The 220000-nt window shown below is 45.8% G+C and overlaps 10 protein-coding genes and 2 non-coding genes across 29 annotated transcripts in view; 3 read left to right on the top strand and 9 right to left on the bottom strand.

Moving 5' to 3' along the window:
• The window catches only part of LOC133107754 (chloride channel protein 2-like), a 112147-nt gene extending 47888 nt beyond the window's left edge, over positions 1 to 64259 (top strand). Inside the window, exons 3-25 of the mRNA XM_061216910.1 lie at positions 3577 to 3618; positions 15475 to 15606; positions 18086 to 18214; positions 18410 to 18543; positions 22771 to 22848; positions 25439 to 25517; positions 27109 to 27234; positions 27505 to 27589; positions 28347 to 28448; positions 28716 to 28800; positions 30529 to 30684; positions 39321 to 39390; positions 40144 to 40254; positions 40912 to 41125; positions 45618 to 45751; positions 46683 to 46888; positions 48525 to 48639; positions 49263 to 49333; positions 50420 to 50482; positions 56511 to 56549; positions 59911 to 60015; positions 61334 to 61424; positions 64069 to 64259. Coding sequence (XP_061072894.1) covers positions 3577 to 3618; positions 15475 to 15606; positions 18086 to 18214; positions 18410 to 18543; positions 22771 to 22848; positions 25439 to 25517; positions 27109 to 27234; positions 27505 to 27589; positions 28347 to 28448; positions 28716 to 28800; positions 30529 to 30684; positions 39321 to 39390; positions 40144 to 40254; positions 40912 to 41125; positions 45618 to 45751; positions 46683 to 46888; positions 48525 to 48639; positions 49263 to 49333; positions 50420 to 50482; positions 56511 to 56549; positions 59911 to 60015; positions 61334 to 61424; positions 64069 to 64259 — 2558 coding nt within the window. The remainder of the gene's footprint in view (positions 1 to 3576; positions 3619 to 15474; positions 15607 to 18085; positions 18215 to 18409; positions 18544 to 22770; positions 22849 to 25438; positions 25518 to 27108; positions 27235 to 27504; positions 27590 to 28346; positions 28449 to 28715; positions 28801 to 30528; positions 30685 to 39320; positions 39391 to 40143; positions 40255 to 40911; positions 41126 to 45617; positions 45752 to 46682; positions 46889 to 48524; positions 48640 to 49262; positions 49334 to 50419; positions 50483 to 56510; positions 56550 to 59910; positions 60016 to 61333; positions 61425 to 64068) is intronic.
• Positions 64260 to 74220: 9961 nt separating this feature from the next.
• On the bottom strand, positions 74221 to 77503 carry LOC133107536 (heat shock protein beta-7-like). Its single transcript, XM_061216524.1, has 4 exons — positions 77493 to 77503; positions 76571 to 76794; positions 75269 to 75426; positions 74221 to 74536 (listed from the first exon to the last, which is right to left on the bottom strand). The coding sequence occupies exons 1-4, from the start codon at positions 77501 to 77503 to the stop codon at positions 74348 to 74350; spliced, it is 582 nt and encodes a 193-aa protein (XP_061072508.1). The 3' UTR covers positions 74221 to 74347.
• Positions 77504 to 78920: 1417 nt separating this feature from the next.
• On the bottom strand, positions 78921 to 101886 carry fam131ab (family with sequence similarity 131 member Ab). 2 transcript variants are annotated; one of them, XM_061216247.1, is made up of 5 exons: positions 101398 to 101886; positions 92495 to 92588; positions 91702 to 91884; positions 86284 to 86421; positions 78921 to 84229 (listed from the first exon to the last, which is right to left on the bottom strand). In XM_061216247.1, exons 2-5 carry the CDS (start codon positions 92562 to 92564, stop codon positions 83682 to 83684), a joined length of 939 nt encoding a protein of 312 aa, XP_061072231.1. In that variant the 5' UTR covers positions 92565 to 92588; positions 101398 to 101886; the 3' UTR covers positions 78921 to 83681. The 2 variants fall into 2 exon arrangements, with proteins under 2 accessions (XP_061072231.1, XP_061072229.1); XM_061216245.1 differs by lacking the exon at positions 101398 to 101886 and adding an exon at positions 100827 to 101034.
• Positions 101887 to 105175: 3289 nt separating this feature from the next.
• On the bottom strand, positions 105176 to 116419 carry alp3 (alkaline phosphatase 3). The gene is made up of 11 exons (XM_061216523.1): positions 116350 to 116419; positions 114570 to 114686; positions 114313 to 114428; positions 112671 to 112845; positions 111447 to 111619; positions 110789 to 110929; positions 110633 to 110702; positions 110275 to 110409; positions 109385 to 109576; positions 107952 to 108068; positions 105176 to 105501 (listed from the first exon to the last, which is right to left on the bottom strand). The coding sequence occupies exons 1-11, from the start codon at positions 116417 to 116419 to the stop codon at positions 105176 to 105178; spliced, it is 1632 nt and encodes a 543-aa protein (XP_061072507.1).
• Positions 116420 to 124076: 7657 nt separating this feature from the next.
• LOC133107868 (eukaryotic translation initiation factor 4 gamma 1-like) lies at positions 124077 to 171908 on the bottom strand. 12 transcript variants are annotated; one of them, XM_061217127.1, is made up of 34 exons: positions 171835 to 171898; positions 171433 to 171630; positions 161795 to 161871; positions 161601 to 161718; positions 161407 to 161490; positions 156840 to 156872; positions 155277 to 155297; positions 151704 to 151886; positions 150119 to 150218; positions 140318 to 140475; positions 137396 to 137488; positions 137170 to 137251; positions 136165 to 137073; positions 135889 to 135977; positions 134986 to 135166; positions 134598 to 134731; positions 134365 to 134484; positions 133590 to 133976; positions 133105 to 133251; positions 132480 to 132716; positions 132235 to 132339; positions 129723 to 130049; positions 129501 to 129618; positions 129181 to 129295; positions 128833 to 129095; positions 128478 to 128599; positions 127970 to 128142; positions 127658 to 127783; positions 127377 to 127458; positions 127198 to 127296; positions 126866 to 127000; positions 126636 to 126717; positions 125781 to 125921; positions 124077 to 125491 (listed from the first exon to the last, which is right to left on the bottom strand). In XM_061217127.1, the coding sequence occupies exons 4-34, from the start codon at positions 161673 to 161675 to the stop codon at positions 125310 to 125312; spliced, it is 5103 nt and encodes a 1700-aa protein (XP_061073111.1). In that variant the 5' UTR covers positions 161676 to 161718; positions 161795 to 161871; positions 171433 to 171630; positions 171835 to 171898; the 3' UTR covers positions 124077 to 125309. The 12 variants fall into 12 exon arrangements, with proteins under 12 accessions (XP_061073111.1, XP_061073112.1, XP_061073110.1 ...); XM_061217128.1 differs by lacking the exon at positions 171433 to 171630 and having other exon boundaries at positions 171835 to 171908; XM_061217126.1 differs by lacking the exon at positions 171835 to 171898 and having other exon boundaries at positions 171433 to 171828.
• Positions 133474 to 133549, bottom strand: LOC133108780 (small nucleolar RNA SNORD66). The gene has a single exon (XR_009704710.1). It is a non-coding gene; the product is annotated as a small nucleolar RNA SNORD66 (small nucleolar RNA).
• Positions 136057 to 136132, bottom strand: LOC133108779 (small nucleolar RNA SNORD66). Its single transcript, XR_009704709.1, has one exon. It is a non-coding gene; the product is annotated as a small nucleolar RNA SNORD66 (small nucleolar RNA).
• An 822-nt stretch (positions 171909 to 172730) lies between the features above and the next one.
• Positions 172731 to 184656, bottom strand: psmd2 (proteasome 26S subunit ubiquitin receptor, non-ATPase 2). The gene is made up of 21 exons (XM_061218092.1): positions 184480 to 184656; positions 183232 to 183288; positions 182772 to 182936; positions 181757 to 181878; positions 180658 to 180882; positions 180372 to 180530; positions 178497 to 178641; positions 178153 to 178213; positions 177721 to 177867; positions 177530 to 177636; positions 177275 to 177402; positions 176913 to 177000; positions 176293 to 176455; positions 175867 to 175968; positions 175575 to 175720; positions 175279 to 175362; positions 174870 to 175038; positions 174447 to 174541; positions 174205 to 174331; positions 173838 to 173956; positions 172731 to 173719 (listed from the first exon to the last, which is right to left on the bottom strand). Exons 1-21 carry the CDS (start codon positions 184582 to 184584, stop codon positions 173537 to 173539), a joined length of 2697 nt encoding a protein of 898 aa, XP_061074076.1. The 5' UTR covers positions 184585 to 184656; the 3' UTR covers positions 172731 to 173536.
• A 1235-nt stretch (positions 184657 to 185891) lies between these two features.
• On the top strand, positions 185892 to 189984 carry srprb (SRP receptor subunit beta). The gene is made up of 7 exons (XM_061216695.1): positions 185892 to 186127; positions 186342 to 186436; positions 186767 to 186844; positions 187211 to 187293; positions 187868 to 188004; positions 188854 to 188908; positions 188992 to 189984. Exons 1-7 carry the CDS (start codon positions 186007 to 186009, stop codon positions 189206 to 189208), a joined length of 786 nt encoding a protein of 261 aa, XP_061072679.1. The 5' UTR covers positions 185892 to 186006; the 3' UTR covers positions 189209 to 189984.
• A 611-nt stretch (positions 189985 to 190595) lies between these two features.
• LOC133107653 (serotransferrin-1-like) lies at positions 190596 to 199469 on the bottom strand. Its single transcript, XM_061216694.1, has 17 exons — positions 199376 to 199469; positions 198928 to 199079; positions 198413 to 198515; positions 198075 to 198266; positions 197522 to 197651; positions 196487 to 196542; positions 196241 to 196404; positions 195887 to 196034; positions 195466 to 195605; positions 194841 to 194937; positions 194640 to 194660; positions 194385 to 194558; positions 193825 to 193951; positions 193136 to 193203; positions 192603 to 192787; positions 191838 to 192027; positions 190596 to 190730 (listed from the first exon to the last, which is right to left on the bottom strand). Exons 1-17 carry the CDS (start codon positions 199413 to 199415, stop codon positions 190684 to 190686), a joined length of 2034 nt encoding a protein of 677 aa, XP_061072678.1. The 5' UTR covers positions 199416 to 199469; the 3' UTR covers positions 190596 to 190683.
• Positions 199470 to 206106: 6637 nt separating this feature from the next.
• wdr53 (WD repeat domain 53) lies at positions 206107 to 210884 on the bottom strand. 2 transcript variants are annotated; one of them, XM_061217307.1, is made up of 3 exons: positions 210748 to 210884; positions 208898 to 209398; positions 206107 to 207295 (listed from the first exon to the last, which is right to left on the bottom strand). In XM_061217307.1, the coding sequence occupies exons 2-3, from the start codon at positions 209381 to 209383 to the stop codon at positions 206597 to 206599; spliced, it is 1185 nt and encodes a 394-aa protein (XP_061073291.1). In that variant the 5' UTR covers positions 209384 to 209398; positions 210748 to 210884; the 3' UTR covers positions 206107 to 206596. The 2 variants fall into 2 exon arrangements, with proteins under 2 accessions (XP_061073291.1, XP_061073292.1); XM_061217308.1 differs by having other exon boundaries at positions 210788 to 210803.
• Positions 209805 to 220000, top strand: part of neu4 (sialidase 4) — a 10634-nt gene continuing 438 nt past the window's right edge. The window contains exons 1-6 of one of the 5 annotated variants that reach the window (XM_061217305.1): positions 213605 to 213717; positions 215654 to 215745; positions 217338 to 217395; positions 217554 to 217769; positions 217995 to 218250; positions 219008 to 220000. The exon at positions 219008 to 220000 is cut by the window's right edge and continues 438 nt beyond it. In XM_061217305.1, the coding sequence (XP_061073289.1) occupies positions 217569 to 217769; positions 217995 to 218250; positions 219008 to 219900 (1350 nt within the window). In that variant the 5' untranslated portion in view covers positions 213605 to 213717; positions 215654 to 215745; positions 217338 to 217395; positions 217554 to 217568 and the 3' untranslated portion in view covers positions 219901 to 220000. The other 4 variants (XM_061217306.1, XM_061217302.1, XM_061217304.1 and 1 more) reach the window with 4 other exon arrangements.

The raw sequence follows: 220000 nt of genomic DNA, 5'->3' as shown, positions 1-220000 counted from the left end.
TAGAGTGCTGCTCTGAGGCTCTGGTTGGCCCTGTGTAAACACACAGCTGTGCCTGTGTGACTCATAACTGTCACAGTTACACAGGTCAGTCGCGTCCCCAGCCCTGGTCTCATCTGCTGCCACACACTCACATTCTCCCAGCGCGCCCTGGTGTGTGTGTGTGTGTGTGTGTGTCAGCGCTATGCAGGAGTGCTTGTGTGTCTGCGTCAGCGCTACACAGGGATGTGTGTGTGTGTGTGTGTGTGTGTATTACAGTAGTACGCAGGGATGTGTGTGTGTGTGTGTGTGTGTGTGTGTGTGTGTGTGTGTGTGTGTGTGTATTACAGTAGTACGCAGGGATGTGTGTGTGTGTGTGTTACAGTAGTATGCAGGGCGGTGTGTGTTTGTGTGTGTCAGCAGTATGCAGGGATGTGTGTCTATGTTACAGTAGTACACAGGGATGTGTGTTTGTGTGTGTGTGTGTGTGTGTGTGTGTGTTACAGTAGTACACAGGGCGGTGTGTGTTTGTGTGTGTGTCAGCAGTATGCAGGGATGTCTGTGTGTTTGTGTGTGTGTGTGTGTGTGTGTGCGTGTGTGTTACAGCAGTACGCAGGGATGTGTGTGTGTCAGTGATGTTTTATATCCAGCTGTGGGCTGTGAAGCTCTCTCCCCAGATCCCATAAGCCCTAATCAGCACTGACTATCCCATCCACTCACCTCGCCCGGACAGCTGGGAAAAGTTCCCATTTCACCTGCTGTTTCACGCCTCTCCCCAGGAAAGCTCCTCTTGACCTTTCTTTAGATTGCTTCCGATCCGCTAGTTTAACTGCCATTTATACACAGTTTTCTCGTGAAAGAGTTTTCACAGTTCAACACAGAAAAGCAACTTAGAGGGTCAACTGCAGTGTGCATAGCTGCCGTTTAAACCTGGGGTTTAAACCCCTGGACCACTGAACTGCATTACAATTGGAACGGCTAATCCTTATTTCACAGATTTGTATAGCTGTTCCAGTTGTAATGCAGCTCTCTGGTCCAGGGTTATATCCCGAGGTGTAAACTCCAGCTACGCACACTGCAGTTAACCCTAATAGTCCACTTGTGAAAAATGCATACAAATGAAAAGCAAGTTTTTAAGAATAATGGACAGTATTTTATATCTCCACTTATAATGGTGCTCATTGCTATTTCGACAGCCATTTTAGTTGATTTATGTTCATCATTTTCTACGTGCATTATTTAACACTAACTTCCCATAAAGTGCAAAAGCTCATAAATACTTCAGGCCGTAACATGCAGGTGAATCAACAAAACAAAACATCCACACATGGAGGGGCGATCAGGTCAATATATCAGATGTCGCCCAGGTTACACACGCCCTGTCTCATATAGCGCACCCTTGTTACACACACTATCTCATGTACCACGCCCTGGTACACACACTGCCTTGTGTCCTGCTGCTGAAACTGAATCATTTTTACTCTAAAAGCCATTTTCTTCATGCGTTTTCTTTGCTTTTATTACAATCTTTTTAATGGCATTGGTTTCATTGCACAACCAAACTGCCAAGTGGACCATTACTGGTGATTTAAGCTCACCTCCCTTCCTCTCTCTATTTCAGCCACACTCCTCTCTCCCTTCTGTGGGTACTTGGCTCCTTAAATATAAGCGAGCCATGCACTGCAAGAAATGACTGTCTTACCACACGTATTATGTGTAATGACACTTTTTCTCTCGAGTTGGAAATATCAGTTTTAAATTGTAGTCTGGTTGACGAGTGAAATTTTCTTAACCCATTGGTGAATCTTGAAATGACTGAAAACGTCTTGCTTCATTGACAATATTTTTGTCTCATTTAGCATAAAAGTAAGAGAAATGCGATTTTTACGTCTCAATATAAGAGGTTTTTAGTTTTTTTGCAGTGTAGAGAATGTTCATGCAAGTGACTCACTACAATGATGCGCTCCTGGCAGCTAAGTGAGGGCGGAGAGCTAACGATAGCAACAGATAGCAGGGAGGATGAGCCTGCGTCAATGGGCTCTAAATTCAGCTTTAAAGCTGAAAATGATCAAATCCAAGAGAGTGTGTAATGTTGAACAATATAAGTGTGTCTTTACAAGTGAACAGTGTGCGCGTACTGTGTATGCGCTGGTGTGTGTGTGTGTGTGTGTGTGTGTGTGTGTGTGTACTCATGTGTGTAGATGTGCTTGTGCTCATGTGTGTACTCCTGTGTGTGTCTATGTGTGTGCGTGCACGCGTGTGCGCGCTTTGGGCTCTGTGGGGCTGTATGATTCTGCACACATGGCTGTTTGGTAGGGAGGTGCCCCCTCCCCATCTGTTCTTGTCTCCTGCAAACGCATGAATCATCAGTCCTGCAAGCGCAGGGACTTGGCTACAGAACGGCCAAACGCATCACTCACCTGCTGCACTCTCTTCATTCCTCCTCTCTATCTACCTCTCCGTTTCTCTCCCTCCATATCTTTCCTCTCACATCCTAAATATCGCACCTCGTCCTCTGCCGCCTGTCTGTAGCACCAAAGTGGAAGGGAAAGGGGAGTAGAGCTGTGTTTGGGACACGGCGAGACAGATGGAGAGAAGAAGAGAGGTCTTGGCATGTCACAGTCATGGTTGCCACGGTGACACACATACAGTAAATTCCTTATTGAAGCGGGAGTGTGGCGGAACCTTTGCGTTCTGCTGTAAGGAATGATAAACCATGGCTGGAAATGTCGACGCATGAAAGGCCCCATCAGAATGTATGCGCGTGTTCTCTCGCCATATTGAAGGTTGTTGAATAAAATGAAGCTTAATTCTAATCTAATTCACTCTTCATAGTTTCCTCGCTGTTATGAGTGCACCTATGGTTTTGAGACATCAAACAGCTGTTTCTTGTGTGCATCATTTATTTAGGATTGCAAACACAATATACTTGGTGTCAAAGTATATTCATCAGGATCTAGTAGTAGCAGCAGCAGCAGCAGCAGTAGTAGTGGCAGCATTGGCATTAGTAGTAGCAGTACTAGTATTAGTTGTAACAAGAGAAGAAGTATTAATAGCAGTAGTAGTATTGGAATTTTAAAAACAGTAGTAGCAGTACTAATAACAGTACTAATAGTAGTAGTAGTAGTAGTAGTAGTATTAATAGTCGTTGTAGTAGTAGTAGCTGTATTAATAGTAGTAGTAGTAGCCGTATTAATAGTAGTCGTAGTAGCCGTATTAATAGTAGTAGTAGTAGCCGTATTAATAGTAGTAGTAACTGTATTAATAGTAGTAGTAGCCATACTAATAGCTGTAGTAGTCGTAGCAGCAGTTCTAATAGCAGAATTAGTAGCAGCGGTACTAATAGCAGTAGTAGTAGCAGTTCTAATAGCAGCTGTAGTAGCAGCAGTAGTAGTAGCTGCTGTAGCAGCAGCAGTAGTAACAGTAGCATTAGTAGTTGTAGTAACAACGGGCTGTCCTCTTATTTGTGCCGATGTTGATGTGATCCCCTGCGGCAGTGAAAGATGTGAGATTGAGAGCGCGTGAGGCGGAGGGATACAGGGCCGGATGCAGGAGGAGGTGGCCGCTCTAACTGTGCCTGTTATTGTTATCTGTCCCCAGGGTATCCCTACGCCCTGGAGCCTCCTCAGGACTTTGTATCTGGTAAAGCTCATCTTGATGAATCAATTAAAACGCATTAAACGCTTTCCTCCCCAAACTATTAATAACTGCATCAATTAAACAGCAGTGCCATCTGTCTGTGTGCGTGTGTCCTCTCTGTAGCAGTAGCAGTCAGGTTTAACTCTCCTTCCATGTTGAGTAACCACAGATACCAGCATACAGCTCTGACCTCATGACATCATGACACGGCTTTGTCAGGTCAGGTTGCTTTTCTCTTCGTGCACGGGGCGCACTGGTCTAGCTCTGAGACTTGAGACTGGTCTAGCTCTGAGACGGGTCTTTGCCTTGTATGTGTGGAGTAAAAGAAAAGCAACAGGCCTTCAGTTAAATCTCGCTACAGCTCCACCCATTCTGACCCCAGCCCCGCCTCCCATCTCTTCCCCTGCTCTCGCTCCTGTTTGTAGGGGATACGCTTCAGTCCTGTCGCCTGCTCATCACTGGAGCCAAAATGGAGTATCGGTCCAGAATCACGCACTCTCATACCTAGTATACAAGTACTCACATGTCCACACGGATGAGATGCATACACATGCACATACACATGATGTATACACACGCATACACTCACACGCATACACACACACACACACACACACACACACACACACATGCATACACTCACACGCATACACACACACACATGCATACACTCACACGCATATACACACACACATGCATACACGCATACACAGGCACATACATTCACACACGCATACATACACACACACACATTCATAGACACACGCAATAATAATTTGTAGTGACAGCAAGATATGGGGAAAGGCGCATTTCCACAATTGTTTTGTTTATAGTCTAAACAGACATTTTTATATGATCTTTTATTGTCTTGCCTTGTGCTTTTGCCTCCAGACTCCCACGCCACGTTTTATGTTTAATACCAGTGCTCTGAGACACTCTGTCTCTGGTGTTCTCCGACAATAGCTAAAAGCAAGTCTTGTGTTTGGACTTTCATTTAGTCAGATTTGTCGAATGAATTAAAAATGAAAATGAATTAAAACTGTTATTAGCTGTTAAACACCCTCAGAGACCATGCCCAGGCTGCAGATGACTGCGTGTGGCTGCAGTAATGTAGAACTCTCCAGAAATACTGCTGTATATGGAGATGGTGTACAAAGAAATGCAGCATGCCTTTTGCTGATGCTAGACTTGCAGCTTTTTATACACACACACACACACACACACACACACACACACACACACACACACGTGACCGCTCATTTGCGTTGCACCTGTGGGACAGTGGCAGTGTTCCTGTGTCTGTCACGCAGGTGAATCCTGGACATGAATCAACCAGGAGCTCCGTCATGTCTCCCCCTACCTCCTCCCTCCAGGACTCGGGTGTGTGTGTGTGTGTGTGTGTGTGTGTGGTGTGTGCAGGAAGGAGGCTACGTTCAGTCATGTTCAGCGACCTCCCCCTTTCCCTCCAGCTACACACCCCAGACAGCCTTCTGACAGTCGGAGTACAAATAATCATAAATGTGTTGAAATGTCTAAATAATTAAAAGGGAAGAAAGATTAATGTCTTTGATTAAACTGCAGGCTGACAGGGTGATCAATGCCCACCCCGTTTCCGAGACTGCTGCTGTGATTTAAAACCTCAGGCACCAAAGTTTGTTATTAATACTTTTAATTAATGATAGCAGACCTACACCAGATTAGAGATCCTTCCGTTGGTCTTTCTCTCAAGTCTCATTTCTTTTTGGGATTACTGTGACGAGTGTAGAATGTGAGTGTGGTGTAGTGTGTGTGTGTGTCTGTGTGTGTGTGTGTGTGCGTGTGCGTGTGTGTGTCTCAGAGAGATGACCCTGAAAGGGAATGGTTTCTATCTTCCGCAAATGACTTGAATGACACTGCAGGCGAAATGTCAGTCACTCTCTCACAGTCAACCTCAACAACCCATTTACCCCAGAAGCAGATGCTGCCAGTTTCATTTAAACTACTGCTGGCTAACGTGCTATACTAACCTGAAGCTATTGGCCTTACTGTTTACTACTATTTCCCCCTATGCTGTAAACGCTGTGCTAAAAATGGGGTACAAAAACGGCCATACACCATCTTAGACCAGGAAGTGAGGAGCTGAAGCCCGTTTGTTAGGGAGTGGGAGAGCGCTGTGCGGGTCTGTGCCGTGCTGAGGAGAGGAGCGTGGGGAGCAGGGCGGGTGAACGTGGCAGAGCCCCGGTGGGATGAGAGCTGATGTGAGCTGCTCACCCCCCCCGCTCTCCCTCCGGAGCTCCCTCCGGCAGATTTACGGGAAGAACCTCCGAGTGCCGGCCGGCTCGAGCCCTCAGATTCACACGCAACCTGAGGAACGCCGTTTTAATGAGCCGTTTGACGTCCCCCCTCAAAGGTTAATGACTGCGCTGAGCTGCGCTACACCAGGGCTCCAGACCTGGGGTGCTCCTGCTGCCGGGGGTAATGGGGGGGGAGGAGAGGGGCAGCCCGGTGCAGCCCAGGGGGTCTCCCCATCACCTCCCCGCCTCCCCCCTGCCCCTGCCGATCCAGGGGGGCTGTAACTCAAACGTGTCATATCATCCATCCCCTGGATTGCCATTGTAATACTAATCATGGACCCGAGAGTTTGAGGGAGGGCTTTGACACCTCAATCAATTTAGCAGCCCCACCCTGATGATACACAGCGACAGATTTTCACTTGAGGAATTTCCACACATTATCTGGGATTTATGTAGCTTGTTGAACAGGGAATTGATTACAATAGTTGGAAAGATTTGGCTAGGATACCAGGGAAACCAAACCCAATACTGTCAGGGTGTGGAACCTTTAAATGTCAGGAATTCAGTCTTGCGTTTCTCAGGTGAAACCAAATCTCTCAGTGCCCCTGTTGCTGCATTTGTTTCTGTAATGTGTCTGAAATCTGAGACCTCTACATGGCACCCTTCCCACAGACATGGATGTGGACGTTCCCGTCCAAAGTTTCCGTGGCGTTGTAGCCTGCTAGGATCAGGTGTGAGTGACACGGATCAATCCCCTGTGTGAGAGGACCTTCTCACTCTGAGGACGTTTGCTTATGGAGGCACCACTTGGGGAATTGAAGTACTTTAATTGGCTAGAATATTTCTCTACTATATGCTTACTGGGTATTGCCCCCTCTGAACTGTCTCTGCTCCCTCCCATTGGTCCGTTGTGAGACAGTTAGACAGAATTGAGCAGGGACTGCCATTTAAACCATGTACAGCAGGAGGTCTAAAAGGCGATGATGGCAGCCATATTGTTGGTGAGGTTCTGATTAACCGTGGTGTTCTGTTGGACCGCTCGGTCTGGAGAAGTTATTGGGCAGCAGGCTGTTCTGTAGGCTCCTCTACCCCCACCCTCTCTCCGTGTCTTATTCACTCCCTCTTGAGTTTGAACATGGTTGACATTTTCATTTCCTCCTCCCCCCGAAATTACTTTTTCTTATTTCGTGTTCCCACATAAAATTTTCAGAATTCATTGATGAGCAGTCTCAGGTCTCTGTCTCTCTCTCTGTTCCCCCCCCCCCTCTCTTTCCCTCTTTCACTCGCTCTCTCTCTCGGCCACATACGCACACACAAACGCGCAGGTACGGCCACACACACACACACACACAAATGTGCAGGCACAGCCACTCACACACGCACACCGACACACACAAACGCGCAGGTACAGCCACACACACACACACACACACACACACACTCTCTCCTGGGGGTCTCTCAGGAGGTATGACTCACAGGTACACACGGAGCTCACTGGAGGGGGAGAAGGTGTTGCTATGACAATGGGATGTTGTCATTCATTGCGGGGCGTGTTGTAGCAGAATTGATCGTGTCCTGCGTGCGTGGGTGAGAGGGTCAGGGGCTACTGCTGTCCTCAGTCAGATAGATCGGCTTGTTTATCTAATTTACACGTTTGCGCGCGCGCTTGTGTGTGTGTGTGTGTGTGTGTGTGTGTGTGTGTGTGAGAGAGAGAGAGAGTGAGAGAGTCTGTGTGTTAGTGCAGAGGAACACACACAGAGGCACACACACACATGCACACAGATGAATGCTCAGACAGGTCTGGTGTGCTTAGTTTCTGGTGCAGCATTAGGGAGGTAGCAGCCCTTGAGCTGGGAGCGATGGGTATCCACTGTCCCCTTTGCTAAGTGGAGACCGCTGGTCTCAGGCCAGGCTAGAGGAGACGGGTGTAATGAGATTTTCAGGGACAAACCCTCTCCACCCCTCTGTGAGTCTCAATCACCACACAGTGGGTCAGACAGATACACTTTCACCTGCCTAGTTCAAAAAACAAAGACTCAAACAAAACAGACCCATTAGGGGACTGCCGTCATCCGCAGCTGTCCAAGAATGCCCAAGACCATTGTCCGTGCGTGCGTGTGCGTGCGTGTGCGTGCGTGTGCGTGCGTGTGCGTGCGTGTGCGTGCGTGTGCGTGCGTGTGCGTGCGTGTGCGTGTGTGTAGGGGGGTGGTGGGGCGCTACCGCTGATTCCTGATTATGGTCCGCAGTCCTAGGGGCTCTTTGTAGCTCGGTCCCATTCAGTTAAATGTGTATGTGTGTGTGTACGTACGTGTGTGTGTGTACGTACGTACGTACGTGTGTGTGTGTGTGTACGTACGTGTGTGTGTGTGTGTGTGTGTGTGTGTGTGTGTACGTGTGTGTACGTGTGTGTACGTGTGTGTACGTGTGTGTACGTGTGTGTACGTGTGTGTACGTGTGTGTACGTGTGTGTGTGTGTACGTGTGTGTGTACGTGTGTGTGTGGTTATTGCAGATTGCTGGTTGCGGTCTGCAGTGCTGCAGGCTCTTTGTAGCTCGGTCCCACTCAGTTAAATGTGGACAGTGTAACCATTAGCTGATGAATTCTGTCACTGAAGGTTAATGAAATGCCTATCGCTCTGAGGCCTGGTGTGGGCAGGCTTCCTGTGTGCTCCATTCAGAGAGCTGCTATGTATGCTCCTGGCTGTGTGGATACCTCCAGCAGCAACGTCCCAGTGCCCTGTGGGACCTCCACAGCGTACAGTAGGGCTGTGTAGCTCATTAATGTAGCCTGTGGGTTTACCTCAGGAATACGGTTTTAAGTGTAGTCAGCCTGCCTCATGGGCTTAGTCTAGAGCGGGAGTATCCAATCTTTTCTGAACAGGGCCGGTGTAGGTGCAGGATTTTCTTTTAGTCATCAATCAAGACCTTGAGTAGAATCAGAGGTTCTAGTGCTGTAGTGGGCCATTTTGTATATGACTCCCCTGGTCTAGAGACAGACCCCTACTGTCTGTGAACATGACCTTTCACTCCAAGTGATTCTGACTGTTGGTCTCCTTCTCAAATACGAGCCTGCACTCATATTATGCAGATTATTTAACTGTTCAGTTCAAAAACCAAAGAATAATTTAATCTCAACAAGTATTTTAGTCTTGTATCGACTTTCTTTTTCTTTTTTGCAAAATATTTCCAGTGAAGTCTGACTCATTTCAAGATCTGCTAATGGGGTAAAACATTTCACTTGTCAATGGTAGCTTAAAACAAGCGAATATTTTTTACTTGAGAGAAAAAAATAAGATCTTAAGTCTTCTTGCAAAACTAAAACGCTTGTTAAGACGGTAAATTTTTGCAGTGCTGTGCAGATTACCGTTCATACACAGAGCGCCAGCTTTCTGGACTCATTATGATTTAAAGACTTGATGGAGACTCCATCAGTTTACACCAGAACACCGCAACAGCATTCATTTTAGCCTCCTATATGTACTCATGTACCCAACTCTACCTGTGATTCAAGAGCTCTGAGGTTTGATCGCTCTGTCTGAGCTGTTGGAACTTCATTACCATGCAAGGACACACCATACACCTTGTACACAAGCATCAGGTTTACATCACATTTACATTAGGGTATTTACATAGATCTACATAAACATCCTGTTTACAGCCGCATTAAGAATGAGGCAAGGGCCAGTGTGAAAGCGTTCTCCTTTTAGGTTTGCCTGTATTTCATAATTTCAGACCATCACCTTCATGTGTGAATTCAAATCTCATGGTTTCCACGTGGCTCACACACACACACACACACACACACACACACACACACACACACACACACACACACACACACACACACTTGTAGTACACTCTTTTACAGGAGTGTGTCAGTGCCCTGTGAGGGAGGGTCACTGCTCACCTCTCTCTGACACCCTCTCTCTCTCACACACCCTCTCTCTCTCTCACACCCTCTCTCTCTCTCCTTCACACCCTCTCTCTCTCTCTCTCTCACACCCTCTCCCTCTCTCTCACACCCTCTCTCTCTCTCTCTCTCACACCCTCTCCCTCTCTCTCACACCCTCTCTCTCTCTCTCACACCCTCTCTCTCTCACACACCCTCTCTCTCTCTCACACCCTCTCTCTCTCTCACACCCTCTCTCTCTCTCACACCCTCTCTCTCTCACACCCCCCCTCTCTCTCTCTCTCGACACCAATAATATGCTGCACACATGCACACAGATGGACACACATAAGCACACACCCATAAAAGAAAATGGATGACACCTTGATGCTGCTCATTGGGAATGGGATTATGGCTCCAGATGTCAACATGTGGAGGCTGTTGAGGAAAATGATGTTGTTCAGCTGCTCTCCCGTGAACCGTGACATAACACTGATGGAGTCTCTCATGTGCAGAGGAGAGGGACACGGAGAATGGGCCCCTGTGTTGCACTTGTGTGTGTGTGTGTGTGTGTGTGTGTGCAATACTATTTATGCCATTTGATTCCCTCAGAAACTGTACGATCCATGATCAGCAATACGATGTTCAGGCCATGACAGGCTGCAGTAACACAGTGTGTCAGCTGGGGGCAATGTGGAGCAAGCCCTGCTCAGACCCAGACATTAGAATCAGTCAAAACAGCAGACCCGTGTGTACTCCTGCCCACTGTAATATGGCTCTTTACACAGAGAGAGAGCCCTCATGACCTTCAGCCTAATGAGCCCTCATCCCCATCTCTAGTTCCTCACTTGTGTGCTTGGCACTTGGTTTGTCTCTTGCCGTGATGAGCAGTGCCCTGGACGGATTCGGCAGCGGGACGCTGAGAATAGGGGCAGGAGACAAATAAAGCCATTACCAGGGGAGAACCGCACAACTCTCTCTCTTTCTGTCTCTCTGTCTCTGTCTCTCTCTCTCTCTTTCTGTCTCTCTGTCTCTGTCTCTCTCTCTCTCTTTCTGTCTCTCTGTCTCTCTCTCTCTTTCTCTCTCTCTCTCTCTCTCTCTCTCTCTTTCTCTCTCTCTCTCTCTCTCTCTCTCTCTCTCTCTCTCTCTCTCTCTCTCTCTCTCTCTCTCTCTCTCTCTCTCTCTCTCTCTCTCTCTCTCTCTCTCTCTGTCTCTCTGTCTCGCTCACACATATTACCTGAGAAAGGATGCATTCTGTAGCCATGGCAACCGCAATTAGAAGCTGATGGCGTCGCCGTGCTTTTTCTGAAACCAGACGATGAAACAATCAGAGGGAGAGACAAGGGAGGCGTTCAGTTCCATAAAGCGAAAAAAGAACAATTAATTATTAAACTTTCACCCCGATCATCCTGCCCTCTCATAACTGCCCCCAAAAATATGAGAGAGAAGCCCTAGTTCAACCCCCTCCCCCCCCCCGTCCGTCCGTCCGTTCTCCTCTTAGAGCCTAATGTTGTCAACTCAGAGCAGTGTACTTATAATATTCTACACACATAGCTGCTGATTTGTCAAGCGCTTTCTTTTGCTGTCTAGCAATTGAAGAATGACGGAGAGAGTGGGTGCATACTGTAAGAGGGTGTGCTTGGGGTTTCAATTGGGCGTGAAATTTCGGTGGCTGACCTGACCAAAATAACAGAGTTGTTGATCATCAGTCATAACATTATACACCACTTCCCCACCTAACCATTTTTCATTTTAGGGCTCCTGCTGTCGTCAATAGACCGGTTATCAACGTGGAACCAAAACATTATATTATACAGAACGGAATTGAATGGATTCAAATAGGCACCCTTGATTAAAAAGTCAAAGTGAAAAAGTAGATAATGCCCAGTTCCTTGAACATTTCACAGAAATGTTGAGCTTCGGCTCAAACGTGGGCAGACAAACTCTGGCCCGGCTGCCAAGCTTTGCTTCCAAGGCCTGCAAAATGGCATATTGGTGCCTTTCGTCCAAGTGAAACAACAAACGTAGCTCGGTTAAACATCGTCTGTTTTATGATGCAAAGAAAATGATCCAAATTGGCTTGTTTGTACAATTTAACCAAATTTAACTCGCATTATGGCCTAATTCACTGAGAAAGGAGGGAACTTGTAGCCTATTCACACATGCCTCGGCTATTTGTTGTCATGTAAAGGCCAAATGTGAAAATGCTATTCTCTAAACTCTCGTGGGGAGATGTTAAAGAAAGAGGGGAGAGATGAATGAGTGTATAGAGCGAGGGATGGAGGGAGAGGACAGCCTGGTGTCTACAGCTGGTCAGTGGGTGGGAGAAAATGGAGGCAGTTACAGGTCCACACTGTCATTCAGACTCACACGCACGCTCATACACACACACACACACACACACACACACACACACACATACATACATACATACATACATACATACACACATGCGCCCGCACACACACGTGCACGAGTGCACATACACATACACACACAAGCACATACACATATACACGGGTGCATATAACATGCACATACACACGCACACACATACATGCATGCACACATATGGGTGCACACATGCTTACATACATATACACACACACACACACGCACTAATATGCCCATACCCACACGCGCACGCACACACACACACACACACACACGCACACACACTAATGTGCCCATACCCACACGCGCACGCACACAGATTCTTAAACACAAATATTGCCTGCATACTCACACAAATGGTCTCCTTGTGATAATTGCTATTATGATCAGATCAGCAGAGCTGTAAATCCTCTCCCACATTCTCACATCTTATCTGATCCTGGCCAGTACTGCCAGCATAGGGAACAAGAGTGGGCCAGAGGAACAGGAGTGTGTGTGTGTGTGTGTGTGTGTGTGTGTGTGTGTGTGCGTGTGTGTCTGCGTGTGTGTCTGCGTGTGTGTCTGCGCGCGTGTCTGCGCGCGTGTCTGCGCGCGTGTACTCGTGAGCGTACGTGCATCGGCACACACGGATCGCATGGACGTGTGTGTCATCGGTTATGTAAGTGTTCGATGCTGTCGGTAGAACAGGTGTTAATTGGAGCGAGTGTTTAGCGTGATATTCCAGTGTGATTTCTCCTGTGTGCCAGGTATCGCTCTCACTGCCTATATCGAGAAACGGGCCGAAAGGAAGTGTTTATCTAGGTTATAATTCCACTTCTGCATCACTGCCTCTGCTTCCATCTGCAATCCAGCTGCTTCTGTGGCTATGTGAAAAGGTTACTGAGCATTTGAGTATCGTATTTACTTAAACAGAGCAGGTGATTGAGCTACCTTTTTAGAGGTATTGTAATTTTAATTCTATTATTATTTTTTAATGAATGGGGAGAACAAAGGTTTGTGTGTGTGTGTGTGTGTGTGTGTGTGTCTTTGTTTGTGTGTAAGGGGGATTCCTCTGAAACATCGTTTTGATGAATGGCATATTCTTGGATGGGATTTGTGTTCATGCAGGTTTGATAAATGAGACCCTTGTCTCTGATCCCGAGGAAAAGAGATGTGCTTTTGGGGAGGGAGAGGAATTGAACGGGCCAGGGGTGCAGAACAGGAGAGCGATTAAAAATCCATCACTTACTCATCGGTTGACAGGCCTATCTGTGTGGGAACCTCCCTTTCATCATCTTAAAGGAAAAAAAGAAAGAGGAAAAATGTTTGGACACTTTAAACATGACAGATTTGATGTGTTCATTAGCCTGCGGTGCTAAATTATTCACCTCTGCAGTCATGAGACGTGCTTGCAGGAACCGGACGAGAGCATGAAGTCCATCCGTTTATGTCGCCTGCATCCTTTTTGCCACCTTTCTCTCTCTTTCCCTCTCTTAATCTCTCCCTCGCTTCATCCCTTTTTCCCTCTTGGTCCCCTTGGTGTGTTTTCTGTCGGGATTAGCTGCCAGGCAATTGTTGAGCAGGTTCAGGGAGCAGGTTCTGGGAACAGGTTCTGGGAGCAGGTTCAGGGGACTGGCCAAGCCATTGCAGAGTAGTCTTCCCCAAAATAAGCCTGGCTCACATCCCTGCAGGCTTTAGCATGGACTGGGTTCCCCTCAGGCGACAGATAGGAGCGGGGGTGGGGGGATGGGGGGATGGGAGGTCAGGGAAAAGGAGGAGAGGAGAGGAGGACTGTGGGCAGATGAGGACAGTGCAGTGGAAGAAAAGCTCACCTGTTGAACCGCTCAATTCCAGCACTCTCGTCCTGGGGCCGAGGCGGGTCTGATAAAAGCCTGTCTGAAGGCTGAGATGGAGAGGAGTCACACTGGGGGAGACCGCTGAAGCGGTTTGGATTACATCTGCAGAGATTTATCTGTATGCTCCCAGACTGCTAGCAGTGTCGTCTACCGTTTACAGATGGCCCGCTGACAGACAGGCAGACAGACAGAGGCACACATACACACCTGTCGACCAGCTAAAAGACTCATTAAAGATTGATTCTCCCTTTAGCTGGGTGTTGAGAGAGGAGTGCTGCGTTTAAGACTGATGACACACACCACTGCTCCTGCGTCCTCTTCTTTCTGAGGTCAGAGGGGTAGAGTTTCCGTGCGTTTCGCGTGAAACCTGTGAGATGGAGAGATGGAAGGAGGAAAACAAATCCCTCACTCCTCCTCCCCCGATACCCCCCATAAACAATTCAACCATATTGTTTCTCTGCACCACCTCTGGATCAACACCATAGAGCTCAGGCGCCACCCAGATCAACACCATAGAGCTCAGGAACAGCCCAGATCAACACTATAGTGCTCAGAAACTGTCCAGATCAACACCATAGAGCTCAGGAGCCACCCAGATAAACACCATAGAGCTCAGGAACCGCCCAGATCAACACCATAGAGCTCATGAACAGCCAAGATCAACACTATAGTACTCAGAAACTGTCCAGATCAACACCATAGAGCTCAGGAACTGCCCAGAAATCATGCGATGTCTTACAGCCCTCAAGAATCTCCATCTGCACTGCTCTGATCTCTGACATCTCCCTTCTCCACCTTCCTGCAGCTCGGTCTCCATGGCCACCACTCCGCTCTTCCATCTCTCCCCGCTCTCTCGCTCCCCCTCTCCCAGGGAGGGCAGCAGAATGAGAATGACTCTCTCCGGGGATAATTATAGAGAAGCGTTCTCTCGCTCGCTGCCCCATACCCTTGCGCTCGTTGCCGTAGAGACGGCGGACCCCCGTGGCTCTCTTCTGTTACTTGGTGTCGGTCATTCTCACAGGTAACGGTCATGTTCTGGGACCGCGCGGTTTGTGTTCTGTCCGCCGCACCCTTCGGCCCTCTGCGGTCCACTCTGCTTGGGGTCAGGTGGTCCTAAAGTGGACATTACTCATGAGTGGGTTTACGGCCAATATGATTGTTCCTCCTGTTGGCTCACAGGTTTCGGGAACATACGCCTGTGGTGGATAATTTGACCTGCTGATAGAGCACGATGCTGGACATCAGGTGAATCATGGGTAAATTGGTATGTCGGCTGAAACAGACCCAGGGGCGGGGGTATATATGTTCATTCCTTCAGTAACACCTATTGTGGTGTGCTGTTTTTGAAAAATCCCATGAGGGCAGGGCTTGGAGCCCGTGTTGGACTCTGGGTAATGTAGTTTCTCATGCAGTGGTAAATTACACAATTGTTCTCACAGTTTCCCCCCCCTCCCTCGTTCTTCCTGCAGTCTGCACCGTCCGCTGTCAGAAGTTCCTCATCTCACGCGTGGGCGAAGACTGGATCTTCCTCATCCTCCTGGGCCTGGTCATGGCGCTAGTCAGCTGGGTGGTTGATTTCGCCATCGCCATCTGCCTGCAAGGTGAGCTGGGAAATGTTGGGTGGTGGAGCGGGGGAGAGGAGAGGATGAAGAAAGGGAGGAAAACAATGCAGCTCAGAGATAGTGGTGTGGAGAGAGGGTCCTGACAGCCATAGAGTTAGGGAAGCCATTATTCTACCCTTCTCAGTGGTAATTAGCAGCGGAACAGGGCTTCATCTCTGCAAAAGCTGACAGTTTAAAATGGAGGACGGTTGAATTGGGGTAGGCCTCTCTTCACAGGGGTGTGGTGTGGAGGACGGGGGATGCTTTCGGAGAACGGACGGGTAGGGACAGAGTGTGGGGGAGAGAGGGGGATCCAGCATCCACCGTATTGTAGTGAGACGCTCATTAAAAGTTTTGTGTGAGTGATGGTAGCCGAAAGTTTGTGTGTGTTCCTGCTGTAAGCCTCATTCCCTCTCACTGTGCTTTGGACCTGGTGCACTGGCAGCCTGGTCAGCTGCATGCTTCTTCATCAGTTGTTTAGGCAGAATAAAACCTGTGGGTTTTTTGAAGTGAGTGTATGTCTGGGAATAAGTGGCCTTTGTGTGTGTTATGTGTATATGAGTGCTTAAGTGTGAGAGCTTGCGCATATGGCTGGAATTTATGCTACAGCGTGAGTGTATTATATATGTGTTTGTGTGTATGTGCATGAGCGCTGTGTGTGTATTCATACATGTGTGTACATGTTTGTGTATATACTGTATATTTGTGTGCGTGTGCGTGTGTGTGCGTGCATCTGTGTGTGAGTGGAGCTGGTGTGCAGGCCAGTCTGCACTGCTAATGCAGCCCTAGAGGAAACCTCTCTCCATTATTTATGAGCCTCCCATAATCGCTGCTCCAGGCTACACTCTCCCCGCTTCCGCTGCTTAGACGTCCCCTGCACTGTCACTACCGTCCTGCTGCAGAGAGAGGCCCGGGCAGGACTCACTAAAACACTCTGCTTCTCCACCGCGGGAGAAAGAACTTGAGCCAGTGCAGTGACTTTGAGAGACAGAAGGGTTTTTAATTGCGGGTTGTGAGTCACTGCTGTTCTCGCTGTTGTTCTAGCTGCAATTCACTGCGAATGGCTTCAGACTGTATAATTCAGGAGGGGGTAATGACAGCTCTTTCTTGCTGGAGTGGCAGTTGGCATTTGAGGGAGACCGAGATGTGAATGGTAGAGTGGCATGAATTCGCAGGGAGTGGGCGGGGGCAGTAGCTACCCCCCCCTGCTGTTGCGGGAGGGGTGTGGGTGGGAGGTGTAGAAGGCCTCAGTTTGCGCTCCATGCACTGTGCCAATGGGAAAAGTGCCTGTCATTTAACTGAAAATGAATTCATAGGCTGTTGTCAATCAATAGCAAAATTGAACACCAAATAAGATTGACTTGCGCCCAAAACATGCAGGCGATGACATACTGTATTGTCGCATCCTCTGGTAGTTTTCCACCTCTGCGTGCCTTCCACTGTTCAGATAGTACGATTACATATATTCATAGCCTGTGGTAGGTGGCTGCCCAATGTTTTTATTTCTGATTGGCCTTTTGTAACAGGCCCCTGATGATTGACAGGCCATGCCCCAGTCATGAACCCCCAGCCCCCGTATAGACTGTGTATGATCCCGCCTTCCAGCTGATTAGGCTTTTGGCTTTCTGCCTTTTTTAGCAGCGCTGCAGATAGATGTCAGATTACATCAATACGCCAATGGAGGATGACTGCAACTGCTGTGCGCATGAGTGAGGGGTTAATGTCCCACTGGTGAAGACCGGAGTGTGTGTCCCTGGGGGGTTCTCTGTGGGTGCGTGCGTGCGTGTGTGTGAATGGAAGCGTCTTCACGGTCCTGTCTTTGTGACATGTACTTTAGCAAGACTACAAGGCTTCTATATATGTAGGTGCTGATGTGTGCTTGCATCAGCAATGTCATTTATATGGTCATTCATCCTTCCTGGATTTCCTAATCCTGTTTCCCTTTGGAAAGCCAAGGCGATACCTCCTCCTCAATACAGAATGAGAGCCACTGTGCTCTGCATGCAAAGGGAGGAGGGAGAGAGAAGAGCGAGAGACAAGAGAGCCAGAGGACCCACATTCCTCTTCAGACACACGGCTCCAGCAGGGCCAGATTCAGACACACCATTATTGCTTTCATCCATTCACTCTTAAAGAAGGTGCCTGTGGTATATTTACACTAGAGAGAGCACCTGTTTGTTTGGTGAGGCTGCAGTATTTGGTGTCAGTCCCTCGCTCTGTCTGCCTTCTGGTCTGAGGGCATCTGCCAGGAAGCTCCATGGGGGCATGCCACAGGCACTGCTGGGATGAGTGAGCTTCTACATGTGGCCGTGTCGAAAACCTTTCTGCTCCTAATCTTGTTCTCTCGCTTGCCCTTCCTCTGTGTCTGTGCGGTGAAGTTGAGTGTTGGGCAGTATCCAGACGGCTGTACTCTGTTGAGTGCTTGCGCTTGGGTGACAGACAGGCTCATTGTGTTGTATTTGGTTGTGTGTCTCTACAGCGCAGAAGTGGATGCACGGCGGGTTGGACAGTAACGTGTTCCTGCAGTACCTGGCCTGGGTCACCTACCCTGTCGTCCTCATCACCTTCTCCGCCGGGTTTACGCAGATACTGGCTCCGCAGGCTGTGGGTGAGACACGCGCAGACACGCGCAGACACGCGCAGGCACGCGCAGGCACGCGCAGGCACGCGCAGGCACGCGCAGACACGCGCAGACACGCGCAGACACGCGCAGACACACTGCACGCACACATACGGACACATACGAGGGCGCTCTGCGTTGGTGTCCTCCAGGTGAAAGCACGGTCTCTCTCCTCTTCCTCAGGCTCGGGAATCCCGGAGATGAAGACCATTCTCCGGGGTGTGGTGCTCAAAGAATACCTCACCTTCAAAACCTTCGTGGCCAAAGTCATTGGTCTGACCTGTGCCCTGGGCAGCGGAATGCCTCTGGGCAAAGAGGTACGGAATTCCTGCCAAAACTGGACCAAGCCGGTCTAATGGCACATGCACGTGCACAGATAAAGCTGTGGCCACTGTAACTCCCTCCACACAGTGTAGTCCTTGGAGTCATCAGCTTTATGTTCCCTTCACTTCTTTATAATTGGAGCTACTGTTGGCTTTTTAACATAAATAGTTAAAACAATAATTTGACAATCAGACTTTTGTTTCCACCCTTTTTTTGTAATCCATCTTTCTGGCCAAATGATCCATTTTCTTTGTTAGGGCTGAAAGCCTGGCAGTGAGGGGTTCTGGTGGTGGTGAATGAAAGGATTGGACAGGAGCACGGTGCTCAGGAGAAGGTGGCATGGTGTCACATGATGTCGGTTGTGACACTGAGACACCTCCAGGAGGTAGAGTCGATGGCCTACCGTGGGTGGCGTGTCAGTCACCGTACCTCTCTGGTGCCCTACGACCCCGTGGTGGCCCTCTCTGTCAGCTCCAGTTCCACAGAGAGACCTGGGGGCGCGCTGGCTGCAGGACGCTTATCCAGGGGCGGCCCGCTGTCTGTGTTTCTGCCATCCCTCAGTCTGTCAGTCTGTCAGTCTGTCCTGCCGTTCCCGTCAGCACGGTGGCGCAGTGGCTCGCACTGTGGCCTCAGAGCAAGAGGAACCCGGGTTCATATCCTGACCGGCGCCTTTCTGTGTGAGGTTAGCTCACTCTGCCTCTGTCTGTGTGTTAAATAAAAACCACCCGTACGGCAGAGACGCGTCCGTGCTGAAGTCATCCGAACGTCCCCCAACACCGGGGCACGAGATCACGCATGTCGCCCCCGCCCTCCGTTTCCCGCGGGAGGGAAGGGAACATTGGGTAATGGCAGGTAATCAATCACAGGGCCGCGAATGCGTCAGTCGCCCCGTTACCGCCGGCGACGGCGCGGAGCGGGCGGGCCCGGCGCAGACCGTGTGGCTGAGGCAGGCGCGGGCGCGGGGGAACAGGCCCTGGGTAATGGCTCTCCAGCTGATGATTCAGGGCTATAAAAAGAAAATGGGGGGCTTTGAACAAGTGTTGGATTTGCATCATTATTACCGCCGTGCAATCAGGAGAGCAGTCTGCCCCCCTCTCACGCCTCTCTTATTTCACGCTTTCCATCCCTCGCGCTCTCTCCCTTCTCCGTTCCTTCCGTTCTATTTTTAAAAAGCATTGTCGCCGCAGTATCATTTCTTTAAATAATTTATTTGTTTAGAATTATATGTTCATTTCACAGAGGCTCTTAGTGATTGGCAAGGGTAATGTGGCCTGACGTTCGGCAAAAACAGTGTTCACATTAAAAACAACAGTGGATGAAAACCTAAGATTAATATTGTTTACTGTATGGTGACAAACTGATTCCAAAGAACAACATTCATTTATCACCATGATTATATTTCATGTGTAGGACAGGGGAAAATTGACCGTGGTTAACATTAAGGTGAGCGAGTCTCTTATGGGTATTCATTAGAGATGGACTCACTATAAAGATAAGTGTTCGCACCGGCTGTGACAGATATCCATCACCAGGTTGGTCTATTGTTTTTGTATTCTCTCCTGAACAGTGGACCTCCGGCAAGAATCACTAGTACCAACAGATTTGTTCTTAAAATACTCCTATGAGTGATTTAAGTTAACGTGGCGCATTCACTGATTTTTTAAAAATGTACAAGCGGTCCCGACCCGTCATTACTCTGAAGGTGGTTCCAGCATCCATATCCAACACCAGCGCGTTCAATTCATCTTCTATAGAGCGGCGTACAGTCCACTGAGTGCTGTGGTGTGTATGACATACCTGCGAATGAAATGCGTCCAGTGCAGCTCACCTGGCTCACAAAACCCTGTTCAAACTTTCAAACTAGGCTTTGCAGATCAAATTCAGCTACTGCATTGCTTATTTCTTGCCTCAAATGTTTTCAGAAATGTATTTTAGTGGATTGCTTAGGAGGAATAAGAGTTTATGAACCATCCACCTTATTGTTATAGTACGTTTTGCCAAAACCCAATCAGATGCCGACAGTGTTCCATGGTACACTAGGTCCTAGCTCGTATTGATCCCATCGAACCAAATATCTGAGGGCTTACAGTACTGGGCTGCGTTTCTCGATAACGGTGTCTCTTAGCATTTTACAAAGACTGGAAAGGTATACATTACTAAAGTTGATTGCTTTTCTGAGTGTGTTCCCCGAACTATCCCTTTAGGAGGTTGCTTTAGGCATAGCTTCTACACGCGACTTTACTGGGCCCATCAACCTTTCTAAGATTATTCACTCTATGTACCGACTGCTTGACTGCGTTATGAGAGAAAGTAGTGTTCTTTATAAATACAACACTGTTGGAATACTTAGCATTTATCACGACTGGTGGGAACTTATTAAAACAATAAAAAACTTACAAACTCAATTATCCAACTATATATATATTTTTCGCCAAATGGATGCAAAAACCCGGCACTTCAGATTCTGGTATCACACCTCGTCCCGCTACGCCACCTGGCAATATGCCTTCATTGGCATGTCATGTTTTATTTGCATTATTTGAATATCTTTGTCATGGTGCCTTAAATGACTTTGCAATCAGCGTTGATTTGCCAGAAGCACAATGACATTGCTGGCATAATTCACTATTTTCTCTGATTGGCTGACGTTTTCAACAACCAAAACACGAAAACAACATAAGCTATGGCAGTAAAAAAACAAAGAAAGAAGCGGTCCCACAGCTTCACAGAAAACGAAACGGAGATATTGTTAGAGGACGTGACGCTGAATAAAGAAACACTACGGTGTCCAAAAAATCCAGCCCACTGAGAGATTTAGAAATCGTCAGTTTATAAATATCATTTAAAAGGCAATTTGGCAACATGCAGCATGTATCCTTTGTAATGTACAATTTTATTCTTTGCATGAAAACAGTCACATTAATGTGATATTTTAGTAATATTATTAGGCAATTACAACTATAGAATTATTAGTGTACATATTGCTTAACAGATTGAGATGTAACTGAGAGCAACAGCTGATTTCAGAGGCTTGCCACTAGCGGAGTGAGCTGACAAAATCGCTAAGGTATAGCTAAGAGTGGTCCTGACCAACCTTACGAAAAGTAGCACTTACAAAAAGTATACTTAGCTAAGAATGTTTCGGGAAACACACTGAAACATTAAGGTAGAGCTTAAGGTACAACTTACGAACAACATTAAGAAGGCTTCGGGAAACGCAGCCTTGTTCACAAAACCGACAGCTTGGGGGGTCTGATGCCATTTTTATCAATCTTTTTGTGTAGAACTTTCTGGGTGTCTAATTTGCAGTTCTCATGAATACATGCTCATTTACGAACAGGTGGGATTCTGTGTTCATTTAGGACAGTTTTCTGAAGGAGCATTTGTTGAATCTGACATGGCACACAAATGAGAAAGTTAAGATAAAATAAGATTACGAAAACGTTCTTGCATAACCTAAGGCCCAAAACATCAAAACCCCCAAATTTCTTAAGTAATTTCCCTTTCAGTACTTTTTAATTAAAACGGAACATTGGGTAACCTCTGCCCTAGAACAGCAGTTCTTGTCTTTTTTTTTCAGCTTTTTGATGTTGTTGCAGAGCTCTGCGTGTGTGTGCGGTTAGTAAGGTTGTGACTCTCTCAGTGGGTGGAAACTTCACTGGCTCTCCTCTCCTTGCCTTCTCTCCCCCCTGTCCCTGCAGTGCCCTGCTGCTTAAGCATGTTTAGGCCTCATTAGCTCAGAGTGATGGTTGTAGGTCCCCTGTCGTGTGAGCGGAGAGAGGGCGCTCCAGTGCGGTCTGTACTGTATGTGGGCAGTGGCAGACGGGCCTGGAAGTGAGCGCACGGCACGGCACACAGTTGTTATTGTTGTCGCTGTCGGTCCCAGCTGTTGTTTGGTCAGATGGCAGAATTGCATCAGCTGCCGATGGTCGCCGGAGACCGTTAGCATCTGCTGTCCTCTCGGCCTGGCGCCCAGGCCTTTGGGTTCGCTCGCTGGAGCTAATGAGCGCCCAGACGGGCCCTTCTGATAGGGGGGTCCCTCCGGGCGTGGGCCCCGCTGGCCTCTCCGGGAGTAACCAGGGCTATGATAGTCGGCTCGGTTTAACGGGCTCTGCTCTCAGGTGAGTTCAAGCTCCAGTCGCCCTGTGTGTTTTCAGTGTGGTCAAACGGTGTTTGAAAAGATAAAGGAACAATGTTTAACCCTCCGTTTCTAATTTCAGGGCCCGTTTGTCCACATCGCCAGTCTGTGTGCGGCGCTGCTGAGCAAGTTCATGTCTCTGTTTGGTGGGATCTATGAGGTGAGAGGGCTTCACACAGTCCACACCTGCTCTAATCCTGATCTATACCTAATCTACACATATCCTCTGCATTTATCCTACCTCTGCTCTATACCTAATCTATATCTAATCTACACATCCTCTCCTATCCTCTGCATCTATCCTACTCTACACTGGGTCTACACCTCCAGTATTTGTCCATGTCTAAAACATGCCCTATATCTGCTCCAGATTTGCTCTAAATCTGTGCTAGCATTGTCTTAGCCCAAGGAGAGCACCCCTGGCCTGGGTTTGGAGGAGGTTGATATGAGATATGTTTGCAAACTTTTGGGCCTTTGTCTATGTATTTTTGCACACTGGGCCTTTGTTTTCATCAAAGATAACACTAATTGCATTTTCCACTTTTAATTGTTCAATTGTTTTTCACTTTATCTTTTAACTATAATACTTAATACTTTAACTAAGTATTTTTGTATTACAAGTTGTTCATAAAGTAATGCTGTAGACGAAGTTAGTATAAAGTAAGGCCTATGCTTACTTCAAGCTAAGGCGTCTCCATGACACCCGGGCACACCTACTATGGTTATTACTCAAACCAAATTTCCCAGTCCACACATTTAAGCTTCCTCAGAGAAGAAAACGTACTCTTTGGGCAGTTCTACAGAGCGCTTTGGCCATTTTTCACCCCTATACTGTGTAGCAGTGGTCCTCAAACTTATCCAGAAAGGGCCGGTGTGGGAACACGTTTCCGTTCCCACCAGCAGTAACACACCGGACTCTACTAATCCAGTTAGAGCAAAAGGATTCGACAGAGTAGTTTCGCAGTGAATTTCTACATCTCAATTAAAATCTTTCAAAGCTGTTTTGGAGAGAAAGTTTTCACACTTTCAAGTTTTCCCAAGCTAGTGTGCCTCCAGGCAATCAAAGGAAACTTGTAAGTTTTTTGTAATAGTTGGTCGCTGTAAAGCACTTGTGGAATATTGGGGAAGGAAGGCTTGTGATGGTGGTTTGGGTTGAAAAGGTCTGTTAAGTTTTGAGAACTAAAGAGGAAGATTGATTTTGAATTCAGTTTGTTCCTACAACTGCCCCTAGATCAGTCAGTGAAACCCTTAAGCCTGGCAACCAAGAGACATAATTACCGAAGCGTGTGTGTGAGTGCCTGTGTGGAAGTGTGTGCGTGTGCTAAGTGCGTGCCTCCGTGCGTGCATGTGTGTTTGTGTGTTCGTACGAGTGTGCTTGCTCCTGTGTGTGTTTGTGTGTTCGTGCGAGTGTGCTTGCTCCTGTGTGTGTGTGTGTGCTTGCGCGTTCGTGCGAGTGTGCTTGCACCTGTGTCTGTGCTTGTGCGTGTGTGCGCGCTTGCGCATTTGTACGTGCGTGTGTGTTCTGCATCGCTCCCTCTGTGACAGTCTCTGAAGTTGTCCTCGACTCTGCGCAGGCTGCAGAGTAATTACTGGCTGATCAGTAAACAGCCTGAACCACACGGCTTTGATCCCTATCCACTTGTAAACAACCGCAGAACACAAGGAGAGGGAGGGAGAGTTAGAGATGGTGAGAGGAGGTAGAGAGAACAGTATGAATCGAGGGAGGAGAGATGCAGAGGTGGGGAGAGAGGTGGAGGCTGGGGGGAGAGATGGAGAGAGAGGGAGAGAGAGGGACGGGGATGTAGGGAGAAACGGGGTGTTTAAAGAACCGGCTTCATTCACAGTAACCTATAGGGACAGAGGAGGGGAGAAATCCCTTCGCTCTCGTCTCTTGCCTTCTGAAGACATGAGCCCCCTCAGCCCCACGACCCCCCCCCCACTTTTAAAGACGTTAAATCCTCCTCCTCCCTGCGTACAGTAAGGCTTTGCTGCATGGCGTTGAATATTCATGAGTGAAGTTTGGCTCGGCGCTGGGTTTCGCTTCACCCTGCAGGGGTTGTGCTGCGCGGAGCTGAAACTGCAGAAGAAGCAGCGCACTCTCTCTGTTCCTGCAGGAACTTTCATTCACCCTCCTTTGACTTTGAAATCACATTTACGAGTTAGCGTCTCCTGCTACGGACATAGAATGAGTGTAATTTAAGGTGTATGATCACAAATACAGCGGGCTCCAAGATGATTGGCACCCCTGATTGGCAAAAATAAAAAAAAAGAGACAGAGAAATTATCAAAATTAATGAGTAACTCAAAATGGGGGGGGGGGGGGGGGCATTCCATGAAACCTGCTCAACAAAGGGTTAATGGTGAGTGAGTGCAGTTGGTTTGTAAGGAGACTCTCCAGGTATATTCACTTTCTGTTCCTCTCTGAATCACATGCTGTCCAAGGAGGAGATCTTTATTGAGAACAAGGTAAAGCGTGCGAGTCCTGTCTGCATCCTGACGTTCCTCCCCGTCCCAGTCCTACGTCTCGCTGTTCCCACCCAGCATCGTATTCCAGCCTTTCTCATCCTTCCTTTCCGTATCCCAGCATTCCCTCTGTCACAGCTACCTTCCTGCGCCATCCCATCCCATCCATTCCATCTTCCTATGTCGTCCCCTCTTGTTGGCCAGCCTCCTCCTCAGGTTTCCCCCCAGCGTTTTTGTTTGAATGTTCTGGCGGAGTTTGTTCACTGGCGTTCTCTGGGTGGTTTCAGAACGAGTCGCGGAACATCGAGATGCTGGCGGCCGCCTGTGCCGTCGGAGTCGGGTGCTGCTTCGCCGCCCCCATCGGAGGTCAGTCCCGCAGAAACCCCCTTCTCAGGTCAACGGGAGGACATCTTCCCATATCCAGTATTAACGCATTTAAATGTGCGTGGGCCTGCAGAGAGTGCTCCTAAAGAGGCCGTGCAGTACTGCAGAGAATTGCGATTTATATTTCATGTATTATTAATTTCCCTCATATGGACACAAAGCGATTGTTTCATGTGCAAATGTCAGAATATTTGTGAGAATAAAGCAGGGACTCAAAGTAATAATGTATTTTTGATGTGATTCTGCCCTATGACTGGGAGCAGAATCACATACAACTGGGAGTGTGATTTGTAAAAAATGATAATTACATGCCAGAAGGAGTAATCATACAGTAGGTTGGGTGCTGGTGCCTCATCCTTTAAAGTCACTATTTTGGTACAGTATGTGGGCAGGCTTCATGGTCCGGGAAGGCCCTTCCTGTGCTGGCTGTGGCTGGTAGTCCCACAGGGGTGAGGGCACATTTGGCTGCAGTTTTGCCCAGGGAGGTAGGGAGGGGTCTCATTTGGTGGAAGACCTGGGCTCAAATAGTATTTGTTTTGGCTTCAAATCATTTTCTGTGCTGTGTTGATCTTGCCTGGTGCATTTGAGCCTGGAGGAGCAGATGGGCGGGGTTTATACTTTTGGAACCATTTAATTTGTTCCAATATACCAGCCAAGCTTAGTCAAATGCAGACAAGTGTTTGAATCCAAAACAAATATTGTGTGAACCCACATCGGTTTGGTGGTGTCTGAGCATTGGTGTTGTCAAGGCTGGTTTATACTCCGTCGGGCGATCGTCTCTGCTACAAGCGACATCGCTGGTCACAGTGACAGTCGGTTTATACTTTATAAATTAATTGTACACTTAGTGAGCACTTTATTAGGTATGTATTAGACTTATTTTTTAGACTTATTCTGCTGCTGCAGCCCAACCACTTAAAGGTTTGATCCGTTGTGTGTTCAGAGATGCTCTTCTGCATAACACTGTTTAATAAGTGGTTGTTTGCGCTTCTTTCACCTTCCTGTCAGCTTTGACTAGTCTGGCCATTCTCCTCTGACGTCTCTCATTAACAGGGCGTTTCTGTCTGCAGAACTGCTGCTCACTGGATGTTTTTTGTTTTTCCGCACCATTCTCTGCAAACTCTAGAGACTGTTGTGCATGAAACTCTCAGGAGATCAGTAGTTGACAATAGTCAACGTTGGGTGATGTTAGAAAGTTCATGTGAATGTTCTGCGATTCTAGTTGAGTGATGGAGTATAAACCAGCCTTTACCCATCTACCCTGCACCAGCTTCCCATGAACCCCTTCCTCCAGCTGAATGCCTGGGAGCTTCACTGCAGACTGAAAAGAACCTACAGCTTAACCTGAGCGGTTCTGGGGAGAGCTCTCACTTATCTGCCATATCCCAGATTCACAGAGGAGCTTTCAGGAATGAACACAAGCACATTACAAGTGTAAATTCCAAACGAGGAGAAAATGGGGGTAAACGGACCGTTACGGTGGATGTCGAGCATCTGTTCGTAATCAATCTTTTGTGAAAGTAAAGACTACCTACCTTGAGAAATAATTAAGTGTGTGTGTGTGTGTGTACAGGTGTTCTCTTCAGTATTGAGGTAACCTCCACCTTCTTTGCTGTGAGGAACTACTGGAGAGGGTTTTTTGCTGCAACATTCAGTGCCTTCATCTTCCGAGTTCTGGCCGTGTGGAACAGAGATGAGGGTGAGTGTGTTTGTGTTTGTGTGTGTGTGTGTGTATCTGTGTCTGTGTGTGTCTGTGTGTGTCTGTGTGTGTCTGTGTGTGTGTATCTGTGTGTGTATCTGTGAGTGTGAGAGTGCGTTTGTGAGGAAACAATTCCTCATGTCTTTGTGTGAGCGAACACACAAGGCTCCATTCTGTTTCTATGTAATTGTTACCTTATGAATATGTTACATTATGAATATAAATGTCACCAGTGGAAGTTAATCTCCTTCCATCTCTCTCCCGCCACAGAGACCATCACCGCTCTTTTCAAAACGCGCTTCCGCCTCGACTTCCCCTTTGACCTTCAGGAGCTGCCCGCCTTTGCTGTGATTGGGTAGGTCCTGAAGGTTAGGTGTCAGCCGTAACGCTTTGTGAAGCATACACCAGCATCATTGTTGTTCCACGTACATTCAATGGCCGAGTCTTGTTTTAGGATTGAGGATTGATTTGGATGACAGGATATGAGTGCGTCTCGCTGTGTGTGGGCATTGAAAAACAGAAAATCCTCTCTCCCTTTCTCTTTTTGCTTTGATGGCAGAGAAGCTCTCTTCCCACACAGGAGCTCTCTGGATCCCCTCCACTGGCTGGAATAAAACGCTGCTTCACAAGTAGCCATTTCTTTTCATCCGGTTAAAAAAAGCCTAAATGTTTGTGTTTGGATATTATGCTCTCCGATGTAATGGTGTGAATGTGGGCGGAGCGAGCGCCCTTCCGTCTCCCACTCGCACGGCCATGCGCCAGCCCATTGGCTGAAAGGATGTGAGGTCAGATGTGCCTCCCACCCCTCAGCGCTGCCTGTTCCCGGGCGTCTCCGAGGGCTTTCTGGCCGTAGACAGAGTTTGTTCTGTCTCTTCTCTTTGTTTGTGTTTTGTTTCTCTCGTCCGTTTTAATGTTGTACAGAAGCGAAGCGCACTCATACATGTTCTATTATTGAAAAGATCACTGACACTAATGTGGTTAGACGTGAGGAGTGTGTTCTCCTGGTCTGACTCATTCTCTTCCCTGCCGCCTTCTACCTTCCATGTCTCTCACTCTCTCTGTCTCTTTGTTTCTTTCTCACTCTCTGTCTTGCTCTCTCCCCTTCCCTCCAGGATTGCCAGTGGTTTTGGGGGGGCCCTCTTCGTGTACCTGAACAGGCTGATAGTTCAATTCATCCGGAACCAGAAAGCCATCAACAAGTTCCTGATGAAGAAGTGAGTCATGAGTCACACACAGTCCCTCAGTGCAGGAGGCCGTCACTGATCCCAAGTACATGTTGCATCTGGCCGTGCGTTTATGATGGGAAAGATCGGTTAAGTACAGTATGTGTTAACACCCCAGAAATAGAGTTGGCTGGGCTATATATTGATTGTCCCCTACCAATGTACAGTGCAAGTTGCCAGGCAGTGTGAAAGCAATCAAGGAAGCACTGTTTCCGGTTGGTCTGGATGCCCTGTGACATCGTAGCTTGTCTCCCACAGACGGCTGCTGTACCCTGCCCTGGTCACCCTGCTGGTGTCTACCATGACCTTTCCTCCCGGGTTTGGGCAGTTCATGGCCGGAAGGGTAAGAAATGGATGGTGTTCGTCATCGTGACCTAGCGCTCACACTAGCACTGTCACACCGCGGGACAGACCGAAGGAAAGGGTGTGGGAGGAGTGAGAGTAAGGTGGAGAGTGTGGAAGAAAGAGAAGGAGAGTGAGAGGAAGTGTAAACACTGCAGTATTCCTCTGGCCTGGCAGTGCAGTGTGCTTCAGAGACTGTTCCAGAGTGACAAATGAGCCCCCTGTTGCATCTCCATTCAGCTCTCATACTGTGGCCTGTCTAATTAGCTGAATTAACAGCCATATCTGCTCAGGCTCCCAGAGACTGGCAGGCAGGGGAGTCTCACAGCATTCTGCCAGGTCAGGAGTATTCTAACAGTACATGCATACAGTCCAATATCTCTCACACACACACACACACTCACACTCAGACACACACACATTCACATGCTCTCACTCACATACATACACACACACGCGCACACACTCACACAGTCTCACATGCACACTCACACTCAGACACACTCACACACTCACACATTCACACACTCTCACATACACACACACACACTCACGCACACTCACACGCACACTCACACAAACTCTCACGCACACACTCTCACAAACACACACACACACTCACACACACACTCACACTTACACAAACTGACACACACACACACACACACACACACACTCTCATACAAACTCACACACATACACATACATAAATACGTGCATCAGGCTATTATTGTTTTCCCTGTGATGCAGTACAAATTATGTTTTTAAACTAGCGCGTTATTGCTATTGCTAATGTTTTCATTTGCGCCATTGACAATACTTTTAAAATGTAACCCGCTCTCTGTCTGTCTCTCCCTCTCCATCCCTCAAGTGAATACACTTGGCTATTCGGTATTACTCACTCTGAAATCTTGCCCTTGTCTATTCACAGCTAAATAAAACATGCACCTCATTTATCAGCCTTCTGCAGGAGGAGCAGTCGCCTTATCCCATTTACTCAGGTTTTATTACTGTTGGCTTTCCTCTGCTCTGAATTATGATAATGAGAGCATCTCTCTGAGGATTTCCTGCCCAGGGTTGCCACCTCAGCTTTCGTGCCTTGCCTAGAGCTGTAAAGGTAGTAAGATCCCTGTCCTGCCCGGGATCTTAACCCTGTGCTTTGGAGACCTGTTAAGATACTCATGGCTGTCCCTACTGCTATCTGGCCCTTTTTACCATCACACAGTTCAGGTTCCTGGTGAACAAATACAGGATTAATAAAAAACAGCAGTAAAGACATGTTTTCAGTCCTTCAACAAGCAATTAGAGAAACTTATTATTGTGCGGTTTATTACGCTAATGCAAATGGAGCTTGCTATGCGTGACCAGGAAGCACGGTTGACCACACATTGTACTGCATGCAGTGATCAGTTATTCCCTTTTCCTTCCGTACTTTAGTAACATCTTTAAAGGTCTCAGGAGATTCTCCGCTTTGTGATTTCACCAAGGGAGCCATTTTGTTCCAGGCCAATATTTATTACAAAGAAAACCAGTAAAGAAAGTGAAATTTATTACTGCCTGTCAAACTAAATAAGGTGTGCATGTGAACAACGTCTGCATTGTACTGTTATCCAGTTATCGAGTTATTGATGACACATTAGAGTACATAATACATGGAAACTATGGAATTAATCTATGCTTCCCCAAGACAGCAGCAGATTGAATCATGGGATGTGTGTTCACTCTCCAGCTCACGCAGAAAGAGTCACTGGTGACTCTGCTGGACAACCGCACCTGGGCCAAACAGGGCATCGCCGAGGAGTTTGACTACATCGGCCACTCCGAGGCTTGGAAACACCCGCACATCAACATCTTCGTCACCCTGGTCATCTTCATAGTCATGAAGGTAGGATACCTCATCACCCCTACATCTCTCTCTATAACTGATGGCCTGGAGGAAAGAAATGTGCAATTTTTCTCAGTCTCTGAAGCTTCAGAATACAGACGGGAGCTGCTGTAGCTCTAGTGGTGAAATTTAGTGAGATGGAGACAGAAGCCGTCAGATTCACTCAAGGCAATGACTTGCTGAATCTGGTGGTTGAATTGAGTCTGTGGTGTTAGGGTGTTGTTGGTGAAACCTCCTGTTCAGATCTCCCCTTGCTTCTGGTTCTTCCCCTCGCTGTGACTGGATTGATTGGAACTGCATGGGTCTTGTTTGCTTTGACAATGAATGTAAGGTGCAAGTCTGCTGATCTCTACTAGAGCTCTGTTGGATAGGTATTGGCAGCCAACGCTGGTGAATTAGCCAACCACATGGACCAACATTATGCGGTGCGTGGTGTTCCCAGAAGTCTTCGGTTGAGGAAAAACAGGGCACTACTTTCTGACTTATTGTTAAGAACATGAGAACTTGATTTCATTATAGTGACAAATGAGCTATTGTTGGTCAATCCAAAGTTCTGAACGGAAGTGAAATAATCTTGGTATTAATGAAGACGTAAAGCTGATCTTTGTAAGAAAAGATAAGAAAGTTTAATTACACAGCCGGCTGCAGGAACCCAAGCGCAGAATGAACTGTTGAACAGAGACAGAGACAAACGCGTCGTTCTCTTTCATGCAGTCGACAAGATTAATTGGCATTAAACGGACCTTGCGGGTAAATGCTGGGTCCTGCCTGATTGGTTTTCGGGCGGTATTGTTAACGATACGTTCTGGGCTCAGCAAGGCATTAGGGTGTCGTCACTGCAGTCTCTAATGCACAAACAACCTTGTGTGTGTTCTCACACCTGACTCTAATTAGCCCATCATTAACTGAAACTGAAACCATAAATATAATCTTTTTGTTTTGGTATTCTAAATGTGGCCATTCTGAAATACCGCATCATTTAGCATCGTTTCTATGCCTGTTTTGCAGTGCATTGTTCTGAGGCAGAAAAAGAAGGATGTTTATGAAATTCGTACATCCAATAAGCCTTTGTACGGTCTTGACTCAATGTTGACAATGTCAACCGTATATAGAGGAATATTGTTACCTTACATTCTTATTGTCAGGATCTATAATTTTATAATACTTCAATGTCTATGTGCTAAATGTTTTTCTATGTGTGGCTTGCATTGATATCTTACTGTGTTATAGCCATAGTAAACTGCCTGCTCCCCTCAGTTTGGTGTTAGGGGTAAATATTCTGCTTATATTTTCCTTGCTAATGTAATAGGGAACCACCAACCAGGGAGTTCCAACACTAAAACTTGGGTGTCCCCCCCATTCTTTGATAAACAGTTTTTGACAGGTCCGTTTTAGTAACCTACAGTTGTGCTTGTGAGCCATACATTTTTTACGCATTGCTGTGTAGATTGTATACCGTCCCCTCTAATGCTCCACAGTAGACCTTCCGGAATGACTCATGCTCTCTCCTTCCTCTCACCTTCTTACTGGCTTTTCCGCTGTCTCACACCACTTGTTTTTCTTGCCTTCTCTCTTTTTTTTACCTGCCTTTCACCTGTTGAACCTCTCTCCCACACCGTCATCTGTCTCTCTCTCTCTCTCTCTCTCTCTCCCCCTCTCATCCTTCATCAGCATCTCAGCCCTGCCTGTGTCAAACACTCCGCCCGGGCCTCGCTGTAAGACGTGTGCGTCCATATTCATCAGAGTGTACCTGTCTGAGGACGGCAGGGGCGGAATGAGCTTTCTGACTCTGACCGCTGTTCCCGCTGCCGCGTGTCCCGTGTCGGCGCGGAGTGTGTCACAGCCGTGTAGCGTGTTCCCGACCTTTCCGTCACCACGTCCCCCGGCGCCCGCTCAGCCCCCGCCTGTCACCGAGCCGGCCGGCGCTGAACCCCGAAAGGCGACAGCGCGAGGCGCCGATTGGCCGCTGGCGTCGAGCTCGGCCGGACACGGGGACAAGTGTCCCTGACGTTCCCGGAGACGCGCGCGGGGGGGGGGGGGGGGCGATGCGTATCCGCGCTTCCGTAGGGAACGTTAGGGAAGCGCTGATGACAGGGCAGTAATTGGAGTGGGAATTCGGGCCTGGATTCCTGGGACAGCCGGAGAACCGTCCTCTCCCTGAAATGGCCGACCCTCTTCCGCCACAAAATGTCCTCCGAATGTAAGCGCTCTGAACTCCGCTGGAGCTCCACCTCCCCCGCCCTGCCACCCCTTCTCCTCTGTCCTCCCTTCTTTCCTCTTATCTGGCCGAATGCTGGCTGCTCTCTGGCAGTAGATTAAAATGATTAATATTTGCGGCCGCCGTTGGTCGGGTGTCATTATCGGCGCACTGGCGGTGTGGGCTTGGGCGGCGGGTACAGGCCCGGGGAGCGGCTGTTTGCTCGCGCCGATGCGTGGGCGGTATCGATCCGCCGGAGCGCCGCCCGCCTGCCAGGCATGTTCCCGAGACGTGTTCCCGAGACGTGCTCAGCCTGGCGCAGCGGGGCGTAAAGGATGGCTTTAATTTAGGGCCTGAAAAAACCTTTTAGAAAACAGCGAGCCGAGTCCATCGCTTTGTCTGGAAAAGGCCTGCGTCTGCTCGTTTCACCGTGCTGTTTCTGTTTATGTTAGTTATTAGATAATAATAGTTCTATCAATTATTAATGCTGTGTGAGTGTCTGAGTTTAGCATTGTCGTGCGTTGCCTTTGAATGATGCCCTTAAATTGTGGCGAGAGTTGCTTTTGACATTGCTCGTGATATCTCTCTGATGTATGCTGTGCTCACAGACTGTAGTATTAGTTGTAGAGGCTTTATTAGCATAAATTGGCTTGTTCCTCTGAGCCTATAAAATCAGACTGCATAAACTCTGATGTCATATCCTGGAATCGGAGTTGACGATCACGACGGAAGTTGGACGGGTCTCTTGGTTTATCATTTTGGGCGGCATTAAATGACTCTTTATGGCTCTGTGAAGCGCTCTTTAGCGCTTGATGTTTGGGGGTGAGATGTTTGAGTGATGGCAGAGACCCAGGGCTGCTGTAAAGGGGAGGCTGGTGGGCCTCCAGGATAATTTAGCGCAGGTCTGCGGCGCTCCATTCCTTACTCTGCTGCTCCGCACTGCAGTTACCCGCAGTCTGTGGGAGCGATTCAGCCAGCCTGCCAGAGTGAGAGAGGCAGGAAACGAGGGAGCGGGCGGAGGAGGGAAACGCGGAGGAGGGAGGGGGGAGAGGGCTGGAGGAGAGGGAGAATGCCGCATTAACTGGGAATATGATCCTCCGGGATTCCTCCGCCTGTCTGCCGAGCTGTTACACCGCTGTTTCTTTTTATGATAATCACCTCCATTCCTTACATCACACGCTTTCATTTATTTAGCCGCCGGGCGAAGTCTTCCCACTCTGTTAACGGGGCGCAGCAGGAAGGGGGTGGACTGAGGGCGGGACGGGGGCTGGGTGAGGGGATGACAGAGTAGAGGGTGGGGTGAGGGCAGGAGAGGGGTGGGGTGAGGGCAGGAGAGGGTGGGGTGAGGGCAGGAGAGGGTGGGGTGAGGGCTGGAGAGGGGGTGGGGTGAGGGCAGGAGAGGGGGAGGGTGAGGGCAGGAGAGGGGGGGTGAGGGCAGGAGAGGGGGTGGGGTGAGGGCAGGAGAGGGTGGGGTGAGGGCAGGAGAGGGGTGGGGTAAGGGCAGGAGAGGGTGGGGTAAGGGCAGGAGAGGGGGTGGGGTGAGGGCATGTTGAGGTGAGGGCTAGACAGGGCCAGTATAGGGCTGAGGGGAGTGCTGTCAGGTGTCTGAGAGGCAAAAGATGATGCAGTACACATCTGCAGGACTCCTGCCATATATTATTAATCCCAAAAAACTTCATTTTAAGTGAAAAGTTCGCATTTGCCGAAAGCCTCAAAAGACAGGAAATGAAATTCAGCCCAAATGTAACATCAGCCTGCTCTCCATCGAGGTAGCAGCACAGATCGCTGACAACTGATACAGCCATGTATAATGTCTACCATACGTCAAACAAAATTAGTGGCATGTTTAATTTGTTTGTGTCTAATACCGTACAGTGCAGGTCCGGAAAACGGATACCCCATACTATAGCTTTACTAATGGCAGCGTGCCAGTATAGCAAGCCGCAGCAGCTGAGGTAGATGCTGATGGGTGCCGCAGCCATCCCGCAGTTTTCTGAGTGTGTACGCTGGTCTCTTACTGTATGATTATTTACTGTACTGCGTTTTCTGTTATTGAGTGCTTGCTTGCCACTTTAGACAGTCCGTGCGACTATCTAAATTGGACAGTACAAGCCTACTGTCAGAGTCATCCACTGCCTGCTAGCGATACCGATTCTCATGTCTGTTTCAATTAGCATCATTCATTGTTAGCGTGCGTCTCCCCCATGTTAAGCCTATGGACAATTCATCATCGAAATTTAGAATTTTAAGGTCTAATTCAAATTTAATAAAATGTACAGTCATGTAATTACAAAAAACACGCATGCTTCTGAATTACGGACACAATGAGTCGTCTTGTGTTGGGGTCCGTTGGATTTAAATTGAGTAATAATGTTTTTTGCTAATATTTTAAGGGTATCCATAACACAGAAATGGCAGGTCATAGCAATACCTAAAGCAGTAGTTGGTGAGCCCATGCCATTGTAGTAGACCTGCGAAATGGAATTGAGATTGGTTTTGAAACAGAAACGGTGAGATGTTGAGATTCTAAATTTGCTATTTTCGATGTGCCAATGCAAACATATAGTTTCATAATTCTGCTGGGGAAAGGAGCTTATGGTTTATTGTTCTCAAGGCGTCCATGAGAACAATAAAGCATTATTGTTTAACCAAGGAGATAGGAGCCCCCCGGTTCACATCATTTTCCAAATTCCTCTACAACCATGAAAATTAATTTAACACACTGTACCATAATATTAAAGTTTTACAAATGGCTGATATGTAAACAGCTGGCTCTGTAACTCACCCTGGATACAGGAATCTGAGAATATTAGTAAATATTAATAATGTCTGAGCAGTAGAGTCATGATGGGGCAAGTGGCCTCTGTCTCTGTCTCTGTCTCTGTCTCTGTCTCTGTCTCTGTCTCTGTCTCTGTCTCTGTCTCTGTCTCTGTCTCTGTCTCTGTCTCTGTCTCTGTCTCTGTCTCTGTCCCTGTGTATAGGCACTGGGAGTTGTGACAGGTTCATGTTTTTTTCGGAGGGAGACAGATTGTCCTGGGGGGCCACCGAGTCTCGGTGGGACTCCAGGACAGAGCGTCTACACATACGCTGGTGACCGACCGACCGGCAGGCTGATCCCAGACAAACGGTCTCAGGCCTGTCCTGTGATGTCATCATGTGTTTGGCCAGGGCAGAGGAGGGGGTGTTTTTTGGGACGGCAGGCTGTTGTGTTCTCTGTAATAGCCTGCAGAGGGTGAATTGAAATGTAGGGTGCCTCAGACACACAATTAGTTTTCAAGGAGGACTGACTAGGACAGCCCCATCTCTGCACTTCTTTTTCTGTTCATCTCTTTGTATTAATTTTCAGCCTCCATCGTTCTCTCTCTCTCATTTTTTGAAGGCTATTGTTATTTTGCACTCGGTACACCTTGGCAAAGGATAAAACAGTGCATCTCATCACTGTGTGTGTGTGTGTGTGTGTGTGTGTGTGTGTGTGTAGGGGAGGTCACACTAATGAAGCTGTCCATGTCTCTGTTTGTCCAGCTGCATTTTTTAAGGGCTGGTAGTGAAAACTTGTGTGTGTTGTGTGTGTTGTGTGTGTGATGTGTGTGATGTGTGTGTGTGCGTGTGCTTTACAGCGGGGCTTGTTGAGCCTCAGTAATGAGGTTTATCCACAGTAGGTTTATGCGCTTATCAGAATGAGAGGCAGTGGACTATAGCCAATCTGCTGAAGCTCCTTGTCCCTCACAGACCCTCCTGCAGGCCCTGTCTGCCTGTGGCTCGGAGCGGACCGATAATAACCTAAAGCTCACTTTATGAGTTTGGAGGGCTTTTAAACCCCTCTGCCCACCTCTGTCTTATTGAGTATATCGCCGGCCACGTCCAGCTGCTCGGTGGCTGAGATGAAATTGCTTTTATTTATTCCTGAGGATGCGCTCTGAGCCCATTTGGGGAGGTCGCCCCCCCCCAGGTCCGTCAGTGCCCTGCGGCGGCTCTTACCCAGAATGCCTCGGGGCCGTTTCGCGGGTTGTCAGCATAGCGATCTGGAGATAAGGGAGGCCAGTCCTTCCCTAAGCCGACATGCATTCCCCCATCTTGACGTGACGGCTGAGGCCTTAGGGATGCAGTGCAGGTTAACCTGGGGCGGACGCACCAGGGCCGGTGAGTCTACGCCTCGGCCGTGCGCTGAGAGAGAGGCCTCCCTCCAGCGGGATGTGGCCAGCTCTGCGCCCAGGTAATTACCGCTAAAGAGAAGGGATCTGTGTAATTAAACGGCCTGTCTCGAATCTCCTGATATCACCGCTGCGATGGGGAGGGAGGAAGGAGAAAGAGAGAGAGAGAGGTGAGGACAGAGTGGAGATAAGGAGAGCGATTGAGTTAGGGAGCGATGCGGACAGAGGTGGAGGTAGATAAAGAAGAAGGGATACAGGCGGAGAGGGAAGCTCTCAGGCCTGCCACTTAGCTTCCGCATCCCTCCTGAGCGCACACTGAGGCGCGGCAGGTGTGTGTGTGCCATTTAAAAGGGGCTCTTATCACTGTTTTGTGTGTCCTTCACTAGTCTGTGTTTACGTGCGGCTGTCTTTCAGCTTTGGCGAGGTTGAACGGTGCCGTAGAAACAACTGTCAGAGTTCAGTAGCGCTGTGCTGCTATGTTCCACTTGGCGTGTGCTTGCAAATGTCTGCGCAATTAGCACCGTGTCACTGGTGGCATTTCCGTGCGCGCTCTCCGCCAAATTAATAGAGGACCTTCTGTTGGTGCCCTCCAATCAGATCTGCCAGACATACCTTGTTAACACCTGGAGTTCATTCTGGAACTTTCGCGAAATTAAATCCCAGAATGCCACTTGAATCGTCGCCCTGACGAGGGCTTCCTGTCGCTCTGGGAAGAGGTCAGGAATAAACAAGGGCGCTCAGCGACTGTGCTCATTATTGTGTCCCTTTTATAATCTCTGTCTGTCTCTGTTCTGGAGGATTCTAATGTGTGAAACGAGTCATAAAAACCAACTGGATAAAGGAAGCGACATCCATGTTGCTTCTAACCAAGCGTCATTACTTTGAGGATTAGTATGGTGTGTGTGTGTGTATTATTCACACCCTTATTAAAGATGAACGGAAACAGACTGTATAAAATGAATGAAACAACTATTGAGCTATACCCAGGCATGGCCAGAAACCCCAGATGCTTATTTTTTATTCATTTATTGGCTTTTTTCTGGCAGCCCTTCCAGAAAACCTGTTGGCATGGAGGTTGCCTCTGATGGGAGACTTGGCACCCCCAAGCAACTATGTGCTGTAGATTACCAGCTGTGCCCCTTTTATGTGTGGCTTTTTAAATATATCTTTAATATATTCAATGATAAAATAGAATTTAATATTCTAGAGTAAGTCTTACGTAATATACATTATAATATAAATGGCAGTATGAGAAAATTTTTACTTTCCTTGAAAAACTCTTCAACAGAAATGTTGTGTGCGAACTTGAGGTATCTTCCTGTCTGGCTGTAAACCTCTGTAATTCTGCAGTATAGCTACCAGCACCAGTGACTGAGTGCACCGCCTGCAGTGTATCTGCAGTGCGTCTGCAGTGTGAATTTATATTATTACATTTTGTGTTTGACAAGCTTTTAAATCGCTGCGTTGGTGATGAATTTTATTGACCAAAGCTCAATTTATTTTTGTTACAGTTTAATTACAGGTAAGATTGATGTAGGCATCAAAAACGTATGTTTGGAATCTCACTGGCCCATATATTATACTGATAGGACAATTAGTTACACTTTTTATGTTTGAATCAAGGAAAATCGATGTTTAGAAAATCGATGTTGGGTACACATGTACGCATAAATGTGTTCAACTGCTCACATGCTGAGAAAATGTCTCAGACATAAGTAATTCTTTTTTGTACTGTCAGCATTATTATTTTCTTATTTTGGATGAGTATAATTCTGCTAGTTTTATATGCGTATGCTTGCTTATGCTGTGCCAGTGCATTTGTGTGGATGGTCTGGTAATAAAGTTGCAATGGGATTGAGGCTGAGATTACCCTGCTGGAAATTCCAGCTGCTAGGCTGAGATGGAATCCAGCCGGAACCAGCTTCTGACCAGCTGGACCAGCTCAAACCTGGCTGGACCTGAGCTGGGATTTCCACCAGGGTATGCAGTAATCTAATCTAAAATTTACTGTGCATTATACCCTGCACTATTTTATATGCTTTGATTTTGTGTACAACCTGCAGTCATTTAAATATGCTGGAAAGAGCACAAGGCACAGCTTTTAATAAAGGTGAAAGTTCCTGGCCTTGAATACCGAATGAATTCCCTGAAATATCAGTATTATAATCAGATACTGTAGGAGTGTTTTGGGCGAACAGTGGATTGTGTTATTGGCCTGGGACATGTCAGACCAGCTCACATTTCCAAAATGGTGTACTGAGACTGATTGTCCTGTCCCTTCTCCCCAGTTCTGGATGTCTGCGCTGGCCACCACTATCCCAGTGCCCTGCGGAGCCTTCATGCCCGTGTTCGTCATCGGTAATCGTCCTCTTCACTGTGCTGGTTGTGTGTGTGTGTGTGTGTGTGTGTGTGTGTGTGTGTGTGTGTGTGTGTGTGTGTGTGTGTGTGTGTGTGTGTGTGTGTGTGTGTGTGTGTGTGTGTGTGTGTGTGTGTGTGTGTGTGTGTGTGTGTGTGTGTGTGTGTGTGTGTGGCCTGTTTCTTGGGTCTGAGGCCTGTTTGTTTATCCATGAGCACCTTTGTGTGTGATTTTGTACTTTACCGTAGTTACCTCTGCGTGTGTTAGATTGGTGTTTGTCTGTGTATTGTATGTGTATGTGTGCGTTATGTATTGTGTGTGTCTATGTTTTGCATGTGTACGTGTGTGTTATGTATTGTATGTGTATGTGTCTGTGTTGTATGTGTGTGTATTTATGTATTGTATGTTTACTTATGTGTTATGTATTGTATGTGTATGTTATGTATTGTATTTGTCGTGTGTTATGTATTGTATGTGTATGTTATATATTGTATTTGTTGTGTGTTATGTATTGTATTGTATTTGTCATGTGTTATGTATTGTATGTGTATGTGTCTGTGTTGTATGTGTGTGTATTTATGTATTGTATGTTTACTTGTGTGTTATGTATTGTATGTGTATGTTATGTATTGTATTTGTTGTGTGTTATGTATTGTATTGTATTTGTCGTGTGTTACGTATTGTATGTGTACATGTACATGTGTGTTATAATCTCGGGTGCGTGTTCTAACCCCTGTGTATGGTGCATGTTTCAGGGGCAGCGTTTGGGCGTCTCGTGGGGGAGAGCATGGCCGCCTGGTTCCCTGATGGCATTCACTCCGATGGCAAAATCTACCCCATAGTACCTGGCGGGTACGCCGTCGTGGGTGAGTGCCCTCGCACACACACATGCCAGAGCGCATGACACACACACGCATGCAGGACTGCACGCAACACCCACCCACGCATGCCTCCACACTTCCAGCTGGTCCTCTCCTCTCTGAAAGAAGAGTCTCCTCACAGTGCTCGAATCATGCATCGCAAAAGGAGCTCCCCATTTGTCAGTCACTAGAAGTGTCATACCGTTTGTCCAATCACAAGTCATGCAGGGCTTCAGTGTGAGAGATGACAAAAACAGATGACAAAAACCCTCCATATACTGCAAGATATTTGTGGAAGGTTTTCTTTGATCTGCCAGTTGTTGTTCTGACTTTTTTGTAACTGTTCACCTTTAAATACACCTGCCTGGTCTGTGACATCACTACCCTTCATCTGTGTCTTTGCTGAGGAATATTCATTAGCATGTGTGAATGTGTCCTTATGCTTTTTATTCTAATGAAGGTATAAATAATGGGTCTCACTGATGAAGGATGAAGGAACTCACACCCACCCACTCATCCTCTTCCTCCATATCCCCTGCTCCTCTCCCTCCTGGCCCTGGACTGTGGCTGAGTGTGTGTGAATGTGTGAGTCAGGCTGTGCCGGGGTCAGTCGAGTGCTCCGAGCTTCCGGGCGTAATTTTCCGCTTTGCGTTCGATCCGCAGGTGCGGCCGCCCTGTCGGGGGCGGTCACCCACACGGTCTCGACCGCGGTCATCGTGTTCGAGCTGACCGGGCAGATCTCCCACATCCTGCCGGTGATGATCGCGGTCATCCTGGCCAACGCCGTGGCCCAGAGCCTGCAGCCCTCCCTGTACGACTCCATCATCCGAATCAAGAAGCTGCCCTACCTCCCCGAGCTGGGCTGGGGCCACCACGAGTGAGTCTGTCCATCTACCCCTAACCCCTAACCCCTAACCCCTAACCCCTAACCCTAACCCTAACCCTAACCCCTAACCCCTAACCTTAACCCTAACCCTACCTCCATGAGCTGGGCTGGGGCCACCAACTGATCCTTGTTCTGCCCCCCCTCCCCCAACCCCACCCAGGAAGTGCCCTCTCTCACTGACCCCTCACAGAGTTTGATGGCCTTTTTTGGCTGTAACTCCACCCCTGAGATTTGGTGCAGGGCTGCAGCAGGGCTGGGTTGTGCCCTAAAGCACTCTGGGAGATGGCACTCTCTCTGTGTCTCTTATTGGAATCACCTGGCGGCTGCTACTCACCTACTTTCCACCCAGTTCTCCGTGGTCGCTCAGAGATTCTGTGTCCCTCGCGCTCTGCTTCTCCGCTGCCCTCATGTTCCCTCTCAATTCAATGCAAAAATGCTTTATTGGCATGACATAATGCAGTACATGCGTTGCCAGAGCTTTAAAAAACAATGAATGTCTAAACAACAATGCAACATATGAAATATAAACAACACTGTTGCAGGTGAATAATAGTAATCCTGAAAATGAATAATAAATACATAATAAAATATTCATTAATAAAATAAAAATAACAATAATAATAAAAAGGAGAATCTTAATAATAAAGAAACCTTTCATAATGATAATAATCTCTCCAGCTGTGGCAGGTGGCTGGATATTCTGCGCACGGGTTTTGGCAGAAACTTTCAGGGAGGTTTGTGAAGTTGTGGACCTGTCTTTTGAATTCGGGGAAGAAATGATGTCTAATTTGCTGCCTGCATCGACCTGCTTCTATTGCCAAGCTGTGATCACTGAGTCTGTACTTCGGCAAGGTTTTTCTCAGTTCATGGTTTTTCACTGTGGTCATGTATTCTGCCAGTTTGTTTTCAGTTTAGGGCCAAATAACAGTTTTTGCTTGAGTTTCCCAATAGGTAGTGTAAATTTGTTTTTGTTGGGTTATGCTTTGGTTCTAATTGAATTAATTTGAATGGGGCTGTCCTGAGGCTGGATGGTGTTAGTGTGGGTTAGTTCTCTAGTAATCTCCTAATTTATTTAGTAAAGTCCTAGTTTGCTTGTTTGGCGTGTGAGGATCGGTCCTATGCTCTGATACCCCTTCACGTCTCCTTACATCTCCTGTGTTTTTCCATCTTCTAGCTTCTGTCCTGATGCATAGCGAAGGTAGTGTTCATGCAGGGGCTTTTTGGCTGCATGTTAAGGAGTATACAATGTGTGAGCATTAGCTGTGCTAGCAGTGCTTCAAGTGTGTGCGTGTGTAATTGTGTGTGTGCGTGTGTACGTGTGTGTATTTGTGTGTGCGTGTGCGATTGTGTGTGTGTGTGTGTGTGTGTGTGTGTGCTTGCTTGCTTGCTTGCGTGTGTAAGTGTGTGTGTGCGTGCTTGCTTGCTGGTGTGTGCGTCCGTCCGTCTGTCCCTCCATCTGTCTGCCTGTGTCTCTGTGTGTGTGTGTGTGTGTGTGTGTTATAACCCTGTGTATTAAACATTATTACAGCTTGTTTATCATTACTGCAAGTTACAGCTGTTGGGCTTCTGACACTTCATTCATTCTGTTATTACTTCCACAGTCATTACTCTACCTAAGCTCTGGTGACTGAGCTGAGCGAGTGAGCAAGCTTGCATGCGTTGTGTGTGTATGTGTGTGTGTGTGTGTGTGTGTGTGTGTGTGTGCCTGCAATTGAATGTGTGTGTGTGTGTGTGCCTGCAATTGAATGTGTGTGTCTGTGTGTGTGTGTGTATGTGTATGTGTGTCTGCAATTGAATGTGTGTGTCTGTGTGTGTGTGTGTGTGCCTGCAATTGAATGTGTGTGTGTGTGTGTGTGTGTGTGTGTGAAAGAGCGAGTCAGTAAGAGATTGTTTGTGTGTGTGCGCGCACGGGTGTGTGAACCCACGTGTGTGTGTGTGCGTGTGTGTTTGCATTTGTGTGTGTGTCTCTGTGCGCATGTGTGTGTGTGTGTGTGTGCATGACAAACCTCTCACACCTTTCTGTGTGCTCGACTCTTCCCATGGTGCCCCTGTGCACTACACCAGTCCTGTCCCACCTGCCTCTCTGGCCCCCTCCACCCAATGGCTATACAGACAGCAGCACTTTGTTCTCCAACCCAGGTGCACCATGGGCTTTTCTGCAGTACGCCACTCTCTGCAAATTGGCACTTGTCCTGCGTGGCGTTGTGTCAAACCTTCTCTCCTCTTATATGGGTTATGTAATATTGGCTATGTCTATTTATGCTGCTGAGAGCGCTGGAAGCATTAGCGCGCGGAGGAGGTGTGGAGAGGAGGGGGGGAGAGAGAGAGCGCGGGAGTGGGATTGCTGCAGGGACGGAGGCAGCCGGTCCGTGCGGCTCTCCAGCCTGAGCGCGGTGCTCTTGTATAACCCCCCTCTCATCGCCTCATTGACATTCTGATCGTTCTCAACGGCAGGGAGTTACACAATCACCCCGTGTCCGGGCGTACCGTACACAGCGACGGAGCTTCAGGACGACACAAACATACGCGCACCGAGAGTGTCCCGATGGCTACGCGCCTCCTTTATATTCCTCGCGGGTTTTCTGGTGGCTTTTGCGTGTGTGATGTGCGGCTGTCATTCTGCCGGCTCGTCTGTGAGCCTGGGACTGTGTGTGTGTCCCGCTGTTACTGGCGTATGCGCGAATGCTGGTTTTTGTTAGCGTTTTTAAAAATGTGTACGGAAGCGTTTGTTTGCGGGCCTGGCGCGGAGCGTCCCAGTCTGCCCGTGGCGTAGGAGAGGGAGCTGAAGCCCACTCTCAGGTCTCTCGGATGGGTGGGAAGTTCTGTGAGGGGGCAACAGACCTGTGTGGGGTGGCTTTCTGCCCAACTCCGTCATCTCCCATCTCTCCACCCTCAGCATGTCTCCCTCCGGGGATGGACTGATGGAACCCGCTCTCCTGCTCTCTTGTTCAGTCTCTCTCTCTCTCTCTCTCTCTCTCTCTCTCTCTCTCTCTCTCTCTCTCTCTCTCACTCTCTCACGCACACACACTCTCTTGCTGCATGGCTGGTGCGTGGGTTGATGTGCTATGGGAGAACAGGGGGGACTGGAAAGCTTGGAAAGCTGCCTTCAAGCTATTTCTGGGTATTTGTTTAGATGGAGCTCTCAACGGCACCTGCACACGTGATTGCAAAAGGCACACGCACACGCACACACTCTTGAAAAATGGACGCACGTACGCACACGTTTATAAGTATGCAGGCACACGAGCATGCAAATACACATACACGGACACACACGCACACACACACACACACACAGGCATGCCTCATGGATTTTCTGTAGCTGACTGTTGAAGTGCCCATGGTGCTGCATTAATGGGGGAGGCTGGGGACACCTGCCCTCGGAGGGAGGGTCACCCAGGCAGGGAGTGTGACTTAGCACATTCAGTTCATTCTCCTCTATCGCTCCATCTCTCCCTCTGTTCTTTCTCCTCTATCCCTCCATCACTCCCTCTGTTCTTTCTCCTCTACCCCTCCATCACTCCCTCTGTTCTTTCTCTATCTCTCCATCACTCCCTCTTCTTTCTCCTCTACCCCTCCATCACTCCCTCTGTTCTTTCTCCTCTACCTCTCCATCACTTCCTCTGTTCTTTCTCCTCTACCCCTCCTTCACTCCCTCTGCTCTGTAGTCTGCACTCCAGGCGGTGTGCTTGTCTGAACATTGTGTTTAAAATACGGGGTGAAGGGGTCATGGGGTTAAGGCACAGTTAAATCCGTGCTTTACATTGGTCAGAAAGGGCAGACACTTGCCTAAGGTAGGGCTGTCGATGGCGAGCAGTGGGAGTTTGGGTATCAGTGAAAGGGCCGGGTGCTGGCCTTTAGATAGTATTGGTGAGACTGGCTTGGAGGAGAATAGGTGAGAATTTTTATAAAAGAAATGTGTAGTTGTAGTAGTTGTAGAACTAGCAGTTCCAGTAAAGGGAATTTTGTTCCATTCACCTGGACTTGCTAATTGGCGCAATGCTGTAGCAAGGAGGTACAGGTAAGATCGGTGAGTTCACGGGTGGAAGAAACACACGGCAGGACTTTTATTCTCTGACCTCTGGCCTTTGCCCCTTAGTTGGGGTCACAGTTGTAATGACAGGGTCTGGCACCAGGAGCCGCTGGCTGACTGGTGGTGCAGTAAGGTCTCAGCTTGGCAGAAGCAGGCAGGCAGAGGGATGTATTTTTAATGTATTTCAGAATGTGCTGAAATGGCATCCGGAAGCAAAGTCACCTCTCTGGGGGCAGTGGCTACTGTCCATGCAATGCCGTCATCGTTTACGTCCTCTTCCGTTGGCTCATCTGTGAAGCCTACGTACTCCTCGATCGATAGCATGGCTGCGTCTATTCTCCCCCTCCCACCCTTACTCCTTCTCCCTCTCTTCCTTCTTCCCCCTTTTTCTCTATGTATGTATCTTTCTCTATGATCTCTATGGTCATCTTTCTGTTCTCCCTCTTCCAGGAAGTATAACATCCGCGTGGAGGACATCATGGTGCGTGACGTGCGCTACATCACGCTAAACTGCTGCTACAGGGACCTCCACGACGTGCTCCTGACCGGCCACCTCAAGACCCTGGCCCTGGTGGAGGCCGGAGGTGAGGCCGAGAGCGAGGGACGCCGGGTGGGGGAGGAAGGGTGGTGCGCATGGTGGCAAGTGCGGTGAAGGAGTGAGGGGAGGGATTGGGGGCTCGCTCAGGAGGAGGGGCATGCTGACATCAGTCCCCGCAGGTCAGGAGCAGGCTGCTGAGAGCAGAACACGGGGCCTTAAGGCTGATTTATTCTGCGCCGACGCGGCGCCAAGCCGTCTTCTGCCAGCTTCTCCTCAGACCCGTTCGTCTCGGCCCTCGAAAGCGTCAGCTTGACGTCACGCCTGTCGAGTGCGCATAACTTTTTGTCCGCAGACATGGCGCGCAACTCTTTTTCACCGAAAGATAAATTATCCATTTGACGTCGCGTCTCATCCCTGAGCGGCGTCTCCAGGTTGTCTGGAGGCCAGCGAGCACTCCGGGACGTGGGTAGACGGGGGACGGGGTGTTTACGGGGGTGTAGGGGGGACAGTCAGTTGGCCAGCTGCTCCACACTCTGGAGCACACACCTGTTCCCTCTTGCAGGCCTTACATAACTCAAGGCCGATAGTCTGTTGTGCTGTTTGTACTGTAGCCGTTGTAGTACTTCACTTTAGTTTTATTTACCTGGATCTCTGCCAGAAGATCTCTAGCGGCCTGTTTTTTTCCCCCCTCTTTCTTTCAAGCATATCCTTCTGTGCACTCTGCAAAAACTAAAGAATAAGTCCATCTCAGCAAGTATTTGAGTCCTATTTTGAGACGTAAAGTCTTATTTATTTAACTTTTTTGCTAAATAAGACACAAGTGAGGTTTGACAGTTTAACTAATTTTGAGATTTGCCAATGGGGTAAACGATTTCACTTGTCAAGCACAAAGAAACATAAAACGAGCTGATATTTTGTACTTGAGTGAAAAATGCGTGTGAAGTGTTTTTTGCACTGTGCCCCTCTGTGCCCCTCAGACTCGATGATCCTGCTGGGCTCCATCGAGCGCTCTCAGCTGCAGTCTCTGCTGTCGCAGCAGCTGGGCCGTCCTCGCAGGCTGGAGTACGTGCGCGAGCGCGCTCAGGCCATAAAGAAGCGCCTCTCCACCACCAGCCAGACGGGCGGCGAGCAGCCCGCGGGGGAGGAGCCCGTCCGCAGGATCAGCCAGGAGGTCCGCTTCCAGGTGAGCGGGGGCCCGGGGAGGGGCCTGGGGCCTGGGGAGGGGCCTGGTGGAATGGGGACAGGTGAGAGGGGAACAGAACAGAGAGAGCGGGTGTATGGGAGTGTAGGCAAAAACTTAAGCGTTTTTGTCTTGTAATGACACTTAAAACAAGCCAATATTTTGTACTTGAGATTTTAAGTTACTGTTACATTTCCTTATTCCTTGAAACTAGTCAATCTGTCTCATTGGCAATATTTTTGTCTCATCTGGCAGAAAAGATTTTAAGTCTAAATACAAGACTACAATACTTGTTGAGGTTTACTTTTTTGGGTTTTTTTACTGTGTGAACATGTGAGAGTAGGGGTGAGAACAAGAGTAGGATAAATGGTAAATAGACTGCGTTTATGTACAGTGTATATAACGTTTTTATTAAAAGGGTTTTCTAATTAATGCCTCTTTTTCACTAACTCACACAAACAGACACGCACACACACACACCAACGCCGATAGGCTCCCATAGGGGGATAAGGGGTCCTGTAAGGAGCTCATTTCAGGGGCAGGTATAAGGCCGGTAGAAAAGGTGTGTGAGTGGGGTGTGTGGTGTGTGGAGCTGGTTCCTCAGCGTGTCTGTGCTCTGAATGCCGATGGCTGAGCTCCGGGGGCGAGTAATCAGGCCCGCTCCGCGCACTCAGCACTTCTCAGCAGGCGAACGCGCAAGATGGACGCCGTCCAGACGCTCTTCCCCGCTTTTCCCCCAGACTTACAGAACGGGGGAATGGAGCCATTCATCACGTCCCTGCTAGCCCTGTCCGTACTGCGCAGAGCGAGCCTCGTTTCTCCCTCGCTCTGCTTCATTCTGCCCAAAACACCCCCGCACGGCTCAGAACCTGCCCCCCAGGGGCTGTAGCATTGATTGTAGGATGTGATTAATGTTCCCCCTTCTTCCCTGGCTTTACCCCGCCGCCTCCCTCCCCACACTCCTCCTGGAGCTCTCTACAGACCCGGCCCCTCCACTTTTAGTGGGGAAAGGAGACTTAAATTAGTCTTTTTTTTTTTTTTTTCTAGTAATAAACTATTAGCTTTTTTTAAGTTACTGTTTGAGTATAACTGACATTTTCTTACCCCATTGGCAAATCTTAAATTGAGTAAAACGGTCTCACCTCATTGGTAATATTTTTGTCTTTTCTATATTTTTAAGTCAAAATATAAGACTAAAATACTTGAGACTGTCTTATTTTTTGGTTTTTCCACTGACCCAGTTAGCCTGGTCACCTCTGCTTGTGTTGTTGGGTTTGCCTCTATCTGAAAGTGGAGGGGTAGGAGTTAGGGGTTCTATAAAGTGATAAATAGAGGGTGTATTAACCTTTGACCTCTTTGTTTATTTAGGTAATCCGGCAGGAGAGCCATCTTTTATACCTTAATCCTCACTGCCAGATTCACATTTTCCTCAATTGCTTTTCCCCGCTCCTGTCAAACTTTTAAATTTAATCGTGCACTCGATAAGAGGTGGTCCTCCAGAAGATGCATTGCAGCAGAAAGTCAGTCTGACCTAGTAAATGAGCGCATGATAGTGAGTGTTAGAGTGAGAGTGAGAGTGAGGTGAGGGTGAGTGAGTGAGCGAGCGAGCATCTTCATATAAAATTGTGTTTTTCTGTAGATCTCCACAGAGGAGTCCTCCTTCAGCCCTACACGGCCTGGTGCGCAGAAGCCCCTGAAACCAGCACTGAAGAGACCTTCTGTAGTGGACCGGGTCACTGTGGAGTCCCCCACCAGTACGTCCTTTACACACACTCACTCACTCACTCACTCACTCACACACTCACTCCCTCACTCCCTCACTCCCTCACTCACTCTCTCACTCACACACACACTCACACACTCCCTCACTCCCTCACTCACACACACACTCCCTCACACACACACACACACTCCCACACACACACACACACTCCCTCACTCCCTCACACACACACACACACACACACTCCCTCACTCCCTCACTCACTCACTCACTCACACACACACTCACACACACTCACACACTCACTCCCTCACACTCACACTCACTCACTCACTCCCTCACTCCCTCACTCACACACACACTCCCTCACTCCCTCACACACACACACACACACACACTCCCTCACTCCCTCACTCACTCACTCACTCACACACACACTCACACACACTCACACACTCACTCCCTCACACTCACACTCACTCACTCACTCCCTCACTCACACACACACTCCCTCACTCACACACACACTCCCTCACACACACACACACACACTCCCTCACTCCCTCACTCACTCACACACACACTCACTCACACACTCCCTCACTCACACATACACACACACACACAGACTAAATGTATTTTATGTCCTCACAGGCCCGCAGGACAGCACTGGCATCGCTTTAAAGAGCCTCTTCTGTGCCAACCCTGACGCCGAGGCTGTGGAGGTGAGACCAGCTAACACGAGTGGATACACACGCGCACAAACACACACACCTTCAGTCCCTGTCCACAGATCAGCCTCTGTCCCCCAGTCACACAGTGAAAGACGTGCAGATACGCTGCCTGGGTATCTCCACACCTGCCAGCCGAGATCATTCGGCTCACTGTTCCCCAGCCCAGCTCTGGCCTGCCATAGAGCCTTCCCACAGAGAGCCCTCAGAGTTCTGTGCTGTGTCCTCTCTTCTGCTCTTGCACTCACTGTAGTGTGACCGTTTCTCTCTCTTCTGTGTGTGGATCATCACTTTGTGTGGGAATATTGTCTATCATGTCTTGTCTGTGGGGATCACTACTGTGCTGGGTTTGATGTACAGTATTGGGATCATTTGTTTGGTAATCACCTCTATTTAGGGATAATTTCTATTTGTGTGGGAATAATCTCTTTGGGGATAATCTCTTTGGAACCTTCTCTTTGGGAATAAATTATTTGGGATTATATCTCTGTGGGAATCATCTCTGTGGAAAGCATTTATTTGGAGATCATCTCTTTGGGAATACTCTGTTGGGATCATCTCTTTGGGAATACTCTCTGTTGGGATCATCTCTTTGGGAATACTCTGTTGGGGTCATCTCTTTGGGAATACTCTGTTGGGTTCATCTCTTTGGGAATACTCTCTGTTGGGATCATCTCTTTGGGAATACTCTCTGTTGGGATCATCTCTTTGGGAATATCCTCTGTCGGGATCATCTCTTTGGGAATACTCTCTGTGCGGATCATCACTTTAGGAAACTGTGTGTTGGGGTCATCTGTTAGTATGAGGAAACCAGATATTCTGAGTGCAGTGTTTAAATGTTCCATTGGAGCTCTGTGACAGGCACGGATCTGGAACAGAAACCCAAACTTGTCCTTTCATCCCCCACATCCCTCATCTCTTAGTACAAATGTTCGCTGTCACAGAGGAAGTCCGTCTCACACCGGATGGACCACTTCCTCAGTTCTCGGATCCCCAGTGTGCGCGGGATGCGTTTCCCCTGCGCTGTGTTGACATTGTGTTAACGCTTTGTCTCATGCCCTTGTTTGTTTTTGGCTGAAGAGCAACGATGGCTCAGTGGCTCCTGAGAGCAGGAAGCCCAAGCGAGTGAGGATATCCGTCGTGGTAAGAACCTCCTGACGGAGTCAGAGCATCCGCCAATCAACCAATCAACCAATCAGCTGATCATACCCCAGAATCCATCTGCTCAGGCCGGCCTCAATATCCAGGCTGTGCAGTACCCGCGTGACACGCTGTGCTGAACTCCCCCTTCCTGACCAGGTCGCCAACAAAAACCCAACCGCATTGAGGACAACCACGTTCAGTCCTCAACAGACCAAATTGATCAGATCTCATATAGGAAACCAAGCCCAAAAGCCCCCAATGGGCACTCAGTTCTGCGTTGGCCGCAGTGTGGAAAGCTTCTGTCTTCAGGGGCTGAGATCACAAAGCTCGACTACTGCTTGATGACTGCCCTGAGTAAAACCTGGAACAGCTCTCTTTACTTCAGTCCATGTTCCAGATTTGGGGGGGTTCTGGGTTTTACTCAGTGCAGTTTTCCAGGTGACTCCATAATCCTGCTTTGTGATGGGTGACGTCCCTCAGGGACTGGGTTTGCAGCACAGTTTGTGTTCCATCAGCCTTGTCATGAGATTGTCCAATGAGAGACCACCACAGGGAGGCGGAGCCTGGAGCTCCCCTGCAGTCTTCCGGCTTCATCCTGCCACTGTAGGGCGGTGTGTGTGTGTATGCACCGGTAGGGTGTTTGTGTATGAATTTGTGTACAGTCGGATGGGTGTGTGTAGTACTGAGGTTGAGGTGTTGATGTGTCATGTGTGTACTATAGGATGAGTGTATATGAGTATATGAGTGTGTGTGTGCACTAGGGTGCGTGTTTGTATGAATATGTACAGTACACAGTGGGATGAGGTCTGGGATGCTGCAGGCCTCCATGTTGTTGCCCTCGTCCATCTCTCCCATCTCCATCCACCCATTGAGTCACAACCCCTTCATCACTCAGGTCCAGCCTCTGGGGGTGTGGTCTCAACCTGCTGCTCCACCCCCTGCCCCCAGAGGCCTCGCCTCTCCCAGCAATCTGTCCACAGACCAGTCCAAATGCATGTCCGTTACAATCAAAAGTGTATATATTAATGACAAAATGCTGCATGTCTATACAATTGTCCAATCTACCGAAAGTTTTAATCAACCATTGCCAATGAGTTCATCACCTGAGTCCAGAAAAGTAAGAAGAATGTACCATTGTGAGCCGGCCGTGTTGACGCTTAGGTCTGTGGCTGTGGCAGTGTTCAAGGTTTGGTCCTATAAGCTCTCCCTGACATTGTGTGTGAAGCGCCTGCATTCCACCACTCATACGCTCCGTATTCAGTGTTATTTTTACTGTTGTTATCACCCGGGAGGTGATATGATTTATGTATTTTGGTTATTATTGTGTTTATGCATGCGTGGCTTTCAGAGTGAAAAGGGTTAGCCTCACTCGAGGGAAAAGATCATTAAAAGCAGATGGGAAGGAGGGAGAAAGGTGGAGATAAATATGCCTGGAACGATATAGCGGTTCAGTGGAGAAAGGGAACTTTGAGAAGGACGGCAGAGAGGGGGAGCCCTGTCTGTGCTGGGTTCACTACAGCTGCTCTGTTGGACAGTAAATGGGGTGGAAGAGGTGTTTGATCAGAATGTGAATTGCATAGAGAATGGTCTTCTGGGATTTGGAGTCCTGCCAGAGAGCAGAGCTCTAAGACTGACTGTCAGACCTCACTGCTGGTGTACATGGATGAGGGGCTTTTCTCAAGGAAAGCGCCGGGCCGCGCATTTAGTCTGCACTCCTCCAGATAATGAGCCAGTACATTATGTGCTCATACGGTATAGCTCATTTCACAGAAATCGCTAAGGAGTTCTCTTCCCTTTTTACTCGTATTTATGAAGTCTGTGTCGAGTCAGACAACCTTATATACACCTGTACAAAACACTGCCAGCATTGAAGCACTGGTCTTGCTCCCTGGCCCTTCTTCACACAAGAGATGCGTGTACCCAAAACAGATGCTGGTGTGATATTGTTCACATTGCACAAGTCGAGGTTGCGCAATAAAATGTTCCCTGTTAAATAATCTCTTAGAGTACATATGGTCCCTATTGTGTTGTGTTCAGTGTGGTATTGCCATACAAATGATTAAGTCTCATTTTCAAAGTCATAAAGCCTTTTTATTTGTATCCAATTTTTCCCCAAATTGCTTTCTTCAGCAGACCCTTGTGATGCCTGATGGTTATTATTCTAAACAGATTGGGAGGATCTTGAAGTTATTCAACCATCCTCTCCAGATGAAATTTGAACACTTTAAAGAAATAACATGAGTCAATAGATGAATTATCATTGCAAGGTTATAAGAGATGCATTGTTTTATTGTTATATTGTTTTCCTTCAAAAAGATGAATTCCAAACTGATACTTTGTGATCTTTTCTTAATAATGCATAGAAAAGCTAACCCTGTGTGGCATTTTACACCTGTTGTTTGGCTTGTGAAATAGAGTTTATGAATGCATAGATTCTGCTCACTTTTGTCAAAAAGTAGTGGGAGGTGATATAAAGCTGCAATCATCACGTTTCTAACCAGACACTCCAGAAGGACTATCAGCTCAGTAGCCATAGAATGTGGGAGGCCATTTTGAGCTATTTGGCATTGTACACACCAGTTATCAGAACACATCACACCCTCTGAGCACTGTGACTCGAAAAAGCCCCCTAGGTTGCAGGCGGGGACCCCCTTTTACAGTGCAGTGTGCTTCTGAGGGTTGGGTTTCCTGGTGTGCTGTGGATATGGGCCCAGCAGGAACAGGGGAGGGAGGAGAAAAGTTCCAACTTTAAAATATCTGCCACTTCATTAGATGTCAGTCATATACAGTGTTCTGTTTGTTATTGCTAACAGCAGTCTAACAGGTTTAGTCTGTAAAGCGCTGTATACATACTATGTTGGTCTCCAATATTTGCATATAATCATGTGTAAACCTGAGAAATGCATGTGCTTACAGAAATAAACCTCCCTCCTAATTGCCAAAAACATTGGATGTTTATTGTTAATTAGCACTGGCAGATTATTAATGAGTCTGTACCGATGGTCTAACACAGTGCTTGTTAGCAGTAATTCTGTTGTGATTCTGAGGGTGTTTCAACATTGGCTTGGCCCTAGAGGCTGTATGCACAACATATGAACAATTAGTTGTGTCACATATATACTCCACAGTCAAAGGAGAGAAAAAAGCTAATTTTCATCCCTCTCTGCTCTCTCCCTCTGCTTCTCTCTCCCTCTCCATCCCTCTCCACATCTCTCTTTTCCCTCTCTTCCCCTCTCTCTCTCTCTCTCTCTCTCTCGCTGTCTCTAACTCTCTTTCACACACAACCTCTCTCTCTTCCTGTCTCTTTCTCTCTCTCCCCGTTTCTCTCGCTCTCTCTCTCCCCCGCTCTCTCTCTCTATCTTGCCGTCTCAGCTGCTGCATGACTGATATCCTGGCATTGAAATATTTATGATGAGTAAATTACATCTGTATTCTCACACAGAGGAACCCTCTGCCGTGCTGGCTTGGTCCCTCAGGGGGCCTCTGTGTGTCCTGCTTCCTCACGGACAGCGAGGCAGCCACGGACATGTTTTAGTCATGAGCCGCTTTAATTTGACTTTTGTTTGCGCTTTACCATATCATTCAGCGGGCTGTGTGTGCCCCGTTCGTGAGACTGGATTTCCCTGGCGTGCGCGTGATAGAGAATCACACTAACACAGTTCCCGTCCAGTCCCGGGCGATCCGGGGTAGAAACGGTGTGACGCGCTGCCTGGATAGGCTCAGGGCTGGAGAGTGCGGGGCTCTCTGCGACGGGAGGTTTGTGTTGTGCTGTGTTTGGCGCAAGCGGAGGTGAAGTGTGAACGTGGTGAGATGGGGACAGGGAGGGAGAGAGGCGCGTAATGGAAGACTCCCGGGGGCTGATGGGATTGGATCGGTGTCATCGTGCCGCGCTCGGCGGGCCGGGCTGCTGGTGCTGATCGGGTTATTGGCCGGGTGTTGGGAGGAGAGCGCTGTGCTATCGACTGGCAGGGTGGGAGGGGGAGCTGTGTGTGTGAGCACAGGGAGGACATCTGAGCTGTTAGCCCCTATCCACTGTCCCTGCCAGGGAGGAGGCCCTCTGTCTGATCTGAGCTGTTAGCCCCTATCCACTGTCCCTGCCAGGGAGGAGGCCCTTTGTCTGGGGGAGGTGGAGCAGCACGTTCTGTCAGTTCAGCTGTCTGTCCCTGTAACAGGGTCACTGTGTCATCAGAGCACCACGAGTGTGAGTGTGTGTGAGTGTATGTGAGTGTGTGTATGTGAGTGTATGTGAGTGTATGTGAGTGTATGTGAGTGTATGTGAGTGTATGTGAGTGTATGTGAGTGTATGTGAGTGTATGTGTGAGTGTGTGTGTGAGTGTGTGTGTGAGTGTGTGTGTGAGTGTGTGTGTGAGTGTGTGTGAGTGTGTGTGTGAGTGTGAGTGTGAGTGTGAGTGTGAGTGTGAGTGTGAGTGTGAGTGTGAGTGTGAGTGTGAGTGTGAGTGTGAGTGTGAGTGTGAGTGTGAGTGTGAGTGTGAGTGACTGTCCTGAATGAAAGCATGTGTGTATAGTGTGAGCATGTGCAGGTGTGTATACATATGTGTGTGGGAGAAAAAGAAAGATGTATTGTTCAGTTTTTCTCTTTGTGCCCCTGAGCACGTGTGTGCGTGCGTGACAGCGTTTCTGTGCACTAAGTGGTTTGTTTTGTGTTATACTGTCTCTGAGAGTGTTTTTTTCACTCAGCCCACCTGGGTCCTGAGGTTGTGATTCTAACAGGGTTACAGTGGGAGAGGGAGCCTGTGTGTGTGTCTGATTGTGTTAAGTGTACTGTATCAATTCACCAAAAACCAGACAGAACATTATCTATCTGTGAAACATATTATCCACAACAGTTATTTGTCTGGTTTAAGGTATTCCTGTATTTCGATTTTCCACATAGACTAATAACAACCTTTTGTAGGCCTACATACAAATTTGACATTGAAAGTTCTTTGCTATTTTACTCAGACAACTTTACAGAACTAACTAATGTCTGCTCTGTAGACGGTGGTAGGTTGTGTTCTGCAATGAAATGACGGAATAAAACTTCTGATGTTGAATCTCCATTTGCAAGCTGGGATGCAGGAGCAAAATGCGTGTTTGTTGGCACACAAGGTTTTTTATGGCCTACTGCGTCTTTGTGGTCCGTTATCATAAAGAGCATTTTTCGATCATACAGTCCTAGATGCAACTACTTTTACGTTTCCCCCCCACGGGACACAGAAACTAAACTCTGGTTATTCTGATTATTCCAGCATATGTTTGCTTGTTCTTAGTGTCTTTGGTGACATCCTGGTGGGTTAAGCTCTTTTTTCAGGTGTGAAAATCATTGTCTTTCTTGCTCATGTGTGTATGCGTAGCAATGCAAAAATTCTACTTCGCTGCCCCCTCCCACAATGCATCTCAACCAGTATGTCTCATGACCTGAGTGCGCCGCTTACCTTGAGAGAATAACAGACAGAGAAAGATAATGTGATTGCTGCAATTGAATTCATGTTAACTGGAAATGTATTAGACTAGATTTACCGTATCCTGTCTTATACGTCTGTATACCTTCAAAAAGGCGGAAGATATTTTATACGGGCAAAATGTATGGGTCAGCACCTATGGGATGGGTGGGTCTCCTGCTGTTGCGTCATGGGTTAAAGGCTCAGACCTGATAGCAGGTGGCCATCAACGCTGGTTGTTGTTTCCTGTTTGCTCTGGTGGCCATCACAGTGTCACTGCATATTGAGGAGTCAGGTGTTGGCCTCCTCTGCTTTTTCCATCCTCCTCCATTCCGTCCCATGGGGCAGTCTGCAAACGATGACACGTGTTTCTATGACCCTCAGAGACCGTGTGTGTACAGGTGAGTGTGTGTACTTGTGACATGTTTTGACATTTTCCTGCTCTCTCTCTCTCTCTCTCTCTCTCTCTCTCTCTCTCTCTCTCTCTCTCTCTCTCTCTCTCTCTCTCTCTCTCTCTCTCTCTCTCTCTCTCTCTCTCTCTCTCTCTCTCTCTCTCTCTCTCTCTCTCTCTCTCTCTCTCTCTCCAGGATGATGGAGATGTGGATGATGACATGACCACCAGAGAAGTAAGACCAAATGTTCTTCTCCTCTCCTCTCACCCCCTGCTAAAATGTGTGCATCTTTCATCCTGGTGTCGGCTAGATACTGTGTCCCTTCTAAATTCTCCTCCCTGCTATAGCATATATACACTCCTTACTGAGCTGTTCTTTACGCTGAAACATCATTTAATATGCTGTTCCTTGTGCTCTGTAGCTCAACTCTAGAATCAAGTTCTGTTCCTATCTAAAAATACTATGGTATCAGACACTGAAGGCTTAATGACTTGATTTGCTGTTCAAAATGGTGCTCATTAGCTCACACCAGTGATGATTATCATATTAGCATATTAAGTGGTACTAATAAGTGGCCGGAAACAGCAGGGGCCTCTCCTGTTTGTAACCACATAACCTTATTGAGAGCAGAAAACGGTAGCCGAAATTGAGCTGTCTGGGATGAAAGCCTACAAAATCCTGTCCTGCCTAATTTTCCTTCCCCCTCATGGAAAGAATTTAAAATTCAGGCTTGAATTTAATCCTGTGTATTGCTCTTTCACCATTCATTTCACCGTCCCCGGTTTGGCGCTTTAATTGGAGCTGACAGTACTTGGGGGATGGTGGTGAGGTCAGGGTAATGTGGGGCTCCCTGATTACGTTACGGAGCTGACAGCGCCTGCGTTCCGCTGCAGGCCGCGTTCGTCATGGTGAATCCATACATTCACATCGGATGAGGGCGCAGTCGACTGCACCAGGGCGCAGAGAAATGTTCAGTCATTCACCGAGACGGGCTGCCTAGCGTCACCAACCGAACGCTTGCTCAGCGTGACGGCCTGTTCTCCCTCTCGCTGCGCACAGGCTAGAATAACTACGGGCCGATACAGTCCTTCCTCTGGATTACGCCTGTGAACAATGTTTAATCCTCGTAATCTGTCCGTCTCTCTTACTGAGATGCAACATGAGCCCGTCAAACTGGACCGTCACCCGGCAATCCTGTTACAGAACAGATCCTCAGCTCCTGGATTTCTGGCTTTACTCGTGTGGATTCGTCTATTTTTCCTCCCTCCCCCCCCTCTCTTTCTGTCTCTGCCTCTCGTACTTTCTCGCCCATCTCCTCTGCTCTATCTGTCTGTCTGTCTGTCTCCCCGTTTCCCTCTCCCCTCCCTCAATCTTAAGGATGCTGAGGATTCAAACTGGATTTATTAGCTTAACGGGGGAGTGTTGCTGAAGTGTTTTTGGACATAAGCATATTCGATTTCTCTCAATTCCCTCCTCTTCCTCTTTCAGATGAAAACAATCCATAGGAATTATGCAAAACAAGAAAGGGGCAATTTGATATTAAACCAAATGCATTGATGTACGTTACATTGTATTCATATCGTTAGTATTGAGGAGGCTTTTTTACTGGCAGTTATGTACGTACAGTATCACACGGCCAGCTCTGCTTTCTCTGCCTCCTGGGTCAGAACCATCTGCAATGCAAATTTGGCAGAGGAGGAAATTGAGGAAGTGTTTGTGCTTCATCTGGCTTTATCTACCTCAGTTTCGCCGGAACCGTCTCTCTGTTCCACCAGCAACACAAATTCTCTCTGGCCTGTTGAGATGGCTAGGTAGTATAATATACACTCAGTGACCCACTGGTGTATATTATAGTGACTGGTTCGAGCTGACCGAAAGGCTACGGTAACTCAGATAACCACTCAATTGTGGGTAGCAGAATGTATCCCAGAATGCACAGCGCGTTGCACGTTGAGCAGTGGGTGCAAGCTCACCAAGAGATGAAGACTGGAAAAACATAGCCTGATCTGTTGAATCTTGATTTCAGTCCAGGCTGGTGGCAGCGGTGTAATGGTGTGGGGAATGTTTTCTCGGCACACTTTGGGCCCATTAATACCAATCAATCATCACTTGAATGCCACAGCCTATTTGAGTATTGTTGTTGACCATGTGCATCTCTTCATGGCCACAATGTACCCATCTTCTAATGGCTACTTCCAGCATGATAATGCACCATGTCAACAACAATACTCAAATAGGCTGTGGCATTCAAGCGATGATTGATTGGTATTAACGGGCCCAAAGTGTGCCAAGAAAACATTCCCCACACTGTTACACCACTGCAAAAATCTACAGGAATTGCGTGATGCAATCATGTCATCACGGAACAGAATGTTTTCAACATCTTGTGGAATCCATTGAGGCTGTTTTGAGATCAAAGGGAGGCCCTACCCAGTATTAGTATTAGTGTTCCTAATAAAGTGCTCAGTATATATATATATTAAATATATATTTTTATATTCTTGTTATTATCATAACCCTAAAAATAATGTGTGTATTATTATCAAAATCATCATCATTTCAACCAGGTTGACAAATTACCTTTTTTGACATAGTGCTACCGCTATGTTTCTAGTGTAGCATTTCCATTTGAAATGCTTATTAATTTGGTTAGAATAAAAGAGAGTTGGTTTTTGGCATCTCTTTGTGTTAGCAGGAATCCTCCTGCCTATATATCCTGTTGTCTCCCGTAGCATCTTGACTGTGTGGGCTGGTTTTTGTTGAAGCCGTGTGACTGGCAAGGCTTTGTGGTAAACCTGATGTGGCCCTTTCCCCACACAACACACTGCTGGCTGTGTAAAACAGCTGCTGCTTCTGTCATCCACATGGGAACGTTGCAGTGAGAGCATTTATACCAGAATATGGCTACTGGTGTTAAGACCCCATTTATACCAAACACGACAGTAACAGTAACAATAATTGTGGTATATTTCTCTCTCTTCCCCACTACCTCTTGTTTTCACCTTCTCTCTCTCTCTCCATTGCTGATGGTCTAAGTGCGCACATGATTGTTATACTGAGGAGAAACTATTGATTGCATCTCTGTAGGAACTTTGGCTCAATTCATAATAAAAGGAGGGTGGTTTCTCAAAGCTGACGGTATGTGAATGCGTATCTGTCAGTTGCACAGTGGGGAGAGGGAGGAGATGATTGAAGTTATGGATGTAAGGAAGTGGCAGTGAATCCAAAAAGTGAACCTCAGTAATGTACTCTTGTGATCGACCACTAGCAAGTTGCGTCGGGAGTATTGTATATCCCTAGCTCAGCACCTCTTAAACGACATCACTTCCTGCCCAACATTCAGGATGCAACACGTGTCACTATCATGTGTAGTGCAGAGTCCTTTCCTCTCTTGATTTTCTTTTTCTTCTTGTTTTTTCTTATTATTGTTCGTATTGCTCTTGTTCTTAACAGTTAGCGTAAGTTACAGTAGCTGCAGTAAGCGTAAGTTACAGTACTGTTAAGTACAGTACTGGCTGAGTGAGCACTGAGGAGGAGGAGACTCTGCTGCAGGTGGGTGTATCTGGGCTGTAACTCCTCCCCTTTCTCTCCACAGATTGTAGAGTGGGAAGAGCAACAGCTGGAGGAGCAGGTCAACTTTAATAACTGCAAGATCGACCCCGCCCCCTTCCAGCTGGTGGAGCGAACATCACTGCACAAAGTTGGTCTTCTTTCCCATTCTGCCCTACTCTACCCTCTGCCTGTGTGCCCTCCTATGCCACTTTTGCGCCAGCGGCATTCAAATACGTACATGAATGCACAGACATGGCAGTAACCGACACAGGAAACTTATATAATGCCATGGTTATCTATTGCCACCCTTTTATATTCTGTTCCATGAGCACTGTCAGAATGAGTCTTGGGATTTGAGTGAGGGGGCAGGCGGTTTGAGCACCACTGATTTTGTTCTCCATCTGCGGCTCTTCTGACTCAGGCACACCGCCCCCCACCCCTCGCCCCCAACCACCTTCTGCATCGCACTCTCTCTCTCTCTCTCTCTCCCTCTCCCTCTCCCTCTCCCTCTCCCTCTCCCTCTCCCTCTCCCTCTCCCTCTCCCTCTCCCTCTCCCTCTCCCTCTCCCTCTCCCTCTCCCTCTCCCTCTCCCTCTCCCTCTCTCTCTCCCTCTCTCTCTTTGCCGAGAGCACGAGGCCTAATGTGTTCCTCTCCTAATGTGCATCGCTCTGCTGTGGCGGCTGTTTAAACATTTAAGAGCGGGATTGTGCAGCCATTCGTCAGCACAACAGCGCCACGAGCGTATCCAAGCCTCCCATGAATATTAAACAGCGGCAGACTGTCCTCACAGTCATGCGCTCCCTTTACAGGCACTTAGCAACTTTCAATTTCCGTCTGTTTGTTACGGCACCACGGTACGTCACACTTGTTGTTGCGCAGATACGCAACGGGGCGTAAAACGCCAGACTGAATCCAGGGTTAGAAACGAGTAACCAAGTGTTCAGCTAAGTATTTTAGTCTCATATTGGGAAAGAAAATCTTGTATAATTACTGTTTTCTGAATAAGACAAAAATAGTGCCACTGAGGTAAGAGTTTGAGTCATTTTTGTCAATATCAGGGTTAGAATGCGTAACATTATTTTCTTTAGACACCAAGGCTACTGTCTTAAAGAAAGAAAATGAAAAGAAGCACGTTGTCTCTTGCTGATGTCCCTGTGTTAGCCTTGCACCGAGAAAGTCAAAGAATAGGTCTCAGTTATCGAAGTCTATATTTGGACATTCAGTAAATCTTTTTCTATTTCTATGAATGTTTTGCTAAATATTGCAATGGGGTGAGAGAATTTGGCTTGTTTGAGGATTTGCCAATGGGGTAAGAATTGTTTACTTGTCAAGCAGAACGGTAACTTAAAACAGGCTAATATTTTCTACTTGAGAGAAAAAAAAAAAAAGGATCTTAAGTCTTATTATAAGACATTTTTTGCAGTGTCATACTGGTTGGGTCTAAGTTCTTTCTCCTGCTACCACAGACGCACACCATCTTCTCCCTGTTGGGCCTGGACCACGCCTACGTCACCAGCATCGGACGGCTAATTGGAGTAGTGTCTCTGAAGGAGGTGAGCATTACCAATCATAAACCTTGTCACTGCCGTAACTCTGGTGACATTCAGCATCACCTCCATTATGTCATTTGATTAGGCAGAAGTGCTTTGGGGCCGTGATGTCATCAGGGTGCCATTGGTTCAGGATTTAATGAGCCCTCTTTCTACCGTCTGTCCTTTTAAAGCCACGATTTCTGCAGAAGGCTGAAAGACAAAAGGCTTTTAGCTGTGCCCTCCTGCAAAGACCCCTCGACTTTCAGCACAGGGAAAAAGAACAAAAGAAAAAATAGACACACTTTGTCTTCTTAAATTGTGTGGAAAATTGCAGTTGTTGCTAGGCGCAATCCAGTCTCTCCCCCTGACATTTATTCCTTTGTTGTGGAGATGACAGGCGGACAATGCGAGGGAAATTAAGCAGAGCTGTTCAGTCTCAATAATAATGTTGTAGACATCTCATAACTGCCTTTTATATTTACTCCGATGATTGTTCACTCGCACTCACAAATGCAATCAGCCCGTTATGTGGAGAGATGGGAAGTCTGTTGTCCGTGTTAATTTGGCAGGTCTCATTAAAGCCTTTCCTAGTGTTTGTGCGTGTTGCCAGAGGAGGGGTATAAGGTATGTCTTGGGGGTCATTTTGAAGTAACTGAGCTGGATCATCTACCTCCATGTAATGATTCATTCATTAGAGCTTTCTCATTCTGCCAATTGAGCCATATAGTGGATATACACTCAATGTTCACTTTGTTTGGTAGACCTGTACCTGTACACTAGCTCTATTTACATATTTAATCAGCCAATCATGTGGGAGTAACTAAATGTATAAAAGCATGCAGACGTGGTCATAAGGTTCAGCTGTTTTTCAGACCAAATGTCAGAATGGGGAAGAAATGTGATCTAAGTCACTTTGACCGTAGAATGATTGTTCGTGCCAGACAGTATCTCAGTGTCTCAGTTTGAGCATCTCAGAAACTGCTGACATCCTGGGATTTTCACATACAGCAGTCTCTAGAGTTTGCAGAGACTGGCGCGAAAAACAAAAAACATCCAGTAAGCAGCAGTTCTGTGGGCAGAAATGCCTTGTTAATAAGAGACATCACAGGAGAATGGCCAGACTAGTCAAAGCTGACAGGAAGGTGACAGTAATGCAAATAACCACACACTACAGCTGTGGTATGCAGAAGAGCTTCTCTGAACACACAGTGTCAAGCCTCCAAGTGGATAGGCTACAGCAGTAGAAAAAAGAAGTCTAATAAATACCTAATGAAGTGTTCACTGAGTGTACATGAATTAATAAGATGCATTTGATTGGATGTCTATTTGATCTAGATACTTATCTAGACTAGACTACATACAACTGCTAGCGTGTGTGTCCAATGAGAATCCATTAGTGCAACCATACAGTGGACTAGGAAATGAGCAGTGAGCTCTGAACTGAAAGAACTCAGGGGGAAAATGCTAATTGAGGATGTGTTTTCCGAGCGATCATAAATGAAGGAATCTGTGTAAAAGTTCTGTGTAAAAGAACTGCAGGAAATGTAGTCCTTCCTGTATGATTGACTAGCTGCTTACTTAGCCTTGTTGTAATTTCAGTGCCGAAAACCACTGTTATAGATAGCGGAAGTTGTGGAATGAACTGACGTTATTTTCGCGTTAAAATAAAATCAATCGAATGGAATGAGAAGGGTTATTGCACATATTTAATATTGAAACTGTGATATACTGTACCAAGTTCATTTTGGAAATGCAATGCTCCCATGGATTTTATGATAATCATAAATTGTCAGAAATTATAGATGATTTTTTTAAATATAAGTTCAATTTCAAATTCAAAATAATAATCATATTATTTTGCCAGGGGTGAGGCTCAATAATGTTCTATCATAGTCAAACACAGGCAAATTTAATTTCTTTTAAACCATTAATGCCCGTAAACAGATCACAGTTAAGCTTGCAAAATGAAAAGTTGGATCTTTCAGGCTTGTGTTCATATCTTTGCACATAAGCTAATTTGATGCGCAGGCTTTGCTGCAAGGCGAATTCACTCAATAAATCTGCAGAATGAGCGTAGACTACACTGGGTTTCTATAAGCCTCACACAAAAAATCACCAGAAGTACTGAACAAACTCCGTACAGTGAGTAAATCTTTCTAGTAAAATGAGCAAACCGAGTCAGCTGGGTGCTTGGGAGAGAGGTGGGATAAAGGGGGCAGTGTATTTTAGTTAATATCAGGGTTGGAATGTTTAACAGTCTTTCTTTAGACACCAAGGCCGCTGTCTTAAAGAAAGAAAATGAGAAGAAGCACATTGTCCCTGTGATGGTCATGCATGGAGAAAGTAAAACAAATAGGACTGAAGTATGTCAATATTTACCCATCTTATTTATATGATTTCTTTTTGCCAAATAAGACTCAAATATTGGCAATGGGGCGTGAGTTTCATTTCAAGATTAGAAGAAAATGTACTGTCAAGCATAGAGTAACTTTGCGAAAAATATCAATTTTAAGTCTCATTACAGGAGTAAACCCCTAATCGATGGGGGAATGGCATGTATGTTCAGAGGCCCCCCCTGCGTGAGACTGACAGCAGTGGCGGGCGTGGCCTGGGCAGGGTCTCCGTTTAAACGTGTTTCTGAGGGCTCTGTTCTCCGCCCCACAGCTGCGGGAAGGCTATCGAGGGCTCGGTGACGGTGAAGGGGGTGAAAGTGAGACCCCCGCTGGCCAGTTTCCGTGACAGCGGGACCAGCAGCAGCGAGAGCGAGGCCACGGAGCTGCACAAGCTGTGGGACCGGCACCGGAGCCTGTCCCTGCCGCGCGAGCGCCTGCCCTCCGAATCGGACGAGAAGTCGCAATGACGCGCCGGAGGGAACGAGCCGAAACCTCAGGGCTTCCTTCAGTCTACACCCCCGCCCCCCCGCCCCCACGGCCGCGCCCGCACTGACTCCGCTTTACTGAACTGAGGAGGAAACGAACAGGGACCGGGCGGCGGCCAATCCGACGTCTCCTACTACTGTCTGTTCTGAAGGAAACATGTGTAGGCACTGAACTCTCAAGTGCAGAACACCTGGTGCGCGTGTGTGTGTGTATGAGTATGAGTGCATGTATGTGTATGTACATGCATACGTATAGGACTGAAAGGGATGAATATAATTTAGACAGTTTTAACGCCTTTGTTCAGTTTTGTTTCCATGCCCCTGAACTGGAAACACAAGTGAGCGCAAGCGGCCATTTTTAAACCAGTCTTCCAAATGCAGGACAGAGTGACTGAGGAAGTGTACATGCCCTTTTTTCTCTGAGGTGATAGAGGATTCGTATTGTCCGCCATTTTGAGTCTTACATTTCACCATGGTTCTCTGGCATTTCAGCTCGTTTGGCTTCTGTGACCGGGGAGCCTTGTGTGGTCGGCTGTTGCCGTTTTCGGCAACACTCCCCAAAACCGCACTGCCATTCCCACTTTCATACCAGGGAACACACCCTTCAGCCCTGTGAATGAGCACTGTGTGTTTATGGAACAAATGCCATTATAACCCTTTATAAAAGGTTGACTGACCCTTTATATCTTTAATTCAAAGGTTTTAATGGTAGATATCAGCAATTCTACACACGCACACACACTCACACTCTTTCCATGGATTCTTCCCTCTGCATCCTCTTGCAGAAGCCTCTCTTTTCTGTGGCCATACTGGTGATGACAAGTTCTCTAAATATAGCTCTCAGAAGCCCAGGCTGAGGGGAGATTAGTGTCTGTGCGGCATGCTATAACCTGCCAAATACAGTATAGGCTGTCCACCTCACTGGGGCTGTCATGTGAAGACTTTTGGCTGCTGCTAGGCTGGACACATTGTTTGCTGCCCTGCACGGAGGCGTGTCTGAGGTTTGGGTGACCTGAAGTCATGGTAACATGTCTTGGAGGGGCTCACAGTAGGTTACTGCATTCCTGGTATTTTTTTTCACAACAGAGCTCTCATTAAGATCTCTCTCTCTCTCTCTCTCTCTCTCTCTCTCTCTCTCTCTCTCTCTCTCTCCTCTCTCTCTCTCTCTCTCTCTCTCTCTCTCTCTCTCTCTCTCTCTCTCTCTCTCTCTCTCTCTCTCTCTCTCTAGTACTTCTCTGTCTCTCTACATCCCACTCTAATTGCACGACACCCAGGATAGGAATTAGCATGACGAGTCCATGGCAACCGTTGCTGAATTAGTCCAGTTGTGCTTGCAGGTCTCCTGTAGCAACCACTCTGGATTTTAGCATGCGTGTGTGCCTGTGTTTGTTTGTGTCTATTTGCATTTTACCATACTTAACATCTTCGATCTTGTTTTTAATTGCAAAGGAATGCTTTTCACTTAAAGGAGTAACACGGTGGTTGAAAGTGACACTTGCCAGTTGTCTTTAGGCAACAATAAAACACTTTCCACACATTGTTTGTTACCACAGCTACCTCCATGATTTTTCATATATCAACTATGATCGATAGCTAAGGTAAGGATGCTGACTAATCCAATAATCATTTTTGCTAGCTAGCTAGCAAAGTTAAGGTGAAAGCACAACTATAATGTCCTCATGAAAGCAAACTAGCTAGCTAACGTTATCAGTAACGTCACCTTATTAAAGCGAACTAGCTAGCTAGCTACATGAATATAACCAGAAATAGTCTAATAGTCCTTAAAAGGCACTCAAATTTAAGTGAACCTAATGTTAGTCTGATATTTGCATTGTCTTGCCTGTAGGCCAGTGGTGCAAACTGCGTGGATCGGGGAGTGATGCCGCACTACACGGAGTGCATTCTCAACTGGTTGGAAATAGGACGATACATTTAAAGCTCTTACTTTTCCAAAACTAAAGAACGGGCAGATTTAATATTTTCATCATGTTTCTTCAACCTCCTCTTGTGCAAATTGCTTATAAAAACCAAGAAAGTATGAAACAACCACCATGTTACTCCTTTAATAACACTTCCTCAGTTGTTTGAATGAATTTGAGTATGAAGTCAATTTATAATTTATTCCACGAAATAGAGTATATTCCCCAGTGATAAATGAAATTAAATGTGCAAGTCCCTCCCTAGAGGGTGGGTGACCAGTGAATTCCCGTCCTCTTCTCCTGTTCTGCCCTCAGTTACACTGAACCTTAATATGTGCTGTATTATGGGCTGTAACTGTTTTAACACTCCTCTGTTTTATATAGATGAATTACTCTCCCCCATGGCTTTCATTTATTGTTGACCTGCTGCTGACAGACAGACAGACAGACAGACAGACTGTTGGATGGACAGACTATGGTCTGCAGCAGTGGAATATCAGCACTCTGGAAGTGTGACGCACAGCCAGAGACTGAGATAAACAGATGGAGGTGTTGTTTTAACGCTGTCGTTTCTGTCATGGGCACATGGTGAAAAGCTGCTCCCTCCTTCCTTTCTGTACTGTTGCTGGACTGGCTGAAGCATCTGTGGATGTGCTGTAGCCATTTTGGAACGTCTGCAGGGTGACCTGCCCATTTTAGCACAGAAGCCTTAATCACAATCTCTCTCTTTCTCTCTCTGTCACTCTCTCACACGCGTACACACAAACAGACATGCACACATTCTCCTACTCTCAGAAGCCATTCTGTGTTTCAGAAATTGTGTTTGTGTTGCTGACTCCCAGCCATAATGACAATTGTCGAGCCTTCCAACTATGCATTCTTCAGTGACACAGGCTGTCAGTGTGTGTCCGTCTGCTTTAGCTTCCCCCTCTTCCTTTCGCTGGCTGTACTGCACGCACAACTGAGTTCCACGTGCCCAAAAACATTACATTTTCTCTTTATTTTTTCAGACATACCCCCCCCCCAAACGAAAAACAAATTGACACTCCATTTGTACATACAAATGCACACGTGCACACACCTTCACTCAAACACACACACACACACACACACACACACACACACACACACACACACACGTTCCACCTGTATGCATGGCTGGTGTATTTCTGACTGCATGCAATTTTAAAATATTGCAATATTTGCCAATTACATTGTCTAATTTTTGACCAAAAAAGTGTAGTTTCAAAAAGATTTCTTGGAGCATTTTCAGTTTTATAGTGCTATATTTGACAATGTTATTCTTACTCTGGTTGTTGTTGTGATATTGTGTTGTTATTATTGCTCTTATTATTTTGTACCATTCTTGTTCTTACTGGTGATGATTTAATTTTGATTAATTATTTGATTGGCACCTGTTGTTGACCAAAATAAGCTTTAATCACTTGTTACTTTTGTAAAAATGGGGGCAGGGCTGCTTGGAATGCACGACTTAGAACACTAAAGAGAGGTTTACAATTTTAATATATTAACATATCATTGTTTCATGTTGTAAATGACATATTCCTGTGTTATATGACTTGTGGACTGTCGATGCAGCTAAGGCAGTGTGGTTTTGGAACTTGTAGCATGTTGAGGAAATCAGGCTATTGACTGAGACGAAAGAGCAGCTGCACCCCAGTCCCTCCCCCAAATAACCCTCGCAAAACATTCACACAGCGTCCCTGTAACGCTGTGGCAACGCAACGGCACGGCTGCAACATCAGTCCAACTACGCGAGAGCGTTATGTGTTCGCTGGGCGACGAAGTACAGAACAATGGTTGCGCTGCGTTTCAGAAGTGAAGCGTTGTACGAATGTAAAAATGACACGCTACCTGGGCCTCAGCCCAGCCACACGCCCATTTCACAAAGTGCCTACATCACTCTGGAGGGCCCAGAGACGCCATTACAACATCGCTGCACAAACAGGCCACTGGGGATCGGAGGATGCCCAGGAATCACGTTCGGTTGGGAGCACTGAGCATCTGCCGGAGAGCCGGCTCCAAACAGATGCGCAAATTCGCAGGAAGCCATTTTAAGTATGCTGCGGTGCTCACAGCATATGTCAGAGGTGTTAAAATTATCGTTTAAAAATGTGATAGACTCCACTCTGCTCCGCATGCTGAGCCTCTCGGAAATGGCACAAATTCCTCTGTAAATAAATAATCAGTTAGTTTATAGAAATGTGAGGTTAAAGTGTGAGCTTCACAAGTGCGCACACCCACACGCGATGTTGATTGTATCAGGTTTATTTCTGATTATTCAGAATGGGGCCAAACTATAAAACCAGCCTGTTAGAACAGCTTTTTACATACTCTCATGTCTCAGCACTGATCCCCAACACTGACACACACACAGGCACAGAGACACACACACACTGACATACACACACATTTAGATTAGGAGGGACTGGACAGAACACAGAAACACTGCTTTTTTTTTTTGGTTTGTTTGTTTTGTGTTTGGCCTTGAGGCACACTCCTGTTCCATGTGACATTTCATTTGCAAGCAGATTTAAGCGGCAGATGCATATTTATTAACAGTTATTAATCAAAGCTAGGATTTTAGTAGTGATTTTTATTTTTCTTTGAATGATTGTCTATCAGTAGGTAAGAAATTTGTGCAATAACGATTCATCTCATTTTTGTAACAAGATTTTAATCTATTACTTGACATGAATGCAAGATAACCTTATTTTTGTAAAGAAATGGAAATATATAAAGTATAAAAATAAATAAAACAAAACTAATTAATGCACACATATCTTAAGAAAACGTTTTATCCATTTCTCTGATTGCACTACCTGCCTGCTCATTGGCTTAACCTGTGCTTCACTAGGACATGTTGCATATGCCAGCGGAGAACAGGGAATCTGGCTGAAACAAATTAACAAATGTAGTGATATTTTTCAGAGAACACAAACCATGTTTTGTATATCAGGGATGAATAAAATTTTAACATGTTGAAATGTATCCTTGTGTTCGTGTGAATTAATAAAGCAAGGTATGTTAATGTGGATACTGTTGACAATTGAACGGCCTAGTGCCTTAATGGGGATGCTGTAAAGAGGAACAGCCTCGCTGTAAAATGTTCTGGGAGAGGACTAAACTGCCTAAGAAGCTGACTATCTGAGGCAAAGGGCTGTGGCACTAGAGGGCCCATATGTTTTTCCTTGGGGAAATGAGCATGTAATGTGAACAGGTTTGATATGCTAAACTGCAGATGTGATACAGTATGCACACTCTCTTGGCCTGGAAGTGTGATATAGTACATACTTGATCTGGAAGTGTGATATACTAGTACACATGATCTGGAAGTGTGATATAGTACACTCACTTAGACTGCCAGTTTGATGCAATATAGAATCAGTGCAGGTTTGATACACTACACACTCAGTCTGCAGGTTTGATACAGTACACACTCAGTCTGCAGGTTTAATACAGTACACACTCAGTCTGCAGGTTTGATACAGTACACACTCAGTCTGCAGGTTTAATACAGTACACACCCAGTGCTGGTTTAATACAGTACACACTCAGTCTGCAGGTTTAATACAGTACACACTCAGTCTGCAGGTTTGATACAGTACACACTCAGTCTGCAGGTTTAATACAGTACACACTCAGTGCTGGTTTAATACAGTACACACTCAATCTGCAGGTTTGATACAGTACACACTCAGTCTGCAGGTTTAATACAGTACACACTCAGTGCTGGTTTAATACAGTACACACTCAGTCTGCAGGTTTAATACAGTACACACTCAGTGCTGGTTTAATACAGTACACACTCAGTCTGCAGGTTTAATACAGTACACACTCAGTCTGCAGGTTTAATACAGTACACACTCAGTCTGCAGGTTTAATACAGTACACACTCAGTGCTGGTTTAATACAGTACACACTCAGTCTGCAGGTTTGATACAGTATGCTCTTGGTCTGTGGGACTGCTGCATTATACCATCTCCGGGGTTGTGCAAGGGCTACTGGGATTCTTGAAGTGCAGTTTCCATGGCAGCAATGGAACCACTGAAGGGAGCTTGTTCTCGAGGGCCCAGATGACATCCATCAGGGTCTGCCCAGCGACTCGTCATTACCCCACCGCGCCAAATCTCCAATTACAGCCTTTATTTCCTTTGAAAGACCACACAGCTGCACGGCCCTGTAAGACACTGCTGCTTCCATGTTCCCCTCCTGATTTCCAGCCAGCTGTACGCTGCACCTGTACATCAGTGCTGTGTCTCCAGTGGCCAACCGGGTTTTAGGGAGGGCCAACCTGAGTGTTACGGAGGTCTGACCTCCCCTACCTCTACTCTTTTTCCCGTCCGCATCTTCATTTTTCTCTTTTCTGCCCCCTCCCCCACTCTCCACCCCTCCCACAACCCAGCGCACAATAGCAACACTAGGAGGAAACTATATTTTCTGCTTCTAGGCTGTAAACAACATCTGTAACCTCTGTAAGTAGTTATATTAGTTATGTTACTTGATTGTGTTCTGTGGTGAATTATGCGGAGTGACTGGAGATTCGGGGGTAATCAACCGATGCATTGTTTTTGTCAATATAGTCAGCTGACTTCCCAGCCAGTCAGCTGTTTGTGGAAAATGCATGTTAATATGACCACTGTCATTTTCTCCCTTCACAAGCACCGTCTCCCGTGATGAAAGAAACAATAGGGCTGCCTTGCACACCACTGGGACATAAATATCATGGTTCAGAAAATATGCCTCAAAGCCTCAAAACCACACCTGTTGTGACAAAATGTAATTCTATTCAGAAGTTAATCATTTGTCCAGTTCATTATTATACTGATGTCCATATTCTGTATTTTTCTTTTTTTAACCAAGAATATATAGAAAATATATAGTGCTTTGTTTTCTGAAGAACTGAAGAACATTTTACCTCACAAATTTCTTCAGACACATTTCTATTCATTTATTTCACTGTGATTGTTGGATTGACCAGATTTTCCATACATCTGAATCAAATGATTTCATTTTCTAATATTTTTTCACTCTAGACAAGACCATGGTTGTTGAATAAACATGATTTTCTATCCCATCTGAATCCAAAAAATGATCTTTTTTCATTTTTGGTACATCAGAATATCTTGGTGGAACCCCGTTTGCACTATAAAACAAACACACTGCTCCTAACCACAACCGCACCACACCCACACCCACACCCACAGCTGCAGCCTGAGCTGTTGTGCCTTTGTGGAGGTTACCAGGAGCCTCTTCACAATCCTCTTCCTGCACTTTATTGCGCAGCTAAGACCCAGTTCACTCTATTCAACAGATGAAATATGACAAGCATGCAATTTCATTTAGTCTCTAAAACCTCTCTGTCAGAACAATTACCATCTGGGATCGCACTGCCTGAATGAAGCTGGATATGCGTCTTGTTTTTTTCTCACGTTTATTTCATTATTTCACTACACACACTGCTTTCACTTTGTATTTGCATGCTCCTCTCATTGTGTGCTTCCTTTAAATCCTGGGCTGTGCACAGATGTGATAACCCACAGCACTCAACCCACCATGTTCTACAGCTTCAGCATGCATATCACTAGCCAAAAGCACAACATACGTATGGTATATTTTGTTCACTTTATTGTCTTTGAATTATTTCTAAAGTCTTAAAATGATTACATACCATGCCCATGAAGGCAAATGAACGCCTTTTCAGTTTGTATAAAACTTGTCCCCCTTGTTGAACATAAAAGATTAACCTTTTTTCCAGTTTTTACTCATAACATATTTAAAAGCAACTATTTCTTATGCATAAATAAAATCAGTTGTTTTAGCCCTTTTGCTTTACATTTATGATAAGTTTGCAGATCATACATTTTAAGATCTGAGGTATGCATGTTTCACAGCCACTGTACACATACAATATTTAATCAAAATATTTAGTGAGAATCAAGTGGATGTATAACAAACATCTTCCCTTTTGTTAAATGCTATATCATCATTTTCTGAAGATTTGGAATGAAACGGGAATCAACCAAATAATAATACAAGGTGTATTGCCTTCTTAATTTGTAACAGTTGTAATTCTCAACAAAATGTTATCACAGCAAGACATTTTGTAGTGTGAAAAGCAGACAGACAAACTCTCACTGTGACTCAGTATGTTTATACAGGTACCACAGCGTAACTAGAAAAGTCCCAGAGGCATTTTTATCATATTGTCATCATAATTTACCCTTCCTTCTAAAGTAGCAGCTCATCTATTACACATGGAGGTACTGCTTAATTCATCTCATTATATTGCCCTGCTACAGTGCGCTCCATTGGTATCTGGATTTCCAGGCTGTGGAATACATCTGTGTGAGCGCAGCCATGGGATTTCTTAGGGATAAACACACCTTAGTAATCAATACAGAAATAGGAGCGATTTAATGAAGAATGTATCCTTAAATATTACAGCCATTTTTCGCATTTAAATGAATTGAACTACTTATTTGACGCAGCAACATACTTTTCATAAATTCCCAGTAAGTTGTGGCACTGCCCACAGCAGTTTGTCTTCAAAGCAGCTTTTTAAAAATATGAAATCTGGGGCCTAATGTGGAGCTGTGTGTATCCAACTCCCTCTCTGATTTGGAATGGCCAACTGTCAGCCTCTTCCATGCGGAAACCCCACTGCCAGGTCGGGGGAGTGTAGACCACTCCAGCTCTCCTCTGAAGCACGTGGTGCCCGTTACCCTGTGGAGCTAGCGGCCACAGACAGCACTGCCCAGATCTGTATTCATTTGGAGTCTGCAGGGCTCATCCAGTAGCCCATTAAAGCAGAAAGCACACAGACATCGTCCAGATTAGATCTGAGACCAAATGACCACTCCAATTTTACAAACAGGCCAAATAACCCAACCTCCCAAATATATACTGTTGCATGATGATTATAAAAAAAATATAATATAATAAAGATGGGAATTCCATGAAGTGATTGGGATATACTGGCTGAGGGCTTGTGACGGAAGTTGTAGGTGCCACGGATTATGTGACTTTCTCCATTCTTTTCAATTTCTGTTATTTCTTCAGTTTTAATGCTTTCTGTGATTTTCCAGTAGTTTGGGATGGTAACTGTCAACTTTAATGTAGCATATGGTGTTATTTGTGTAGGCATATGCATTTTAACGATAGGCTATTGAGAAATACTGGGAGAACCAAAGTGCAATAAAGTCTACAGATTCTGGAATGTGTTCAGATCAAGATCCTCAGTTGTGGAATTAAATGTTTGATGGCCCGTGTCAAAATTGATGATGCCTAGCTCTCCTTCCCCCGTTACGGTAACATCAGTGAGAACAGGCATTCATTAAAGACTCAAACCTCAATGTACAACACATTGTACCAATTTGATATTGAATGCAATTTGAGCATGCTGTATTTGTAACATAGTTTATAAAAAGAAAAACATGATCTTTCTTTCCTTGACAGGCCAAATTAAGCAATTATATGCACCAGCTTGTCAATGTATTTCACTTGTAGGCTAACATTTAAAAAACTTGATTTCTTCCACTTTTTTTTTTTGTTCTGCTTGATTTTCAACAACTTTGCAGTGACTTCTCTGCGACTTTATTTTCTATGAAATATTTTCTATGAAAGCACCCATCCTTACTGATCAGTAATCTGCAATATTTTCACTTTAGAATTCATCAGAAATTACCTCACAGTTGGTCTTTAAAAAGATTTCTTTCAACAAAACACCTGTTGAATCATGTTTGTCCAGAGGTAACATTTTAAAATATTATGAACGAGTAAAACAAATATTTATGCATAATGAGACAAGACTCATAGTCATAATCCCACATTTGGCACTCATACTCGGTCTGTCATTCATAGACTTCAACACTCAGTAGTGATCCAGTCCAAAACAGAGATGCTTATCCTTTTAGCACAAAAAACATTAATCATGCAGAATAGTTTTTTTTATTTTTTTTTCATTTACATTAAACAAGATGTATGTTTTCAAGTTGCCAAAGCTCAGTATTAATTTAAAATGAACCATTTCAGAACATGTAGGTGTTGGGTATAAGTACTGAACACAGTGTGTGGTGAGGGTTGGGGTGGGCACAGTGTGCAGTGAGGGTGAGGGTTGGGGTGGCCTCTCTACAGTGGACCCACAGGGCAGTAGGCAGGTCGAGGGGGCTCAGGAGTCTCCAGGCCGCATATCTTCCTCACACTGACCAGGAGCGTGCCCTCAGGCGTCAGGGAGCTGCTGAGCGACAGAGGGTCCATGTCGTCTGGGAGCTGGCTCTTATGGGTGAAGGTGTCGCTGACACTGCCGTCTTCAGCCACCTGTGGGGAGAGAGGAGGCACGAGGGGGGGAGGTGAATGGATGACATGTATGAATGAATGAATGAATGAATGTTTCTTTATTTCGAACATTAACATAAAAAACATTTTGAAAGTAATAATAAGTACAATACACAATACATTAAAAACATCTTAAAACAAAAAGGAGAAAAAAACAAAAAAAACAAAAAAACATAATAATGTACAATATTAATCATAATTACAATGAAAATAATAGTATTTGTTCGAAAAGGAGTAGGAATGAAGCCTCTGCTTATCTGGTCCTACCCCTATTTACTTCAAAAATAAACTTGAATCAGGTCTCTGTCAACATTCTATTTAATTCCTTTTCATATTTCCTTATTTTCCTTTTAACCTGAGCCATAATGTACCTTATTGCCATGTGCCCCCAACCCCCCCCCCCCCCCGCTTCCTCTTCTCTGTATCCCTCAATCATAAAATTTCTAAACCTTCTCTTAAACAATACAATAGTTCTACTTTGTTTTATTTCATCATTCAAACTGTTCCACAGAGTCACTCCACCAAATGATATATAGCACCTTTATCCAAAGCATGCTAATTGATGCTTCTCATTCACCTATTCATACACCAAGAGCGATTGGCTGCCATGCAAGGCACCAACCAGGAAAAGAGCGTGGGCAGGAGGAGGTTAGGGGGACAGGAAAATAAAGGGATATGGTTCGAGAAAGTGATGCCCTCCATCCAGGGTCTCACCTTTTCTGCATGGATGACCACCCAGTGGCTGTAGGCCATCACCACCACATCATGAGGTTCAAACTGACTGACATCTGCTGACATTAGGTAGGAATCGGCCACTGCCTGCACCACACCCATACTGGCCGGGCGTCCTAATTCAGAGGTCCCTGTAGCCCCTGGGGAGTTGAAATCAAAATAGGGGACAATAGGGGGGTAGGGGAGGACAGGTTGATACAATGTGAATGACAGACTGAAAAAAAAATCTGTATTATTCATTGTTCTCTGTTTGCAGAACATGACTGACACCTTTGCCAGCAGCCATACCACCATGCACCCTGCTCCTGCTGAATGGCTCAAGCTAAGCAGGCAAGAACCTGCCACCTAATTGGCCAAATTAATCTCTCCCTCTTCACCTCAGCTGATGTGTGGCGATCCTTATCACTGTAAAATGCTTTGAGTGTGGGGAAAGGTACAATATAAATGCAAAGAATTAATTCAATTATCATTTACTATCTTCTTGAATTTGTTAGAATAACTGGCTCCATTGCAAGGTTTAGTGAAATGAGAATCATATCAAAAATAATGTCCTGAAAATACAAATCACTGAAAGATTTTGTATGTTAAATCTGTATTTCGTTAAAAAATAAGAGTTGTCACCGTAATATGTAGTTCAGATAAACTGACTGAATTACTTTTTGGGATTGTTGTTGTTGTTGCTGTTTAATATTAACCCTGCTGTACAATCCAGCAATGCTTGAAAATTTAGCTGGTCAAGCCCATCATAAACTCTAGCTGTGCATGAGGTGCTCGACCAGCTAGTGCTGGTAGCTTATCTGAGCTGGTAGCTGGTTGACTGTTTCAAAACATTGCTTGGGCTGGTCAAACCATGTCAAGCTGGGAGCTGGTCTGAACTGGTCAACCAACTGTTTCAAAACCTAGCTTGAGCTGTCTTTTCAACCGGGAATAGTAGTTATTAGTTATTAGTTAACCATTGTTAAATGGTTAACTAATAACAGTTTAAGACTTTTTAAAAGAAACCATTCTATTCTGATTTCCATCTCGGTATCCATTCTGTATAGCAATCGAGTACCGAACTGGAAAGTCAGTGAAACTACATAAAAATTCAATGCTGACTTGTAGTTTTACTACATACTAAAATCTGATCCTCAGATGAGGTCATGCTTTTTTACGGACTTCATAAAATTTTTAAACAAAACTTCATTTGACCTTTCAGTCAAATGACAATAGATCCACCCTGCTCAATCTCAGTATACCCCTCCCCACCCTAAAAGCAGCTGCTCCTGCTCGAAAAACACTCACCTGGGTACCCAAATGATTCTCTGTGGCATCTGCTGAAGGGCAGCAGGGGTGTTCCTGTCCTCTCCTCTCCGAAAAGGCAGTGGGGGCTGCCGTCCAGATAGGGCTGGAACAGTGAGTCCTGCCCGTCACTGCTCTCTGCTCTGAAGGAGCTGCTGCTGTAGCGGGCTGAGCGATACGAGGATGAGGACAGGCTGGAGGAAGAGGCCATTCCGTACAGCGAACCCCTATCAGCGCACACCGCAAACTCCTCTGTGCACTTGCTCACAAGTACAGAGCACAACCCAATGAGTACAATAGCTCCTGTACTGAGCAGGCTGATAGATATGCAAACACCTACAGCAAAGTTAGTAGTGGACTTAGTATAAAACTTGCTGATTAAAATGAACCTGCTCCCTTTCAGTCTTTCTCTTTCTCTCCTGCACTCTGCAAGCTTGTGAACTCAACACACACAGTTACTGAAGGTGCAGCAGCTTTTCAGAGTCTCTCATTCAGACAATTGCATTATGGGTCAGGGGTACACTTGGCCCAAAGCAGAATCCATCTCTCCATAATAGGGCATCCTACCTAAGTGCTCTCCCATCAGTAATGGAAATATAGATAACAGGCTGGGGTCTGGTTAGCATACAGAGACAAAGTCTCTACTGACAGAGCAGAGAGATTAGGAGGCATTCTGGAAAAGTATAGTTGGGTGTGGCCAATGATGGCTGTGGTATGCGGTCAGAGATAAGGGGAGGAATGACACATTTGGTGAGTGGAGAGAGAGGTATATTTGGAAGGCCCTATAGAATTTTCAGATGGATTTTTGAAGACACTTTGATGCTTTTAAACATAGCTTCAAATGGATCCATATTAGCCTTATTTATTCAGAGCTGGAAGAGATTCTCTCCAGGAAGAAATTCCGTCACAAACCATCCTTTCTCACCCCCGATGCATTGCTAACACAAAGACAGCTGCTCTCTGAGGAGTATTTGGGAGTGACAGGGTTAGCAAGGTGGTCCCTCTTAGTACAAAAGTGTCTTACACTTAAAAAGCTGTGCTTTTGAAATCACTAAACTTTCTTTGGATGTGTTTACAGGTGTAACACCAATGGTTGTGTCTCAGGGGATGACTGGACTTCACTAAGAAAGGAGGCAAGCAGATTTCCCTACAGACATCACTGTCCAATAGTTCCATTTAACATGGAATCAGGGAGGAAAAGGAGAGTGTGAGAGTATGACTGGGATGGAAAGGAAGGACAGAGCAGTGTTCTCTGACTCACCACCTGATTGGCTGACAGTGAGGTTAATGATCAAATCCTTTATGTTAGAAAGTGAGGGGCTGTGAGAGGCAGCTGGTTGCTAAAGGCTTGGCTCTGCTAGCTTGACAAGGCAACCAGGCATCGAGTTCCACCCCCAAACCTGCTGTCTTCACCCCTCAAATCAAACCCTCGAGCCAAGGTTCATCTGTGTGCTACTGGATGTGTGTTCTTTCATACTTATGCAGAAGAAAACAACACTTCTCTGTCCTCTGGCTCAAGAACAAAACACTTGACTGAATACAGAATGGTGTCTGAAGACTGGGAGTCTAAGACAACAATCTGTATCATTGTGAATTGTTGTGTCTATGTTATGGGTTGTTTACAGTTGACTTAAGGTCAAAGCAGCTTTGGGTCTGATGTATTCCTAAACAAGCTCTCCCTTGAATGTTCTGCATAACAATGGCTCATCTGCCCACAGTTCACCCACAGGGCAAGGATTGCACAAAGGTACACCGTGCTATGCAGGGGAATAACATTAAAGATTTTTATTCATAACTTCAAATCATAGCAAGCGTTGCAACAGAGAAAGAGAAAAAGTTTGTTTTCCAAGTATCAATCATTCCAAAAAAACAAAAAAAAAACAAAAAAAAGCAAAACAAGATTGCTAAAAGAAAGAGAGTGAGTTTGTACAGAAAATGAAAGCGCTGGGGGAAGGAGCCTAAGGAGAGCTGCCTGAGGGCCGGCGGCGGCTGGCTGCAGAGTGCAGACCTCAGGCCGGGAGCTGCAGTGATTCCAAGGAGGTGATAATGCTGGTGCTCGAAAGTGCCTTTGGCGTTTGGTTTTCAGGCACCTTCAAAAAGTCTTCCGATTTAAAACCATAATCTCATGGTCAGATTTGACGCTATAAAAATAAGGACATTGTTTAACTAAGGCAGATGGACGGGAATGAAAACAGGTCCCACAGCTAACTTCAAGAACCACATTGTCTTGAGAATTGAAATCACTGCTGGCCTTTAGAACTAGGGCATCTCCTTGTTTGCTGTCATTATATGAACTGATAGCTCCACACCCTCAACCCCCCCCCCACCCCCCCCCCCCCCCACCCCACCCCACCCTAATAACCCCTACTGTCACATACCTCCCTTGCATGCACATTCAACTGTCAACTAAAACAAACAGCCAAAGTCACCATGCACATTTCAAGATGCATTGCTCATTCAAGCAGACTAGTATTTCAACATTGTCCTGAAAACCCATTTTCTCAACTGAAATCAATCAACAAGGTGCTCTTTTTCCACTCAGAAGGAAATCATTCTACAGTTGACCTCTTGCAGAGACTGCCTCCTGCTGTTACTCTGTGCACACCTGGACATGCCCCTCTTGGGCCAGGACAATGGGAAAGAATGAGGATTCAGGGCAGTCTGTTGTGGATGGAACCCACAATGAACCCTGCAGAACAATTCAGACTACAGTTTTTCCTTTCCTGAGCAGAAAGAGTATCTGTGGAAAGGAAAGTAAGATTGGATTCTCTGTATTCTCTTTTCTTTCTGGTCACAAACCAAAGATGCAGAATCAACTTAGATGCTGTGAATCATAACCCCTGTAGTCTGTGTGAGAGGTGGTTACTGCTCCAGGATTAGTACCTAGGACTATAACCACATTTAAGTGTGTTTGTGTATGTTTTGACAGACATTTTAATGAGGGAGCAAGTATGTACATTTGACTTGCCTTGGGCAGAGAGGGAACAAGACCCTAGATCATGTGACTTGTTATCTGGCCAGCCAAGAATCTGAAAACGGCTTCCAAAATCAGCCACGACAACAAGCAGGAACACTGAGGCTCCAATGAAAATGAGAGACAATTGAAATAGTGCTAGCCCCCTACCCACAATTACACAAACAAGAGGGCAGCTATACCAACAGGGTGACTGAAATACATTTTCAAACAGCAATAGGTGTAGGAAAATGCAGATTAAATGCTTGCGTATGTTTTGTGTGATGAGGCTTGTGGGGCCCTGAGCCTGCAGGAGTCTGGCACCTCCTTCAGAGTGAGAGGACTCCGTATTCAAACTGCTGTGTGAGAGGCAAGTCGGAACCTGCTGGGGAACACTTCCCTGTTTAGCTCTTTCTCAGAGGTTGATGGGATATTTTAATTAAAGACTCCGGCACCGACAAAGGCTAATGTAAGTTAAACATGACACTCTGTGAATCTGTGAAAACAATGCATATCTATAAATGCACTCTGTCAGGCTGATTTTGCTCGGCTGTGTAACGATAATGCGCAAAAAGGCAGTAGGAGGCTAGTAACAAAATTCCCTGCTTTGCAAAAGAAATTATAAGGTAGAGTGGGGACAGTTGCTGTGTGTGATAGTTTTTCACCCCCTCCCTCATGGATATGCAAAATCTCTAGCACAAGAAAGATTCCCCAAGACACAGGCATATGCACAGAGGCAGGAAGTTAGGAACCGCCTGCAAAATCTCTGCCCAATGTCATTAAATACTTGGGGCACTGATCCGCCATAGGACCTCAGTGTGGTGCCAAGAAACCAATAAGCATTTGGTTTACATTTTAGAAAGAGGGATCGAGCAAGCCAGCGAGAGAGAGAGACAGAAAGAAGGGGCGCTTGTAAAGGGAACGGGGAAACAAAGACAGCTTGAGACAGAGCTCTCTTTAGCTGTGTGATTCATGATTCCCTGTTGCCAGTGGATCTCATAATCACAGCTAATTGCTTGACAGCAGAGGTAGTGCTCAGCCGTCCGTCTGTTATGTAATAGCTCAGAGGCTCTCTGTTCCCCGGAGCTCCCAAGAGCAAGGTTGCAGCAGCACTCGTGTCTGGCCTTGACTGTGAAAGTCCTACAGCAAGGTGCTTAATATGGACAGGACATAGATGCAATTCATAAACAAACACTGACAGACAGGTGCACTGACAGTCCCCTGTACTGCCCTGAAACACTGTCAAATACATTCTCCTTTAGGCCTGACTGGCAATAAACATTTCCACCCTCACACCCTGCTACCCAAAACATTTACTGTAGCACAAACATCGTCACCCTCAAACACAGCCGCACTGAACGGAATAGTTCAGTATGTGGAACAGCATTCAGCATTAAAATAAATGAAGGAAACTGCTGGAGCTGAACTCTATGGAGACATTTTCAATGAATTACCAAAATCGCCTCAAAAAACAAACAAAACTATCTAGACCTGGCTAATGTGGCATGTTGAGAAGGATGGATGTGGGACATGAGAAAGGGGAAAGAGGGGGATGAAGGCACATCATTTGAAGTGCACCTGAGTTAGACCGACTCTCTCTGCAAGGCCCACCCAAGGCCAACGACCACACTTTCCACTACTCCTGCCTAAAAAAATATGTATTTTATATGCATTACAAAATCTATATACCTATCCTCGACATCACATGGAGATCAGCTGTCATGTGACCAGCGGACCAGGGGTTGGGCTGCACAGGAGAGTCAGAGAGCAGTCTGCACAGGGCAGCAGTGCCCTCGTAATGCCCAGCAGAATGTCAAATGCAGATTATAAACACGGTTGAACAGGAATGTAGTCTGTGTAATTAAAATAAAAGGTCAGCCAGGCTGGTCAATGTGCTTGCTATATTGTGGTGCTGTTTATCTGTGTAATGAGCCATGCTATATTTGCACTTTGCATATCTAAGGCAAAATATTGAAATAAAACCAACAGAGAATCCAAAGTTGCTTTCCTGGTCATGACTGTAGTCTTTACCATTTCCCAAGGAGAAATGAGTCCTGTAGCCCTTTTGAGGCGTCCTCAGGTCTAATACACACAACTTGGCATGCTGATATTCCAGGATCTTGATTGGTTCATAGCACGCCAGCAAAAAATACTGTGCAATCCATAGCTGTGTGCGATGCTAATTCGCCATAACCACACAACAGATAGCATTATTTTTAAAGGGAACAGAGCTATTGTATTGTTATTCAAACTTTGTGGTCTGAGGCCTGTCAAATGTTTAGAAACCGTTAAAGTTGGTATTCAAATCCTAGACAGATAGGATCATCATCGTCATTTGAGTCCACAGGCCCAACCATTCACATAGCAATCGGCATCTATACAAATTAGTACTGCTTACAGAATTGAAGCCTTCCAGGTTAGCAGTGAGGATTTAATTGCAGGCCAAGAACTCTGTTGTAGGTGGTATTTCCTGAGTTTCATGGTTGACAGTCTCATAATTTAACCAAAAGCAACATTTGTCCTAAAGGACACAGTGGAGAAAATCTGACTGAGTGTGTGATTTTATGTTTTTGCTATGCTATAAGTTCAACATCCACTGAGGTTGCAACTTTTCTTTTAAAACTTGTATGTCAGCCTTTTGTTCCCACTGTAGTAAAAAGAGACTTCAAAAAACAGCGAGATAGAGAGGGAGACAGAACTCTCAGAGAGACTGAACGAAATACAAAAAAAACAAGTGGACGAAAGGATCAAGAAACTGTGATATGGGAGCAGAGCAGTAAGAAAGTGTAACATTTTGTAAGGAGAAAAACAACAGAAAGTAATTTAGAAAGAAATAGAAATGCTTGCAGAAAAGGACACGTCAGAGAAAATAACAAACAATATCACAGTATTCTCTTTAAAAAATTCAGATTTTTTTTCCATTTGTTTTTTTTCCATTAGACCATATCACACAGTGATAACAGAGAGATGAGAAACCTACGGCCACATTAGCTTCGTGCAAATCACGGACACAGCCACGCCGCACAGTCAAGGAGATCAAAGCATGACAACGCATACAAAAATATAGAAAATCTGAGACACAATTCACCTCTTCTCCACTGCATCGCTGAAATCTAGTATTTCTGTTTTTTGTAAATTTTCCTAGTTTTTTAACCAAACCTTGCACTTCTAGCACTGAAAGGTGACTTCAAGAACATTCTGTTTTTTAAGACAGCCGTGGGAGTTCTTACTCAGAGAAATTCAGGACAAAAAACCATCTCCCCTCAACCCCTCAGGTATATGTTCTCATGATCAGAATCATAATAATTATCATAACATCATGTTGAATGATAGAAAACTAGTACAAGAAAAGCATACCCTTATTTCATTAGTCTGTGAGAAATATATTTTTTTAAAAGACATAATCTTGTCAGTTTAAGAACATTCCAGCATTTGCTTATAATTTGTAGTGACAGGTTAATAGATTGGCATACTCAGCAAGCCATGCCATTTCAGGAGCTGTAGTCTATCAGGCAGGGAAGGGGTTAGGATGCCTTGTTTGGATTTCCATTGAAGACAATTTGGTCAGTTGGAGGGGGCGGCAGCATGGGAGGAGGACCAAGGGGGCGGGGGGGGGGGGGGGGGGGGAGGACAGGGAGGATGGGGTTTCATAACAGCGGGAAATACAAACTGTGCTCAAGACCACATCAGCCCGCATGTTCATTCCAGCACTTGCAATACATGCAAAAGATAGTTTCAGCTTTTTAAAATCATTCTTGTCCATCAGTTTTTGTCCCTTTTTTTTCTCCTCTGTGTGCCGTTAAGCCGTTTGACCAAACCCACAGGCGACCGGTTTGTGCCAAACACAGAGGCTGCAGTCCATCCCTCCCACTGCTGACACAACGATTGTTTGGACGCCGCAACACAAAAATATATAAATACATCGCAACCAAGCAGGAGAAGGGGAGGGGAAGAGCGGGGAGGCGGGGGGGATAAGGGAGGCAAACAGAGCGTAAGAGGGAGAGGAAAGAGGAGATAGAATGGGCAAAGATCAAAGGAACATGCCAAAAAAGTTTAAACGGGGAACCTTTAGAGGTAGAGGAGTAGGTAGGTTTAGGGGGATGTGAGGGTGATGCAGGGAACAATAAAAAACAACTGAAATAAACCCTGAGGGAGGGGAAGTCACTGCCCCTGCCTCTGCCTCCTCTGTCCTTCATCCTCCTCCTCCTCCTCCTCCTCCTCGTCTTCGTCGTCCAGAGACACCACCCCGGAGGAGGCCACGTCGGAGACCTTCCTGCGGCCGGCGTAGCCCGGCGGGAGGTCCCGGCAGACGCTGTCGTAGTCCTTGCAGGGCAGGTCGTCCTCCTCGGCCGGGGACAGGAAGGACTCGGAGTAGGACACGGAGAAGGAGGAGTCGTCTCCCCCGGGCCCCAGGCTGCGGAAGGCGCAGTCCCCGCCGGCCCTCTGCAGCCGAGCCAGCAGCTCCTCGCCCCCCGCCAGGGCGCCCAGGATCTTGGCGGCCAGGTCCGCGGGGGTGGCGGGGGGGCAGCCCAGGTCCCGCAGCAGCGGGTGGTCCTCCAGGCTGCACAGGCTGGAGCGCAGGGTGTCGGGGGAGCCGCCCGCCGGCCAGGGGTCCGGGCTGCCGTCCGCCTCGCAGGGGCCCCGGGGCCCGCGCTGGCACACGTGGCTGTGCAGGAGGTCCCGCAGGTAATGGGGGTAGGCCATCGTGTCTGAGGGTGCAACAGGCAGAGGAAGGCTTTCGTTCATTTCTCTGTTCATTTTCCTTTATGTAACCACGGAGACAGGTTGAGAGCAGGTGCCCTCTTTGATAAGAGTGCTGAATGTACACGTACAGTCCCCTCCAAAAGTATTGGGACAGCAAGGTCAATTCCTTTGTTTTTGCTATACACTGAAGACAATTGAGTTTGAGGTCAAAAGATGCACATGAGATGACTGCGAATTTCAGCTTTTATTTCCTTGTATGTTTATGTAGATTTGTTAAACAACTTAGAACATATCACCTTTTGTATCTGACCACCCAATTTTGGATTTAGCCAAAGTTAGAAAAGAAGTTAGAAAAGATAAACCAAAATGAAGACCAGGAATTGTCTTTAGGAGAAAAGCAAGCCATTTTGAAGCTTAATAAAGAGGGCAATTGAGCCACTGCACAAGCATTAGGAATAGCTTATACAACAACTTGGAATGTCCTGAAAAAGAAATAAACTGCTGCCTTACAGGTCGGCCAAGGGAAACAACAACAGCTTATTGACAGAAACATTGTGAGAGCAAAAAAAAAGAAAACCCCCAAAATATCAGTCAGTGACATCAGAAACAATCTCCACAGGGCAGGGGTGAAGGTATCTCAATTAACCATTCAAAGAAGACTTAGAGAGCAGCAATACAGAAGCTATACCACAAGATGCAAACCACTCATCAGCAGTAAGAATTACAATTTGCAAAGAAGTACAGAGATGAGCCACAAAAGATGATGAGAACAAGGTTAACCTTGTTTGATGCAGTTATTGCAGGTTATGCAGTTATTGCAAGCAAGGGATATGCTACCAAATATTAAGTATTAAGTGTAATTTACTGAAATGCTCTCTGTTCCAATACTTTTGCTCTCCTAAAAATTGGGTGGTCTGATTGCAAAGGTGCTATGTTCTATGTAATTTAACACATCTAGGTGTATATACCAGGAAATAAAAGCTGACATTCTGAGCTCTTGTCTTGTGTTCATCTTTTTATCTCAACCCCAAATGTATTCATTGTATTGAAAGAACAAAGGACTGTATATAAAACAATTTGTAAATCAAAAGGCTTCATCAGTATAAGAGGATACAGGGTTATAGGAGCATCGCACAGCCACAATGGTCAAACACAAAACCCCAGGAAGTAAACAAGCAGCTATGTGCCACTGAGGACTGCCAAGAGACACAAGTGCACTTTTGAAAGGTTTTTTTTGTCAAAATTTGTTATCAGCAGACAGCAGAGAGATGTACAGTCAACTAAGCCGGCAATCGGAAAAGTGGGCCCACCCTCCCACACCCTCTCCTCTCGTCTGTTGCAGAGGAATCAAATTAAACTTTCAGGAGGGATGAATGGTGGAATATCAAATATCGCCGGGGAACAAAAAATGTTTTCAGAGCAGGAAAGTAGGGCAGTGGGACAATATAAGAAGCTCCAACCGCTTTGGGGGGAGGGGCTAGTTTGTACAATAAGGAGCTCTGTGCCAAATGGTGCACTGAGGGGCACACCACTCTTTAAAACCTCCACACACCAGCTCCTCTGTTCCCTTTTCTCTATATGGAAAACTGGCATGGCACTTGTCACTTGTCCTAACCTTGTGACCAATCAAGAGAGAATGAGATAGAGAGAAAGAAAGAGATAGAGTTTGAGTTTGAATGGAGGAGACAGATAATAGATACATGAATACAATCCAATTAACAGGTTGTGGAGGGCCAGAGCCAATTTATGAATCTAATGATTAATATAGGATTCCAATTATATGCACACTCTCTCAAACACACATGCCCACACACACACACACACACACACACACACACACCATACATACCAAAAATTAGTCAAATAATTCAAAATGCTTTAATCCTTAAGGCAGCAGTAAAACTCAGATTATTGTTTTTTAATAAATTTAATCTATTTTCACCAGGACATTGTATCATTGATCAGTGCTTGCATGATCAATACATGTAGTTGGGTTGTATAAGTATATATTATGTTTGAGTGTGTACATGTGTGTATGCAGGTCTGTGCAGGTGCTCACCTGTGCTTTGGGTGGGTTGGGGGGGCTCGTTCGCCGGGGGGAAATCCTCATCGTAGGAGTCATCATTGGAGTCGTCGCCATCCACGGATGACCACGCTCGCAGCTTGGCCTCCGCGATGGCGAACTGCTCGGCCACACCTGACAAACACATATCACTCAGTGCTACACACATGTACACATATCACTCAGTGCTACACACATGTACACATATCACTCAGTGCTACATACATGTACACATATCACTCAGTGCTACATACATGTACACATATCACTCAGTGCTACATACATGTACACATGTCACTCAGTGCTACATACATGTACACATATCACTCAGTGCTACATACATGTACACATGTCACTCAGTGCTACATACATGTACACATATCACTCAGTGCTACATACATGTACACATATCACTCAGTGCTACATACACACGTGTACACATATCACCCAGTGCTACATACATGTACACATATCACTCAGTGCTACACACATGTACACATGTCACTCAGTGCTACATACATGTACACATATCACTCAGTGCTACATACATGTACACATATCACTCAGTGCTACAGACACGTGTACACATACCACTCAGTGCTACATACACACGGGTACACATATACTCACATACACACATGCTCACCCATGCACATACACACACAGACAGGTGCTCACATTGATCATCTGCCATCACCTGTGGAATGGCTCGGTACTCTAACCCCGGAGGCCAGGTGACCGGGGCCTTTATGACTCACACAGACCTCTGCCCCGGGGGCCCTGCCGGGAGCCGTCTGTAACAGACCGCCGCGTACGGAGTGGAGCGAGGTTCCTGTGCGTGTCAGGGGACCTCCTCCGGCCTGTTCCGCCGTGCCCCCGGGAGCCGGAGGTGACTCAGCGCTCTGTGCTCGCTGACCGTGACCGCGCCGGACGCGACCGCTCAGGACAGACGGTCGCGGATGCACCCGGGGCGTCGCATGCTCTCACCTTCAGCTGCACCCGCTTCCTCTCTCCCTCTCTCCCTCTCTCACTTCCTCTCTCTCTCCCTTCCTCCCTCTCCTGCTCTCTCATGCTCCAGTTCATCAGTGCCCTAAAGTTTTCACTCATGCATTCATTTATTGATTCGTGTAGCAATCTGCTCATTCTCTCCATTCATCGTTACACATCCCTCATCTCCAGCTGGGCCCTGGGCTCCTTTCATGCCTTTTACAAGTAATCAAACATATGTCGACGGCATTTCATCCGAGGCCAGGGCTATTCAGCCCTTCAAACATGGCAGACCTCCAGAATGGGACTGGTTTAGAACTACAGACACAGAATGGAACTGGTTTAGAACTACAGACACAGAATGGGACTGGTGTAGAACTTCAGAGACAGGGTGGGACTGGTTTAGAACTACAGACACAGAATGGAACTGGTGGACTCTGCAGGCAAAATGCCATCAGTCAGACAGAAGGAAGCGGGAGTTCTTAAACTGACTCCACATACCGCGCAGAGCCAAGAGTTCAAGAGGACACCAACGGCTGGGCTGTCAGGATGCCTGTCTCTGGCACATTCTCACTCACGCAGCCCTGCAGGAGCCTGGAACTGGGGTCAGTTACTTATATCCTCCACAACTGAGGCACTGACCCACCGCACACCGGTATGACCCAGCAGTGTGCACAACTGACAGTGTGGTGTTTTAGCCTTGTACTGACAAAAAAGTAGAAAATATTTTGTTTTCAGTTATTGACTTATTTTTTGTTTTTTTGCAGTGTATGGCCAAGGAAGTCAGGGGCTTGTTTCAGGAAAGTCGATGTACAAGCTGAGATCTGGAAGATGTGATAGATTGCTCCAGCTCATTTAGAGAGCTTCACATAGAAATTGCAGTTACAGGCCACAGATGCATGTCGCAAAGCGCATTCATCTAGCCAACCTGTAAATTGGCAATTGTTCTTATCCCCGTGTATCGTTTCGGTTTCTATCAAACTGCTTTATTTGGGCTGACCATGGGTGTCAGGACCCAAGGCTGTGAGGGGTATCTAGGGGGTGGAAAAATTTGGCTTTCAATAACATTCAATTGGTATAACACATTGCAGTATTAAAAGGTTATTATGAATATTATTTTATTTTAACTATTAGGTCTCCCCAATAGGCCTAACTAAACCTATAGTAATACTAGGTATGCTATTTGTAATACTCAAATTTAACCTGCACACTGTCATCTAGAAGCCATCAGTAATATCACGTGACACAAGTCACAGCAGCTCCTAATGCAGCTGTCATGTGGGCTCCCAGGATTTTTAACCACAGCATTAAATACAACTCATCTAATGGCAGCCTTTTCTACACACAAATGTGTGTTCTTTCTCACTTGGGAATACACACCATCAAGAGCACCAAGGACTTTTGGGAGACGACATCGTGCATGAAGGTTGAAGTTGAATGAACTGAGTGAAATGAGTATTTAGGATGTGTGGAGCTGTGTGTGCCCTTTACAGGCAGAGGCTTGGCTTATTCCATGGCATTATCCCACAACCCCCAGAAAGCTGCAGGTTGCCAGGAAGCGCGGGGTTATTAACCCTTAATCACAGAAAGTTTATAAACTTCCAAACAGGAAGTGCACTTAGTGTACTTTCACTTCACTTTCCATAAGTAAGCTTAGATAACAGATTTAAAATACTTAAAAGTAATTTGCAAATGGCATACTTGAAGTATAGCTTCTTTAAGTGTGGGCTACTTAAAATTAGAAAATTGTGTTTAATAGACTGATTAAAATGATACTTAAAATATACTGAACAAAAAAAGTTGATGTAATTAAGTATATTTAAAAAAACTTAATGCATTCTTTTTGTTAGGGAATACTGGAAGTGAGACAGGTGAGCCATGCTCCTGTTGGTGTTTGGCCTAAGATCTATAACAAGACGGTTGTATCACTTCGTGCAGAGGCAATCTATATGAGACTTGCTCTATCAAAAAGTCGCATTGGCCCCAAATTTTTTTGATGGCACTGAAAAAAGAGGAAAATGTATCTTTTGAGAAAAACGGGAGAGTTACGTGATGCTGGGAGACTAACGAAACTCCGGGGCTTTAACTTGTCATCTTATGTATAAACCCTTTAAAACTATATTTTTACTCTGAACATTTACTCCTTACATTACAACATACAGACCATGAAAGCAAATACATTAACCTGTAGCCACGAGCACAGCTGATGGGGTTGTTTGTGAGCGGCGAGCATTCAAGCAATGAATGTGTTACTTTTTACATCTTGCATTTAAAAGCTTAAAAACTATATTTTACTCTGAATATTGGCATTAAGACATGTAGCTTATAAAAGCCAAGATACAAAATGAAGATATAAACCTAAAACAGACGAAAATTAATATTTTTACATAAACATTGATTTATGTGAGATTGGCCATCGCGACTGATTATGAACGAGCAAAATTATCTACATTGTGGGCAGCTTGGTGCGATCACAGAAGATTTTTGGAGCCTGCTTCCATCCCCACATAATCAAAGGAAATGCCATACTTGTAAGGACAGAACTGGATCTGCAGGAAGCCTGTAGTCGTGGCACTTTTTCATGTGCGATTTGCAAGCGATGCATTTTCCTGAAACGTGTTTTGGCGAGATAACGCGATCTCCAAGTGAAAATCCTCACAAATCACAGGCCCCGACAGAGGCATTTTGAAACCCTAAGTGGACATTGCGTTTGCCCCCTCGAGCGAAGAAAATAATTATCCAGATCAGCGTGAGGTAAGTAGATAAAACATGATTCAATGCAAAACGGACTCTATCACTACTGGACAGCCCCAAATGGACCTGACTGGAATGGACAAAAAGACACTCTGACCCGGACTCGAAACAGACTGGATCTGCTTGAATGCACAGAAAATCTGGAAAGTGTAACCTTTCAACTTTCCCATTTTTAAGAAAAGTATTCTTCTCCCTAATGTATGCATTTATGACCATCTTTACCTAAAAATATGATTTAATTAATTGAATGGACAGCAGCTTTTAATGGTTGTTACCAAAAGGGCTTGTTACCAAAAGGTTGCAGGTTTGATTAGCAGGTACGACACTGCTGTTATACACTTTAACAATGTAGGTAACATGAATTAATGCAGTATACACTCAGCAATCACTTTATTAGGTAGACCTGTACATCAGCTTGTTAATGCAAATATTTCATCAGCCAATCATGCAGCATGACGTGGTCAAGAGTATGTTTCTCAGACCTAATGTCAGAATGGGGAAATTACCATGGAATGATTGTTGATGCCAGACAGGGTGGTTTGAGTATCTCAGAAACTGCGGATCTCCTGGGATTTTCACGCACAATAGTCTCTAGTGTTTGCAGAGAATGGTGCGAAAAACAAAACGAAAAACAGAGAGTGGCCAGACTGGTCGAAGCTGACAGGAAGGTGATAGTAACATAAATAACCATGCAGTACAACAGTGATATGCAGAAGAGCATCACTCAACGCATGAAACCTCAAAGTGGATAGGCTACAGCAGCAGGAGTCAAAAAAAGAAACGAAAAAAAAGTCTGATAAATACCTAATAAAGTGCTCAGTGAGTGCATATCCTGCTGTGTATAAATGGATACAAAAGTCACACAGCAAAAGCTGTGTCTGGATAATAGCGTCTGCTAAACGCTTAATGTGATGTAATGTAATGTAATACAGTCGGCTCTCCCGGGCATAAAAGAAGGCAGACGGCAGCCCCGACCTGAACTGCAATGGCAACTTCAAATTCTGGACCCAAACCCAGTTGGCTCTCGGGTATTTGGCTCCCGCTAAACCAGTGAAGACCTTTAGGGCTGTGTATTTGCTGCCTTTTACTGCTTTTATATTTTGGAAAGCCATGTGTAAATGTACACAGATTAGACAACTAATGGACTAATTAAGCCAGGAGCATTTTCTGTGGCGAAAGCTGTGTGTACACACTTGAGGATGCGAGTTTGACACCTCTTTTCTGAGCAGGGCCACTGTCCCATGTATGGCCCCTCAGCAGTGCTGTGGGGGCCCCCGCTTGCTCAACGCTTATGTACAGCGTGTTACTGAGCAAGGGGACAGGTGGGAGGGGGGGGGGGGCAGAATGAAAGAATAACACTGTCAGCAAGATGTGCAGTGGGACTGAACAAACTGACCTCGAGTAACCCTCAGAACGTAAGTGCACAGAAACAGCACCGTCATGCCACAGAGGGGGGAAACCCACAATGCTAATTAACCTTGGGAGCCTGCAATGCAGGGGACGGAGAGACAGAGAGAGAGAGGGCCCGGCAGTAGACAGCCAGTTCACTGATTCAGAGAAAGGCAAGGAGAGAGAGGGCCTTGGGCAAAATCATTGAACCTAAAATGGTACACCTCCCACAGCTAGGACGATACGCTGGGCTCAGTCCACAGCCAGGCTGATGGAGGAACGCACCTGCGGCGAAGCGGGCCTCCTGCTCTCCCTCGCTGAGGTCGGAGTACGAGTTGAAGTCGGACTCCAGGGCGGCGGGCGAGTCGGTGGGCTTGCACCAGCCCTTCCACTCGATCAGGTGGGCCACGCGACCCTGCGCCATGGCGGTGGGCTTGGTCACATGGTCCTTCACAACCTGGGAGATACCTGAGGGGGAGAGAGAGGCGTGGAGAGGACAATGATCCCACCCGCAGTGTACGTGTGTGTGCGTATATTAGTAACTGTGTGTGTGTGCACGTGTGTGTGTCTGTCGGTGTGTGTATTAGTAACTGTGTGTGTGTGCATGTGTGTCTGTATGTGTGTGTGCACGTGTGTGTGTATTAGTAACTGTGTGTGTGTGTGCATGTATGTCTGTATGTGTGTGTGTATTAGTAACTGTGTGTGTGTGTGTGCATGTATGTCTGTATGTGTGTGTGTATTAGTAACAGTGTTTGTGTGTGTGTGTGCACGTGTGTGTGTATTAGTAACAGTGTTTGTGTATGTGTGTGTGCATGTATGTCTGTATATGTGTGTGCGCGGATGTGTGTGTGTGTATTAGTAACTGTGTTTGTGTGTGTGTGTGTGCGCATGTGTGTCTGTGTGTATTAGTAACTCTGTGTGTGTGTGTGTGTGTGCATGTATGTCTGTATGTGTGTGTGTATTAGTAACAGTGTTTGTGCATGCATGTGGGTTTCTGTGAGAGAGAAAGAGTGGAAGAGAGCAAGAGGGAAGGAGGGATGAAAAGAGAGAGAGAGAGAGAGAACATGTGTGCATTTACCGTGTAGTGATGACCGTGCCAGTGCTGCAATCTCTTGAATGGTGAGCGCTCTTCTCGATTTGGGCAACATCTTGACAGTGTCTTCAACATTTACCTGTAAAGGACGGACAGACAGTCAGGTCCTCTGACTGTGCCAAAAACAAGGTGAACGTGCCACACCCCAGTGACACTATGGCATGAAGGAAATTAGAGGAACACAGGAAATGCCCAGATGATTTTACTCGCCTGTGTAGAAGGTGAGTAAATCCTAATGATATGTTATTGCTGTTCAATATGCAGAAGGGCATCAGAAACACACAATCACTGCTACAAAGACCTTATGCACACTCACTGGACTACATACACAGGTTCCCATGTCTCTAGTGCACCCTGTGGATGAAGAAGACTTTGCAAAAGTGTATTTGGTTGCCAGGACCCCACGCTGTATCTCAGGCTAATGCAGACAGCATTTTCCTGCACACAATGATACATAAATCACTGCAATGCTACTGCGAGACAATATCACTTATGGCATCAAAGGGAGGCACAGCAATATTGATAATCCACCCAGCTTCTCTTGTCTCATCGTTTCTTATGTTTCCCCATTGTTTTCTGTTGCTGCTTTGCAGATTGTAAAAGAATATGCTGTGTCGTTGGGGGAAACGAGGGGATGCGCTGCAAACTGAGAGCCCAGCACATGCACCTGGCTGCCACATGGCCAAAGATTTTGGCAAGCTGCTAACTGTGGCAAAGAGGAAAAAAACAAACAAAAAGCTATTGAACTAGTTTGGGTATGGTATAGTATTTTGCCAATCAGCAGTGGACCACCATCCCCGTTCTGTAAACTCACACTGGTCTGCAGCTATTGTATCAATTTGAAGTAAGCTTTTGTTTTGTATTTCTTTTAATAGACTTCAATCACGTGGTATATGGATCTTGTTTATAATTATTGTCAATTATTAGACACTAAGCCAGGATGTTTATCGTTTATTCATGAGAGTAAAGCATTAAGCAGGCACCGTGACACAGTTTGAGGTACGCGATAAATACCAAAAGTATAAATAGCCAAGGCCCCAAGCCGGATGATATGTCTCCGTGTTTATGTCTGTCATTGATCGCAAGGGAATTCTCGGAACATAAAATTCCCACGGGTCAACTGAAACACCTACAATACGTTCCGTTGCCCTACTGCCACACTATGCGCGAAAACAGAGTCACTCATTTAATGAAAAGTTGACGTGTTTGACCTTACAGCGCGTAGACGAAGTGGAAAATCTCCCGAAATAGCGCAATTCACGCGGTCCAGTGAATCTGTTGAATACAGAATGTAGCTATTGACGTTATCATCGTTCGGTCACAACAGGCTCTAGGTTCATAAAGTCTGTGGCTTGCAATAGCCTATCGTTCGTTAACTACCCCTACGCCAAACACATTTCGCCCCTTTTCCCAGATAAAAAAAAATAAAAAAATAAAAAAATGAAATGAGAATCAATAAATCTCTCAAATAAATCCACCGACACCAGTCCGTCACAAAATAGCAACACGTCCTAATCCATAATGCAGCATATGAATTAGCTCACTATGACGGCAGAAGCGAAATAAATAAACCCAAAGTCGATATAAACATGAAGCAGTCCGCTGTTCAAACGTAATTCTATAAAGAAGTCATAGATGCCATTTGCATGGTCTAGGTAAGACCGTGTCGTGGCTGCACAATAATAACGGAGAAGCGCGTGGATGCAGCAGACCGCGCGAAACTGGAAGAAAACATACACTACAGGTTTCAGGTCCTGGACAGCTCCCGTATTTCCATCAACATCGGCTAATCCGCAATCAAAAGTGAATACATCTGCCACAAACTAGTTTGCAAACAATAATGGAATTACGACGTGCATCATCACAGCATAAAGACATGCTAATTAGCAAATACATCTGATATTACAGAAACGTGATACCACAATGCCTTCTTCCGTGACAACGCCCCTCGCTCTATCAAAGAAGAGCAGCCTTTCCATATGAGGAAAGGCACATAGCGTATTCCACTTCACGAACATGCTCGTGCTTTTGCAGCCCATTTGCTTGGTAGTGCAGAGAAACGGATCTCAGTCTCCCAACTTTCCACTAATGGTGCATTTCTATAGCAACCGGTCACCATGGAACGATTTCTCTCAGGATACGCAGCGTGATTTGCGGATGACGTCACATGCACCACTTTCGATACTTACTGCTGCTTGCTGCAACCTTCTTTTGCCTCTTCCTGCCTCCCACGCATCGTAGTTTCAGTCTGCCGAACATTGAGCTCCGGTAAAACCTATGAGCTTTGATTAGTAGCCTATAGACGCATAGCCTATTACATTGCAATGCTTATTGAACAGAAGGCGGTAAATCGGCACGCGTCCCCTTGTGATTCTGTGAAAAGTACCCCACTATGAAAGCAAATCAATCAACGTACACGCTTCGGTTGCGATCCTTAAAAGAGACCTTATGGTAATCAAGCATATGGCCCAGGTTGCTAAACTAACTCCCGATATAGGATTGCTACTGGAGGCTTTCATTAGGATAGTGCGCTCGCAGCCCTGGTGCCAGGAGGAAATCCTGCGGTCGCCAATCAGAGCTGCTTATTTTCTAAGGAAATGTTTTGTAGGCCTAATTTAGATATTACTTTTCTGCTAGTGGATTTAATTATTATTACTATTATTAAATAAATTTATTGGCAATAGTGACCCAAAGCGAGCAACAGTTTTGTGTTTGTTACCACTTGTCTGAATCACATGGTAGCTTAGCAAGACCGGTGAATTATTTTCCAGACTGGTCTAATATCTAACTAGGTTTTCATGCGGACGTTGGGGTTGTACCCTTAGGGTTTATTGTGTGTGCACTTGTGCTATTAAACTGCCTTCAAAGCCTCAGCGTAGACTATATGCGTACAAGTTATAATGTGTAATTTTAATGCAGTTCAGATTACGGAACCCTGTGCGGGATATGCGTGATAATGTAACCTTTAAGACACACAACTTCGCAAAAGCGAGGTATAGGAGGTCGTCCAACCATCCATATGTCTATATTAGAGCTATTTAATTCCATTTAGTTGAAGGAAAGAAGCATTATATTCAATAGCATCGAGATTCCGTTTGAAATCCGCATTAAAAATTAATTGCTAATTACTTTGAATGACTTGCGAATAATTAGAAAACTAACTGGTGGACATTTAATAAAAGCAGAATGAATAACCCAATGCGAAATCACTCCTTAACGACTCGTATAGCTTGGTTAATTAGGTAATTATTAAACCAGGAAAGGTTGAGAAAATAATTTTCTGCTTCACATACTGAATTACAGAGTTCCAGGAGAAGTCTATTGAGAGCTTCTGTCGACTTTGATTATTTGGTGACTCTTGCCATACATCATATCGCGTTTTACACGGAATATGCCCGAGACAGGCCGGGAACACTCCGTCCAGTTCCAACAAAAGTACAGACATAGGCTTACACATCTCATGTATACATGGTTTTTGGATGCCTAGTTTAATCTATAGCGTATATGCTCTATTCTACTTCCAAGTTTGGGTGACCGGAAGCAGGCCTATATAATTGGGCAGTGAGCTAGCTCCAAACACAGAAAAGTGAAGAAATACGTTACTACACCGGTATTAAGAAACCGGTTTTTTTTTTCTACAGATTTCATGGTTTGGTTATTCTAAAAATCGTTATGCCATGAGAAACAGATATAAATGTGAATTGCAAGCTGGAATTTTGTTCTGTGCCCAGGGGAATGGATTATGGAAACGGGGAGATGTGGGTCAGACCGAAAGATCAGCACCTCACAGTGGTCCCAGTTTTCTAGCAGCGCACGGTGTAAAAGTCCCCGTGCCAAGCAGGTCCGAGTGTTCCCCGAGAGCGTGAGATCAGAAAAGGAACTCTCTGGGCTCCAGTCCACGCGCAATGCACGGTCGACGGGCACTGTGATAGGGAAAGACAAAAACGCCATCGCCGCTTTCCTCCTCACAATTCATCAAGCCACCAAGTACACACAAATAATATGTTTGATATGTTTAAGGACGCTCAGCAAGCTTTCCATGGTAGCCCAGCCTCACCATTATTTTTAAGGACTCAGGACGATACAGCCTCAACAAGTTATTATTCATTTGACTCACATGATAGAATTATGAGCGTCAAATTTTAATCTCATTTACTCCATCAAATCAAAGGGATCAGATTTCCTCTTCAAGAAGATACACTGTGTCCCGTTATATATTGTCGAAATGGTTGCTTGTTGGAAAGAGGCTGGGTCCACGTGAAGGGGTACCATGGTAGGGTATTTCATTCGTGCGGGTGCAGGTGGCCTGTGCATTCATGCTGTGCCATGCGGACAATGTGCAGTGACCTTTTTACGCGTTGTGCTGGAGCGGGAAAGGCGCGGGTGTCAGGAGGTTAGATGTACACCGCCGACATTTGGTTATCGAGGCTCGCGCCTTTCATACTCTACGTCAACACTGAACAGCTTTCGATAAAAATTCAAATTTCTTATTTTACTAAAGTGCATAGAATAAAGAATACACCAGAATAACCGAAATTTATGTTGGCCTACTGATGAATATATGCCATTGCGCGCTTTTGGAAGTAATCTCGCTCAAACGTGAGAAAACTCTCTGATTCGACTAAACAAGCCTAAAATAAATATTAAGCTTCACTGACTACAACGAGTGACATCATCTCATAGCTCGCATTCGAACCCATTCCGATAGGATAATATAATTATGCGAGTTGTTCCTCTGCCCTACGTTTTTCGGCGTGTCAGGCAAGTGTGACTGATGTGAGTAATTGTTGAGAGATGGACAGAATTATCTGTCAACCCGAATTTCCTATCCTTCGTTTCGTGTGCCACCATCGGAGTCTAAGCCCAGCTTAAAAATGACAGTCTTTTCCACCAGCACATGACAAAATAGAATAGGTAGTCGTGGAATGAAGGGTCATAGTCGTGTACGTTTCTTAGCTGAGGTGGTTTTGAGTCCAGATAACATTTTTACGCTGAAGTTGAATACAGTGAATATAATAAAAGTATATAGCGCAATACTGAACAGCATGATTAGTTAGTTGTTTTGCATGTTCCACAAGTCAGAGCTAAAATATGTGTATGCCAACTAATGTAACCCATTATTCTGTTGACTACATACAGGATATGTAAGCGACATACACTCTCAGTATTTTGTACTCTTATCGCATAGTCAGTCTACTTTATGAAATAAATTAGAAATAGATTATAAATAGAAATAAAAATAGAAATCAATTTAACAAATTATTCAGAGTGTTTATAGCTATAATAGCCTACATAACTACATAAGCTTATCTTAACTTGGCCATGCACATTATCAAAGCTCAGAGTAATATGTTAATCGCGATGAAACTCGTTAGTATAGCTCTCCACCTACTCTGTTCCAAATGATGCTGTCATTTCACTTGTTTCAGTTACATTGAAGTTTACTTATTAGCCTGCGTGGATACGTCATCTCATGCCATTTTAGTACACAATTAATTAAACTCGAATCCAAGTTGGCCTTGCACCATAGCAATTGGCTTACAGTTCCTATGACCGGTCTCAGAATCTGATCCATACTATTCTACTGGGTATGAAATAGTTGCCTCTTTTTTGCTCTGATCACTCACCGGCGTGAAGATTTAATTAACGGCCGAGGTGAAATTCTCGGGCAATTCTGTAAAGGATGTCTAAAGGGATTTTTCAAAGATCGTATTGTTTGGTGTCCTGATGGATCCTGGAGGTGACCAAACAATCTGTGTTTGAGGGTGACTATTTTAACTGGAGATACATTTTGTCATGGACCCCCTTGTCAAATGTCATTTCACAACATTTCACAACATTTGACCAATGTTGATATGCAATGGTTAAACAAATAGCCTAATAAACGTTTACAAGACCGGATTTTATCTTACGGATGAGCTCGTGCCACAGCACACCTGCTGAGATCCCCTACACCTCATTACTCGCTATGGCGGCACATTGACCTGTTGCTGAAATTGTCCGATTTAAAATGAGAAAATCAGGAGGCCTTAAAGGTACAAATAAAAACCACTATTCTGTGCCACTACTGAGTACAGTCAATATGTATAGCCTTCGTGGACCAATTTGTTCTGTCAATATAGCCTAATCAATGAAGCAATGTTCTGATGTGCGATTGTGTGGAGGTGATATAGCTCATTTTTATGATGTTGCTCTTAATCTTATTGGATGCATACAAATAATTGCGCACAACAATTGATAACGACTGAACGTAGCATTAGTTTGATAGACCGCCGAGAAAGATTTTAATTTCGCTTAATGAAATATTAATATCGTGTTGAAAGATCAACAAGTTTACGTCGAATCAGTCGGTCTCTCTCTTTCTCTCTCTCTCTCTCTCTCTCTCTCTCTCTCTCTCTCTCTCTCTCTCTCTCTCTCTCACACACACACACACACACAAACACGCCATCATAAAAAGGACGCGAGATGCAATGTCAGGGATAAGTGCTCATATGGAAACGGGTAAATTGTAACACTGTTGTTTCGAACAGCAACCATGTGTGCCCGTAGCCTACTCCAATGGTGCCATAGGCATATGACAGACCAATCTATGAACTGAGGTAAAGTTGATTTCATTTGACTTTAAAAAATGAATATCGTATAGCCTATAAATCAGACTTCCCCTTTCAGTCAATGCTCATTTTTCTATGCAAGGTTTAAGAAGCGCACAAAGCAATGCAAAGCGTTTGACAATTTACCTTACGATTCGGATCGAACCGTTAAAACGACTTAATTCAAGCATAGTCTACATCATGCTGCTTCATCCTATTTACGTTTTAAATGGCAATGCCTGACGAGATCTCGTCTGCATTCATGGTTGTGTATTCTTGCACGTACTTGCGCGTTTGTCTGTATTTGTTTATTTGCCTAAACGGCATAAACGGCATTTGACTTTTGCTTGGGTGCACTGCTCCGAAGCTCTGTCTTCTAGTTGTCATAGTAACAGCACCGAAACCGTTGCAGCGCATCCCTATTTCCCCCTGCCCGTCTGAGAAGACTAATGAAGAATAACGGTAATTGGGTCAAAACAGCACACAGTGATGTCATTGTGACGGGAGGGTAGAAAGGGGAACGAGAGTGTATTGTTTACACCAATGACCATAATGAGCTCCTGAGATGAAAAGCTGAAAAATAAATGAAATGCCATCTTCCGTCACCAGTTGAATACCACACTATTCCTTGGCAATATGTTGCAAATACATGGATTGTAGGCCTAAGTAACGCTTAATTCTAAGCGATTGTTTTTAATAAGGCACAATCAATCAAAAAGACTATTCTTAGTCGAAAAGAATGTAGAGGACAAGAACAAGGAATCTAAAAAAAACATCTTTCAACTGTTTGTTTTTCTCTTTGAAGCAAATGTCCTTCAGTTGAGGGCAATGCACCCAACACCTAAAGTAAAATGACTGTATAAAGCACATATTTCCCCAGCATAGATTTAAGCAATGGGATTTTTTTATTTTCATGATTGTTGGCAAATCAAATCAAGATCTAATTATCCTTCTAATCAGCACTAAATAAACATGCTTACCACAAAAGTACACGATGTATTTAACAATAATAGCAATATCTGGTGTAGCATAAATCTATAATGTGTCAACATTGAGAACAACCTCCATTGTGTTTTCAAATGTGTGTATTTCTAAAGGGCAAGTCAAACAGTGATATGGAACCTTCCTTCAAGGCTGTCATTCGTTGTCTGTGTTCTCAACAGTCTTGAAGACAAATACATCATAAATAATTAGGGAGCGGCAGTAAAAGGTTGGCGATAGAAGTGATAAAAATAAATCTGTGGTATTTGTCGAGGCTACAGAATAGCTAGGTGGTCATATTTCATGTTTACTCGTGGGTACAAGCGTGTGATGTTGAGAGCGCGATGAATGTGGAGGAGCGTGTGATTTGTCGCTCATCCAAGGCCCCGTCAAATTAATCACCTCTAAGAGGGAGGGAAAAGATGTGTCAAGAGGAAAGACGGCGAGTAGATAAAAAGATCATCATATAAAGATTAATGGATAGATCACTGGCAGAAAAAAAGTATGTAAACAACAATCGTAAGATTTAAAAAGATTAGTGTTTCAACCGAGGAATCCTAATCGCTTTAAACGCCAGAGCTCTCATTTTGTCTCATTCAAAAATATGTTACGGATAAAAATATGCAAAATATTTATTTTCATTTGATTTATTTTGTTTAGAAATCGATCAATTAGACAGCATGCTATATGTTCAGTGAAGTATACTGTTTACATTGTATACTAGAGATACAGTAATTCTGTCTTACCTTACAGCTAAAATTGGTCATTGTAGTCAAAAGCATTGCGCCTGAAAAGCGTTTGGTCACAAATATGATCCCAGCCGTGGCAAACACCGCAGCCTGATACCCGAGACGGCAAATCAACTTTGCCCAACGAGGCACTACGAAAACCAAGAATTAACACTCTCGAACTGATACTCCAAACACGCAGATGCTTCAATGGTTGTTTCTCGGTGACTGCGTCAACAGCACTAAACGTTTGTTTACATTTCTACCCTGCTTAAAGCCACCGCAGACACTGGCGCACGGCGCGAGCCTCCAGATTCATAAGCTCCATCAGAAGGGTAAATTACCCGCAGTCTGAAGGAAAGCAGCTCTCACTAGGAGCTAAGCCAGATTAATCATAAACGCAAATTGCTGTAAACGGTACCCGTGCTTTGAGGTTTGAGCGGTACCCGTGCTTTGAGAATGTAACTGAGCAAAATCAGTCTTACCAAGCTGGGTTTTCGAGGCGATACAGCCCATTATCGTGGTGTAATTGCTGTCTTTTAGTTGGAAAAATAACCTGTTTCCCGTCTGGAAATGTATCTCTGCGTACCTCATCGACTTGTAGTCCCTTTCTCTCTTCCTCTTTCCCTAAAGGATTCCCGGTGAGTCCTGCAAGAAGATCGACGTGCTTGCTCTGAGGCCGGAGAAAAGTCCTGCCACTTGATTCTTGTGCTTTGCTTGAATATATAGTTCTGCTTTTTTCTATATTCTTATAATTTACACTTTTAGCGGCTTAATTTCCATCCCAGTAGTGATTTGTGCCCCTCTAGCCTGTTAAACTGAGCCCCCACTCACGCTTACGACCACGTCACCGGAGGAAAGATCGATGCTTCTGTTTCAGCACTACTGCCGGTGGACAGCGATTGCCAAGACGGGATCAGCAGCAGCATTGGCTTCGCGCGGGGAGGTTTCCTTCTACAGCCCGGCAGTGAAGCTCACACACACCAGCACGGGATCTAATCTTTGACAGCCCCACGTTCTGCGTGTGCTCTACTATCGCTGGTCCTTGAGAGGCGAACGAGCAAGGCGCATCGGTCCAATAACTATGTGAAAACTAGCTATATAAATCAGGTTTCGGTTTTTATTTTTTTTTATTGGGAGCGGAATCGACCCTGATTGGTTAAAATCACAGAATAGACAGACCTACAACAGCAACGAGAGAGAGAGAGAGAGAGAGAGAGAGAGAGAGAGAGAGAGGCGGGTTTTGTGGGAAAAATAAATTAGCTGCGACTAATGTCAATTTAAATAAGAGCCTCCGTTCTCAGACGACACACGGGGGTGGGGTTTCCCCTATTGATTTAAAAAACATATGTAACAAGTATTACATGAATGATTTGTGCGCAGTGTCAGTGACTTCTTCGAATAAATCATTTTTACATGTATACACTTTATTAGGTACACCTGTACACAAGCTCGTTAAAGCAATTATCCATTCAGCCAATCACGTGGCAGCAACTCAACGCATACAAGCATGCAGACATGTTAAGAGGTTAACTTGTTGTTCAGATAATACATTAGAACGGGGAAGAAATGTAATCCAAGTGACTTTGATTGTGGTCTGAGACTGCTTGAAGTGTCCTAGCCATGAAAAACGAGGCTTTACAGAAGGTATTATAGTCTATAGTATTATATACTATTTTAATATCACGACATCTGTGACTTGGTCTTGGTCACTGCCTGAAATGATAACGCTTTGCCAACTTCCGGCCTATATCATGGACATAAAAACTCGGACTCATTCTAGCCCCAGAAAGTCAGTTAATTGTAAGTTTGTTAGCCAGTTTTCAGCCCAGTTCATGCTGAAAATGACACAACGCCATTATCCATATCTACAAAGATAACACACGAGCACCTCTTCCCCGACTGAAGAATAGCTGGATAAATCTTTTTATTAACCTGGTATGAATAAAAAGCGTAAAACAGAGTAGTTAATATCTCCTGGGTTATCAATTTACAGTTTGGCCTCCGTAATACTGGCTATATTGCCGCGCAAGTGCATCGATAAAAAACAGGGACTTAAATTACATACAGAAAAGATATTTTGCTGAAGCCCAGCAATTACGAAAATTCTGCTGCACAAGTGAAATAGATTTATTGTTAGATTATAAGCCAGCCCTTGAAGAGAGCGTCGGAAATGTAGTTTCATGTAATGTGTGTATCAGATGGACTCCTATAGCCACACTATATTCGGTAGGTGGTAGATGTTAAAGGAAAGGGGCCTAGCTGAACCGTTACGTTAAATAAATTAACACCAGCGGGTGAATTGACCGGCGTGCTGCCGTAGCCCACAACTTTGTCCTTGCTGAAAAAAAAGCGGTATTATAACTGACCTAAGGGCGATAACAATTACACATTACGATGCGAAGAGCTTTAAAAAGCTGCTGGGAAAGATTGCAAGACGCATCCAAATGACCTGGAAGGGCACTCCATCTGACAAGTGGCGTCATTGTGGTTGGAAAATAATATCCCACTGCAATTACAGTTAAAGAACCATAGGCCTACTCGGTTTAGTTCGCCTTCTCTATTTCAGAACATGTTTTGACACTGACGATAGACTACTGAACATCCTAAAGATCCGGTCTTGTCAATACATAAGATGCTTGAAGAGAATATCCTTGTGTTGTCGCGACCCCTATTGGTCAATTTTGCAATTTTGTAAAAAACTGAGACATTCTGTTTCCATTTACATTACATTAATGGCATTTGGCAGACGCTCTTATCCAGAGCGACGTACAACAAAATAAAGGTAAGAGATCCCTGAATAGGAGAAACATTTTACAGTCCTTCATGCTAAGCTTCACAAGCTACGCAGCTGAAGGCATAGAATATACAATAAGGTTTACATGCCATGTGTTGAGGTTGGTTAACCTATACACCAGTCCATTAATCTTTCTATGATGATAAGTCAGTAAAATGCTATAACGTAAAGTGCAATAATCATTTGTCAAGCATGAGAAAAAATAAATCATAATATTTTGAATGAAAAGGAAAGCCCTTCCACCAGCTGAGAAGTAGTGGATGGGATGTAGTAGTGGATGGGTTGGAGTAGTGACGGGTTGTAGTAGTGGATGGGTTGTATTAGTGCTGGGTTGCATCCCATGATTTCCATTCTGTCCCTCCTCTGCAAACCTGGTGTCACACTCTGGGCTGTTTCCTCTTGATGGAGGAGATGTACAGACCAGCAATGATCAGGCCTAGCCAACAAACACAAAGCACAAAGGATAGGTTAACTTAGACCTAGCCCACGGCTGTCTCTGTTTGCCCATTAGTGTCCTCTTGGAAGACACGCAGGCTGTACCAGGGAGTAAGGACCCAGGGTATTAATGAGGAGACAAAGTGTGATATGCAGTGTTGGCTGTGATTTGTTTCTCCAGCCTGTATCGTTGTGCAGATGGTGTGATGAAACCCTGCTCTCACCCTGTACGCTTTGTAAACAGAATTCTCTGGAGATATCTGATATAAGTAACATTGATGAATGCCACTGACTCGTTGCATGAATATAACCTTGTGAGTAGAATGTCTAGTGAAGGTGAGGGGATAGAGCAGCAGAGGGGTGCTGTTGTAAAACTCTCTGTTGAGACTGAAGATCTCTCTGGAAACACGATCATGTGCAGTGCATTCCCCTGCAGGCAGGAGGGCCACACGTGATACAGAAAGCCAGCACACAGAGCAGCCAGCTGCTGAAACGGACATACACACACACGCACGCGCATGAACACCCACACACACGCACGCACACGCAACAGTGTTACCCCAGAAAAGGTGCAGGTAAATTCACTTGCTCCTGGGTTTATTAAAAAAAACATTTTCAAACAAATGGATTTATAAAACATATTATAACATAACAGAACGTAACAACATAACATAACATGACATAAGGCAATGGCAAGAACAGGCCATTCAGCCCTGCAATGCTCACCTTTTCCTACCCCTAAGGGTACCTACTGCCTAAATTGCCTAAAAGCTAAATAAAATCTAACACCGTATCAAGCCTGGGTTTGAAAACCCCCAATTTATAATATATTACAATTGAACAGTCAAACATTTTTTCAACATACTATTTTACACTTTTTTTTTTTTAAATATCTTTTTGGCCTTTTCCAGCTTTATTGGACAGTATATAGGATAGAGAGACAGGAAGAATGGGAGCGAGAGAGAGAGGGGAAGACATACGACAAATGTCGGACGGTCGGATTCGAACCGCCAACGTCGCGGCTCGCAATGAGCATGCGATCAGTGCTCTACAGGCTGTGCCACCGAGACACCAACTATTTTACAGTTCAGTGCTTTGAGGAGTCCACAGGTGCCATTGGAAGGTGTCTCCCTGCTCAGCTGAGACTCAGTATGACCTGTGCGCTGGCGGCCAGCAGGGTGCTGAGGAGCACAGCAGCCAGGGGAGCGTGGGGAGAGGTGGAGCCGCTGATGGTGGTGGCGGCGGGCGTGAGGGCGGAGGGCTCGGGCTGTTGGGCCGGGCAGTGGCCCTGGTCCTGCCCGATGCAGGCAGCGTAGGCCAGGGCGTACGGGATGTAGCTCTGCTCCTGGATCCCGTGGAACAGGTGAGACATGGGGCCCCTCGCCATCACAGCCACGTCCTCCCCTCCGTGAGTCTCCGAGGCCAGCGGGGCCGCTGCCTGCTGGACGTAGTCTTTAGCGCCTGAGAGAGAGAGAGAGAGAGAGAGAGAGAGAGTCTGAGTTTTAAGCCCTGTTCACTGTGACTCTAACGCATTGTAACTCACCATCACAGGCCATTTAATGCAGAACAACCAAAAAAGAAACAAAAGAAACCAAGCAGACAAGACAAAACACAACACACAACTATAACAAGGAAGACAGAGAAACCAGAAAAGGGGACAGAGAGAGAGAGTGAGAGAGAGAGAGAGAGAGTGAGAGAGTGAGAGAGAGAGTGAGAGAGTGAGAGAGTGAGAGAGAAAGAGCAATGGAGATCAACAGAAATGCAGAGGTGAGGCAGGGTTTTTTTTTTAATCATATAATTCATATTCATTTCATTGAAAGAAGAAAGATAGATTTGGAGGGTGAGGTCTGTGTGGCACAACAGTCTGGAATTGCCCGTATGTGTGACCCGTGAAAGAGTGTGAGCATTGCTAAACATGGGGAGGGGCTGCAGTGCACTACAAGTATCTCGACCTGACCATAGATAGGCCAAGGATAGTCTCCCTTTAATTCACATTAATGAATGAATGTGATTAATCACTGTCACTATAAAGTATAAAGTTTGTGAGCTTGTTGCGTCTACAAATTCAAGTACTTTGACCGAGAATTCAACACCTTTGTGGGATTTATTATATTTGAAATTTGCTGATTGTTCTATTTATGTGTGGAGAGTTGTATCCATGTGGGCGTTACATTGCTGGCTAGCTGTTCTTATTTTAAAGTAAAAATTTCACTCAGACTTCACTCAGTTAACACAACAGCACTCTATGTGGACCAAACTGTGAATAATCTTTTCCTTGCTTTGACCAAAAATTGGACACAGTCAATGGACACAGTTTTCAAAAATCTTGAATTCATTTCTGAGTCAGAATCAACCACAAAAAAAAACACAAAAAAACAGCTCAATTTACAAATTTACACTATTTCCAAACTGATACACTGAAGTTTGAAACCCCTGCAGCTCTCCAGGACCAGGACCTGTGAAAGCGAGACTGGGTCTGAGGCACTTCTGTGGCGTGGCCAACCTGAGGAGGGTTCCGGAAACCAACTGAGGATCAGCTGCTGCAGTTAGTGTGGGGCCAAGAAGGGGTGGTGCCTGAGGGGATTTTGAAGGCTGTTTGGACCGAACTTTTGATTGGCACATTAAAGCTATCTGAGGCATCTGAGGAAAGAGAGCGAGAGGCTGAGCGTGGGCGAGAGCCAGCTTAGCTGGAGGTGCCGGCCATGTGCTTGAATCTCGTGAGACTCGTTTTGATATACGGGCGGCTATTTCTTTAATGCCACAATTTAGAGAGGAGGATGTGGTTTCCTTTTTCGATGCGTTAAAAATGATTGCCCATGAGCGGGGCTGGCCCGAGGGTAGCTGGCCTCTATTAGTATTACTCTATTAGAGTGTGTTAGTGGGCAAAGCGCAAACAGCTTTTGCGGCGCTTGGCCCTGCTACCGGTCTAGAATATGATGGTCTTACAGCGGCGGTTTCGCCGCATGCGGTACTGTTCCAGAGGCCTATCGGAAGCGTTTTCGCCCTTCGAAATGTCAGGCTGGGGAGTCATATCTTAACTTAGGCCAAAAACCGGGCATAGCATTTCATAGACGGTTCAAGGCTAATAAAACCTTTGATTATATGCAGATTAAAGATTGCTGGTGCAATTCAAGGCCAGCATTGAGGCCGCTCTACTGGCTGGCCCTTACAGGGGCATTCACGGTGAGCCTGCGGGGGGTGGTCTGCTGTGATGGATAACATAACGTCCTGAGGCTGACTGCGGGAGGGAGGCTTCAGAGAAGGGAAAGCCCTTTTCCGGAAAGTTAGCCTTCAAACCACCACCTAGCCCTAATGTACCATCAGAGAAAGGTTTCAAAGCATGCTCAAGTGATGTGGAGTATTACCGGCCCCCGGCGATGACTGTGAGGTGAACCCTGATTGCTCCACTGTATCTCCAGTGGCTTCCCCTTCGGTTTACGATGCTCTTATATCTGCTGGGACCGTTTCACTGGCCCCTGGAGGGCAGGAGTTGCCTGTTATGATTTTGAGAGACATCAGGGCTGTGCAATCGTTGTTGTTACTGGTTCATTTGGAGCTTGTTAATGGGAAGGTGACTGTTGGGATAGTTCCTTTATTGCCTGTTAAGGCACTCGGCTTATTGCTTGGCAGTGATCTCGCCGAGTCTCAGGTCTGTGTGCCAGTTTTTCTAGCCTCAACGTGGTTGGGTTTTGCCATGTGGATGTCAGGTGGTTTCTGCCCCTGGCTTTAAGTTATTATTCCGATGTCTGCCGTGCTTGTGGAAACTGTGGAAAGTCTGCATGGTTTCGCTCTGCTGAAACACTACTATATATATATATACATTTGTGGTCATCTCACCTCTGAGTAGTTATTAGCCCCTGGAAGTGAAATCATATCCCCTGGACAATTGACGGCGCAGGTTTTGGTTTCACCTGTGTTTATCTTCCGGATGTCTGGTCGCTTGCCGTTGACAATCTTATGTCCGGGTCCGTTTCCATACATCAGTGTTGTGAAGGGCAACGTATCTGACCCAAACAGCGGAGATTTTCCTGTGGAAGAAAGGAACCATTTTTTTCCCCAAACACTAACGCATTCACAGGCACATGCATGTTATATTGACGAAAAAGAATGTGCATGTGCAAGCATGTATCCCTAAACACAGATTGAGACACACAGTGCCCGGGCATGGGCGCAGAGTGTGAGTATGTGTCTGTGTGTCCACACCACAAACGGGCAGAACAGTGACCGGGCATGGGCGCAGAGTGTGAGTATGTGTCTGTATGAGAGTCCACAACACAAACGGGCAGAACAGTGACCGGGCATGGGCGCAGAGTGTGAGTATGTGTCTGTGTGTCCACAACACAAACAGGCAGAACAGTGACCGGGCATGGGCGCAGAGTGTGAGTATGTGTCTGTGTGTCCACAACACAAACGGGCAGAACAGTGACCGGGCATGGGCGCGGTGTGTGAGTATGTGTCTGTATGAGAGTCCACAACACAAACGGGCAGAACAGTGACCGGGCATGGGCGTAGAGTGTGAGTATGTGTCCGTGTGAGAGTCCACAACACAAACGGGCAGAACAGTGACCGGGCATGGGCGCAGAGTGTGAGTATGTGTCCGTGTGAGAGTCCACAACACAAACGGGCAGAACAGTGACCGGGCATGGGCGCGGTGTGTGAGTATGTGTCCGTGTGAGAGTCCACAACACAAACGGGCAGAAAAGTGACTGGGCATGGGCGCGGTGTGTGAGTATGTGTGAGTGTTTGTCCCCCCCCCCTGAGGGGCACAGAGGGGGGTGAGGAGAAGAGCCCTCTGAGCTGTTTGTTTTCGAGAAGATGGCAGAGGCAGAGGAAATGTCAAGCTGCTGTTGACATATCGCAAACAGAGCTGCAGGACCCCAGCGAGCGCCCACACTGATTAGTCCTCAGCTGTCACACGGCAGAGAGCGGCTGGGGGAGAGGCTGCAGGCACGTGCAGGAGAACCAGGTCATGTGCCGTGAGCTGTGATAGTGTGCAGGTGGGCAAGGTTCACTGTTCCTGTTGCTCATGTGAACGGGGGGGCCATGATAAGGATGATGATGATGATAAGGGCGGCCTGTAGTGGTTAAGGTACATGACTGGGACATGCAAGGTCGTTGGTTCGATCCCCGGTGTGGCCCTAATAAGATCCGCACAGCCGTTGAGCCCTTGAGCAAGGCCCTTAACCCTGCATTGCTCCAGGGGAGGACTGTCTCCTGCTTAATCTAATCAACTGAACGTCGCTCTGGATAAGAGCGTCTGCCAAATGGCAATAATGTAATGTTAATGTAATAAGGGAAAGGAAAAATCTGTTTCCGTGCGTGTTGGTCGGAGGTCGTCGCTTACCCAGAATGCTGTTCCCTCGGAAGGGGTAGCCGTTGAAGGAGAGGGAGTGGGAGTGGTCGGCGGTGACCAGGGTGAGCGTGTCCTCCTCGCCCGTCAGTTCCAGCGCGCGCGCTACAGCGTTGTCCAGCGATACGGTCTCGTGCAGGGCCATGGACGCCCGGCTCTGGTGGTGCCCCTGATCGATTCGCCCGCCTGGGCCACAACGAGGGGGAAGAGACGCTCGCATGAGTCAGCCGCACTCCGTCACAGAGAATCTGACTCCACAGTTCCCAGCAAACAACGTTCACTGGATGTGCTGTTCCCATGGCGAGCAACTAAGCGCAATTACTGGACATACTGACTCCACAGGTTAGGGCTAATTGTGATCTGTGGTCATGCTGGTCATCATGGTTTATGGCCAATTACAATCCGCGGAAACTTTGACGGACAGCGTTTCCATCCAATTACAATCCATCTCTGTTAATTAAAGGGCTGCGCCGAGCCTCCTGCTGTATTAAGGACTGCATAAATTACACATTAGGCTGAAATGAGATCTGCAGGGATGCAGCAGCCATTGTAGTGCCATATGTTGTGAGCTATTTAAAGTCTCTGTCTTTTATTAAGCCATGGCAAAGTTTCAACAGTACAGTAAGGTCCCAGTGCACACGTTACAGATTGAGGCCGCAGGCCTGTGTTCAAACCAAACAGTCACGGAGCCTCTTAGGATCTCCAAGTGGGCACAGAAGGCTGACCTGCATCCAGCTGTTTAGTATGTTAGACACAGACCACTCAGCAAAAAGAACACCCTGCACCATTTCTCATTTGTTTGTCTGACTAGAGGGTCAGTGAGCGCGGGGTCTGGTTGTGGATTTGACAGATTGGCTGAGTGTTGGAGTGATGTCTGTAGTTACCTTCCACCAGCAGGAAGAATCCCTTGGGGTTTTTCCGCAGAATTCGGATGGCTTTTTCGGTGGTCTCCGTGATGGAGGGGTCCATGGCGGGATCCCTATCCACCTCGAAGCGCATGTCTCCGGGCTCAAACAAAGCTGTGATGCATGGGGAGCAAAAGTTAGGACAACAAGGCCATGAGTGCATGTTTATATATGTGCAGTTATATACGTGCTTTTGTGTAGTTACAGTGTATGAAGTCACACTGATGGAGGAATGATTGGTCACTTTGAGGCAGCGGGACTATGAATCCCCATCATTAGGGAGTATGAAATGGCTGAAACTCATTCAGGGTAGTATCTGGTTGTGAGTGTTGCTCACCCATGAGGTAGTCTGTGGTTTCAGGGTCCACGGCGTCAAAGTCAGTGCGGTTCCAGACGTAGTGGGCGACCTAGACAGGGGAGGGTGGTATTGAGTGAGACCTCGGACCTCACGCTCGGCCTGAGAGAGAGAGAGAGCGGGTCCGTCTCTCCTTACCTTCCCCTCTTTCATCTTCAGCCACTCTGAGATCAGGTTCCGCCCATCGGTCCTTTGGCCCCCCGCCGTCGCATCCGTTGGGTATTCGGGGTCAAAGGTGTTCTTGGGAGTCATGTACTTCCTCCCGCCTCCGATAATCACCTACAGAGACACAGACACAGCCACATTACATTACATTACATTACAAGGCATTTAGCAGACACTTTTATCCAGAGCGACATCTGAGGCTTTTCAACAGACCACACACCAAAGGGAGCTTAACATACAGGGTTTCTTTGCTAAGTGTAGATGGGCTTTATTAACCAAGGCCTGTGCAAGTTTCTGTAAAAGCTATCTTATACGTTTCAAGCTCATAGCCTGAAGATAGTTTAGCCATGTAGCATACATTGCCCTGGCGATACACCCAGATTTAAAGTAACTCAGTTTCGTGGTATGGGAAACTCAGGGTTAGAGCTTAAGTTACCTCGCTAGCCCTGTAATCTCACTTTGTGGTATACGCCTCAGATCTTTTGAAGACGTACACGCACAAACACAGACACCGTGACAATAAATAAATGTGATTTGACAGCTTAACTGCTGCGCGATAACAGGAATCCCATAAAGATGATGAGAGTGGAGAAGCGTGGGACGGGCTGGCGGTTTGAGAGCGGGCGCTCACGTTGATGTCGGTGTTGTTGAGCAGCTGAGAGGCGATGTCGGTGCAGCCGTCCCTCTTGGCGGCTGTGGGCATGTCCGCGTCGGTGTACCACTTCCTGCTGGCGCTGTGCGCGTACGAGGAGGCCGGAGTGGCGTGCTGCACTCGGGTTGTCGTGACGATGCCCACCGACTTCCCTGAAGGACGCGGACACCAGAGAAGAGTATGTGAACACAGGAAATAAATGACAAACCCATCCCTCACGGCCAAGGATATTAATAAGGCTCATTTTCACACCCGTCATATGTTGTCTTAATGTAGACCAGTGCTGCCAGGTCCTGTTCCTGGAGATCTACTATCCTATAGGTTTTCACCGCAACCCTGAGAGAGCACACCTCCTTCAACAGCTGGAGATATCATTGAGCTTCTAATTAGCAGACACAGGTATGTCAAATTCGGGTTGAAATGAACACTTTCAGTACGGTAGAGCTCCAGGAGCAGAACTGCAGATCTCTAGCAGTCCTGACGTAGACTGTAGAAATGGTGAAAGGCCTCAGCAGCTCTAGTCGTGATGGGCTTCAGCCCAGCAGGCTTTTCAGCTCAGATCCAGGGAGCCAGGTCAATTAGGATAAATAAAGACAATGATTATATGTTCTGAGTGATTCAGCACAGGCACGGCATGTCTCATACCGCATATTACATCAGCCCAGAGCTGGGCGGCCATTTCATGCTGCACACAGAGGACTGTCAGGACGGAGACAGTCTCTCCCTCCTGTATTAATGTGCTTGTCCCACTTGTGCACATCAATGTGGCCTTGCACAGTGACCCCACCCCCCCCTCTTTTCCCTGAGCCGGAGAGAGTCCCCACTATGTCTGTTCCTTCAAACCCTGTCCCGTGTTACGTCAGCTGTAAGACCGGGTTTCTCAGGGTTGCACTTTCTGGTGGGAATCAGAGCAGGTGAGTGTGACTGATATCTCTCCCCTTGCACCAGGTCAGGGGTGCAAGGCCACAGGAGAGTGCTGGTGTGAGCCGTTGATAACGCGCAGAGGTGCTAACCAGCTAATGTTTGCCTGATCTCCGTGGACTAAGATGAAGGCAGGGCCTGACACCAGCGTCAGAGCAGCAGGGAGGCCTGGCGGTTCCAGTGACATATGCTTATTTGTATCCGGCCACTTCCTCTCAAAACATGGAACCAGCTCGAATGGTGTTCCCCTCCCTGATACCCCACCCCATCTCCTTTCCTCACCTGCGTCTTTGGCCCACTTCAGGATGGAGGTGACCTCGTTGCCCTTCTGGGTGCGACACACGCCGTTCCGCGCGGCGGCATTCACCCCCACCGTGTTCAGGTTGGACTTGACCCCGCACAGGTACGCCGTGCCTGTCGCTGCGCTGTCCGGGATCTGGAAGTCCACACAGTACACCTGAGGGAGGGAGGGAGGGGGTTAGAGGGGGCTTCTCATGCACACACATACACACACACACTGCAACTTTTTAAATGAACATATTCATCACCATTGTTTGTCTCACTGTCATTTTCTCATACCTCAAAGGAAATTTCCCCAATACTTTATCTCATGTGCCCCTCCGGTTGGGAGTTTCCACCATCTCAATATACGAGTGGAAAAACACTAGCTCTTATGTAATTTTTTAATGAACCTATTCATCATTGGTATTTGTCTCCCTGTCATAATCTCTCCTTGGACTCTCTCCAAACTTTGACTTCATACAAGCCAGAAGTTAGTGCCCTCCACCATCTCAACACACTCTTCAGGTGCCCCTCTCCGCGGCGCCTTAAGGGATCTACAAAGGACATCCAGCCAATAGCTGAGTGTAAATCATCCCTCAACTCTTCTACAGTCAGTCCTTTGAATCTATCCAATAAATTATCAGATTATAATCAGGAAGGCCCTTAAAGCCTCTTAATATTCTTTCGGTATTGACATCCCTTCCGCTTTCCTTATCTTTTTGCTTTTAGCAAGGCATTTTAGCCGTGCTCCTCCCCTGTAGGGTTGGGGTATTCCCCGACTGCTCGCTCAGCATGTTGAATCTCCTCCAAGGTTATGCTGGAACTCATTCTATGTATGGCCTCAGTCAGAACTTTAACCTTGCTCCTTAAAACCCTAAATCTAAGTCCCCTGACTTCAGACTCCTCCGCTGACAAGTATGGCTGCTCATTATCTCTGAACCACATATTTTTCCTCTTACGGGCGTGCTTGCTACCACCTCGATAGCGTGTGCGAGGGTTTAACAATGCATTCCTTCCTAACCCATCCCCCGTCAATCTCTCATCAGGGGGGCCTAGGGCCAGGTCCTCGACAACACACACACACACACTCACATACACACACACACACACATACACACACATACACACACACACACACACACACACATACATATACACATACACATACACACACACACACACACCTCTTCTCTGCCTGAACCTCATAGCCCTTTTCTAATGTATTCAAGCCTGTGACTCACTGTCAAAAACGTGGGAAAATGGGGAGAAAGGGAATGAAGGAGAAAACAAAGAAGGATAAAGGGGAACAACATCAACTTTCAGCTTTATTGTCCTGAAGGAATATATAACTCATCTCTTCTCTTCTATCCTCACTCTTTCATCTGTGCTAAGCAGACACCCCTGGGGGGGTAGAGGATAAACATACATTTCCATACCCCTCTAAAGCAGTAGTGTGCAGCAAATCTGCATGTTGGGGTGGTGGGGAGTTCTCCTCTCTGTCTTAGTTTGATGGGTACATTACCAGTCATTTTAAGTATTAGTTTAAGTCTGTGTGTGTGAGTGTGTGTACTATATGTGTCCCATCCACAAAGTTCAGTGAAAATGAAGGGTCTGAGTGTGTGCATATGTCCGAGTGTGTTACCTTAACCAGGCCCAAATGGGGGAAGGTATCCATGGTCATAACTGTCTCCTCTCCGGTCCGGTTCTGCAATTGGCCCTTGAGGATCCGGGCAGCGGTCATGGTGGTGATGCCCATCCCTGCAGAATGATCATGAACATGGTGTTAATGGAGAAACACAGGCTGTCTGTGGACTAATTCTGCTGACAGAGACAGCAGTGACGGGATACCTTCAGCCCTGCACTCGCCAAGCGAATGGTGTTTAACACTGTATCTCTTACCATCGCCCAGGAAGAGCACGATGTTCTTCGCCACGTTGGTGTTGAGCTTTCGGCTGAGGGCAGATTGGAGAACTTTCTGGGCCTGTTTTCTCCAGAACTCTGGGTTCTCTTCCTCTACTGTGGAGAGAAGAACCGCCACACATGAACCGCCACACACGTCGCCATGGCAGCCCAGCGCGTTGCTCTGGAGACGCCGCGTTCATGTGGCATCGCTCTCTCAGACCAGGCTGAGCTGGGGTGGGTACAGGAATGTCATAGACCAGCTCTGTGAGGGCCGCACACACACACACACACACACACACACACACGCACACAGACACGCACGCACACACACACACACACACACGCAAACGCACACACACAAACTCCTGCTCTACAGGCTCAGCAAATGCTTTGTACTCAGACCAGTGTTCAAAATCACATCTCTCTGCATCCCTCTGACTCAAACTTCACACGCTCACACTCCAAATCAACGTGAAAACATATGCATGCGCTACAAAATGCCTCAGAGCTTCATCTCTGTAAAAATGATGAGAAGAGGCTGAACATCACAGAAAAACACTTAATGAGAGCCATGTGAAGCCCATAGAATATGAACGCTGAAGAGGCCTTAACAAAGCAGGACGAAAAAGCTCAAAAACAATTACATAACATAAACAATGGGTCATCATACAGCATGTACTCTCTTTACTGAAAGAGCAGGACACGTACGCATGGAGTTACTATGTAAGCGCACATGGCTATCAATGTCTCACTAAATGATAGATGAGAATTCATTAGTCAGATGTAACAGGCATGTGGAACACCACATGCGGAGGTTTCTTGGGTTACCAGAATCTACTTTTATAACTTTAACTGGAGTTACTCTACGGTGGAGCTGTCCTCTAGCTTCAAGTCAGTCAAGTTTGAAAAATGAAAAATGTTCTTGTCCAATTTGTTTTTCTCGATGTGATGGCGCTTTAGCTGTAAATGCTCACTGAGAAATGCTCACAGTCGGAAAATGCGATGCATCACTCAGACACTGGAGTCCTCTGAAAGACCCCTGCGGGATTTGGTCTGGACTAGTAGCAATTTCAGGAGCCAGCATTTAGCAAAAAGGGGATCAGGCTGGAGAAAGATGCCATTTCTGTACAGAGATACACTGCTTTGCTTCTTTCATGTTTTAAAATACTGCTGGGAACAATGCCAAAGTTTCGCAGTTGAGCAATCTTGACATGGACAGTCAAAACTAAATTCAGGGTGCATAATGTTCGCCAGAATCATGCCACAGTTTTGAAAGAATGCAAGGAAATGCCAGCTGACACTGTAAGCACATATTTTGTTTTTGTTGGTTATTACGACAATCTCTTTTCCCAGCAGTTGTTAAGTTTTACAGTAGTAGCAGTTTAAGAAGTTGCAGTTTTGGTCCCCCAAAAGTTCATAGTTAACACAGACATCAACCCGTCCCTGATTTAGCAACAATGCCGTTTACAGAAAAGTATAACACACTGCTTCACTGTACATGCACTGCAGTGTGTGTTTTTGTTACTTATCCAAGGTAGCAGTGTGTGCATGCATGCGTGGTCATGCAAAGAGCCATAGTTAACAATAAGAGGTGCGAAATCTAGAAAAGGTAGCCAAAGCCGTGAGCGTAACGCAATGAACAGAGAAGTAAAAGTTGCCTGCAGTCAGTGTAAGTCCAAAGTTGAGAGAGCAGAGTGAGGTATATCCGCTGGTGAGCTCAGGTGAACAGGGCCCCTCAATCCTGGAATGGGTTACCGTGGTGACTGATGGCTCTTACCTGGGGCTGCAGCAGTGCATACGCTGACCAGTAGGCACAACCACATGGCAGACAGACGCAGAGTCTCCATGGCAGAGCTGAATGGGTGGTGCAGTCCAGCAGTTTGACTGCAGGTCTCGGGACGAAGAAATATAACCCTCTCGTCAGGTCAGCACATCGCTCCACCTGCCAATCAGCTGCTTGTCAAGGCGTCATAAAACGAAGCCGATAATGATGTTGGCCGTATCTCACCATGTGAACGACAACCGCTTATTCTTCACACTGATTCATCGCAGATTTATTATGTGCAATTATTACTTATTTGGCAGATTAATTAGTGACAGATATATTAGTAATTTCCAGACCTTGTCCAAGGCTTCATCTACAGCCAGATAAGGAACTGAACTGGCTACGTTCGGTCTAAAATCCCACTGCCATCCATGTCCATGTCCACCATGGCCACACTGGTCATCAGGTCACATGTACTGTAAGAGGATGCAGACAAGCTCTTTCCTGAGTGGTTTTAATTCTAGAGGAACAGGGTAAAATACAAATTTAAAAAGGGAATAAATACACAAGGAAAAAAACTCCCGCTACCAGAAAAGAGCGCAAGCAATAGACCAAATCCATAGGCATCATTTCTAAAAGAGAAAGTCCACTGGTGGAGAGACAACACAGCAACTTCCACCGGCCATTTTTTTCACTGAAGCTAGTCCAGCAGTGTGACACAATGACGAACCAAGGGCCAAGGCTTCATTTACTCTAGCAGCAAAACTTTTGAGAAAATTCCATGCCACATGAAACAGGTACCAATGGTGCCATCTGGTCAAAGGGGACTTGTGATCTTGAAGATATGTTTTGCTTGAGGGTTCACATATACCCTATGAATAAAATTATACTGAATGATTGGTGATACTGCTTCTGAGGTGCAAGAATGATATTAGACTGTGTCCCAGTCCACAATAACAAATATCCCTGCCTCAGGTGGTGGTCGTGGCTAAATACAAAAACCTGAGTAACTGCAAATGAATCAATGCAACCAAACTAATTGCTGAAGGCAGTAGGCATATTGGCAACACGTGTTCTTATGATGCACTATGAATGCTGTTATAAGAACTACTAGGTAATTATTACAACCCATATTATTTTATAAATCATTGCTATAAAAAAATATAAGACCAAAGAGTATAATGTATAATTATACCCCTGCTCGCTAGCAGACTGTGTAACAGGTGATCATAATGTATTTTATGAAACGGATATGTGCAATCTGATTTGTTAATGGCAGTGTGTCGGGGAACAGAGGATCAAGTAAAACGCATTCAAAACAGCAATTCCCAAATCTAGCAGTTTAACCATAAACACCCTCATTTACTGTCCGACACTCTGAACACCGAACACAAATGTATCAACTCTTAAAACTTTTCCCACGCAAAATATATTTATTATATTTCATTTGGTATCAATTACATTGACAAATTCACTGATAGGCAGAGCAACCTGTTGGACCAACCTTCAGAATGCACAACCCACAACCAGATTAAAAATAAGGAATTTACAACACAGATTAATATTTAATCTAAAGATGGGGTTCAACTGCCATAAAACAATGAAGTGTGCAGACATAGGCCAGTAACAATCACAAAATAAATTAATGAAAAAAAAAGGTAGATCAGCCAGTAATTAAACCAAGTTATGAAGACAGCAGTGACACTCTGGCCTCCACTTTATTTTTGTATGGGCTGATCTAGAATCCCCAAAATAGTGGCTGTAGGTGAATGAACCATTTTTAAGATCTGGAATCTTCATGGCATGAGAGATGTCAGAGTGACGTTTGCTAGGCTAACCCCATTGAGACAGACACATGCAGACACCCACACACACCCAATGGGTGACTCCCCACCCATTTACCAAATTATGTCTTCCCAGTTCCTGCTCTTTATCTCTTCTGCAGACCCCTATGAGCTGGCCCTTTGAAGCCTCCTATAGCCCAATGGTGTATGAGGAATTCGTTCCCTGACAAGGGATAAAATAATGATATACCGCGGCTATGACTTCTAATGATTTTTTACATTATCGGAACAGCTGGAACATACCATATGATAACCGGCTGGATTGAACCAGCTGCTAGTAATTGGCAACATTTCACTTTTTCCTTTTCATATCTTTCAGGCTACAAGGGCTCATAGATATCAAATGGACCACATTAAGCAAACAGAGCATTATAATTCCTTATATCCTATTGGACAGTATGTTGTATGTAATGTTATGATTGACTACCATTTTTACACTTTTATCTTTATTTTTTTATTTTTACTATAGCCTGTTGTGACATAGAGCCAGGGGTATAATGCACCGTACCCTTTGGTCTTATAGTTTGGCATAGCGATGATTTATGAAATAAAGGCTGTTATAATTAGCTATGAGTTATGAGTGCTTATATCAATATTTATAATAAGCGATAAGACATGATATGTGTTTCTTTGCAGAAGTAATCCATTCATTGTTCATATTGGAATATTGATTGCTGAATTGCATGGGTTTGGGTGTGGTATGCCTCGTTGTGTCCTGTGTTAAAATGCAAAGTCTGTTTCTTTGTCTTCTCTATTGAGGTGTTTCCATTCTCACTGCCAAGCATTTATAACTCTTCAGAAGAAATACATCACGCTGTGTAAAATCAGAGTGAAATTTCCATTTGGCTTATGTCCACCTCTCCACGAAACCTAACTTTTGGAACTCGTGTTCACCTTCGTAATACCTCCAGAACGGTTTAGGCTTCAGACAAATCCCCTTTACCTGCATTTCTGAAACTAAAGAGATTAGGAAGTCTTCGTATTAGATCCGGAACTGGTGCCATTTCCATCTCATGATAAAAGCTTTTTTAATATTGTTGTGACCAGACATAACTGGACACAGAATTTCAAATATTCTCCAGCTTTATGCGATTTTTAAGCCATCTTTTGATCTTTTTCTTTTTTACACCACATTTCCAGAATCAATTCCCTTCCTATATGTTATTCTACACGGAAACAAAATACAATCAACCAAAATCATAAGCTTTTATCTGCTTTACACAGATCTATAAACTTATTCTTAATAAAAACAACCCCTACTCTTCTTCAGTGCGACCTGTCTCCCTGAGGGTTGGAAGGAGATGGTGTGAGAAAGAGCGTGAAACGGAGAGAGAGATGGAGAGAGAGAGCATGAAACGGAGAGAGAGACAGAGATGACGCAATGAAAGTGGTCTTGGAAGGGAAAGCACGTACACATTACAGGCACAAAAAAAATGGAACCACTAAAGTGAAGCCAAAATAAACATGATAATGACATCAATAAAAAGTAAGTATGAAAAAATGAAGTTATAAACTCCAACAGAGCAGCTTCTGCAATGTGAGTCAGCGGCTAGGAACATTCAGGGATGTAAATCAGACCAATGGATGACTAATAAATTAGTAAAGTAATAAAGTTGAAAGAGCAACACAAGGGTTTGTACAGCGTCTACTCATCACATTGCTATCGATAAAGCAGAGGACTCTAATCTCCTATTGTGCAACAAAGAGCACTCGCTCCCCCGAACATGTGGCAGTCTGGCAGTGCATACAATCATCCAGATACGGATCAGGAGTTTCAGTTAATGTTCACATCAACCATCAGAATGGGGGAAGAATGTGATCTCAGTGATTTTGACCGTGGCGCGATTGTTGGTGCCAGGCAGGCTAGAACGAGAGAGGTGAGTGGAGAAGGGCCTGACTGGTCGAAGCTGACAGGAACATTACAGTAAAACAAATAACCACTTGTTACAACAGTGGTTATTTGCATTACTGTTAAAGCATCTCTGAACACACAACTCATCATTAGTGGATAGGCTAGAAAAGTCTAAAAAATAAGTCTAATAAAGACCAAATAAAGTATTCACTGAGTGTATGTAGCACCTTTATCCAAAGCGTTGTACAATTGAAGCTTCTCATTCACCCATCCATACACACACACACACACACACCCCAACGGCAATTGGCTGCCATGCAAGGCACCAACCAGCTCGTCCGACTGCCAGACGACTGCTCTTACTGCCTCACCATACATATGAATCTGATTATGATGACTGCGTGCATTTGCATTGTGCATGCTTCTTCATTTTTGCTTTCATGTATAGTATGTGGGTTATGCGTGGCTGTATGTTGTGTTTATATGTATTTCTCTGCATGTTTGCGTGTGTGTCTGTGTATTTGTGTCTGTGTTTGAGTGCGTGCGCATGCATGTTTGGGTGTGACTGTTTGAGTGTGACTGTGTGACTGCGTGACTCTGCTTGTGTATTTGTGCGTGCATGTAATAGTAAAGGGAGGATTCAGCGATGAAGTGCAGGTCACACCATCAATACCCCTCAATGTAGAGGCACAGCCTGGGGGTATGGATCGGTGCAGATCGGGAGGAATCATTTCACGTTTCCATTTCAGTCATAGAGATGAGGAAATGAAGAAAATGAGAGAGGGATGTAACATAAGGTACAGTGCAGGGAGGAGAGAAAAGGTGAGTATGGGGGAAGTGTGCGTGTGTGTGTTTGTGTGTGTGCATACAATGTATTCACAGATACTGAGCAGTGGAAATGATTATACAAGAGTCCATGGGGGGATTATTAAATTGCTTGGTAGTCATTTTTTATGTGTTGATCAAGGGCACTGTAAATCAAATGTGAAAGTGTGATCTACTCTTCTTGAAGCTTACCCATAGCACATTTTTGTTGCCAATTCACTGCATTCCTTACTGCACAGAGCATAAAAAGTCCTCACTACACATTGATAGAGAAATGCTTTGCAGTAACACAGTTATTCTGATGGGCCTATGGTGTAAGTGCTCCCCCTAAAGGACAAGAGGGGAAAAACAACCATTAATATAACGCGGGAGGGAGGTCTGGTCAGCGAGAGAGAAAGCCAGAGCATAAATAACAATAGCAAAGACAAAAAGGAGCCATATTAAGCCCTAAAATGTACTTGAACTGGCACCCAACTTTCAGACTTCAGTCAAAGACTTGGGATAATTAGCAGGTTAAAGCGGTAGGTTATCATTATTGCTACAATAATTTTCTTCAGTCCAGAACAAAATGCACAACAATTTCATGAAAATGAAAGTACCAAATAAAAATGCAATAACTATAGCTATGCTGGAAGAACAATTCATAATTACTATGACAGCCTAACTAATATCTGCAATTCTTGAAAGCTTTCAATAAAACATAACAAATAAACACTCACAGGCCAGTTCCCAGTAGAGTTTAGCTAGATTAGTAGCATTTTATCATATTTAATGCACAGCTGAAAAGGATTTATGGGACGAGGACACAGTGTAATTATAGCTTGCGGTGATGTGTAATTACTCCAGTGATTAGCAGAGTATTTCTGAGGCTCTATCAGCAGGTCTGCAGCCTCTTGTACCGCGGCGAAGCAGCAGTTCTGGGCGTACGCGTGGAGAGAGATGCAGTGCAAGATTAGACTGAAGTGAAGAAAATGGGTCTTCTAGCAGTATTGCCCCCGCTTGTTTTGCCACGCTGTCCCTAACAATGGAATACTAAAAAAGTTGTACAAACTTATTTTAGTTGCCCCAACAACAACACCGTCTAAATTCTGAAATCCCTCTATGAAACGGAATGTCCTATCCCGAAACATGAACAATCTAATTGGGCTAACCGAGTTAACGCCGGCTATGAAATAAATTCCCGCGTCGTGATATACCCCCGAGATCTTCACTTTTGTTTCAGTTCAAAATGGGGGATTCTTCGTGACCATAGGTTCAATGGGGGGGCCTGTCCAGCAGATCGCCAGCCCTGGCTATCAAAAGTAAACAGCCAGTAGGTGGGTGGCATGTATGACCGCCTTCACCATTTTCTCAGCAAACCTCATCTCGTGTCTCGTGAAAACCACTCTTTACCCGTCATGTCGAGCCGTACAGGGACTCGTGGAATGCTTAAAGTGCATTCTAGGTCAGGCTCCGCAGGGGCATGTTCAATCTGAACGTTTGCTATGGTTTCAGTGTTGAACATAACGTCATACCCCAACGGCGTAACGGTTTAAAACAGGTTTTGAGGTAAGTTTGCTCCCATTTGGCGTGTGTCAGGGGGGTACCCGAATCAATAATGACGTATGCCTATGCTTTAATGGCCGGAGAATGACTTCAGATGTCATAGGAGCAAATCGTACTATGTCGGTCAGCCTTTACATTTCCTGAGAAATGGGTGACTAGATTTGTTTTATTTTTTTTACAAATTATATTAGTTTACAAGAACATCAACTTGGGTATGTGCTCATTGTGTAACTTATTTATAATATATTTAAAAAAAGCAGACTACTCGCATCACTTGCCTTCTCCACGCACATGTATAGGGCTGGTCTGTAACAGTTTTGTGCCAAACATGACAAACGTCCGGCAGAACTGTGAAGAGATCCTATGCAACTCCACAGAACGCAACCCAACAGGCCACTGGTAATGCATACTTAATGGACCATACTTCATTTTTCTCCAGGGGAAAAGATTAACTATGGAGCACAATTGTGACTAAGCCTACAGGTCTAATTTATAGGCTCAATATACAGTAATTGTCTATGATCTGTATATTAATTAAAGGCAACATTACTGTAAAACATCAGGTGCAGCGATTCTACACATCAAAACTTCAGACATTCCAGCTAATTTTATTACAGTATAAAGCACCCTGGTTTCGCAGTTATTGCAATGCAATGGTTGTACAAGGCTGACATCAGCCAGAGTATAAAGCAACCACATTTTCACACTAATGAAATTCACTGGAACACCAAATACTCTCTGCAGGCCAGTCATTACAAAAAGCTTTAATGCGGGTATTAGTCAATGTTAAGATCAAATTATTTCAGTATTCTGCTTTGAATTCAGGTCAACGCCAAGCTAGTACCAATTACAACCTTTTGCTGTGGCCACTGAATAGCAACCATCAGGGAAATGCAAAACTCATTGAAAAAAGTGCCTATTGAGAACTGCTTCTTTCCAGTGGAACGGTAAAACCTCTGCAAACAAGAGTAACTTCATGATAATTGCTTTGGCTTCTGTGAACGTGAAAAACATCCATAGGGGCAGAGCTATAAATGCAGTGTCAGTTAATGAAAATTGTAACATTCAAATCATTAAATTGCATTATGGAGAGGCTTACTTTATTGGGTAGGAACTGATATGCCTTTTTTAGCAAGTAAATAAGCTGGCGTCATTTGTAACATAGTATGCCATCATTCTGATCAAAAAGTGAATATACTTGATGGATTTGGATAATTTGGATCACTAAGAGTTTAATATGAACATGCATTGGTTCAGTAGAATCTGCACAAACACGCTCAGCAGTGGCCAGTTCTTTGAACTCCCATCTCTAACCCACATTTTCACTTGTAACAAATATTGAAAAGGCTGAATGCCTAAAAGCTAAAGAGAATCTGCTTGAGGCTTTTGCCTATTCATTTACTAGAGCTACAAGATGGCGGGCCTTATGCAGTGAAACACCAGCAAAAAGGAATCTGAATCTTTTAAAGGAAGTTCTCAGTCAAAGGTTAGCATAAGGAGCAGAGGAACAGAACACCATTCACCTCAAACCACAGAGCCACTTAGACACAAACAAGCACCTTCACCCGTACTGAGAAACCTGAGCATCGGCAGGGCAACACTCCCGAGTACAAAGGACCGGAACCTTCCTTCACATTAAAAATTAGGCTCCCCTACACAACACAGCAAGCAACTTGTCTTTATTTGCAATGTTCTTTATTTTTATCTTTTCCAGTTCCGATGTGAAAAGAGGCATTAATTTTTTAATTAAATACTTAATAAAGAAAGCAAAAAAGTATTTACAAATTTCAATTAAATTGTAATCAATGAATTCAGGTGATAATTACAAGCACCTTCTTTCTAGCCAAGGAGAAACAAAAATATAAATACAGGAAAACTCAGCCACTTTTTTTGGAAAGAAAAAAAAAAAAAAATTACATGGCATTACATTAGCATTTTTATTTTTGAAAAATAAGAAAAAAAAAAAAAACCTTAATATATATTTACAGAACTCTCCTGAAATGTATTTCCACTTAAGGAAGCAGAAAAGCCTTTAGGATCTGTACTGTTTCTTTTTTTTTTTTTTTTTTTTTTTTTGTTTGTTTCTTTTTTACTTTTAAAGTTGAATTTTCTATATACTTTCAAGTTTTAATAATGATTTTATCTTTTAAAATCCACTACAGGCTTGCAGGAGGGCCTTGCCAGGCCCCCCACAGATTAAGTGTAGGAGAAAAGTCAAACGGACACACAGGACAGGGGGTGGTGTGGTCAGACGAGGGAGCAGTGTGACCCCAGCAGCAAGGTCAATGTCCATTCTGCCCTCCGCCTCACCCCCCCAGGAGGTCCCCTCCCCAGAAAGCTTGTAATCCATTTGTCTCCATTCTGAAATGTCCCAAAGACAACTCCAGCTTGTCCACTTCGTATTTTTCCTTTATATTAAAAAAACACTCCAATCGTCCTACACCTAAGGAAAAGAAAATGCTATCCACCTACATAAGAGCGGTATGTATATCATACACATATGACACATGATACACATCATGTTTCATAAACGCAATATGATATTCAAATATAAGAGCAGCCTTAGTTTATCTGTTCTGGATTTTATTTTACGTCATGAATTGTGTAGTGACGCCTTAAAACTAGATAAAACCAAAACGCTGAAGGAACTGCACTCCCACAGTTTTCATCTTTATCATTCTTTTTTTTTCTTTTTTAAATTATTTTCATTTTATTTCATTTTGTTAAAGACATTTGCCAGAAGGAAGGAAAAATAAAAAATAAAAAAATAAACGATGGCATGTCCGATCTGTAGAATTGCTCCGACTAAGGATTTTGCAGAAGGGCCGTGCCGATTGTAGCGCGGCCCCAGCCTGACAGTCCCCCTCCCCCCGGGCCCCGCGGGGCCCCCCCGCGCTCTGCGGGGCTTAGCTGTTGTCGGACTCGTCCTCCGCCTCGCGCAGCCAGGTGAAGAAGGCGGTGACGGACTTGAGGGCCACGCCCTTGCCCTGCTGCTCGGCCGGGTCCTTGCTGGACTCCCACTTGTAGAAGGCCTCCTCCTTGATCACGTCCTCGTCGTACAGCGTGTCGAAGAACATCCGCAGCAGATCTGCCGCAGAGCACAGCTCGTTAAGACCGACGCAAAAACGGAAATGAGGAGATCTATACTGCAGACATCAGGAACTACAGTGTGTGGAATATCTTGCCAGGTCATGCAGTAGAGGCAGAAACTCTGGAGGTTTTCAATACTAGGACTGATACGGGGTACTGATACTAAGCATTACGTACACTTCAGCAGTAGTAAAACGGTGAGCATTGTTGGGCTGAATGATCTGTTCTCATCATTAAGTTATGTTACACAGATATAAACAAACAGCCTTTACTGGCCCAGCACTTACTGGCCGGCTGCTCCATCTTAACCATGAGGGCCTGCAGGGCGTAGAGGGCCTGGAGCTCCTTCTGCTCGTCCGACAGGTACTTCTGCAGCAGCTTGCCTCTCAGCGTGATCTGCTCCGCGTCCACCTTGTACGGGTTTTCCACTGCACACAGGACAAAGGGTTACACCGCACAGCCAAACCAGGGCTACACCGCACAGCCAAACCAGGGCTACACCGCACAGCCAAACCAGGGCTACACCGCACAGCCAAACCAGGGTTACACCGCACAGCCAAACCAGGGCTACACCGCACAGCCAAACCAGGGCTACACCGCACAGCCAAACCAGGGCTACACCGCACAGCCAAACCAGGGTTACACCGCACAGCCAAACCAGGGCTACACCGCACAGCCAAACCAGGGCTACACCGCACAGCCAAACCAGGGCTACACCGCACAGGGTCTGAAATAAGCACACAGCTCTGAGCAGCCCATACTGTTCAACAGAGACTTCAGTTCGCCTCAAGGATTATACCTGTACCTTAATCCCAAGTGCAGTAAGCAGGTCATTCCAAGTGCACTATGCAGATCACGAGTCAACAGACACTGCCATTGCTCAGCCAGGCAAACACTCACCTAAACCAGCTAATCTGCGAAATACATTCGCTTTAATCTTAATCCTTCAGGTTTGCTGGTGAAATCGCGCAGTGCCTGTATAATTACCCTGAGCGACGTATGGTTTTACTCCAGCAGGTTCAGTCAGCATTAGCACTCTGGAGTTGAACTGAGAAAGCTTAACTTCAAAGCTTTCGCACCGAGAGGTAAAGGGGGTTCTGATTGGCCGTTTGGCGTAATCTGTTCCCGGACGGAATACTCACAGATAATGGCGTTCTGACACACCGAGGTCATCACTGCCCGTACAAACATGTTGGAAGAAGTCTGCTGCTCGTCCAGGTTGGCCTAAGAGCGGGGAAAGGGCACAGGTCGGAGGTCAGCAGCCGAAACGGTAACGCGGCAGATTACAGGAGCAGCCAAAGGAATCGTTAAAGGTCAAGTGTGGATCGGCAAGAAAGCGCAGAGCGAGGGGGAGTGAGGAACCCTCACGCACCTCCACCCAGTCGTAGATCCTCTGGTTGTCGGCCTTCTCCTCGATCAGCTTGTCCATGTGTCTGCACAGTTCCTCAGACGACAGCTGCTCCTTGCTGGTCTTCTCGGAGTCATCTCCCAGCGTGAACTCCACTTTCTGCGGGGCACACATCTCCAGTTAGTGCTCAGTTCCCCATACCCCTGCCTCACCTATAGCTGGTCTACCACCTCAGCAAGCATTTCAATCCTCACATCCTACAATGTACAGAGGCCTTTTCGACAGCAGTACACAGGAACAAGCACTTCTCCCAAGCTGTTCTCCCCTCATCTCCCCAGTGCCCTGTGCGTGCTCACCGTCTCCGTCACAAACTTGTTGACATCCTCGTCCTCCAGGAGGAAGTCCTTCCAGCTGAGGCCTGCCTCTCTCCACAGCACCCCGGCCTTCTTATGGCTCTGCGAGACAGGGGGACGCGGTTACTCTGGGGCCTCCTGGGAGGCTGTGACCACGCTGGGGCTCGTGGGGCAGTACTCACCATTCCTTTGCACAGTAAGGTCAGGATCTCCGCCAGCAGGATGCCAGCCTTGCCCAGCGGGACCAGTGGTTTGGACACCTCCCTAAAAAAAGGTGGGTGAACGATACCAGGTCAGCCTCATCCTCTGCCAGTCGCCCTCAGATTTTCATTGGAGTCAGAGGAGGGCGCTAAACCAGCGTCAGAGGCTACATTAGCGTCTGTGACAGCGGCCTGCGCGTTCGGGCCATGGCTAACCCCTGAGGGACTGGCGCTAAGCCGTGTAAGCCGAGCGGTGGACTCACTTGAAGAGCTCTCCCATGGGGATGCCTCCTTCATGGAGCATGGGGCTGATGATCTCAGCCAGGTACAGCCAGATGTGGGGGATATCTATCGCCATGTCCTCCGCCACCTCCAGGATCTCCTGCAGCCTGTGGGCACACATCAATATCGTTACACACCAAAACGAGGAAAAACACTAAAACAACCCAAAGCTAACTACACAACTCAGAAGGTAGGTGGTCAGCAGGCAGTTGACGCCAAAAACATGCAGCCCACAGAGACACTGCTGAGGTGAGAGGAGGTTTATGGGTGGAGTGCAGATCCCCGTTACTCACCCCTTGTAGTACTGCTCGGTGGGCAGAGTGCCGGCCTTCACCAGCTGGTGCAGGAGGAAGCCCATGTGCTCTCGGGCGATGGTGCTGCGCTCCAGCGTCGACTCGATGCCGTTCCGCACGAACACGAAGAGCAGCTGTGCCGAGTTCATCTCCTGCACGCACTGCAGCGCCTCCTGTGGATGGGACGAGGAACAGCGGCGGTCAGGCTGAGCAGGGGTGGGGGACGGTCCTGCTGCTAGGGATACGCGTAGGGACTATTTGTTTTTACATGGGTCTGAGAATGTGAGGCAAGGTTGTCAACAGGGTGGCAGGGGCCTCAGGGAGCTGCCAGGGGCCTGGAGAATTTCCGTAGACACAGGGGAAGGGTTTAGAGGGGCCCTGGGGGCAATACGGTTGAGAACCTCTGACTAGCAGCAACAGCAGAAGAGACTCGGGTCTATTTGACTAAAAAACATTTTTAAAAAGCGAGGCTCAGAACACAGGAGCAGGCAGGGCCGTCTCTGCTGACCTTCAGGTCGTTGATGTGCAGGTACTCCTCGATGATGGCTGTGGACTTCTTCTCCAGCTCTTCCTCGCTCATGGCAGGCTTGGCCTGGGTGGGCGGGGGAGTGGGCGCAGCCTCGCGCTTCACTGAGGACGCAGACGGACAGGGGGTCATTAGAGACCATGATTGACAGCATGAACCTCACTGAAATGCAGCACGGAGGGTGAACAAACGGCTAAAACATTTCCTAAACATCAAATGCTCATGATCGACAGAACACAGCGGCCATTTTGTGCTCTCCCGGGCCTGTCCCAACAGTTTCCAATCCCCCAGCAACGCTCCTCCTGGTCCCCCTGGTCCCCCTGGCCGGAGCACTCACCGGTCTCCTTGCTCCGGGCGCGGTCCCGGTCGCGGCTGCTGCGGTCGTCGGTCATGCTGGACACCCTGCGCACGGGGTCGGCAGACCCGCGCCGGTCCCTCTCCCGGCTGCGCTCCTCCGTCTCCCGGCTGTAGCTCCTCTTGGTGACGGGGGGGCGGTTGCGGTCGCCCCTCTCCATGGCGCGGTCGTCCCGGCGGTCGAAGCCCCGGTCCAGGCGCTCGGGCCGCTCGAATCGGTCGCTGCGCTCGCGGCTGGAGCTGCCCCTGTGGGGCGGGAGGGGGAATCAGACCCTGCCAACGGCACACGGCCACACTCAGCGCTGCTTTGGGAACAGGGCGACAGACTGACCTCTGAGGGACCCTCCGGTCGCTGTCAGCAGGGGGGGCGGACGCCGAAGGCGCGGACTGCTGCAGGGCGGAGAAGCGGTTCAGGGTGCTGGTGGCAGGGCGACCCGACTCAGGAGCTGGAGGAAGAACAGACATTGGGCTTCAGTGTGCTAATCCTGATAGTGTACAGCAGCAGCCCGGTGAGCGCCGTGACCAGTATGAGAAATACAACACTGCCACCTAGTGGAGAAGAGTGAAATGACACAGAGCTGCTCTAGTTTCTGTGGAGCTCAGTGTGTAAAACGAGAAGCACACAGCGGCCCTGGCCTGAGGGACACCCACCTGCTTCTCCTCCACTGGGCTTGGAGCCCGAACCCCCGCTGCTGCCTTTGCCCCAGCTGCCCCATGTGCCTTTGCCCCCAGGGGCAAGCAGCTGATTGTTGAAGTCCATCGCACCAGGCTGGGAAGGAGGAGACAAAAGCGGTAAGAGACCACATACAAGCAGACACGTCCTCCATTTCCCCTGGCGGGCATCTGCAACACCTCGTCCCCCCATCGCCTCACCTTGGTGATCTTGCTCAGCCTGCTGGTGTCGATGGGCCGGTTTTTAGTGGAGATGGGGACGGTGTTCCAGCCCTCGTCTTGCGGGACGCTGATGCGGCTCCCGGGCGGATGGGGCCCCCCACGGCCCCCACCCCCGCCCCCGCCTCCGCCTCCGCCTCCGCCCCCGCCGCCTCCCCCTCCGCCCCCGCTGCTCCCGCGGGTGTCCTTCTTATTCAGGAGCTGCTGCTGCACCTTTATCTGCTCCCTGTGCTCCTCCAGCTCCGCCTCCTTGTGAATCTGGTCGATTGTCTTGGGCCCCTGGTCTCCTCTCCTGGGCACCCAGACGTTCTGAAAGGGCAGTGGGTTCATTAGACACGTGTGCAGTGTTCTTCAGGGGTAAAAAAAAACACTGCAGCAGATACAGCCCTGCTCTGACCTGACAGTGCTGATACTGCTTGATAGAATCGGGTCTGTCCCCTCCCACAGCCTTGCCGGGGAAAGGAAAGTGAAACTGCAGATGTTTCTGGGAAGCCAGAGCCCGGGAGGGAGGGAGGAGAACCCAACGGCACTCTGCCCGGATACAGCGCCCCTGAGCGCCAGCTTCTCATGGGCCGGAATGGCCTCGCCTAAACGGATCACTACCCACGGTCTGCTTTTCCAAATCAACCGCCACTCATCTGTAGATTGCACCCCAAACACTAGACTTTTTCCAGACGGTTAGTAAGTGGGTTCAGCAATCCGATCCTGGATTGGCGGTCAGACAGAAATACCCGGGGGGGGTAAAGACACCTTGAGGATGTTTCCATGCCTCCATCTGCATCCAATGCTTCCTGACACACACAGAGGCAAAGCAGCAGATATTTTATAATACTACATTGTTAAGTGAGCTGATCGGATACCCATTAGGCAGAACATCAACTCTCCTAAAGGCTACACACACGGCAGTAATGGACAAGAAGTTTCCGGCGAACCACACCAGTATTCTGGGGCAAAGCTTCCATGTGTGCTTCGCAGTCCGACATGGAGGTAAAGGAGTTCCAACATTGCGGTGGCACAATTTTGCTAAAGTTCACTTCGATGTTTCGATACGCAAGCCAAGCGCAACAAACAGCCGGCTATAACACTAATCAAAACATTTGACACTTTGCCCCAGAATACTGGTGTGCCTCGGCGGAAACATCTGCATTATAAGAAATAGTTCGATCAAAATGTGCATTTTTTTTTTTGCAAGTAACTGTGCCATTATGATTTGAAACGTTGCTGTGGAGTTTTCCCAAATGTAAAGTTTCAGCGCAGTGATTACCAGAAAATGAAGGGCCATTATATCACTGAACTGAATTAAAAAAAAAAAAAAAGGTTTTGCTGAGATGCAATATTTTTCAGGACGGACTGAAAGTATAAGTGGAAACACTTTAATATTTTTTTTGGGGGGGGGGGAACTGTCCCTTTGAATGTGAACCTACACGCACGCAGAGTTCAGAGCGGTATGGAAATGTCCAAGAGTCTGCCCCTTCCGTGCCCCAATTCTGATGGTGGTTATGCCACCAGTAACTGAGGTAACTAGTTCAAGGAGGCGGGGGCAGCTTTACCAGCATGAGGAGCATGTACTGGGTGGACTGTGACTCAGTAACAAAGGTCACATTTACTTTACACTGCAGTAAATTAAATGTATATAGCGGACGCTTCTGCCCAAAGCCATGTACAATAGTACTCCAGTGCTAAACAGAGACCTATGAAAGTTTTACAGACCACGCAGAACAAATAAAATAACACACACATTGCATTGTGAGAGTGAGAGGCAAGCTATAGAGTTTGTCCTTAAAGGACCTAAAGTTACCTCAGAGTTGAGTGTCACTCTTCAGTCATTTTTTGGAGGAAAGTCACGGCACTGTGTGCTGGCAGGGACATTAGACTACCGAGGGGCTTCCCAAGTGTTTGCTCAGCCTTTTCCGTTCAGGTGAGCCCGCAATGGTACAATATTGTCAAGGTCGGGCTGTTGATAAAGTCGGCCAAAGTAGGTGCACTCACAGAGACGAGATAGAACAAAAGGTTTGAAGTGTTGGAAGTAAAATTAAAGATTAACTTGAAAATACGTAACATCTGAAATGGGGTTACCCAAACACATCACCACGGTCAGGGTTCCCACTCATGACAGCAGCTTTTAAGTTAGGATTCAAGTTCCCAAGCATTTTTTGGTGCGAGTCGGGTACTTTTGGGAGGTGGACGTATAATTGAGGCACACGGTTACACTACTTACAGACACACACGATTATCCAGTGAAATTGACAGACCCAACTGACTGTGTAATTTATTAGAACTAATATTACCAGCCCAAGCAAGCAAGAGGCATTACAGGCAAAGCCAGAAAGGACGTTTTGCTTTCATTTTGGGAATTATTTCTTGATATAAAGAAAACAGGGAAATTTGATCTCTTCATGTCTGAATGTGGTCAATCAGGTGAAGTATGAGTTGGGTCAGGTTCAGAATAAGGGGACTTTAAGGTCAGGATGTACATCAGCAGGGAGGACCTTACCCGTCGGAGGTCCAGCACGTCCTGCAGCATGAAACGGATTCGAGACGAGGTCTTCCTCTCCTTGATTATCTTCTCCATCTGGTTGAAATACTGGTCCATGCGAGGCTGTGACAGGTGGGATGACTTAAGAGTTCAGTTTGTGTATGCGATATGAGGCGTCTGTACTAGAGTGTGTGGGAGGGTGTGCGTGAGAGAAAGCGCGTCCCTGGTGACGCCCATGCGGCGCGGTTCGGCCGGCGCAGTACCTTGGCTTTCTCAAAGTCCAGGTCCTTTCCGATGGTGGACAGCAGGCGACAGAGGCACTCCAGCGACTCCTCGTCGTGGTTCTTCAGCAGCTTGACGATGCAGTCGTGCATGATGGCTTCTGTCAGCATCTTCAGCTTGAAGAGCTCGCCGATGAACTTTATGTTCCCGAGAGACCGCCGTCGGGCTTTGTCCTTGGAGTCGTCCAGCTCCTCCTTGAGACGCTGTTTCTCCTCCCCCTGGACCCCAGGCCAGAGAGAACACATCAGTGGAGCCCACAGAAGCTTTTAGAAAAAGCTTTTATATTTTATTTAAACGTAATAAGAATCCTTGAGATTTTAGGTAATTGTGGATAAAGCAAATCAATAATGCCATTCAACAGATTCAAAACTGTGGAAAGACATGGGAAACAATTTCAATACTAAATCAAGATGTTTGATGGATGAGCACATAGAACTGCATGGGCTCCACTTCATTCCGGGCGTTCCCATCTAAACGCACCCAGATTCCTGTGCTGAGTCATAATCATTTTTGAATCCCTGTGTAATGATTCACCACTAACCACTAGTCTTCCAGCTCCCGACAGAAAGCGTTCAAAGATGACCAAGTTTAGAATTGCATGTTTACCACCGCAGCAGCATCCAACTCCTTCTGCTTCTTCTCGAAGATCTCGTCGTCATCCTTGTCCTTCTCAAACTCCTTCTGGCAGCGGTTCAGCAGCAACTTGCGGAAATTCACAGTGACTCCCGGCTTGTCAGTGGTGGGGACTTTAAGCTGGGGGAGAAGCAAAATATGTAAGGTGCAAAACTAGAGGTAGGCTAGTTAGCCTAGCACCATTCATACACACTAAGCACTTATCTGCAGTCTCCTCTGCTCAGCTGCTGATCAGGTCCCACCACACAAACCAAAGTAGCAAGGCTACACTGTATAAAGAGCATCCAGAACAGCTGTATGGACTATTTTTGTCATTCTGCATTCAACTTGACCCACATTTTGCTCCTCAGTTCCTCATATCCATCACTTGAGATCAGTGGCCCAGACACGTGGCACAAAATGGAGGTCATCAATGGAGCATAATCACAAGACAGACGGACGACGGACTCGACACTCACCCCCATAAGGCAGCGGCACATGTTGGCATAGGCAACGGAGAAGTTGGGCTCCGAGATGGCCTTCTCAAAGATGAGGTCGATGACGCCCTTCAGGCGCTCCTCGGTGTCGATGGTGAGCTCCGTCACCTGCTTCATGAGCTGCTGGAACATCTGGGGCGTCAGCTTGTTGAGGATGCTTCTCACGCGGCGGAACAGCTCCTGGGTCTGGGCGATTTCGGGGTCCTCCTCGGTCTTCTCTTTGGTCACCACCTTCTTCGCCGACGGCTTCCAGGCCTTTTCGGCCTTGTTGAGCTTCACGTCCTCGGTGAGCGAGACGCTGGCGATGATCTTCCGCGGCTCCTTGCGCTGGCCCTGCTGGGACCGCCGAGGGCCTCCCATGCCAGAGGGCTGAAGAGCAAGAGGACGTAGGTCAGATTCCCATTCCAACACATATACACCCTTAAACACATTACCATTCAGCATTATACAGACTACTTATCCTCTTTAAGACCGATTCCGTCACAAGGTACATTTCATAATCTTGCTATAACTATGCATTACTAAATGTTGTTTTGAGCGGCACTGAATTTCTTGTACCATGGTGCTCCTTCACCAATTCATCCTAAATACGACAGCCACACACACACACAGCTCTGCCTAAGTCAAGACGAACTTCAGAATGCTTTGATGAAATAAGCGCTGTTCCAATCAAACTTGGTTAAGTATTCCATTCCTTCGCTGAGTGGAGGACCTCACATCCTACTCAGATTAATGGGACAGTATTGATAGTGCTCACCGGCCCTCTGCCACCCATAGGCTGCCTCCCCAAATTGGCGAAAGGCGGGGTGAAGTCTGGCCCGCAGTTCATGCCAGTGAGACGGCTGGGGTCGAGCGGGCGCAGGGGAGTCTTGTTCGCCTTCAGAGGAGGAGGAAGAAAGAGTCAGCAACAGGTTTGGCCGCCGAAGCAACCTGAATAAAACCAATGGGTTTCGTTGGTCCTCCTGTTCACCAGGAGGCGGGCAGACGTACCTTATCCAGCACCACTTCGGTGATGTGCGGCAGTCCCTCGGGTTTATGCATGCTGGCGCTGATGAACTGGAAGCCCAGCAGGAACTCGCGGTCGTATTTCTTCTTCTCTTCGGGGTTGATGGGTTTCCATTGCTCTGAAAGTGGCCGAGGCAGTGCAGAGAGGTAAGCTGGCAGTGCCAACACAACTGCCAAAAACATTCAGCAGTGCCAGCAGGAGGAGAACACAAAGCAGGAGAGGGTTTTTGCTAAAAGGCCAAGGGTGGGGTCCATGACAGCAACATGCTAGGGTGGGGGGGGGGTGAGGTAGAGAGGGACCTCAGTACCCTAAGGCTGGCAATAGGAGAAGCTCATAAGAGGTAGAAGAAATGATTGGGTGGAATTAAAGCACCTTCTTTGTACTGATACTTCAGGTCTCCAGGCTTGGGGGCATCGGGTTCGATGTTCTCTGCGTCGAGCTTGTCCTCCTTCTCCTCCCAGGTCTCGTCCACCTCCTCTGCAGCAGCGGGGACAGGCTGCACGGGCACCGACTGGGCCTGCTCTGGCTCAGGGGGGCTTTCCACCACCTGCTCCTGCGTGGAGCACCGAGCCGTGAGCGTCGGACAACATTCTCACTAAAGCAGGAGGTGCAGGTCTCAACATTCTCAGAAATGAGTTTTGCATTCATTTAAATCGGTTTGATTATTCCGTGAACTGCCAATTACACAAATGTTGAAAAAAGAAATATATTTGAATCTGAACGTGGTACTATATTTCACATCAAATTAAATGTATGCTTTTACTTTAAGAGGCATCAAAATCACACAGGAGAGACGCAAAGGAACAGAAAAACAAACCTGTATGAGGCCAAGCAAGCCCTTTCATTTCAATGGTAATTTTTACCTCAGTGTAAAAGTGGCATTAATGTGCAACAAAGCTGGTTAATTAGTGCTCTCCCTGATTGATATTGGCAGGATAATTAGCAGCTGCTGACACCAGCCAGCCAGCTTTAGTGCTGATCTGGGAAATGCCTTTGGCTGTTCAACCAAACACAAGCAGACATGACAGCAATCATGCACTCAAAAATGCCAATGTGAACCAGCAAGAACATCTACCACAGATCAACAAGAAACATAATACAGGCATTGAGCTGGACTAGAAAGCAGTGTGACAAGCATTGTTTATCGAAAGTTAATCTATCAAATGGCTCACATTGAATGTTACATGCTCCATTTTAAACTGCATGTTAAGTGAGAAATGTCTTAAACGCTGTAGTTTGAAAGAGGCCTGCAAATTCTCTTGGCCCAAAACAAACCTCTTTAAAGGCATCCAAGATGTCTCCCACAGCCTCCTTTTTGTTCAGGTCCTTCATTTTTCTCTTCTTCTTTGGCACAGACACAGCAGCTGGTGGGCAGGTGAGACACGAGCGCGTTAGAACAGTGCAAACAGGTTGACACTCTGCAGGCTGATCCCCTACGCACTGCTCCTCAGTTCCTCATTCCCATCACAGCATTTCAGTGGCCCAGACACGTGGCACAAAATGGAAGTCATCACCGGAGCAGAGAGGAGGGACAGAGGGACGGGTACACACCTTGCATAGAGATCTCCCCTGTGGGGGCGGCAGCGGCGGCAACGGCAGCCTGTGGAGGAGGCGTGTCCTCCCTCTCCTCAGCAGGAGGGGGCGGGGTCACGGCAGCGGGAGGCGGGGCCACAGGCGTGGCGACGGCCGTGGGTAGGGCCTCCGGTTGCTGGGCGACCTCGGGCTCGACGATGGGGTCCATGTCGGCGTCAGGCGACTCCTCCGACGCCTCCTCCTGGCTCGGGGCCCCCGGGGCGACCAGGCCGTTGGAGAGCATCAGCTCCTCGGGCTGGGTGATGGGCGAGACGGGCGCGGCGGGCGAGTCCTGGGGCACCTCCGGTTTGGGCGGCGGGGTGTCGACCCGCTCTTCAGTCAGAGGCTCGGCGCCCAGCCCGTTAGCGGTGGAGGGCGGAGTGGGCGGGGCAGCAGCAGCGGGCGCGGGGGCAGGTGCAGGGGCAGGGGCAGGGGCAGAAGGCACAGGGGCAGGTTCCAGGACCACAGCCTGCTCCTTCTCCTCCACTTCCTCTTTCTTCTCTTCCTCCTCCTTCACTTCCTCTACCTCCTCCTCCACCTCCTCCTCCTCCTCCTGTTCCATCTTCTCAGGCTCGGGGGATGCGGGCTGTTCCTCCGCGGCGGGAGGAAGGGGGTCCGCGTCCGGGGGCGGTGTGTCAGGGGGGGTGGGAGCCGGGGGTCCCGTGGGGGCATCCACGATGTCGCTGACGGGAACGTCCGGCGGGGGTATGGGGGAGGCGTTGGGAGTGTTGATGGGAGACTCCCCGGGGGGGATGGGCACCTCCATTAGGGGGGCCACCCTAGTGTCCGTTTCGGGCTTGCCGTCACCTGCGGAGGGCTCTTTAGGGCTGGCCTCCGTGGGCTTGCAGGGGGGAGGAGTGGCGGCGGGCGGAGGCTTCGCTCTGTCATCTGCAAGCAGAACGGGAGCGTGAGGATCCACAGCCGCGCTCACCTGTCAGAGCAGGGCTGAAGCAGCAGAGCAAAGCACAGTCTCTCAGGACTCACCTGGTCCAGCAGCCAAAACTGCAGGTGTCACGCTCTCACCGTTGGCCTGGGTGAGGCCTCCTTCCAGCCCCTGCATGCCAGACTGGGGGGGGGGGGGGGGAAACGAGAGTTATTTTTCACACCGAGCCAAACGCAAAGAGACCGCCTCAGAGCTGCCCCCACACAGAGGAACACAGGATATCCAGGGTAGAGACACGTTGGGTTCACGGGGGCCGGGGACGCTCACCTGCGGAGGTGTCGGGGTGGAGGCAGTCCTGCCCCCGGACATGATCTCCTCTGTGATGTCCCGGCCGCCCTGGTTCGGGTCTCGTATTCTGATCTGCAAGAGCGAGAGCGGGGTTAACACAGGAGCAGCGCAGTCAGGACCCATGAGAAGGCAGTACACTGGAGAAACACCGCTGCACACGCATGGCAGCCCGGGGCACAGAGGGCAGGGACTGCCAGCAGCAGCCTGCCAGGGCGGCCAGAGCCCACGTACCCTCTCCCTGCCAGCCTCCCCGAACCGCCAGCGGGGACAAAGTGACCGGGGAGCCGTTACAAACAGAACAGCCTCCTGTGGAGCCAGCTCTTTGCAGCTCTCAGGAGTTTAAAATTAAATAAACCAGACAGGAAGCGTTGGCCTGCTGGAGACGCACGGTGACTCAGAAAGAACGGAATCGCTACGCGTGCCAGAGAGAGAATTCTTTCATTCACTCGCGCAAACACAAAGACGGCAGCGCTGAGAGCAGCCATGTAGCAGCAGCACAACCTCCATTTCAGCCTGTTGAAGAAATACAGCAGCTGTCATTGGAGAAACTGCCAACTTGTCGCTTGGAACGAACAACCGCCGAGCCTTCTTTTTCCTGACGCCCCGTGAAAAAAAAGCAGAGCGAACAGACGTGGAGACCACCACATGCGCAGCCCAGGAGACCTTTCTAACAGTCACACTTTGTTCTCTGCACACTGATAACGCTGTGCTTACTGAGCGTTCTGGGAACGACCTGAGAGTAAGGCACATGTTCCCCCCCCCCCCGCTCCACCTGGCACGGAATCGCGCGTTACCTGCCTCCGTTTGCCGAACCGGCTCGGCAGGGGCCCTGCGCTAGCGGGCCTCCCTCATCCTGGGGCCGGGGCCGAGCTCCGGGCCTGCGGGCCTGCGCTGAATACCGGGGGCTCTTTCGCAAGCGCCGCTGAGGCTGTGTGCACGGGCCTGGGCCTCCCTCCCCACGCAGAGCGGGAGCAGCAGCGAGGGAGAGAGAGAGAGGGAGAGAGGGGGAGAGCGTGGCTGGCCTCTCCGAGCAGCAGCGCAGGAATGCACCTCCCCGCCCACCGCGCTCCACACGCCACAAAGAGGGCCGTGCGGGGGGAGAGGAGGGCTGCACACTTTTCACTTTGCCATTCTTCTCTCTCTCTCTCTCTCCCCCCCCCCCTCAGAGGCTGAGACGAAAGGGGGGGGGGGGGGGGGGAGCTGCCACAGCGGCAGTTAAGGCCGCTCCGCTTCCGGGGTGGGCAGAGGGAGGAGCCGGGCTGGATGTGGGAGCCACGTGGAGCCGCTCCGTGTGCTGACATGTCCCCCCCTGTCCCCCTCCCCCGCCGGCCGGCACGCTGCCAGAGCAGCGCAAGCAGCACAATACAGCCGGAGAACTTTCATTTCCCCCGTCACAAAAGCAGAAAACGCAACTTACCGGAGAACGCGCGTCGACGCGGTCCGCTAAGCGCAAGGCGCGCGACAGGGCACCGCTGCCTGAACGTCTACACCTCCCACAGCCTGCCCCCACCCCCACCATCCCTTCCCCCGAACATCCTGCCCTCCCGGCGGAAGAGCAGCAGGCACATCTGCACTCACTCGCTCCGGGATCCTCCGCGCTCCTCGCTCACAGCCCTAACTCTCCTCCATTTTCCCAGCTCTCTGCGCCGTGCTCTGGAGAGACACGGAGCTGGAGTTTGTCTGTGTGAGTGCGGGACCTTGAGCACGCAGCAGAAATACTCCTCTGTCCAAAGTCCGCCCAGCTAGACACAGCCAGCTCCGCACTCCCACACTGATAAACAAGCCAAGTCAACCACAGTGCACAGCAGAGCTAGGCCAGGCAAATCGACCATAGAGTGCAGTGCAGCTAGACCAGTCAAATCAACCAGAGTGCAGTGCAGCTAGACTAGTCAAATCGACCATAGAGTGCAGCACAGCTACATCTCTCTCTGGAGTCCAACTTGATCACTGAAGCCACCGATACACAGACCCACCAGACGGGCAGACAAGATGGTAAAGGTAGGGGTTTGCATCACAGCACAAAAGCCCCAGTAATGGTTTACCTCTGCCCCAGAAAACGTCCTCCTTTCTATGGACACGTGGGACATTATCAGAGTTTACAGAAACACTAAGGAATGTGTCAAGGACAACATAAGCGTGACCCTGAGACCCCAAGGAACACGGTCTCAAAGTGGGATAAACAATAGACACCACCACTGAGGAGCAGCAGGTGGAGGAACATAGTCCACCTCCGTCTTCTAGTTGCTTCACACGTCAACGTCTGACGTCTGAAAGGTGAAATCAGTGTTCAAGCTACAAAGCTATATGCTCGCAAGATGTTTTATCTTGCGAATCTTCAAAAATGCTTTCAAACAGCATTTTTTTTTTCTTCATTCAATTGTATATTTCAATGAAAGGCTGCAGGCTTAGCCTACGGTACTGACTTCAGCAGGGTTCTGATTCACAGCTTAAAGGACAAAAGCAGTTAGGCAATATCAATATACTTCAGAATCTTTTGAAAAAAAACGTATCACTAGTATTTGTGAAAGGAAAACATGCATTTCTTATAATTCAGTGACCACAAAATTAATTCAGAGAACCAAACAGGATTCAGGTTAATGCAACAGGTAAATACAACAGTTACCATCCACAACACTGTTCAGAAAAAGAAGCTAAATGCCAATGAAATTTTTTTCTGAACATCAAAATGACATTAAATAACTAAGGCTGAACAGTGAGCTTCCATCAGTCAATGGACACATGAGCAAACACAAGTTAAAATTACTCCATCACATGATGGCAGGCCATGCAAATTGAAGATTCAAGTTAAAGAAACACTTTAAAACTAGCAATAACTTAAGCATCACAGTTTTTTGTATGGAGAATGTCTTCAAAAAGGTACTTAAAATACCAAGCACAAACCTTGGAGGAACCTGGGGGCAGTACCTGTTTTCGCTCCCGTTTGGGTGGGATCTGCTGCTGCTGTGGGGGGGGCTGTTGTGGCTGGGGGGGGTTCATCATGACGGAGGGGGCCGGCACCGTGGGGGCGTACTGCGGCTGCGCCGGGTAGTAGGCTCCGGCTGTGGGGGGGGGGGGGGGGAGGAAGTCAATAAACAGTCACACAACACCATAAACAAGCCCTCCGGTCCAGCTAGCAGGGACATGGGGGGGGTTTAAAGATACGCAGGGTTTCTTCGCGTAACCTGGCTTCACAAAAAACCCAACAACCGCTATGGGGCTTAACTGGTACTACAAAACCGACTTGTGAAGTGAAGACGGGCTTTGTTGACCAAGAGCTGTGCGCGTTCCAGTAACAGCGGAGGTGTATGCACAAATTAGTCTAACGCAGTGTAGCTAGGGCTGTAGGCTACTTGAGGCATATTTCTCACCTGAGGAAAAACTGATATAAAAGCATATAATGGACTGATATGAAGAACATAAAAAAAGAAAAAAAATACCCAGGCGAATTTCAGTAACACCATGGGTTGGCAAAAATTGCTAATAATATAACCAACAGATTTACACCATCATAACACTCATAACGAATACCTACAATCTCACTAATTGTCCAACACTATTTCTGATGAGGGAATAAGGCTTCATGTTCGGGAGCTCCTAAAATTTAACTTATATTTAAAATGATTATGCCTGAAGCTAAAAAGGTTTATGCTTTAACTTAGATTATTCTTCAGCTCCAGTCTTACAATAAAGGGAAGTAAATATTGGTGTGCAGGGTTATGTCAACTAGTGTATTCTCTCTGTTGAGGATCTAGCTAAAATTTTTCATAGGCTCCAAGAGTAACCACGGAGAAAGCGAGCAGATTCATTTGGTCTCCGTCCAACAAAAAACAAACAAACACCAAGTGCTACAGGGGAGTCGTGGAGAGAGGTCAATTTCCAAGGAGTTGATCGGTCAAAGGACGGTGCTTCATACCTTTCAAGCCGATAGCCAGAGCATAACCCGGCCGTGACCAGGTTAGCCATGCAGCATATATTGCCCTGGAGATACGCCCAGCATTAAAGTAACTCAGTAGTACGGGAAACCAAGGGTTAGAGGTTAAGGTACCTCGCTAACCCCATAATCTCACTTGGTAATAACCCACCCAGGCCTGCCTCCTGTACAACCCACAGATATGCATGACATTCTACGCAAGTCTTCCACTCCAACACTGAACATTTTAATGCAAGTTTTCCGCACAATCAATATGTGAAATACCACCTTTATGTAGGCAACTCCCCTTTTGATTGGTAAGTGTATTGAAATACCCATTTAAAATGTTACTTTGAACACAGCTAAGTTCATAACTTGATTTGTTCCTAAAAAGTCAAATTTTAACAGCTGATTTTTAAAGAAAGAAGCACTTTGCCTTACAACTAATTTTGGCTTAGTTTTTGAAGCTCATTTCCTGGTCTTGCAGAGACAGTGCTGTCGGCTCCTGTATAGGCCTATCAGGCGCAATGCTCTCAAAATCCAAAGCCAATACAATTTTCTCCACAACAACATGCATTCACAATAGGCATTTAGTTCCTTGTCTAAGGTCTCCCTATGTGCAGATATTAAGTTGAGTCATTTGGACAATATTTTGTGGTCCAATCCGGGACAGACTTCAGCACTACCCAGTCATTAGCATCTTGCGTGCTTAGTGGATGATCTGGAGACGAGCTTGGCTTAATGACCATATAAGGGTCCCGCTTCTCCCTCCTGTGTAGTCAGACTCCACATTCTCTCAACATGGCAGCACAACCTGCAGATTCAAAACACGCGCCATATTTTTCTGCACTCCAAGTACAACACCGCAATATTCTAAGTCAGCTTTGATCCTCACCCCAGTAGAAATGCACTCCAAAGACGCCTTATGTTGAGTATTAAGCACAGATGCCTAAATTGAAGTGAAATCTTTAGAACTATTAAAAGTCCCCATTACAAAATAAACAGCTCAACAGGTTCCAGGCAGCCACCCCGAGTAGTCGGAGTAGTTTACACCAAGACAAGTGCGTTTTGAGTCCATCAAGTTGAGTTCAATTATTGAACCAGATCTCAACCGAAAACATGGCTTCATTTTACCAGAATTTATGACAAAAACTATGCAATATATAAGGACTCAACAAAGACCTGTATCAGTAAATAGACTTTACAGGGTAGGACTCCGAGACCAGGAGGTTAATAGGTAGTCAACAAAGTCAACAAACTACTTGTTAGTTAGTTGCCTTGCATGGTTATATAAATTGTTGCGGTAATTGGTGTGGTGACTCAAACTAGAGGCCCATGTTTGTGCAGCTTTAGCCTATAGACAGCGCTTAAGAGCATGAAGTGGATCATTTTGCATCGATTCACTAGCTTGTATATATTTGTCATCTGTGCTCCACTTTTGTTAGCTTTTTTTTTTAACATTATTAATAGAACTAAAAATTGAGTGCATGTCAACCAATGTTCTTTACACAGTGGTTTAATTCTGTTCATTTTTAAAGCAGGTGCGGTCACCCAAAGGTTGCAGGTGGATTTCCTGGGGGGGGGGCACTGGAGGTGTACTCGTGAGAAAGGTTACCGATCTCATGTTTCACATCCCACCGTACAGAAATCCAGTGTGTAAAATATAAGCAATGCGAGAGACCCCATGCCAGCTCAGTTGAGGTGATCCGGAGGATTTGGCATCACGGTCATCTGCTTTAGCTTTAGGAGAGCATCATACACATTCATCATTATATAAATGATACAAAGAATTTCAACTAGAGTAAATAAGACCAATTTGTTTGTACAACTGAGTGTTATACAACTTCAAAGCTCCAAGAACAATCTCACAAGCTTAATCATGAGATGAATTGAGAAGTAGACCACACAAGTTTCCTTCCTATTAATCGACCATCAGAATTTCTGCCATACAAAACACCTGATAATCCAAACGTTATGTGAAGAACAATATTTAATTGAAAAGTCTTAGAAAGTGGGCTCAACGAGATGGAAAATCAACAAGCTTTGGGTCCCCTGTCCACGGATGCAGCCAGAGACGATCCAAATACTCCCAAGCAAAGAATCCAGATGGTAAGTTCACCTGAACATCCATTTGGGGGGCACTAAAAGCACTGAAGCATACACAGATGTGCACTCTACAAGTGGGAGAAACCAGAAAGGCACTGGACTAAAGCAAAGGAATAAACAGGAACAAATACATTTTGAAAGAGTGTTTGCCAAGCTAGCACCTTGTAAAGCCTGTGATGGCTGCCCTTGGACACGTTTCAGCTTCACTGACACTAAAGCCTCCACATTTGTGACAAGGCAGCACACAGACTAAATATAGTCATGATCAACACAGAGCGAGGGGTGGGGGGGAGAGGGAGCTGGGGAGCGGGGAGGGGACAACAAGCGCATGGAAAACTCAAAAGTTCCTGGAAACCTTCACACCAATAAAGGCTTGAGACCCGACTCGCACCGACGAGAGAAAGCGAGAAGGGGGGAGGAGAGCCGAGCGGATCTTGGCGGAAAAGCGGCGGACTGAGACGGAACGCGCGGAACGTACCGGGAGGTTCTCTGCGAGAGCCGTGATTCCCCATCTGTGACGGGAGCGGAGCCGGAGCCTCGGGCGGAGGGAGGGGAGAAGGGGCTCTCTCTTCCCTGCCGCGGGAGGTCTTGCCTCCTCCCAGAGAGAAGTACGATCCCCAGCGGCCCCAGACACCGAGGGCGAGAGACGCGGGTGCTAGAAAGGGCCAAGAGCTTCTAGCAGCGATTCCGCACCTGACCCGAGTGGTGGGGCGGGGGGAACGCAGCCGCGTGACGGACATGCGGGGGCAGCAGGGAGGGGGGTCAGTAAATCAGTCAGCCCCTATTTAAAAATAACTGCCCCCCACTCTTCCCCCCAGTTAGCAGACTGGGGTGAGGGGGGTTTACATACAGGTTTCATTGGGCCTCACTCTTTACAGCCAGTGCCACCTAGAGGCCTGGCGCAAAACAGCAGCTGCGTTTGGCTAAACTCGGCACGGGTGGAAAAGTCCCAGTAGGGAAAGGCTGCTGAAGTAGAAGTGCTGAAAGAAACAACCACCCACTGCTCCTAATCCCTCACTACCATGGCAACAGGCACAAATCTGTTAACCGAGGATGGCGGAGAGTGAAGCTCTGGATTGTTGCTCCATTGTGAGCACAAACCCCCACCTCGGGCCCGTTCGGTATTGTGGCCTGCTCTGGCAGCGCGGGGGGGGGGGGGGGGGGGGGGGAGGGTTGCCTCACTGTCATACGGTCAGGGAGGGCGTCCAGCGTCAGTCAGCTGACCTGACGACCGGCCTTGTGATTCCTGGAATAGTCCGTGACATGCCGCAGGCACAACCGCGCGGTTAGAGCGGGGCCAGTCACCAGCGCTAACGGCGCTACAGCGTGTCAGAGGAGCGGCGTTCCCACAGGGGGACCGATTCAAATGTGACACGAGGAGAAGCCCGGCTGAGGGGCGGGACTAACGCAACCACCAATGGGGAGGGAGCTGCAGCAGAGCTAAGCCACATTCCACCGCAAATTAACTTAGAACACGGTCGCCCCAGAAAACAAAAACAAGCTCTACTGTGTGCTGCAATGAGTGTGTGTGTATTTGTGTGTGTGTGTGCGCATAGACATTGTTCCCTCTGCACCCACCAGGCTAATTCTACATCACACCCATGTGGGGAGGACACAAACTATCCCAAAAATGTGCCGATGCTTTCAAACAAGACCTGCCGGTCACTAACACAGGATGAACATGAATCTTCTCCAACAGCATAAATAATATCACCCCGTTTAAACCCAAAGCAATTTACACTCTTGATCAACACCCGAATCGTCTTACTTCCTTCAGTAATCGTTGCTACCGCCCCATTTGCGGACACAGTCCTTCTGTACTGGTGGCTGATGACACGAAAGTCAGAAAACAGGGAACACCGAAATTGTGGGATTAAAGAAAACTTTCTGATGCAAGTCTTCCCTACCAAGAAATGGAGCACAAGACCTATTGTACTTCGATTCACATTGACCAACTAGAATGGACTTTCCCGGTCCTGACCACAGATACTTGTACGCAGACGGACACAGACCGAAGTCAGTCCCTGAGGAGACCACAGTATAAGAGCTTTCAGGTACAAAGAGTGTTGAGAAAAACTGGCAGGAAAGGGGAGAAAAAAGGAAACTAACACGAATGGAAAGAAACACACCAAACGCTACTCACCAGGGACACGGGAATTGCTGAAAGCAGCACCATGGAGACAGTGGCAGCAATTCTAGTCCTCCACCCGTCCTCCCCCCCCCGTCCTCCAATAGTGATACAAAAAAAAAAAAGGCTCTGTACATGCAGCGATGCACGCAGAGGATGGGAGGGAAGAAAGGAAGGAGGAGAGGGGGAGAGCGACTGAACGGACAAAATGAAAGCTACAGGACCTCTGCTCCCATCGCTATCCTAGCAGTTTTGACGCACCGTAACCGTTTCATAACCCGTTTATCAGAACCCATGACCTGCAAACATGACCGTTTTACATATTGCACACGGATGGCAACAATTGGGAGAGTTCGCATTATGCTCTCCGACTGAAACTCAATGTACTGACCTAATAAAAATATTTGTATTACTCAAACACGAGGGGGATTCTTAACCACGTGGCTTTGATGAATTACAGCACAACCCAGAAATACTGCATGTGGCACTTTCATTTTCCCAACCAAAATAAAATCATGGCTCAACAATTCTCCGATTATAGGAGCATTGTTTCCTCCTGAAAATCAATGTGTGCTTACTGGAAAAATTATTTAGCATAAATGGGAGGCATTAGTGTGCTCCAAAATTTTTCAACTTAGGAACACATGTACTCCTTGGGAAAAAATGTTAGAGTAGACTTAATTGTAAATAATTAAATTGAAAGAGAACTTTGATGTTATGACAATGCATTGCAATGCAGTGAGATGACACTAGGACAAATGTCTATAGCTCACCGACTACAGACAAAGGCTCTGGGGTCATAGCTAAAGCCGCAGACCACAAGCAGTACACACCGACTATGCTCCCCAGGTGAGTGTTAGGTTGGATTATTGCTCATGGGGCGAGGCATGAAGTAAAACCTGCTCATAGCCTCTTTAAATGTTCCCATTACTAAGGTTTTCGTAATAAACAGTTTTGAAAACACCAATTATATTTTCATGCAGCTTTCCAGCTGCGGTTCTTTAAGTTCCAGAAAGGGTGATATTACCTTGGCCAATGAGCCGCCTGGAATGAGGTGGATGAGGTAGAAGATGGCACGCCTACCGTATTTACCACTGCTAAAGTGTGTGCGACCGGCGCAAGTAGAGAAGCCATTTTGTGGACTGAAAAACATGGTTGTGCACTCAATTCTGCGGCCATGTAATATTTGCCTGATATAACACAAGGACTATATTACCATAGGTGACTGGTCGAATGATATTACTTTTGCCAATGCAGGTCTCTATACAATGATGCATTGCCAGAGTTTCCTGTTGCATAAGAATGTATTTGATTTTATATGGCGCAGGGCAATCGTAGTGGTGAGATCAACGTGGTCCATCTTTAGCTGAAACCAGGGAATTTTCGCTTTCAATATTTGATGGATAATGATAGGCTACTGGTCTAAGGACTAAGCTCTGGCCAACAGATGGAACACAATATTTAAAAAAACGTTGGATAGTGATTACAAGTAGACTCAAATGTTGGAAAATTGTTGGATTTAATAAAATTATGAGCAGTGCTTACATGCAATTATAGCCTTTGTGCCACATTTGTCCAATGATGTTTTGCTTTATTTATATGCAGACACGGCATAGGGGAAAGCTAGGTTGTTTGCCCGTTGTTTGAATTTGCGTGTCGACGAATAAACACAGATCCTCTGAACTTCAAGAGACACCATACAATACGCCGTAAGTGAACTAACAGCTACAGATCGTAAGAGTTAGAAACTCAACTTGTCACTTTGTGATAAACAACCCTGTAACATGATATAAATATTGTAGTCACCAAATAAGTTTTCAATTTGCAGAAATTTGAAATATCAATGACATCAAAAATTTTTTATTTAAAGCACACTGACCATTTAAATTTAATAAAAATACCCCCGGATCCACGTTCCATCCAGGTTTTTCACCAAACTTTCATTGCAACATTCTCAACGAGGTAAGGTACTGCTTAGGTAAAAATCTGGTTATGTCCATCAGATAACATTTCAAATGTGTAGGGATAGACATTTGTTTTGGGCAATATATTTAACAAGAAAAATGACATGCGACAACCATCCCCAACAATGCATTGTAGCTAGTGACCACATAAAAAGCCCTCCCTTCACCGTATTCAATGTTGATAACTGTTTGAAGATGAATTAATAGCATAGAAGTATAGAAGAAAAACATCCAATGAGTTGAAATTTAACTTTGACATGAAAAACATTATTTATGAAACTACCATTTGGGTGAACTCTGACCCAAAACATAATATTTTGATACCAAAGTCTTTGAACAGTGCCTTCTTGGGAACGAGATGCAATCAGTGTGACAACCATCTCCGGTCTCCCCTAGAGAGCGGACAATTTCAAATTCCTTGAAGGGATATCATAGCGCAGCTGCTACACATGAGTCGGTCACTGTCCACCGTTCATATTTCGCAACATTTCAGTTCACGTTAGCTAGGTGTCGCAGTTTACATTTGCCTTAATTGGCTCAGTGAAACTAAATGACTTTCCTCTTGCATTCTTTGTGAATTTAAACGCAAGCCCGCACTCGCCACGATAATTCGACATGGTTAAAGGAAATGGTTATTATTTTAGTAACGTCGATATAAAATGCTAAGTCACACCCCTCAAGATGCATTCTGAGATGCATTATGCAGCCTTTGGTGATAAGTACCCAGCTTGCACTTGCCTGTCAAACTGAGTTCATGATGTGTCGAAGCGTCCGTTGGCAAAGCATGCAATGAAATGTAAATGTGCCGATGTATGTGCAGTTCTCGCTATTGCGTCGTGTTAGAGCGTTACCAGTTCAAAGCAACAGCATGCGTCCTACTATGCATTATTCCTGTTGAGTGGGTCACAAACCTCACTCCTCTAGGCGGATCCTGAATTAACCTAAGCACTAATAAAATTGCGTTCTCTTAAATCGCGATTTCGGTGTGAAAAGGATTCATCATACAGCCCTAGTCAGAACCGCGGCTTAAGACGGTATGATGGGCAAGCATTTGCTAACGCCAAATATTAGGGATGGGCTTTTTTTTTTTTTTTTTTTTTTTTTTTTTTTTTTTTTGTATTTTCATTTTTAGGATACATTTTTCGGTTGATTTTAAGAAATCTGGTGTTTGCATGGAAAAGTAACGAGTTTTTCCACATTTATGCCTAGTCTACTATTGTTCAAGGACACAAGGTTGCGTTTTAATTTAATTTGATTAACTATTCAACTCCCAGCCACGGTGCGCAATCACAAATTCCTATCCAGTTATTTGGGCTTGAAAGCTGGCAATACCAGTTGTCGAACTTGTCAAAAACTTGGTGTCATTTCGCATTGTCATTTTTACCCATAAAACCCACATCATACCCTTTTTTCGTTTGATTTCATTTTAAAGGGAATACAAATTCAACTGCCATTTCTGATTCGAATCGGATCAAGATGAACAAATATCGCGACAGAAAGGAGGAAGGTCGGATTTGATCTTCCCAGCTTTATCTTTGCCGCAGTCGATTCCTACGCAACCTGCGCTGTAATGACCTTGCACAATGGTATATTCTAAATAAATTAAGAGGCAACATGGCCTTAGCAATTAAACAAGTAACGTGCTGTGCAATTTACTTATATCTGGTAGATCGCGTTAGAAGATCGCCATTGTTTTTCTCCATTTAGAGATTTGTCAGGGTGCTTTGGCTGCGCATAATATCATGCAGGTGTTGAACCTAAATTTGACTCAACACTGAGGTTCTTACAGATTATCCTCGTCAAAATGTTGCTTGCCATAGCCTATTCCGCTGCGCTTGAATGGTGCTGCAATCATGTGAATTTAGCGGATGAAATTCTACGACCCCACTACTGTAGGCTACCCAACTCCAATCAAAATATTTAAAAGTCTTCAACTTTTTTCAAAACATTTACAAAAATAACAATCCCTACTAAATATTTATTTTTCCACTCAGCACTATATTAGTTAGACCAGATAATTTGGGTACCTAAAGCTTTTGGGCTCTAGCTAAGATGAGACAAGGCAGCTATGAAAATATATTGCTTGTTTACAAGCAAGTTTATCCAGCAACAAAAGAATCTAAGAGATTACCAGCTGATTGGCAAGTACAGCCCTTTAGGTACGTCCTTAGCAAGCTGAAAAAGCAATGACTCAGCAAGTTTTTGTAAGGCAAAATGACAATTTTCATCCTTTAGTTTAAATGTTTTACCACTTTTAGCACAGCTCGACAGGTTGATGCCAGGATACCCTGGCAGTGATCTGAGGCTCCCACTGGCATGATGAAATAAGACTGTCTGTGAGCTTGATTAATAATACATTCATCTCTGACTGGAATCAGAGCTTAAGAATGTCAGTCTAAACAGAAAAACATCCTCATTCTTTAAAAGAAAATGTAGTTCATACTGGGAATGCATGTTCAGAGGAATGCTTTCTTTAAAAAGCTTCACCTGAGACGACAGACAGCACGTGCACAAGTCTGGGGTCTCAGGCAGAGCTCTAAGCCCTGCGCTTCTGGTTCTGGGGTTCGGGTGAGGCCCCAAACAGAGCCTCTTACCATATGTACCATATTCTGCAGGGCTGGATCCGTAGAAGCCAGGGGTGCCTGCGGGGACCGGGTACTGCTGTGGGGCAGGGGTCACGTAGGTCGACCGGTACTGTGGAGAAACGCACAAGAACACGGACAGGGTCAGGTCCAGAACCCAAACTTTACACACGCAAAAGCAGCATCCCGTACAGACACAGCGAGTCCGCCCGACAGTCTGCCGTGGAAACAGGGGCCGAACTGGGACACGTCCGTAAGGTTTAAGACTCGATATTTCAAATGTACCACTCCAAAGATTTATTTTCAACCCTTACTTTTTTGATGTCTTATTTAAATCTGTGCCAAATTTGAATGATACAACCACAAGGCTGAGAACTACTCCAGATTGTTGGAGGCTGCTCCAGAAAATCCAGACTGTAAAAAAAAAAAAAGAAAAATATTCAAGCAAAGCCGGCCACACAGAGGCCTCCAGGAGAAGCCACGGCTGCAGAACACACGTTTGGTAAAACAGCAGTAATGTAGCACTAAGATGCGCCCACAAACAGTTCACATCCACAGATCTCTTAAACCTTGCTCACCAAAAAAGAAAAGAAGAATGTTACACACAACCCTGCATGACGGCGGTTCACACGCACACCACACACAAACGGCGAAAGGGCTCATGGCCTCTTCAGTAACTGGGGGAAGCCTTCGTTTACACCACACTAAAAGCACAGAGGAAACACTTACACAGGGAAAGGAAAGGCCGTTTTGTGTGGTCGGGTCAGCAGCGTGTCTGAGGCAGCGGGGCCAATGGGCAGGTGGAGGGATGCGGCACTTGGGAGAAACTCTACCTCCCTCTAGCCCTCTCTGCCTGGGCGGGGCCTCCGAGGGGCCGCACAATACGGAAGGCCCTGGAGCAGTCAGCTGATCTGCAACGGCCCTTTGTCTGAACGCAGGACCATTGAACTGAGGCCAGACTCAGCACAAACTCTCAGTGGGCCAGAGGATGGCTATGTGTGTGTGTGTGTGTGTGGGTGTGGGTGTGTGGGTGTGGGTGTGTGAGTGAATCGATGTGAGTCAGATACTTATGCCAAGCTGATACCACAGACCAAGGGCGGAGTTGGTGGGATAGCTTGTTCCTCAAGTTTTTCCACCCACTTGTATCCCAACCACCTTAATCGCATGTGAATTGTTACCACAATTTCTTAGTGAAAGGGCAAGAAACGGCAACATGAAGCTCGTTCACCTGTGTAGATGAATCTGGAGAGGACTCCCTTGTTTCATGGCCAGTTTATACATGTAACTGCACAAAGAAGGGTGTGGCTGCCTGCTCAGAGTCTGGGGAATGGCTGTAATGTTGGGTTTGGGTAGTTGTCACAGAAAGTGAAAGTCATCGCACATACAGAATACCTTAAATGTTCCTCAGGTAAGCAACAAATCAGGACCATAGCAATCTTCCCAGTACAGTAACAATGTAGTGCAGCTATGATGCATGTCTCTCTTCAATACTCTAATAAGTCTCTAACCAGAGGTTGCTAAATCTGGGAAATCTAGACAGCAAAGAGCTATAATTAAACCTCGACGCACGGCAGGGTACGCAGCAGGGCGGAGCTACCTGTCCAGGGGGGATGAAGTAGGTGGGTGCCTGGGAGTTGCCGAACGTCAGTTGCTGCTGTGGGATCATCATCATCTGGGACCCAGGTTGGTATACGTGCGTGGGAGCCACGGGCCGTGGCGTGCTGCTGGGCGGGACTCGTGGGGCATTGCTGGGCAGACTGGGCCTGTTCTGGTAGTACGGCTGCAACAGGGGAGCAGGGAAGGGAAGGCATGGTCACGGGTGCATCCGAGTCAGCCCCCATTACCATTATAATACACTGTCACCATTACTGTACCACAGTGAAGAGGGGTTAAGTAATGAGAGTTCATGCTTAGCAAGCAGTTACAAGCAATATGTCCAAAAGGTTATAGCAGGCAGTATTACCCCATTCCCAAGGGGATTTGGGTTGGGTAGAGAATTTAGTAGGGTTTTAATAGTGGCTCAAAACAATAGTATAGCAGTCATTTTGATCGGTTGAGGTCGAGAGTACCATATGGCACTGTTGGGATTTTACTGTAGTCACGCTTGAGTGCCATAAAGCACTCTTGGGACTGAAATGGTTAACTCCTGGTATCCCCAGAACTATAGGTCAGTCCCAGATCCAGGATGGGTCTCTGAAGGTCTGTCTAAATCCAGCAAGGAGTTCACGCTGCAAATGTGTGCCAGTTTCTGCACTTGCCAGGCAAAGAGAGAGGCCAAAGTGTCTCTGTTTATAACAGAGAGAACAGTTCCACTCTCAAGCAATACCACCAAATAACTGCCAAACTTAAAAGCTGCATGGCAAAATGCACAAAATGAGCTTTACATTTAAAGCGGGAGGAAAATTGAAATGGTTGAGTTGTTTTTTGCAGCATAAAAAATGTAATCTTTGGCTCATTACATGTTATTTCGCTCAGAATCATGACAGCCAGGAGGGCAGTTTACAGTAGTGTCCAGGCTGTAAACTACCCTCCTGTAAAGAGCCTGGTACAGTAGTGTTCAGGCTGTAAACTACCCTCCTGTAAAGAGCCTGGGCACCTAGAACGACACTACTTGGAACAGAACTGATGGGTGGAAGGACTTCCAGGACAGTGAAATATGTACAGCAAATTCACATTTGCCAAATCTTCATTTAATATCCCAGCCCATTTACTTTCACAACTATCATCTTTTGTTGGGTAAAGACTGCATTTATAAAATAGGTACATATTAATGACTAGACATGTAGCCTTGCCCGTACCATAAAGCTCCACACTACTTAGGGGATACTTAAACGCACACTACAATCCTGCCACTGTTGGAAGGGGGGAAAATAATGACTCGGTCATGCATCCCTACAACATGGAATAGTGTGGCTGCCCACTCATTAAAACCACTCATTCAGGCTGAAGAGATGGGCATTTATACTCCAAGAACAAAAGTGTCTGATTAGGGAAATGCGTCCTCAGAAATAACATCCAATGCAAAATGGTTCATTCTACAGCAATTTCCGTGAATAAGCCTTGGATTATAGCGACTGAGAACCTTTACTCAAACGCATAACAATTATTTGGCAGACAGCAATCTGGATAAGGCTAAAAAGTGACAATGCTAAGCTAAATTAAGCATCATGCAAAATGATCTTGTGGCGTTGCAGTATCAGAAGTGTGAACTTGTCAGAATAAAGAGTGCTTGTAGTGAAATGTTAAAATATGTAGAGAACCAAATGGATAACCAAACTTCAATTCAAAGGTTGCTTTGTCTAGCCTATGAGCCACTTGGTCTAGAAGTAGCGTTCATGACAGCATTATAGCAAAGATAACACCAATTAAAGCTTTTGTGTTTAACCAACCGTTTCAAGTTGGGCCATGACGGCTGTAGTATGATCACGTTCGCAATTATTTGAGTCGACTGCGATCAATTCACTATTGAACTAAAGAACATGGATGCAGTTCCCATGTCAAATCCAACTGCACCCACCTTGAAAGACGGAAAGCCCAAAAACGTGGAGGCAGTAATGTTGTATAGAAAACAAAATCAGGATCAGTAAAAAGTAAAAGAAATCATAGTGTATTTGCATTTTTGCTAAATTATTCATTAGACTAACTCTAAAATAAAACACAATTAAATAACTTAATCATTTGTACAAAATTGCCACCCAAACTTGCATTTTCTTATTGAAATTGAAAATTGTTTTGAAAAAGTTGCCAGCTATTTAGCTATAGGGAAACATTGGGCACAAATCTTCAATACTAGGACTAACGTATTTTTCAATTTTTCAGTGGTTGCACCTTTAATATCTGCATTTATAGAATGCGGTGTATATTTTCACCATGCTTTTTTGGTTCTTATGTACAAACAAATGCAGAATCCTGTGTTAACGTGACCACTACTTTTTAATAGTATATCTAAGACTGCACAATAGGCATTTTCACATTTCACCTTGTCCAATTCGACAATTCAGAAGCCTTTCCAATTCGAATTCCAACCCAGCAGGGGAAGATCTGCTGAACTTCTGCCATTTCCATGCTCCATTTTCCATGGAGTAAATGTTTAGGCCTTTCCAATGACGTACTTGTGTACCATATAATGTACCATGCCTCCAACCACATTACCACACGAACAGGAAGTTTGATAAAACATTGAGCAGACTAATCATTTTGCATACACAATTCAGTGGCTTTCAATTTAAGATGCAATTCCAATTCAATCAAACAGCAGAGATGCTCTGGGGGGGGAATTGAAGCTGAAATACTGAGCAGTTGAGGAAGTCACAGATTCTCTGGTCAGATGGCTGTTGTGGCCATCACTCACCAAGCTGGTGTCACTTCCAGCCTCAAGGCTGAGAACAAATGATCGAGCAGCAGTCCAGAATGTGCGCCAGACGTGCATGAGGACGGCAGAAACAGCCAGACAGGAGAACTTGGTGCACCGTGAAAATGTCACAGTTGCTGGGATGGGACGCCACACGGCTGTTTCAGGGACTTTAGTACCCGATAAACAGTGAGGTCTCATGAATGAGCAATGCAAGAACACATTCTCCTGAGTTGCTCCTCACCTTTCTCCTGTCAATTTAAGGTCAAACTCATTTCATTTAAGAATAAGTTCCCAAACACTGATCATTCATATAAATTCCTTCATACTCGCACTCCCTAACCTTCCTGTAATTGTGCTTTCAAAGTAAAGACCTTGCAGTCTCAAGTTACATTGGCATACAATCGAAAGGCAACATATTTAAACAGCTGATCAGGAATGGTGATGAAGTGATCGAGCTCAGAATGAGGTTATGCATTTCAACGGCTAAACAGACAACTGGGATACAGCTTCTGCTGGGGTTGGCCAAAATTGCCAGGCCAGAGCGATGTGCTTTAGATAAACCAGTTTCACCTCAGGTGCATTTGACCTCGGCAAACATCTTGTGTGTAGCTCAACCACAGCAACTGGAGTTCAATGTAACTGTGATGAGGCCAAAGGAGTACAATCTGCACCATCTCAAACCAGATTTATAGACCTTCCAGATGTTTAGAATTCCAGTATTAATAGTTCCCAACACGAGTTCACTAGAGTTCGCACTAAACAGACGGGTGTTGGACACTAGTCTAGCGGTGGAGGAGGAGCAAGATGAAGCATTACCTGCAGTGACCTGAATCCTCCCTTCAGCAGCACAACACACACAAGACAGGAAGCGTTAGGAGAGGAGAGGGAAGAGAGACCGAGAGGGTGAGTGTGAGAGGAGAAGGGGGGGGGGGGGGGGGGGGGGGGGGGGAGAGAGAAAGCAGGAAAGTCCATTACCCATATGCAAACATGGCAACGTACACAGCTCCCACCCCAGAGCCCTGAATTAACAACCAACATGCAGGAAATCCGCCTGTGCGCGTTTAAACACTACACAGCCGCAGAGCTCTCCCAGGAGAAAGAAAAATGTATAAATCCTTCCCTATAATTAGTAATCCGTACCCTCAATTAGTATTTCGTGCCCTCAAATTACTTAATTTATTCCCTCGTCACCACCCGTACATTGTACGTTAAGAAAGCAAGCATTACTCTTACAGAATACTGCACAGCATCAAACATGAGCGGCCACTGTAAACAGAGACGGGAATGGAATGTCTTCTTCGAGAATGTCAAAGTTTAAACGAGGGAATGATTTAATTCACGTTTCATTCAATGAATATGAGGCCACAAATGAGTAATTCAAGTGCACCAAGTATTGAATAGGGCACGGATTATAAACTCGAGGGAACCAATTTGTGGGCACAGATTACCAATTTGAGGGCACAAATTAGTAACGGGAGGGCATATAACTGTCAGTAAACAATTTACAGATCCCAGGGGGACGATTTATTAACAAAAAAAACAAAAACAAATCTATATTAATTGGCTTTTTTTAATAAAAGAAAGATTACAGTATGGCTATTCTACAAATAGAATAAGCAGCAGAATTTATTCACGTTATGTCAACAGTTTGCAAAAAGAAAAAAGGCGTATGAATCATTGCATGATGCTGATCAAAAGACTGCTTCGACTTTATAAATGAACTAAATAAAGATTTTAAAATGTAAGCTTTCAATTAACATTTCCCAAATGCAAACTGGCTTAATTTGAGCAGAGGAACCAAGAGCACAATTATGCAGTGGCACAAAATCAACGAAGAGCACATTTAGCTCTGGAAAGACAGTTTCGGTAAAGTCACCTTTTAAAATAACATCTAATGCCTCAAAACCCACCAACTACAGGTGAAGGCGTCTGGGCAACATTGAGAATTTGCATGTCGTGTGTGCTTTCAGTGAGAGGTTAAAGAGGTTTGTGTTTCCAGTCCACACATGAATGGGGACAGGGAGAGAGAGAGGGAGCTCAGAGCTGCCAGGCCCTGTTCTGAGGGATCAAGACTCTCCAGTCCTGCAGGTCCTGGCAGACCAGGCTATTATTCGCCAACCCATTTACCACAGCACAGGAGATATCCATTGGGCCGCTTACTTCAACCCGTATGGCCTACATAGCAACCTACACAGGTCTTTGGCCAAGCAGCAAAGATAACCACTCCCCCTAAGGCTTAAGCCAACTTAAGTGCCTAAGCCAATTTTAGGAGCTATACAGTTACCACACTAGACTCCACTCCCTTTCTGGTCTGGGCCTAGGTCTTTGAGCTCTCCCTCCGCCCCCCGTGCCCTGCCATCTCCACAGGGGTGTTAGTACCTGTTGGTGTAAAGCACGAGGCCCTGCAGCAAACTAGAAGAGGAGCAAGATAGGGTCAAAGGTCAGAGGTGAAGAGCCACACAGGAAACGAGCAGTCACAGTAGAAAGAAGCATGCATGCACATACACGCATGCACTCGGTAACACGGGCAGTGGCGGTAGGAGATTCTCAGAAGCGTGACATGCCCCTTTTGGCTCCTGTAACATGGCGGTAAGAAACTACAGGGAAATGTTTTGGAGACCTGGGATTTGACAGTAGAAACTCTTTCGTTTTGCAGTGCTGAGTCTGAAGCGAGGTGCTCCAAGAGCAGTGAGAATGCAGGGCAGAAGAGGAGGCTCAGGTCGACCCTTGAGATACAGGAGAGTGTCCCGCCCAATGTGAAAACAGTGACCCCAATGAGAAAGTGGTTTGGAATATTAGGAATTTCCATAGCGGAAAGAAATATATAGAAATATAAATTCTCTTATCCTCATCCAATACGGTTAGAAAAAACGACACTGAAAGATAAAGAACTAGATGACGGCAGCACACGTGCAGTTTAACAATACTGAAAATCTACAAATAATAAAAATAAAACCGATGATTCTCATTCGGAGAATGAGTTGTGTAATTGTTTGCCGAGTTTCTCTATGGGAATTAGTCTCAAACCACTTCCTAGGACTGGTCCCATTTTTGCAGTGAGCGGGACATTAACCTCTATGCCTCCCTTCCATTGAGCTTGCTATGCAAAGAGAATGATTGCTATGCAAAGAGGGTTAATACAACCCTCTACCACTACCAAAAACAGTGACAAGCAACTGCATACATCTTTATAGAAGGATGTAAATACAGTTTTGTTGAAGTATCAATGAAAATGACTTGGAACCTGTGTCAGATGAGGGCTCCAAAACAAAAAACCCCCAAACCCTCCACAAAAAACAAAATGCCCAATGAACCATACTAGCTGACCTAAGAATCAATGAAACAATGACAACTCCAACATCGTAGTGTGTTCTGCTTCCATATTTACTACCTGGTCTTGGGGCTGGAATGGAACCCCTCCACTGGTATTCAACACAGACCAGGCACTTCTGCTTGGCTCAGGTAAGACGGTTCAGGTAGAATTTTAGTTACATCTTTCGTAATATGATCATTTCAAAACCGCATTTACACGGCATACACACGCCATCTCAGCAAGGAATTTTAATGCAACATGCGTGCAGAGTGAGAAGGCAGAGAGACCACATTTTTTGGGATGAAAGTTGCTGATATCCAAAAACTTGATCACAATTGATTGCAATGAGAAACATAACTACTACAGTGGATGTAACTACAACAGATATGAAAACTATTGAGCTGTACATAAGTCTTGCCAAACCCCAAATGGCACCACTATATCGTTTCCCAGGGGTCATCTGGTGCAGTGCCTCCTATTCTCACCGGCCAGATTGTGGTGTAAGAGGGCTGCACTTTTAGCCAAACGGCATTGAAAACATGCTCGCAGTGCATTTCAGGCCATTACACAATTCACACAGAAATTGAGTCCTGCTTTTCCCCATGACTTTGAGATGAGGAAACATGATTAAGGGTTTATTTAGGGCACAGTAGTTATATTTGCATTACATATTATAAAAGTATGGACTTCTCTCTGGTCTCGGCTGGCTAAACTTGACAGGAAATTACACGAAACTGATGATGGCTGTGTGTCACATATTTTAAGAACAGTAGGATACTGGAGCCCATCCAATGACTTAGCACATCATATGGCCTGCTCTCTATCAAGGCGGGGCAGCACACAGTTTTGAAAACTGCCACAGCCCTGTATGTCCACTGTGCTTCAAACATGTACTCACCACTGGGCAGAGTGCTTCAGATTTAAACCTAGCTAGTTGCTGAGCAAAGGCAGACCAATTCCACGGAAATTGAATACACAAAACAAATTGCGCAAGGGAATTTAATGTCCATTAACAGTGAGCGTAGACAGCAAAACATTGTGTGATTTTGGTTCTGTACTCTTTGAGTTTGAAAGGAAACAATGACAATGAGGTTGAATTACAGAAGGGGAGCTTTAATTTGAGGGTATTTTCATACATATTGGATGAAGTTTAGAAATGATAGAACCTTTTGAACAGTCTCCCCAAAAAGGCATCAAAAAATACTGGTCAGTTTAACACAATGTAGAATAAAAAAAAAAAGAAGTTATATTTGGTTGCATATCCTTTGAATGCAATGACTGCTTGAAGTCAGTGATGCATGGACATCACCTGACACTAGGCATCTGCCCTGGTGATCTGCCAAGCCTGTACTGCAAGCCATCTTCAGTTTCTGCTTGTTTTGGGGACTTTTTGCCTTCAGTCTCCTCTTCTGTACGTAAAAAGTGTGTTCAACTGGATTCAGATACGGTGATTGACTCAAAGATTTTCCATTTTGTGGCTGCCAAAACCCCCTTTGTTGCAGTATGTTTCGAGTCATCGTCTTGTTGCATGATGCAGGGCCTCCCAATGAGTTTGGAGGCATTAGGTTTTATCTGAGCAGGCAATTTCTGTAGACCTCAGAATTCATTGTTCTACTTCGGTTCCTAGTCACATCATCGATGAAAACAAGTGAGCCTGTTCCACTGGCAGCCATCCAACATGTTTCACGGATGAGGTGGTATGCTTTAGATCATGGGCATTTCCTTTTTTTCTCTCCACACTTTCCTCTTTCCATCACTCTGGTACATGTTTCTCTCATCAGTCCACAAGACTTTGTTCCAGAACTCTTGGGCCCTTTTAGCAAACTAATCTCTAATCTTTCTGTTCTTCAGTAGTTTGAAGCTTGTAGAGAGGTTGTAGGGTACCCTGCGTGGGGTAGTCTTCTATGTATGGTAGACATTGACTCATCTACACCTGCATCCAGGAGTGTGTTTTTGATTTGTTGGGACATTGTCCGGGGGGGTTTTCACCAGTTGTTTTTATCTTGTTAATAATTAACCAAACTGTTGAGGGTTTTTGCATTGTTCCTGATTGGTTGATTTTCATTTGAGCCTTATGACAGCCATCTTAATTTGCAACGACACTCTTCTTCCTCCTGTTGTCACACCCCAACAACAATCTCCAAAGGCAATTGCAAAGTCTAGAATCAAGACTAGAATCAAGACTAGACATCAACAGCACTCTTCTGCATTCATTAACACAAATGAACACAAGCTTAACGAAACATCAGTTCAACAATTCAATTCAACAATACCATGGTACCTTAAAATGGGGGGGGATCATGTACAAAAGGTGCTGTCATTTCTAAACTGTTAATCCGATACGGATGAAAATGGATGTATCCTTTCAAATTCAAAGTGCTAGAGTACAGAAAACACAATGAGTCACTATCCAATGAATTTCGGTGTTTACAGTATGCCAATGTGTATCTGCTAACCTACAGTTCAGTCATTCATGTAATGTAAGCAATAGCATCTTCTAACAACAATTCTGCAAAGCCAATGCAAGGACTAGAATTATTACGTTACAGTGGGAAATAAAGTAAACCAGTGCACTACATTAAACAAAAGTTCCAGCAATGGCAAAACATGTAATCAAAAGAATGACACATTTGTTGATTAGATACATATTGAAGTTATTATATACTGTTGACTAGCTAGTCAACTAGCTCACGAGCCACTCAGCTAAGCTAGCAAAATGAGGGGCATTTTGTTTACATGCAGTGCAGGACGGGAAAACTATGGTCCCTGAGAGATACAAACTAAGTGTTAGCTATTAGCTATTGTATGCATTTACAGCTTCTCGATCTGGAGTTTTTCTGCCATTCACACTATTGCTTTACTGGCTCCGACAAGTTATCAGTAATTGAGAGCGTGCCACTTTGGACAGTCTGGTACCGTAGGTGTGCCGGTGTGCCTGTCTGCTACCTGCCTGTTCACACTGGCGCGAGACATAATGGGCACCCACTGTTCTCATGTTCATTAGTGACAGAATGACTTGCACTTCGAGAAGCAAGCCTGATTCCGTTAGCATTTGATCTCTCCCATGTTAAATCTATGGACAAGTCACTTTTTCTTTTCCTTTGTGGTGATTTGACATCAGCACTTCACTTCCTCTTTATCACGGGTTTAAAAATATAAAAAAATAAATAATTGACCCCAGAGAGGAGTCTCTCTGTGAATCAAAAATGGGATGCGGGGCAGGCTAAGTACATCTGGATATTGCACAGTCGGTCCGCTGCATTAGCAACAACACAGTTGCAAATGCATTACACACCAGTCTCAGGGGCACAACCCAAGGTTATCTTGGTAACACAGTTACTCGTGCCACCATCAGGGTTTGTAATGTGATGTGGTACAAAAGGCAACGGGGTCCAATTCTCTGACAACAGCAGGCGAGTTCAAATGGGGGTGCTGTTATGGTAACAGGAATATTTGAAAGGAACCAGATGAGGTGATGGTGTGACATACTGGAGTTAAAGCGAGAGAGAGCAAGAGGACCCTCCACTACATCTGGACTCATGAGCTGCGGCCCACACTACAGCACACAACTGAGGCCCTGCTAAGGCTGCTGTTGGCCCTGACTCAACCGAATCGACAAGTAGGCGCAAATACCTGGCGGGGTTGCGGTGTGGGGTTCATTTGTGGGGGTGGAGTGGCAAAGACAACAGAGGGTGGCTGACCAGGAGGAAAAGTGGCCTGGAACACAAATAAAAGTACAAGAATTTTAAAGTGTAGTCATTGCCCATGTTCATCCAAAACATGTTCTCCATGTTCTGCTGCTTTCCTAGCCCAAGTAAAGAGCTTACCTGAGAGAGTCCAGGGGAGGGGGCAGGGTGGGGGGCAGAGGGGGGTCCTGCTATAGGCTGTGGTGCTTTATTCATTTCATGGGGTTCTGCATGGAGAGCCACGGACCAGTATAGAAATCTGTGGAAGAGAAGGCGCAGTCAGTCGATTGAATCCAGGCGCGCGTGTCAAAAGCGCGGCAATGAAGGACACTTACAGTTCAAAACTGTGCAACTCCCAGATGAGGGTGTTGCTCTGTAGCAGGCCAACGTGGAAGTCACTGCCCTAATCGCCCTGAGGGAGGCAGAGAGAGGAGACGTTAAAACAGACATCAGCAGCATGGCAAGAGCGGCACAGAAATCAGTTCCAAAACAGAGGCGCATAAAGCCAGTATATACTGAAACCCCCACAGTCAATCACTCAAGAGTACTGGGGAGTGGGCAGCACACTACTGTGGGTGCCAGTGACTTGCAAATATCAGGCTACATCTCCAATGAGAATTCCAAATAGTGGACAAGTTTATGGTAGTGGAGGTCACAACCCAAATGCGTCGCCCTATTCCTAGCCCCGATAGGGCGACAAGCATTAACACACAACGCGTGCCAAAAATAGTGAGGCAGAGGTATTTATGGGAGGGAAATTATCAAGCTTAGATGGGACACTCCACTGAAGACATATCCCATTCAGTGTAAACAAACATGACTCAAAGAGGAGAGATTTGCAGTGTACAAATAACAACCCCCGAGAAGGATAATGAACTTGTACACAAACACACATTTACAGGCTGAACCTCAGCCCACCTCACTCTGGCTGAAGACTCTGAACAGAGTCAACAGACTCCAGTGGAGTTTCCCCTCACGCGCTGAACCAGCGCCAGGGAGGGCCGTGGTGCCTTTAAGAGGCGGGTGACTGAGGGACAGGGCGAGGGGGGTGAGGAGAGGTAGGGTGACTGTGCGTTTGTGCTGAGTGGGCAACGCAGGGGGAGGGGGGCCGGGGGCCGGCCCAGGCAGGCTCAGGCACTGTCCACTCAGCTGTGGAACGCCAATAAGCGGAGGGATGGGGGAGGGGCAGATGGGTGTACATTAAAATGGGGGAGTAGGTCTGCTCATGCGCCTTCCCCTTCAGGTCCTAAGCTTGCATCAGACCGATTTTCTCCCAGGCCGGTGTTTACACCCCAGAACCCACAGACGAGCAGGGACAGGAAGGAATGCTGACACGCTCGCGTCTCGGCACGCCGGGCCTAACCAGCAACTGCAGAAATCCACCTCGACAGCGCCTGAGGGGCTATACACAACAGACCACAGCCTGAATTGCTTTGCCCCATTCTTTCGCGCTCAACGGCGTTAAAACTCAAGTGTGCACAGTCATCCGATTCCTCACTTGCAACCGCGCACATGGGCGAAAACACACACGCGCATACAGACACACATTCGCCGCAAAACTGACGAACATCAAGTCCCCGCACTGAGAACAGACATGGACACGTGCGCACAGCCTGCTCCTTAGCCATCGCATCAGATAAGACGCAGTTAATGGACGCACGCCATTTTCTACGCCGCTGAAGCGGCGTTTCGTTTTAAACCTCCGTCCACATTCGCGTCACAAAGCCGCTGCACATACACAAAGACTGTCCCCGTTCTCACGCCAGAGCACAGAGGCTGAAGCTCCTCGGTATTTTATGAATGAAGCGAACACCCGCTGCGGCTGGCCGGGATCGGAGCCCCGGCACACCCATCCGCCCGCCACCCCGGCAGCCTTACCCCCCGGAGCCTGGCTGGGACCCCCGGTCAGCGCTGGAGGGGTGGTGGAGCGCGCTCTGGGGCGGACGCCCGCGGGCCGCGCGGCCCGGACATGGCCCGGGTGCAGCAGCCTCTCCTCCCCCGGCGCTCTGGCGGAGCGGAGGCACGTGGAGGCCCGGCGGACAGGAGACGGCACACGCACTGCGCTGCACTGCAGAGTCTGACGGGCTCTGCCAGGCGGGGAGAGGGTGCGGAGGGACGGAGGGAACCGAGTGGGGAGGGGTAAGAGCGCGGAAACGCCGGACTGGAGCGCAGACCACGCCTGCTGGTGCAAGGCTCCTCAGCGAGAGAGAGACGGAGACACACACACACACACACACACAGGCTGTTGCAAACGGGCGCGTTGCATAATCTTCTCCGTACTTGTGTTTGACGGAGGGGAAACAGGTGTGCGTCGCTTGGTCGGTCTGTGTGCGAGTCAGGTGAATCCAGTATCCCAGAGACACAACTAGTCGAAAGCAAGTTGACCCATGAGTGCTGGACAAACTGCAGAAAATGGCATGTCGCACACTCCAGTCCAACGAAAAAGAGCTGGTCACACCCCACCAAAAACAAAGCGCTGCATCATGACGATGTCCGTCTTGTCTACGGAGCTCAAAAACAGGTTCACAGTCAATCAGATCGCAAATATAATCTGTCCATTTCGCTTAATTAACAAAATTGATCACAATTAATCAATACCACCGGGCAGCTAATTGTCACCATCTTTTTAAGTTGCAAATGGCGATATCCTTTAGTTGTCGCAATACACCGCAGTTATTCAGACATTCCAATTACTTCACCATGCAGAGATTTTGGGGTTCTCCTGGCAAACCTGAACATATTAAAATCATGAATGAAATGCAAATCAGCCAATCTGTGCAACCCCACTAGTGTTTCTGAAAACGATGCGTTTTGGCCAATGTTTTTGCGCCTTTTATTGTGCAATTGTGACCATGTACGTTGGAAAAAAAATTGTTGATTTACCTGCCAATACTACCTCAACCAAGTAGAGCTAAACAATATGATGCAGAGGTTTTGACAGATGTAATAACTTGAACAGATAGACTAGTATCTTTCAATTACAGCACTTACAACCAAGCCATATTATAATCCTACATTTAAAAGCCTTGACCAAACCCTGGCCAGTGAACGGAAAAATAATATTTGTATGTCCCACACTGGTAATGACCACCCTGAATCTGAACTCTTTTCGGGAACCATCTTAGTTACCTTTATTACAGAACACCTGTAATTTGACAGTCAACTCGCCGTCACACTTAACAGAACAGCAAAGAGAAAACTTATTTCATTCATGTGGGATTCTCAGCATTATCAATGTTTTCAGGGCTGAGCCCATTTCCAAAAATTATCTGCAGAGATACACGTACACATTGAGTCACGGCACTGGATGTTAGGCGTGTCAGACATTGTATTGGAAGGGTGGATCCTGATAAGCTTCTTGAAAGGGAAAGATCGGCTCTTGCATCATAACAGAGGGCAGTCCTGAGGAAGCAAGCTCAAAGCATGCCTACAAATAAGGACAGCCTTGGCAGTGTGAAACCAGATGACCTCAAGAGCTCAACGCACTCTGTAACAGACACCGAATTCCAAGAGGCAGAATATAGGCTATACGTGTTGAACAAACCAGGCTTTATGGGGGGGTTGTAGCATTGAGAGAATGCAGCGAAAAATATTAAGATTCAAATATGACAGTAACCGTATACGAGTATCGTTATTTCAGTGGCTCCATTCCCTGGTCATTGAAAGCAGCCGCTAGAATGGGCCAGAAGAGCAGTGGTTCCCAAGCTTGGTCCAGGAGCCTATCGATTCCCCTCGGTCGTTAATTTGGTCAGATAAAATATTTTGTTCCTGCTTTTAATGAGATTGCAATAATAAATGCCACAATGCACATAATGTGCATAGCTATGTCTGACAATATGGAAAAGGGTAAATAATTCAACTAGACATGAACTGCACCAAATTAAGAAATGTACTCGTTACAATTTCTGACAAATGCGGTGCTCAGGGGGGCCTGGGGACCGGGGTTAGGAGAAACCGCTGTAGAGGTCAGTTCTGAATGATCCAACTCTAAACCGCAAACAACCCAATGGGACACAAAAGGTAGAGTTGGGCGGCATCCTATTTTTGAAACTGTTAAGTACCACCCAAACTTTACCACAGTACACCGTTTAAAAACTAACATGACCGGAGGACACTGAAAAGCAGTTAGAGGCACCAGAACGTGGCTTCATCAGTGAAAATATCAATTCATAATAATATATAAGCAACATTAGGCCTACACAAGAGGGTGCTTACGGTTATTATCGCCAAGACAGTGATGTGGTTAGGAATGAGGCACTTTGCGCTGAGTTCCGTTAGTATCACCGAAGAAAAGAACAGTGTAACACTGCGATTACACAACGGTTACCAACAAAAAGATTATTAATTATTTTTATTACTAGTCCCATTCAACAAAATCTAATTAAAGGCTATCATACATTTTGATAGGCTGCAATGGTGGAAATGCGGGTTTGTTGCGTGTTTGTAAAGTAATGTAACGTTAGTTCCTTAGTCCACCAAAGAAATGCAGGCTGACACCTGCAATCGAATTTCGTTCGACAACATAATTAGGCAAGAGAATAAAGTTGAAGATTGAAAATATTTATCACACATAGGGTATAGTGCTTAAATTCAGGTTTCAAAATATACAGTTGACAGCCCAACACTGTACCAAAACATTGTATAACTGTACAATAATTCAAGCTCACTGGTTGAAAATAGGTTCAAATTGCCACAGCCAATGGCGTTTCAACGTCAGTGCATTTACAGAGAAGAGGAAGGGATAAACACTGTTGTGGTTTGAAGGGGTTTGTTGCTGCCATTCCTCTCTTGACCGTTAGAAGTCCGAAATTACCGACTGTACCTTTAAGTGCAGCAGCAGAAAATAATTTTGAAAGTGAAAACACAAACTAAATGAAAGGCAAATGACAAGCCCATACTTTTCAAAATAAACTAAAATAGCAAAAAGTAAAAGCCATCTTGGGCTATACCACAAAAAGATTCTGTATATATTCTACCTTCTCTGGTTTAAGAGATCATGTGAGGCTTACAACATTGCCAGCGGTGCTGAATACATGCTCTGATGGAGCACTTGTGGCACAAACACAATTCCTGGCGACCCTCAACAATAGTGGAAGTCGTGCTGCATTGGCATTCGTGCTTGAGCTCGCTGCCATTGCTTGCTCTAGTTTTTTCTCGTCAAATAGTCACACGTACACGTCACTCCCAAATGTTTCTGCTGAGGTGCGTGAAAACTGACCAACTCCCACTCTTTAAAGAGAAACGCTTTCAGCCGTTCGCTAAATTTGAACGCAGCTCTAGCTAACCTCATCCATAGCGGAAACCGCCCAACCCTGCACAAAGGGTACATACTGTATAATAACGGTACGACGACAAATAAGATAACCAGGGCCATGGATTTCAGTACAAGTAATAAGAGACATCAATGGAGCTGCTTCTCATTGACCCATGCACGGTTAGGATAACCACCCCAGCTGAAGCCAGGAGAAAGAGAGAGAGAATGAAGTTAAATTCTGACATACTGTGGCTTCAGGGCATGAATAACATAAGTTGCTTTTACAAACACCTTCTAGCAGCTCTTCAAAGTACACTGGAGCCCAGGCCATGGACCACACCAATCTGGAACCCTTCAAAGGAGGGAGAATGGAAGTCTGCTCACACAGCTGGCGGTTTATGGGGGCCTGTTTGTGGGGGTTCTTGTGATGGCAGCAAGCCTTTTGGACATGTTTGGCTGCTAAATGGGTACAGATCATAACATTTACATAGAGCTTTTCTTGACTTGCAGTGCTGAGGGTGCTCGCCTCAACCACTACCAATGCGTAGCACCCACCTGGGTGATGCACGGCGGCCATTTTGCTCCAGATCGCTCACCACACACCAGCTGAGGTGGAGAGAGAAAGCACAATGTTTTTTTTTCCAACTGAATCAGGCTGCTGCATTAAAAGGTATAAAATCAGCCGTACATATCCGAAATATAACACCGCCAGCAAAAGGCGCAGACAAATTTCCAACAAGGGCAATGCATTGAAAATGGGGCCTATATGCTAGTGTCAGCCAACACTCCCTTATTCAGCCTCAATGCAACATTTCTGGTCATCTATACTGCCATGGGAAAGGAATACAACAAGCGGAAAAAAAGGCCCCGCAATGAGTTGATCTACTCTGGGAGTTGGAGGCTGAGTCATTAACACTGAAATTAGAGGACAAATGCAAGGTTAGCCTGAAAGGGTCGCCTGCAGAGTGGAAACCAGGCAGGCAGTGTTACGGGAGCGGGGGGGATATGAAAACAAAACCTAAGGTCCCCCAAAAAGCACACAAACTTCAAGCCCAAATGCAGTCCTTAAACAAGAACACAAGCCATGTACTGAGAGATGTGCAGATGGGGATTTTATGTAGGCAGTAATCCATAATTTGTTCAGATGGCACCGTTAACATGGGTAGAAAGTGACATTTCTCCTTCAAACCCATGAATAAGAACTTCAGAGAATCAAGAACAAATATGCCACTGCAAGTAACGACACTCAGTTACAGAAGCCTTCAATTGCAGTTTTATTTCTGTTAATGAAACTTCATGTTCCAGGCAATCTTTCCACAAAGACTCTGGCTAGACAGACTGTCAGTGTTTCATTTTCAAAATGCAACCTGGGCTTAGGGAGCACAGGTAGTTGATAAACAGTTCCATTTATAGTTCACATGTATTAGGATGCATAAGGGTGAGAACAGTTTTGCTGTAAATGCTGTTGAAAATGTTTATATTTATTCATTTGTACTTGTTTTATGGTCACCTAGAATAAGATCAAAGGCAAACAAGTAAACAGCAGCGCACGTCATCTGCTTAGAAATGGAAAGGAAAACAATTGCTTCGGTATCGTAAATATTCACGTATGCGTGCAGTGAAAGGCAGTGAAAACAGATGACCACAGACTCTTCTGAAGGGACAGACACTCCCAAATTCATGCGACGGTCACATCGTGCCTTGGTATTTGCCCCAGGTTGGATGACGTGAATATGGCATCCATTTTGAGAGGCTTTAAGCGAATATCCCGTTTATTTAAGTATCCCAATTATATACACATCACTTCCTTCTACGAACGTCTGTATGAACGTCTTGATTCCAGAAACGGACTAAGTTTACGTGCACCCAATGCTTTACAATAGGCAGTAAAAATTAAGGAATCGTATATTCTACCGCACAACGCACCCTTAGTTTAGCCCAGTAGCCAAGTTAAAAATCACAGCTCGCACTAGAATCGGGAACGTCCAGAATGAGAACATTCACTAATTACGACCCTATAAAAAGCAACGGTGTACATCAGCACTGAGCAGAAACTGCCCATTCAAGCTCACAAGACTGAACTGCGTGACACAAGAAGGCGTGTTGGGCAACGCTGAGCGGCGCCATGCTGCTCACATCTTTCCCCTCGGGTCCTGAACGCACCACGTGGTTCCTGCTCTGAGCGCGCGCACCACACCGGCTTCTCTTCCCGGCAGGCTGAATCGTTCTCACGCTTTGTGTCATTCAAACTGCTGAGCCTTTATGGATATAAAAACTAATGTAACGATCTGAAAAGGACAAACTGAGTTCCACACTTATCGGAAAGTCATGGCATACAATTATCCCCGAGACGCAACTTCGCTCAAATTAACGGGCATTAACTGAGCCAAGTAGTTGTACAGCTAACCAAGCATCGACTTTCCTCCAAATTCACCCAGAACGGGGTTCAGCTTCTATGAAACTCTTTACGTTAGTACGCGTTCGTAAGGCAGTATTAATGCATAATCCATGCCACTGTATGTATTGGCTCAGTATAGATACACAGGTATGTACATCAATTGAGTAACACTGCGGACAACACTTTCATTATTAACGTTCGAGTACCTAACATACGTAAAGTATTTGTATTCCGATACGTTATTTCCATGGACAATGCATCTCAAATGGAACTAGAAAACGTTAACTGTAACAAATTCCCGATCCGAAAGAAATTTAAATTCGCACTGGGCCTCTCACAGCGACTCGTATTCTCGACGTGTCATTCAGAGAACACGCCAGCCATGATGGAAAGTCGACTTCAGAAGGGTTGGATTAGGAGTGTCATTCGAAAAATAACCAACAGTTAGCTATTCTGCTTAATTTCAATACGTTTAATCACTATAACTTCACACTATCAATAAAAGCTAGAATTGTTGCGTTAGCCAGCGCCAGTAATTAAATGATGAAGTAGGCAAAATAATATCTTGGTGTAACTTACATTAATTAAATTAACGTTACAGCATATTGTATACTTACCTAGCTAGTCAGCAAACACTTCTTGTCTAAACCAACCGTTTTTGGAGGTCTGATTATGTAGCAAACCTACGTTAACGTTAGCTAACATAGCCAACAGTGCCAATATGTAGTACAGCGTTAAGGCAGACTAGCTAGTTTGCTAGCTAGCTAACAGATTGACTAGCCCGTCAAACAAACTAAGCAAATCAAACAACTGTATTAATTTAGTCCGGTAATATGCCTTTTCGATTGACTGATGTGTATTGTCTCAATAATACAGGTTATAATGCACTGACAGGCATACTCGGCATGGACACGTGTCAGTTGTCTAAGCTAACATTAGCTAACAAATAAAGCCATAGTTAGCGGACTAGCCTCGGAACGTTCTCTTGTGCAATAAGCAATGGGTGGCGAGTGCCAACTTCTACATTTATTTCAGGATTAAATGTCAACATATCATGACAAAGCAATCTTTCCACTGAAATATTTCATTGTGTCAAAGCAATTGCAAGGTGGAGGGCGCCGCCGGCTACTTGAGCCATGCTGCATTAAGCATATGGTCGCAAACGGACGAAACCAACTCTTAGCTAGCTGGCTAGCTAATGTTTTTCAACATTAGATGGTAAGCTACACAACAAACGCGATATCAAAATAACATTCAGGCATCCCCGCTCGTAAAATATTCTTACCTGCCAATACACACGTGCAGATTTTCTAATAAAAATGTGAAAAAATAACCGGATAGGTAGAGTGGGCCTGTAACATTCGACGTGGGCCCCAAAACCGCTCCTATGACCGTTTCTTTTAAATTAAAGAAACTCGCGCTGGCTTGACAAATGTAGTTCGACAAGATCAGATTGTTAACTTCATACATTTAACTCTGCCGATGACAAAGTCTGAAGTTTCTTTTAGTCCACTCGTTTATAAATCCTGGCTTATTCGCCGGGATGCCGTTTCATGCAACGCACGGGCCTAGCCAGCCAAATGATACTAGCAAGTTACGTACAGCTAGCACTAGCTTTATGCTTTCCTTTGCCCACTACCAAGCCAGCGAAATCAGACCTGCCGGTTAACTAGCTAACGTTAGCTCTACCGGCATGTTACTTGTACTAAGCAGCCAAGTAGCTGAGTAAGTAACAATCACTCTAGCTTCGTGAAATGATGCCGTTTTGAGACGACTTTGTCAGTCCCCACATTAAATACTTCGCCATGCGTCAAGTAAAATGTTTAACTGGCTGTGTCAAGTTAGGCAGCTAGCTACTTCGCTAGCAAGAGTACACAGCTATAACGTCAGCGATCTGGTTACACTGCAATTTATACAAGAATCAGATAGGAAGGACAGGGCAAAACAGGTTGCTCCCAGTCGCAATCTAACAAACGCACCAGATGAGTGGTTTCAACCTCGGACAACAAATAATCAACAGTCACGTCATAAAATATAACGTTACAACAAGGGTTACAACCATAATCTCAACCCCCAGCTAGCCGGAATAGCAGGCAAACATTAACTAGCTAGCTAGCCTAACTGGCGAAGTTACCACACAGGTTATTGCCATGTCAAAATAAGATCAGTTTCAAGTATTTCCCAGAACCAGCAAGGTTACATTAGTAGGCTTGGTACAGAATAGTACTTTAAATTACCAAATGAGCTGCCTAGATATTGTAGCAACTAATACCGAGAACGTAAACGTCAGCTAGACTACATGTAACCCGAAGACTGCTTACCAGAAATGAAGTTCTGACGAAAATGGGTAAGAGAAGGGGTTAGAACAAAATGTACGTTTCTTTAAGTGTTAGCTCCCTTTTTCGTCCGTTTCTTTAATTCACTTCTTTTGAAAGCTACTATGTCCTCAAGTTCCAAGGAGAGAGGGGTTTCCTATCCCTTTTGATTGAGCTGACCAGGACGAGAAGTGTTTTAAATCCCTATAAACATACAAAAACAAAAAAAAGAGAAAGTCACAAAGAGCAATACAGCGCCGGGAAAGGATTATTGACATAACATGTGCTCCAAGATCGAAGCACAGGGTTGGAGGTCCATGTTTGAGTTGCGGATGGAGGCGGATTGTCAGAGATATCTTCTCACAGTTCTGATTTAGCAAACAGTACAGACGGGAGCCATGGCGTTACCTTTCTCTCCTTGAGTCCGCAGAGCCGGACGGAGTCCTCACGGAAGCCGCTCGGTACTTCCGGCTTAATCACAATGGGAATTCCGCACACCCTTATCATGTGACGAGGGAAATCGTGATTTATAGTTTTTTTTTTTTTTTTTTTTTAAACCCTTGCTACCCCGACGGAAATTCATACACAACCGTAACCCCCCCCACCCCCCCAAAAAAACACGTTTACTAAGAGAACATCATGGAAAGGTAAGCGTGGAATAAAGAAAAGTTATATACTTGCTAAAGGGTGACTTGCTATACTCGGGCCTTTTGTTGAGGTGACAACTAGAGGACAAGCATGGCATAGTCATTTCTTAAAATGGGAATATCACGAATTTCCTCCAGATGTTGGCTTTTCAGAACAGCATTTAAATTACCTTAGAATCCACACACATTAGGCCTATACCACGAATTTCCTCCAGATGTTGGCTTTACATAACAGCATTTAAATTACCTTAGAATCCCTGGCATATTTTCTACGGCCATATGCATGTCGCGCCATATATCAATGATTAATTAATTACATTTTGGTCACAGAGAAGAATCAGATTCACTTTTCAAATCAAATTCAAAATCAAATTTCTTGAAGATGAACATATCCATTCAGCATGCAGTCACTGGTTTCAGGCCATTCTGTGCCCCAAATGCCACAAATGTATATTCCAATCTTTAGAATTAAAGTGATATGTCCTTTTTACCGTCAAGAGACTTACCATTGAACTAAAATTCAATATACAAGAATAAATTAGGACACAAGCCATGAGACCCCAGGCCTAACAATTCTATTACTGCCATTAAAACAATGTAGATACGCATGAACAGTAAAACCCACAGGTAGACGCATTGAGAAGCATTTCCACTGTGTAGATCAGAAATGATTTTATTTCAACATATTACAGTGCTGTAACAAAACCAATGACAACAAAAAATAACAAACTGGATATAGCAGACATTTTACATGCTCTTATTACAAAAGGAGGAAGGTTCAGAACTAAAAAGAATGTGGGGGAAAAAAACCAGCTGAAAGTATTTGGCGACTGATGTTCTTACATCTGTCTACCTCTAGGCATTTATATGGATGTTACAGAACTGAACCTTGTCTTAACTTGGGAGAAAGACTGAGAATAGAAAAGAGGTTGAAGATCGTGTCCCCAAAGCACTTACCCTGGATCAGTTTTAGATTTTTTTTTAGAACCAAAAATGTATAGGTTAATCATAGGGCTGGTTCAGGGGTACCATGTACCTAGAGCAATAGTGGCTCCCATTTCCCCCTGAGGCTTAAACCACAGCCCACACACAAAGTAAAGCTGAGGAGCTATGTTTATCCACAGAAGAAACTGAGGTCCACAGAGCAAAGGTGGGCCACCCTGGCACTCATTCCTCCAAATAATGTAAAGTTTTGAGGACCATAGATCGCTTATGCACACAGCACTTGTTGGGCTTGGGTTTGAGTTAGAGTTAGAATATCCTGGGCCAATATTTGGTTGGGGATACTCTGTCCCCCACCTAAAACCCACTAAACTGCCTGATGACCAGCTAATATTTTTAGCAGTGGCTGCAATCACACGGAACCAGGGTACGAGGAGGAAGGTCAGCCAGGCTTGCACACCCAGCTGCCAGCTCAGTCTTGGAAACGGAGGCTGAGGGGCGGGAGCTGGGTTACAGTGGGCTTAAGCGTCATAGTTGGGGTTTTTGCGCAGTATGACAAAGCCTTCCAGGATAGGGGTGACAGGGATATACTCCTCTGTGGCAAGCTCAGCCCTCTCGCCATGGGCCAGCAGTACAGGTGTAGTGTGCGTCTGGAATCCCGTGATGGCTTTGGGCTTCCCGGCCTGGCCCACCACATCTACCGCCTGCAGACGACAAACACGCACAAATACAAGAGCGGTTATATTCAGGCCTGTCCATCTGAAGCTGCACAGTAAATAAAATAAGTGTGTGTTTTTACCCACAAATCTGTGGGGGCCTTACCTGTCCAACTCTGACAGACACGGGCAGCGGCCGCAGCTCCTCGTCGAAGGTGACGAGCATTCGGGGCTGCATTGCAGCCACTAGGCCATACAGGACATAGTGGGACTTCCCCAAGATGACTGCAACACACAGACACACCACACGGGGAACCGTAAGGCTTGGCCCAGCACTAAAGTCAAGCAGTGAATCTTTCAACAATACCACAGAGGGCAAGGATAAAAGAAGAATAAGAACACAGAAATGAAGCGAAATGGAGGATGTTGCATCAGAAAAGGGAATGAAAAGAAGAGGAAGACAATTTATGCAGAAGATGCATTATGGGGTAGACGGGGAAGGATCGTAAACTCCAAACTGAGGGGATACTCACTGTTCTTGACGTCAAGGAAGGAAACGAGGACAGTGAGCAATCCGGCCACTGCCACCTGGCTCATCAGCTGCCTGTCGCTGTGGTATGGGCACAAGGTGAGTGTGCCTTTACCCAGATGAGTCAGACCCTGTAGATGCAGCACACAGCACAGATGAGCACAGGAAATAGAGGTATCCCATCTACCATCCCAGCTTTTAAGGGGTCCACACGTCATGAAAACACAGCCTAAAATCAAGTCTTACCTGTGCCAGCCTGACCATGAAGAGGTTGTTTGGGTCCTTGGCATGATACTGTGCCAGTTGCCTCAACATGGCAGCCAAACGGGCATTATTTGTTCCTACGAGAACACAAAGCAACAAATCAGAATCTACACAGCAGGGGGTGGGCAGAGAGCACTTAACTGGTGACAGGTGTGAATGAAGTCCCAGCAGGATCAAGATTATAACACTACTATTGCCAAATAAAAAGAACATAGACACACGTTTCAAGAAGGATTGACCCAAATCTTCAGACAATCTTTGGTTTCCCTGGTTATGGGTATGCACTTTGTTGTACGTCGCTCTGGATAAGAGCGTCTGCCAAATGCCAATAATGTAATGTAATGTAATGTTTGAGCTAGACCACCGTCTCACAGATGAACATAACCCATGCCAGTGGGAACTCACCACTGCCCACCATGCCCATGGCAAAGATGGAGTTGTACGAGACCTCTGGGTCAGCATCATGGGAGAACTTGCTCAGCGTGTCCAGGATGTTGAGGCGGGGGTTGGAGACGGAGATGAGGGCAAGGGCCAGGGGCACCGCCCGCCTAAGTGTGGGCTCCCCATACCGCAGCTGCAGCATGAGAGGAACAAGAGCGGGGAGAAGAATGGGTCAGGAGAGGGAGGCAAAAAGGGAGAACTAATATACATTACAAAATCAGATGCATCCGAAACAAAAGGACAAATGTGCAATTAACCACTAAATCCAAATGCCAACATCATAGTCACAGATGATCAGTTAAGCATGTCAATGGTCTGACTAGGTTGGTAGTGGTTTTAATAAGCTGAAGGTGTCACAGGTAAGAAAACTGACCAGATGTCCAAATGTCCGCAGAGCCATCTCCGACCCAATTTCTTCACCCATTGCAATGAGGGCAATGCCCAAAACAGCCACACCCTGTAGAGGGCAGCAAAAAGCACAAAGTATTCTGTAAAAAACATTTTAAAATAGGCAGCTGGCAGTGCAAAATGTCCTAAAACAAAACACGAAGAGAAAACTCACTGTATGAGAAAGTATTTCAGACCCACCTACAAAGGTCCAAAAATGAACATATAAAACGACAGATCAGTTTATCCAGCGGTTAGGGTCCTCTGGGGATATTCCCTTACCTGGTGGGAGCCCATGTCAGCAGAGCTCTCCTTCTTTTCTTTCTCCTTCTTGTCTTTCTTATCCTTCTCCTCTTCTTTGTCCTTGGTGTCATAGTGCTCACTGCAGATGTGTAGCAGCTGTTGAACTTTCAGTACATTCCCTGAGCCTGAGAGAGAGAGACAGAGGGTCAGGGACAGGGATAAAAGTGCAAGAGACAAAAAAGGAGAAGGGGGATAGAGGACACTGAGTAAGTGTGGGAGCGAAAAAGAGAACAGGAGGTAAGGATATTGTCTTGCTCTGTGGACAACTAACCTGCGTAAGCGCACACGTCCACCAGCGTGTTGGCAAAGCTGCGGAAGGGCTCAGGAACCACCTGCAGAGCAGCTAGTGTGGTCTCGATGGCCTCGCCTTTCCCTGCATCAGGGCGGGAACAGATGAGAGGTCAAAGGTCATGTTTCCATCAGCAGTCGAGTCAAAACTGAGTGGAGGCCTGTCCATGAACACACTATCAACTAACCTTCAAAATAAGGATTTATATCTGCAAAGGCTCAGCCCTTGAACGTACATTAAATATTTAATTTTGCAGTCAAGTCAATTGTTCCTAATGTATGCATTCTTAAGTCCAGTGACAGATCACTCTGCATCTTTTTTGTAATACATTATGAAGACCATTCTAGAATTCTTGTAGAAAGGCTATTATAGACCCCTTGGTTGAATCTCACCACTCTCTCGACTTACCAAGGTGGTTCAGTCCCAAGCCCAAAGGCAGCCAGCGGGCATAGGTGTCCTTCAGATCCTGCTCAGACTTCTCCATGATGGTCTGCACGATGGTGGAGGTGACATCCCCATTGCAGGAGCCCACAGCAATCATACCACACGCCAGTGCAGTCACACCTGCCACCTAGGTTTCCACGACACCACAAAGAAAACAATGAGCTAGCCTATATGTGTATAAGTGACCTAATGCAGCTCTTCAAGGCATGCAAATAGTCAGGACAGAATGTCAACTAGAGCTGATCTGCCAAATCGTATTGTGCTTGATCAGGGCTCCTGCCATTCTCACTGCTTTGTGGGCGGGTTGACAGCAATAATGAGTGGGGGTAGACAGCATTGCAAATCGGAGCACCTGTGGTTTTGGCCTATATTGTTAAACTAAAATATTTTTTCCAGGACTTTTTTTCCAGGATATTTAGGCAATTTTCTCATTTTCCATTAAAGGAAAACCGCATCAAAAATATTCCAGGAAATATTCTAACAGCCCTGTTGATGTCTGCTAAACCAAGAAGAAATAACTTGTCTGAATCCATCCTCACAGCTACACTCCCCTGTCCCCTGTCAAGTCCAGCAGGCCGACTTACCTCCATGCTCGATTTAGAGTCCCCCATGACAGGCAGTAGCAGTGAAAGCACATCTTCTCTGTTGGATCCAGCATACGCCAGGCCGAGTCTGTGAGAAGGTGTACAGACTTAGCACAAAACCACAGCCTGAACTCGAGTTGGTCGTTGGCCATTTCTGTGACTCATGACCAGTTTCCCAGTTTCCCATCTTTCCGCCCCCACCATTAGCCAGGACATTCTGCTCAGACTGATCAGTGCTCACCGCCCTGACTGTTCGCCAGGCTCACAGTTATGACCGTCACATGCTCTCTTGACCCAACTGGACTCAGTCACGTTTGTTAGCCACAAACACAGCACTGACCACCACAGCTTCTCCCACTCACCCAAAAATGGCCCCTATCCTCATGATGTTACTGTTGTGCAGAACATAATCTGACAGCAGGGCGAGGGCAGGGTCACACTCGTTCCTCACACCAGAGTTCACGATGCCACAAGCCAGCAAGGCACCCGACTGTGCAGAGAGAAAGCCGAAGACAGCACAGAAATACAACCAGAATATGTTACTTTCACAGTTCCTGGCAGCTGAAAGTAGGCTTATATAAATCTGTCAGGGGAGTCCGTTTCTTCTGTAGGCCTACCTTGATGTAGTCTTCAGAAGAGTACAGGTATTTATCAATCTGAGTCAGACCTCCATCCACATCCCACAGCAGAATCACGCCCAGGGAGGCAGCAGCACTCAGCATTCCTGAACACAGAGCCACACAGTCACACGTGTGGACACGTGGGGTCATGAGCAGATAAAACACAGAGCTCAGGCCTTCTCACTCACCATGATCCTTGTTCTTGTACAGCCACTTGTTGCCGTCGTCGGTCAGCAGCTTGTCCTGCCCAAAGGCTGCATTGACGAACCCGTTCACAAAGGAGGAGGCCAGGTTCATTCTAGCAGAGTCCACCTGAGAACCACTGCCCCCAAACCCTGAGGAAGGAGAGGGGAGAATGATGCGGTTTGGCAGGAGAGTTTGGAGGAGGTACGGAAGTCAGGAGGGGTGAAGATTAACAGAAGAATGTGAAACGGGGGAAGGAAGGAGGAAGAGGAAAGGAAATATGTTGCAGGATAAGAAGGGAGGGAGAAAGAGTGGAGAGGTGACCATCAACACAAGACAAAAAAAATGATAGAGGGAAAGAGGAGAGTGTGTCAATGTCCTTCATAAAAAACACCATTTCAAAATAAAGGAATGAAACCGTTGTGGAAACAACTTACTGTTGTTTTCTAAATGAGTTTTGTAGATGTCATCTGGGACTTTGGGTTCCATAATATCCAGCTTTAAAAGTATCGAAAATGAAAGACATTAAACATCTGACATTAACAGTGCAAGAGAGACAAATCCATTGTGAAGTTTGTTCAATTCAAATCTCATTTTAAACGGTCCAGCAGGTCAAAATAAAACACCCAATTTAATGCCCACCTGACAAACAGCTTTTCTTCCCTCCACTTAACTCAAACCCTTTTCTTTCCTTAGTTACTCTCTCTCCCATACACTGCTGCTTCTATCCTCAACTTGCCAATACCCTAAACCTCCACCCTCCCTGCGCCCTCGCACAGACCTCTCTAGCCAGCGCCAGGAAGTTGCTGTTGAGCTGCACGTTGGACATGATCTCAGTCAGGTCCTCATAGTCCTCCACGTCCTCATTGAGCTCCAGAAACATGCCGTGTCTCCCCAGCATAAAGGCCATCTCCTTCTGGATGACACTGCCAAAGATAGGAAAAACATGTTTTATTTTTATCCTAAATGCCTCTCATTCACTCACGCACGCACGCACATTTCCGACTGCCAGAGGACCGCTCTTACCTCCTGAGCTAATGTCGCCCCATGTAGTGTGCATAGACTAAAAACACACCTCAAAGCTTTGCCAAGCTTCTCAATGTGCAGTTCTGCCAAAAATAAACTTTTATGAACTTATGTATTTCAAATGTACAGTACAGGCAGAAATAATGGAAACGCTGCTTAAATAAGTAGTGCTCTTAAAACTTTTCTGTGCCCTTTTCTTCTGCAGTTCTTTCTCAGAGCCAAAATGTATTCTAAATGGTTGTTTCTTAACCACGAGTGGTAATGACATTACATGACCAACAGCAATATGAAAACGTATAAGCCAAGAATGAGCACTTCACCCTGCATGAATATTATCATTTTATATAGACAAATACTGGACAAAAAAAAATGTTCAAGCTGATTATGACATTTCCTAAAATATGAACTAACACAAAGGAAGGTGTAAGGACTGTTAATTGTTTAACACAAATTATAATTATTTCATTACATTTATTATACCAGAGATATATATAATGCATTACTGCATTAAATACTGCATAAATACTGCATTAACCCCAGGCCAGGCTTTTTTTATTTTATTTTGTATTCATTAATTCCTTTTTTCACAGTGCAATTTTCCATCACTATGGTAGCAGGATATACCTCTTGAAAGCGTTAAAACCCACGGTTCCATCTGTATAATCAATTTTAAGATGCCATTGCTTTAGTGACAACAGTTCTTTATTTAGTAAGATGTGGGTAGTAAAACAATCGTGGGGAGACCTCACTTCTGCATTTTGGAAATCCACATACAAGAAATAAGGTAAGGGCAGCGAATCAAAGGCATAATAGTTTATAATTCTAAAGACGTGCTAACTCGGAGAAACGTTGTACACAAACGTTGTGAATGTTATTATCTACGTTTTGTATAGGCTCTCCAGGACACGATGAGCCCATGTACAAGCGTCTCTGACCAGTATTGGTAATGTAGAGAAAATGCGTTACCCCCATCCGTGTGTAAGAAAATTCAGTGTAATCTCAGCTACAACTATGGGCATCTTATTGGATTGACGACTAAAAACCATTTTAGTTAATTACATTATGCTTCCAACAGAGTAGTTTGTTAGGTTTTCATAAAACATAGCATTTTTTGGCTGTGTTATGAAACCGTAGCATTTTCAGTACGCACGTTCACTGTTGGGCTTCGGCAAAAACAATTGAGATTTTGCCAAAAAAGGTTGACGTTTTACAACAAAAAAAATTTTTGCGTCGCCAACATCTAAATAACTTCCTTTGGAGGACTTCCAAGGAAGCTCTAGTCTGTGAATATTTCTGAGGAAGACAGTGAAAACACAGCTGACTCCACAATAGAGGGTATTGTCAAAGACGTGACCCCATTTTATATCGGTGAGCATGTAAATACATTCTCAAAATATTTTATTATTCAGTGTGCTTATGAATAAGGAGCATAATAAATAGCACATGAAATTGTGGAATGTGTTTGATGTGCTGAAGGGGTTAATCAACAAACGCTGTTTAAATGCAGTGTTTCTATAATTTGTACCAGTACTGTATAGTGAATATGAGAGCTTCCAGGTGGTTTGTCACTGAATGTATAAAACAAGCTTGTGGGGCAGAAATAATATATGGTGATGATAAAAGCGCTCACATGTCCTTGCAGGAGGTGAAGATGTTCTCCACCAGCTCCATGTCATTAAGCATCAGGGCCAGGCGCAGCGCCTCTGGGTAACGGTTGAATTTGCGGAAGATTTTGAGGGCGCACTTGAGCAGAGCAGAGTTCTCCGGCTCTGGCACGTAGCTCACGCAGCTGGGGAGAGGAAGGTAGACATTTACACAGAGGAATGGCCAGCCATCACTCGTTCACCCACTCACTCCTATTATCGTTGTTTATGTCTGTCCATCAACAAGGCAGTCTGCGGCGTGGTTGTGCTCACCTGGTCAGGTAGAGGCAGACCTTGGCGTAGGCGTTCTCGTCGATGTAGTCCTCCAGCATTTCGAGCCGCTCGATCTCCATGAGCAGGTCGCAGGCCTCGTGCTCGGCGTTGTGGGCCATGTTGTAAGGGACGATCTCCTTCACCAGCTTCAGCAGGGTCTCTTGCTGGCCCCGGTCGCTCTCATCCACCTCCTGCCATTCCTTGGCCACCTCTCCTGCCAGGTGCCTGGGATACAGGGCCATGCAAGTGAGACCGCAGGGACTCAACCAAAGCTCCGCCAAATGGAAGCAATTGCGACAGCCTTGTTGCCTTCCAGTCATTACGGCTCAAACTCTGCAAGCAATTAAATGGCGTCCTGATACTATCATTATCGTTTAATCACTGTAACTCGCACTATTGCACTTAAAGCTATAAAGTTTTTTTAAGTCAGTCTATTTTAGCTTTGAATGAAGATTCTTAACTTCAAACTTATGCACTGAATTAATATCAAGAAGAAAATTTTTAATTGACCCCAACACTGTTTTGAATCGGATCCACTAAACATTTTACCAAGGTAGTATTGCCAATTTACTGTAAGTGAGCTGCACTATTAGAACTTAGGCCCACACACATATTTTTCATGTTTTTGAGCTTTGCATATGGTCCTGGAGCTTTCGATGCGTGTTCCATACTCATTCAAGTAAAGCAATTGTAATTTTGGTAGAAGTATGCATATTTTAGGCCCAAACTGCTATTTTTATTTATATTGACGTATGCTTTGGCATATATATGTATTATTTTTATTTTATTTTTTTTACTCTCTGCTCTTTGCAAACATTTTACATACTAAAACCAGGAAGAGAACGCTGTTGCGAAGAGTTAAGCTGAAAAGTATTAAACATGCCTTCCCAACTGCGTAATACATGTTCTTAAGCCAACTGTACATATTTAGCTGGTTGAATACATTTTATACTAGAGTAAATTATATTAACAACAAAATTACTTCATTTTTGTTTGTGGAAAAAGTCACAAGAGGCAGCTAAATTTCAGGTCCAGCAATTAATAAGACAAAGCAAACAGAATATATGTAGAGAAGCTCCAGGTGGTGAGGCAGGTATACCTAACGTATTCGTGGCCCCAGGATGCCAGCTCCTCCTGTGAGCCCAGCAGACGGTACTTCAGACACTCCCGTTCACCGCTCATCGTCATGGCGAGGACCGACACCACGTCTGCGCAGAAGCGCTGCAAAGTGAGCAAGAGAGACATCCATCAGACCAACAAACGGATGAAAGAGGAGATCGTACAGTCGCCACATTTGAAATGTCCACATATTTTGTGTCCGCATATCACGTAAAAATGTAAAAAATGTTTAAAAAAAGAGAGAGCGAGAGAAACATGGATTCCAGTAAATAAAACACAAAATAATGCCAGTTAAACATGGATGAATCAGAATGAATTTTCACCTGTGTCAGTAGCCCTACTGCTAAGGTGACTTCCAACTTTCTTTGATCTGCAAGCTACCCGGGATAAGTGTCGTGCCAACTAATAAAGGGAGGGAAAGTGGTTTGGACTTATTAACTAAAATTTCCCTCGGGATGAATAAAGTATCTATCTATCTATCTATCTATCTATCTAACTTCATGATAAATAGAATATAATCGTGTAAACAGTGGCCTATCGCTGGCAACCTGCAACCCATGTCAAGCGCAATTGGGGGGGGAAAAACCCCATGGGCCTAAACGTGTTGGTATGTCCCGTGAGCCTGGCCATCCCAGGATAGATAAGGTCATCTTTGTTGCTGCATTTGGTACACAAATCTGACCATACGCTGGTAACTACGAAAATTTAAAAAGTAGAAACAACAAAAAGCTGCATAGCGATAATTTGAGGATGATCTGACACCTTGGAATTTTGTGCTTGTAGAATGATTTAATGCTTCAGTTGCTTATATGAAGTTGTTGTTGCCGTCTATGATGAATCCGCTAGCATAGCACTTGACAGTACACTGGAAATGCCATTCAGCGGGACTTTCGCTTTACCTCCCGATACGCAGCGCTTTCAATGTAAAATTCTGACATCTTGTACCCTTCCCTGCCCCATTAATGTTCGCAGGGTGACGCGTGCAGTGGCCGGACCTTGTTGTCCCCAGCAGCCATGCCCTCGTAGATTTCCTTCAGCTTGGCATAGTGCGAGCGCAGGAACTTCAGGGGCTTGGGCACAGAGGTCATGGAGGTGGTGGAGGAGCGGATCTGCCTGCGGAGCTCCTCCAGGGCTGGCCGGTAAAGGGAGGTGTCCTTCTCCTAGGAGACAGACAGGACCGGGCAGGACAGGAGAAAGCAGGGGAGGGAGGTCAATCAGAAAAAGGAGAGAAAACAATAATGACGGCACAAATTCTCTAATTTCTACGCAGGATTATAATCTTATGCTATATAATTTATATATATATATTATTTTTCAGCCTAACATTAACACTTGTTGAATAATTGTTAAACAACACCAGAGCAGTCATTTAAAAAAATGAAACTAGTATTCTCCTTTAGAGCTTCACAGAACTTAACACAGTAGTTCACAGCAAGGTTCTGCAGCGGTACTTACACCAAGTCTCTCCACCATCATCTCCAACTCTTCTTGAAGCTGCTTGTCTTCTTCAGACTAAGACAGTAGATGAAATGCATGCAATTAGAAGACAAGCCCAAATTAGACAATTATTAGTTAATTCAACATCATAATGCCAAGTATACATTACTTTGCCTATTTTCCCTGTGGAAATTGAGATTAGGGAGGGCCCCATTTTCTTTTACCAATGCAATCCATTTTGTAAGCATTGCATTTCCATGACAACACTCAAATGGATGCATCCAGCAGAGAATACTTAGTTCCAGGAAAACTGGACACTAGACTCAATAACGAGGAGGCAGAGGATGGAAATCCGAAGAGATTGTAAAAGAGCCATGACTAAAATGATACAACGTCGGTGTTTTGACTTGAATGTTAAAAACAAAAGTAACGTTAAACGGGATGACAAACTGGGATGGAGAATACCAAATTTTCTTTAACTGCCAATTTATTGTATCAATCTCAGTACTTTTCTTATATGACTGGTTTGTTTACCGAAGACATTGGAGCTTCTTGATGTACATTGATATTCACACAGCCCGGGGGAACAGAAAAGCCAATTTACGGGCAACAAGCTATCAACTACACAGTGACGTGTATAACCGTAAATCGCCTAATTAAAAAAAAGAAAGAAAGAAGGTATTTAATACCGGGTTTAAACTTGCTCAAATTTATATTTAAAAAATCCAATGACCTTATTTAAAAAGGACATCAGTTTCCTAGCTAGTCTATGGCTCTCCTTTCTGATCATTGCGGGAACGCTGTGCTTTCCACACGAAAAATAACAAGAATCTGTTCTTTGGTTCATTTCGTCTTATAATTATAGTATCGGTGCTTAGCTAGCTGTAGTTCTTGCTTTTGTTTGAAGAACAAGCATATCTAGCGGACTACAATGTGTAGCAGCTATTGGTAGCTAACGTTAGTTCGCTTCCCAGCTAACATTAGCCTAGCATGCGTTATTTATCAACACTTTGTACTCATTTTTATAAAGAAAACGACTAATTTATACACATCGTATTTACCATACTTGTCACGAGTGTGCAAAGATAATCGGAAGATTACTTGCGAATTTGGCCATTTTAAAGATAATTATTTTTTTGCACATTGAATGACAGTGCTCACGGCCTGTTCGACCATGTTGTCAGTCCGGCAGTGACTCAGGCAAATTCGCAGCTACCTTTTGATTATAATTTCTGAACCTCGAAATAATAAACTGCCGTCGCTTACCAGCTCTTGCTCCTCTTTCTTTTCTTTGTCCTTTCCCGGAGGCTGCTGCCCCTTCTCCTCCGTCTTTTCTGGTAGTTTTTTCTCCTTGTTTTTTGCTTCCTCCATGATTGTAATACAACTGCCTCTCTGCGAATCTGAAATTGAACAACCGGCTGCGACTCCCACAGTGCACGACAGTTCTACGGCAAGTAGGATAAGCCAAAAAAGGTGCTTTATAAAATTCGTCTTCCGTATTCTGTGACTCCAACCAATATGACTTGTAATTGGAATATTAAGTTCATATTCACTTAAAAAAAAAAATATATATATATATATATTTTTTTTTAGTGAATATGAACTTAATATTTATATATTATAATACTATATATTATTTACCTGTATGCATTTTTATTTATAACATATTGACTATGATAATGTTCAGTCATGTCTCCATATGCCCCCAACATGTTTATTACATTTTATAACACGCCACTACATTACATTACATTACATTAATGGCATTTGGCAGACGCTCTTATCCAGAGCGACGTACAACAAAGTGCATACCCATAACCAGGGATAAGTGCGCTGAAAGACCCTAGAGGGAAGTACAATTTCAACTGCTACCTGTACAACAAAGATAAGGACCAGGGCCTATTTGATATATATATTTTTTTTACAAACAAATAAATAAATAAACAAACAAACAACAAAGCAAAAGTGACCAAACTTAACTAGCCAAACACTGCTTACCTAAAAATACTGATACATACAAAAGTAAATCACAGAAAGACCACAATTAAGGTTCACAGGGAGGTAGGGAGGGACGGGGAGAGGTGCTGCTTGAAGAGGTGCATCTTCAGTTGGTGCTTGAAGGTGGGGAGAGATTCTACAGTTCTGACCTCAACGGGGAGTTCATTCCACCACCGTGGAGCCAGAACAGACAGTAGTCGTGAGCGTGAGGTGGAAGTTTGGAGAGGGGGAGGTGCCAAGCGGCCTGTGGAGACAGCATGCCACTAAATGGTGTAGATGTTTAGATTTAAACTCCACACACGCACATTTGCATGCTGTTGATCACTGATGGATTGTGTTATCAGTTACACTTAGACAGTCAAAGTAATAAATGATTGTCAATCTACTGCCTTGCCCTAGGTCATCTCATGCCGATATTGTCATTCCCACAAATCGGTGTCAAGAACTGAGGCTATGGGAGCTGGAAGAACATTTCAAAAAACGAGCAATTTAATTTAAATATCGCAGAGACATTAACAACAACTCTTAATCAATATATAATGAAAGATGATATCATCGGTCCGAGAGAACCAAGTATTTTGCCAACACGGACTCCCAGTGAACATTACGACATAGGACCATTTAGAACTTCACTTCTCATCGTGCCTCGCTCGTGCTCGAATTACAGACTGTACTGCGCATGTCTTCTCCAAGAGGGTACACGTGTCTCACAAGGTTCTCTCTCACTTCCTGTACAGTGACAGCTAGACAACTCGCGGCGCCGATATTGTGTACATCGTGGAGGAAAATAAAGAGATGGATGTGGAAATGCAAGCTGAAGCCTTTTCAGACTCTCTTCTAAAGAATATCCAAGACCAGGATCCTGTCACCATTCTCGGGGCTATTGTTGCCATAGTTGTAGTCATCTTAACGATACGTAAGTGAGCCGCACCGACGCAGGCCTCGGTGCATCCTCGGCATCAGAGTGACGAATCATTCCGGGTTGGTTCGTATTGGTTATGCAAAGCGTACCTGGTTAACTTGCTAGCTAAGACACCTAGATGCATTCGGCTTCCTAGTTTGTGTATTGCTTAACATTTACACTCCTTTTTGAGGTCGAGGAGTTAAATGTATTTATTTATTTGTTTCAGTTTTTGTGAAGATTTTCTGGGGGAGCAAATCAACAAGGAATGCTGTCTTGCTGGTTGGACTATGCGATTCTGGAAAGACCCTTCTCTTCAGCAGAGTACGTGCAATAAAATCACTAAATGGTTCAGCTAGGAAGTTACTTAACAGCGTTATTGTTTTCGCACAGCCAGCGGTGTTATACCGTTAGTATTTCACATCAGGTAAAAGTTGGGGTGCAAATATTACTATTGCCAAGCTGATTATTGTTAAGATCACTGCCTTTTTTTGGTTTTGCAACCTTTTTATCCTCCAGAGTTAGTAATGTTTCTGTTAAAAAAAGTCAGATAGTTAACATTTTAATATGTGAGCAATGCAAGCCAATCTGCAAACTGTATCAGCTGCTGGGTATTTTGAGTGTCAAATATTAAAATGTTCTGTATGTTTGCAGCTGTTGACAGGGACATTCAAAAGGACTCAGACATCCATCACAGACAACAGTGCACTTTACAGACCAAAAAATGATGCGGTGAGGAAATCAAGATGAGCACAGGTCTTATATCTGCAATTTTACCTACAAACCTGTCTTGTTATATGAAATATGTTTTTTGTCTTTTTCCAATTCTCAATTCCTGTCACCATAAAATAGTATGCTTGTATTAGTGATATGGTTATTGATTTGATATGATTTGAATTTGCCAAAGAAGCAGTGGTCATACAGGGACACTGGAGACCCACTGTGTGAAATGAAAACCTGTGCTCTAAATTTGTCTTTGGATTCCCTCACTACAAGAAAAGAGGCCTTTCTCTGACATATAATGGAGCACTTATGTCATTTTATCTATTCTACTAAATTCATAGTACTGTATTTTCAGACATCTGTATCTGTCTACAGGGCAGTGGTTGGACACTGATTGACCTCCCGGGACATGAGAGCCTACGTCCACAATACATAGAGAAGTTAAAGGCAGCTGCCAGGTAAGCCTGATTTCACGAAAATTACTCTCATTTTCATGTTCTTAAAGAAATTAGTAGCAAAGAGCAGGCAGTTTGCTAATGTGAATGTGAAGAATAATGTATCCATGATTATGTGATTGTGTATTGATTCTTTAAAACGGATTAAATGTAATGTCATATTGAGGTCCCATAGGCTTGCACATTATCCATATCTTGAGTGCGTTGCTTAACCAGGGCTGAGAATGTTCTAGACCATGTTCCAGCCAAATGTGAGAAAATACAGCCCAAACTGGATAAGATGTATATTAGTAGGACTAGATTCCAGGGGAAATGCTGGACTTTAAGGTGCACTCTTAACAGTTAACAAGCTCCACTTGTTTATGTGTCATGATGTCAGATAACTTTTCAGGATTCGGTCAGACTCCCAGTCCTTTCAGTATTTTCTATGTATTTGAATTATTATTTTATGTGTGAAACTGCATTGGTTTGTATACATGCCAAATGAACTCAGACAGATTTGAGGCTTTGACAGTTGGGGCTGCCCTGGTGGTTGGGGCTGCTGCCCTGGCCCACTCTGAATGCAGTGTCTCTGTAGGGCAATCGTGTTTGTGGTGGACAGCGCCATCTTCCAGAAAGAAGTGCGAGACGTGGCGGAATTGCTTTACTCTTTGCTGACGGACAGTGTTATTGCCAGGAATGCTCCAACAATACTGATAGCCTGCAACAAGCAAGGTAGAAAACCGCTATGCGACTGCCTGTGTTTGTGCTAAAGTTGGGAGAATATGGACAATGTGGGTGTAGAACAGGAAGATGAAGTGCACAGTGAGAATTAGGGGTATGCATTTTACAACAGCAAACACATTTCATCAGAGGACTCGTGTTTATTTGTTGACACTTGAATTCAACTACTGCCAAATGGAACATAACTTTCGACTATGCAGTATCTACACAAACATAAATGAAGCAATACACCATTGGACAAATTTCACGCACAACATTACTAAGTAGGAAAGTTGAAAAATAAAGGCTATAATTGGGTGTATTAAATCCATAAATTTTCCATTTGCAATCACTATCCACGGGCTTTTTTAAGGTGTTGTGTTCTAAATATCTTGTTATGTTGGCCAGAGCTAGCTTACTTACAATTCCCAGGATCGACCTGCATGCATGGATGTAGCCTACATGGCTTTAACTGCAGAACCATTTAAGATGGCCCAAAATAAAGTTTGAAAATGCAGACAATTTTTATTATTATTATTTCCCCCAGAAATAAGATATGACCCCGAGTGGTCTTAAGCAGTATTGGTTACACGGTTAACCGTTTACAAAATGGGATGGTAAACTTTACAATAACTGATTTGTCACATCCCTAGTGGGAATGCAGAATAGAAAGGGGGAAATGGATGACATATATATAGGATAGGAAGAGGAGGTGGATGCTGTAGTCATGGAATAGAGAAGTGGGCCATCTGAATCTATCTTAGGATCAGAAAGCTCAGTAGATTTTTGTCTCAAAATGTACAAAATAGAACTGTAAAGGGAAGAGTGGTCTGGTGAGCTTGTTTTCTCCTCTTCCTATAGATATCACCATGGCAAAGTCTGCCAAGTTGATTCAGCAGCAGCTGGAGAAGGAGCTGTGAGTATGTCATAGAACATGGGGCCATTTAAAAACAAACCTAAAAAAACACCAAGGGACAACTGCCAACTCTGTCTCCACAGGAACACGTTACGAGTGACTCGCTCTGCAGCCCTGAGCTCCCAGGACGGGTCGGCAGGGGGCGCCAGTGTGTACCTGGGCAAGAGGGGCAAGGACTTTGACTTCTCACAGGTGTCTATGCGCGTGGAGTTCCTGGAGTGCAGCAGCCGTGGCAACAAGGGCGAGGAAGGGGAGGCTGACATTGAGAACCTGGAGAAATGGCTGGCAAAACTGTCGTAAAACATCCTAAATGAAGCGGTCATGCTTGGATCCCCAAACGACCATCTCTCAGAGCCTCCTGAAGGGACGGCATACTCTATGTCCATCAGTGAAACACTTTTTTGAAGTCCGGCTCCTCAGACGTGCTTTCCATGAATCTTGTTTTTGATTTCTAAAGAAAGGGGGTGCAGCTCGCCTCAGAAGTTCAGTCGAACGCTGTTCTTCATTGCATTGTCCTTCATTCTCTGGTGACCATATTTCAGTATTCCCACGGCATGCAGGACCGTAAAACACAACGACTTCGTGTCTTAGTGTGCCACACTGCAGAATGGTGTTGTACTACGACCTCACACTTTGACCACACCGTCCATGCGCGGGTAAGAGTTAGTAATATTAGGGTTCGGTTTGTGTAATGCTATCTTTTAGTAAGAATTAGTTACCCTGCTAAGCTGTAGATTTTATATGGTGATACATTATAATTCCTTGTTTCTATGGGCAAGGAATTTTCCTGAAAACAGTTGTTTTGAGCACTATTTTCTGAGTCTTTTTTTTCTCAAAGTATGTATGCTAAGGAGTCCTAGCCCTGCGTCTTTTTTGTTTAAATGACTGGACGCATTTATTGAGCATTGAATGCACACTGAACAAGCATGGATATCTGTGCATGGTTTATCGTCATTCAGCAGTGTTTTGATGTTTGATGACATCATTATTGACCTGTTAGATTGGTTGTGTGTGACCCTAAACAAAATCACTGTTACATTTTTCTGCCCTTCTATAAAACAAAGATTATTCACAAAGTTGTCTACCAAGTTTCAGTCCTGCTGTGATTGGAGGGGAGGGGAGGGCAGGGCCCAGGGGCACTCTTGTTTGTTGTTCAGCACCAGGCCAACCTGTTAAGGTTGGGAACTCTTTTCTTGGTATTTGTAAAGTATGAAAGTACTGATCAGCAAATACTGCATAAGTAAATTCCAAATTTCCAACTAAACTTGATTTCCTGGTAAATCTGTACTCCAAAATAAATGGCTCAATTTCATCCAAGTCATTTTTGTAATAATAGAAAATATAGACCAATACCACAATCTTAAGTAAAATACACTGTGGTGAAATCGTGGTCCCTGGCATTGTTTTAAATTTCTGTGTTTTCTTGACCAATTTCGGCGGTCTAGCTTTTGACTTGCAGGTACCCAGTCTATGGACTTGGGTCACTCTTGCACAGTGACGATCATCCAAACTGTGTGAAACCCTCCCTCCCATGCCCGTGTGTCAGGCTGCAGGCCTGTAGAACCCAGCACGAGCACAATGCCCAAACATTGGCAATCCTATAATGCATCACTTTGATGTTCATACGCACATGAAACAAGGATAATTCTGAAACCTTTCAGTTTGGAAAATGCTTTATTGCGTCGGTATACTGTTCAGATAGAAAACAGCGGTGGAAAGAAAAGGAGGAAAATGCATTGCTGTAGGTATTCATCAAAGGTGCTCCCATACGTCTCTTATGCCCTCTGCTGGCACGTGTGGAAGGTGCAGGCTTGATCCAGTTCTGAAAAGTGTGGGGGAATGGTCAGTAAAGACCGGGATTTTATGTGTACAACACACAGATTGGACTTATGTACACATCATATGCTTATGCATTATTTTGATATTTATGGATTTCATTTGGACATTACAGTAACATCAGTACAACGTGCAATAGAACCAGGGAATGCACTGAAAACATTCAAATTTTCTGCCATTTTTAGCTCAGCAGGTAGTGAGACACAATTTAACTGTGGACCATGAGCTTATGTTCTAGCCCCCAAATAAATGCAGAACAACTCATAATAAATTCAGAACAACTACTACCTGTCAGTTCATCATAAGATGTGATGAAAGGTAAACAGACTCGTTTTCAACAAAGTGGGTTGCAATGATACTCAAATAGTTCCACATAGTTTACTCACATTTATTCAAAGATTTAAGAGAACACACACTGGCATTGTCTAATACAAAAAAAGAAAAAAAAAAGTTTGGACACACCTTACCCCTGTATGTAGCACCCCCCCCCCCCTCCCCTTTCAATTTTTGAGACATTAACATAATATCATAAAATAAAATGGTCATATTTTTTATTTGGCTGCATATTCATTGCATACCATGACTTCCTGATGCCACTGACCTATCAACATCACCAGATTCTGGATATCTTATTTCCAGGTTGTCCTACAAGCAATACTAGAACTCCTTGCATTTGAATGGATCTCAATGGGAATTGGGGGATAAGACTAGATTCAGCTATAAATTATGGTGATACAGTATGGAACGCATTTGTTGGCTAAATGACTTTAAGTCATCAAGGGTCTGAGGGATCAAACCAGCCTCAAACAACCGTGCTGTTACTAGATGTACAGTAGATACCTCCAGGCTCTTCTGAATAATTCTTCCATTTAGTTCAACAGGGAAATTAGTCTGGAGAAATGGTGAAACCAATATGTACAAAAATACCCTTTAATAAAATCTGAGAATATGCACTTTGACTACATATGAATTGTTTGATTACAAACAGAAAATGAAACATTAATAGGAAAAAGCAGAAAAGGTGTGTCCAAACTTTTGACTGAATGTGTGCGTATGCATGTCGTCTGTGTGTCGGTGAGGGAGCGATACACACCGGATGTGGTGCTGTCACACTTTCTGAGGGAGGTCACAGAGGCAAAGTACTCCTCCCCCAGGAAGCTGCGGTAGTTCTGTCCAACCGGCACCGTCTGCAGGCATTTTGTGGACCTCTTGAACAGGAGGTTGCCTGACCCCTCTGACTGGAACAGCTTGAAGGCAGCTAAGCTATTGGTCCCAAAATTGGCCTGTCGCAGGGTTGGAAAAGATGCATTGTAAAGTGTTTAACACAACACGGATTGACTGTCCTATATTCCAGCAAAATACTTAACACAGTGGCTAGATTTTCAAATATTTGTTGATGGCAGCCATTTTGTTTTATTATGATCCAGAACAATGGCTTGCTTAGTCAGTGGTGCAATCCACCAAGTAGGCCAACATTGCCACTCAGTCATGTTTGCTATTGTTGTAGATGCACACAAAATTAAATTGGGCGGCGACATTGGCTCAGGAGGTAAGAGCAGGGTTGCCAGTTCGATCCCACCCTGGGTGTGTCAAAGTGTCCCTGAGCAAGACGCCTAACTCCAAGATGCTCCTGACGAGCTGGTCGGTGCCTTGCATGGCAGCCATTCACTGTTGGTGTGCGTGTGTGTGTGAATGGGTGAATGAGAAGCATCAATTGTACAGCGCTTTGGATAAAGGTGCTACATAAATCATAGCAGACATTTACCATTTAAAATAACTACAGTACTTGTGAAAAATCCTTCCCAGCAGCAGAATGTGTAAAAACTTGCAGCCTTTTCTCCGCAGAAGTGACTCTCACCTGCTGCTCATTCAGGAATACGATCACATGTTCTCTCCTCTCAGGACGGGTCATCACAGCATGGGCGGGGACTTTGGCCAGGTGACAGTTGAGGTATTTAGTGATGGGGGCAGTGGGCGGGCCAGTGGGGCACAGTAGCTCATAGTGACTAGAATTAAGTCCAGAGGCCCAGGGGGCACCTTGTCCTAAAAGACAGACACATGACAGAGGGTTCAGGGCCACTCATAACACGCTTTGTCATTCTTTTTTCTCATGGCAAGCATGTAAGTACACATCTGGGTACATGCATATTTTTGCATGTATTTTTTGTCCTGAGAACCTGTGTCCTCAAACAAGCATATTAAATGTTTGGCTTCCCTGAGCTCTATGCAGTATTTGTATTAATATAAGGGACATTCCAATAAAATGAAATTAACTATTTAAAAAAAAATATTTTCACTGAAACATTTTTTTGTCATCCAAGACACTTGTATCATGTCTCAGGAGGTTAAATATTAAACTGTGGCAGAGACAAAAGGGCGACCCATGCTAACCATCTGTGTTTTCCAGTACTGTGGTGTGTTTCACAAAGGCAACCTCTCCACGCTCCTCCACCAGACACCTATATTGAGGGAGTGGGAGAAAGAGTGAGACGAGAGACAAGAATATTTGAGCTCTGCATTCTTTACATTACATTACATGTTATTTAGCTGACTCTTTTATCCAAAGCAACTTATAGTTGATTAGATTAAGCAGAGGACAAACTCCCCTGGAGCAATGTGGGGTTAATGTGGGGTGGATCTTATCGTGGCTACACCCACCAAACTTGCAGGTGCCAGTCATGTACCTTAACCACTAGGCTACAGGCTGCCCCTGTAGCCTACTGTTTAAAGGCTGCCCCTTTAAAGGCTGCCCCTGTAGCCTACTGTTCAAAAGCCGGCCTTGTAGCCTACTGTTAAAGGTTGCCCCTTTTAAGGCTGTCCCTGTAGCCTACTGTTTTAAGGCTGTCCCTGTAGCCTACTGCTTTAAGGCTGTCCCTGTAGCCTACTGTTTAAAGGCTGTCCCTGTAGCCTACTGTTTAAAGGCTGTCCCTGTAGCCTACTGTTTAAAGGCTGCCCCTGTAGCCTACTGTTTAAAGGCTGCCCCTGTAGCCTACTGTTTATAGGCTGCCCCTGTAGCCTACTGTTTAAAGGCTGCCCCTTTAAATAGTATGGCTTGAAAATATTTTTTATAATATTTTTACCTGAAGGCCCCAGCGTAGCCGAAGTACGGCTCCTCACTGTTGGCCTGGCACCCCTCTCCCGCGCACAGAGCGCAGAGGGAGGACCCGGACTCCGCACCAGGGGCACAGCTCTGGGAGAAGAACTTCGCTGTTCCGTTTAAAACACAGCGGAGACAGACAGCAAGGATAATCGTGAGAGGTCTGCAAGGACTTGTGAGCATGCCACATTTTTATAAGATGAAGAAGGGAATAATTATGTGCTTTCTAGTATAGTTCATATCGTGTACATCAGGGGTCTCCAACCCTGGTCCTGGAGAGCTACTGGGTCTGCTGGTTTTCGTTCTTACCCTGCAATTAACTATAATCAACTGCTCTAATTTAATTAATTAACTCACCTCACCTGGTTACCTGGGTCTCAACAGGTGCTGATTTTAAGGTGAAAACAAAAACCAGCAGACCCAGTAGCTCTCCAGGACCAGGGTTGGAGACCACTGGTGTACATGTACATCATATCTTTATCGGCACTATATGACATGGAACCTGCTCGCGCACATCCTGGAGCGATCGGCCTCTGCACTCACAGAAGTCGCACTCTCCGGTGAGGTTGTGAATCAGGCCCATGGGCACGTTCCAGCCGGCGGTGCGCCCGAATCCGGTGTGGCACGACTTCCTCCCCATGAGCCCGTCCCACCTGAGCCCTGACCCCTTCCGCACGACCGCCACCGCGTAGTAGGAGGAGGTCTCTGCGGAGGCCTCTGTCGAGGCAGAGAGCGTATGAGGAGGGGCACAACACACACAAATCACTCCACCTTACACGCCGCGTATATCACACTCACCTCCTCCTGAAGCGCAATCATCTGTGAACAGACAGAGAAAGGGAGAATCTTTTACTTTTCATCCTAAAAATGAAGACAGCTGATGGAATTGTACGCATGCTGGGCTGGGAGGAATATAAGGGTTTGACTGCTACGGGCAAAAAGGTGAACGGGCTGGGTGGATGTAAACCTGCAGCTCTCTAGTCACAGGACAGTTGGTACCTGCGTTGTACTGCTCTGCCATGACGGGCACCAGGCCACACCCTCCGGCAGAATATATGTCCCCTCCGTCCATCGTCATGGCGTCTGCCTCTCTGCGCTGTGGGGGCGGGGCCAAACAGGCAAACCTACATCACGAGGCCTAACTTCGAATGGCTGTTTAGAAATTCATTTACATAAAGGCTGCATTTACTCAAGACATTTTATTTAAATACACACAATTCAACTGATTATTTTAGATACTCATGGTCGGCAACAATTAAAACAATTCTATCTTATCAGGTGTGTCAGTCTTTTAATGAGACTTAAAATAATTTAGAAGTAGAAAATATTGATTGTTTCAAGTTACTTTTTGCTTGTCAAGCGAAATTGTCTCGTCTTACCCATTGGCAAATCTTGAAATTAATCAAACTGTCTCACCTCATTAGTAATCTCCCGGTGATATTTTCTTTCTTTATCTTTATTTTCATAATAGTAATAGAAAAAAGTCTAAATATAAGACTAAAATACTTGAGATTGTCCTATTTTTGGGCTTTGCAGCAAAATAATTGTCCTCCTATCAACACCAAACCAAGCTCTGTCGAGCTCTCTCTCTGGTCACCCAGCCCAATGCCATCCAGTCTTGTACCAGAATGTTCCGTATGCACTCGTCCACAGAGGCAGCGCTTTTGCACTGCAGCATGCCCCCTGCTTCTGTTCTCCACTGCTCACACTTCTGCTTCTCTGCAGGGCCCACTGCACACCATGTCACTGCTGAAGAGCCTGTGTCTGAGGGAGGCAGAAGAGCAAGCACAGTGACCCTCAACACAGCTTTTCTCCTGTGGTTAGCGCTAACCATTAGCGCTGACACACCCGCACACGGGCGTATGCGGGTGTGTCTGTGTGTTATGTGTGTGTTTATATGTGCGCATATACACGGGCATGTGTGGATGAGTCAGTCAGTGTGCGCGCGCACACCCGTTATGTGTGTGTTTATATGTCGCGTGTTGCGTGTGTATGCACGGTTTGTGTGTCTGCATGCGTGTAAGGGCGCTCACGCGGTGACGCACCTCCACTGATCGCGCGGACGATGCTCAGGTACTCAGCGCCGAGGTACGTGAAGGAGTCTGTAGATCTGGGCAGCTTACGCAGGCCAACGGTAGAGTCTTTGAATAGCAGATTCTTGGAGCCCACAGATGAGAACAGCGGAGAACCTTCCTGTTCACGACAAGGACGGACGCTAACCACCAGTTCTGGAAACTTCCATAGCGCTTGTATTTGTTTCCTGCTTCCATCTCTCACAGTAGAAATGACATTCTTTCCACTCATGCTTAAAAGAGTACAGGATCCATGCGGTCACACATGAAGTTTGCACTTGGACTGCACACAGTCAGGCGGAGGCGTACAGGGGTATAAAGGCATACCGTGGCCTGTCCGATGATGTTCCAGATATCGTTGGCCAGCGCGGCGTCCTTGCGGCTGACGACGGCGTGGGCGGGCACCCTGGCCAGGTGGCAGGAGGCGTAGTCGCTCACATCCCTCCTGCTCCCGTCCCTGCACAGCAGCTGGTAGTCTGCTCTCTCCGCCTCTGTGGACGGGGAAAGCAGCACAGCCATGGTCAGCGCTGTGTCACAGCGTGCAACGCGCGGGCGGAGGGAAGGCAAACCCACCTGGCACTGTGGTGTGCTTTACAAAGGCCACCTCACCCCTCCCGTCTTTCAGGCAACTGAGTGGAGGGAGGAGGGAGGAGAGGAGAGAGAGAGAGAGAGAGAGAGAGAGAGAGAGGCTGTGAATGTGTGAACGCTTACCTCATTGCCAATATTGTCTTATTCAGCAAAAAAGTTAAAATCATATTTTAAGTCTCAATATAAGACAAGAATACGTGTTATATGTAGTGTTTAGCAGTGTAAAGAGGGATGTGCAGGCTGTGTGTTTAGTAGTGTAAAGAGGGATGTGCAGGCTGTGTGTTTAGCAGACTGAAGAGGGATGTGCAGGCTGTGTGTTTAGCAGTGTAAAGAGGGATGTGCAGGCTGTGTGTTTAGCAGTGTGAAGAGGGATGTGCAGGCTGTGTGTTTAGCAGTGTGAAGAGGGATGTGCAGGCTGTGTGTTTAGCAGTGTGAAGAGAGATGTGCAGGTTGTGTGTTTAGCAGTGTAAAGAGGGATGTGCAGGCTGTGTGTTTAGCAGTGTAAAGAGGGATGTGCAGGCTGTGTGTTTAGCAGTGTAAAGAGGGATGTGCAGGCTGTGTGTTTAGCAGTGTAAAGAGGGATGTGCAGGCTGTGTGTTTAGCAGTGTGAAGAGGGACGTGCAGGCTGTGTGTTTAGCAGTGTGAAGAGGGATGTGCAGGCTGTGTGTTTAGCAGTGTGAAGAGGGACGTGCAGGCTGTGTGTTTAGCAGTGTAAAGAGGGATGTGCAGGCTGTGTGTTTAGCAGTGTGAAGAGGGACGTGCAGGCTGTGTGTTTAGCAGTGTAAAGAGGGATGTGCAGGCTGTGTGTTTAGCAGTGTGAAGAGGGACGTGCAGGCTGTGTGATTAGCAGTGTGAAGAGGGATGTGCAGGCTATGTGTTTAGCAGTGTGAAGAGGGATGTGCAGGCTGTGTGTTTAGCAGTGTGTAGGGGGTTGTGCAGGCTGTGTGTTTAGCAGTGTAAAGAGGGATGTGCAGGCTGTGTGTTTAGCAGCGTGAAGAGGGATGTGCAAGTGTTGCTCACTTGAAGGCTCCGTCGTAGCCGTAGTAGGGCTCTCTCTGTGAGCGGGAGCAGTCTCCTTTGCACAGACTGCACAGGCGGGAGCCCTGTTCCGCTCCGGGCACACAGCTCGCAGAGAAGAAGTCCGACACGGCTGAGAAAACCACATGAAAGCTCACAAAGTCATGCTCCACACGCAACAACAAAGCAGAAACGGGTGACAAATGTGTACACCCTCTTTATCTTGATGTTGTATTGCAGATTACCATTCATCAAGTATAACTACAGGTTCATCCATGTATAGCACTATTTAACAATGACAATATGAAGCTTATAAATAGCAGTGGAGCGATGCATTCTCTGTAGAAGGATTTTGCCCAAAGAAAAATACTTAGTTAACATCACAGTCTACTTCTTCCTCTCATAGATGAATTTAATAACCACCCACAAGTGTTACATCAAACATAGGCCATATTCAAGCATATTCATTATGTACTGATGCAGATACTCACATATTTATAATAAAATACAATTTTGTTGAGAAATATTTTTCCATGATGCAATGTGCTGGGCTCACCACTCTCGATGGTCTGTCCTTGAGTGGAGTTCCACAGAATTTGGCCCTGTGCCAACAGGGTACCGATGGGGATGTTCCAGCCGGCAGACTTCCCCAAGCCAGTGTGACAGGATTTTTTCCCCTTCAGCTCATTAAACCCAAAACCACTGTCCCTCTTCACCACAGCCACAGCGAAGTAGCAGGTGTCGGAGTCTGAAACACAAGGAACATGCTCCTCCACTTACCTAGAGATGCTTAAAAAGAGTATTATTTCATCATTTTATACGTAGCTATATTTTTTTTATAGAAATGACAGCAGTCACTCAATTCACTCCTCTGTAAAAAATAACGGTCTTTACTTTCTCCGTATTCCTCGGCAATGATCGGGTGCAGGTCGTAGTCGGGGAGACCAGCTTTGTAGATATCACCTCCATCCAAGGTGACGGCATCTGCTTCTTCATCCTAAAAAATACAACACCACTGACACATAAGGTTATGAATAATGTCTTTGAGGTTTATATACACTGAATGCATATCATAATGCAGGCGTTTACATTCACATTAAAGCACAGAAACTAAACTGAGCTGAGTATTCCAACCCGTTGTTTCATAGAAATGCCTAACTTTCAACTTGAAAATGATCTTACATAGAAAGATAGCATGACTACCTGCAAACCTACAGTAGCTGAAGACTTATTGAAAATCAAAGAAAAAGATTTGCAGTTACATTTTGCAATTTTCAGAGGATTGCAACACTTTGTACATAGAATCGAGTGTACCCAAGACCTCCCAGCCAAGTATAAAATAAATCCAAGCCCTGCTCGACGGCCACAAGGCTAGTGTGGCACGCCTGCGGACATGAGCGTCGTCTCACTTTGATAGCTGTGATGCAGGCGACGGATCCCTCCCTCTTCACACAGTTGAGGTTTGTGAAGATGGACGTCAGATTGTCACACTTTTCTTTCTCCAGTACAGATATCGCACACCATCTCACCGGCTCCGTAAGAGCAGCCGGCAGCACTAGCCCTGAGGAAAAAAAGCTTCGCAAATAACTGAAACACCAACCAACTACCAATGAACAGGCGAGTATTAAAGTACACGAACATGGCCGTTGTATCAGTCTTCTGAACTTCATTCGGTTCCGTTTTTGGACTTGCATTTCAATGAACCAAGCAATTACACATTAATGAATGGAAATGGCAGTAAAATATTTGTCATGATATAGTTGCATACTGAAAATAAATATAATAAAAATATTAAATATAAAATGTTTAAAACTACTTTTAACATAAGTATCAAACATGTAAGCTGTGGTACTATACCAAGGCATCCAAGCAGGAGTGTCTGGAGGGAAGTGTTCATGTTGGCAGGTCAGGATGCTCGTCTTCTGCAGCTGGATACTGCCCACTGTAGCTCACAAATGGGGTTTTTATAGAGAGCCTGCTAGCGCAGTTCGTCGATTTTCTGAATGCGTTGACAGGGTGTGGGTAGTAACTCAATACCTGGTGCACAGGTCTTTCGAAATAGACACAAGATAGCCTTACCATGTTTTGATGAATATCTTTTACAGTGCATTTCCTTGTGGTAGTTGTACGTGTGAGATTTACATTGTGAAAACAGAGCAAAGCTAACGTTTCAGTGTTTCAGGCCAACAGGTCCTCTGATCTCAATCCCACAGCACACCACTGGCCACAAAAGGCACCTTTACAGAAAACACTGTGATAGCATGGATAATTTAGCGCAACAAAAGTTGAAGTGGGTCAGGTGGATTCACACACACTGGAGGTACCCGACGGCACAATAGAGGTCTTGTTTCATCACTGTATGATACCTTTTCCTCCATTGTGTTCACAAGATTTAGTCCCAGCGATTGAGACACAATGAAAAATCTGCTAAGACACTGCTTTCAATTGCTGTGCGGAACATCAATACCTTTTTTGCAGGCAACATTAGTTTAGAAATCATAGAGACTACGGTAGCTTCAGCTTTCCATCCCAACCATCAAGAAAGTATCTTGCATCTCAAAAATATTTCCTTATCATTGCACATTTAATGTAGGCAACACAGACCCTCTGTTGCATGCCGTCTACAGAATACAGAGCTTTATTAAATGCTTCAAACACAAAAAGCCTGTTAGCCGTTTTTGAGGAAGGGAGGGGGGCGAAGGGTTTTTGTGGCCCTGCTCGTTGTATAAAACAAATAATTAAAAAACAAGGTTTCTGGAACAGTCCGTGGTGGCACCTGTACAAATGCAATGACAATGAAGTATTGTTCCACTGAAAAACATTTCCTGAAGACCAGTGATAAAGTACAGGTGACAAAGAGCGTTTAATTTTAGAGGTGTTCGGAACACCAAGAAAAGGAATAGTAATCTGATAGCAAACATTCTCAGACATTCTGCAGATGAAGCAATTGGGAAGTTTTGCATGTTTTCTCCGGAATGTGCCAGAACATCGAGACAGACCGATGGCCAGCAGGATGACGATCCAAAACAAAGCCTGCACTATTGCCAGCCTGAACCCTGCAGCAAACTTTACCAGGAAAAAGACTTACCCCCCTCATACAAGGTAAAACCTATGCACACCTAAAATGAAGAGAAAGGGCCAACGCTAGTTGGTGTGTGTATGTGACTGTGTGTTGGGACATGAACACAAACAATAAGATGCACAAATTCACCCACACATGGGATAACCAAAACAGTTCTACATAGAGACACCTTTAATTTGTATAAGCAGGTTAGAGTGAATTCACAGCAGCGTGCATTAAAATCCAAGAAGGGTGGTACATAAATGCAACCCACTGAACACTGATGGAAAAAATCAAAACGAAATGGACGATGGAAAATTCCCTGCGGTTTATAAACAGAGAGACTCTTTCCTCCCAGAGAAAGGGCTGCTGGGGTGACTGTAGGCACTCTGATGCAGAGACAATCTCACCAGTAATGGATGACGCATCTGTAGCCATTGCTTAGAACATCCTTCAACAAATACCTCAAATCACAATTTCAGGGAAATAGGAGCTGCATACCCCACTGTAACCTCAAGTACTGTAAGGGCTCATTAACACCACCCCTCTTCTACCCAACACCACCCCTACCCAACAAAGTCCTGCTTAATTCTGCTCTGTAGGGTCCTCGGTGAGTAGGTGACGGGTTTGAGAGGGTCCGCAGGGGTGAGTAAGGGGCGACTACAGTGTGCTGAGGGAGTATACTGACAGCGCGCTGCTCTGGTCTGCCACCAGGAGGCAGGGCTCACCCTTCAGCAGGGCGGGGCAGAGCCAGTTGACATTATCCCCGTGGCTGATGCTGAGTCTGGGTCCTGCAGGAGACGTCTCTGGGTCGTTAGTGCATCATTGTAACCAGGTGTGTGGTATTGCTGCGGACCGTCCACTAGATACGGTAAAGTGTAATTTCGTTATTGCTAATTTGAACAATCTGAGGTTAGGGCTTGAGCCAGTCTGTTTGTTGTATTGCTGTTTGTTGTATTGTTAATCACTCATACTGGTTGCATACCTGTAGAGTGATTGAACGTTTGTTTGAAATTGCTGAGTTTGTCAGGAGTTTGTCAGGAGATTAGCGCTGATTTGATACTGCTTGTGAGTGATTTGTAGGTGCTTTAAATAGGCGTCTTCAGAGCGACGCCAGCGTCGCTCCATCCCAGTTTGCTATGCTGTTATGTTTCACCCCATCCCAGTGTGCTCTCTCCCCCGAAGACACCCCCTGCGACGTGGGCCTCCACGGCGTCGGAACCCCTCCAACCTCAGCTACCCCCCGCTCACCCCCTGTAAGGACTTTGCTGTCACAGGGGGACTATGGAACTTCCAGTCTGCCACTCGGAAGGCTAACTTCATCCCTGCGTATGCCTCCCTCCAGTCCCTACAGTTCCTTGCCCTAACTGAGACCTGGATCACACCTGACAACACCGCCACTTCCGCTGCCCTCTCATCCTCCTTCTCCTTCTCGTACACTCCCCGGCCTTCTGGCCGTGGCGGTGGTACTGGTCTTTTAATTTCCCCCTTGTGGAAATTCTCTGTTCTCCCCCTCTCTGACCTGTCCATATCCACTTTTGAATTCCATTCTGTTGCAGTATCCTACCCTACTAACCTTTTTAATGCAGTTATCTATCGCCCTCCAGGGCCCCTGGGAAGCTTCCTTGATGAGCTAGACACCCTTCTCAGCTCCTTCCCTGAGGATGACACCCCGCTGATTCTCCTTGGAGACTTCAACATCCACCTTGAAGCCTCCCAGGCTGCTGCCTTCCTACCGCTACTCCACTCCTTCGGCCTCTCCCTGCAACACTCTCCTCCAACCCACAAGGCAGGCAATGTCCTAGACCTTGTCTTTGTGAGGAACTACTCATGCTCTGATTTCACGGTTACCCCTCTGCATACATCTGATCACTTCATCTCATTCTCCCTCCCTCTTCCTCCCCATCCTCCTCCCCCTCCTCCCACCTACCCTTCCTCAGCCCGCCGTAACCTCCGCTCCCTCTCACCCTCTTCCTTTGCCACCACTGTCACCGCCTCACTCCCCCCTCTCGAATCCTTCTCCAAACTCCCCGCTGACTCTGCATCTGCCACCCTTCTTTCATCTCTCTCCTCTGCTTTTGACTCCCTCTGTCCCCCTGTCTCAAAGCCCCCGTCCCCTTGGATATCTGACACCCTCCGTACCTCCAGGGCCAGCCTCCACGCAGCGGAGAGGAAGTGGGGGAAATCCAGAGACGCTTCAGACCTCACAACTTACCAGTCTCTCCTGGCGGCATTCTCTTCCGCTGTCACTGCCGCCAAAGCTAAATACTATCAACAAATTCAGAACTCCGGTTCTAACCCCCGGAAACTTTTCTCCATTTTCTCCTCTCTCCTCAACGCACCGGCTCCTCCTCCTCAGTCCTCCTTCGCTGCTGATGACTTTGCTGATTTCTTCGATGAGAAGGTCACAGTCATCCGCAGATCCTTTACAACCACCCTCACTGTGCCCTTCCCCCCCTCTAGGCCCATCCCTTCCTTTTCCACTTTCTCCCCCCTTACAGACTCTGATGTTTCTCAACTCCTGCTCTCCCACCGCCCCACAACCTGTGCCCTTGACCCTATCCCCTCTTCTCTTCTCCAAACTATCACGCCTGACATTCTCCCATTTGTCACCTCCCTTGTCAACTCCTCCCTGTCTTCCGGCTGTTTTCCGGCATCCTCCAAGAGGGCCCACATCACTCCGCTGCTAAAAAAGCCTACTCTGGATCCCTCCATCATCCAGAACTACCGCCCGGTATCTCTTCTCCCTTTCCCTTCTAAAACTATCGAACGAGCCGCTTCTACTCAACTTTCTTCTTTCTTTTCTAACAACAACCTGCTAGACCCCCATCAGTCTGGCTTCAGATCGGGCCACTCGACAGAGACTGCGCTCCTCTCCGTCAGTGAGTCACTCCATGCCGCACGAGCAGCCTCCCTCTCCTCTGTCCTCATTCTTCTAGATCTCTCTGCTGCCTTCGACACTGTGGATCACTCCATCCTCCTGTCTGCCCTGTCAGCAACGGGCATCTGTGGCACAGCCCTGGACTGGATTGAGTCTCTGGTCGCTCCTTCCAGGTTGCCTGGGCTGGTTCGGTATCGACACCTCGGCCCCTCGCCACAGGAGTTCCCCAGGGCTCAGTCCTAGGCCCGCTTCTTTTTTCTCTTTACACTCGCTCCCTTGGCCCTGTGATCACTGCACATGGGCTATCCTATCACTGCTACGCGGACGATACCCAACTCTTCGTCTCGTTCCCGCCGTCTGATACGCAGGTTTCAGCCCGTATCTCTGCTTGCCTGAGGGACATCCAGAGCTGGATGGACAACCACCATCTAAAGCTCAACCCAGGCAAGACTGAAATGATATTCATCCCTACTAATACCTCTCCCCATCTGGATCTCTCCATTTCCCTCGGGGATACCACACTCACGCTGTCACCCAGTGCAAGGAACCTCTGCGTGGTGATGGACAGCAGACTGTCCCTTTCCGAGAACATTGCGGCGGTGACCCGGTCTTGCAGGTTCTTCCTATACAACATACGGAGAATCCGCCCCTTTCTCACCCCCTACTTGACCCAGCTCCTGGTCCAAGCGACCATCAAAAATATTTCCTTATCATTCCACATTTAATGTAGGCAACACAAGGTTTCTGGAACAGTCCGTGCAAATATTATATTACCCTGGTGGCACCTGTACAAATGCAATGACAATGAAGTATTGTTCCACTGAAAAACATTTCCTGAAGACCAGTGATAAAGTACAGGTGACAAAGAGCGTTTCATTTTAGAGGTGTTCTGAACACCAAGAAAAGGAATAGTAATCTGATAGCAAACATTCTCAGACATTCTGCAGATGAAGCAATTGGGAAGTTTTGCATGTTTTCTCCGGAATGTGCTAGAACATCGAGACAGACCGATGGCCAGCAGGATGACGATCCAAGACAAAGCCTGCACTATTGCCAGCCTGAACCCTGCAGCAAACTTTACCAGGAAAAAGACTTACCCCCCTCATACAAGGTAAAACCTATGCACACCTAAAATGAAGAGAAAGGGCCAACGCTAGTTGGTGTGTATCAGTGGAGGCTGGTGACTTCCAGAATTGAGGAGGCCATTTTTTTCCGCTTGCTCACTTCACTCGCGATGGAATGTTCCCTGTTCTCTTATCTGTCTTTGTGCTGGCCAAAGGCATACTATTTGGAGTGTAAGCTACAGTCAGAAAGTTCTGGCTGATGAAATTCATTGTGCAGAGCTTAGCCTTGTGCCTTCCTGAAGAAATGACATTGCTGTAAGTCTATGAGCCTGCCTGATAATTAAGCTGAGAAATGACATTTGGATGTAATATAAATGCCAAGTTAACATGTGTAAAAGGCAGGAATTTTAATTATGTAGTTAAAAACAATTTTGTTTAGCTTACATTTTTCATTCTTCTACAGCTTCAACATGTAATCACCAATTTAATCAAGTTTAGCATATAAAAAAGATAAGATAACACTTTCTTTATCATATGTAGTTTTATTCAATATATTTAATATAAAATATGTAAAAATATGGTTCCAGTTGGCTTTATCTAACGTTAACGTTATCCACTAGAGGGCAGCACTCTATTCGTATTTAGAGTGAATTTCCTCACAGAGCAACAATTCAGTAATTTGATATGGAAGATTATTAAATTGACTTGTAATAAAACGAAATGGACTACATTAAAAATAAAACTGTTCAATAAATCCCAAATGGTGTCTAACATGACCTATTGAATGTCATTCTCACTCCCTAGTATCTGGAATCTGCATATCTCCAGCCCAAGATCTCAAATTGCGCTAGAATCTCGCCGACTTCCGAGGTAGTTTTAAGCAAAAGTGTTTGAGCTATAAACTCCAGGGATGATAGCCAGGGGTGTTCTCTAAATTTCCTGAAAAGCACAAGTTGATAGGACACTCGTAGCCACTATGGCGAGTGTTTGTTTGACTGAAGTGACTAGCGAATTCTCAAAATGGCTTCTGTGTTGAATAGGAAAGGAAAGGATAGTTGATTCCAAATGAACCAGTAGCATGTGATTGGACGAACAAAATGTCAATCTTTCAGCCCTGGACACAATGCATGGTGAGGCCAGGCCTCCGTTGCCCACCCATTTTCAGTGATCTGGCCAATCACATATTGGCATGAAAAAAAATGCATTACATTGACTTCTATGAAAAGCTAATTTCCTAGGGGAGGCCTGGCCTCCCTTAATACAAACTGATAGGGAAATCTGGCCTGTTGCTTTACAATTGCAATATTGGGTTTTAGCCATGGGAAAATTTAGATTTATGAACAAAACTAAAATAATATGAATATAAAAAATAAAAAATATGTTTTTTGTTAAAATAAATAAATAAAATAAATATATTTATTGTTTTTTTTAAATCTCTCTCTTCTCTCAAATTATTGGGGAGGCCAGGCCTCCTCCACCTCTATGGAGGAGCCTCCACTGGTGTGTATGTCACTGTGTGTTGGGACATGAACACAAACAATAAGATGCACAAATTCACCCACACATGGGATAACCAACACAATTCTACACAGAGACACCTTTAATTGGTATAAGCAGGTTAGAGTGAATTCACAGCAGCGTGCATTAAAATCCAAGAAGGGTGGTACATAAATGCAACCCACTGAACACTGATGGAAAAAATCAAAACAAAATGGACGATGGAAAATTCCCTGCGGTTTATAAACAGAGAGACTCTTTTCTCCCAGAGAAAGGGCTGCTGGGGTGACTGTAGGCACTCTGATGCAGAGACAATCTCACCAGTAATGGATGACGCATCTGCAGCCATTGCTTAGAACATCCTTCTGGCAACAAATACCTCAAATCACAATTTCAGGGAAATAGGAGCTGCATACCCCACTGTATCCTCAAGTACTGTAAGGGCTCATTAACACCACCCCTCTTCTACCCAACACCACCCCTACCCAACAAAGTCCTGCTTAATTCTGCTCTGTAGGGTCCTCGGTGAGTAGGTGACGGGTTTGAGAGGGTCCGCAGGGGTGAGTAAGGGGCGACTACAGTGCGCTGAGGGAGTATACTGACAGCGCGCTGCTCTGGTCTGCCACCAGGAGGCAGGGCTCACCCTTCAGCAGGGCGGGGCAGAGCCAGTTGACCTTATCCCCGTGGCTGATGCTGAGTCTGGGTCCTGCAGGAGACGTCTCTGGGTCAGGGCTAGCGCAGGCACCCTGCGCCTCCTGCTCCTGCTCCTGCTCCTGCTCCTGCTCCTGCTCTGCCTCGGGCGTGGGCCGGGCCCGGGGCGGGGGCTCAGCCTGCGTTTTGGGCTTTGACCTGCCCTTGGGCCTCCTGCGGCGGGGCGGCCCGCGGGGTTTGGTCTTGCCCTCTGGAGGGGCGGCGTGCTCTCTGACGTCCCACAGGGCCACGCGTCCGTCGTTGCCGCCCGTGGCCAGCCAGTAAGGGTGGGACAGGAAGCTGAGGAAGTGGGCCTGGGAGGCGCCCTGGCTGTGGGCCTGCAGGGCCGTGCGGCCCCCCGGCCGCGAGCCCCCGTCCACCCGCACCACGTGCACCCGGCCGTCCTCCGCCGCGCAGGCCGCCACGTTCCCGCAGGCCGCCACGGAGACGCAGTGCGCCAGCGGAGGGTTGAAGAGTTGGCCCGGAGTCTGGCCGCACCGCCCCTCCTCCTCCTCCTCCTCGCCCTCCTCCTGTAGGTTCAGCACCCACAAGGGCCGGGCCTTCTGCAGGCTCCACAACATGAGCTGGGACAGGAGAAGCAGCACTCAATCAGCCTGGCTCAAATACAGCAACAACAGTACCCAAGGATAAAATCTATTTAGAATATTAATTCAATGCAAATGCTATTCAAACGATTCAAACGGGTATGTATTCATCATGAAAGTTGCATTGTTTGGAACATTGTGCGTTAACCTGGTGTTCGTAACAAGGCGAGTCTACGTTAGCTAGCCTAGACAACTGGTGTCTCCTTAAGATTTCACTGAAGAAATGCATTTCAGACAGCAGATTTATAAAATGGAAAACAGTGATCTAATTATACTTTTAAATCATGCTTCATAATGCATACTAGCTAAGAATGTATTATCAATGAACATCAAAAACCACTGTTTGCCAGTAGATGGTATCTGTGCACAAAAAATGGGGAGAATGGGATTTTCTTTACTTTAACATTAGTTAGCTAGTGGGCAAAATAGATTATTTAATGCAACTTTGCAGCCAAGCGTTTTATTTTTAATGCATATTTACATCAAAAGACAGGAAACTGCTATGTACTGACAGTTTGTGGGCAAGCTATGTTGAAAGAGTGATACGAGCTATGTGGTCCCAAATAGAACACATGATCATGTTAGAAATAAAGCATGCTAGCGTGCTTGCTAACTTTAATATGATAATACACTTTCCAGTGAGCTGCTCTAAGATTATTAATTATTTTGAGGCGTTCAGCAAATGCAATTATTTCATTTAAAACATAGTTTTTTGTGATTAATTATGGTTATCTACAACCACACAGGAGTGAAGCTTGCACGAGAGGGTAATGAAGTCACCCTGTGTTTCAGCCTGTAGGCTACATAACCAGCAGAGCGCAGTTTGGCTTCGATTTGGATGAAACACTGCACATAGGTTACAATTTAAAAATATATATTTCCCAATGTCCATTTACATAAATGTTGAGGATAAACATTACACCTTTTGAACGCATGAGGGCGATACTACACCTTTGAAAGCACAACAGTGAGCAAACTACACAGATGACATCACCTTTTCAACAAAGCTGCCAAAAGTTTGTTCTTGGGAAACCGAGAAACTAGCCCGTTTGGTTTCGCATCCCGACACAAACTCTCCATACATATAGAAACTCAGCTTGTTGCAGTAACACAGTTGTCTTCGTTCCAGCAATGACTCACAGTCAGCCAATCTCCCTTGCTGCTAATGCACACTATGCCCACACATGGGCTGAGGGGAGCTAGCCTCATTCAGGGTCATTAGAAACTGTGTGGGTGCCAAGTTAGTGTAGCTCCATAAAAAACCCTGAGGTGCTTCCACCTCAGGTAGGCAAGGTTTCCTGTCTAAAATGTGGAAATCTGATAAGCTCTCTGAAATCCTTTTCGCTTACCTGAATGAAACGTATTGTTAAAAAAATAATAGAATTATTACTACTAACAACTGACAATAATCCTACTTCATTCATCAGAATCAGAGCATAAGCCTTTGAATCACTTCCAAACACAGCACAGTGCCCCGCCTTGCAGAGAAGCTGATCGTAACGGTACAGGCCCAAACTGAATAGCAGAAAAACCGCTCCAGGCTGACTCATCACCAGGGAGGCTCCCCTGCATCTGTCTCACCTGCATGTCGAGGCCTGCAGACAGCAGGCTGTGGGGCCGCAGGGGCCGGAAGGCCACGGAGGAGCAGATGTTGGTGTGCCTGCGCAGGGTGCGGCTGACCTTCCCGCTGGCCAGCTCCACTACGCACACCGCCCCAGAGTCGTCCGCCGCGGCCAGCAGCGCACCCGTCTCGTTCAGCGACAGCCCGTTGATCTCGTCCTCGCCCACGTGGAGCTCCTGCACCGGGCCCTTCAGGTTCCGAGGGTCCAGCACGCTCACCGTCTCCCCGTGAGACACGTAGAGCGAGCCGGGGGCCGAGGGCGAGAACAGGGCGCCCGTCACGTCCTCCCCCGCCGGCAGCCGGAGCTGGGCCAGCGCCGCCCCGTCCTGGCTCCACACCGTCACCTCCCCGCCCTCCGCGCCCGAGGCCAGCAGCCCCCCGGGGCCCCCCGCGGCCCCCACGCAGAGCACGGCCGCAGAGTGGCCCCCGCTCCACCTCCTGGCCATGATGAGAGGGCTCACCTATCCAAGAACAGCAAGGAAGATGACATGGTCAACGCCTCTGAGAATATGGGCGTTGAGGATCGTTGGAATCGGCAAAGTCCATTTTTATGAGCACACTTCAATGCCAAATGGAGGTTTAATTTATTGTCTTACATCTTTAACCAAAGGAATTATTATTACATACAGTGCCCTCCAAAAGTATTGGAACAGCAAGGTCAATTCCTTTGTTTTTGCTATACACTGAAGACAATTGAGTTTGAGGTCAAAAGGAAAAACCCCAAAACATCAGGCAGTGACATCACAAACAATCTCCATCGGGCAGAGGTGAAGGTATCTCAATCAACCATTCAAAGAAGACTTAGAGAGCAGCAATATAGGGGCTATACCACAAGATGCAAACCACCAATCAGCAGTAAGAATTGGAAGAGAAGATTACAATTGGCAAAGAAGTACAGAGATGAGCCACAACGATTCTGGAACTGCTTACTGCTTGCAGTAAAAAAGGCTACTATTACTGCGGTAAGGTTGTCCTCGGTAAAAATGTGCATTACGAATCACCTCGTCCAGAACAAGATATCAAATGTAGGTTAAGCAAGAATTAAAAAGCAACATTTTTCATGCCTGCAGTGGAAATGTTGCTATAATAACGTTGGTCTTAGTTGGCCGTTTAAAGTTGTATTTGAATTGCTGATTATTTTCTGGCTGTCCGGGGACATGGTATACATTTATTGTGTGATTATTGTGGGCTTATTATAGCACAAATAGTAAGCCTGTTTTTTTCACCTGCATTCCAAAAACGAAATATTCCAGTGGCCAGCGCGACCACTGGTGGTAATGTTCCCTTCATTCCAGCTGTGCAACTTTCATGACGAATAACTAAATTACTTCGAGAGCTTTGGTTTGTGTGCGTGTAATGTGTAATGTATAATTCCTTCCGTTTTCATAAAAACGTACGAGTCACATGCACGATTCATTTGAGCATACAGTGATATAGTTATAAATATATATACAGATATAGTGGTCCACTGTTGCTAACGAGAGACTACAAACCGGGCAGGCTTATCGGCGGTGTTTGGACCATGAGCTAACGTTGTGCAGTTATGTGTCGTTTTATCTATAGTAATTGGTCCAATTCACATCGATCAGCCGCTTCCCTTGTTCTGTTCGGAACACAGTGAGTTTTCGTTATGATTAATCGCGTGTTTCCCTCTTGAGTTACTAGTAGCTAGCAACTGCATGGTTTAGCAGCAAAACAAAACATTCTTTAGCAAATGTTAATCATTCAGTATAGTTTATACAACCAGCAATATATACATCATATTTGGGTAGGTAAAACTGACAACAGCAAACCATGAATTAGATCTTACCCTTCGGGTTTTACACGAGTAGCTTTCACTTGAAATATACCTAATTCATGCTGCTGCTGGCGTGGTGTCTGTCGCACATTAATGACAGCATCTTCTTCTTCAATGAGGTTTAACGGCGGTTAGCAAAAAATGTGTGCATTACCGCCACCTACTGAATGTGGTGATCTATAATTTTATCATTATTATACACTCAGAGTTAACTTTTAGTCTTATAAGTCTTCTGCTGCTGTAGCCTATCCATTTAGAGGTTTAACACGTTGTGTGTTTAGAGAAGCTCTTCTACATACCACTGTTGTAATGCACGGTTATTTGCATTGCTGTCGCTTTGCTGTCACCTTCCTGTCAGCTTCAACAAGTCTGGCCATTCTCCTCTGACCTCTCTCATTAATGTGTTTTCGGCCGTTTTTTGGTTCGGTTGTTGCTTCTGTATATGACATTATTTTTCTGAGCTCTAGTCTGTTCAACCTGACAGGAATAAATGTTCTCTAATTTCTTTGTAATTTCTTAGCGTTTGATTTTTAAAAATTAAATGTACATAAACATTTCCAATATGTATACATATGTTACATTACATTACATTACGTGGCATTTAGCAGACGCTCTTATCCAGAGCGACGTACAACAAAGTGCAAATCAATCACAAGAACAAGTGCAAAAGTGAGAGGACAGTACAGTTCCGAGTCCTAGTGTAAACATACAGAAATTCAGAACCCTTGAAGAGTACAATCAACATTCAAACTAGCATACCACTGTTGGCAGCTAGAATACAACAACAGCCAATAAAAACAACAATACCTATACAAGTAACGATATCTATACATAAGTGCCATTACGGTCTAAGGCTAATCACAGTGATTGTGAGTTGGGGAGGGAAAGGTGTAGCCTGAAGAGATGGGTCTTCAGTCTGCGCTTGAAGTAGGTCAGAGACTCTGCCGTTCTGACATTCACCGGGAGGTCATTCCACCACCATGGGACCAGGACAGACAGCAGTCGTGAGCGTGAAGTGCTGGTGTGGCGAGGGGGAGGCGCCAGACGGCACAAAGTGGCAGAACGGAGGGGTCTTGTTGGTGTATAGGTCTTGATAAGGGATTGAATATACACAGGGGCTGATCCTTTAACTGCCTGGTATGCGAGCACCAAAGTTTTAAATTTGATGTGAGCCATAACAGGCAGCCAGTGGAGGTTGCTGAGCAGGGGGGTGACATGTGAATGTCAATATTTTTCATATGTTGGCATTTAGATTTTCTTTTTAGGTATAACGGCCTCAGCATGCGTACTGTAAAAGTTATGGTTTTCTTACCTGTGCTGTTTTATGCAAACCTAACACACTATACACTGTTGGAAACACAATTTCATTCAATAAAATGCTACTCAGTCGACACTGTAATACCATACCATCCTGGCCAGTTGTGCATTGAGCTAAATTTATACTGCAGTTGCTTGTACATGGAGAGTGACATTGTCGCAACTGCTTTACCAGTACTGGCCAGAGAACCCCGTAGCTGGGCTGATCGTATGCTGACAGCCTATATAGAATGTAAATAATAGGACTCTTATGTACAAATACTTTTGAACAAGTATGCAATGGTAAAACTTTTAAAAATGAAAATTTCTCCAGAGAAATTTGAAGTAACCAATGAATATTAGTTAGTTTCTAATTCCAAAAATGTGCTATTCGAAAATGTCAGTTGTCTGTGGATTTCGAAAATGCAGAGAAGGAGAGGCCTCCACATGCTTCTTTCACCACCCCACATGTTACAAAATAAGGAACCGTTGTTGCTAAAGCAATGGCACCCTAAAAAAGTTTATACAGATCGAACCATGAGTTTTAATGCTTTCAAATGGTACAGTGTATGCGGTGACCATATTGATAGAAAATGTCACTGTTGAAAAAAGGAATGAATGCAAATAAACCCATGCAACGTATGGGCTTAAAGGTGAATCACAACAAATACAGATTTGATTCAGTTCTGTTCACTGCTGTTTATAGTTCATTTTCCTATTTTTAAAACTACTAATTTAACCCTTGTGTAGTCTTAACATTCTGTATACTCCCCTTATCCCCTAAGGGTAAAAAATGACCTAAAATAAAGCAGCTTAATTGAATGTTAAACCCCAAATCTATTTTGCATGAAGAAACAACCTGTCACTCATCACAAACTTTGTCATCAAATTTCAAGTTGAAAAAAAGATAATTTGGGGGGTTTTCTCTGTTGTTAAACATAGTGGCGGGTCATTTTTGGCCCTTAAGACAACACAAGGGTTAGTTATTTTTTAAGATGCTTTACAGAATTTATTTACATGTACCTGAGCTTCAAACTGCCTTACCATAGACTTGGTCTCTGTCCACTAGTCTCTGGAACTCTACTCATTCTTCCAAAAGCTATTCCCTCATTTGATGTTTTGATGATGGTGGTGGAGAGTGCTGTCCAAAATCTCCCTTTGGTGTTAAATTAGGTTTCATTAGTAATTATTAGGTAATCATTAGTAACTAATCATTATAAAAAGTTATAATGATTACATACTAACATACATACACTAACATACTAATACCACAATTATAACAGCCAACATGACAGTGTGTTGATTCTAAGCATATGTGAGCGTGTATGCCTATCTGTGTATGTGCATGTATGCATGTATGAATGTGTCTATGTCAGTGTGTGTTTGTGCGTGATATTTATAATATGTGTGAACTAGTATTCTGTGATGACACATATTTTGAGGCAGTGTGCTGTGGGTCCCTCGCTTAAGAATATTGGCAGTTTGTCACTCTCTTCAACATTGAGGAAGTTGGGGATGTGGTTTTTTAAATTTTGTTAAATATTTTTGCATTTTAGAAGGAAGGGCACCTCTGCTTCAACCTCACCTGTCATACAGTGACCACATATTCTCAGTTCTTTTGGTAGCCAGGCTTTTTTTTGCCTGCATTTGTCTATGCCAAGGTTGTGGTCGCTGAGCCTGTACTTGGTAAGGACTCGTCTCTGCTTGATATCTTAGACAGTAATAAGATATTCAGCTCATTTCTACTCTTAATTTAGGGCCAGCCTGGTAGTAATTAAGCTTGTTTTGTGTTTTGGTTTGGGAGTTCCAGATAAATAGTTTCATTTTGTTGTTTGGTTTATTCTCATTTGTGTTTATGATGAGATAAGTTCTTCTTTGATGTGAGATGATTAGGTAGTCTCCGTACCCGCTGGAGATTCAGGGTGCAGCTGTTAGGTTTGAAGTGCATTAAACTGTTTTTGGAATTGTGTTGGGACTTGAATTGAGATGCATCCATAATTTGAGTGCCCTTTTGTATGTTTATAACCAATGGAAAGCATCCTAATTCATCCCTGCATGTATTGTTTGGTGTTTTTTGTTAAAATTGTTCTGAAAAATTCTGCATGTTTATCTTCAATTGGATGCTTCTCCCCTCTAGTGTAGTCATGCTGATTGAGTGGGCCACAATTTATTTCTGATTACATAGCATTTCATTTTCTTTCAGTGAACTCTTTGCCAGACTAAAGTTTACTGAGGCACCGATTTTCAGCCCCAGATAATCATAAACAGGGTGTGTTTCCTAGAATGAATGTGTGTCCCTTTTCCTGAGATCCTTTTTTTTGGAAGATCGGTATTTTAGATATTTTAGGGTTTACTGCCCGGGCCCGGTTCCGGAAGCACTACTCTAGCATGTCCCGATGCTGCAGTAGCTCCAGTGCAGTGTGTGACAGCAGCACCAAGTCATCCACACAGAGGGGGAATTTGCATTATGCCAGGAACTGTAGATTGTTCCAATAAAACCGCTAATTTATGTATTAATACATTTTGTTGATTTGTGTTACTGCCATATTCATGCCAGATTGGTTTGGTTGAAATGTTTTTGAAAGAAAGTTGTTAAAGGCCTACTATGCAGGATTTTTACCTTGAAAATATTATAAAGCAAACATGCTTAGTCATTGCTATGGTACTCTGTATGTGTTCACTTCTGGATAATACCTTACTTGTCTACTTGTATTTTGTAATTCTAAAAACTCCTCAGGCTGCTTCTGGACATGGGCCTTTTTTATTTTTGTACTGTATCTGGAAAGCATGTGTCCAAAACGCTGAACTCATACATCCTATGATCCATAAGAGTAGATGTGTAGAATTGCCTACTACAGTGGTGGGCTGGGTTAAAGAGAGATTAGCCTTGGTGGCTAACCATTAAGCAGTGGCGTTTGGTAACCATTTAGCAGTGGCGTTTGGTAACCATTAATTTAATTTGCTAATAAAGGCAGGTACCTACTGTAATGTTACCGAACGCTACTGCTTAATGGTTACCAAACGCCACTGCTTAATGGTTACCAAACGCCACTGCTAAATGGTTACCAAACGCCACTGCTAAATGGTTACCAAACGCCACTGCTTAATGGTTACCAAACGCCACTGCTTAAATTCCATATGGTAGATGGCGGGCCATGATAGCTGGCTCCCACTGCACAATATTACTGCTGGGAGTTTATGTCTCACCTCCCAGACTTTCAGAAGACTTGATATGTCTGATAAAAATAAAAGTGACAATACATTGATGTGTTTGTGAGTATGCATGCTTCCTTCCAGGCAAACTGGAGGCAGACTGAAATTCACTGGTGTTAGCAGTGGCTATTATGACCACTAACAACAAAAAGCTAGGTAAAGGGCTTGTGTGGAAAACGACTACTAAAGCAGATGTTTTACCAATCATATCAGACCACAGTTTCCTTAGCTCATTTCAATCCCACCATAGCATATTTTTATGTTTTAGAGATGGTGGTTTGTTTCTAAACAAACTATTGACCAGAGGTGTTTGTGTGGATTTAATTGATTACAGATTTGTGTCGATAGTATAGGTAAATTTGGAAGTAACAACAAAGAAACAAGCAGTGACACGAGGCTATATTTTCAGCCAATAATCCTGCAGCACTCTCTCTCTCTCCAATGGGCATGGACCATTCTTCATTGGCTGTGGCAATTGTGATGAGTCTGGGCCATTTCTGGGTCAGTGCACACCGCTACCCAACAAACGGAACACAGGGCAGGGCAGCTTGGACAGAAGTTCTGCAAGCTGTGCACTCATTCTCACATAGGCCTACTGCACACACATACACACACCCTCAACACACTCATAAAAAACTTACTCTCAAACACAGGAAATCACACAAATATTTGATATTGTCAATCAAAGATATATTGTGTTGGTGTTGCTTAAAGAAGATCTGACAAAGGTAAGTGTCTAACTATTTGTCTATCTATCTCTCTATCTACAGTATCTATCTGTATATTTGGCAATTTACTTCTTACATTCCATAAATAAATACATATTCAAGATAAATTAGGTTTTGGAAAACGTATGGATTGAATATAGAATCACATTGGATATCACAGTGTTTCGGTAAATAATGTAAAGAACATTTCCTCAAACTTTTGCTGGAATACATTATATGCAAAAACGCAAAAATACTTGTTACTTATTTTTATTGTACATAATTTTGTGAATTTGTAAACATTACATAAACCAATATACTGTGTAGCTGACATTAACATATGCAGTGCTACTGCGGTACTTGTATAATTTGTATTTCATATTTTCGTTGAGATATAAACTATTATTACTTAAAATATTTTAAGTGGTTGAAAAAAGGCTCTATTGGAGTGTCTTTGAAATAGTACAGGCATATTGTTCTTCTTGAACATTCTGTACTATTTGCACTTTTGACAGTTTGTGAGCCTTTCACCACAAGCTGCCACTTGGCTTATCTTAAAAAAGCTGTCACATTTAATTTCACAGTTCTCAAATAATTCTCTGTATTGCCCTCCCAAAAATGTTCCATGTTCAGACAAAGCTGGTTAACTTATGTATAGTTTTCAAGTAACATTTAATAGTAAAGCAATAGTAAGCTAATTCCATCAAGATAAGCTGATTAATTATAAAGTCAGGACTGACTGATAGAGAGATCCAGCATCTGACTAAATGCAGGGTAAGAGACCTGGTGACTTCTTCCTGATCCTGAGCAGTGGTTGAGTCAGGGCTAGTGCATCAATAGCCTTGTGATCTCGCCCATACAATCTATGGGCTAGGAACATTCTGTAAAATGCTTAATTATTGCACTCTGATAGCCTTATCGTGACCGCAGACAAAGCAACAGAGAGAGGGAGAGAGAGAGAGAGAGAGAGAGAGAGAGAGAGAGAGACATGAAGAAGATATCTGTAGGAGGAACTTTTTAAAATTATTGCACTCTGATAGCCTTATCATGACCGCAGACAAAGCAACAGAGAGAGAGAGGGGGAGAGAGAGAGGGGGACATGAAGAAGATATCTGTAGGAGGCACTTTTTACAATTATTGCACTCTGATAGCCTTATCATGACCGCAGACAAAGCAACAGAGAGAGAGAGAGAGAGAGAGAGGGACATGAAGAAGATATCTGTAGGAGGCACTTTTTACAGCTTACAAAAATTCACAGTGTACATATGTCACAGTTCAGCTCTCAATTGTCCTTAAAGCCACTGGCCTTTGAAAGAATGCTGACAGTGGGATGGCAGCATTCTGTGGCCTCCACTCTGCATGTTAACCATACTGTCCAACCCACAGACCAACACACAGACCATCCACCAGAGCTGTCAAGGACTGGTAACACTCCACAAAACAGGTAAGAATATCTCTCTGTCTCTCCCTCTCTCTTGCCCCCCCCCCCTCTCTCTCTCTCTCTCTCTCTCTCTCTATCTCTCCCTTCATGAAACTTTCATAAGAAATTCATAAAAACATAAATTCATTTTTGAAATACAATGCTCTTCCTCTCACACATAGAAACATACAGACGGAATGGGGTCCCCATATTTCCCAGCGCGCACAGTCCTGTTCCGGAAGGAGCCGAGCGGTGTGACCTACAGAATTCCGGCGCTACTCTATTTGCCAAACTCCAAGTCCTTCCTGGCCTTCTGTGAGGAGAGGCTCAGTCCAGCTGACTCTCAAGCACACCTGCTGGTCCTGCGTAGGGGGACTTTCTACCGCAACTATGTGGAGGTCAGTAGCGGGTCAAGGGTAACATGGAAATGGCTCTGAATGGATATTTGTATTGCTATTCCTCCTTTCTTTCCCTTTCTCTTCCTCTCATGCCCTTTTCCTCTCTCTGTTCATCAATTTTAGCACATTTTACTGAGATATCTATTTAGAGATGCACTTGACATATATTACGGTTATGGAAAATTATAATGAAAGTCTCTGTCTCCTACTCCTTCTCCCCATAAGTGGGAGGACATGAGGGTGCTGGAATCTGCCTGCCTGCAGGGTCACCGCTCAATGAACCCCTGCCCTGTCTACGACGAGTTCACCAACACTGTGTTCCTGTTCTTCATCGCTGTGCTGGGCAACGTCACAGAGTCCTTCCAGCTGGTCACGGGGAAGAATCTGACTCGTCTGTGTTTCGTGTCCAGTTCCGACCAGGGCCGGACCTGGAGTCCTGTCACCGACCTGACCAAGAGTGTCATTGGGGACACCATCAAAGGTGCGCCGATTCTATGGGTCTGCAAGACCTGATTTGTCCATGAAAGGAGGGGGGGAGGCATGTGTGTGTGGTCAGTGACACAGTGGATGTTTTGTGAGTTTGTGTGTATGCATGTCAGAGTGTGTGTGAATTGTGTCGACTATGTGCACGAGAGCATGTGTGTCACGCAGTCACTTAAGTATAATGAGATCTTACTGGTAACATTATCTGTGTTTTTGCAAAACTAAATTTCCGTGCAGACTACAAACAGCTGAGACCACTCGTGAAGTGCTTTCAGATCCTACTATCTTTTATAAATCCCACATTATTTCTGTTAATGGATTTCCGAAGGATTTAGGGTCAATTTTGTTCAGCTCACTTTTGATAAACGAGGCTATAAATCATTTTTGAGATATTGACACTTTTATAGGACTAGTGTAAAATAGCCAGCAATTGTCTTCTTTAGGGGGCCAAAGTGGAAAGGTTTAACATTAGTTTGCATATTCTGATTTAATTTAATTTTTAACACTAGTTTAAATTAGTCACATGCTTAATAAGGACAACCCGACAGTCATTTAATTTGTGATTGTATTTAGAAATGGGATTATATTGGATTGTATACATTTTCAATGGGAGTTATGCCTGCCTTTTTATCGTCTAATTATGTCAATTCCAATATGTTTTATATTGATTGATTGATGATGAATTAAATTAATTTAATGTGAATTTGTGGAAGTGACCCCTGACCCTGGTTGTTGTTACTTGATCCTGCACACAGATTGGGCCACCTTCGCGCTTGGCCCTGGCCATGGGATTCAGCTGAAATCGGGCCGGCTGCTGGTGCCGGCGTATGCCTACCACATTGACTGCAGGGAGTGCTTTGGGCGGCTCTGCATGACCACGCCCCACTCCCTCTGTTTCCACAGCGACACGCACGGCCGCAGCTGGCGCTTGGGCGGGGCCGTGCCCACCCTGGACAGCGTGGAGTGCCAGGTGGTGTCTGTGGACGAGGAGGACGGCAGCAACGTGCTGTACTGCAACGCCCGGAGTCCGCTGGGCTGCCGCGTCCAGGCGCTGAGCCTCGACCATGGCACCACCTTCCAGAACGGGCAGCTGGTGCAGAAGCTGTTGGAGCCGCGGCACGGTTGCCACGGCAGCGTGGTGGGCTTCCCTGCTCCCCTCCGCTTGCCTCGGGAATGCCGCGCGCCACGTTTTGGCCCCTGCGGCTTGACCCCTGCCCAGGGCGGTGCTTACCCACCCCCTGCAGACCCTCGACCCTCCGGAAACTTCCTCACCCCCACGTGGGTGGCCTACTCCCACCCTACTTGGCTCAACGCCCGGCGGGACCTGGGTGTGTACCTCAGCCTGTTCCCCCGTGACCCAGACAGCTGGTCTGAACCCTGGGTCATTTACAGTGGACCCAGCGCCTACTCCGACCTGGCCTACCTGGAGCTCCCAGCCCCCGAAGCCCCACCCATCACCGCCTTCGCCTGTCTCTTTGAGAATGGCTCAAAGACGGCATGTGACGAGATCTCCTTCAGCATCTTCACACTGTATGAGCTCATTGACAACATCCCTCGTAAAAAGCCTGGCTCTGGCAGAGGAGAGGTGGAGAAGAGAAGGCGGAATAAGAAGAGAAGCAGACTATGCAGCCTCTGTAGCATCTCCTAACGTGCGAACTAGAACTGGAGCTTTCACTCCCTTCTGGTACATCGCTTCAGTGAGTATGCTACATTGACTGTGTAGTTGAAGTAGCTATGTTCTGGGTTTT

Source organism: Conger conger, chromosome 13 (genome assembly GCF_963514075.1).
Source record: "Conger conger chromosome 13, fConCon1.1, whole genome shotgun sequence".
In the NCBI taxonomy this organism is placed as follows: Eukaryota; Metazoa; Chordata; class Actinopteri; order Anguilliformes; family Congridae; genus Conger; species Conger conger.
Note: the sequence above shows the minus strand (reverse complement) of the source record. Positions and strands in the feature narration are given on the sequence as shown.

Bases quoted from the DNA above. Each gene is read 5' to 3' on its own strand.
- srprb (XM_061216695.1), top strand. From the start codon at position 186,007: ATGGATGTGGAAATGCAAGCTGAAGCCTTTTCAGACTCTCTTCTAAAG. The intron at 186,128-186,341 runs GTAAGTGAGCCG...TATTTGTTTCAG, and splicing joins TGTAGTCATCTTAACGATAC to TTTTTGTGAAGATTTTCTGG. The intron at 186,845-187,210 runs GTGAGGAAATCA...ATCTGTCTACAG, and splicing joins ACAGACCAAAAAATGATGCG to GGCAGTGGTTGGACACTGAT.
- LOC133107868 (XM_061217128.1), bottom strand. From the start codon at position 161,675: ATGAATAAAGCACCACAGCCTATAGCAGGACCCCCCTCTGCCCCCCAC. The intron at 155,298-156,839 runs GTACTAACACCC...GTGCTGCTGAAG, and splicing joins CTCGTGCTTTACACCAACAG to GGAGGATTCAGGTCACTGCA. The intron at 137,074-137,169 runs GTGAGTCCTGAG...TTCTGCTTGCAG, and splicing joins AGTTTTGGCTGCTGGACCAG to ATGACAGAGCGAAGCCTCCG.
- fam131ab (XM_061216245.1), bottom strand. From the start codon at position 100,862: ATGCTTTTGACTACAATGACCAATTTTAGCTGTAAG. The intron at 92,589-100,826 runs GTAAGACAGAAT...CGTCCTTTACAG, and splicing joins TGACCAATTTTAGCTGTAAG to GTAAATGTTGAAGACACTGT. The intron at 86,422-91,701 runs GTGCGTTCCTCC...TGTGTTTGTCAG, and splicing joins GGAGGCCCGCTTCGCCGCAG to GTGTGGCCGAGCAGTTCGCC.
- LOC133107653 (XM_061216694.1), bottom strand. From the start codon at position 199,415: ATGAACACTTCCCTCCAGACACTCCTGCTTGGATGCCTTG. The intron at 192,028-192,602 runs GTGAGAGTCACT...ACCCTGCGACAG, and splicing joins TATTCCTGAATGAGCAGCAG to GCCAATTTTGGGACCAATAG. The intron at 190,731-191,837 runs GTGTGTATCGCT...CACACTTTTCAG, and splicing joins GTGTGACAGCACCACATCCG to AACTGGATCAAGCCTGCACC.
- alp3 (XM_061216523.1), bottom strand. From the start codon at position 116,419: ATGGAGACTCTGCGTCTGTCTGCCATGTGGTTGTGCCTACTGGTCAGC. The intron at 114,687-116,349 runs GTAAGAGCCATC...TTCTCTCCACAG, and splicing joins ATGCACTGCTGCAGCCCCAG to TAGAGGAAGAGAACCCAGAG. The intron at 109,577-110,274 runs GTAACTACAGAC...GTTGTGGCCCAG, and splicing joins ATTCTTCCTGCTGGTGGAAG to GCGGGCGAATCGATCAGGGG.
- psmd2 (XM_061218092.1), bottom strand. From the start codon at position 184,584: ATGGAGGAAGCAAAAAACAAGGAGAAAAAACTACCAGAAAAGACGGAG. The intron at 177,868-178,152 runs GTAAGTTGTTTC...CTCCTTCCTCAG, and splicing joins AACTCATTTAGAAAACAACA to GGTTTGGGGGCAGTGGTTCT. The intron at 177,403-177,529 runs GTAGGCCTACAG...CTCTCTGCACAG, and splicing joins CTTCTGAAGACTACATCAAG to TCGGGTGCCTTGCTGGCTTG.
- wdr53 (XM_061217307.1), bottom strand. From the start codon at position 209,383: ATGGCCAGGAGGTGGAGCGGGGGCCACTCTGCGGCCGTGCTCTGCGTG. The intron at 207,296-208,897 runs GTGAGACAGATG...CTCCTGTCCCAG, and splicing joins CTGCAGGCCTCGACATGCAG to CTCATGTTGTGGAGCCTGCA.
- LOC133107536 (XM_061216524.1), bottom strand. The intron at 75,427-76,570 runs GTGAGTGTTTTT...TCAACTCCCCAG, and splicing joins AGAATCATTTGGGTACCCAG to GGGCTACAGGGACCTCTGAA. The intron at 74,537-75,268 runs GTGAGACCCTGG...CTCTCCCCACAG, and splicing joins TGGTCATCCATGCAGAAAAG to GTGGCTGAAGACGGCAGTGT.